This window comes from Oryza brachyantha, chromosome 1, assembly GCF_000231095.2.
Source record: "Oryza brachyantha chromosome 1, ObraRS2, whole genome shotgun sequence".
NCBI classification, from domain to species: Eukaryota; Viridiplantae; Streptophyta; class Magnoliopsida; order Poales; family Poaceae; genus Oryza; species Oryza brachyantha.
In genome coordinates, this window is record NC_023163.2 from 10,368,054 (window position 1) to 10,656,411 (window position 288,358).

Here is a 288,358-nt window from a genome sequence, read left to right on the forward strand (position 1 = left end):
TGTAACAAGTTTCAACTGTTATACTGAAGAAACCTTATGATGAACACAAATGATGAACCACAAATGGTTTGTGTCCTATTTCTTTCATAAGTGTTAAAATTACCATAGCCACAAACTGGAGTGGGAGAGGATAGGTAGCTGTTCTGTAGGAACTAGATTATTGGAGATTGACTTAGAGAACTAAAAATTAAAATTATAGTTACCGAAGCTTCAAAATGCAAGTCAAGTATAGTTACTCTTTGTTCTACGCATTGTTGTAGAAACTTTGTAATCGTGATGCTAAAGTAGTAAAGCTGCTCCTTAAGCATGAATCTAAAGCTTCAACATGGCCCTGTAATCGTCATCACCAACAATGTTGACATAGGTGTCTTCCAATTCTCTCTACTAGTTGTAAAACTTTTATAAATTGTTTCTTTTTCTAATCCAATAAATAAGATCTATTTATACTACCAAATCAATATTTTTACTGGTAGTAGAACTCTAAATCAATAATTGAGATTTTTTTTACCAATAGTAATACTGGCAGTAAAATACTACAAATACTAGTAGGAGAGAGCATTATAACAAAGTTCATGTTGTGCAAATAACCTTTTCTTCAGCTTGCCTGCAAAACTCCTCTTTGTTTCTCTTTTCACCAAGTTCTACAACTGTATTCTTTATCACACCATGTGCAAAAATGTAGGAACAATGATTGCTTATACTATTTGTTTTGTAGTGCACAATCAATGGATGGTTAATGTGTGTTTATGTGTGACTAGTGATATATATGTTTGACAACATATGGAGTTGCCTGTCATCCTTCAGTTGTCCATATATATACACAAGCTAGAGTTGCATCACCATCTATACAAAACTCATGAAGTTTGAGAAGTAACCGAGCAATATCAATGACAGACAGCTAGGAGTACATCATGTATTCATGTTAGGAGTGAAAGGTATCAGGAGTATAGGAGTATATAGTTGGAAAATGCTACCTAGCTTTGGCAAGCAAGTAAGTACTCAACTAACAATCATTATACATAATGACATTTTCAAATCTCGATCGCATGCCTCTTAACTCTAGTTTATTCTCTTCTCATGTGCATTCTCAAACCACTACATACCCTCTGCTTTTAGTGGGCCAGCATCGATCAGAGAGGGATGGCTAGAGTCTATCATCAAACCATGGATAAGAACATCAGTGCCATGACATTATTGTTGATCTGGAATGCAATGGACCAAACACGCAGAGCTCCATGTGCGACAAGTTTCAACTGTTCTACTGAAGAGACTTTGTGATGAACACAAATGATGAACCACAAATGGTTTGTATCCTATTTCTTTTCTGACAGACACAATTACCATAGCCACAAACTGGAGTGTGAGAGGATAGGTAGTTGTTCTGTAGCCCTAGATTATTGGAGATTGGTTTAGAGAACTAAAAAATAAGATTATAATTAATGAAGCTTCAAAATGCAAGTCAAGTACAGTTACTTTTTGTTGTAGGCATTGTTGTAGAAACGTTGTAATCATGATGCTAAAACAGTAAAGATGCTCCTTAAGCATGAATCTATTCAGCATGCCCCTCTAATCATCATCGATCACCCACAATGTTGATGTAGGTGTCTTCCAATTCTCTCTATTAGTTGTAAAACTTATATAAACTGTTTATTTTTCTAATCCAATAGATAAGATCTATTTATACTACCAAATCAACATTTTTACTGGCAGTAGAATTCTAAATCAATAATGAAGATTTTTTTTACCGATAGTAATACTTGCAGTAAAATACTACTAATACTAATAGGGCAGAGCATTATAACAAAGTTCATGTGAAAATATCCTTTTCTTCAGCTTGCCCGCAAAACTCCTCTTTGTCTCTCTTTTCGCCAAGTTCTACAGCTGTACTCTTTATTACACCATGTGGAAAAAATGTACGAACAATGATATTAGCTGATACTATTTTTTTGTGGTGCACATTCAATGCATGGTTAGTGTGTATGTGACTAGTGATATCTATATATGTGAAATTTTCTATGTTGATGAACGTACAGGATGATGTTGTAAAGTTGTTGCCAGCGATGCATATAGCATAAGTAAATATTAATAGAAATGAAAGACACTGGGAACACACCAGCTAGTTTGGAAGGATTACCTTGCCCAAACAACCAGTGATATGAAGCAATAGGTATCACTGCTTGTTGGTGCCATATTAGAGTAGTGGAGAACGTGGAGAGAAGACAGTGTAGCTGCACCAGAACGATCCTTGTTCTAGGCCGGTTGTGAGTTTCAAGCGGCTTTGTTTGAGGTCACCATGGTATGTAAACCTCTTTCAATCAAAATGAATGACCGGGTGGCGAATTTCTCATCGGCTTAGAGATGAATGAAAGGCATTGGTAGAACTAATGCATCAACTAGATTTGAGAACTATACATGGAAATAGCAAAATGCAAAAGAAAAAGTAGAGAAAAATTGCTACATATGATTTTGTAGAAAAAGTAAAGGAAAGAACAAATCCAAGCCAGACCACTTTTTTCTCTTCCCATCACATGAGAATGAGGTAAGTTTCATACCATAGAGCACTTACTGTCATGTCGTGGGCTTGTGACCAATTGCCAATGCTGTGGAAATTTGTTTGACTAATACTCTAAGTCATTGTTATCATTCCAGAATTCCCATTTTCTTTCCATTCCTACATTCCAACAAGCAATTAATCTAACAAAGTTCGATCCTTTCTGTTCTGCACGTGCAATCCTATTATATTCTCATCTTTTCTATTATTATGGTCTTCGAATATAATTATTTGTCACTACTACAGTAAACGATTTAGATATTTACGACTACATGTGTTTATGCCATATTCTAGGACATTCATATCATACATATATAGAATAATTGGCACATTAAGAGTGACAAATCTTTAAATATCCCAAGCTAACTCACTAGCTTGGTCCAAGGCCCAAGCAGACACCTACATGATTATTACACATTGACAATGCCAGATCTCATAGAAGTTGAGAATGAATTCCAGAACCATCTGCTTCCCAGCTGGTATTCAAATAAATTAAGCAAACGTTCTTTTGGGCACTAAAAACAATTCCATATCTAGTATTTTTTTTTGTACCTTAATTTCATGGATTTCAGTTTTCTTATATATCCATCTCTGCTCCTGCTGTCCGATGTGTTTCATTCTTACAATCATACATTAATGTCAAGTATATAGATTACAGCTCATGTTTTACTAGTCCTAGTTCTAAGTTATGGTAGCACATACTACGTCCGTCCCATGATAACTTTATTTTTTGATTTCTATGTCCAACGCTTTGACCATTTGTCTTATTTGAAAATTTTGTACAAAAACTTAAACAAATTAGTCAGGTATAAAGTACTATTTATATTTTACCATCTAGTAACAATAAAATTATTAATCGCAAAATATTTTAAATAAGACAAAGAGTCATTGTATCTAAAAACTAAAAAGCGACCTTAATATGAGATATGAGACAGAGGTAGTACACTACTACAGAATAACCTTTTGTACCGTGTCTTAATGTTCATTTGTACGGGGTATAGACCCGCACAAAATCCTCGTCACACTAACGAGAGAGGTCAGCTGTGTCGGGTTCAATAACCGGCACAAATTAGGTTAATATTTATTACCCGCCAAAGTTGATAGGAACATTTGTGTCGGATATATGTTGCACCCGCATAAATGAGATTAACATTAATATCAGGTTATACATATAGTACCTAGCACATTAGGTCACCAGCCCTTTTTTTTTTCAGATATTTTGTATAGTCAGCAATAATAAGGTTAAAATTTGTGTCGATTTGTATCGGTTTTTACTTTGAGCACGCGGGGTGCCTGTTTTTGGAGATATCAGTGACAGCTATTCACGAGCGGTGCTAATGCCCTGGCACTTTGTGTAGTTATGTGGTTGATACTTCATCATGGAACATTAATTCTCCCTATTGATGCATATAGGTGCCTTCATCATGGAACGTTTTTTTGATAGTAGTACCTCCAACTAAGACGTGCAAATAGGTGCAATAGCTAGCTATTAATTAGAACATGTACAATTGTTTTTATAATTTCGGTGACATTAATTTGTTGCCTGAATTAAAACGTTTATTCATACGATACATAAATCTAAGGAGGCAATTCTCGTGCTGAAAGCAGCGATGTTCTCTGCCAGCCTGCTACATGATAAAGAAAATAGTGATTGATTTCTCTAAGATATATCATGTATTTTCATAACCGTATAATCCAAAATGAGGACACCTAATATGGACAAGATCCTTATTTGCCCCTCATTGTTTCAGTGACATGTGTGGCTCCTGTTAGTGACTAATCGTACACAGCTAATTAAGGATCGATCCTGTGGATCTTATACGAGCAAACAAGCTAGGATACAGACAAGTACTCAACTTCACTATACAGATTACAGAATAAACAGTTCAAATGGAATTGACTCAAATTGTCATCAGTTATTTAATTTGGCCTCTAGTTTCTAGGAGTTTTTTTAACATAATCTCAAATAATTATGAGTCATTCGTTGCTTTAGATCTAAAGGTTCTGATTGTATTATACTACCAGCAGTAGGTGTAGTAGAAATTTTTATAGAAGTAAAATGGGAACTCAAAAATATAACATTACGATAAATTTATATGTTATATATCATGTTAAAATAGATGAATTGGTAAATATATTATTACCGAAGTTTTAAATACATTGTTTAATATATTTACTAAAAATATATAGTTAGATTTAAATTTATTATACTACTACCGCTACTATTATAAGGTACCGTAACATTACCCATTTTCTAAGAAAGTATAATCTATTCTTGCTATATAGTTCTTGCCCACTATCCATAAAGCTCAACATACTAACATACCATGTCATTATCCACTAGCAACTATTATATTATATTTAAAGCTCATGCAAACATGCTACACAAGCTCCACATGCAAATATAACATGTCATAACCCATTAACAGTTCAAGTAATCATACTATATCATATATAATTTTTTAGGTTGTAAAGGTTAATATGCAACAATATCAAATCATCATCGTATTTACTATTTTCATAATATTTTAACGTACATTCATTAATTATTTCAACTTACTTGACCTGCATTCATTCATGTATCCCGAATTCATGTATCCTAAATTAAGTATATTCATGTATTATATCAACATATTTAACATATATTTACCTATATATCCCACAGCAAAGCGTGGGGTATTATCTAGTAGTATGTTATAAGTCAATGTACCTATAGGCATATGTGTAGTGGAGACAGTGAAAAATTAATGAGGACATGCTCCAAAACATATGCATTAAATGCATATATAAGAGAAATAGATAGGAGAAAATTAGTAAAACACCAAACTTATAGCTAATCTACTATAAATATTGGATCTAAAATAAGCTTATAGTTAGTAATTGGTTCGTACTATTAATTTTCTTTAATTAACCAATGAATCGTCCCATAACATAATTATATGTCGTTTCAGACATAATTTGCTTTAATTAACCAATGAATGGTCCCTCCGTAGAGAAACAAATGGTTACCCCTCCAGACATAAATATATGTCGTTTCAGACACTCAAATTATGGAGGGAACAGGCCAAATCATATGTCTGAAACAGCAAATAAAATTGCCTGGAGCCTGGAGGTAGTATTAGCATAGGTTTGGGAGGTGTGTGGAATTTGGTCACTGCCAATCTGAAGTGACGGGTAACCAAGCATTTTAAAGTATCAACAACTTACCCAAATCAAATAAAACCTAGTGAATTTTGTTTTGTTAGCAACAAGTATAGCAGCTATAATTGCCTAATATGATAATATGTTACTAAAATTTACAACTGCCAAGCTCCATCCATGTAAAAGCACATAATTAAACTCAAATTCTTGTCGTTGCAGATATGATTCTAACTATAAGTTTAACAACTATAGTTACCAAAATGGAATTTTGTTAAGGTGCACCTAGATTGTTTTGGGCTGTTCATTGTTTGTAGATCTGATGACTAATATTAGTGTTACCCCTCATGGGTAAGAGTCATTTGTGATATCATTTAAAGTTAGTTAATGTTATTTATTATGTAATAAAGAATGTAGTAGTGTTCTATTATTGAAAATACAAAGATTTTGTATTGATAAAAATACGTACGTGTAATTTCCAAACTTCCAATGTTTAAAATTTATAGTTTCATGGCAGCAAGCTAATTTTTATATTTGTTAAAAATAATTATATAATAATACACACACTATTTTATCTGAATAGGATAGACATTTTCAATGTTGGTTAAGAAAATATCAAATAATGGCTTCAAACCTAATCAATTTTTCCAAATTAAAAATAAATATGGTTAATATATTTCAAATTATTTTTAATATTTAGGATGTTCCATTGTTTAGAATTTTTGAAAAGTCAAATGACATACATGCACACCTATGATTTGAATGTATGCACGCATACTAGACCTGCTTTAATTAGTAAATGGTATGCATGATTCAACTAGGTTAACCATGTGTTTCAATAGTTTACTTATTTAGTAATGGCATATCAATAGAAATAGTTGAATATTTTTAATGAATAAAATAAAACCTAATAATCAATGGTTAGAATTACATACATATATGGCTTACCTGTCAAGAGGTAAGATTACAAGTAAATATTTTTAAGATTAAAGTACATGGTCGGTGCTTAAACTTATGGCGCGGTATCACTTAGGTTTATAAACTTAGAAAATTCACGTTTAGGTCCATGAATTTGTTTTAATGTACCATCCAGGCCCATAAACTTGTTTTAATGTATCATCCAGATCCATGATTTTAGACGTTAAAACGAGTTCATAGACCTAAACGTGTATTTTCTAAGTTTATGGACTTAAGTGGTACCGCGTCACAAGGACCGGCCATATACTTTACTCTATTTTTAACAATAGTAAATCTTTGTATTTTTAAATAAGGAAACACTACTATCCTTATTATATAATAAATAACTTTAATTGATTTTAAATTGTATAATAAATGGACCTCACCTCTCATGAGAGTTAGAATTAATATTAACCATCATATCCTCACCCAATGGACAGCCGAAAACAATCTACCTACAACTTAAAAAAATTCTCAAACTAACACATGTGTGAGCGTTCCTATTGTTAATATTAACCCTAAACCCTAAGCCGAAAACAATCTACCTACAATTATGAATATACATAAACTTAGTTCCAGTTTTGTTTATTTTTTTGCTACAACTTATAGAAGTTGAATTTAAACTTACATGTTTATGGAGTGATATAACTCATATTTATCTATCTTGTCAAATTGTTTTATATTTTTTGATAACTATTTAGATGATATGCAAGTACCCATGGGCCTTGGCCCATTACCACTCTAATAATATAGTAGTGGCCTCCTTGGCCTGGCTTTGGAATAAAAAAAACTGTTTATGTTGGATGCCACATTCTGTTCGCTATAGTGGGAAGATTAACTGAAGCAAAAATATGAAGATCCCACCGATTTGTTGATCAAAAGAGAGGAAATTCGTATGTATTTATTGATTTATTGTCTTGAATGATTGCATTCTCACAGCAGGTAGAAACTAGAAATTACCGAGTGGTCAACGGATGGACGGGTTACACTTACACACACTGGCACATATAAAAGCCTCACGAATGCATGCATGGTCGGCCATCGCCGGCGGCCGGTCGCGGCGTGGCGGCGTACGTTACACCGTCGGGTAGAATGGCGAGGTGGCGAGGCCGCACGTGCCCTGCGGCGACAACACGTCCTTGGCGAGGTAGACGTAGCCCTGGTCGCCCCAGTCGCTGCCCCACGAGTTCTTGGCGATCCAGTACTTGTCGCCGCCGATGTTCTCGCAGTAGCCGACCACGGTGACGGCGTGGTTCACCCTCCCGGCGTTGCAGGGGCCCCGGAACACGCCGCCCTTGTAGAACTGGAACTCCGGCGCGCTCACGTCGATGTACACAGTCACCGGCTGCCGCGCCACCGCCAGCGCCAGCTGCCGCTCGTCGTTGGGCGGCACGGCGCGGAACCCGGACACGGACGCCGAGTGGCCGGACAGCAGCTTGCCCACGTCGCAGCTGCCGCTCACGCCGGTGTAGGGGTACGCCTCCTCCGACGCGACGCCGCCGCGGGAGGCCACCAGGCTGAGCGCCGTGTCGGAGTGGCCGCCGCTGCAGCCGAAGCTCCCGGTGTCGCAGTCCACCATCACCTGCTCCGACACCGACACCAGCTCGCCGGTCTTGATCTTGTTGAGGCCCTCGATGGCCGCCGCCGCCGCGAACGCCCAGCACGACGCTGCCATTGATTGATTCCCACCAAACCAAATTAACCAACAACTACTTAAGCACAGAATGAATGGAATTGACCGGAGATAGCTCGTCGGTCGATCGATCTTACCGCAAGTATTGCCTTGGAACTTGACGCCGGTGACGGCGCCGCTGGAGCGCCAGTCGACGCAGCACGGCTGCCACGAGTGCGGCGAGATCGGGGTCGGCCGCGGCGGGACGAACCCGGTGGCGTTGAACCCGGTGAACTGCTGCACGAACTCGCCGGTCGTCAGGTCGCCGAACCTGTTCATGCCGACGGCAGACTCCGTGACGGTCTGCGGCGCGAAGGCGCCGACGGCGGAGGAGAGCTCCGTCTGGCTGCGGAAGGCGCCGATGAAGTTGGTGTTGCCCTTCCACACCTGGTACCGCTTCTCCTGCTCCTGGGGACACGAGTAGTGCTTCGCGTACGTGGACATCCACTGCGAGAACATGAACCTCAGCTCCTTGTCGGACTTCTCGCATGGCGGCGGCGGCGGCGGGGGGTTCGCCGCGGCGAGCAGGACCTGCAGGAGGCAAGTGATGGAGAGGACAAGCCCAAGGTGGTAAGGCTTGGAAGAAGCCATTTTGAGTAGATTATATGCTTGTCTTTTGTGTGCCTTAGTGCGTGTATACTAGCTTATGTTTATTTCTTGTGTGTGGATGGTTTATATAGACCTCTCGAGTCTTGACAATACATTGATGCTTATGATTATTATATGGCCTTCTAACCTAACCAGGGAGTTGTTGTTGTGTATGCAATAGGATGAAGAAATTAAGCTAGTTGGGTCAGTACGCTCGATATAACTGAGTATTTGTTCATCTTGCTACATATGCTAAGTTGCTATAACAACTAATATATATATGTTTCTTGGAACAAAATAATGAGCCTTTAAGGCCTCCTTTGATTCAAAGAAATTTCATAGGAATTTTATAGGATTTCATTCTTATAGAAATTTTTCCTAGAAAACACTTTGAATCAAAGGAATGAACCCTATGAAATTCCTATGAATTTCATCTTCCTATACAAATTTTGGAGGAAATTTAACAAGAGGTTGAACCTCATGGAAAAAATCCTTTGAGGCCTCCTTTGATTGAAAGGAAATTTATAGGAATTTTAGAGGATTTCACTCCTATATGAATTTTTCCTATAAAGCCTTTTGAATCAAAGGAATGAACTCTATGAAATACTATGAAATTCCTATGGAATATCTCTTCCTATACACGTTTTGTAGAAAATTTAACAAGAGGTAGAACCTCATGGAAAAAATCCTTTGAGTCTTTATCTCTCCTTAAATTCTTGTGTTTTTTCTGTGGTCCAATCAAACGGTCATTCCTACGTTTTTCCTGTGTTTTGCAATCTTCTATTTTACACATACATTTCTGTCAGAATCCTATGTTTCTTCCCATTCCTCTATTTTTTTCATTCATGTGATTCAAAGGGGCCCTGAGTCTATATCTCTTCTTAAATTTCTGTATTTTTCATATGGTCCAATCAAACAGTCATTCCTATGTTTTTCCTGTGTTTTGCAATCCTCTATTTTACCACCTACATTCCTGTCAGAATCCTATATTTTTCCTATTACTCTGTTTTTTTATTCCTGTGATTCATATGGAATGTCATTTGGTGAATAAGTTTTTAGGGAATATCCCATAGGGACCAACCTTACTGAAAATTTCATTTGAAGTTTTCTCCTTTCCTGTGTGAAGCGTCCATGTAGTAATGATTGGCGGATTGAACCATTCCTTCGTTCCAAGACGATTATTAAGGATTCAACAACCACAAGATCCTAATGTCCCAACATGAGTATAATTTAGCAAACTTACGATCTTAGTCATGTAACATCAAATAAATCATTGGTTGAAGGATGGATATGATCAGTTCAGACTATTCATGGTAGGTATAGACCAGTTTGCTGAATATTTTTGTTGAAGCCAGATGTTGGTGGCTGAATACAATAATTAATACCTCTATGGTTTGTTTTGCAGAAACTATGTGCTTAAGGGCTATATTAGAAAACTATGTGAAATGCTTACCAAATCGGTCTGTCTCGATTATAAATAGCAGCTCCTTAATTTGGCCTTTCGACACTGTCTAATTCTTTGAGTTGCTCTTACCACGACTCTTCCCTCAAAAAATATATACATTAATTATTCATATCTATACCTTTTTATAAAAAGAAATTTTACATAACTATATAGCTCACTGCACTCACTTTCCTGTGTGCTCGGCATCAAACTGTTTTGATTCGTGATACCGGCCATTTGGCCAGGCAACATAGCCACATAGGTATATTTTTCATTTTCAAAAATAATGATACATTCCAGCTAGCCAAATTGATCGTTAACAAAAGTGTATATTATAAAAACTCCTCGTAATAATACTACTACTTACTTGCTTTTGTTGACATAGAAATAGTCTCCAATGCATAAGCCTCATCATGAGATTTATAAAAATTACTAAAAATATAGACATATGAAAGTGTTTTTCATGAAAAATCTATTGATGTCATTAGACATATTAAATTCTAATGTTTTTAGTCTTCTAATGATTTAAGAGATGCGCATTTTAGGAGTCCATCTGTTGTACAACAGAGGTGAAGTGATTAGCAATTAATAATTGATCGACTTTAATTTTCCATCATCAAAAAGTTGTATTGTATAATTATGTGCGTCAATATATGCAGCGCCACTGGAGTACAAGTGTTCAAGTAGAACTTGGATCAGCTCCATCTATCAATGCCACAGGAGTGTTCTTGTAATTTGTTAGGTAATTCATCATTTATTTGAACGCAAATCGAGCGAGACATCATAACAACCAGTCCATTTTCATTGTTAGGTAATAATAACAGCCAGAAACTAGTGGAATTTGAGAATTAATTTGCTGACCTGACAACTTCTCCCTCGAACGATCGACGTTGTGCAAGTCGATCATTTGCACTGACAGCTTTGCAGGCAACACTGAACCTTTCAAACCGAAGAGCAGAGCTAGCGAACACTTCAGAGAACTTTCAGCATCACGATCCAATTAATTAATTCCCAATCTACTCAATCAACGGCCTAAGTACAGTTATACCGTTATCGTATTGCTACTTGCAGTACTATCATTAACGAATTATGCCTTAGATTTCTGCTGTGCTGTACCCATCACCATCAGCTAGGCGAAAATAGCCATACATATTTGATTAATTAGTTGGTTCTGCATTGGCTGATGACTAAATCTGCGACGAAATCTGTCGACTTCGTAAACATATCCAACTGATGCTGTTTCAGAGCCTGTCAGTGGCTACTGAACTCCTGTGAGATTCGCCACAATTGTTGTCGTCAACGTCGAGGAAGTCGCTAGCTCGACATGCAGGCACATATAGTCGGTTTGCAATCAATTAACGATTTGAACACTTGCATTATGTGCTGGCTACAGTATCATTTGGTGATTTAGGAGTTGAAACCGTACAATACAAGCATATCGATTTATGCATGTATTCTGCCCTTATCTGTGTAAGCTTTTGAAATTGAACCAATTGGTAGCATGCATTTCGTGGGTGGCAACTACCTGCTCAACTGATCGTCGTCGAATCGACTAAGTAATATGCTTCATATAGTATTATGCGACAATGTTATGTAAGCAGAGTGTGTTTAATACTCGATCCCTACATTTAGCGTGAGAAATTAAGTGTTGCGCGTGGATTATTTGACACTGTACATTGTTGAATATTTTAATTTCTGTATTATGTTTTCATGCAAATTGTGGAAAAACATGCAGTGCACTCTACCGTAGCACTAACTTGGTCGTCAGAAACGATCAAACGACGAAGAGAAACTGTGGGTTGTTTCCATGGATCATGATCGACCGGAAGCATCATTCAGACTGAGGATCACTGAACATGTCAATGTCAAGGAAAAGATCAAGTTCGTTGGAATGTACATGTCAAACAATATGTTTGAACAGTTGTCAAGATAATTCGCAGGATACTAAACATAGTCAAGTCAGAATGGAACTAATCAACTTCTTCCATAATGTACTACACGTCCGTACATTATTGTTTCCTTCACCAACTACTGGTTGATCGATACACTTGTGTAAACAATTTCGATCAGACGATGAAACATCTACCAACTGCAACTACAAGCACACACACACTTGGTCGATCTCTTAACCTACTCTGCTAATGGTGTCTAGCTTGTAGCTTATATAAAGCCCGGCTCTTTCACAGCATTTCATCGCAATCTCGATATCTAGCTAGCTAGCTAAAAGATCAAACTTGACCAAAAGAAGCAATAAATAGATTGATCGAAGTGAGCTAGTCATAATTAGCATGATGGCGCCTTCGCGTCCCATGGCGGCTGTCCTGCTTGTTGTGTTCATGGCGTTGCAGGGAACGGCGAGCGCGTACAACAATGGCAGCGACGACGGCGTGACGATGCACATGTTCGAGGAGTGGATGGCCAGGTTCGGCAAGGCGTACACGTGCCACGGCGAGAAGGAGCACCGCTTCGCCGTCTTCCGCGACAACGTCCACTTCATCCGGAGCTACAAGCCGCAGGCGAGCTACGACACCGCCGTCCGCATCAACCAGTTCGCCGACCTCACCAACGAGGAGTTCGTGGCCGGCTACACCGGCGCCAAGCCGCCGCACCCCAAGGAGGCGCCCCGCCCCGTGGACCCCATCTGGACGCCCTGCTGCATCGACTGGAGGTTCAAGGGCGCCGTCACCGGCGTCAAGGACCAGGGCGCCTGCGGTAAGTAGAAGCTAGCTCGCCGGCGGCGAACGAAGGTATACGTCCGCCGTCGCTGACGTTGGTTGCATTATTCCATTGCAGGGTCCTGCTGGGCATTCGCGGCGGTGGCGGCGATCGAGGGGCTGACGAAGATCAGGACGGGGCAGCTGACGCCGCTGTCGGAGCAGGAGCTGGTGGACTGCGACGGCAACAGCAACGGGTGCGGCGGCGGGCACACGGACCGCGCCTTCGACTTCGTCGTCGCCAAGGGCGGCATCACGGCGGAGAGCGAGTACCGGTACGAGGGGTTCCGGGGCAAGTGCCGCGTGGACGACATGCTGTTCAACCACGCGGCGCGCATCGGCGGGCACCGCGCCGTGCCGCCCAACGACGAGCGGCAGCTGATGACGGCCGTGGCGAGGCAGCCCGTGACGGCGTACATCGACGCGAGCGGGCCGGCGTTCCAGTTCTACGGCTCCGGCGTGTTCCCGGGCCCGTGCGGGTGCGGCGCCGGCGGGGCGCCCAAGCCCAACCACGCCGTGACGCTGGTAGGCTACTGCCAGGACGGCGCGACGGGGAAGAAGTACTGGGTGGCCAAGAACTCGTGGGGCAAGACCTGGGGCCAGCAGGGCTACATCCTCCTCGAGAAGGACGTCGCGTCGCCGCACGGCACCTGCGGCCTCGCCGTCTCCCCCTTCTACCCCACCGTCTAGCTAGCTAGCTAACTAGCTAGCCGGCCGACCAGGCCACCTCCATTGCCGCCCTCCGTCGTCTTCGTCTTCGTCGTCCTCTTCTTCCTCTTCCTCTGATTCGAGTTAATTCCGTCACGTGTGGAATAATTAAGGAACAATAATGTTTGAGAGATATATAAATTATTGAAATGAATGAATAAGTTTTTGTTGTTTGCTGTCGACAGAATATTACTCACATCATGGATATTTATACCACTAATTTCGCTCTCTTTGACCATGTACGGAACGCCATCCGTAATAGTCTTTCCCTTCCACCCATCTTCCATATTCCTCTATCTATCTTAATATAGCCCAAAAAGTATGCTTCATTTGTTCGCTCTGGGGCTAGAAATTACTACGTTAATCGGAGAAAAATAAAAAAATAAATAACTGTTCGATTGTGATAAATCTATATCGATGCTTGTGATTTAATAAGCTGAAAAAACCGCAGATACATCTCATGCGCCGATTATATAGGAGATATTAACTAACTTAGCTCTAACTAACTCCTCGATTAGCTCTAACTAGTAATTGTGCACGTGCAAAGCACGTTTTGATCCATATAAATTAAAACGAAGCACAAAAGTATGTTCATCTTTTTTAAGCTGCATAGTGAAATACCATCTTTGTCAAAATATCATCGTTAGAATTTCTGAAAGTACACATAACCCACCATAAATGACCAAATGATATCTATTAACAGATATGTGAGTTTCATATTTATTAATTCCATTTGAAGTAATTTATGGCACCACCGTAATGAGTTTTCAAAACAAGCAACTACAACGAGCTTTCAAAACATGCAATTCCGTCAATTAATTTATTATAATTTGTCATGATTAAGAAAACTTACTTATCTAAACATTTACATCAAGATAGCAAATAGAAGTGTTGAAAAGCAAATCAGCTCATGCATATACCAGTATAACTACAATTAAAAAACACTATGATTAGCCAGGATGATCGAGTGGATACAAAATCGCAGGCATCTGCAAAAATGCTTCAAACAGTAATGACCAAGTGACAATCTCCAACTTAATCAAAGAGTAACTGTATATGCTCAATTGATACGGTCTCTAACCGAAGTATGTCAAACACAACATTGTATTTGCATCTGTGCAGAAATAAAAGAAGGGGGGGGGGGGTCAACAGATCTATCAGAGTAACTGTTACAATTTGCCATCAAGTCAAGATTACATGATTTTCATCGTAAAATTTACTGCTTACATGATAATCCTTTTTACGCCTAAGAATAAAACCATGCAATCATTTGCTGCATTTAAAATTTATATCTACTAAAAGTTAGAGGTTGCACTATCAATTAAATAGCACATAGAACCTTCTTTCTAGCTGAATTAATTTTGATATACCGGAATACGACTAAAAATAGGAGAAAAGAGTTCAAACTAAGTACACTTTCACATGTCATCTAGGATGTTCAAGTCCATATGATAAGCATAAAAATATGTAAACCATTTCCTCTAAATAAATGATGGCAGCTTCATGATGGTTTTTAAGTCATATGTAATGTATCTCAATTATATAGTTAAACCTAAAAAAAGCTTGTAGTTACTGGAAGCGAAAAAAACCATGAAGGCAGTGATATATAATACTTTTAAGACTACCAGTGTAATTGTAGCCAGCCTGCCAAGGTGTTTTTCAGGTACCATCTTTTGCTTAAGCAACAACATACAATCAACTATGGGAGAAAGAGCGGTCAATACTCACGTGCGGGGTTTCCTCAAGCAGCTGGTGCACCAAACAGGGCTCAAGAGACCAAGCCATACTGTCACATAGGGTTTCGAGAGATCAATAATAGGGACAACAACATATGAAAAATTAGCTTAATAAAACACTGATCATAATTTGTGTATCTTTAGGCATAAAGTAGTGGCAGCTTGGTATCGAAGCACCATTCACATTTGCCGCTAACATGCAGCCTTTGATGATGTTAAAAGGAGTTTCTTCTTGTTGATAGTGTGGATGGAGGTAATATAAAACATTCAATGCACAGGTCCATCAAAAACCACCGTTAACTTTAAAAAATTTCTAATTGTCAACAATATCAATTCTATATGGATGTACACTATAATGCTCTTTAATAATTTGACCACATCAACACCATTACTGTTGCTTGAACTTAATTGTACGAACAGCCACCATTTGGCTGCTCTAGTTTGAAGGTATTCCGTGTTTAAGCAAAATAATCGAGGAACCTAACGACCGAGCCATCAATGGGACAGAACTCTACTGATAGAAATGTAGACATTCAGGAAAGAAATGGTGATCACACTTTTGAAAGAGTACCAACCATGGTTAGTACAATTGATAGTAAATAGAAATCGATACTAATTGGTGAAGCAAACTAATTTAATGAGGAATTATCTTGGTAAAGTTAGAAGAAAGATGATGACTCCATTGTCAAGCAGCACTAACGTAAGACGTTCTCAACACGACAAAATGTTACTGCTCTTAGGTAGTAAAGTTCTAACTAAACAACAAAAAAACAGCTAATATAATCGCTTTAAAAAAGTAGCTACTTGCACACAACATGTCACATGTTCCTCCCAAAGACAAGTCAGATGCTAAGGGCTAAAAAGACCAATCAACACCCGTCTGTAGGACAGAGAACAGATAAATCCTCTCACAATCCAAAGTAAAGCCCAAGGTGGAATTAAAATAGTTAATTTACTAAAAAAAACTAATTACCTCACAAAGTAAAAGAAAATTTATGAAATATGCAACGATATCCGGAGCTTTTCCTCAGTTTTTTTCTCCTAGACAAAGTACCTATAAATTATAAGTGAACACTATCAGTTGAAACACAAAAGCATGATAGAAGATTTTTAGTGCAGCAAGTAATTTGTCAGACTTATCTTACCCAATGACTCAATTTCAGTATATCTTGCAGTAGTTCAATTCCATTTTTTCCATCAACTTGTTCACTGCAACAAACATAGCAAAACATAAACTTGTCAATTGAATGATCAAAATTTCACCATGAACATGTAATGGAGTTAGTTACAAACCAATTAGTTGCTCCTCTTGGGAGCATTGTATCAAACACATCATATGATGGGTTCAAAACTCCCCACTTCAACTACACATCTAGGAGAAAATCACATATCCTCAAGCTCCAGCACTCACATCTATCTACATTTAGTGATCCTACAGCATCAACAGATACAATGTACTCTGCACTCCCAATTTCAACCAAAAAAAGGAAAGCACAAAAATTCCCCATCTACATCAACAAAAATCGGATACCTTATCAAGCCAAAAAAACCAACTGGAGATGCAATCCAAAGAAAAAAATCTGAGGTAAAAGAGGAAAATGAGCAAAGCACATTTGCCATTCATTGGCAGTCTTAAAGAGGACAACCTGTAGAGAGGTGGCCTGAAGTTGCTCCTCACGACAGCGATGCCTAGGAGGAGTGTTGGTGGAAGGCAGGCGCAACAACAGAAGACTAAACAATTGCAAAAGCTTGAAAAGGATGTTCACGGTGGCTTGGAACAGCAGGTGATGATGGTGGTGGTCATGCCCTGGAGCAGGGGAGGGAGACTATTGCGGCGACGCCTTTGATCCGAGCGGGGGCGGCGGGCAGCGACGAGCGTTGGCGTGGGCGTGGGCGTGGCTGGCAGCGTCCGGCAACGACGGTTGAGGTTGGGGCGCCGAAGGTGGGCGTCGGAGTGGTGAAACTCCATCGAGCAAAGGTTCCTGTTTAAATACGTTGTCAACAAGAGCCGTGACTCTATAACTTTCATAAAATGAAAACCAAAGAGTCAAGGACATACATCAGGATGAAAAGCAGCTGCAATTCCCGCAACATGGGTAGCATGAGGAGAACAACCAGTTACTATACTAACAAGGTTTCCATCATCGTAAATGTTCGCTACAAAAGAGCAGGCATCTAATTTGCTAAAAAATCCCAAACTTCCACTCAAGTCTGCAGATAATTTTAAACAAAACAGAACATAGAAAATGGAAGATGTTTAGTTTGTATAACTAATATGGATGCATTGAATGATATAAGTTATCGGAACAACATATTGTATTGTAAATATAACTGAAATAGGTAATACAATTTTTACATAGTAAAGTATACGTATTTGATCATGGTCTTCTAGGTCTCTAGTTCTACATGCTATGCATGTAGTTTCATAAGTCCAAATCGGGCGTTAGGTCCAGACACAAGAAAGGACACATAGTAACAGTGTTATAAATCATTCAAAAACCAAGTCAGTGCACTGTTGATTAAGGGCTTAAGAGAATTAGAACTTTCATCTCAGAACAGTAAGTATCCATGTTCCTATAGCACACACACAAGTAGATAACCAACAAATAATACACCTGGGATAAGAAATGGGCGATGAACCATGAGTCTGCATGCATACAATTATTGGTTCTGATTTACAATCTTAATAAGAAAACAGCAAATCAATCATACCTGTAGTTTGTCAATGGAACAAAATCTGCAAGTTTTCCACAATTTTGGTTGCTCTCAAGGCCCTGGGTATCAACAACAACCCTCCAGACATCACCATCGTGCCATGCAACAACATCAATTACTGCCCCCCTGTCATCGTAACCCTACAGAAACAAATGTAAGACAGACGGTAGCGAAAGTTGGCTGAAACTTCATGGACTGTAGACAACAACTTTCACTCGGATTCCTTCATATAACAAATCGATCCAAAGATTTCAAGTAACAAAGAACACAAAATTAGTTTCTTTCACAGCTCAATATATGTAAAAAGAGACAGAAGGAAGGTAAAATGAATTAACAAAAAGAATAGGCTCAAGTAAGACTTCTTGAATCCAAAGTTCAACTCACAGAATCCTTCTTGAATCCGAAGTTCAACTCACAGAATCATGCAAGTATACTGTGTGCATTGCAAGAACTCAGACACAATAAACGTTCTTGTGTATTGAAAGATTTTAGAGTTATTTTCTGTAGAAAATTATATATATAGCTAGTCAGTATATCAATATGCAAATGGATTACTCCAACCTCGCCGCCGCCGCCGTTCTAGTAATCTGGCTATTATGGCGCTGCCGAACTACGCCGTTGAACTGGCTGGACACAAGGAATGAAAGAAATAGCTCTCTGAAACAACAGATGGAGGAGGAGGAAGAGATCTCGTCGTCCCACTTACATGAAGAGGGAGGCGACCGAGCCCAGTCCGGTGGCGCCTAGGAGCACGCACGGCACAAGAAGCGGTCGAACGCAGACGCTCCCGTCCCGACGGCCAGGAGCGGTACAGATCTGGAGGCGAGCAATTTTGTTGGGAGGAGGAGGACGGCGAGGCGACGACGGCAGCGATGATGGCGAGGCCGATGGCAAGGTGATGGCACGGCGAGGCCGACAACGAGGGGATGGCGCGGCCGGCGGCGGCGGGGGTGATGGCGAGGCGACGGCGGGGCTGAGCGTCTTGAGCGCCGGGCGCGACGGCCTGAGCGGGAGGGGGCGGCCTGCGCCGGAAGGGGGCGGCGTCCTTGTCTTGCCGGGAGGAGGCGGCGACCTGCGTCAGGCGGCGATGGCGCTGGGCGGGTTTGTTTCGCGACAACGTCGGCACAGCGTAATTAGCGGGTGTGTCATGTGGATAGGATTGCAAGAGAGGGATGTTTCAAAATATTCTAAGCCATCGTAAATGGCCATTTAACGATGGAAAATGAATCTAGTAAAAATCTGTGTACATTTGGTAGTGTGACTATAAAAAAATTCTAACTCCCTTTTTTATATTAGTATAGATTAACGCATACACGTAAGTAAATAAATAATAGAAGCAATGTAAATCCAATCAATTGGCTCAGAGCACGTGAAGTTAGTTAGATACCGGATGCTTTTATCTGTTTTTCAAGTCAGAGTTAGATACCGGATGGGAAAAAATATATCGGATCCGATTAATATCTGTTTACAGCTATATCATATAGATTTGGACTTTGACACAGTACTACTACAAACGAATCATAGTCTGATCTGATTACTATATGCTTGCTATTGGAAGAAGTAAAAAAACAACAATATAAAATAACAGTCTTGATTCCTTTTTTCCCTCATCAACTCTCATTATGCATAAACCAGATCATCAAATCTTCACGGCGTAAAGCAGGTTCGGCTATTGCGCCAAGCAGCCAAACACTTTGATCACCAGGTCATTAAATCTTCACGGCGTAAAGCAGGTTTTGCTATTGCGCCAAGAAGCCAAACATTTTGATCGTAGCAGCCAAGCTACAGGTGATTATCTAAGCTTTCTTCCGGTCGAAGGACACCTGGTATGTTTGTCTATGTCTCTCAGTTATGTTCCTATTTACATATTGATTAAAAATTCATTAGCAATATAATAATCATGATTATCTTTTTTATTAGATTAAAGGCAAAATAGTTATCCCATACACGAAGTTAAGTGAGCTAACAACTAGGGGACGGAGGGGTTTTTTGATCAGGCAGCAAGGACCTTCTTCCAGGGGTTGGGTTGCCATGAGTAGGTGTGCACCAGAATCCTTCTTAGGCTGGCAGTAAGCAGAGATGAACTAGGGTGACATGATGCAGATTGGAGGAGAAGGTAATATGATTGATGGCTCTGCTTGGAGAAGGCTAAGTGTGTGCTGAATTGATGTTTGCCTCATGGCCGGCTGATTGGAGAAGGCTAGAGAATAGGAGTAACATCTGTTGCTATTGGGTTTGCTGGAATTGCATTTTTGGTGGAGTAGCGGCAATCTATTGCGGGAAACAGGCTCAAGGTTTTGTCATCCTGTGGTAGAAGAGAGTACTGCAAGGCTCTCGCTGACATTCTGACAAAAACTCGTGTGGTTAAGTTGTAGCAAGGGAAGGTGAGCTCATCCAGATCGTCTATTTGTCGAACAAAAATCCAGAAGTGTATAGCAAGGGAAGGTGAGCTGCATAGTGAATTTAAAGGCCCCTTGCTCAAAGATCACCGTTGCATGTGGAGTGCGTACTGGGAAGGCTGGTAGAGAAAGCTTGGGCAGCAAAGAGATGAGTGCTAGCACATCATGAAGCTTTGGGTTGTTATTTCGAGATAAGTCTTTTTCTGCTCTTAGTGCCATGAACCCAAAAGTTCCTAGGTTTCTTGTGATAGTTCTAGAAGAGGAACATAGAGCATTGGAAGAAAATGGGTTGCTTCCTTGGTCGGTTGGTGTTGGTGATATGTTGTTGGTATGGTGCTGTGTAAGTGCATGGGATCGATGTGCATGGCTCCGGGGTGGTGGCCTATGTGGAGACAATGAGGGGGGAGCATCTGTGTTGTCCCAAACCTCATTGATGAAGATGTCAGCGAAAACGCTTGTTTCATCAGCTTTGTGGAAGGCAAGGTGGTGTGGAATGTGTTCTACAGCTTCTACTTTGATTAGAGCAAAAAAGGCCGCAAACTCATGGCTATATAAGCAAGCATGATCTATATTGACTAGATTTGCGAAGCCTGAGATGCAGGAGGCAACACCATACCTGTGCCAGAAATCCAGCGGGAATTTTTCTAAGGTGATGCAGACTATGTGGCGATAAGAGAAAGTGAAAGCATTCTCCCCTCTGTTGTGGGGGAAAATCGATACCTCTCTTCCATTTTCCTGGAGTGGGCTGAGCCGGAAAGCCCTCTCTTGGTCCGCTTGCCACAGGAAAACCACAAAGGTGTGGCCAATTCCTCCTGCTGTGAAACGGATTGCTGGACCTCCTAGGTGGCGGTGAAGCACTCTCTCGATCCCCGTGCGTGACAACAACAGAAAATGCCTGATGGTATAAAAGAATCGGACGCAGATCAATCTAAGTATATAATTCATTTGTTTTATTTAAAATGTGATACACATATAGCTGGTAAGGATAAAATATCCCTTCGTATTTGTATGGATTCCGGAATTGATTACAATAGAAGAGCCCACTGTCAATTTTTTGACAAGACTTTCTGATAATTCATCTTATTAGGAAAAAAGACTATACAGTATCATTTACTTTTGTTGTGATTTCTTTTATTATTAAAATTGCATTCAACCATGATTTTAGTGTGCACATACACTATATGTTTTAATAGAATAAATGGTCAAACGTTATAGCTTCAATAATGACTCATATATTTTAGAAAAATGAAGTGAGTATAGTAAAAGTAAATTAAACATCTAAGGTCACGTTTGCATGGGAAGGAGGGTTAGTTATCCGGCAGAAAACGTACTAATCTATTAGTATATAATTAATTAATTATTAACTATAAAAAATAAAATAGATTAATATAATTTTTTAAAATAATTTTTCCTATAGAAATTTTTTATAAAAAATACACCATTTATCCATTTGGGAAGCGTGCGCGTAAAAAACGAGAGAATCTGGGTTAGAAAGAGGAGATCCAAATGCGGCCTAAGTCGGCTAAAGTTGCATGTCCTTTCGGTTATTTGTAGTTATCTATAGCAATGGACCGATTTAACATTAGGGCGGAGACTTAACCCTACAGTAATTTGTTTTGCCATATATATAGGAAGAGGGGCTGAAGATTTGTCAAGAGGTTGAAGAAGATAATTTTTAGTTTCCACTATTTATTTTTCACCACTGTTCCAAAAATGATTTTTCAGAAAACTAGACATGGAAGTTACATACGGGTGAATTGTTGGGTGCTAAAAATTTTGATCTAAGGTACTATTAGATTATGTGTCACCTATAAAAATAATTTTTATAGGCAACCCATAAGGAGGTCCTCTGCAAAAATTATTAACTTTTGCAAGCCAACCTCTACCTTAGGGGCCAAGGCATAAAGTGGCATATCTTACACTTGTAAAGAATACATAAGATGGACGGCCATACCTCCATCCACCTTTCATCCTCTCTCACATCTCCACGCACTCTCTCTCTCTCTGACGGCGGTGAATAGTGCCGCTCAATGGCTCGGTGACCCTAGGTAAAGATTCGTTGGGATGACAATGGTAGTGCGGGGATCCGGTAGAAACGGTGACGATAGTAGCGATGACAAATGGCACGCGGTAGCTTTTGACCCATGGAGGCCGATGAAGACCCCGAAGAGGCCGGGATCTAGTGGAAGTGGCGATGACAACGATGAGCGTAGGGTCCCGCGGAGGCGGTAACGACAACCAGCAAAGGTGATGACAAAGATGATGTCGGTGAGCCACGCGGCGGGGTCCAGTGGAGGAGGTGGTGACAATAGCGACTGGATGCAAAGTGGCGACCACAGGGAGGCTGGATCTGACAGAGGTGGTGAAGACATTGATGTCATCAATGGTTGAAGCTGGAATAGGGGATTAGGCAATTGTTGTTTTTTGAATTTTTGTCACGCAAAATTATTATCACATGGAGTGCTCCTCATCTAACGTGATTTTGTGATTTTTTGCAGGTGGTGAGGTATGCCGCCTACAAAGATGTGTTTTTGCAGATGACTACCCAACCGCCTGCAAAAACCCTCCATCTTCAAAGACGATTTATTGCATTCAGCTCTTGCTCTCGCCAATAAAAATATGTTTTGACCCTACTTAAACAACTGTTTCCGGAGCATTACACTATCCGTGCATGCAGCCCAATCAATGTGGGAAGGGTCTTAAAAAATCAATATGTCAATATCCTGATCAAAACAAGTACTATCCACATTAAAATATAAAAAATATTGGTAATGTAAATAAATAGCTAAATTTATTATTTTTTTGGACGTTGATAGTATTAAACAGTGCGCTAGCCCAGTTTCTGTTCGTAGGGTCAAAATCATGCAAAAAAATGTTGATTATACCATCGATTTCCTAGTTAAGTGCAATAGTTCTAGGTCATAATATTATTTTTTGGATGATGCGGTGGATCAAGGACAGTTGTTTATAGGGATAGGTTAAATATTAAATATTATAAAATTAATAAATAGCTTGAAAGAATCTACACAATACCGATGAAAAATGTTACATGTAAATCATATGAAAACATAATAAAAATAATTGGATAGTAATCTACTCTTTCATATTATTAACTATATATTTGAAGAACTTTAATGGGGCCTTGTGCAAACGGTATTTAGGAATTTGACAAATACTGTAGAAGATAGCCAAATCTTCTCCTGTTTAATTTTCTCCAAGCTTTTGCTCCTCAACCTATTTTTTTTTACGTCTACTTATACTAATTTGAGAAAATTTAAATCTTCAACCTTAAATCTTAAAAGTTAAGTTGACTTTGAAGTTTTTTTTTCAAAGTCTATCTTCAGTGTTGACTAGATTGCCAACGTATATAAAATTTTTATTCATATAAATTATTTTTATTTAAAAATATAACATTTGATTTTTTTTTATAAAAACACAAACAATCGCATCTCCGTACACGAGTCATGCATCGTCGTGCAACCTTGCGTGTGGGTGGAAGCGTGGGTGGTAACGAGCTAATTAATTAATTAATTATTAATCAAGATTTCTTTAGGCCGTGCTCAACACGATTCGGAGAAAATTATACGGGTGAAATAAACCCATGTCTGGAGATCGAGAGAGGATAATTAAACAGATAACAATCGTACGTCTACCACGTCTGACGTGGACCACCAATGATTGCAGCTGCCGAAGTCTGATACTGATTTTTGGTGAGAACGTTACGTAAGGGGTCTCTGCCTATCCATGATGGCCGCAACTGAAACTTTTATTTTCTATAATACTCAAAAGAAAAAAATAACTTTGTTAAGGAAAATGTTGTTTTTTAATATTAAATATTTTTTATGTAAACAAATTATTTCTTTTTTTAAACCATCCTTTAAATCAATGTTTCTAAATTTATAAAAAAAATTAAAATTAAAAATTCTTTTTTGCAAAAAATTAAGAAAAAAGTTGGTATTTTGTAATGTTAAAGTAACATTCTGTAATAAAAAAATGTGAACAATCTTTGAAATTGAAAAAAAGGCTATACTAAATTGCTCTTACTAAACTCTTACTTAATACTGGTGTGCGGGTACATCAAGATTTCTGTAACGTTTATATAATTAAATCAAACGGTTAAGATAATTGTTAATAAGAGTCTATGAACAAAATCTCTCAATAAAAAAAACCCAGGTTTATTCATTTTAAAGGGTTACTAGAAATATCAAAATAAAAGGTGTATTTTCCGGAGGAAAATTGAAAATTGCAAAATTCCGAACACGTTTAGAATCTCTAATTTTGCACCCAAATCCTCTCGATCAAATCCATAAAGCAATCCGTTTGAAGTTTTTGCTCGGGCATCTTCGGATCAAAATCGTGACATGACATGCCACGCCCACGACTCCGGAGTCAGTACAACCATCAAAAATCTAATTTTTATACTGTAGTGAAGCCCTGGGACTCTACCCGCGGTAGCCGCTGCAACAAAGGAGAGAGATGGATCGCGTCGCGTTCCGTCAGCGCGGCAACCACCTCCGGCGTGGCGCTATAAATCGCCGGTCGGAGATAGATAGGCGTCGCTTGCAAGCTCCCAACTCCTCCTCTCCTCCTCGTAGCGACCACCGAGAAAGCAACAGCGGAGCCAAAGGCGAGATCTTTGGAGCCTCCGCCGGAGCGGGGAACCACCGGGGACGCGCGCGCAGGAGCCATGGCGGCGGCGAAGGGGAGGACGGAGATGGAGGTCGGGGCCGACGGCGTGGCTGTCATCACCATCTGCAACCCACCCGTCAACTCGCTCTCCATCGACGGTGCGCTTCTATCCCTATCCATCTCCTTTCTATTTTTGATTATGGGGATTAGGGGGGGATTGGAGCTGGGATTGGGTTGGGGCTTAATTGGGCTTCCATGAGCTGCCTGGTTCGAGATAGGGGATAGTGTGGGCGTGCATATTGATGCGGAGATGTTCAATTCTACCGATTGGATGGGGGATCTCGGAGTTCTGTAGAATTTAGAACAAAATCTGGCTGTTCTAAGTATTATATGGATTTTTGGTGTTTTAAATTTGCGGTAGTATATATATTGATGCCGTGACTTTGAGATTTCTTCTTCAGCGGTTTGAAACCCAAAGGGATATCTCCTTTGCTTTGCAGGATGCTTGCCCATTGTTGTGATCTAACTGTCTCTTGCTATAACTGTGTCTGTGTTGCTCACTTGCTCTCAGCTATTTGTTATTACTGTAACTTGCTGCTATTTAATTATGAAACTTATTGTCCTAAACTACCTGTCGGAAAAATACTACTTATATGTAGTATGCTTTTGTTTAATAAACACGTAAGTTACTTTAGATGCATGAAGTCGAAAGTACAATACATAATTTGTAGCAACACCGCTCTGAGGTAGTGCATAATCCTTGAGACATGGTTCTAAATAAATGTCTCAGGCATACAATGCGGCACGGATCAGATTTTGGACGTGTTGTAGTAGTGGTGGTAGACTTTAAGACCATGAAAGTTTTAATGGCATGGATCTAATTAACCCTTGTTTTTACCATGGCTTTTGTTCTTGCAGTATTGCTAAGCTTAAAGGAAAACTATGCTGAAGCTCTTCGGAGGAATGATGTAAAAGCCATTGTTGTTACAGGTACTTGTCATTTAGGCAATATGCATGCTACTGAATGCACTGAGTGAACCTTCTGCATTCTTTCTCATCCAAAAAAAACCTTGTACATTTTTACAACAATTCACTGTTCTTTTCAATGAGATTCTTTTTCTATATTATGATAGGGAAAGGAGGAAAGTTTTCTGGAGGATTCGATATTTCTTCCTTTGGTAGTGTTCAGGGTGGCAAAGGTATGTAATACTTCCCATCTCTTGTGATACTGTTCTTACTGTATAATAAATGTTATATCCATTCTACAGATCTCATTATTATCTTAAACTTTTTTGACAGTTGAACAGCCAAAGGTTGGTTACATATCAATCGATGTTATCACTGATACCCTAGAAGGTATTTGATTTCTTTGCATCCCCTCTTAACTACATTTGTTTTCTTCAGAAGAATTGTGTTGAGAATTTTTCATATTTATTCTCTTAAACAGCTGCAACAAAGCCATCGGTAGCTGCAATTGATGGTCTTGCTCTTGGTGGAGGATTAGAAGTTGCCATGGTACTTGTTTGTTTTGTCCTGGTCATTATCTTTGATGTTTCAGAGTATCACTTCTTTGAAAATCCTTATATGTTTAATTAGGCATGCCATGCACGCATTTCAACTCCCACGGCTCAACTAGGACTTCCGGAACTTCAACTTGGCGTCATTCCTGGATTTGGAGGTAATTTATTGGTATCTTGTTATGGGTGCAGGAAGTGCCCCCTGAAATACTCCATCCTCTAAGTTTATAGTACTTCTTGAAGTCAAGCTTTGTATTTTTGTTGTCATATTATACATCATGAGCATTTCCTTCCATATAAAGGGGTTGAATAACTGTTGTTGCTTTCATAAATTCCATGGGATTGACCTTATTCAATTTTGTTAGGAACACAACGACTCCCGCGTCTTGTTGGACTGACAAAATCACTTGAAATGATGCTGGTATATACTGCTTCGTGCTTCCTTTCTTCTTGAGCCTATGGTTTTCTATTGTGATATTCCCTGTTTCACACACCTGATTCATTTAATTAATTGCCCCATTTGCATCAGCTATCTAAGCCAATTAAGGGTGAAGAGGCACACCAATTGGGTCTTGTTGATTCCTTGGTCTCTGCTGATGATTTGGTTAATACTGCTCGTCGTTGGGCTTTGGATATCTGCGAATTGAAAAAGCCATGGATCAAAAGTCTTTATAAGACTGACAGGCTAGAACCACTCGGTGAGGCTAGGGAGATTCTCAAGTTTGCAAGAGCTCAAGCTCGAAGGCAGGCTGCCAATCTTGAGCATCCACTTGTTTGTATTGATGTCATTGAAGAAGGTATAGTTTCGGGACCTCGAGCTGGGCTCTGGAAGGTACTTTATGCTACCTGTGCTATTCCTTCCACTTTCACTTATCTTCTGATGTACACAGCTCGTCCACAATCTTGAATTCATTTCATTATTGGAAATGCAGGAAGCAAATGCTTTCCAAGGCCTTCTTTTCTCAGATACATGCAAAAACTTAGTTCATGTGTTCTTTTCTCAACGGGCAACATCAAAGGTGTGAGATTTTTTTGTCCATTGTTAATATAGAACCATACCATGTTTTAATCCTCTCTTGAATACAACAGTTTTAATCCTCTCTCAAATACAACAGGTTCCTGGTGCAACAGACTTGGGATTGATGCCTAGGAAAATAACTAAAGTTGCCATTCTAGGTGGTGGACTTATGGGTTCAGGAATTGCAACCGCAATGATACTAAGTAATTATCCTGTTCTACTCAAAGAAGTAAATGAGAAATTTCTAAATGCTGGAATTGACAGAATTAAAGGTAAAAACACCTGATCTTATATCCTGTTTTATAATTTGTGTGAGATTATTTGTAACCTGGTTTATAATTTGTGTGAGATTATTTATATCTTGGTTTTTAATTTGTGTCATTGTGTGAGATTTTTATATCCTGGTTTATAATTTGTGTGAGATTATCTAACACACTAATATCTGTGCAATAAAAGATAAACTGGCTCACTTCTTTGTTTCATCAGCCAATTTGCAGAGTCGTGTGAGGAAAGGGAAAATGACTGAGGAGAGATATGAGAAGGCTATCTCGCTCGTAACGGGCACCCTTGATTATGAAAGGTTCAAAGGCGTGGATTTAGTTATTGAGGTAACTCTCTATAGTCTATCCTTATTATTTCGGCAAAACTAACTGTCTTTTATTGGTTGGCCCATTCATTATTCTTCTGTTGTTTCTTGCAGGCTGTTATTGAGAACGTGAAATTGAAACAGCAAATATTTGCTGACTTGGAGAAATACTGCCCCTCCCATTGTGTTCTTGCTACTAATACATCCACAATTGATCTTAATCTAATTGGAGAGAAGACAAATTCCAAAGACCGTATTGTTGGTGCACACTTCTTTAGGTAATGCAGTGTATGTGGATTAACGAATCTTTAGTCACATGATCCTTCATTAACTAATTGCTCTTTACAGCCCTGCACATGTAATGCCACTTCTTGAAATAGTCCGCACTCAGCATACTTCGCCACAAGTAGTTGTTGATTTGCTCGATGTTGGGAAGAAAATTAAGAAGACGCCAATAGTGGTTGGGAACTGTACTGGTTTTGCAGTCAACAGGATGTTCTTTCCTTACACTCAGTCAGCACTCCTGTTTGTTGATCTTGGTATGGATGTGTACAAGATTGACCGTGCATGCACCAAATTTGGAATGCCCATGGGCCCATTCAGGTGAGATTGTTGTTTTCCTGAATGCACAAATTCATGAAGCATCATTAATGTTTCATATGAATGCATATGAGCCATGTCAGGTGGACTCAAGCTGAATGCCTCTTTTATGTTACATGAATGCAGACTGGCAGACCTTGTTGGTTTTGGTGTTGCTGTGGCCACTGGTATTCAGTACCTTGAGAACTTCCCAGAGAGGGTCTACAAGTCAATGTTGATTCCTCTTATGATGGAGGACAAAAGGGCAGGTAAAAATTAGCCAGCAATTGTTCCTGTATCAAGTCTATTTTTCCCTTTGCTGTTCATTTTCACTGGTTTGTTAATATGGCTAACCACAATCTACCAATCTTTTACATAGGTGAAGCCAGTCGGAAGGGCTTTTACAAGTATGAGGACAAGAGGAAGGCGATTCCTGATCCAGAAATTATGAAATATATTGAAAAATCTAGGAGCATGGCTGGAGTCAAACCAGACACTGAGGTTTGGTTTCACTGCATTATTTTTTCTGCTCTCTTTACTTCCTAGAGAAATCTAAATTTCATTCTCGAAACCATTTGTACCAATAAAATCACTTTGTATAATTTACATTTTAATTATAAATGCCACCTGTGGAACAAAAACAACGAATTCAAGAGAATCTGTACCATTGGTATATATATTTTTGACAAAAGGGATGAGCTGACCTCTAAATGCAAAATGTTTGTACAATTGTACCAGTTGATGAAGCTAAGTGAGAAGGACATAGTTGAGATGGTTTTCTTCCCAGTTATAAATGAGGCCTGCCGTGTTCTAGATGAGGGAATTGCTGTCAAGGCTTCTGACCTTGACATTGCCTCAATTTTCGGCATGGGATTCCCACCGTACAGGTACATCTATAAGAAAAATTGACCATTTACCAATAATAATAACCTAAACCTGCTAAACCTTGTCTACTGATTGGTGCTATCAGGGGAGGAATCATGTTCTGGGCAGATTCCATTGGTGCGAAGTACATCCATGACAAGTTGGAGAAGTGGGCGAAGCAGTATGGCAATTTCTTCAAGCCTTGTTCCTACCTTGCAGAAAGAGCGGCAAAAGGAGTTGCTCTGGTGAGCAGAATCGTTTTATTCCAGCTGAAATTTATTTTTATATGCCTTTTTGTTTGATACTACTGCTGCTCAATCACACATTTTATCCTTCAAATCTTCCATGCTACCAGGATGTGACCATACATCCAGATGTAGCATATATTTCTGTCGTTTTTACTATGATAGCATTCCTGACGTAGTATCTGATTAGTACAAATTTTTTTCATTTGCAGAGTGCACCAGCAAATCAAATGAAGTCCCGACTATAGATAAGCGCCTTGCTTTCCTTTCAACTGAGGAAACCATAGCGAATAAATAGAACACACGATAATGAGGCATTCGTGATCTGTGTAGAATAGTCCAGCGAATAATAATTAGATTAGGGTTCTTGAGTTAAGTGTAATCTGTACAATGCCTCTCCAAGTTCTTGAACCAGTACTGCCACCGTCTTTTGAACTCACACGTTCTTTGAAGTGTTTCTTATGATAAGCATGCTTAAATACAGTGGATGTTAATCAGGTTTCTTCAAAGTTTGTCAAATGCATATATATGTTTCATTGCGTCAATGCTTGTTTTGGGCATTTACATCAGAATCAGATAGACAAATGGTTTGGCTTAATGTGGTTGGGCCTGCATCCAACCAATTGTTCCATGCTTCTGTCCTTGAGGTGCAAGATATGAAGTTGTTTTGATTTTGAAAACATGGCTGGAGCACTCACTGATTACTTTTTTAGTAGCATAAAATGAAGGAATTTTATATAAGGTTTTTTTTTTATATTTCCTGTGGCTTATCATATTGGGCATTTGAAAGCAATGTGAGATTGCCATGTGATTATCTTAAACAATCTGAGATTGCCATGAGCAATTTCCCGTGAGGTTTTGCACTTACACAGGTAGAACATCTAGCACTTATCTTGGGAAGATTGCCAGCGTCAACGCTCATTTTGTGCTGCTCAGGGCACCTTTAATGGTTAGCATTAATAGTGTGCTTACCGATAGAGAAAAAACCAAGCAGCTTACTTAATAGTTTCTTCTCCTAACAGAGAGAGGCATAGTGGGTGCAAAATTTGTTGGTTTGTCATAACAACCAATTCTAGTAGCAAGCACATACAAGATTTAAGCACCTTGTGGCATCGATGCCTATGGAAGAGTTGGCTCCATATGATTAGCGTCTCCTTGATTAGGTTTGTGGAAGAAAAAAAATCGGTTCTCTCTCGCAAGCATCTATTGAAGCACCGCCCTAGAGATGTTCATAAGCAACTAAACAATAATAATTGATCATTTTCTGCTGCTCAATTGTAACTGATGGATGATTCAGTTGTGATGTACATCAACCATATGGCAATACACATGCAGAAAATATTCAGACAAATTGCTGCTAGTTCATATATATGAGATGATATTCATGTGCAGCGATGCAGAAGAATTCACCTGGCAAGATTAGCAAACACATCCAACCGGTTACTAATAAAATATTAGGATATGTAGCCGTCCCCTACTTGGACTTGGACTCGGAGATTTTGCAGGTATAAATAGACGGAGAGCCAGCCGCCGCATCGGCGACGAGCTGAGCCATGGGGCGGCCACGAGCAAGGGGGACGAGCAAGGGGAAGCAGCGGATCGAGATCCGCTACATCGAGGACAGCGGCAAGCGGCAGGTGAGCTTCTCCAAGCGCCGCGCCGGCCTGTTCAAGAAGGCGTCCGAGCTCTGCCTGCTCTGCGGCGCCTCCGTCGCCGTCCTCGCCTTCTCCGGCGCCGGCAACGTCTTCGCGTTCGGCGGCCCGAGCGCCGACGCCGTTGTCCGCCACTATTATTATTACGCCTCCTCACTCCGCGGTGTCAGCGGCGGCGCCCTGCCTTCTTCTTCCGCCACGGCCGCCACGCCCGGCCGCGGCTGCGAGGAGCAGGAGGCGCTATGGCGAGCGGTGGAGCAGACCAGGGCGGAGGTGGCGGCGGAGGAGGCACGGGCTCGCGATATCGTGGACAAGGTCACGAAGGCCGTGGCCGGGAGGCGGTTCTGGTGGGACGCAGACGTGGAGGCGCTCGGCGAGGCGGAGCTGCCACGTTTCGGCATGGCGCTCGAAAAGCTCAGGCGCAGCGCCCGCCTCTGCGCCAACAGGCTGCTGCTCTCAGCCATGCCATCACCATTGACATCGCCGCCGCCGCCGCCGCCGTCTTCTCTAGCGTCGACACCATGCTTTACTACGATGCCCCAAGCAATGCCTTGATTATGGTTGATGGCTGCAATTTGCTCCATTTTGTTTAGAGAGCAGCTAGCTACTCAATGCCTTGATTAAGAGTTTTTTCCTTATCCTTAATAAGCCACCATGTGATACTCCTCTTTTCTATATAAAATTTAGTGTCTTCTAGTACCTAAGGTATTAAAAGATACTAAATTTTATATAAAAAAATAATGACATATCTTGGTACCTACTCAAGCTTGGTACCTACTCAAGGATGATAAAATTATTCTGATTATAATGTTTTGTACAATGTAACCAAAGTGATCTAAAGCTTATACTACCCAGCTATTATATATTTATGCTTTAATTGCTTCATAGTTAATGCTTCAATCTTCCACTATAATATAAACCTCCAATCTTCTCTTATAAGAGTATCCCCAACAGCTAATCTAAATTTGGTCATCTATATTTTCATTTAGATGATCATTTAAAACAGTTTCATCGTTTATATCTCTTTATACTCTAACAGATTATTCATATATGACATAACATCCAAATATGGATGACATGTAAAAACAGAGGATGAGATAGATGTTCTGTTGAAGCTTAGATAGATGAACTGTTAGAGATACTCTAAGAGCATCCCCAACAGCTCATCTACCTCATCCTTATGAAAACTACAAATTGAGCTTCAACAGAATGGCTATTGTATCATCCATATTAGGAGAGAAAACTTTCATATTTAGATGATCTCTCTCCTCCAAAAAGATATAGAGAATGTCATATATAAATGATCTAGTAAAGTACATAAAAATATAAAGGATAAAACTAATTTAGATGATCATATAAATAACCAAATTTAAATGAGCTATTAGAAATGCTCTAAGGGTCCGTTTGCTATCATGTTAAACATAACATTTTGTTTGCCTAGTTCTTAAAATTTGGTCTTTCAATTTTAAACAAACTGTAGAGAAGATCGGAAGGACAAAACATGTATGCCAACGTCAACAAAAATGAATGGGTTATGGGTATCACATTTTTGCCCATTCTTCCCTCTCCATGAATATTTGACGATGTAGGGTACTGAACTAAAAGCTCAACCGCTGACCTTGGATCGTGGGAATGAAACAGAAAGCTTGTTACACAATTCCACCAAGCATATATCTCATGATCTAATTAAGATACATAAGCAAACACAGCTCACGGAAATCAGGCAAAGAAATAGCACTAAGAAACTAACAAAAAAAGAGGAACTACTGCATCCACGACAAAACACATTGTGCCACCAGACATTGCAGCGGCAAGGTACCAAAAAAAAAAAGAAAAGAAAGAAAGATCAGATGAATGAGCTGAGTCAGATAAGACTGCTGCTGTACAACAATGCAGTACCGCCTCCACTCACAAGGACGAGAGATTGGCTGGAGAAGGCTAATGCCATGCCCTGGTGGATCCGAGACATAAAAGAGATCACCCCCTTCGGGCTGACAACAATTATGCTTTGTAGCTTGGTATAAATTAAGCGTTTCCTGCTCTTGGAGTCTGTCAAAAGTGTGCAAAAGAAACATCAGAACCAGTGAGAATCGCATATCAGTGCAGGGGGACTGAAGCATGAACAGAAAGAAGCAAGAGCTCATTTGGGGCCAATCAACAGGTTCACTTCTATTGAGGGAGCATGGCAAGAGACAACTGGAATTGTTACTAGGTTAAAAATACTATTGGATTGAGACTTCACTAGAGCCTTCAGAAAACATCTCATGTAAATTCTGCTTTAGTATTTCCATAAGAATACAAAAGAAGAGGGGGGGGGGGGGGGGGGGGGGGGGGCTGTGTTCATGCAATTTGCATAATATAAATTTACAGGTAACACGTTTTGCGTTGTAACATAAATTTAATTCATGTGTAGCCATATGCACAACATTAATGCCAAGTCACAATCCAGTGGCAACCACAAATTCGTGCAAATTGGAACTGATTTAAAATCTGCTAGTCTTGCTGTCCAAATTTAGGGACAGAACTGAATTTATCCACTCAGATATCAAAATAATTACGTATGAGGATGACAAAAGATAATATGCTTGGGCTATGCAACAAAATGCTAATAAAACAATTAGTCACATACAGACATGTCAATATGATCTAAAATACACAACTAATGGTACTGAAGCTTTTCTGATGAAGTATGTATTTATTTCCTAAGAAAGTATGTATTTACTCCCTCCAAATATAAACATTTCTAGGATTCAAATTTTGTACCACAGTATAACAACTTCATCTTTTTGCTTGTCATATGCTTATAAGCCAAAATTTGAATTTTCAAACTTAAATTTGGAGTTGATTTTGGGTTTTTCATTCTAGTTTATTTTTCAGCCATGGCTTTTAGATTGATAAAGAACACGTATATAAAAGTTTTATTCAAAAATTATTTTTCATTTGCAAATATGCTGTTTGGCTAAACAATCACCCCTAAGCATTTTTGAACTGATTTCCATGATTTTAATCATTCTAATGATTTAAGATCCAATCAGATGCTTAGAACGGGAAGCTAATCATTTAAATATTCAAAAATTAACCACTAAAGTGACTACAAGGGAATCTTTTAATATATCCTTAGTATATGCCAAACAACTTAGAAAGGCCACTACACTAGCTTATGAAAAGATGAAAATTTTGGGACGGATGGAGTATTTCCTAATAAATAGTTCAACGAGGATAATGCAAAATCTTCAGTTGTCCACTATGCTAGCTTATGAAAAGATGAAATCATTTAAACTTGATATTTTACCTTGTTTGGAATTGGTTTCCTTGAATGTGGACCCCCTGTATCATTTGGTTTCAAGATCTGAAAAGAACACATTAAACTTTCATCTATGCTCAACAAAGCACCCGCATTATCAAATTCCCCGCAATAGTTTGGAGCTGAAAAGATTGTCACTAATCTCCTTTGCGCAAAAAACTCATAGCCATCCTCGACAACCTAAAGATATTCATGTTGAAATTGTCACATAAATCTCAAGAGACATAGTAAATATACAATAATTAGAGCTTACCTGATGAGCGCGGCATATAAGATCGAGGTCATTCTTCTCCAAAAATTCTAAAAGCTTATCTGCACCAAAAGTGCAAGAAACACCTCTGTCACTCTCCCCCCACCCTTCTGCGTCAGGACTAGGATCAGACCAAAGTAAATCACACAAAAGACCATAGTCAGGAATCTCAGTGGGCCTCTCAATATCCTTTATTTGATCCAAGCTATTCAGTTCAGGTGAGAGGCCACCATGCATGCAGAGTATCTTATCATCAATAAGTGCTGCCATAGGCAGGCAGTTGAAGCAATCAGAAAAGATCTTCCACAGTCGAACATTGAACCGCCTCTTGCATTCATCATAGAATCCATACACTCTGTTAATTTTTGCATCTTCATGGTTTCCCCTTAACAGGAAAATCTTATCAGGATACTTCACTTTGTATGCTAGAAGCAAGCATATGGTTTCCAAGCTTTGTTTGCCTCTGTCCACATAGTCTCCAAGGAAAAGATAAGTTGAAGTTGGAGGATAACCACCCAAATCAAACAACCTCAGAAGATCAACAAATTGCCCATGGATATCACCTGTATGCAAATGATACTTCTTTATCAGAAAATTCTGGACCACAACATCAATCAAAAAATATGTCACGTACAGTGATAAAACTTCAAATCTTAGTTTTATGGGAGATCAAATATGCAGAATTAGGGGTGATGTAGGTTCTAAACGACCCCCGTTTCCAGATCTTTTGTGACTGCAAATATGTAGGCATGTATATGTTGTTTGTGACATTGTATGTTTTTAACTAAAAAATATTGTATATAGAGGAGTACTGTAATCATGTATAAAAGCATAGATTTGCAGATAATTAATTATTTGTTGCACTTTACATTTTAGAGTTATTCATATCTTTAGGGACATGGTGCTAATGTCCAAAAAGACAAAGAATTCAAACATACGTAAGCATGCACAATTCTTGACCAATTAAGTGAGACCTCAAAGCAAACACATAGAATACCAGAATAGAGCAGCTCAGAACATAATAAACGTACTAAATATTCAATGAAGCTGCAGAGAAGGAAATGGAGATAATTGTATGCTATAGGTTGTCAAAGAGATGCAATGCAGAACTATATTAGAATTTGTTCTTTGCAGAGGAAAATTCAATCTGTCTCCTACCAAACTATCATCAATCTACTATAACACCTGAACCATAGAACCATCTAAAATAACTATGTAACTTACAAAGCCAGATACAATAAACATTAGATTTGTTTATGTAAGGAGGGATTTAAAACAATCCCTTTGAATTGGAAATTAACTCATTTTCCGGACCAACAATCCAAAGAGACTGGGGGCATCCACACTAGTCAAGCAAGCACAAAGTGTTCTTCTTGTGTAGTATTGCTCGTTCTGCTTCACCTTGGATAGCCAAGTAGCAGCGAGAAAAATTAAATTTATGGAAAAAGGAACCTCATGTCAGACTACTCTTGCCTTACTCTGTATATCAATGATACAACACTCCAAAGAGTGGCCTAACACAGAGCATCACTTGAAAGATTGGATAGTGCAGTACGCTACTCGAATGGAATATTGTACATAAAATACCATTCCTAGATCTTATTTGCATCTCACAATATACACTCATATACTGCATACGCACCAACCTTTACTTTCCACACCATCAATTTTTTTTTTGGGTTCAAACAGATTTGTACCCATCAATTCAGCCATATATCTCGGCTTTCTGAAGTCCATAATCCATAAAAGCCAAAGAAAAAGAGTAATTTTGTGTTCCTTAGAATGAAAGGAGACTACAATCTCCAACACCAATCAACAATCCCTCACCAAGGACATCTTGTACAGGATTGTCTCGCAATGCTAAAAAGGTACATATGCTGCGACAGCTTGCTGAACATGCTACTGCTAGCATTTCAAACCTTCAGTAACCAGTCGGCACAAATCCCCCAGTGAAAGGGCGGAAAGGTTAACAGAATATGCGGTTTCATTTCTTCCGGAAAATGCCGTACCAATTCTAGACATTGACCAACCATCCATCGGGATGAACGAACGAACGAACCGGAATGATTCAACCTTCTGCAAATGGCGAAAATTATACCGGTTCTTTGTCTCAAATATTCTTTTCAGTAATCACGTTGACCAAGTCTTCCCATGAAACAGCTAAATTGGTTGACGAAACCAGGGAGGGGGCAGGCAAGCAAAACATTTAGCCCTAATCGCCCCAACCATACGAACCCGAATCCGAACCCATACGAATCGTGCAAATACCCCCGAAATGCGCAAACCCCCAAGGCGCCAAAATCGAAGAGAGGGAGGGAAGAGGAGGGGAACCAGGGGAGGGGCTCACCGCAGATCTTGACGGGGGCGTGGATGCGCAGGAGGTTGGGCTGCGAGAGGAGCACCCGCTTGGCCTCCACGCAGAGCTGCCGGATCTCCGCCTCCGACAGCTGCACCTGCCTCCCTCCCCGCCCGCCCTCCACCAGGCGGCGCACCACCTCGTCCACCGCCGCCCCGTCCATCGCCCCCATCGACGCCCGCGTCATCATCATCCTGCCCTCCCTCCCCTCCCGTTCCCTCCCCCTCCCCCTCACCCCCACCACGACGACGACGACGAAGAGAGAGGCGACGCGAGGGGGGGACAAACAAATGGGGATGGATAATGGTGGCGAGCTGCGTAATTATGGATGGATCGGTCGATCGATCGAAACCGCGTGAAGCTGGATCGGCCGTTGGATCGAAGACGGACGGACGGATGGGGTCAGAGGCTTCTTCCACGGTCTCTTTGCTTTATGGCTGGGCGGTTGGGTTTGGCCGTTTTGTTGGGTAAGAATAAGATAATAATAACAAATATACGGTAAAAATAATACTAGTAGTGTAGTACTTTGTTTCGTTTAATTACGCTGCCCTTTTCACCGCGCTTTTCAAAGGAAAAAAGAAAAGGGGGGTACAGCTGACCCAGCAACCGCAACAGCTAGACTGCACCAATCCGATTGACGACTGTTTCTACAAACAATCGCTATAAAAATTTGAAAGACTCAGCTATCCGCGTACTGCCGCTAAAATGATAATTCCTCGGTTTTTTTATTTAACACAGTCGACTATTGGATACCATCCGTCTTATTAAAGAAATTATGTAAATATAAAAATTTATAAGTAATTATTAAAGTTTCTTTAGTAGTAAGCAAATCATAATAAAATAATTAATAATTATATACTTTTTAAATAATACGAATGATCAAACGCAGACAAAAAGTCGAAAACCGGATGGATTAAATGCCCCCTCCTCTTCAAAATATCATACATATATGTTTTTAAGGATAAGTTTTTTGATCAAATGTGAGTTCATCAAGACATACATTATACATGGTAAGACTTTCTATTCATATGCATACTAATGAATCTATATATGTATATAAATAATATATATATTAATTAATAGATAAATTTAGACATAGTCAAAAAAGTCTTACCATGTGAGACAAAGGGGGAGTAATTCTTATGACAAAAAAATGATATTAGTATATATATTTGTATTTGAAAGTATTTTTTATTACACTTTTATGTCACGTAAATGAATTAATAGAGTTTTTTTATCAAACTCTTATTCTAACGAAACAAAATACGTCCTATATTTTGAAAAGACGGAGTATATGCCTCTACGTGGAGTCTAAAATTTAAACCCAGATGTACGTATATTCTCACAACATAACTACTCACTATGTTTTGTAACCTACTAATATATACAACTTCAAATTCATAAGTACATAAGTACAAACTGAATATACTATATTTATTTTGTGTAGAGGATGCTGCTATATATTTTTTAAAACTTAGTTGAGCATAAAATATTTTGATTTAAAATAAGTCTAAAATAAACAGAGGGAGTTGTTGAGGTAAGCTAATTTCGTATCTGGAGTGCATTAGATTTCTTTCCTTAAAGTATCATAATGCCTAATCACGTTCTGACTTATGCTGAACCTAAAAAATTCCGTATTACTTATACCTACTGTTGGCCAATTTGCTGGGGACTAATTTGTCAGCTAAAGCAATCCAAGTATGATCGATAGGTCGAATGCAACAATCAAAGCTCTTAATTTCAAAAGACACACATCACTGTGGTTAATTACACAGTACACCTGGAACTACCCCTTTCATAAAAAAGTACATCCTGATAATCACTACTCGAAGATCTAGAACTGCTCCCTCTAATTATTAATATTTAACGTTTATGGTAAATTTTGATTAAAATTTTTAAATTCTAACTACAAATTTTATATTAGAATAAGTTACAAAAAAAAGCTTACAATATTATGATAGTATTTTTCTTTGGTATGGGGTTGTAGAGACTAAATTGATATCGTGGCACATTATTAAAAAATTATATTATTTGAAGGTAAATCTACACAAAACATTTTTAAATTAAGCATTTGATATATTATTGATGGTTGGAATGTCAAAAGTTCAACCATACAATGTCGTAAGTGTTAAATATTTAATACGTTGATTTGAATGAAATAACACGTACTCCCTTTAGTTTCATAGTTAGTCCTTTTTTATCAGGGATGTGACAAACTTTTAATCTTTGATTATCAATAATTGTTAAATTTAATTTGAAATAGATAAGTCATCAAGAGTAATTTAATAGAAGTAAATATTTATTTATATATTTTAATAGATAATCATAATCAAAGAGTTATTTAGAAAATCGTATCATTGTGACGAGAATTATCAAACTAGAGAGTAAATCGACGTAGTTTTAACTTCTTTAAAGCTATTTGCTCCGGTCCAATAAAAAGTATTTCGAGTTACCGGTATGTCATAGTACTAAATCGTTTCCTATTGTTAGATCTAATTAAGAAGGATGAATATTGTTAGATCCAATGATTAAAAAATAATTTGGTATCGTGAGGTATCGGTACCTCGAGGTACTTTTGTTTGGACTGGAGCAAATATCTTTTTTTAAGACTTCTTATCATGTACAGCTTTACATGGTCTTCTAAACAGTAATAAATCTGAATTGGGGAACTATTATTATTTATATAGTTTATGAATTTACCTGTAGCCTCCATCTTTTTTGAGCACTTGTTATTCAAGAGGTGCATTCACACGGAATGTGCACTAGTGTGCATTCTTTGTCGTGCATGTGCGTGTGCTATTCCATTTAATCGCTGAAAAATGCTTTGCACACCGTTTGTATTTTCACATATAAATTTTTGGTTAATTGTAATTAAAGAATTATGATAGAAAAACATATTACAGAAAAATAAGTACATATACTTTAATAAAAAAGATGTTGATTTCCTCATGGGTATATCACTAAAAAAATAAGTGCATACTGTTAATAAAAAATGTTGATTTCCTCATGGATATATAACTAAAAAATATATAAAAGTGGTAATAACTATATTAAAACTTCTCTAGGGCTGATATATTTCCATATATAATTTGCAACAAAATATAGAATACTTTCTTTTAAATAAGATTTGCACCATGCTGTGTCTAGCTAGCTCAACAGTTACCTTCCACATTATTCATAGAATCGTCCTCTGTGGCATGTTCAAAAATAGAGTCAAGAGATGATTATTCTCTAATTCATGTTAGCAACAAAAACTTATATTATAAGAGTATGAACAAATGTAGAGGGAGGTACTCTTAATCAATAAAATAAAATAGTTTTTATTATTCCCCTTTCCTTTTTTATCCACTTGATCTCTACAACAAAATTTTCATGCTAAGAATTGACTCCAAGTCCATGACAATAGTTTTTCTCTTTTATTCCCTATTTTTACTTTGTGTCATCATACTTGTTTGTGAAACAATGAAGAGACAAGAGAGTCACGTAATAAACAGTTTTGTATCTTCTCTTAATAACTAATCGAGTTAAAGTAATTGCTAGACTTAGATTATAGAAGTTGGATTAGACAAAATATGAATTCGTGCGGATGCTTCGAATCTATGATCGAAAAGGATGTTACATCCTCCAGCCTACAAACCGGACAAAAAAAAAAATGCTCGGTCGAACATGTAATAGTCTCCTACCTAATTCGAGACATGTTTAGTTGAATATAATCTTATTCTTTTTGCAAGGAAAATTTTTAGTTTCGTTTGTTCAGAAGGTTTACCTACCTCATTTTTCTTTTCTTTAAACAAATATTAAAACCTGGATGAGCACTGCCTACTAATTACTTTGAGGAGTTAAAAAAAAAAAAGACTTCCACAAAGTTTGTATAAACAGCCCAAAAACTGACTAGTAAGCTGTAAGATAATAAGAGGGTGAATGCAATGATCATGACCTGCATTTGAAGTCTAACTTTGTCTCCCAATTACTACTCTCGAATTTTAAACAACCTTTTCAAAAGGTTCTTTGATTATGTTCATGTAGGGCTCTGGCAAATTTAGTTTAGAACCAAAAATATCGGCACTACCAAATCATCTGGCATCCCTTTGTAATAACTAGTATTAAAAATTAAGCCTTAGTCAATCTTATTAAAAAAGTTTGGTAGAAATCCGAACAACTTAGCTAAAGTTTTGGCAGTGACCAAATCGTTTTAATGCTCAGCTCGATAACGCTATACAAATAGCCCCCATCGCTTGCCGTTTAGCTTACAAGTCACTGCCAACATTTAAATTTTCAAACATAATTTAGGGTTTTTTTCATTATAGTTTTTTAGTATTTTTTTGACACCAAGAATAATACAGATATAAAAAACTTTACCTATAAATTATTTTTTAGTTATATGTCGTACGGCTGATGAATGGTTGGCCGAACAACAAGGGATAATGCTTCAATCACAAGGACATGAACATTTTTTTCTGTACAAATACAATTAGTTTATTATAAAACTATAGCTTTAAGACGATGCATCATAAAACTATGAACTTACCGCTAAGTTTATCATGATAGTATATATTTAATATGGAGTATCTTAAAACTATAGGTTTAGTGCTAATTTCATCGTGAAACTACAATGTTTATAGTCTTGACATAACGGTAGTGCTAGGGATTTAAACTATAGTCTTGGGATAATTGCAATATTAAATTGGTTGTTCCGTGATATCTGTAGTTTTGTGATAAATTTAGTGCTAAATCTATAGGTTAGCGATAGTTTAACAAAAGTATATATAGTTTTGTGAAATTTTTTTCAAAGGAAATTAAAATGCAGAAATTTGTGTTCTGTACCTCCAATTTATTTTCACTATAGGAAAACATAGCTAAAGCTACGTCTACGAACATATATTTCTCTGTAGATTGGAAACACAAATGGACATAAAATTAGTGATAAGTAATATGAAAGCATATGGATATAATTAGTTGGGAAGTTACATCTGTTGGACCAAGCCCCAGAAGGAGACAGTGCATCTCAGTTTGTCTGCATCAGCTAATTTGCAGATCGATCTGTCTGAACATTTGGATTTTTTTTTGCGGAACAAACTCCAACGCTGAAAGATGGACAAGTAACCTGCCAGATAGCAGACTATAGAGAGACGGGCCAACAGAAAGTTGTTTGGAATTTCAGGTTTCAGCTATTCTTAAGTAGAACAGTCACATTCAGGAACATTGCACCAGTTTCAACCTTCAAGTATGACTATTTCTCACACTTGGTTTACTTACGTACACTTTGTTTCATTTCACAACGTAAAACCTTTTAGTCCTGTCTAGATTCATATGGATGTTAATGAATCTAGACATATATATATAAATTATACATATTCATCATTTGATGAATTTAGACAAGGCTAGAAAGTTTTAAACTATAAAACGGAGGGAGTATGATTTAAATTTAGGATTTGAATATATATACAGACCAGTTAATTTTGCAGAATACTATACACGCAATGCTTGCTTACATTGCATCTGTTGATAAACACCGAGAGAAACGTTTGATCGTACCAATCATAGGTATAGCTGGGCTCGTTGATTTTGGGCTCTTATTCTCTTAAAATAATACTAGTAGCGAAGAAGGATATTGGGCTCTTCAAATGGAAAAAAGAACATTTGGTTGAGATTCTCATCTTTGAGAATCTGATTCTCAAGGAGAGTCACTAAAATCCTATCCAAACGAGAAAATAAAACAATTTACGTTCTCAAATGAATCAGAAGAAATGATTCCAATTTTTCGCTCAGTACAAGTGAATTCTCAAGGAGTATGAACATATTTTTCAACAATCGAGGTAGTTGATAGAGAGACTCAAAACTATCCTCATGGACAAATGCAACATTTAAGAGACCTTCCATCATGTCATCCAATCTTTCCTCTCCTTCTACAACACTGCTTTTGTAAATGGTATGACTAGAAATATTTCCGGAGTTACTATACATATGAGCAAATCATAATGGTGGCACATCATACTTCTCGTCATGGTTAAATCAAGTATAACTTTGAAGAATTCCACCACATCTCAAATGGGGTTTAATTCTATCACAATCTTATATTATTCTATTTCTACCGTTCACACAAGACAAAGACCTTGTCACCATCTTGAGCATCCCAAAATGCAATATACAAGACATAATTGACACTATTTTTATAAGATGGGGTTGATCTAGGTTCACTTATCCAACTTTAATCCATCAATAGTATGGTATACTGTAGCAATACGAGAAAAAATGTCAACTTTGTAGTTAACAATAGTTTATTCTATTTGTGATAATATCGTCAAAATTAATATTGCAATGTTCTCTCTTTGTAGTACCAACAAAATATTAATCTTTTTTCTAGCTTCGCCACTGGTGCCGGGCCAGCCCACGTGCCAAGGTATCAACCTAGACATGGTCCAACTGTTGGGCCGGGCTGGCACGGGTCCGATACCCGTCATACTGTGGCGTGCTTGGGCCAGGCCAAATAGCCATGCTATGGGCCGGGCCGTCGGACCGTCAGGCCTTATGGCCATCTATATATGAAGGGCCACTTTTGGCTGTCATGGACTGTCCATTAATCACCATTGGTGATCTGTGTTGTATTTTCCATACCGTATAAAAGTTTCAAAAATAAAATTATGACCGGAGGGAGTATTATTTGACTATAATCATATTCTGCAACACATAGGTTTTGCATGTAAAATGATATCAACAGGTAAAACAAAGCAAATATTTTGGTAACATTACAATTCTTCTAGGGAGGGAGTACATATTTTTCTGACGAAGACACTCCATTTATTAGGAACACAAAAAATGAACTACGATGAAAAAAATAAAGGATAATTATAAGCGAAAAAATGGGGGCTATGTCATTTAATAAGTGCATTTACATCAATTTTCTCTTCTTATAAGTGATTATTTTTTGGGGGATAAATGTAGTAGAGGATATGATTCAAATTAGGTAGGGAGTAGGCCATCTATTATTTTTTCAGCCTAATCCAAAGTTTTGTAATGAAATATAATTCAATCGGCTTACAAAGATACAATGCGTTACCGTATATTATTAAAGAAATTGAGTCGGTAAAAATTGATAGGTTTCTATTACCAGTATACTATGCTAGAAAATAGAGACGTCTCTTATTCCGATTGATATTTTCTCTTGAGATGAGATGAGACGTGATGGGACATGTAGCTCTTTTATATTTACCTCTTATTCCAATTAATATGTTATTAACTCTTGTCATATTGATATTTTATTCTTTTCTGAACGACACGCGATCTTTTCCATGTCCGATTGATACATGAAAATTTTTTGGTGGTTTCTCCGTGCCTACTGATCGTGCCATGAAGAAGATAATCGTGATTTATTCAAAATACTGCATCTATCCTAAAATTAAGTACTTCTATGCACTTGAGATTTTTACTGTATGATTTAGGATGTGTGTGACAACACCATATTCCCACCTATATATCTTTTTTTTTACTGTGTACATGCTTCTAAACAGTATATTTATTGAAAAATATATGAAAGTTTCTTTAAAAAAATAGATCAATTCATCTATTATATCTTTATAGCTAATAATCAATTAGTTAGTTGATATGTTTTATGTGACAGTTCTTAAATAAATAACAAACGTGCAGTCTTTCAAAGGATACATGTCCAACATTGGTTAATTAAATGGTAACGAAATAAATTAGGCATATAGGATTAAATATTTTTAGTTTAAGGTATTTCACATGAATACACAGTACTTACTATATCCATGGCATTAAGTCCAATTGATTCTTTTCTGTTTGTTTTCCATCATATTAACGTGGACATCTCCGATTGAATTTTTTGTTTTTTTATTATTTGTCCTCAGTGATTTTCCAACCAATAAAAGTTAATTTCTAAAATACGTTTCAAATAAACAATCAATCTACACGGTCTTGGACTTTTTTTTTCTGTTTTTCTTTATTCCGATCCTATTAATCTGGATGCAGTTTGTTTCCATCATATTAACGTCGACATCTCCGATTAAAATTTTTGTTTTTTTTATTATTTATCCTTAGTGTTTTTCCAGCCCATAAAAGTTAATTTCTAGCATACGTTTCCCAAGGAAAGAATCAATCTACACGGTCTCGGACTGTATTTTTTTTCTTTTTCTTGATTCCGATCCTATTAATGTGGATGCAGTCTCCGATTGACTGTTTTTAATTTTTTTCTCATATTATTTTCACTTAACGTGGGATTTTCTATTTTTCTTATTTTCTCTCTATTAATGAGGGATTTTCTAGTCCATGAGAGCGAACATGGTAGCTCCTTTTTCTATTATATATATAATATTGTGGAATGTGTTTTGGGCTAAAATTTGTGTATGATTTGTGTGTTTTTGGGCTAAAATATACTTTGAGCCTCAGTGACGAACAATTACCAGATCTTGCATTTCGAGTATTGTTAGCTCTTATCATAGACATATTCTTGCGCCATGAGTTTGAAAATTTGGCTTATTTAATTCAGACAATATGGGTTCATGAAATTCATTTGCTAGAGATATAAGGAAGAGGAGTTTTGGAGTCATCAAAATCGAAAAATCTTCACAGGAACCTGAATTTTAGATTGGATTATTTGAGAGACTAAGTTCTCTACTTAGGTTTGGGCTAAGTTGTTGAATTTTTAAAAAGATGGTTGTATATATCCAATTGGATATAGAGACCGGATAAATAAAATACTCTTCTCTAAAATAAATTAAAAAAAAAACTGAACCGGAAAAGTGAAAATAATTTTGAAGTATAAAGGGCCGCTTTTGGCCGTCATGGACAGGCCATTAATCACGGTTGGTGATCTGTGTTGCATTTTCCATACCGTATAAAAGTCTCAAAAATAAAATTATGATCCGAGGGAGTATAACATATATAGTGTCAAGTAATACTATTAGTTGACTAGTCATATTTTGCAACATATATAGATTTTGCATGTATGAAAATGATATCACCACGTAAAACAAAGCAAATATTTTAGTAACATTACAATTCTTACAGGGAGGGAGGGCATATTTTTCTCACAAAGACACTCCATTTATTTAAGAACACAAATAAATTAAGTGGTTTTGCAGAACCAGAGCAGCAGATCGATGGTCCGTTCAGGCACTACGGCGAGCTCCCACTTCCGAACCCGAAATCCGTCGGCATTGCGGCCATCACCTTCTTCACCGACGGCCTCGCCCGCAGTGCCTCCCACCACGCCCTCACGCGCGGGTACGCGTCGAGCACGCCGGCGTACTCCGTCGCCGCGAAGTAGTGCATGAGCGGGAGGTGGCTGAGGTCCGCGAGGCTGACGCGGCCGCCGCCGGCGATGTACCTGCTGGGGCCGGGGGAGCCCGAGCCCGCCGCCGACGACAGCCTCGCCTCGTACACCTCGAGCACCCTCTTGAGCTTCCGGACGCACTCGTCGACGACGGCCTGGTCGCGGTCGAGGCCGACGTGCTGGTGCACGATGCAGTGCCACACGATGGGCTTCATGGCGGCCTCGTACTGGTGGGTCTCCACCTCCAGCCACATGTCCACCATTGCCGACTCCTCCACGCCGCCGCCCTCGCCGAGCCCCAGGAGCTCCGGTTTGTGCTTGCCAAGGATGTACCTCGCGATGGCGTGTGATTCTGGTAAACAAATTTAGGGGTAATCTATGGTTTGTTTTCAAAACATATTTATAAATTATAGGTCTTTTTAGCGATTTAAAAAGCAAGTCTAAAAAATAAACTTTACTAAAAAACCCTAAAATAAACTGTAAAATCTAAGTTTAAAAATTTAAATTTTGTCTTGTAAAAATATGTAGAAGCGAAAAGATGAGAATTAATTTTGTCTTGTAAGTATAGGCAGAAGCGAAAAGATAAAAATGTTATGGACCGCTGATTTAATTCGGTACTGCAAAGTTCAATCATCAAGTAACACACGGTGCATGTTAAGCTTACGGTAGAGAGTCAGGTCACCGTCCTCCAGCACTGGAATCTGACCGAACGGCTGAAGAAAGAAATCATATACAGAAAACCTCTGTCAGTTAACCACATCCAACTGCATGCTTATTACTAATTTCTTCAGAACAGTGTCAGGAGAGGCAGGCAAGTTGAGACAGATCGTAACAATTAATACATACGTTCCGGGCGAGGTGCTCCGGCCGGCGGTGATCGCCGTCGGACAGGCTCAACGGGACGACCTGGTAGTCAACGCCGGCCTCCTCCAGGCACAGTAGCACCTTCGCCATCCACGGCGACACCAGCCACCCGTAAACCTTCATGGGCGCCATAATTAAGTAAATTCGGACGAGCGAGCGATCTGCGGTGTTCTAATTAATTCTGAACAGCTTCGCTGCGATATGATCGAGCGAGCACAGATGCTTAGTTTATATAGTAGTCCCTGGCCCTGGGAGCCTGATATTTTTGTTTTGTTAATTAGTGTTTTGGTGCTGAATTAGTCCGTGGTTGAATATTAATTAGGCGAAGAAGACTGAAGGCGGCCATAGCAAAGCTTCTTTTGTGAAGTGTTGGCAGCCAGTTTGCTGGGAATCTCTGTACAAGGGCTGCTTGCCTTTTTGTCGTTCATTGCTCGCAAAGATCACCGAAGTCAACCAGTTTTTTTTAGGAAATGTTTGCTATTGCTTTTCATAATTATTTGGCGCGGGTCTTCGTTACATAGCCCTCCAAATTAGTTATAGATTAATCAAGAGACTGAAAATCACGACCATCCAATTTATACACATGTTTACGTTTGCAAACGAAAGATAATTTACGAATAAAATTTTTATTTATATATATGTTCACATAGATTAAAAGCTAAAATAAAAAATAAACTGTAATGAAGGTAAACTTTTAATAAGTCGTATTTGTTTCATACTATACCGTTGGCAAGTCTTCTCCGTTGACACGATTCCCTGCGATGCCCCGTGCACTGCACACCTAGCTGACGGCTACGACCTCGACCGGCAGCAACGACTAGCGGCTCCCCAATTTGACCACAACATGCAAGCATGAGTGCATGATCTGGCATGCCGCAGCTGCTCACGTGTGCCTGCCAATTTGCGATACTTGGCTCGTTTCTTTTAAGACGAAGGCGAAATTTTTTTCTGATTCTTATGATAGTTATTTAATAACATAAACAATGGAATTGATTAATACAAAGTTAAAATTTTTATTTATATAACATGAGATCATGAATTTATACATGAAAACTTTATTAAAGAAGTCAGTGCACCAAGAAGTACTTAGCCATACGAGATGGGCAATAAGCGATTTTTTTTTGGTAGGCGAGGCCCATGTACAGCTAGCCCGCAAACATTGCATTGGTAATAGCATAAGCCAGTGCAATTGATCAGTGATACCCTACCTCGTCTGTACTACTATGGCTTATTTCGGTATATATAAAGGTAGTATCAAAATATTTTTTACTATATTCTTTTTCTTTTTATATCTATCTCATGTAATATTTTTTAAATAAATGCTAAAAATTAACTCTAAATAGTTGTCATGTATAACCATAGTTTTTCTACTTCCTCATCTTCTTTACTCATGTCATTTTATTTGCTTACTCTATGATGGGAAGAATCAGCTAATAACTGTCTTTCTAGGTGTTGTTACTATACCATTTCACTCCATTTATGTTCTAGTTACAATTTTAGCTTAGGGATGGTAACTGGACGGGTTGAACATGAATAGGTCCGAACCAGCCACCTGACTTCTATACCCAAACCTGGACTCGAATGGAGAAGCGGATCGAACTCCATCCTCGTACATGACATGACCGGGAACCCACAACCCGACCGGGTGACCCACTTACCCACAATTCAGTGGAGAGTGGATGCCAAGACTATGCCTCACCGGTCACTGGGACACCGCCTAGCCGATCGCTGCCTTGTCAGGTCGTTGCCTAGCCGTCTAGCCGTGGCTTCCTTGCCACCTCACCGCCGACTCGACGCCCCACTCCACCTCACCGCCGGCTCGCTCGCCTCGCTCGGTGCTAGCTGGACTGGGGGAAGGGGAGGGGCCGGGATTCGGAGGAGAGAGGCCAGCCGCCTCGTCGCCCCGCTTCGCCTCGCTCGGCGCTGACTGGACTAGGAGAGAGGGAGGGCCGGTATCCGAAGGAGAGGCCGTCGCCTCTGCCCACCTGGCCGTCTAGCTGCCCTCTAGAGTGGAGGAAAGTAGGAGACCAAGAGAGAGACAGAGAGGCTAGCAACTTAGCATTTATGGTTACTACTTTATATATTTGGGCTTAGAATTGAGCTTTTCCACCTTCTATGGACTGTAATTTAAGATATCATAGTCTAATATACCCCCGAATCCCCGTGGGTAGGACTCTATCCCCGTCCCCTCACCCGCACAAATGTAGGGCCTCGAACCCGGTTACTCGTGGGTCAAAATCGGGACCCGTCCCTATACCCGTAGGGGCAGTACCTACTAGGGACCCGGCCCCACGGGTGAAATTGTCATCCCTGTTTTAGCTTATTGTATATGACTTGTTTTGATTTCAAACTTTATAGAGCCATAGATGACAACGTTTTCAATTACTTTCAAGACATTTTGCGTGTAGTTTTAATATTGATACTGAAATCAGTTTTACTTGCTCGAAACCTATGCACAAAGAAATTAAAAACTAAAAAACATGAATAAATGAGTGTAATAAAAGCTATTTTCAGCAGTTTTAACAGACAAAGTAAGCCAAAAAACAAGTTTATCAGCATATTAAGTGCTATGGAAAAATGTTAAAGTGAAGAAATTGACTTTTACATTTTTTGAAAAGAAATCCGACTTTGCTTATCAGATCAAATATGGCCCTGTTCGTTCCCCACTTCTAGTAACCCAGATTCCCTCGTTTTTTGCGCGCATGTTTTCCGAACTACTAAACGGTACATGTTTTGCAAAAATTTTCTATAGAAAAGTTGCTTTAAAAATAATATTGATCTATTTTTTAATTTTTTATACATAATAATTAATTAATTATGTATTAATCTATTACTATATTTTTCATACAGGTTATCTTACCCATAGCCGATAGCGGCCTATATCAATACATCATATTTTCTTTCTTTTTGTCACCCGTTGATTGAGTTCAGCTCAAATCAATGACACTAGAGCTGGCACCCTCCTCCTGTTGCTTGTTCAGCAGCGAAAGCAATTCATTCACAAGAACCTGTCATTGCACAGCTCAACTTCTTTACCTCCCTCACCTTTTCTGCTTCGTGCCATATATAAACATCCAGTGGCATGCAATTTATTTCTCTTTGTCCGAAAGCCTGAAATTTACAACTATAAAATTCTGCCCACCCGGCCACACGATAAAAAGTATGCCACCATTTGAATGCAAAAGGAGGATGTGCTAGGAGGAAAGATACTTTTACAAGGCCACCCGTTTCTTCACGTTGATATCCTCCAGTTACATTTCGCTGCAGTCTATTTGTTTCAATTTTTTTTTCTTCTTCTTCTGTTTCCTCGCAAGTCCCAGGCTTCCAACTGCTTCAGCCATCATCTTTTACTGGACGCAAAAAAGAAAGTAAGAAACAAACGTACATAATACACAAGTCATCTAGGAATGGGAGGTAACATGAGAAGAAAACGTACCATGATGAAGTTCAGCGCCGATTGATGACCAACACACGAAGGTGTAGATTGAATCACCGAGAGGACTCTACATTGGCCATCTGGATTATTTGCAGGATCAGAGCGCATGTGGAGAAGTGAAGATGAATTAGATTGTCTAGTGAATTCTACATGGTATGGATTTAGGCTATTGGATGTGTCACAAGGTTATAATCATGATTGTGAATAAAAGCAGTTGGTGCACTAAGAGTAAGATGGACGGCTATCCGTTATTGTCAAATTGTGAATGACCATTTAGGCGAATTCTGCATCAGCTAGATGATGAGGGTATGAATTTCACAAGTATTTTAATATTTGCTTCACAATGCAAACTTCCCTTCTTTAGCTAGATGAAATGTTCAAAACTGATTTAGTTGAAGGAATGATAAATGAGCTCTTTTAAATTGCTCCGTATCACCTTTATGGTCTTATCACCTAATAAAAAAATCATGGCCCTTGATTCCTTAATTATTCTTTCTATTGACAAATATATATTTTAGTTCCTAACTAATAATACATAACAGAAAAAAGAAACAAATTAATGCCCGCAATTACTCTTCATCAATCATATATGGAATGTACAAAATAGCTGCATACAATGAATTTTACAAAGCGCACAAGTGTACAAACTAGTTTGGTGCATATTAATATCCTCCGGTTACATTTTGCTGCAGTTTATTTGTTTCAATATCTTTCTTGTTCAGTTTCCTCCCAAAGTCCCAGGCTTCCAACTGCTTCAATCATCCTTTTTTACTGGTTGCAAAAAATAAAGTAGGAAACAAACATACATATTACACAAGTCATCTTAATATGTGGGAATGGGAGGTAACACGAGAATAAAACGTACCATGATGACGTTCAGCGCATGAATTGTGCTCGACGGTGTTAGCTGTGTAATTTGGCCACATAGTTTATTAATTGGCTAAATTATTTCATGATTAGCTAGATGATTTATTCCTTTAGTTAGTTAGTTCGGCTTTTTAATTGGCCAGGCTATTTTAATATTTTGATTAACTAATGTTTGAGTTTAATTATGTGGATGGTATCATCTATGGTGTTGTTACTTTTTGAGTAGATTGTTAAACTAGCTACCAGTACACGAACTTATGAGATGGGTGCGATTTAATACATGAACTTGTAAATCGTTTATTTCGGTTCATGTCTTTTCTATTTTGACGAAATAACTATTTAGATTTCATTAAATCACTTGAAATATCGAATACTTTTATGGTCTGTGGCCACTACTGGTGTCATCTTTAAAATAATAAGAAACAGTGGTATTCTCTACTAGTATTATTATACTGCCATTAAAATAGATATGTATTGTTAGTTTATAAGGGCATATTAGTACTTTACTAACACAGTGATTAGAGATAATATTGGTATTTAGGAATTTATTAAGAAGTTTGTATCCATTCATCATATCATAGCGTTGTATAGTACATACTTAACGACATATTCTTTCGCATGAGAAAATATATGATTTTATACCTCCATCTCATATTTTTTGGATAATATTTCCAATCCTGATGCTCGCATTTATACGGTATGTTTTTTGTCGACAATCCATGTGGTTCACAAATTTACCACGGTCTCTATCCTTTTGGCAGGTGATAGCTACTGCATACCACGTGTGTGTACTGTCATCTGTGAAATAATGTGCTTTTATGAAGTAGAAAATTTAACTTTTTGTCGCTCTTACAGTATAAGTGGCAACAAATTTACCACCCTCTTGCTACATATTGTTATAAGAGGGATTAAACTCACCCGGTAAAGAGAAGCAATTTTTTTAAAAAAAAAACATGTGGGGAGGTTTGCAGGAATTCAGAAAAATATATACGAGTTGTTTTCTATTAAAATGAATAGTTTTTTTTCACACGTGTACTTTTTTGGTTACCATATTTGAACTGTTTCAAATGGAAATCATGAACAGAACCCTTCGAGCATGTAGGCTAGCACTTCACATCCTTCCTATATTATACATTCGCATCTTGATCCACACACCACACATGCTCGCTGTAAAAGCAAACAAACAAATTTGAGCGCTACCTTCTTACTTCTATAAAATCCTATGGAATTTTATCCAAATATATTGGTCGTGAGTCGGCCAACTGTTTTAAATGGTGTATTTACCCTCACCACCACTTAGCACCTGGCCCACCGCCGTCCTTTCATAACTTGGGAAATAAACATGAGAAGTGATAGCGTTGCTCAAGGACAATGATAGCAACCAGGGGAAGAGAGGCAACAAAAAAGGTCATATAGAAAGAAGGATGTCTACAGGCACAAGGGCCATGTTTTTTCGAGGGTGGTAGGTTAATTACCTCGATACGGAAAACGTATTAATTATTAAAAAAATATAAAATAGATCAATACGATTTTTTAAAACAACTTTTTTATAAAAAAATTTTGCAAAATATATACCGTTTAACAGTTTGGGAAGCATGCGTACGAAAAACGAGGGAGAATAGTTAACTTATCATCCCATCGGAATGAACGCCGCCAAGGAAGAAGAGATGGTCAGGAAAATATTGGGGGCCCATGATATATTTTCTGATTGGACTAACACATGAAGATAAGTTGCACTAGTTTAGATTGAGAATGATAAACAGATTTATCCTCATAATCTATTATATTTAAGTACGAAGGCAGTAGATATATATTGTACCAACAACATTTAATTTTTTTAAAAAAAAGAAAAATAACTAGTTGTATGTATTCACAAAATGGGAGGGCATGCTGCCAAGACGTGAAAACACTTTTACCGGAGGAAGGCTCTTTCGTCACCCGCTGGTCTTGTTCTTCTTGATCGGGTCCAAGAAGCTCTTCCCGTCCAGCTTCTTGGCGAAGAAGAGTTTCAGAAGCTCGTCGTAGTCCCTGCTTCCATACGCAGCATCGACTTCTTGCGCCACAGTCTCGCTGAGAGGACCTACGACGGCATTTCTGCTAGGACAATGGAAGGTCGCCATTGACAGCCGCTCTTTCTCCCCATCCACCACTACCCGGTGCTCAACACTCCTGTACCTTCCATTAGTGAATACCTGTAGGTGCATGGAAGAATAGATAAGAACAAACAAACGCCGGTTTCAGTTTCTCGTTTGAGCAAATTAAGGGCTCTTTTATCATCCTTAAAAAGTAGTTGAAGGTATCAAAAATTTTACATTTGTACCTCGAGGTACCATGTATCTTAAGGTATTAAACTTTTACACTAAAAATTATGGTACCTTGAGATACTTTTTCAAAAACAGTAAAAAAGCTCGCAAATTAAACCTTAGCAGGCAAAAAGTTGTGTTCGTTACACCGTATGTTCTATATACGCGGTGCATTAGGTTTGTCGTAAGTCAAACATCTTTTAAGTTTGATTAAATTTGCAGAAAATATGCTAACATCTATAACACCAGAGTAGTGTAATTAAATTCATCGTTGAGGATATTTTTATAGTAAATTTGTTATGTTAAAAATGTTGTTTTGTTTTTCTATAAACTTGACCGAAGAGGTCAGGTCTAGCGTAGAACAAACACAAAATAACTTAGAATATGAAATAGACGGAGTACTTAACTCTTACCATTGTTTGTTTGGTAGTGCTACGCATGATCCATCTAGAAAATTAATGTTTTTTATGCTATTCTGACATTTCTCAACCTTACAAAAAAAAGGCATGAAATTGGATTATGAATTATAACTTACGGTTTGTCCGTATTGCAATAAAAAGAAATTTCATTATTTGTGCATGCGAAATACTCCCTACGTCCCTAAATGTTTGAAGCCGTTGACTTTTTTATACACGTTTGACTCTTCGTCTTATTCAATTTTTTTTGTCAAATATGTAAAGTTATATATATGTATAAAAGTATATCTAACAATAAATAAAATAATATAAAAATAATAATTATATAAATTTTTTAAATAAGATGAATAGTCAAACATGTATAAAAAAACGAACGACATTAAATATTTAGGACGGACGAAGTAGTTATTCTCAAACCTGAAGAACGTCTCCCACATTGACAACGAAAGCACCCTCAAGAGGGCTGACGGGAAGCCAAGCCCCATTATTTCTCATGATGTGCAGCCCATCCACCCCGTTCACTTGGAGGAGAATCGTCACGAGATCGGCGTCAGAGTGAGGCGAGATGCCGACCACTTTGTCCGCCTGCGCGCACGGAGGGTAGCACTGCATCCTCACCATCTGCATCCCACCGCCGGCGCCGCCGCATCTCCCCGTGATCACGTCTCGGTGCAGCCCCAGGTTGCTGGCCATGGCAGCCAGCAGGCCGTCCGCCACGTCCCTCACGGCGGCGCAGTATCTGTCCAGCGCCATTCTGATCGAACGAACATGCAATGAAATGTGTGCAGCTGAGCTGAGCAGCAGCAATGGCGAATTCAGAGCGAGCATGAAATGAGGACGGCCTAATGGGATGTACACCTGAAGCCGGCAGGTTGGTCAGGCCAGAACCTGAGCTTCCTGTCCTGCGACGGCTGCGAGTGCACGTAGAGACTGTCGGCCCAGTCGAGCTTCTGGTCTTCAGAGACGACGAACAGCTGGCCGTAGCCTTCCAGCTGCCCTGGCTCCTGAGCGAACTGCTTCTTGGTTTCCGCAGGCAGCTGGAAGAACCCCTGCAGGCTGGACTTCATCGTCTCCATCACATCTTCTGCGACGCTGTGGTTGATCAGCTGCAAGAACAGAAGCAGAACAGCAGATAACTGATATCATCAGAATTCAGAATTGATTAGCAGAATACACATGAATCAGAGAGAGAGAGAGGCTAGTTGTGATGATTAACCTGGAAGAAGCCCCAGTCCTGGCAGGCAATGTGGAGACGTGACAACGCCTCGCCGTCGCCGAGCTGCAGCCGCCGGAAGTCAATGACGGGGATCTCCGACTCGCCGGCGGCCGCGACGACGACCTCATCGTGTGTCGGCCGGAGGTATCTGGGTGGGACATGGGCAGCACCGTTGGCCGCCACCATCGCCTGCACGCTCGGCACCGGGAGAGACCCCATATTTCTCCTCTCCTTCACTGTCAGAAGCCGCGGTTTGGCTTCTCGTTCTTCAATCAGCGGATGGTGCGTGCCATATCAGTTTAGAAAAGTAATTTTAAAAAAATATAGATATATGTAGAGAAGGGGACTCACCACCACTTAGCACCTGGCCCACCACCGTCCTCCCATAGCTTGGGAAAGAAACATGAAGTGATAGTGTTGCTCATGATAGCAACCAGGGGAAGAGAGGCAACAAAAAAAAAAGCTCATAAAGAAAGAAGGATGGCGACAGGGACAGGGAAGAAGAGATGGTCAGGAGAATATTGGGGCCCATGATATATTTCTGAGTGGACTAGCAAGATAAAGTTACACTAGTCTAGACTGAGAATGATACCACGCCGCCTTCAGTAAGTATGGTTTTGTAACGTAAACATCTTCAATTAATTTACCTTTTCTTGCTTCTTGATACAGCTTGATTCTATCTGATAAGAGCTTTTTTAACCTGCTTAAAAAATTACCTTGAGATATTATATTTTTTTAATGTAAAAATTTAGTAATTTTGAACTAAAATTTTTGATATCTCAAAGCATTTACATGAGATGTCTAAACTGGATCCTAGAAACTAAAAATTGGGAAGTGAATAAAAAACACTTCTCTAATAGATATCTAAATATATTCCTAAAATTTGGTTATTCCTAATATCACCTTAATTGTATCTAATATTTGGGTGATCGTGTGCATTCCCAAACCAGTTTTGGCACCAAAAGTAAATTGATCGGGACCCATTTTTTCTGTCCAGTTCACGTGCTCGGCCTCCACTTTTCCCGCGACGGCATCCCCGCTGCCCGTGTACGCCGCGCGTCGCCTCCAGCCAAAGGTACGCTCGTCCTCCACTTCGCCCCTTCCCGCCAATATAAATCTTTGTATCCATCAGAATCATTTTTCACTAATTAATACCGTGTACCAAATTAATGAGTTAATTTATACTAATAATACTGCAATATCCGTCAAGTGCACAGACACAGCAGTGACATTTATTAGTTGGTAATTTAAATTTTTTTTCAAATCATGTAATTGTTATACTTAAAACTACAATCTGAGTGCAACTTTTTGGAATATTAAAGCATGAAAAAACATTAACTGATACTCTAGACCAAATACAGTCCGGTACATACTTATTAACACAGATTTTTTTAATTAAATGAAGGCTCCAACAATAGTATAAACCTGTACTTGCTACTTTTAAATTTCAAAATAATTGAATTAAGAAAACAAAACTTTCCGGAAAAAATATGTATGACAGACGTGCAACGCAAATGCATGGACTGGCCCTGATGCATGATATAAAAAACTTGAAAGAAGTTTCAAGGTTTCGTCCACAGTGGAATATGGTCCACTTGACAGTGACAATGATATCTAGGATTTTAGCTAAGGGTATACCTATCCATCAATTGTCGTATACAAAACGATAAATCTATTTTAGCAAATCAATAGTAATTGTAAAATTAACAATATTATTCAATATACATGCACTAAGTAACATGTATTCATATTTATATACCGAGTATGAAGTGCAGGGTATACCAGGGCATACCTGGCATGCCCTATAGCTTGTCCCTTACCTTCTTAATTATACAAAATATTATAGCTCAGAAAATCCTGACTACGAATACATAGGAAAAATAAAAAAAACCTTTAGATTTTAAAGCATATTGTGGCTCTTTCTAAAAGAATAAATAGTAAATCATACCCATCCGGTATATGACATGTTGGTTTGGAGCATTACTATGTCGAAGCAAACCAAATAATTCATCACTATACCTTCATTCTACTACACACTTTCGTTCCACAAATGTTTTGTGTACCACCTATATTTTTTTTTATTTTGACTCAGCATATGTAGAGCAGAAAACGTTATGGTGAAACCTTCTCTTTTAAATAAACAAAAAGCTTAATATGGGTTTTTTCTAATAAAAATGACATTATTTTCCTATCATTATTGGATTAACTATCTATCTTTACCTTTATACCTATACAAATTAGGCTCACCATTAATTTCGTCGGGTAATTGTTGTCGATAAATAAAGGACAATTTCAAACTTTGTTATCAGATTACGCTATACACATAATATTTTCTTGGATGATAAGATAACGGCAACCGTATGAACACATTGAAGCAATACATCAATTCAAATTTTGGTAGATACCATTGTTTGGTATCAATACAGTTAATATTATTTAGTTACTAACTATCATGTAAATCATAGATTGTATATATAATCCTATAAGATCTTCCGAAATCATCTCCTACAGATGTACAACTTTGATGTGCTATCTATCAAACTAAATATATAAATATATAGGCCACAACCAAACGGTCCATCGAAATATATAGACTCATTGTCGTTGTAGCGAATTAATTTAATTGTGTCAACCCATAACTTTGTGTATAGAAGAAACTATTTGTTAATTAATCTCCCTCTCCACTAAATAAGATAGACCATTACAAATAATATTCACCATTTTTCGAATTTAAATAATTAAAAATCCAATATTAAATAAATATGATTTGTATTATGTTATAACTATAGAAATTTTAAAATTGTTAGACAACTATAACTGCTTGGGTGCTTTATTTAAACTGCTATAATTTAGAAAACAACCATAATTAAATTTTAAATATCTACAATATCAAAGATAATAACCTGTGGTATGCACGGGTTAACGGCTAGTTTACTTAATCCAAAGTTAGGTATCCATAGGCCGTAGCAGTTTAAACCTAGCTCAAAGCACTGAAAAAACAAATAAGTGGCACCCTCTCTATTTTGCTCTAGCTCCAGCCCTAGCCCCATCGCGGTTGTATTTTATAAATAACTAGCAGGTGGCCCATGCATTTGCGCCGCTAGATTTAGTTTATATTTAATCTTTGTGTACTTTTGTTATTCAAAGTGTAAAAACATATTAATATATATTATTTACTTCACTTAATTATTGTCCATTTTAATTATATTCAATATTTATATATTTGCAAAATTAGCTCTATTAAAATGGTTGATAAGCGAAAGTTACCTCCGCCCATCTATAGTTGTCGATTTTTATTAGTTTTCTACTTTCTTCCCTTATCAAAAATCACGGAACGAAATAGCTAAACTACTCCTTTGTCCTTTCTTTCCCTCCAGACTCACACACCCTTTCTTCTCTGCAAGACCACCTAATCTTATAACAATACATTGTTGTCCGTAAGACCATACCAAAAATCACCCTCTCGAGATCACTTGACACTAATGGTGGTGGTTATGCCCTCGCTCTTGCATGTTGTGCTGCTCGAGCTATCTTGCCTTCTTTAATCTCTCTCAGGATCCCATACAACACTGTTTCTTGTGTCCTCGAGCTTGTCTATAGTCATTGTGATATTGAGCTCATTTATAGTTACACTTAACTCCATTTTGTATGATACCATCATTGGTACTGCCACTATCGATAAAATAGATATTTATCTATATATCAATATTGTTTTTATCCATTTTCTCGAGCTTATCAGCCAAGCTCAATTGATATAGCGCTTATGTTTATGTATATACAATTGTATTGTAACATCGAGTTTAAGAGTCAAACAATCATAAAATATAGAGAAGTAATTAACTTCTAAGCCTAGAGAGCTGAATTAAATAGACTAATGTATATGAAGTTGGAGTAAATACCTTTTGCAACAAAGAATGTTTGAAAGAACTGGCTCTACCTACACTTTAGTTCAATCGATTATTACTTCGATGGTCCTACCAATCTTTAATTAAAATATTAATCTTTGTAATTTAAATCTGCTAGGATCTGACAGTGTGGAATAATATCCTTTTTTGGGTTAAAGTGGTAATTTTTAGCGTCACAATTTTGTGTGGACTGGATAATTGATGTACAATTATATCTGATATAAAAATTTTAAATTATATTTCTATACATTTAATTCTACTTTTCACACAAAATATTTTAGAGCTATAATTGGATTTCATATACAATTCTTATCTTCTTTTTATTGATATAATTGTATATTGTATATGATAATATCCATCAATCAAAAATGTTATAAGCTACATCAGTTATAATCTAACGGTTTGACTTTTTTTAATGTGAAATAGCTAGCATACTTTTCTTATTCACTCGTCATGGTAGCAAAACCAAGCAAGCTTGCTCGTTCCAATATACGGCACACCAAAAGGAAAGATGAATGCCTGCCCTGTATCCACCATATATGCATATACGTATGCACACATTAATCAAGGTCATATGTTAATGCTTGGCCTCCACGATCCGTACAGTAGATCTTAAGGCGCTCCTAGGGTCAGATCCATTTATTGCAACTGCAGATTGGCAGGCATGGACTGCGAGCGAGACCGCTTCAGAGCTGCTTTTGGTACCGAGTCTTAAGTCTTATGGTAGTCAGTCACTCGATCTGGTTAATTATTTTTTGATCAATATATATTATAATATATATTATGATCTAACGGTTAATCTACACCGTTATAATCTAAACTCACCATGAGTTAACATTACATATTTTTCTATTTTTATTTTTATAGTAGATCTAGACCGTACGGTCTATATATATTATAAAAATTTTTATTTTTATAGCATATCTAGACCTTACGGTTTAGATATATTATCATCTAACGGTGTAGATATTTTTTATTAATGTGGAAATTTCTAGGCTGCAGGGAGCCTTTTCTCGGGCTCTCATAGCATAATATCGTATAGACATTTCTTACGTAAAAATAATGTCCATAATTTTTACTAATATTTGATCGGATGACTTTGGTAAAAAAAATCATCAAACGATGTGATATGTATGGATGCTACCGCTGGTACTTTTTTAATCCGTTGTCTCTCTCGGTTGAGTCCGATTGATTAGTTCTATAACTATAACATAAAATTTTCTATCTATATCTCCTTTTCGATCTTGACCATTGAAAAAAAATAGATCAACATGATCTAACGGTGTAGATTTTTTTTCTCTTTTCATAATTTCTAGGCTCTAGAACTTTATTTATGCATGGACTCTTTTTTATTTTTCTTTATTTTTAATTCTAAAATTGTGTTTCTAATATGATTCTTTTTAACCAAAATTTCTAAATCATATTTATAGATGGACTCTTTCATTGATATTAATTATTTTAAAATTTTTAATCGAGATTTAAATTTTTATTTACACATGGACTCTTTTTATTGTTCTTTATTTTTAATTTCTAAATTATATTTCTAATCTAGTTAGTTGTTTTCAAATTATATTTATATTGTGAATTCTGATGATAGCTTTTTCTGCCCTTCTTCTTTTCAATTCCCCGGGCCAAGAAAGGCAGGCACGTAGGCAGCGGGGCGTGGCGAGGAGGAGTCCATCGTCCGTCCACGGATGGCTGTTTTTTTTCTTTTTTGGGTTCTATTTATAGATTTTTTTTTCTGCGATTAATCTACACTGTTCTGATCTAATATTATAGTTTTTTTTTCTTTTTGTCTGATTAATCTACACCGTTATAATTTTGACCCATCATGATCTAACGGTGCATATTTTTTCTGTTTCTCTATTTTCTTTTTCTATGATTCTTTTGACCGGAATTTTAGATGGACTCTTTTTATTATTTTTCTTTATTATTAATTCCGAAATTATATTCTTTTTTCTCTTATTTCTTTGATTAATCTCAAAATTTCTAGCCCATGAGAAACGATATGGATGGTACTTTTCCTACATATATATTGCCGATTTAAAAAAACCTGATTTTTTACCTCTGATTCAAAAAAAATGTCTTTTTAAATCTCTTATTTTCATTCTACTGCTCAATCCTAAAAAAGAATATGATTTTTTTCCTTTCCTTGGATGGCACCAGCGCTGATTAAGAAAAACATAGTTTTCCCCCTTTTCTTGTCTGATTTCAAAAAAAGAATTATTTTTTAATCTCTTATTTTCCTTCAACTGCTTGATTAAAAAACTAATTTTTGTCTTTACTCATCCGATCAAAAAATCATTATTTTATCTAAAAACTCACGTTCTTTTTCTCTAAAAAAACTCCTTCTCTGATCCAACCTGTTCTAAAATAATTCCTTGTCCGATCAAGACGTTCTATTTTAATCCAGAAAATCACGTCAGGTTCTTTTTTTTCCTTCTCCTAAAGAAACTCCTTGTTCAATCCAACACACGTTCCTTTTTTCCTCCAAAAAAAGCTCCTTATCCGATCAAAAAAATCATCACCTTTTTCTTTTTCTTGTCTTATTTTTCTTTAGTTAATATGAGAACTTTTAACCCGTAAGAGTAACGGGTGACTTTTTTCTATTACTTTAATAGATATGAGACGTGTACTTTCCTTATTTTTTGTTTATAGATCTGATCTTTTATTTTTATCCCTTAGTACATATAGAAACACCGAAATGAGCGATTAACGTGATCGTTTTGATCTTTTCTTTATCCGTCCAATCAAATTGTCCGACTTCCGATTGATTTTTTCTTTATTGTCCAATCAAATTGTCTGACTGTTTATTTTTCCTTTTCTCCGATTAATTTTTTCTGAAATTTTTCTTCGATTAATCTATATCATTATAATTTGGACCTATTTTTCTTTTTCTCCTACTAATCTATACCGTTATAATCTGAACCCACCATGATCTAACGGTTTATATTTTTTCTTTTTCTCCGATTAACGTGGTAATTTCTAGCCCCCAAAGCGAACGTGGAGCCTCCTTTCAAGCCTGTCTCTACTATTTTTTTTCTTTACTCGTACGATCAAAAAATCATTATTTTTTATCTAAAAACTCACATTCTTTTTTCCCTAAAAAAACTCCTCCTATCCAACCCGTTCTAAAATAATTCCCTGTCCGACCAAGATGTTCTTTTTTAATCGAGAAAATCATGCCAGTTTTTTTTTCCTTCTGCTGAAGAAACTCCTTGTCCAATCCAACACATGTTCCTTTTTTTTCTCCGAAAAAAGCTCCTTATCCGATATAAAAAATTATCATCTTTTTTCTTTTTCTTCTCTTATTTTCCTTTAGTTAACATGAGAACTTTTAACCAGTAAAAGTAACGGTGACTTTTTTCTATTACTTTAATAGATATGAGATGTGTACTTTTCTTATTTTTTTATAGATCTGATCTTTTATTTTTATCCCTTACGGTACATATAGAAACACCGAGATGAGCAATTAACGTGTTCGTTTTGATCTTTTCTTTATCTGTCCAATCAAATTGTCCGACTTCCGATTGATTTTTTTCTTTATTGTCCAATCAAATTGTACGACTGTTTTTTTTCAATTAATTTTTTTTATTTATTTTTTCGGTTAATCTATATCGTTATATATATTATAATAGATAGATAGATAGATCGGGAGAAACAGGGATCCGAACGGATCAGAAAAAACAAAAAGAAGAAAGGTAAAAGAAAATTAGGTCGTCGTGCGTTGTTTTGCTCCATCTCCTCTCTCGGCGCAGCGCGATGCGGTCGCTTGGGCGTTGGCTGGGGTTTCACGGGCGCGCGGGGAGGGAGGACTCGACGTTGGGGACGATCGACGAAGAGCTAGACAACGTTGTACGTTTTTGCATCGTGGATCAAACAGAAGGAAATTAATTGGTGGTATAAATATCCATGATGTGAGTAATATTCTGTCGACAGCAAACGACAAAAACTTATTCATCCATTTCAATAATTTATATATCTCTCAAACATTATTGTTCCTTAATTATTCCACACGTGACGGAATTAACTCGATCAGAGGAAGAGGAAGAAGAGGACGACGAAGACGAAGACGACGGAGGGCGAAAATGGAGGTGGCCTGGTCGGCCGGCTAGCTAGTTAGCTAGCTAGCTAGACGGTGGGGTAGAAGGGGGAGACGGCGAGGCCGCAGGTGCCGTGCGGCGACGCGACGTCCTTCTCGAGGAGGATGTAGCCCTGCTGGCCCCAAGTCTTGCCCCACGAGTTCTTGGCCACCCAGTACTTCTTCCCCGTCGCGCCGTCCTGGCAGTAGCCCACCAGCGTCACGGCGTGGTTGGACGCCGCGCCGCACGGGCCCGGGAACACGCCGGAGCCGTAGAACTGGAACGCCGGCCCGCTCGCGTCGATGTACGCCGTCACGGGCTGCCTCGCCACGGCCGTCATCAGCTGCCGCTCGTCGTTGGGCGGCACGGCGCGGTGCCCGCCGATGCGCGCCGCGTGGTTGAACAGCATGTCGTCCACGCGGCACTTGCCCCGGAACCCCTCGTACCGGTACTCGCTCTCCGCCGTGATGCCGCCCTTGGCGACGACGAAGTCGAAGGCGCGGTCCGTGTGCCCGCCGCCGCACCCGTTGCTGTTGCCGTCGCAGTCCACCAGCTCCTGCTCCGACAGCGGCGTCAGCTGCCCCGTCCTGATCTTCGTCAGCCCCTCGATCGCCGCCACCGCCGCGAATGCCCAGCAGGACCCTGCAATGGAATAATGCAACCAACGTCAGCGACGGCGGACGTATACCTTCGTTCGCCGCCGGCGAGCTAGCTTCTACTTACCGCAGGCGCCCTGGTCCTTGACGCCGGTGACGGCGCCCTTGAACCTCCAGTCGATGCAGCAGGGCGTCCAGATGGGGTCCACGGGGCGGGGCGCCTCCTTGGGGTGCGGCGGCTTGGCGCCGGTGTAGCCGGCCACGAACTCCTCGTTGGTGAGGTCGGCGAACTGGTTGATGCGGACGGCGGTGTCGTAGCTCGCCTGCGGCTTGTAGCTCCGGATGAAGTGGACGTTGTCGCGGAAGACGGCGAAGCGGTGCTCCTTCTCGCCGTGGCACGTGTACGCCTTGCCGAACCTGGCCATCCACTCCTCGAACATGTGCATCGTCACGCCGTCGTCGCTGCCATTGTTGTACGCGCTCGCCGTTCCCTGCAACGCCATGAACACAACAAGCAGGACAGCCGCCATGGGACGCGAAGGCGCCATCATGCTAATTATGACTAGCTCACTTCGATCAATCTATTTATTGCTTCTTTTGGTCAAGTTTGATCTTTTAGCTAGCTAGCTAGATATCGAGATTGCGATGAAATGCTGTGAAAGAGCCGGGCTTTATATAAGCTACAAGCTAGACACCATTAGCAGAGTAGGTTAAGAGATCGACCAAGTGTGTGTGTGCTTGTAGTTGCAGTTGGTAGATGTTTCATCGTCTGATCAAAATTGTTTACACAAGTGTATCGATCAACCAGTAGTTGGTGAAGGAAACAATAATGTACAGGACGTGTAGTACATCGATCATGGAAGAAGTTAATTAGTTCCATTCTGACTTGATTATGTTTAGTTCCTGCGAATTATCTTGACGACTGTTCATAAACATATTGCTTGACATGTACATTCCAACGAACTTGATCTTTTCCTTGACATTGACATGTTCAGTGATCTTCAGTCTGAATGATGCTTCCGGTCGATCATGATCCATGAAAACAACCCATAGTTCTCTTCGTCGTTTGATCGTTTCTGACGACCAAGTTACTGCATGCTTTTCTGCAATTTGCATGAAAACATAATACAGAAATTAAAGAATTCAACAATGTACAGTGTCAAATAATCCACACGCAACACTTAATTTCTCACGCTAAATGTAGGGATCGAGTATTAAACACACTCTGCTTACATAACATAGTTGCATAATACTATATGAAGCATATTACTTAGTCGATTCGATGACGATCAGTTCAGCAGGTAGTTCAATTTCAAAAGCATACACAGATAAGGGCAGAATGCATGCATAGATCGATATGCTTGTATTTTGTATGGTTTCAACTTCTGAATCACCAAATGATACTGTAGCCAGCACATAATGCAAGTGTTCAAATCGTTAATTGATTGCAAACCGAATATATGCCTGCATGTCGAGCTAGCAACTTCAATTGGCTGGCAGCTACTTCGTCGACCGATATGTTTACGAAGTCGACAACAATTCTGCCGAATCTCACAGGAGTTCAGTAGCCACTGACAGGTTCTGAAACAGCATAAGTTAGATATGTTTACGAAGTCGACAGATTTCGTCACAGATTTAGTCATCAGCCAATGGACAATCAACTAATCAAAAATGTATGGCTATTTTCGCCTAGTTGATGATGGTACAGCACAGCAGAAATCTAAAGCATAATTCGTTAATGATAGTACTTCAAGTAGCAATACGATAACGGTATAACTGTACTTATTAGGCCGTTGATTGAGTAGATTGGGAATTAATTAATTGGATCGTGATGCTGAAAGTTCTCTGAAGTGTTCGCTAGCTCTGCTCTTCGGTTTGAAAGGTTCAGTGTTGCCTGCAAAGCTGTCAGTGCAAATGATCGACTTGCACAACGTCGATCGTTCGAGGGAGAAGTTGTCAGGTCAGCAAATTAGTTCTCAAATTCCACTAGTCACTGGTTGTTATTATTACCTAACAATGCAAATGGACTGGTTGTTATGATGTCTCCTGTGGCATTGATAGATGGAGCTGATCCAAGTTCTACTTGAACACTTCCACATGACAGAATTATACTCCAGTGGCGCTGCATATATTGACGCACATAATTATACAATACAAACTTTTTAATGATGGAAAATTAAAGTCGATCAATTATTAATTGCTAATCACTGTCACCTCTGTTCTACAACAGATGGGGTCCTAAAATGCGCATCTCTTAAATCATTAGAAGACTAAAAACATTAGGATTTAATATGTCTAATGACATCAATAGATTTTTCATGAAAAACACTTTCATATGTCTATATTTTTAGTAATTTTTATAAATCTCATGATGAGGCTTATGCATTGGAGACTTTCTATGTAAACAAAAGGAAGTAAGTAGTAATATTACGAGGAGTTTTTACAATATACACTTTTGTTAACGATCAATTTGGCTAGCTGGAATATATCATTATTTTTGAAAATGAAAATGTACCTATGTGGCTATGTTGCCTGGCCAAATGGCTGGTATCAAAACAGTTTGTTACCGAGCGCACACAGGAAAGTGAGTGCAGTGAGCGATATAGTTATGTAAAATTTCTTTTTATAAAAGGGTATAGTTTGCAAAATTTTAAATATATATATATATGTGTGTGTATGTATGTATTTATAATTAATGTCTATATTTTTTTGAGGGAAGAGTGGTAGTAAGAGCAACTCAAGAGATTTGCTTTGGTCTAATAAAAGTACCTTGAGGTACTAGTACCTCGCAGTACCAAATCATTTCTGAACGTTGGATCTAACAGTACACATCCTACTTAGCTAGATCCAACGGTGAAAAATAATTTGGTACCTCGAGATACCGGTACCTCAAGGTACTTTTTGTTGGACCAGAAAAAATCTCGCAACTCAAAGAATTAGATACTGTGAAAAGGCCAAATTAAGGAGCTGTTATATATAATCGAGACAGACCGATTTGGTAAGTACTTCACATAGTTTTCTAATATAGCCCTTAAGCACATAGTTTCTGCAAAACAAATCGTAGAGGTATTATTTATTCAGCAAACTGGTCTACACCTACCATGAATAGTCTGAACTGATCATATCCATCCTTCAACCAATGATTAATTTGTTGTTACATGACTAAGATCATAAGTTTGCTAAATTATACTCATGTTGGGACACATTAGGATCTTGTGGTTGTTGAATCATCAATAATCGTGTTGGAACGAAGGAATGGTTCAATCCGCCAATCATACTACATGGATGCTTCACACAGGAAAGGAGAAAACTTCAAATGAAATTTTCCGTAAGGTTGGTCCCTATGGGATATTCCCTAAAAACTTATTCACCAAATGGCATTCCATATGAACTTAAAACGCTCATTATTTTGTTCCAAGGAACATATATATTAGTTGTTATAGCAACTTAGCATATATAGCAACATGAACAAATACTCAGTTATATCGAGCCTACTGACCCAACTAGCTTAATTTCTTCATCTTATTGAATACACAACAACTCCCTGGTTAGGTTAGAAGGCCATATAATAAACATAAGCATCAATGCATGGTCTATATAAACCATCCACACACAAGAAATAAACATAAGCTAGTATACACGCACTAAGGCACACAAAAGACAAGCATATAATCTACTCAAAATGGCTTCTTCCAAGCCTTACCACCTTGGGCTTGTCCTCTCCATCACTTGCCTCCTGCAGGTCCTGCTCGCCGCGGCGAACCCCCCGCCGCCGCCGCCATGCGAGAAGTCCGACAAGGAGCTGAGGTTCATGTTCTCGCAGTGGATGTCCACGTACGCGAAGCACTACTCGTGCCCGCAGGAGCAGGAGAAGCGGTACCAGGTGTGGAAGGGCAACACCAACTTCATCGGCGCCTTCCGCAGCCAGACGGTGCTCTCCTCCGGCGTCGGCGCCTTCGCGCCGCAGACCGTCACGGAGTCTGTCGTCGGCATGAACAGGTTCGGCGACCTGACGACCGGCGAGTTCGTGCAGCAGTTCACCGGGTTCAACGCCACCGGGTTCGTCCCGCCGCGGCCGACCCCGATCTCGCCGCACTCGTGGCAGCCGTGCTGCGTCGACTGGCGCTCCAGCGGCGCCGTCACCGGCGTCAAGTTCCAAGGCAATACTTGCGGTAAGATCGATCGACCGACGAGCTATCTCCGGTCAATTCCATTCATTCTGTGCTTAAGTAGTTGTTGGTTAATTTGGTTTGGTGGGAATCAATCAATGGCAGCGTCGTGCTGGGCGTTCGCGGCGGCGGCGGCCATCGAGGGCCTCAACAAGATCAAGACCGGCGAGCTGGTGTCGGTGTCGGAGCAGGTGATGGTGGACTGCGACACCGGGAGCTTCGGCTGCAGCGGCGGCCACTCCGACACGGCGCTCAGCCTGGTGGCCTCCCGCGGCGGCGTCGCGTCGGAGGAGGCGTACCCCTACACCGGCGTGAGCGGCAGCTGCGACGTGGGCAAGCTGCTGTCCGGCCACTCGGCGTCCGTGTCCGGGTTCCGCGCCGTGCCGCCCAACGACGAGCGGCAGCTGGCGCTGGCGGTGGCGCGGCAGCCGGTGACTGTGTACATCGACGTGAGCGCGCCGGAGTTCCAGTTCTACAAGGGCGGCGTGTTCCGGGGCCCCTGCAACGCCGGGAGGGTGAACCACGCCGTCACCGTGGTCGGCTACTGCGAGAACATCGGCGGCGACAAGTACTGGATCGCCAAGAACTCGTGGGGCAGCGACTGGGGCGACCAGGGCTACGTCTACCTCGCCAAGGACGTGTTGTCGCCGCAGGGCACGTGCGGCCTCGCCACCTCGCCATTCTACCCGACGGTGTAACGTACGCCGCCACGCCGCGACCGGCCGCCGGCGATGGCCGACCATGCATGCATTCGTGAGGCTTTTATATGTGCCAGTGTGTGTAAGTGTAACCCGTCCATCCGTTGACCACTCGGTAATTTCTAGTTTCTACCTGCTGTGAGAATGCAATCATTCAAGACAATAAATCAATAAATACATACGAATTTCCTCTCTTTTGATCAACAAATCGGTGGGATCTTCATATTTTTGCTTCAGTTAATCTTCCCACTCCGGTAAACAGACTAGCAGGGTGGCCCGCGCATTTGCGTGGCTAGATTTAATTTAATTTTAAGTTTCAATAATATGTGTTTTATTCTTTAAACTCTTAAAAAATTTGTATTTTTCTTCTTTTAATTATTAGCTATTTCACTTTTAACACTACTAAATGTTGCTCACTTGTAATTGTTGTCTTCTTCGATCTTACCTAACGCCACCGCTACAACTGTAAGCTTAAAACGACATGCTGCTTAACGTGGCCTATCATCACAGATGTATGCCTCTATTTATTATTGATCTAGTTCTATATTTCGACTGTGCTTATTTAGTATTAAAGATTAAATAATTAATATACACTGACAATAATTTCGATATATTAGAACATATGGAGTAGCTTATTTGGGTCCTCACCCAAGCTACCCTTCTAGGTTTTTTTCTCTTTACTATTATTTACATGTTTCTCCTTACCAACATTCACGCTATCTTTTCGCTTTCGTTTATAATTATAAGCTAAATTTTGAATTTTTAACTCAAAAATTTTAGTTGATTTTGGGGTTTTTATATTATTTATAGTAGGATTTTTAACTCTAGTATGGTGGCCCGCGCATATTGCGCGGCTAGCATCATTATAAATTGTAACTATATATAGGGTTTCTTGTCTTGATAATAATTACTTTTTAATTGTTAATTTGAACTTATTTTTTTCAAATTATATTTTTACATGGAACACCATTACCTGTATTCTAAAGTATACATGTACACAAACTCTTTTATATAATACTCAATTTTAGATACTTCTAAATTATATTTATACATTGATTTTTTCTCTTTATTTTTGCCATTTTTAACCAAAATTTTAGATTTTTCCAAATTGTATTTATATATGGACTCTTCTCTCAATTTAAATTATTTTAAAATTTTAATCCGAGATTTATTTACGCATGGACCCTTTTTATTATTTTCTTTATTTATAATTCTGAAATTAAATTTCTAATCTAATTATATTTTACTGGAATTTAGATGTTTCCAAATTATATTTTTAGATAGACTCTTCACTCAATATCAATTATTTTAAATTTTTAATCTGAGATTTAGATTTTTTTTCTAAACTTTATTATGTGTGGACTCTTGCAAGACGTGCACTTTCCTTGTCCAAATGATATTTCTAGATCCGATCTTTTATTTTTATCTCTTATAGAAACACTTAGATGATATGACACGTATAAATAAAAACTTATGCCCGATTGATTTGATCTGTCCGATCAAATTTCTGACCGATTGATTTTTTCTGTTCATTTCTGTCCGATTGATTTTTCTCTGTTTACGGCTGATCAAGTTGAGATCAATCTTTTCTCTTTCTTAGTCTGACTGATTTTTTTTCTTTTTTACGATAGTTCTTTCTTTTTTTTCTAATTTTTCTTTAATTAATGTCAGAAGACTCTTTTTTCTATTACTTTATATATATTAGTAGATCTTTAAACTAAAATTTGATTTTTTTAATTTTTTTTACACATAGGCTCTTTTTATTATTTTTATTTATTTTTAATTCCAAAATTGTATTTTTGATCATATTCTTTTTATTTATAGATGGACTCTTCCCTCAATATCAATTATTTTAAAAATTTTAATCTGAGATCTAGATTTTTCTAAGTTGTATCGATACATGGACTTCTTTTTAGTTTTTAAATCCGATACGTATTTCTAATAGGATTTTTTATCACACATGGATTTCTGTTGTAATACACGGTTGATCTTTTCCTTTTTTTTTCTATTGTCCAATGCTTCCTTTTTGTTTATCTCTTGAATAAACGGTTGATCCCTTGATCTTTTTCTTTTTTGCTGTCGTCCGACTCAAAAAGGTTTTTTTCTCTTGTAATACACGGTCTTTTCATTGTCCAACTAAAAAAACCAATCCTTTCTTTTTTATTATTTTTCTTATTTTCTCTTGATTAATGTGGGATTTTCTAGCTCGCGAGGAGCAACGTGGAGGCTCTTTTTCCTGTTACTTTATATATATATAATATATAATAGATGTGGCATTCAACATAAACAATTTTTTTAATTCCAAAGGCAGGCCAAGGAGGCCACTGCTATATTATTGGAGTTGTAATGGGTTAAGCCCAGGAGTTCTTTTACCACCATATTTAATTTTTAAAAATCTTTAACTCAAAACTCTATAAAATTTTAGCTCCAATGCATTTAAAACCTAATCTTTATTTTATAGGCAAAAAAGTTAGGCACATTACCACCCTATTTATACTAGTTGGAGAAAGAGAAAAAATAAGCGAGATCCAAACTGACAGTACATAACCTGACAATCAAATATGCGAAGGGAAACAGTTTTTAGCACACGGGTATATGTACACCCGTGTACTTGCATGTCATCTAAATAGTCATCAAAAAATATGAAACAATTTGACAAGATAGATAAATATGAGTTATATCACTCTACAAACATGTAAGTTTAAATTCAACTTCTATAAGTTGCAGCAAAAAAACAAACAAAACTGGAACTAAGTTTATGTATATTCATAATTGTTTTTGTTATTTTTGCTACAACTTGTAGAAGTTGAATTTAAATTTGCATGTTGGTGGAGTGATATAACTCATATTAAACTATCTTCTAAAAATTTTTATATTTTTTGATAACTATTTAGATGGCATGGAAGTAAAAGGTGTACCTATACCCGTGTGCTAAAAAACTGCTTCCAACGTGCCAATAAGAACGCTGCCCAACAAAAAAAAACTTTGGTTAAATTGTCGCTAGATGCTTTGCACCTCCCATGCACAAACATCTTAATTCTTTCGTGATGCGGTTGATTATTTACTCCTCAATTGTTGATTCTCCTTTGTGGAAAACTCGGCGGTTCTTTCCTTGCATAGCTCTCATGCCAGCACTCACTAGGATGAAAACAGGGGCAGAGCCAAAAGATTTGCTAACCCTGGGGATCAACAATATTACCTCCGTTTCATAATGTAAGATGTTTGACTTTTTGATTGCAACGTTTGATCATTTGTCTTATTCAAAAATTTAGTACAAATATAAAAAATAACAAGTTATGTTTAAAGTTCTTTTGATAATAAAGTACTACATCTGTTTCATATTGTAAGACTTTTTAGTCTTGTCTAAATTCATCAATTGATGAATGTATATAATTTATATATATATCTAGATTCATTAGTATCTATATGAATTTAGCCAAAGCTAGAAAGTCCTACATTGTGAAACGGAGGGAGTAAGTCACAAGCAAAATAAAAGATATTTTCATAATTTTTAAATAAGAGAAATGGTTAAACATTATAAGAAAAAAGTCAACCATCTTAATTACGTTGTAAGACGGAGGAAGGACTTTATTATTATATAAATTTTTTGAATAAGATGAATAGTCAAATATGTATAAAAAAACGAACGACGTTAAACAATTAGGACGGACCAAGTAGTTATTCTCAAACCTGAAGAACGTCTCCCACGTTGACAACGAAAGCACCCTCGAGAGGGCTGACGGGAAGCCAAGCCCCATTATTTCTCATGATGTGCAGCCCATCCACCCCGTTCACTTGGAGGAGAATCGTCACGAGATCGGCGTCAGAGTGAGGCGAGATGCCGACCACTTTGTCCGCCTGCGCACACGGAGGGTAGCACTGCATCCTCACCATCTGCATCCCACCGCCGGCGCCGCCGCATCTCCCCGTGATCACGTCTCGGCGCAGCCCCAGGTTGCTGGCCATGGCAGCCAGCAGGCCGTCCGCCACGTCCCTCACGGCGGCGCAGTATCTGTCCAGCGCCATTCTGATCGAACGAAAATATGGCGTACGTCCAATAGTTTTTTACAAAAGTATTTTTTGAAAATATTATAGATATATCATATATGTAGATAAGGGGAGTGTCAATTTTCATCCATTAGATTCCCCCAAAAATAAGGATCCATTATATGGCAGTCCAATGGTTCTTCTTACTCCACTTAATTTTTAAACAAAGTCATTTTTTCGTAGATAAGAGATTGGATAATGAATTGTTCTACCCTGAAGATTAAATAAAATTATAATTCGTGAAAAAGTTACAACATTACGTATAAAAAGATTCAAACCTGAACAACAACATTACGTATATATACCGAACCACTATCTCTTCGCAACATATGTGAAAAACATTCTAGGGTTTGCCTTTTCCTCTGTACTGCACCGCCACCGTCGTCTACTCCATCCCCTCCGTCGGCGTGCACCGGCGATCGAGAGAGCAGGTCTTCAGAACCGTCGCCCTCATGAAGTCCTGCACCGAGAGAAGTCCTGCTCCCCTCCGTCGGCGTGCACCGGCGATCGAGAGAGCAGGTCTTCGGAACCGTCGCCCTCATGAAGTCCTGCACCGAGAGAAGTCCTGCACCGAGAGAGAGGACGAATAAAGTTTTTAAGAAGTGCTTCGCGCGACTGCTTGTTGTTCGTCCACGACGGCTCATCTTCCTCGTCGATCGGTTGTGGCTTGCCGTCGTTAACATCCTACGCCGCGAGTCATCCGTGTTGTGCTCAGTCCTCCTCAAAACAACATTCGGTACATATTATTTATATTTAATTTAGTACTGCATCTGTTTAATCTATTCGTGTGTGGCTCTTTCGCATACATGTTTAGACCAAGTCTTATTAATCTGTTCATATTGGTTAATCCATATATTGTCATGCTTTCGTTATATAATATCATGATTTATTTAAGTGATAGATTAAATCATTATATGCTTATACTTTCAACAAGTTTTAGAGAAGAGAGAATAGGAAGGCAATGCCTACAAGTAACATAGACAAACGACGAGCCAAATTTTACATCATAAACTTGCCAAGATTTCAGATGAAATCAGCACAAGAAACAAATCTGTCAAGCATCGAATTGGCATCTAAAAGTGCCTTTTTTCCTTGGTGACCAAACAGGAGTGATTCAAAACAGAAAAGAATCACTCCATAACTGGAGCCACACTATTAACAGGGATCTGATATTCTGATCCAACAAAAAGTTTCTTCAAAACAGCAGCAAATGAAAACAACTAACAAGACAGGTACCAATCACTCTTCTCTGTCACCCTCCCAAATCATATGATGTGAATGGCCACCAGACTGGCTGGTGATATTTAAAAGGAAACAAACGACCAAGTTGTGCTCAGTCCTCCCATCCCAGGATATCACCACATCCATCCCATCTGTTGTGTGTATCATTTTTTTTTTTTTTTGAGATACTGTTGTGTGTATCGTTACAGGTGAAACATAAGATAGAACAGGAATCGTCCATGTTGCTCCAGCGCTTCGGAATAAATGCCACAAGTGCAGAGAAATCTCAGGAATGAAAGAATGAATTGCCCGATATGAATAGACACATGGCTTCAAATTACCAACCTTGGAAACCCAGTTTGATCCTTTGCCCCAAGTCCAATACCTCTTCGATTACAATCAAGCACAATAGGCGGCCTGTCGATCACTCAATTTGATCCTCTGTCGCTTATCTCTCTCTCTCTCACTCTCTCAGCTTTGGTCTAGAGCCTCTTCATCCTGTCCAAGAAGCTCTTCCCATCCAGCTTGGCAGAGAAGAAGAGCTTCATGAACTCATCATGGTCTATGTTCTTATAAACAGCATCATCTTCATGTGCCACCATCTCCCTCAGAGGACCAATGATGGCATGGATGCTTGGAGAATGGAAGGCCACCACCGACAGCCGCTCTTTCTTTGTGTTCACAACAGCCCGGTGCTCGACACTCTTGTACCTCCCGTTTGTGAAAATCTATGCGTGAATGAAATGGTGAACCCAACCAGCAACAATAGACAATGGTGTTTCAGTTTCAATCAAACAGCTCACAGGCAGCACTGGATAAAAGAGATGTATATAATGCTCATACCTGAAGAATGTCTCCCACATTAACAATGAAAGCACCATCCAAAGGCCTGACAGGAAACCATGTCCCGTTTCTCTTGATCTGCAGGCCATCCACCTCGTTCACTTGGAGGACAAGGGTCAACAGATCAGAGTCAGAGTGAGGAGAGAAGCCGATGACTTTGTCTGCCTGAACGCATGGAGGGTAGTAGTTCATCCTCACCGCCTGGATCCCATCAGTGCCACATTTGTCTGCAATCACCTCTGGATCCACTCCCAAGTTGTTCGACATAGCAACCAAGAGGAAATCCACTATGCTCTTCACAGCAGCAGAATATTTGTCCAGTGTTGATCTGAATTAATCACACAGTGGTTACAGTCCATGCAGGTAAATAAACATCACAATCAGATCAGATTATAGAGTATGAGATGAAACTTACATACCTGAAGTCAGGAGGTTGGTCAGGCCAGAATCTGATATTCCTTTCCTGCACTGGCTGTGTATTGAGGAAGAGAATGTCAGCCCAGTCAAGCTGCTGATCATCCGAGACAACAAACAGTTGGCCATAACCATCCAGCTGCCCTCGCTCCTGAGCAAACTGTTTCTTGGTTTCTGCAGGCAGCTCAAAGAATCCCTTCACGTTGGACTTCATCCCCTCCAGCAAATCTTCTGGGACACTGTGATTTATTAACTGCAAGCAAAGAAGGTGTTCTACTGTTCTGAAGCCGATTATTCATCAGTTGGTAGGTACTCCCGCCGTTCCATATTATAAGATTTTCTAGATTTGCCTAGATTCATCCATGTATCAATATATATCTTTTGTATATGTGTCTAAATTCATTAGCACACATATAAATCTAGGTGAGGCCAGAAAGTGTTATAATGTGGGGAATACATATTTGCAAAATGAAAATTCAGAGGAGGTAGGACTCGTAATTAACCTGGAAGAAGCCCCAGTCCTGGCAGGCCCTGTGGAGAAGTGTCATCTCCTCACCATGGCCGAGCTTCAGCCTCTGGAAGTCAATGACAGGGATCTCAGCCTCTCCATCAGTAGCAACTGCCTCGTCTCCCAGGCGGAGGTATCTGGGTGGCACATCAGTACCACCCGTGGCCGCCACCATTGCCTGCACGCTCGGCACTGGGAGAGACTGCATCTCCTTTCCTTCACTCTGAAATGCTTGCTTGGCTCCTTGGTCCCTTAAGATATGTGGATGGCAACATTGTGTCCGTCAAATAATTTTGTAATGTATTTTAGCAATGAAAAGAATATATAAAGTTGGGATTTATTAGTAATTTAATTCCACACCTATGCTAATTTATGTGCAGTAAATGAATAATATTACCATCCTTAAAAAAGTAGCGGAAGATATCATATTTTCTAGTGTATATTTTCAGTTACCTTGTATCTTAAGATTCCAAAATTTATCAAGATACTCTCTCTGTTCCATATTATAAGACTTTCTGGATTTACCTAGATTTATCCATATATCAATGTATATGTTTTATATATGTATCTAGATTAATTAGCACACAAATAAATCTAGACAAGATCAGAAAGTCTTATGACGTGGAACGGAGGGAATGTTTTCTCAAGTATGGTAAAATTGTCCGCGGTACATTGATTAGTAATTTTAACTCCACGCCTATGTTTTCTTTAGTACCAAGAGCTAGCTGCTTTGCATCAACTTGTAGACACAAGGTACACATTTTAACTACCCGGCAGGTTTACAATACAAACAAGTCCGTGCCCAAAGGTGCAAGTAAGGTTACTGGTAACCGAAGACAAAATCACATAGAAAAGAGAGGGCAACCAATGCTGTCCTTCCCATAAGAACAAATTAACAATAGTACCAAACTATAAGCAAAGTACCAGACTGAGACCCGACACAAAGTATACTAATAGAAACACCACGAAACCCAGGTTTCTCCGTGCATTGACATGTGTGTAGAGGACCAAGGACAAAAGGTTCAGGTACGGAGATGCTGATATCACATTATTATCAGCAGTAGAATATGTGGAACACCATCTTCTTATGCAACAATTTTTGACATCTACAGAACTGGCACCTTTGATTGTTAATTAGTGAATCACTGAATCTCAACCCAAAATCTGGAGTTGCGATGACTACCGTGCTTCCAATTTTAGTTCCGCTTTGCAAGTGATACCGACATATATCAACTGGCATTGGACTGGGTCTTCACAGCAAGTTTATGAATCAGTCCCAGATGGAAATTGGAAGCAGTTTAGCTGAAACTAGGCAATTTCGACAGATAACTCAAGAGAGATTTTTTTCAGGTAGGAAACTAATTCAGGGGTTTTACCTTGAATCCCCCAAAGGCGGCGCCTCACACGCAGGCTCACCGACTACTCGCGGATTTCGGCTCCACGGCCCAGGTCCCCGTCGGCCGTCGCTGGTCGCCGCTAGGGTTAGCTAGCACCGAGCTACTCCTCCATCCATCTCGCTGCTTCGCTTCGCTCGTTGACTCGCTTTGAAACATCTAGACAGCAGGAGCACAGGGGCTGCGAGCCTGCGACCGAAGCAAGTAGGTGAGCATTTCATTTGGGCTGACTCGTAAATTAAGGCCCACAATTGCACAAAGGCCCATACCCTTTCGTTAGCTCATCTTGTGTGTGTATTAGTCTATTAATACCATATGTTAGATAATGCATAGTGCCTGATTTGTTAGAGCATCTCCTAGAGTTTTGTAATTTCGGTTTCCCAAATCCTATGTCGTAAATAATATGGCAAAGAAAGATAAGATTCATCTCTAAGAGTTTGGGATAATCCACTTACCAAAAACAGAAAAAGGTGGTAGTTGACGCAGAGGCAGATTGCATCGCACGGACTTCGCATCGTGCCCTTGCCGCCTTCATGCCACGCCTCGCCGGGCCGCACCGTGCCTGGACGTGCCGCGCCGCCCCTCGCCGGCCCGCACCTGGACGCGCCGCCCCTCGCCTAACACGGGGCGTGGGCCACGGGGGCCGTGCACGGCGGAGCGCGGTGCAAGGCGCCGGTCGCATGTCTGCGGGAGGCGGCGCAAGCCGCGGGGTCGGCGCGCGGCATCCAACTTGGGGCCGCGCCGACGGCAGCGCGAGCAGGAGAACACCGGTGGAGTGGAGGTGCCGCACAGACGAAGGTGAAAAATCAGCTTCGGGACAGAAGAGAAGCTACGTCATACTTTTCTCTGGATGGTAAAGACTTTTAAATATACGCGTAAACGAGAAGATATGAAAAATTGCTAAATTTGGTAAAGTCATATGGCAACCTATTTGAGACTGTTTTTTTAGATTTGCCAAACAAACAGGGACGAGGAGTTGATATAGAAAACTCTTGGAGATGCTCTTACTGTCTTGATTCATATAATTACTGATTTAGTTCTATAAACGTGTTTATATGCTACACATCTTACTGGATAAATCAGGTCAACATGGTTGTGTAAGTAGACACAGCAGAAATTTTCATCTTTCCAAAACTAATATGAGTAATACTTGTGGAGATAATTGCTATTGAGTTCTTTACTTTTCACTTAACTCCATTCATGCCCACCAGTTTTGCTGGCCCTCGTCATTTCGCTTCTGCTTATGCTTGCAAGTCTAAATTTGAATTTTCAACCTTAAATTTAGAGTTGATTTTAGGATTTTTTTTTCCTTTTCATCATATCTTATTTTTTAGCCTACTTTTAAATCGCTAAGAACACATACATACAAGTTTTATTCATAAATTGTTTTTTTATAGTAATCGTGCACGTGCAAGGCACGTTACCTACTATGTCATGATAAATATAAATAAATTTGTTATTTTTTCCATGACATGTCACACAAAATACATAAAAACAAAGTTAATATGCCACATAACTCTCCCTTCATATTGTGATCTGCATATATATACATACCATACAGCGCTCCCAGCGCTAAGTAGTATACACGACAACCATGTAATTCGTAAATTAATAGTACCCTCTAACAGTAATAGCACAAACCGATCCAAAGATCATACTTCTTATTCTCAAGCTGTTACCACAAGGGAAAGATTGTAGGGAACAAAAAAGCGTAGCGTAAGCAAGCACATCATTACCTGGAGCTGCTTGAATGTCTCAAAATGAAGTTCGGCATGCTGCCATTTTTCATTTCCATAGTCAAGGCAATCAAGCTGGTAATCCAATGAAAGGATGTTTACCACTTGCTTCTGTATGAAACCAAGAATATTGAATCCTCTAAGTGAAGATCTCAGCTTATTTGCAAACGTTGGGTCCTTCCGATTTTTTAAGTTCTCACGGTTTGTCACCATTTCATACAGCACACAATCATAATCTAGAAGTGCTTGCTGGAGTCTATCGAAGTATCTGACAAACAAAACTGTATATTTCAGCTAATGTACTTAGCCTAGTAGTCAACTATACAGATACTGCAACACTGTGAAAATGGAAAATGAACACGGTGGATCTTCCAATAAGCAAATGATGGTTGCCATAGACAAAAGTTTTTCAATGCCAACAACTATGACTGTCAGTAGATGAAAGAGCCTAGAGCGCATACTCTTTGTCTGCAATCTGGACAGTAGAAACCAAATCAACCTGCAGCAAACAGAAAGTTCAAAATCAATCAGAGACAAGATGCTAATTGAAAAGTAACACAAGTTCACCACTAAATACTTATTAGTTGGAAAATTTCTTATTAACCAAACAGTAAGTTCACAAATGGAATTTGTTTCATTTAATCTATGCCGAATTGCCGATAGCTCATGAATTCTATCAAAAACCCAAAACCTGAGTAGGTCCATAGCAAGAAGAGAAGTAAAATCAGAACGTGGGGGTATTTTTTTCAGCAAGCTGAAACCGCAGGAAGTGAATTGCAATTTGCTGGGTGAGATTGCGCATAATTTCTCTTCGTCCCGTTGAGAAAAATCTCCATGTAAGTCAATCAACAGGCTTACATGGAGGAAGGGATGGAGGATTGACCACGGGAACCACTTCTCATAGCGCACCACCGCCGTCTACAGCTCCCCACCGCACACCCCGGTTCCCCCACCTCCCCCAAACCCCGGGCGGCGGTCGGGATTGTTCTGTGAAGCGGGCGGAGGTGGCTTGAGCGCCGGGCGGCGTCTTGCCGGACGGAGGCGGCTTGAGCGCTGGGCGGCGGAGGCGGCGTTCTGCCGGGCAGAGGCGGCGGCCTCCTGTGTCAAGAGGGGGTGGCGGCGTCCTGGGCCGGGCAAAGGCAGCTCCCTGTGCCGGGCAGAGGCGGCTTCCTGCGTTGGGCGGCGGCAGAGGCGGCGTCATGCGTCAAGTGGGGGTGTCTTGCGCCGGGCAGCGGCGGGAGAGCGTGATTAGGGGGTGTGTCCTGTGTAAGATTGCAAGAGAGAGTTATTTTAAAATATTTTGGGCCATTGGATATGTGCATCTAATAGTTAAAAATGGATCTAGTAAATCATGTGTACAGTTGGTGGGGTGGCCATAAAAAAATTCCAACTTCTCCTTTTACTATTAGTATAGATTTGTAAGTATGTTATTTGTCTTTTTCCAGAAAAAACCAAACGATATCCTAGCTGTCTATACCAGGGTAAACAAAACCATTCTCCGTGGTGGCGTGGTAGCGGTATCTCACGGTATGGCCAAATGAAATTTGGCCGAATTAAAAATTTAAGAAAATTTGGAAAAAATATGTATGTGGTAGATAATGGTTTATAGATATGTTTGGTGAAATAAATAGATAAAATAAATATTTTTATACACAAGAACAATGAGAAAATTGAATTTTGCTTTAAAAACCATTGGTTTTTTTGTTGATCTAGAGCTGAGATTTTCTGAAATATTTTGAATATGTATTGCGAGGTTAATTTGCAGCGTCGGAAAATCATAGATGTACTTAAATTTGCAGTGACTTTCGTGTGTAACAAATTTTCAGTGACTTCCATGTGTAACTATAGTTGTTAGTCATAAATAAATTATTTGTAGGCATATGTTTGTACTTTGTAGGGAAAATGTTGTAAAGAATGAAAATTATAGTTTTTAATTACTACGTAATTGTCATGCATATTAATTGTGTTATATATTAATTTCAATTATCAATTGTCATGTACATAATTGTTTCAATGTCCCTAATTCAATAGATGTCATGCCAAAGTTTTCTTTTTTTTAATAATATATCCTAGCTATGTTACAATTATATCATGATTCTTGTTTCCTATTATTTCTATAATTATACACTATATTTCTGATTTTTTTCTATTTTTAACCTCGGATTGCAATACGAATGGTTTTATCAACAAACAAACAGTGCGGTTTTTGTGCAAAACCGTACGGTTTTCACCTTCAAGCCGCAATTTTCATCGATTTTGAATTTAAATTTATCACGGTTTCCGCAGTATCTGCGATAACCACGCCGCGTGGTTATCGCGTCTCCGCCACCGCTCGGTTTGTAAGTGAACCCTGGTCTACACGTACATTTTAGTTTCTTTTTTTTTCCGCGTGTCCATTTTGTTAATTGTAGTATTAGTACGAAATTAGGATACGGTTGTCCCACAAATAACTTATCACCAAGTGATTAGCCGTAATACATTTGACTATTCAGAATTATGTGCAATTTGGCGTTCACACCAAAAAATGTACATCCGTGCTTTGTTGTTCGGTTTTGGAGATATTTGAACATTTGGATGTGTTATTTAGCTAGATTATTTCTCAGTTTTTCGGGTATGTTTCCCGACTACTAACGGTGTATTTTTAATAAAAAAAATCTACATATAAATCCATCATCTCATCTTTGTAAAGTATATTTTTAATTTTACATTAATTAATTTCATCATTTATACTATTAAATAACTATCAAAAAATCAGATAATCTTTTATCTTCAGTAGAAAAAACACAACCATTATACTCTTGTATTTATATATAAACGTTCACACCGTAGTACTCCCCTGGTTGGCCGAACTTTGTATTACAAAACAAAAGCGACTTAAGAGCTTCAAAATTGAAGTTGAGTTCAAAGAATATTTTTAGGTAGGTTTCTTTATTGCATCATTAGCAACCATGAAGTGAGAGCCATGAAGAAAACCTCCAAAGTTAATCCAAAAATCAAAACCTCCTCCGGATCCTTACCAAGTTTAAAAAATGCTGTCGCGTAGTAAAGGTGAAGGAAAAACATGCAACAACACAATAGTGATAACGAGGACAGGAAATTGCACTAGAAGTGGTGGAAACTGGGAACAAACCTTAATTAGTAAACGCATACGTGGCAAATTGCTAAGATAAAGCAATTGTTTGTGTCAGTATAATTACAAGTGAAAAACTGGTACACAATAATATCACCCTTCCGACATGAATATTTTTTCTATGCTACTTGATAAGCAATAATGCCGTTATGTCGACGTGTAATACAAATTTCCAGGACAGATATTCAACAAACTGATACAGTCATACACTGGCAAGGCAAACACACCTAATGTCATGAAATGAAAAACCAGGTAATCAGGTATAGCTGGTTAGTTTGCTTGCCTTATGCTTCCACTGAATGAATGAAACTGTTCCTTGCAATGGGTAAAGTACTCATCAAATATCGTTTGCTTCACCCTTCGGAAAGACAAACAGCACTTTCATATTAGCTGAAGGGCAATTTACATGATAGGAAACAACATGAAGGAACAACAGAAGGACAAGAGCATAGGTTGTACATATCTGTCCTTTCATACGATATTCTACTTGCGCTCTACATTCCGCCAACAACCAAGGGTTAGTAAACAGCTGTCCCCAAAATAATTGAATTGGTTTACTTCAATTTAAATTAAATTGGTTTACCTTTGAAGTTCTCTTTTCTAACTTGCAAACATCTTTATGATATTACACCCAAGTCACCTGGCAAGCTTCAGAACATCTAAGATCTGCCCTATGACTATATTCAGTTATCTATGGACAAATCACCCTCTGCTAGACCACAGAATATAGGTGGTTAAGCAATATATATTAGCCAAGAATATATGTTAGGCTTCCAGGAAGAAGCAGGGTGGATCAGTGGCAACCACCTAAGCTCCCTCAAGTGGCCACCACAGGACCTCTGCAGCACCGTTCCTCCATCACCAATCACCATGCCCTCCCAGCTCTGTTCTGCTCCAGATCTGGAGAGAAAAGCACCAGTTATCACCATATCTACAGTCCTCTGCCTCTGCTCTGCTGTTCTTCCTCTGCATGTTCTTCTTCCACTAGGCTCCTGCCCCTCTGCTCTGCTTTGCTCTTCCAGTGTGGGCAACCAACTATGGGAAAACCAGAGAAGGGAATTAGGGGAGGATTGGATAGGCTTCGAAGTCATCCTACATGGCTTTTCAAGCTGTGCAGAAATTCTGGGATTGTTGATCGAATAGTAGCCCATCTCTCATGATGATATTAGTGTGTTATAACTAATGTGTTGATTTCGCCAAATTATGCCATAGTCTAAGAATTTCCCAGGCAGAAGCCATGGCTCCCAGGAAACCCTTGGTGCCTGTGGCAGCACAGCTGCACAGGTAGCCATGCATCACATATCTACTTGTCTGCACTTATAGTACTTCTCCAACAATGACTTAAGGGGGGGAAATATGACATTGCAGAGCATTACTGTCTTAAATAAACTAAACATACCCTAAATCCATTCAAGTTTCCTATAAACCATCATTTTGATTAAGCTTGCAAGCTATGTCTCAGTCTCACATGGCTGATTGGTACACTAATACAATTTCTGATTTTCTACATGTGATTGCTGGAAGTACGGCTGAAATCCATAAACAAAGACAAACCAAAGTGTCTCAAGCTTGACTGGAAGTTACATGCACATATTTATATTTGTACAGAATTTCAAAATATCAACAGGGAGTTGTTGATTCACTTTTAGTTACTAACATATCAGGTTACAGTATTAAAAAAACTTCTTAACATGCCCATACGTCAATATAACTCAAATACTAGCACGGCTGATTCATTGTTATTCATAAAATCCATTATTTGTTGACCATTACGACAAAAAAGTTGTTTGGGGCCCAAAACCCCTAATTAAACCAACTAAAAGAAACTTAATGCTATATGTGAAATAATTTTCTTAAGCGTTGACTGATAAAGTCCAGTTTGTTTATTGATTGATCATAACAGTAAGAAGTTGTTCGGATGCCAAAACCCATATCTATATCTATACTCTAAAAAGGAGTACTGGAGGTGGTGGGTGCTGAATCTACCACTACTCCACCACCAACCCCCTATATTTTTGGAATGGAAAAAGGACATTGTGGGACCAGAGGGTCCACGTGTCAACTACCCCCATCAACTCTCTACTTTTTGTGGGAAGAAAAAAGCAGGGAAAAAGCAGGACCCTCATGTGAATAACAAATATATGTAGAAATTAAGAGATGATATATATACAGAAAATGATGGTCATAACGGGTTAATGATAATTTTCTTGAATTGAAATCCTGTTGCGGACAATATGCTAGTAGAAGATAATGAAAAGAAATTTATTGCTCGAGTGAAGGGAAAAGAAATTTATTGCTCGAGTGAAGGGCATCTTAGATGCATAATTGATTCACCCTTTTCTGTAATATGTCATAATCAAAGTTTAACTTCAGCTCTCTTAGTCTAAGTTTATAAATAACTTCAGCTCTATTAGTCTAACTTTATAAATAACAAGCACAGGAAATGTTAACAATACTGAAAAACTGGAGGGCAGGAAAGAAACGATTCCTACTTCTGATGTGAAATATACACATTCCATCTCATTGATGCAACATGTTTACTATGAACAAAGGAAGGAAAAAGAATAGTGTACTATATCTTGATCATACAGTGAATGAGTAAAAGAATTAACATTGCAATATCCACACATGAAGCAGGCACTAACATTAGCAAAATTACAGTATATTGAAAAATGGTGATTTTAATATGCATAATGCACACCAAATGCTGGCTAAATTACATGAAAACATGAGAAGATGAAAGGCAAGGTGCATATATTATCTTACTGCAGAGGAGAGACTAGCAACTCTAGCTGGCTTCTCTGAGCCTTTTTATGAGAGTATCAAGAGATTTCTTCTTTGGGTTTTGCCTAGCACCCCTAGTTCCAAATGTTGAGAAATAGCTCTCAGAGGAATCCCGGAATTTCTCTGATATGGCAGCCACCTTTTTGTAATCAAGCTTATTATAGCTCTTCTCACGGATCACTGGGTTAAGGAAATTCTCTGGGCTGTTGCTCATAAGAAGATTTACTAGCTGTCTCGCCTCCACGAGTGCAGCCTTCATTTCATTTGCTGCAGAATCTTGACCAGAGTCCACAAATAAGCTGGACATGCTCTCCCCAAACGCCTCGAACATTTTGAGATCAGTATCAATTCCAGTGACTGCGTTAGCATTGAACCGCTTGACTGAGTCATTCAAGAAGAGCCCAACAATCCTCTCAGATATGTGGGCAAGCACTGCGACAAGGACTCGCCGGAGCACCGGAAGGGGGAGGATCTGCTGTGCAGTTGAAGTGAGTGTCTCCAGATAGATAATGACCTCATTTGCATACTCATTTCCACCAGGTGGTGGATCATCAGTCATCCAATTGACACCATCAGATTGTCCCATGAACTCATCAACCTTAGAACATAGAAGTCGTAGTAAAAGTGCCTCCGCAGCATCACGGGACTTGCGAAGTGGGAAGTCACGCCGCCCACGCTCCACTGCACGAAGTGGTACACCACACAGTTGTGCTGCATGACCTGTGAAAAACTCACATGCACGCTCCATAACAGACATGTTTGCAGCAACCTGCATTGCCTGGGAAACACTCAGACCACCACCAGAATCCACAAGCTTTTGTATCGACGCATCAACCACCTCTGAAAGAATCCGACCAAGGTACTTTTTAACTGCTGCATAAGTGTCCCCACCACCCCCATGTGCCATGAAGCTTACAGAATCCTCGATGAATGACCGAACAATGCGGCAAATATCTGGCACGGTGCATGAAAACGGAGCAACATATGGGAATGCTGGGGTGATATCTGAGCTCTGAATCCCAAATGCAAGCACATTCATTGAGTACTCATACTCTTTTCTCATCAGCATCTGATCAAACTTATCTGCAGCCAGTGCCTCTACCACCTGCCTACGGCAATCAGCAAGTAGCAAGTCATGATACTTGTCCCGATGCCTAGCCAGGACATCGAGCAGCATCCCTACTGGATAACCATACCGCCTCATCGTGGCAGAAACTAAAGCAGCATAATCAGTTATCAGAAGCAGGTGATTTGCTGTCTGCATCCGAGAGAAGTTGTCCTCCATCACAGACACCATCTTTGCGACGGCGGAATCCCATAGTGCATCTACATCAGCCCGGGACGTGAGCCCACCCCCTGTACTAAACACACGGTCCTCGACAATAAAGAACCCAGCAATCTGCGAGAAGAACACCTGGTGGGACTCAAGGAATGGCGTTGCCGCAATCACATCAAAGTCCGATGTTAGCTGCAGCTTCCTGTTCTCCAAATAATACTTCTTGAAGCGCTCCCCAAGCGCCAGGGTATGGTGTACATGCATCGCGCGGTAGAGTGGCGTGAGGTCGAACGACGCTGCAGCGGCACCATCTGCAACGTCCGCGGTTGCCGCGGCTGCTGCGAAGTCATCAATGTCGCCGACACCGTCGTCGTCCAGGGTTATGCACTCCTCGAGCGGGCGGTGCTTGGATCGGAGCTCCTCCTGGCGCTGCCTGGCGGCAGCGGAGCGGCCAATGGCCACCTGGCCAAGGTGCCGCGACGCGGCGCGGATGCTGACCATCCAGTCGGAGAACTCCCTGGAGATCTCGCGCTCGGCGTGGGCACGGACCGCTGGGACGAGGCTAAGCAGCATGCGGCGGAGGGTGGGAAGGGGCAGCGGCTCGGGGCCGGAGGCGAGGTCGCGGTCAATGGCATCGACGGCGCGCAGCGCGAGGTAGAGGTTGTGGTTGCCGGCCTGCAGGTGCGCGTTGGCGCGGTTGGCGAGGGCGAGCAGGCGGACGCAGCGGCGGGAGGAGGCGAGCGCGGAGGAGAGGTTTCCCGCGAGCGCCCGCGCGGCGAGGAAGGACTCGAGCGAGGCGAGCAGCGGCGCGGCGGAGGAGAGGAGCGCGGCGTGGGAGGACGAGAGCGACCCCTTGAGCGCGTCGGCGTCGGCGAGGAGGGAGCGCAGGTCGTCGACGGCGCGGATGAAGTCGTGGAAGTGGGCGCGGCAGAGCTCCTCGATCTCGGCCTCCCGGTCCCTCGCCGCGGCGCGGAGCGACGCGAGCAGCGGCTCGGGCCGCCCGCACGCGAACGCCCGCCGCACGAAGGGCCCCAGGTCCTCCCCCGCCGCGATGGCGGTGGACAGCTGCGCGAGGTCGGCCTCCGACGCCGCCGCCGACGCCCCCCCGTCGCCGTGGCGCCGCATCGAGATCTGAAGAGGGGGAGGAGGAGGAGTTGGGAACACAGCGAAGCGAAGCGAAGAGAAAAAAAAAAAGTTTGTAGACTAGTAGTAGTAGAGAAGAAGCAGCGAGGTGGTCGCGGGGAGGTGGGGTTGGGTGGCTGCAAGTGGGGCCCACGCGCAGGGACGGGATGCACGCATGGAGGGCCCACATGTCTGTGAGCGTTAGTTGGGCAAGGGTGGTTTGCGTGGGGGAATTGAGCGCGGAGGAAGCGGAGGCGACGGGGGATGGATTACGAGTGTGTGTTGAGTGGCTGCAGGTGGGGCCCCGAGGAGGGATGTTCGCTTGGTTGGGTGGGTGAGAGCTGCTCGCTGACCGTTGGGGTCCACGGTTCCAGATGGATGGTGGGTCCAGGCTGACAGTGAGTAGATAGTGCAATCAGCACGGACGGATATTTTGTCCATGGGTCTGGATGTACGCAGGCACCACGTCAAATCAGCACGTGCATGAGTTTAACTCTTCTTATGGGGTGTTTCAATCCCAACGATCTTTTTAGACATTAATTAGAAGTATTAAATATAGTCTATTAATAAAACACATCTCATATTCTGAATTTTACCAGACGAATCTATTGAACCTAATTAGTCCATGATTAGCGAATGTGATGCTACAGTAAAATTTGCTAATCGTGGATTAATTAGGCTTAAAAATTTATCTAATGAAATAGCATTTATTTATGTGATTAGTTTTGTTATCAGTTTATATTTAATACTCCTAATTAACGTTCAAATATCCGATGTGACAAGGGACTAAAAAAAGTCCCTGGATCCAAACAGCCACTTAGTTGGTGAAATAAAAATTTTTGCATGTCACATTAGACGTTTGACCGGATGTCAGAAGGAGTTTTTGGACACGGATGAAAAAACGAATTTTACGGCTGGTCTGTAAACCGTGAGACGAATCTTTTGAGCCTAATTAATCCATCATTAGCGCATACGGGTTACTGTATGGCTAATCACCTACTAATTAGGCTCAAAAGATATGTCTCACGGTTTACCGCGTAACTGTGCAAATAGTTTTTCATTTTATGTATGTTTAATACTCTATTTAAGTGTTTAAAGATTCGACGTGATGCTTTTGGGCGAAAATTTTTGGGAACTAAACAGCCCCTTTGTTCGTGCCTTCGTGGTAGGGGTGAAAGCAGGTCGGATAGCATCTAAACTGTGTCCTAATCTATATTTTCTTTTCAAGAATAGGTCGAATACAGATATCGTCAAATATGAATAAAAAAATAATGTCATGAACAAATACAAAACACATACATGCTAAGACGGATACTAATGATCACAGTTATAAATACTTATTCGGATATCAAATCAAAGCTAAAGTCCTAGGGAGATAGCCTAGAGGGGGTGAATAGGTGTTCTGAAAAAAATCTTCGGAATGGCAGCGGTCAGTAGAGGCCGGACCGTCCGGACCTAGGGCCGGACCGTCCGGTCGGCGCTCTCGGGTTGGACCGAGAGCTCTGGCCGGACTGTCCGGGTTAGAACACCAGACCGTCCGGTCAGTAGAAAAGGCAGACTTGAAGTTATCCTTTTTCAGTGAAGTTCCTAAGAACGTGGAGTGATCGTGTGTAGAATATAAATACAGAAAGATCACAGGAACAAACAGAACACAGAAATCAAAGGAACAAAGACACAAGAGATTTATCCCGAAGTTCGAATCTTTCGATCCTACTCTCTATTGAGGCGCTCCTGCAACCGGGATCTCTCTCGATCCTTTCTTCTCTTGGCTTCCTCCCACAAGGCCAACACAGGTCTCCGGATTCACACCTAAGAACTAGCGACCCCTTCGATCGACCACCAAGGTCAAGATCAAGGCGGCTTGCCTAGCGCTAGGATGCAATCCGCTCTACCCTGCAGCCATCTATGAAGAAGCACAAGAAACCACTATTAATCTTACCTATTTCCTTACGGGGGTTAGGTATCAACCTTCACAATTTGCTCCCGGGCGATCCACAAGAATCGGAGGCTCGCGGACGACATCTATCCGTCTAGGAGATCAATCTCCAAGAGTAATAGGTCACCTTGACTCTGCATGCATCCATCAACGTCCAAGAACGAACACTCAATCACTCACTAACCTAAACACACTACTTAAGATGTGATCCAGCGATTAATCTCACTGGGAGGTGTTTTGGGTTAGTGGAGAGGCTTGAGAGGTGCTAAACTTGCCCAACAACCAGTGAATTTGAACAGAAAGCCTCAACAATGGCTAGATCTAAAGAGGGCCTTATATAGACTGACATACGTCACTTAGCCGTTGGAAAAGAAACCTAAGTAAACTGTCGGGTTAGGGGGCCGGACCAAGGTCCGGACCGTCCGGTCCCTGCTGCTTAGGAAAGACAGCGACAAGCCTCCGCTCAGCTCAAGCTTAACTATAACTATTCTTGGATGCATGCTAAGCTTCTAGTGACCCCTCTTAATAGTACGGAGTTCCTACGACTCAAAACAAAAAATAAAAATCCATCTTCGAACGAAAAATAAAAATCCGTCTTCAAACGCCTTCAACTCCATAGAATCTTCGCTTCAGGTCACACATGCTTCAAATTAGATTGCGTATTCCTTCAATTGAATTGATCCTTTAATTTCTCTGCGATCACAACTCATTAGCGTACATATGCTTGGCTAGCAATGTCATTAATCATCCAAAACTTTGTTTATGGGCTAGATGCACTTTCAAAAGCAACAACTATATATACAACATATATGATAGCTATTCAACTATTCTACAAATCCCCAAATACAACTCTATGATGGAAGTAGTAAAACTAGTAGGGGAACATAATTCGTTACATGGTATCATTAGTAAATTAGTATATATTAACAAGAACTACAAATAAAGTTAACGTACATGTATATGGAACACTTAGAATAAGGTTTTTCTGTGAATGCAACATGGGCTTTTAGTGGGCTATGACTATCTGGGTCACATCCGGATATTTCACTGGGTGGTATCTGGTTTTTTGGCTAGGTTACCCGTATCCATTGGATACCATATTACCGAACCTGTATTTGTATCTAAAAAAAATACCTAAACCCGGCTTCAAAATGCGTATTATCTTTCGGATACCCGATTTGGTGACCCGAATTTGTTCCAAATTAATTCTATCGGGCAAATGGGTAATATTCGTCCTGTTTTCACCCCTATTTCGTGGGCATGTCCTCCTTTCAAGACACGAGAATCAACTGACATAATCTCAGCTTTATATTTTACCTATAGTTAATACATGCTCAATCTAACATATAGTTGATTTTAGTGCATCTCTAGTAAGCCTTCGCGTCTATCGTTGCCTCATTTGAAGTCTTGAACTTTATGAAATTAAATTACTTGGTGATAATTTGAGTTATTTTGGACTACCAATGATAATTTCATAACATTTTAATCATGTTGTTCTTCATTAAATTACTTACTTATTTAGATATTATTCATGAAGACTCATTGGGTACCAACTAGATAGGGGTACGAAGTTTTTATCCGTCAATCCTATCAGGCAAGCAATGCTGGATGTCAAGTCGGACATATATTTGCTTCACGTGTACTCGACCCGACACACACTGTCATCCCTAGCACACTCAGAGACAACCTAGCACCTTCTTTGGAAACTTGTTTTCTTCCTTTTTGAGGTATAATTAACTTTTTCCCACTATTCAAATAGTAATAATAGATTTGTCACTGGACCAACATGTCATATACATATGAGGGTCTACATGTCATAAACATCAAGTGGCAAATATGTTATCATCCAATCTTAAGAGTGACAAATAGTTAAATGTCCTCCTTTTTAGGGTGTATTTTCCCTATTTATTGGCGGAAATTGTAGAGCACGCTAAGGTTGCATTTGGTAAAGCGAGTTCGAATCTTTTCCCTGGCATGTAAAATGGAGCGAATGGTTAGTGCATGATTAAGTATTAATAAAAAAGCTTAAAATGGATTGATATGAGTTTTAAAGCAACTTTCCTATTTCTTAAAAAGTACATTGGTTAATAATTTGAGGAGCATGCACGTGAAAAACGAGTGAGTAAAATTGTAAAAGTAGTGGAACGGTAGAAATAAACACACCTTAAGGCTCAATTCGGGTCCAAGAATGTGTGTAGAAATATCTTACAAATAGGAAAAATATAGACATAATCTCTTTAAAGGAGTTCCCCAAATCTTTTATAATTTTTGAAGGGAAATAATGGAAACTTTCTTTGGAAAGTTCTTCCATTCTTCCTATTTCAGCGGTCAACCCGCTGCTTAGAAGGGAAAGAAACAAAACTCCACTTGTTTTAGTGTGCATTCTTCTAAAACCGGTAAATGTTGTGTATTTTAGAAATAAAATATCCAAAGTTTTTTTTAAAACTAACGTCAAGTTTACAATAGATAATACTTAATTATCATTCACTATTCATAAGATATCTCATTTTGTATAATCTTATTATTGTTTTCTTCCTTAAGAATATTGATGGTGGAGCACCACCCGCTAGACCATAAATATTTGTAGTAGTTGGTATGTTCAGTGTAAACGGTCTTCACGAGTAGGTTAGTCTTCGATGAAGAACTCGCTTCAGTAGAAAATCCTGAACAACTGCATGGTCATTTAATATACTTCTCCACTCTTGTGATGGCCATCAACAAGAACCAACTCCAAACAGGTCTTTGCACTCATTGCTCTTCTCTGTTCAGCACTATTTACCTTGCTCTCATATGACTAGACCCCGAGTGCAACTAGCCTTTATAGAGCATCACCAGTTAAGTTGTTTGCGGCTTTTCTTGAAGGGCGTCGATGACTCTCCTGAAGGAGTTGTTGGCCTATTTCCCTTTATCTTTACATGGTACTTAACAGAAAGTGTTGTAGGCGCAACCATGCTCAATGGCAGTTGACTGAGGTGGAAAATATCCAAAGGCTCTCTAGGTGCCATATGTTGGGAACCAATGAAAATAACACCAAGCGGAGACGGTTCTAGGGGTGGTCTAGGTGGTTCTGTACCACCCTTCATTTTGACCAAGGACTTACTCGAAAGGTTGTGATCGCCACGTAACACCACACATATTGTCCCCTACATGACGCATTTCATCGGAAATATCGTCATCACCAGCACATCTAATGGGCCCATGGACAAGCCATATTTCAGCCCAGAAGTGATTTGTGTTCAAATCTGCTTCGGGGCATGGGTTTCTTTTGTTCAACTGAACCGGTAGGTTCGAACGGGCGTAAGGGTGAGTTAAAAACAGCAAATTAGTGTAGCAAATTCACGGCATGTACAATGGGTTAAGATCTTAACACGTGATTAATTTAGTACTAATTATTTTAAACTTGGAAAATGAGTTTAGCTGAATTTTTGAAAACAACTTTCCTATATAAAACTTTTAAAAAGACATACTGTTTAGCAATTTGAAAAACATGCTAACAAAACATAAGAAAGTTGCTCATCCAAGCTGCTAGATCAAACTCACCCTAAACCAAACCAAAACCATTGCAATACTGATATGCTCAGCTTCAAGTCCCTGCACTTATTTACAGAGACCTACGTTCTGGTAGTATGGATATACCAACACACAGTAGCAGATTGACGGTATGTCTGCATATTTACATGACTCAGTGAATTAATTAGGCCTAGTTTAGTTGCCAAAAATTTTTAACAAAAAGATCACATCAAACATTTAACAAGATACTAGAAGGGATTTTCAGACACAAATAAAAAGAATAAATTTTAGATCCCACCTAGAAACCACGAGACGAATCTTTTGAGTCTAATTAATCCATCATTAGTACACGTTGGTTACTGTAGCATTTTTGGCTAATCATATCCTAATTAGGTTCAAAAGATTCGTCTCACAATCTCCATCATAACTGTGTAATTAGTTTTAATATTCATATATATTTAATGCTTCATTTAGATGTCCACATATTCGATGCGATGTTTTTGAAAAAAATTTTGGAAACTTGTTAACAAGGCCTTAACTTTTCCCTACAGACTTCACAGCAGCAGCAGCATGGCGACACGCAATCAAACTCGCGCAGATGAGTATATCTTCTTACAAAACTTGAGTGCACAAAGCATGCCAAGAACAATAAGTTATGGTCCGTATATACACACGGCATCCAGCCACGGCTGACGGCCTGACGCATTTTGTTCACAAAAAGGGGACCCGCGACGACAAAACCTTTACTATATGCGCTGTGCGGCTTCATCTCCGTACTTGTCCGCAGTAATAGTCTACCGTTTCTTGAAGTTGAAGGAGACACGGAGGACGTACCGCATCCTTATCTGATCCACGTTGTAGACTATGTACTCGTTGTACAGCAAGCTACCCTGCGGTCAGAGAGGAGAGGTACCGAGTTTAGTAATAAATCTAGTAGCTCGAATGTGTTGCTGGTACAGGAATGGTTTTGACGACAAGAAAGCGCTGCAGGGAGGTGCGCATACCCTTTTTAAAGGCTCTGCCTTAGGTTTTCCAAGTGGAACAACCACGCCATCATCGGTGATCTTGGACGCTGCTATGTTCGGTGCTGTTTGGCCAACTCCTTTCGTGCTGTGCCAAGACAGTTGTAACCAGAAATCCATGTCATATTAAGTAGCAACACAACACTTTCATTAGTCTATAAATCATTTCATATTTCAACAGAAAATAGATGAATGTCTCAACCATAAAGGGGTTTCCAACTGTCATTAGGTTTACGCACTTGAAATGGTACAAAAAAGTACCCTTGCATGGTCAGTTTCGTGATGTCACAATGATTTGTATTTGATAAAAATAAATTTGCTAATCTTACACACTATGTTCATGTTCTTCAACTGTATATGGTTATATTCTGTGCTCCAGGATGAAGAATTGCATGATGTGTTCATTCTCGCGAGCCACAACTTGGAGATAGTAGTTAAAGAGTTCTCAACCTATATGGATTTATGGATAATGATTTGATCACAGATTCATAAGCTTTGTAACACTTAACTATCTAGCTTGTAACTTTATTTTTAGAGAAAATCATTTAAACTATTTTCCCAAAGACATGTATATACCTGCTAAATGAAAATGAAGTTATCTGAAAAAAATCATGGAACTGAAGTATATGTTATTGTCTAAAAATGAAGCTATTGTCCCTGAAGACATGAAAATGAAGTTATCTAAAAAACTATTTTTAATCATTTAAGCTAATTTCCCCCAATCGTGGAACTGAGTTGTTGCTTCGATTATCTACAAAACAAGTTAAATCCATGAATCCAGTATATGTTGGTCCGATGAAGAAAAATAGTGTACTTTCCAACTCAGCAAGCGAACATCAAGAGCTTATTAAAATAATTGCGTTAGAAACTGACCTTAGCTTTCCCTTTGGCAGGTTATTGGCATCATAATCTGCATTTAGTAGCTCATTCATCTCACCGAGTGCAACCTGTGGAATGCAAATTAAATCAAACATTAGCAACACAAGAAAAAGCTCAGTAGACAGCTCACACTCAAGATAGATGCAAGAACTGATAAGTCCAAACTCTTGAAATTGAGAATAAATAATAGACGTAATAAGGTAAATGATGAAATCAATGAACTAAAAAAGGGGAGATGGGGAGACTTAGAGCAGGTACAATAGCAAGCTATAAGTCAGCTGTAAGAATATTTTAAAGAGATAAGAGGGGAGAGAGAAGAGAGGTGGATTACTAATTTATAGCCAGCTGCACGCGGACTACAAGACAAAATATGTGTACGACATGTGGAACCATATATTGATGTTTTGTAACTAACTATTATATGAATTGGCTATTAGATTGACTATAGATGAATTGGAGCTACTAGTTGGCTATACTGTTGAACTTGCTTTTAGGAGTACACAACACGCAGGAGTATGCTTTCAACTTATAATACCCTTAAGGCAAGTACAGCACACATACCTCACATAGAAGCAGCACACCAGACCTGCAGGCTTCTGAAGCATAACAATAGTTTGCACTCTTCGAAAACATATCAGCAAAGTATACCCCTTTCCCGAACATGTAGCCAGTAACAGGTGCTTCAGGAGGAGCAATTCGCAAACCTGGGAAGGGTGTAATATTAATTATAATATAATTCATCCATTTAGAAGTTGTTCCAATATTTAAAGAGTGCCAAATAGTACAGGATAATCTGGCATCTCTAAGGGAACAAGCAGATTTCTTATCAGTTTTACATACTAACTAAATGTTTCAGCAACAGAAAAAAGCTCTTATTAGATGCAAATTGATGAAAATGAAGCATCAATAACAGCGGCGATGAAGATAACATTGATATTGCATTTCCTTAAAAATAAAACTTAAATGTTCATTTCTGATAGCTACATGAAGAGTCTCTCAGAAGAACAAAAAAAAAAGAGGAAATAAGTAGATCACATTCATAACTCATAAAGAAAACAGAGTGAAATTTATCTTCTATGCATATAAATATAATTTGTAGATAAGATTAATTACCTTGGGAAAGAATGCCAGTCCAGTTAGTCAACCGAGAACCATGCCATAAAAGCATCCTATTACCTGCACTAGAAAACTGAAAGAACATTTCGAAAATTACTCGTTTCACAACTAGAATACAGCTATTTTGGGTGGCTTAGTAGATTAAGAAGATCCACTCACCTTCTGAAACCGTTCCATTTCACCATGCCTTGACACTTTAAATATTTGCACTATGTCAACAGTATAACCTGTGTGTGTTTTTCCATGGGTATTTGACAAATATGTTTTTATCTGGACAACACAATTTTCGAACAAGGTTAAATGTAAGAACTTTAGACAAAGCATGACAAACAGGAACAATAACACAAATAACGAGATGGACAGAATTAAAAAAAAAAAACTCATTCGACCATGTTAAGTCAGTTAGTGTTCCTAAAAAACACATAGAATTACCTTTCTTTCCCTAGCCAAGAAAGAAATGTGAAGAATGTTCCCATATTCAAGTTAAAATGACAAGTAGTTCTAGTTTTATGCACCTTGCCACTGGCATGTAATATCCATAAATCATTGTGCATATAAATTCTTGGTAGAAGTTTTACCATAGAGTATTCTTCAGAATCAACTTCCAAAGGTGTAAAGTCACAGCAAAGCTGCTTGTATCGAGCATATAATGGATCGTCCTACATAGGGAAACATGCTGCAGTTATGTTCCAACAGTTCAAGGTTGTACAGTTACAAGGAATATTTTACTTCAACAACAATAAAACCATTTCTAGGTAACAAATACAAATTAATATAACAATTATGGTTATCAATGGCATACTGGAATGACAATATAATCACGCCAACCAAAATCATTAAGTTTCTAAACAAAGATTTAGCAAATGAAGAGAACCCACAAGTCCATAGTTCCATATCTCTATGCTGCAGTGTTTGCATAATGACATACCATACCTGGTCAGTTGAATCGTCCTCTAGAAGTTTGGTTGCAATCTCAATCTCGCCAAGGGCTTCAACCTTGCAAAGAGCAAGAAAGTTGATAGCATGAGCATCTTTCACACACACATGGGTCGTAAATTGTATTGGAGATAAAGGTGTGAAGTACAGGGAACATGATTACACACGACCTACACATTAACAATATGAATGTGAATGATCTAAAAAAGGATGCGGAACTACAACACATTTCGACAAATTTCATCATTACATAGTATTGTACAAAATAGACACAGTAACATAGGGCCAAATAGGAATAAAATTAATGCTATAAAAAATGGAGTGAAGAGGCCCTTATTAATGGTACAATTATGTGCAAGAAAGTAGCTTATTACCATTTCCAGCTTAGCTTTTAGCTTCTGAGGTGTGTCAATAATAAATTCACCTGCCAGATAACTTAAGTAGGTCAGATACTCCTACATAAAGGTTCAAAACAAAGCTGCATGTGTTAAATACTTAAGTCATTATTAGAAGGTCAAAAGTTTGAAAGTTTGAAGCTCACGCATTTTCTTAAAACCAAAGTCATGAGGGATCACAGTGTAGAATTCCCTGCAACAAGGGGCAGCATAAGAGAATCTCATTATTTAAAAAAACATTCAAAGGATAAAAGGATAAATAAAGTGTAGATAACCAAAGGTATCATGCATTCCACAACTAGGATCATCAGACAAATTCACTAAATAATTTATATCTAGTTAAGTATCCAAAGATCAGGCCATCTTTAAAAAAAAAAAACTGAAGTGAGTTGACTTTTAAAATTCCAGCGTTTCAAAGAACAGCAGGTCATCAAAACATTAAAGATGTGAAACAGGCTGTCAACACAGGCATCATTTTTTTATATGTACGCTTGTCACCAATAAAAAAATGCATGAACCCACCCAGTCAATTGTTCAAGCTGTCTCCTGTCTGCCCTTGAAATAACATTAGAAATCCTCTTTAGAACATCATAACCCTGTTGATTACAGAAACATTCATCATCATCAGAAAAAAAAAGAAGATTGGTATGGGACAAAACCACGACCACAGAAATCTGAATTGTTAATACATATACAACAACTGAAATATGCATAAACCATAACTTTTGGAGCACATTATTATTTTTTGGCTAGCATGTTAGGGATCAAGTGCAAGGGGTTTACATGCATTGTCATTCAACTTGTAGGATTATTTCCACATGATAATTCCCAACAAAAAAGAATGTGAAACAACTAACCTTAAGTATTGTAGATTTACTTAGCTTTCCCAGAGGAAGTTTATCAGCATTGTAACCTGATTGATTACACAGGATAAATCAGAAAAGCAGACACTTGACAAATGAGCAATAGGAACTACATATCTATACTCCTTTAAGAAGTAGTGGTGGTGGTGGATGGTGAATCTGCCACCCCACCCCACCATGAACTCACTACTTTTTGAAAGATGTGGGCCCCACATGTCAACCACCCCCACTAAATCTCTATTTTTTGTCAAAAGAAAAAAAGTATTGTGAGACCAATTGATCCACATGTCAGTAATAAATATATACAACAATTAAGAGATGGTATATGCAGAAAATAATGGTAATAACAGGTTATTGATAATTTTCTTTAATTAAAATTTTGTTGCAACACATGGGCAATATGCTAGACAAAATAGACATGGATACCATAGAACATGCATATCATAAATTGGTATTGATTTTTTTTCTCACCGAATTATTTCAACTCTTTGAGATAATGATTACAAGTATTCTGCCATTAACTAGTATTAGTCCTATATTTTGGTCTCAGATTTCTTTTCAAATTTAACTCTTATAATTACAACTTCCTCATTACCAGATCTACCATGCAAATTATTTTTTCCTTGAGGAGTCAACCTATGAAGGTGGCAATAAATCATTTTTTTTTGTTTAATGACAACTATATTTCACTAGCACATGACTACAGCTAAGTATGAACAGGATAACCTTGTTAAACAAGGCAATCTTATGATGCTCAACTAAGCATGAAGAGTAACAAAAATTAAACAACTTACCTATTTCCACCATTTGCTGCTTCATCATACTTATGTTGCAGATGAGGGATATGAAACTTGCAATTCGCGTTTCAAGTTTGGTTTCTTTTATCTGATCAGTAGTGGGACTGACTTTCTTGTTCTGGGACAAATTTGAAGGGGTCAGGGTTAAAGTTTTAAAACCAATACAGGTATTAAATTACAACACAGTTACTAATTAGAAAACACAAAGTAATCTTACAGTTTCCCTGTTAGCTTCACCATAGTCCATTTCAAGCCAGGTGTATTTCTTTGCATAACATTTAAAGCTCTTGCGATCTGACCAGTGGTTATTGGTTTTGTCATGGAACTTTCCCTCAAATTCATATATTGCTTGTTCTCGCGATGGAAAGGGACCATGTAGCTTATCTTGACCCCGTGCACCTACCCTCCCCCATCTATTGTAAACCATGAAGCTTCCACCAGCATCAGATTCTAAAATCAACATCAGTTAATGATCTATCAAACACTATACATTATCCATAGATTGGAAAATTGAATGTATGCACCCAGAGTACATTTATGAATGGTGCATTTGTTCTTCTAAAAGAAGTGTAATCAAGCCAGTGAAATAAGAAGGCAACTATCAAAGTAACTCAACTGTTAGAAGAGAGGGAATTTCTTCTGATCTCAACTGGTCAAAGAGATAAAGGAGAGAGTTGTTGGACAAACCTAAGGCTTGGATGATATAGAACTTATTATTGTTATCTCCGACATTAGTCTGGTTCATGGTGGCATCATAGATATCATCACCCTGCAATAGAAATCAATAGTTAGTAAAAGGCACAGGTAAAGGCATAAAGAACACGGTTTCAAGGTATAAATGATGAAATTATAGTGTGAAGAGAAGACCATGAGATAAGCATTCTAGCTACAGTCAATACTGAATACAGAAATTAGGCACTCGATCATGTGTTTTCCATAGACTAATCTTCAAAAACCTGAAAGAATTAGACATGCTACATTTCGAGCACAATAAAATACAGATTCATCAATGAGTAATGTAAATATGCTGCTAAACTGAAAATAATGCAATGTATTAGGCAGTAAATTGCTGATGAAAATATCTATGGTGTGAATAACGGAAATTGTTTTAGATTTTCATGTTCATACTGAAGGGGCTGTCTTCTGCTTGAAATTAACCTCCATTGCATACTTAGTATTGAACCATATAATTAATGTGCACATGCAAGCCAGCAGCTTACGGTGTACAGAGGAAATAAAGAGGCAAAATGAGTTACACACCACTTGCAAGACATGGTATGTCATTTTTATATGGTCAGGGATATGCTGGTCCAAGACGGCGACACCTTTCCTTGTGGCTGTAATAATCTTCTCCTTTTTACACTCCTCAACTTTGTCATCACCACCTGCACCATTTGAATATACAAGACACGGCAAACAATGGTCACTTAGGTAAAATTCAAATCTTTGCCTATGATAAGCTATATTTGTAAATTATTGACCAGTAAACCTTGAGCAATTTTCTTCTTGTCCTGAATGCCACCATCTGTGACGGCCCCAGCATTAGAAGGGGTGGAGAGCAACCTCTCCATGACCTCCTTCTTGCTCCCATTGGCTGCGAGCCCCCTTGACTTGGCCAGTGCCTGGAGCTCACGATAGCCCATGCCCTCCAGCTTCGCCGCATCCGATTCATCGGCATCCTCATCCTCTCCATCACCACTTCTTTTCCTCTTCCTTCTGTCCTCCCCATTCCCTTCGCCATCCACCACGACACCACCTGCATCCGCTTCCTTCGCCGCGGCCTTCTCCTCCTTGCGGATGGCGGCGTCCAGCCTCCGCACCTAACGGAAACGGCATCGCGGCACCGGGAGTCAGAAAAACAACGACGCACGCCCGGCGCACGAAGAATGCAGAAGAGCACGGGGCGCAGCGCGGCAGCCAGGCAAATAAATACACACAAGCACAGGGCGGGGAGGGGAGGGAAATGGGAATGGGAGTGGCGCACACCAGCACCGGCTTGTTGCCGGAGGCGTCGAGGCCGCGGCGCTGCAGCTCGGCGCGGAGCTCCTCCACCCGCAGCCTCGCCGACATGGCTCCGTGCGTGCCCCCGGCCCCTTCCTCCTCCTCCTCGTCGGAGGTGGTTCGAGAAGGTTGGAGGGGCGGGCGGAGAGAGAACGAATGCGAGGGTTTGGGGGGTCTTGGGTGGGGGGGGGGGGGGGGGGAATTTTGGGGGTTTTGAATGCGCGGTTTCTTCCGGGAGAAGGCCGTAGGCGCAAGGGGAAGATCGAGGGGAGGCTTCCCGGGGAAGGAGGCGGAGGCAGAAAGTGGAGGAGAAGATCGGAAAGCGAACCAGCGGCGGGAAAGAGAATGAACTTTCTTTTTTCTTCGACACTCTTTGTTTGGATTTAGAATTATTATTGGCTTAAGCTGATTTTTTTTAGCTTATATATAGTTTATACTCCCTCTGTCAAAAAAACGAATTCTGTGGTTTCTGTGTCCAACGTTTGACCATCCGTCTTATTTAAAAAAATTTTAGAAAATTAGAAAAAAATTAGTCACACGTAAAGTACTATTCATGATTTATCATCTAATAAAAATAAAAATATCAATCACAACAAAATTTAAATAAGACGAAGAGTCAAAAATTAAAGATAAAAAATAAAAAATTGGTTTATTTGGGACAGAGGGAGTAAGTTGATGGCTTTAAAATAACGACGTGGGTGCTATCTCTATTCCAATTAAATCAAAAACATTACTCCAATCGGACTTTTGGATTAATAGCATAAGAGTGGCTTATGATTTAAACAACATTGAAAAAGTTGTCGGCTTGTTTAGGCTTAAGTTTTTTTTGGCTTAAAAGTCAATTTATAAGTTCAAACCAAAAGTTTACGGCTTATTAGCAATCAAAAATAGTTTCCAAAAATAGTTTACGAGGAAACTTTTATATACATGTCTTATTTTGATTTAAAAGATAAAGTTAGAAAAAATCTACGAAGATACAACCAAAAAAACTTTTAAAAATTTAAATTTTAGCTTATAAGCGTTAGCAGAAATGAAACATTGAGGGCTCGACATAAAAAAAGTATGAACCACCATAAATAAAACCTTCCCAACTATGTTTTTTTACCTACATTATTCTCAATTTTTACGTACACACTTCTCGAAGTGATAAACAGTGTATTTCTTGTAAAAGAAGTTTCTACCTAGAAGTTTATCATCTCTCCTTTTTATAGTAGAATTTTAACTTTACAATAGTTTAGTTAATTTCATGATTTATATTGTTAAATAGCTATTAAAAAATCACATAATATTTTATTTTATCACCAAAAGAACACAACCTCAAGTGCAACATTTGATTTGTATATCTCATGAAACACCAAGCTACATTGATAGAAAGACCAACTTCACAAAACATAGCGTGTTAGATTTAACTTCCTCCTCCATTCCAGCTAGCAACAAGTAATAGTAACCATGCGAGCGGTAGGGACTAAGGGGCATAAACAATATAGATCACTACTATGAGTGGTCTCAAAAGCCATATGACTGATTGTGGTGCCTTTAGGACATTCATAGTGGGGGTACTTCCCATGTGCCAGCTTAGCCTAGACCACACACAAGCCACTCGCCCTATAGTGCAGGCAGCCTAAGGAAATCTCAAGCAATGGACTTGAGGGTGCAAGGTCCACAATGATGTGGCTTCAACCCAATGTCACAAGGTGGTATTTTATGGGCTTATCCCCAGCTCCGGGGCAAAGAAGGAATAGACTCCTCATCTTCTCATGCTGGATGGTTTGGCCGCTTCCTCCGCGGAAGAAGAGGAAGCGATGGGCGATGACGACGGAGACACCATCCTATCCAACGAGGACATGTGCATAATGAGGCTCCGTAGCGGGAAGCGGACGGTGAACCTGGAGGTGAAGGTTGAAGTGAAGATGGAGGTCAACGTCGAGCCATGGTTTGTCGATAGCAGTCGTGCTCGTGCAGCTTTGGTACGCATAGGAAGGTAGTGGTCGTCTCCATTGTCATCAGATGGTCGGCCATCGCCGTATCCATAGGGGGATTAACCCCCCCCCCATTTCTCCGTCGTGACCATCTAATTGGGATCTGGTGTGGATTCGTCGTCCACAAGGGGAGCTTCAATTCGTCAAGCATCGTAGAGTGGACCGAATCGAAGAAGCACACTTTGGTGGTGCTAGAGAGTTCGATCGCCCTTTCGACCTATTCGCCTCATGGAGAGCGTCGGAGCAACTCCCAGCGGACAATGCGGTTCCAAACTCGGCCAACTGTATAGCACTTGAGGTATTGTGCTGAACTTGGTAGATTATATTGCATTGATGGTTTTGTTGTATATGCGCTGTGCGAAAGACATATGAGGTGGAATTTCACACATTTTTTGGATGACTATGCTTCTATGCCCTCATATTGCTATTGTGCGTAAATTTTCTTACAATATTTTATTTTTGCAGGTTATGAACTTGAAAGTAACATTGTGCTTTGGCCTCTAGGGCACACTAATGCTATATACAGGCATATAAGTAAACGGTTGAATAGTAGGGGCTATAGTGGCAAAGAAGAAAATAAATCAGCAAGATTAGTGTTTGTGGTTATATTTCCATTATAATTTTTCTACATAGATCGCCACCCATTAAATGTTTTGATGTAATATTTGGATCATTTGAATAGAAGGGGCTATAGTTGCAAAGAAGAAAATAAATCAGCAAGATTAGCGTTTGTGGTTATATTTCCATTAGAAATTTTCTACATAGATCATTGCTCGTTAAATTTTTTGATGTATAATTTGGATATTAGAAAACATTTTCATGTTAATTTCCCCAATAATTGAGATTTTTTTCCTGAACTCTCGAATTGCTTAATGTTTCTATTAGTAAATCATAACTTATGTTTATTTTGCCATGTACATGTTCAGTAAAATTATGCTCGATCAAGTTGTTACCTCGGGTCGAATTCATACCAAAACTATGCTGCCTGAAAAGAGCCGCTACAAAGAAAGATTTGGAAATGAAGCTTGCACATGGTTGAAGCACAAATATTGCTTCACTTTCACTCTCGACAATTAATATGACATTTTTAAAAAAAAGCATTGTCAATTTTGATTTACCTATATACATGATGCAAGATTGAAGAGAGGATATGAAATCTCTCTTCCCTTGGTCAAGAAGAATGTCAAGAAGAATATGAACCTTATCAAGCAGCTGTCTATTATATATTTGGGGGCTATGTTTGATATTTGTTTGCTTGAAACAGAGGTTCATGATGAGTGCGGTTCTTTCCATTTAAAACATTTCAATTTGTTATATTCTGTTTTTTTCATTAATTGCTTGAGGTGCAACACATGATTCTTTTTCTATTTTTTTCCTTTTTTATGTATGTAGCCATACTGTCAGTTCCAAAAGACCAAGGTTCTTATTGCTTGGCGCATTGATATTTGTATATGGTATTTATAAAAAACACAATTTGCTTGTTTGAGAGACTGGATACCATTAATGCTTTTGACATATTTGCAAACGAAAAATAGTTTACCGATAAAAATTATATATATATATATATGTGTGTGTGTATAACGATCTAAAAGTAAAAATCTAAAAAAATAAACTACAATGAAAAAACATCAAACAACTCTAAATTTAAGGTTAAAAATTTAAATTTTGGCTTATGGCAAAAGACAAAAGGTATATTTGTTATAGGAGGCTGACTATTTTAATCAGTAGCAGTGAAACTATTTAAGAATTGTGTTTTAATCGGATACGCCTTGATATGAATTTTTTAGTGCAACTATACTTGAGTTGGTTTGGAGTCTGAAGTCATACATCTACGAGCATTTCGATATTTTCTTAAGCCCTAGGGAGTGGTTTACGGGTAATATTTATGCGTCTCAAAATAATCTCATCATATGCTTTGGTTGAAAATTAATTATTGTATTTTTGTTACATATCAAATATGGTCGTAGGGTTAGCACGGACAAATTACTAGTAACAATGATTAGAATTATCAAAGTAAATTTAGTTTTGCGATTGAAGTTGTGTCGACCGGTTGTTAATCAAAATTGTAGTTGATCTTTGTGTTGTTGGCTTGACCGAATTATAGACTAACTAATTATGGACACGACACACCTTTTTCTAAAGGATAAAAGGAAACACACAAGTTCTATCCAGACTAAATCTTATCCCTATTAGATGTGATACATGTTTCCTATAGATAAAAGAAAACTAGTCCTAATCAGACTGAACATGTATCTCCTAAACACAAAAGAAAATAAAATCGTAATCAGACACGGGACACAAATTACTAAATCTTGCCTAATAAATAGAAATAATTAACTGCTTCATGATTCCTTCTTCAACTCGAACTCTTCCAGATAAACTTTCCATCGATTAATTTTGGCATTAACAATATGTATATCAATGTTTATTTAAAAACAAAGGTGGCACGCCACGCACATACTGCTGTGAAAAACCAAAAAACAAGACTCAAATGAAAAAATGCAACAGATTAACCGTGGCTTGGAGCGGGGACTACTGGAACGCCCCCCGCCTCAAATTGGGTCCTCGGCCGTGGCCTCGAAACAGAAATAGGAGAAAACGGTTCCCGTCCTAGCCCCGAAATCCAAGACGAACCGGCAGAGACGGCATCGGTCGCGGCGAGGGGAGGGGGGATTGATGGGGCCGAAGGGCCGGTGGAGGGAGGCGTCATTGCGGATTGGCAGTGGGCGGACTACGAGTCTACGACGGTACGGGAGTGGTGTACTTGGGTGCAAAGGTTTTGTAGCCTGCTTTTGATGTTCGCTATGGGCTAGGCCCAATAGTGGGTTACTGTTTTTTTAAAATATTTTGAGGTCCCACGAGGACCCCTACGGGTTAAAACCGCTCCCAGCCCTCAGCCCTGGAAAAAACTAGAGGCCCGGCCCCGATTCCCCACTAGGCGAAATTTGCCCCCACCCCCGGCGGGGATTTTGCCATCCCTAGCCGTGGCGAAAGGAGGCACAGCCCAGCTTTCAAAGTTGCTTTGCTTGCTCGAGCACAAGTTGGTTCCGGGATTGCAGTGGATCTGCACCAAGGCCCAACACATCCTGCAACCAATATACCCCTCGATTTTTTTAATTGATACTATTAATTTTTTATTTACGTTTGATATTTCGTCTTATTCAAAGTATTTATCCAAAAATATAAAATTATAAATCATATTTAAAGTAACATTTAGAGTTACTTTAGTAATAAATCAAATAATAATAAACAATCAATAATTATATAAATTTTTTAAATAAGACGAAGAATCAAACCGGCATCAATTAAGAAAACCCAGAGGGAGTACCATTTACCACATCGTGGCATATACTACCAAAATGCACGATGCAGCAAGCAAGCAAACGATAAGAAACAGAAGAAAAAAAAAGGAAACATGCGACAACATTAAAATGCAAAAGAAAAGGCAGAAAAAAAAAAGGAAACATGCGACAACTTCAAAATGCCCCCAACATGGCATGGAATATGTACTACTATGCTCCACCGAACTGAATTCCACATAAATACCCAAAGCTGAAACGTTTTTCCTCCTTGGGTGGGGGTGTTCTGAGTTCTGCTTCCTTTTTACCTGCCTGCAAATATTGTCTCAGGGAGTCTAATCACCACGCAAAACACAGGACGACGACATTACAACGGTGTCTCAACCCTACTTTCTTACAGCCAACAGGGGGTCTCTCCAGGTTTTTTATATCAACTTTTACTGGCTACATCCTGGGGATGTGCATTTGCCGGTAAGACGAGTTGTCTGGTGATCTGTTCTCCGCCGGTTGTGGTGGCGGCGGTGGCGGTGGCGGCGGCGGCGATCTCCCGGCACCAATCCATTGCCCGAAGAGCCTCCTCTGGGGGGCAGCAGCTGAAGGATCCGTTGCACCATGGGATTGTGGGGGCGTGCCCCACCAGTTTGCTTCAGAATCCACAGGCATTAGTGGGTAAGGGGCGAAACGGTCCCTCTCCCAGGCGTAGAACTGGTTGCCCCCGCCTTCCTCCGTCTCCATTAGGTTAGGGGACGGAGCCGGCGGGAACAGGGTGAAGTTCATGCTGTCTTGAAGGGTCTGCACCGCGGTCGTCCTCGCACCGGCTGGACGCTGTGGCGCGGCGTACAGGCTGGAAGGACTCTGCTGATATTGTTCGTTGATGCTACCGTGCGGCCTCATGAATTGTGGTGCCATAGGAGGAACACTTGGAATTCTTGATCTTGATCCAGATCTGCAAAGCCAAAAACACATAAGTCCTAGCCGTTAAGATATCTCGAACAACAATAAACGAGAAAGCAGGTGCGCCAAAGCTTTGGCAATGACTACCATGGAATAATGATGCAGAAAGATTAAAAACACCTAGGAGAATGCACACGACATCTTTCTTATAGGCTAAAAAATAATCAGTATTTTAGTCCAAGGGAACTTAATTCTGTTTGCATACAATATTCACCAAAGAGTAAAGTTCATGTACACCTGTTTATAACACCTAAAATATCTAATTTAGCTAAAATTTCACAGGTTAGTGAAGGCTATTATTAGCACAGTAGGCATTTTCTCTGGATAGACGCAGCATGCTGTTTTTACTCAAGGAGGCAGTCAACTTATAACTCAAAAAGAAATGAAACTTACCCATTTCCATAAACTGACGGGATAGATCCTCGCTGTTGGCTATCACCATCAAGCCCCCCAACCCTCATGGGTACCACAGGGATTGCCATCTGCTCAGCTACACCATTATTGCTGTTGGGTTGAGAATAGGAGTTGGGAAGGTGCGTCCAGTGGTTATGATGGAAATCAATGGGATGTACTGTAGCCAGTGGTCGACCATCTGATGGCCCGGCTAGGGGGTTCCAGTGATCATGATATGTGGTGCCATCCATACTTCTATCAGTGACATGGGAACTTGATGATGATGCCGATGATTGAAGAGGCTGAAAGTAAGCGATATATGGGCCTGGAGGAGTTGCCCCAGGTGCTGATACAGGCAAATGCTCCGAGGAAAAGTTTTGTCCCATGAAATCATGAACTGCATTTGTAAAGTACAAGCATGTTTAGTTGACAAATCTTGTAAGGCATATGGAAGTATAGCAGTAGTTATAATTCAAACAAGAACTTACAGGTAACTGGTGGTGCTGACTCTCCTTCACTGGAAAAGAGTAGAAGCAACATGAGAAAACAGTACAATAGTACAATAATTGATATATCAACTCTATCATACAAAGACCTAAAATATATAAGGAGGTGAATCTAAAGGAGGATTCATCACTGTAATGAGGCAGCAAGGAGCACACATTATTGTCATCTCTAAACCATAGGATGTAGGCATATTTGTAATATAATCGAAACGGACAATCGAACTTTGCACAAATGGCACAATCCACTTTCATTACGAGGAAGTGGGGGGAAGAGCAAAACAGATGGTATCACATGGAAGTTCTAGGACTGCAGTAAGTGTCCTAAAGCAGGAATAAACATAACATAGTGGTAACAATTTTAGTTATAACTTCTTCATTTACTGGATTAACCAGAAATAACAATAATTCAAAAGTTTGAAGGGCAGAACATACTCAAATACAGATGGAAGTTGTGCTAAGCGGCCAATGGGACACCACTGGAAGCGGAATGGCTGCATAGATAGTCAAAGACATCATCATTAATTGGGATGCACTGTGTCAAAATTGTTTGATACAAAATGACGATTGAAAACATTACACTAGGAATATCATTTAACTAAACCCATGATATCTGCTATAATTTAGATTAAGGCATAATGCACACAGTGCAATGATTTTGATTAAATAATTGGCTTTTCATATCTAAGAGCCTTCAAAACTCAACAAAACAAAGCTTATAAAAGAGATGCAGAGAACATGCCAGCTGTCTCAAAAACAAAAAGAAGAGAACTACTGAAAGGCGGAATAATTAACTTTTTGCCACTCTTAGAAATGACACTAACATATTTGCTACTGGGCTCACATGTCATAGACACATGAGGACCCACGTGTCATAGACAACGAGTGGCAAATATGTTATGTGTCATTTCTAAAAGTGGCAAAAAGTTAAATGCCCCACTGAAGACAGGTCAAGCATCTATTATTTGCAATCCAACACGTAAGATAAACCATGTTGAAAAGGTAGAAGAAACAAAGAAAAAAAAAAAGGTAGAACATGAGGTGAATATTGGAAGGGAAGCAAAATGAGAAAGTATATCCCCTTACCAAAAAGACACTCCTTGATGTCTCCGGTTGACTAGCATCATAGAAGTCTTCATCATGACCCCAATCATCATTGCTTGCATCCTGTGAAGGACGGGAACCATTTGCATAGAGCCAATTACCCCTCTCAATTTGGCGACAGTTAGGGCATTGCATAACTCCTTTGGCATTAAATGCGGAACCAATGCAATCTGATGGAGTGTATAGTCAGAATTAGAAATGATAAAGAGCAATACAAATGCATAATTTTATTCTACAGAAGAAGAAAGCTCAACTATGACAGCATAACAGATATAGAAAGATGCATACGACAGTGTTTTCAGCCTCACATGAAAGGATACTTTTTACAGTTACTATCAACATATACCTTGATCAGACCACAAAGCTCCTTGCTGTAAAGCAATAAACTGATTCTATTACTATATTTTGGAGGCACATTAATTACGATAACAAAATGGAAGGGAAAATATCATAGGCTACTGAACTAGTGTGCACTCACAGTTGCTTCCAAATCAACATGAATATTCTGAATCAATTTTTTATGTAGTATTAGCAGTATATATTGATTAGTAATTACTCATGCCCTCTCTGGGAGTCTGTAATTACTGTCAGGAAATTTAGGATATGTAGCTAGGTTGCTGTGAAATATTAACAACTATGAAGTGAAGGGAAATTGAAAAAAACTGAAACAAGTAGAAAAATAATACTACCTCCATTTTAAAATATATATTATGCCGTTGATTTTCAGATATGACATCTAACGTTTTTCTTATTAAAATTGTTTTGCAAAATATGCAAAAATATAAGTCATGCTTAAAGTACATTTAATGATAAAACAAATCACAACAAAATAAATGATATTTACATAGTTTATTTAAATAAGATGAATGATCATATGTCATGTCCAAAAGTAAACACATCATATATTTCAAAACAGATGTGGTATTAATAAATTAATTCCCCTAGTCCAAAATAGTTTGTTTTTAGCTCCACATATATACACATACAAATACAAAAATGATCTACAGACTTAAGGGTCTGTTTGGTTGCCAGCCACACTTTGCCACCATGATCCAACAAAAAATTACCACACTTGTGTAAGTTGATATTGTATTCTTAGCCACACCATGGCAAGCCTAAGGGAATATTGCCACACTTTTCTGAGTCATTAGCATGTAGGACCTGGTTTGCTGGAAGGGAATCTTGCCACAACTGTGGCTAAAACCAAATAGCTGCCAAGTTAGTCAGAGTTGTCTAAAGTTAGGCGTGGCAAACTGTGGCAAAGTTAAATTTACAAAGTTGGCTCCTATTAACTCTATAGCCATACTCAAATGTCACAAGCATTCATTAGGGAAGTATTTACTATACAAAACCAGCTCACATTGCACATTTGAGCCAAATTTACAGCCAGCAGCTCAGAGTTATAAGCAATTGATACTAATATGTCATATTAGGACAGGTTAATGGTGCATTGTGATAAGGGGAGGCACAAAAGTGCCCCCATTTGATCCGTCTAGGTGACCAGTAGCATTTTGTTAATTGTGAATAAGCTAATAAACTACCTAACAACAAAATTCTTAATATACTGCACAACAATTGCTAAGTTAAAATCAGAAAGGAAACCATTTCTGGAAGTGGCACAAATTACTTCAGGAAAGGACCACATAAAGGACGAACACAAGAATTCTAAATGGCAAAAGATGCCAATGTGAAATATCAGTTGAGGCACAAGATGGTAAATAATCAAATGCCAATTCTGGGAATGGAAAATACTCAATTTCCATCCTGCTTGTGCTATCTACTCATGAAATTTTTATAAAACACATAGTTTGATGTGGATTATGAAAAACTTTTAAAACAGACAGGATGGTACAACATTGTAAGCCAAATATTTAAACAGTACATCCAAATAGAATCAGGCTCATCATAATATCAAGCACCAGAGTTCTGCACATCCAGAAAAAATGCATAGACCGGTCAATGACTAAATCACCATCAAATAGATGTAATTTTTCTTAACACCAAAATCACATCTAGGTGATAGATTATGATGCATTTTTACTTGATTGTATATCCTATATTCCTACAGCCTTGCAAAATTAAACAAGTTTGGTCCAGCTCTCAAGACAAAGCCTCAAACTTTCAGCTATTAGATTGTGCAAATTCATTTTCAAAAAAATAGTAGAAGAAAGTTATTTCGAACCTACCAAATATTTTAGTCTGATTTGTAAAAAAATTGAACCACAAGAAACTACCAACAAATTGACACATGCATAGCTCTCTAATTTCTATATAGCTTAAGAAAATGTTACCCTTGGCACTAAAGCATGCACATAGTAAATGAATATTAAGAACTCTAACGATCATACAAATATATGCGAAAACATAAATATATTCCTATAAGTTCACTGAACTTCATTATCTCCAGCTTCTATCATAAAGATACCAACTTTGCCCACACAAATCTGATCTGATGCAAAACACAAGAAAAACGGCGGTCCCAAATTCCAGCACAAAATCAAAGTCCAATGAAAAGTTTCAAATCAACATATAACTACACCAAGCTCATTGCCAGACAGAAATGCTGAAGATACGAGATAAGTGGCAACATATGCTTTTCTTGCAAAATAGAAACCCTTTGGAACAGCTTCTCAATTAAAATAACTGAAGTGCTGCAAAATAGCAGGATTCTAAACTGCTTATGAGTAAGTAAAAGCTGATATTGCACGGAGAAACTGTGCCAAAGGGGCCATAGCATTCGATTTATAACAACGCAACACAAGGTGAAGTGTAATGTTTCTCATTGGGGCACATACAATTCTTGTATTAAAGCATATAGCATAGACTAGCACAAAGATGGTATAATCTAGTACAAATTGCAGTAAATGTCGTCCTAAAATCTTACCTTTTCCAAATTACAAACCATGATTTGAAACATATACTGCCCATATAACTTCCATAATAAATCACAAGTATACCACGAAATCAAAACTCAGACCCACCAATTCTTGCCTTCTCTAAAGAGTGACTCTAATGAACTTACCATATTAGAAATATGTGGTTAAATTTAAAACAAGCGTACAAGCTGATCATCCCCAAACCTAATCCATTCCCAAAATTCCAACTTTCCAAATCTAACTCCAGTAACAGAGTCCGAATTGCCCGTTTCCATGAATTGATTTGACTACCATTGTTTCATCCACTGAATTTCCGTCCCCAACAAACAAAGAAACGTCGCATCAGGAACACACCGGGGGGAGATCTCGAGGCAGAAAGCCACTCACCGAGGTGGAACTCGTGGCCGCACTGCAGCCTCGCCGTAGACCTGTCCCCGCCGCCGGTGACCACCGCGTCGAGGCAGATCGAGCACGGGACCACCGCCCCAGCACCCTCCCCGCTGTCGGCGCCATCGCCCTCCGCCCCCGCCCCCGCCCCCGCGGCCCTCCCGCCGTCTCCTCCTCCTCCCCCTCCCCCCTCCCTCCCGACGGCCGCGGCCGGCTCCTCCTCCTCCTCGGCGCCCATCCCGGCGCTCGCCGCGTTCCCCACCACTCCTCGGCCGGCGGATCCCTCCGGGTAGCGCACGAACGCGGCCCCGCCGGCGACGTACACGCGGCCGCGTCGCCGGTGCCGATCGCTCGCCGGAGCTCCTCCGATCTCGCGCGCGGGCGCGGGCGCGGGCGTCGTCTCACTCCCACCAACGGCGACGGCCTCCTGCTGTGCCTGGCTATCTGTTCCGTCCACCAGAAATAATAATAAGCAAAGCAAAGCAAATACGAAAGGGGAACTAAAAAAAATGGAAGAAAATTGCGGTTTTTTTGCATACTGGTACCTGGAGGAATTGTTATTTGCAACACCATCCCGCGGCCGTTTTCCCTTACCGTCCCTTGCAGTGTAGAGTTTGTATTGGGCAATCCAAACCTACGTAAAAAGGGGAATGCTAATTTATATAGTTGACAATTGTTTTGCTATCTGTGCATCTAATTCATTTGAATACAGATGTAGAGTGAATTAGAAACAGCTGTTACAGAGATCTCGATGAGTAAAAAAACAGATCTAGAATAGACTTACACATAGCCACCAATCAGAGTTGATGAACTAACTATAAACAACTCTTATAGAGATCTCAATAAATAAAAAAACAGATCTGGAATAGACTTACACATAGCCACGGATCAAAGCTGATGAGCTGACTATAAAAAACTATTATAGAGATCTCGATGAGTAAAAAAAAACAGATCTGAAATATACTTACACATAGCCACGGATCGGAGCTGATGAGCTAACTATAAACACTAAAGATCTGCCGGTGGCACGACGTTGAGGAGGCACCGACGCCGCCATCGTGGGGCTTTCCTCCATTTGTCGAATGTTGCCGATGCCGGTAGCCGAAGATGACCTGACAATTGAGTAAGGTATAAGTAAGGCGCTACATGGGATTGACAATAGTGGCAAGGAGCAACGAGCTTTGTTCACCTGCGTGAGGAGGTAGGCGGCGACGAAGAACAGAGGCAGCCCGGAAAGTGATGGAGACAGCGAGCCATCGCTGGAGATCGAAGAAACACCAAGCGGAGAATGAGAGTGGGGTCCGAGAAAAAAATATGAATACTAGTCGCTCAGGCGTGATACTCTGTATAAGTTATATTTATAGTGCGCTAGTTATAAAAAATACGTTACTGGCGTTAAAAGTAGAGTGAACTGAAAGGTGCAAATATTCCGAAAGTCATGACCATCGAAATACATGTATTTGGCAATATTATTAATTTAGAGTATAACATAAAACCTATTATTAATATACAAATATTTAATGCGTTGGTAATCAATTGCCATACGTTATAACCGTCCACTGTAGTTATCTTTTTAGGACTAAAAATATGTCCCAAAACAACCATAAATCACGGCTTGTTACACCGACACCTCTCATTGGAATTCAAAAAATATGTTTATGATGTCATTTCCAAACCATCACGGAAATTAAGATAAAGTGCAGTGGCGACATTGCAAGACGGATTTCGTATTGGTATCATTTGTTTGGCGTCACAGGTTGAAGGAGCCCAACCACCAGGGTAAATCCGAACCCGGCCGCCCAAGCCCAGGTTCCAAACCCGACGACACAGAGACGCCATCCATCCCAGTCACGCGCACTAGGGGGGCCACCTGTTCCCAGGTCAGCGCCCACGTGTCCCGTGCCACGCTGCATGGATGACATACGGGGCCCACCCCCACCGCCAGCTCAATGCGCAGCCACGCCAGGAGCGTGACATGCACGCCCCCCCGGTGCGGTGCGAACGGTTAATTTGCCGTTTGAACCGCCGTAGAACGCACGTAGACCAAACCAGCCGGGAAAATCTTTTGGGGTTATTTTTCAGTTTTTCTAAAGAAAATGCCAAACGGTTTGTGTAAAAACATAATTTACTATTAAAGATTTTATATATGTCTTTTTAGCGATCTAAAAATAAATACCGAAAACGGTGTATGATGAAATCTAAAACCAACTTTTTAAAAATTTTAGTTTTAATTTATAAACGTAAGAAGAAACTTATGAAAAAACTAGCCTTTACTTTCCCCGTGGATGACGCGACGCGATGGAACGAACGAGGATTGCGTTTTGGCTGGACCGGCCCTGGCATATGCTTGGGATTCGCCGGTGTCAGTTTTGGACTGAGGAGTAGCATGTAGTCTTTCCGTCCCTAAATATTTGTTGCTGCTAACTTTTTATATAGTTTGATAATTTTTTTTATTTAATTTTTTTAAAATATATAAAATTATATATATATGCATAAAAGTATATTTAATAATAACTAAATTGATATACAAATAGTTAGTAATTATCTAAACTTTTTAAATAAAATAAATGGTTAAATATGTATTAAAAAGTCAACGACATCAAATATTAAGGACGGAGTTATGACTTATTACTGTTTTCCTTGACTTTCTGGAAAAGAGGAAACTGAGCCCGGTTTTTTTTTGACCGGGCAGCAAAAGTAGTAGTAGTAGTATATTATTATTATTATTATTATTATTATTATTATTATTATTATTATTATTATTATTATTATTATTATTATTATTACTACTCTGTATTATTTTTGGCTGTTGACCGGAGCCGAGGAGGGGATGGCGTTGTGCTACAGCCGCAGACGTGACGTGAGGCGTCGAAACAACGAGCAGTACTCGTTACGTCGGGGTGGGCACGGGCACGGGCACCGGGGAACACCTGGCGGCTACTAGCTGCCAGGGGCTGCGCGGCACCGCATGCACCTGCTGCTGCTGCTGGCGTATGACGTGCGGGTCCCCACTAGAGCGTGATGGGGGTGGCGGCTGCCGCTTTGCCTAGGGAGGCGCGGCTACGTCTCACACACTAAGAGCATAAGAGCAAGTACATTAGCAGGCTATAAACTTACTATATGCTTATTTGGAGAAGAGAAAGAATAAGACAGTATAAACAGGCTGTAAGCTTGTAGCCAGCTTCGGCACGAGAACCAAGAAACTCTGTGAGAGTGATATGTGGGTCCCGCATTAATGATGAAGAGCTAACTAGTATATGGGTGAGCTAAGAGAAGGCTATAAAAAGTCTTATAGTCAGCTTGTTTGTTATATTATTAGCCTTGCTCTAAGAACAAGTATAATAGCAGGCTATATGCTTATGTAGAGAAGAGAGGGAATGTGAGAGAGTGTAAGCAGGCTGTTAGCTTGTAGCCAGCTTGTGCACAGGAAAAAAAAATTCTGTGAGAGTGACATGTGGGTCCTGCATTAATGATGAAGAGCTAACTAGTATATGGGTGGACTAAGAGAAGACTATAAGAAATCTTATAGCCAGCTTGTTGGCTATATTATTAGCCTTGCTCTAAGGGGTTGTTTAGATGGGGCTAAACTTTTTAGCCCCATGTCACATCGGATGTTTAGACACTAATTTGAAGTATTAAACATAGACTAATAAAAATAATAATTTCGTAAATGAGTGCTAATCCGCTTGACGAATTTTTTAGCCTAATTAATTCATAATTAGAGCATGTTTACTATAGAATTACATAGGCTAATCATGGATTAATTAGGCTCATTAGATTCCTCTCGCAAATTAGTCCAAGATTATGCATGGGTTTTATTTATAGACTACGTTTACTATTTATAATAAGCGTCTAAACATTCGATGGGACAAGGGACTAAAAATAAGTCCCCTGTCCCAAACACCATCTAATAGTCAAGAGTCAACTACTTGTTCCAATTCATTAATAGTCAATTTATACAATAGTTATCTATAAAACATCAATACATGGTCCCACATGTCATACACACATTTCGTTTTTGAGTTCGTGTGCAGCTGGCTACAAATTAGTAGTTCGCCTCTCTTCTCTCTCCCCTCTTATCTCTTTAAAATATACTTAGAACTGACTTATAGCCTGCTATTTTACCTGCTCTTACAGCAAGTTGCTAATTACATGCTCTAATTTATTTACCTACAAAGTATTAATATATGGTCTCACGTATCATATACATATCATGTCTTATAGCTCGTGCTGTAGCTAGCTATAAATTAGTAGCTAACTACTTTTCTCTCTTCTTTTATCTCTTTAAAATATATTTATAACTGACTTAATAACTTAATAACATGCTCTTAGTGCTAACCAGAAAGAAGTTGGTTGCTATTAGTACACCTAAACATGTATGCATTCTTCTTCGTATGAAAATTTCTCTTAAACTTTATAATATATCTAAATTACTTTTAGATTTCATTAAGTTACATTTAGACATATAAAAATAAATTTAATAAATCCTAAAAGCAATTTACATATATATTATAGAAGTAACTTAAACTAAAAGTAACTTAATATGGCATTAAAAAATCTATTGTGGGGTTAAAAACATAAGTCTAAAAATAACTTTCGTTAGATTTAATCAACATATTATAGTTACCCCCAACGAATTTACTTCTAATGTCATGACAAGTTACTTTCGTTTTATTTTAAGTTACTTCTATAATATATTTAAATTACTTTTATGTTGTATTAAATTTATTTATATATCTAAAATGTAACTTAATGAAATCTAAAGGTAATTTGGATATATTATAAAACTAATTTGTAATTTTTCATCAAAATATAATCATCTGAGATCTTGTTATAAATATTTAATTATTATGAACATAACGGTGTAATGGTATCATAGATCGGATGAGTAGTTTAAGAGAGATTGTATTTAAAGCAGATGGTTTTAATTTGCTTGATGAACTAGCAGTATATTTTTAGCAAAGTAAGACATTTGTGGATTGGATATCTCCATGTGGGATTGGATGGTTGATCAATGCGTCTCCAGTTAAATCTATCGAGTGCAGGATTTACTCCTAATGTCATGACAAGTTACTTTTCTTTTGCTTTAAGTTACTTCTATAATGTATTTAAATTGCATTTATTTGTATTAAATTTATTTTTATATGTCTAAAATGTAACTTAATTAAATCTAAAAGTAATTTGGATATATTATAAAAGTAATTTGTATTTTTTATCAAAATATAATTATGTGTGATCTTGTTATAAAGATTTAATTGTTACGAATATAACGGTGTAATCAGATCGTAGATCGGATGAGTAGTTTAAGAGAAAATTGTATTTAAAACATATGTCATTTCAATTTGCTTAGTGGACTGGTAGTGTACTTGTAGGATATTTGATATTTCAGTTGTCGCTCGATAAGACTATAGAGTGCACGTGCACTAATTAAATTTTACCTCTAGGTTTACTCGACTCCTGGAGCGGGCGGGGCGTGGAGGAGAGAAAGAGAGTGGGGGTCGCCGGGGTTGAGGGTTAGGAGTTGGGGGAGTCGGTGGTGCTCCTCCGGGCCAGCGTAGCGCACGTGGTCCAATTCTAATTTTGTGGTGGGACGGATAATAAATAGGCTAGAAAGTAACGGTAGCTCCCCTACCTTGCCGTTGGTCTGGAAATTAGAAATATGTATCCCTAAACTTTCATAAACCGTTCAAAAAAGGTTCTTTATCAGTATCGACTCAATTTTTATCTGGTTTTATTGACATGGCATACGGCGGGTCCCACATGTCAAGTTATTTTTTCTTCCTTTTTTCCTCCTTTCTTTTCTACCGGGCTCTCCTCTCTCTTCTTCCTCTCTTCTCTCACAGGTTGGGGCACGGGTAGTGAGAGGGCGGAGCACGACCGACGCAGGATGGAGAGTGGAGTTGCGCGACGGCGGGTTGCAGCGGCCTAGGCATGCTGGGGGTGGAGCGCGGCTAGCGGGGGCATGCAGCAGCCGAGGCAAGTTGGAGGGTGGATCACGGGCGACGGCTGGGGCACGGGCTTGCGGCGGAACCACTAGGGGGTGGTGGCGACCGTGCTGGTGGCGTTGGCTAGCAGTTGGCGAGGTTGGTCTTTTTCCTTGAAGCATGCCTTCTAACTTGAAGTCTTTTTCCTTGGTGGTCCTTGAGATGTTGTTGTTGTAATAGCATGATCACACTTAGGAGAAGGCTACAAAAATAGATGGTCAAACCAGTTATATGATTACCACTACCATATTCTATAGAATACGATTTGATTTTCTCGCTGATGGGTTCTTTCCAATCTCTAGAGGGCAGACGACATGGGCGTATGCGTTAGCAAGCAAGCAAGCATAGGAGGCTATTTTAGTAGTAACTAGATGGATACCTGTTAACATCAGAATTTGGATAATTGCCGGTAGAAATTAAACTGTGATTCAAGACCGAATCGAACAGGAAACAGGGCAATCAGATAGAAGACCAGGCGGAATACAACTCGGATTCAACCGATGGAGTCTGAATCGGATAATAAATAAAGTCTGATTGGGCCTAGAATGTTACAGATAGATTCGGGAATAATCAGAGTCAGTGTAATTTAATTTTATCTATTAGCTACAGTTAGTTTAGATTTTTTTTCTTTATCTCTAAGAGAGTTAGAGTTCGATCGGGACTTGTAAGTGAGAGATAGAATATATCTAGGAGTTGGTTATTTGTTTTTCTCTCTTAGGAGTCGTATGTGGTGCTCAACACGGATTAGCATCCATCAGAGAGTATAAATATGTATGCCTGGGGTCATTGTAAATCATCTACACATCAATTAGATCAACTACTTTCGGCGCATCGCCACCCTCTTCCGAGGTTTTAACTCCGGCGGAACTTGCCACTTGACGCGGGGCTGCATCGCTTCGATCTCTAGCAGAGGGGTAAGTCCATCGTTCCGTCGGGCCACGGTAATCGCATCGGCTAGATTAGGACTGTCTCGGTTAAGTTCCGATTTTCTAATCTAGTCGGGCGATTGCCAGTTATCGTATCAGTTTCAGCTTATATCACTTTCGTGCTTTGAGTTGATCTGGTCGACCACTTTGGGCGATCAATGTTGGCTTGATATTCGTTGTTTGACATATTCAATCTAGTACTGTCTCGGTTCGATCCGATCTAGTAGATTGCATTTGTCAGATGGTTTATATCAGATCGATGTATTTTGTTTATTGTTTTATCGGAGTACCTGCCGATAAGTTACCAGTCATCGGCTCATTGGCTTGATAGCAATCTAGATCTGTTTAGTATCTATCCTGACATTGCTAGGCGTAATCTTGAACTGTCTCAGTTGGGTCCGATCTTCTATGATTATTCTTAGCAATCTGGGCTAGATATTTTATAGATCTTGGTTGTTTGTCTGCCGTTTATAGCCGATGATCTTTGCCAATCTACATGCTTACCATATTTACATCAATAGAGTAGCCGATTGCTTTACTGCATTACCTTTATACCAATTGACTTGATTTAGTTAGATCGGCAGTTATTTATGTTGCATCAGCTTGTGAGAACCATACGCAAATTGGGTTTAGCCGATCGTAACATAGGATTCATTGTTTATTCCAAATAATTCATCAGTTTATTTATTAGCCTTATCGATCTTCATGTTTCCTATAATCATATCGTGCTCAACTGCATATTGTCTTGGTTAATTTCAATCTCTTTATGTCTAGTTCGATCTGGTTATAAGGGCTCGTCCGATCGACTAAGATTAATAAGTAACTTGGCGGATTACGTTGGTCTAATATTTAATTCTATCGAGTTTCTAGCCGATCCAAGCTTTTTACAGCCGATCGTTCATCCTATCGGCTAACCACTACTACGTCAACATCGAATCAGCTGGATATTTATTCACCTACCGACTCGATAGCCGATCGGCTTGTTTTACTGTTTATATCTGTTAACACCAGATTTTAGCAAATCGTCGTTACGAATTGAAACACAGCTAAAAACCGAATCGGATAAGAAGGGGTGAATCGGCTGGAAGCAGGAGGCTGGACGCGGTGTGGATGCAACCGATAGAGTCCGAATCGGACAGGAATTGCAGTTCGATTAGGCCCAAAGTGTAGAGATAAATTTGGCGTTAGTTGTGACTCCGTGTAGATTAATTAGTCTTTATCTTAGAGTTTGGTTAGGAGTCTTGTATTTAATTAGAGTCCGAACCCTACAAGTTAGTTAGTAACGGATTATTATCCGGTTGGGTAGTTAATACCCGGGGCTATAAATATATGTGCCAGGGGTCCTTGTAAATTATCTCTCGATCAATTCAACTTGGCGCATTGCCTCAAAACCTTCGACTTGCTTGAGCTCTCGCCGCGGGGTTTGTCAGCTTTGCCATGTGAGTTCCTGCTTGTCAAAACCAGTCGATCAACTAGAAAAGGATTGTCTCGGTTAAGTTCGATCTCCTGCCTAGTTGATCGGCGGGTTGAATTCTATTATTGCTTTAATCTGTTTTAGCTTGAAGTGGTATTACTTCTTGATCAAGTCCTCATGGGTTCTTCTGTTCGGTCTGTTAATGTAATTCTGGTTAACCTGATTTTGTTTCGGTTCGGTCCGATCAATCTGGTTTGCCAGGTTCATGTCATCAGATTGAATCGGGGGCTCATGAGGGCTTATTGCTGGAGTTCTAGCCAGCATTGTCCTAAGTAATCTGTCGATTGGTTTATTAAGCTCGTCGATCTTCATATTTCTATGATTATATCGTGCTGGATTGCATACTGTCTCGGTTAAGTCTGATCTATGTGTATTTAGTATGATCTGCTTATAGAGATATGTCCGATCGGTTGGGTTTAACGAGTTGATTGACAAATTACTCTGGTTTGCTATCTTATTAATCGCATGCTACAATGATCAGTCGATTTCATGCATAGTTATATCTAGATATGTACTGTCTCGATTAGGTTCGATCTTCTAGGTCTGATATGACAATGTATGCCGTCATGTATTATTGTTTTATGCTGGTGAATTAGTGTAGTATTCCAGTTTATTTTAAATTTCACACTTAGTCCCGTATCGGCTGACAATTTCACGTGCGATAATTGCTAAAGTGAACCGATCGGCTGATTAATCTTAAGACTATCCTTGTTTGGTCCGATCTTTTAAGATTAATTGGTTGGTTGGTCTATTTAGTGTTTATCCTGCCTCTGGCTCAGCTGAATTGGGCATGTTTATGGTCACCATCATGAAATTCCTGTAAAGCCGATCGTCTAGTCTATCGGCTAGGGTCCTAGGACGGTATCGGCTATCCGACTGATAGCGATTTTAGCGTTAACTGTTTTCCATGTTATATCTTGTCAGTTATAGGATCAAACTGACTGACACGGCCAATATTTCTAAGAATTAGGTCCTGCACTGGAATGGTCTAAGATTGATTCCAAGGCCTACGTGTGTGATCATTGATCGTTATTTTTAGCATTAACAATATCTTGTCATTTGTAGGATCAAACTGACTAGCACGCCCGCGCACCTTCTAAGAATTAGGTCCTGCACTGGAGCTGTCTAAGATTGACTCCCAGACTTTTGTGTGTGATATTTTCGACGTCAACAATACCCCGCGTGTTGCTGCATTAGCATTGCATTACCAGCCCACACATCAGCATTGCTCGTTGGCCACCGTCATTGCGCGGCCAAGGCAAGTGGGCACGGAGGGGGTAGAGGGTAGAGATGGCAACGGGGCCCGCTACCCGAAACATGTCGGGTTTTTACTCTATTAGGAGGCGGGTATGTTCCAAAAAATGTACCCGTGGGTCTATTTACGAGCAAAAACTTCACCCAATAGGTATGGCGGGTACGAGCACGGTTAGATGATACCCAAACCCGTTAACCCGCAGGTCCAAAATACCCATGGGCCAGCCCAATAATGTGACATGTGGCCTAAAGCCCGCTTACTTGGAAACCCTAGTAAAGTTTACTGATTAGTGCACACTGCAGAGTAGTGGGCAGCGGCTGCTCCCAATCCAGTCGGCTTGCTGGCTTCTCCCTCTTCCTCTCAGGCCGACAGGCGGCGGGACCATCAGCGGCGGGCGGCTGCGGTGCCTCCCTCTTTGATCTCCTTCTTGGGCCGGGGGCGAGCGAAGGGCCAGCAGCAGCGCCTCCCTCTCCGGCTCTGCCTGCGCAGCAGTGCCTCCGCGCCTCCCTCTCCGGCTCTCCCTAGTGGCGGACTACGGGAGGAGGAGGACGCCGTGCGTCACGCCACGAGGGAGGAGGAGGACGTCCTACGCCGCACCGCGCCGAAGGACTGCGAGCGGCAAGCCGCCTCTACCGTTTTGCTGGACGGCTGCCGGCTAGACCGCCGGCTGCGGCAACGTCGCTGCCACCGTGTTGGCCCAGGAGGAGGAGGTAAGTCGCTGGCTCGCTGCTAGATCTGGTATTCCGGTTGGGGCACCACACTTGATTTCTTCGCCGTGTTGTCACCTGTTCTATTCCTCTCCCCCCCAATTCCATTCGGTTGTTCCTATTTCCATCCCAACATCGGAATGGCAGCAGGCTCCAGCTCCGACTCCGGCAACGGTGACAGCCGGTGATCCTCTTCCCCTTTGTTCTTATTTGTTCCATGGATGAAACGGGTATGGGTACCCAACGGGTACCCGTCACCCATGCGGGTACGGGTATGGGGGAATTATGTACCCGCGAGCGGGTATGGGTATTTTAGCGGGTAATTAAATTTAGTTCCAACGGGTATGGGTACGGGTGTGCGAACCCATTAGGTATGTACCCGTTGCTATCTCTAGTAGAGGGGCAGTAGAGTGGCGGGGAGAAGAAAAGGCGGACACATGGCCATGGTAGCCAACCGGACGATTTGATGACTTCTTTGGCCATGTTCGCTAGCCACATGGTTGTCTCTACCTCGCCCCTTGCCATGGCCTCTACTCCTACCCCTTGCCCTTCAATGTCAGAGGTCATGGTTCCCATTGGTGCTTGCTCTATGTTAGGCACCATTGGATCTGATGAAAGGGGAGTGAGGAGGAGAGAAAGATTTGGTGGTGGAGAAGATGATGCCGTTTGGTCTGTTTAATTTGGAGTGATTGTGGGAGGGACCGTGGATAGTTCGTACTTTTGTGTTTTGGACATAGGTACACCGAAAAAAACTAATTTGTATAACGTGTATGGAAAAAAGAAGAGAAAGAAAGAAATTCAAATGTTAGTGACGATGAAAGACTAACCATGAATCGTCGGCAGAAAACTGATTTTTCTAATGCGTACAGCCAAATAAGAAAGAAAGAAAATCAAATGTTGATGACGACGAAGGACTAACTAGGAAGAGTCGTGCACAGATCTTGCCAAGAGTTCACCAATTTGGATACTTTTGTTAGTAACAGTTGAGAGTAATCCTAGAAGATATATTTTTTATGTGTCCTAATATAACATTGATTTTTATGTAACATCGACAAACATCTGAAAGTTCTTTTTCAAGCTATCAGTGAGAGGGCCTTTTATATTTTTTAATTTCCCGGTAGATGAGGAGATGGCTGTTTGTTTTCGGAGGGATTGGTAGAGACACATGAGCGTGGTTTAACCGGTCGATTAAGGAGGCACCATTTCAGTGAATTTTTCTGGGGCCTGTGATTGCGTTTTTTTTTAAAAAAATTACCAAAGACACATGCATGGTGCTCGGTAGACGTGGAGACGCCTGCATCTGCATGGTGCGTTTGCATCGCTGCGTAGTGTGTAGATGAAGAGACGCATGGTGCGCGGTAAAGGAGGAGACGCCTGCATGGTGCCCATTCATTTCTCGATCGATTGGTAGGGACACGTGGACGTGTTGGCGGAGAAGATGCCTGCCTAGCTATCGTGGACGGCCGGCGCTAGCTATATGTTTGCTAACTCCATTCCGTCCCGAAATAAGATTATTTTTTATTTTTTTCGTGTCTATGATAATTCGTTTTATTTAAAAAAATTATATAAAAATTTAAAAAAATTAGTTACGTATAAAGTACTATTTATGTTTTATCATCTAGTAAGAACAAAAATATTAATCGTAAAAATTTTTCAAATAAGACGAATGGTCAAATGTTGAACACGGAAGAATAAAAAATAATCTTATTTCAAGACGGAAGCAGTAATTACTGTAAACCCTCTTTCTCGATCACCCAGACACCCACTCCTTTAGGCAATCAATGGCGAATCCATCGGACGCCGGTAGCTGCACGAGCCTCACCGTGGCAGCCACCGGAGTCCGCCGCTTCACCGTCGACGTCTACTCTGTCACGAAGTGGCTCGCCTGGCGGAGCGGCGACAAGGTGGTCTACTACCAGTCCGACGGGTTCAGCGTCGGCGGCCACGTACGTCTGGGCCGTCCGGTACCACCCGGCCACTAAGTACCCACTGGTCTCCACGTTCGAACTCGTCATGGTGACGGTGGCCGGCGCCTACCGGCGCCGCGAGCGTCGCGGCGGCGTTCGCGTACGCGCCGCTCGACTGCTCCGGCGAGGTGGTGGAGGCGAAGTCGCGGGGTCGACGTACGGCGTCTTGGAGCGCGGCAAATCGCTAGATGCGTCGCTGCCTATCCGCTTCAGCAGTGAAGGCGCTGATAACCTCATCGTCAACGACTGCCTGAACCGTCAAGTTCACCGTGTCAGTGCTCAAGAATCCACGGTCTGTTTAATGGATACTGTATCTTAAATTTTAATTATCTGTTGTTCCGGACACAAGTTTTACCAGCTCGATCTAGTTATATTGCTAGGGAGTAGTTGGTAGTAATTATCTACGTAAAGCTATGTTAAAGTTCACAAATATCGACGGTCCCATGCATGTAGCATGAAATGTGTTCATGGGTATAATATCTACAGCTGGTTCGAGTTCGACGGCATGCAAACCGGTAGGCAATATTGTGATGTCCCACAAAGATGAGACAAGTGGAAGGGGCACACGTTCCTCTGCAGTTAACCATTTTTATCGATTTTGCAAATGAAACCGCAACAAGGTTCAGCACCATGAAATACTCCATTTTGGGCTTGTTTCGTTTAGAGGAATTTTAATATAAAGGAATAGGAAAAATGGAGGAATGGTGATGTATAGCAACACCAACCTATAGAAATTTTTCCAAGAGGTGTTAGTGGATAAAAATTTTCATATGTTATCTCTCTATGTCTTCTAGAAGAGACATAGAAAGAGAAAATTTTCTTTGATTTTCCTATGATTTATTTCTACAAACGAATGACGTTCAAAGAAATTCAATCATTAGGAACTGTATCTTTTGTTTTTCCTTCAAAATGAATAGGCCCTTTATAGAGCTCTGTAATAACTCACATAACAGAATTACAAGTGTGACACAGTTGTGTGTGCTACCAAAAGTTTGTCAAAGGGATCATGGGATCATTCATACTTAACAGTTCAACACACCTCAAACAATGTACAAAGCTACCGGCCAGTTTCTTAAATGTAATAGATAGTGAAAAAAATGGCATTACTAAGGACAGATTGACATGAAACACATTTTCTCGGATCCATTGAAAGGCAGAGGAGGCATCAATCAGAACTAAGATTCCATAATTACCAGCGAAGTTCTCACTTTCCACAAAATAGAATCCAACAGCTGGCAAAGAAAAATCTGAATGCAAGAATTATCGAAGGCGCATTCGGAAATAACCTATGGAGTACCATATACTGATGTTGATGACGATGAAGCAATAAGATGTGTTCGGCTCCCCCATTTCTAATTCTAGGTTATCCCGTTTATCACGTGCACGCTTCTTAAATGGTTAAATGGTGTATTTTTTGTAAATATTTTCTACATGAAAGTTTTAAAATCATATTAATCTATTATATATATTTTAATAATTAATAATTAATTAATTAGATACTAATCTATTACTATATTTCTGTACCGAATAACTAACTCACCTACCCCTCTTACTGAACGTGGCCTAACCAGGAAGAACTGAACGTGGCCTAACTAGGAAGAGTCGTGCGCTGATCTTGCTAAGAGTTCACCAATTTAAATACTTTGGTTAGTAACAATTGAGAAACGTCAACAGACATTGAGAGTTCTTTTTCTCAAACGATCAGAGTGAGAGGGTCTTTTAATTTAGCGTAAATTGGATCATGCCATTGAAACTAAACAAATTTAAAAAAAATACCATTATAATTCGTAAAATCGCGCACATGCCAACCGTATTTCTGCAAAATTTGATTCTTGCCATTCTTGGCCCACAAATCAGGATCCTGCCTCTTTTCCCTCTAACGTATTTTCGTATGGTCGCTATTGCCCCTCTCTCCAGTGATACAAGGCTGGATCTGGCTGGGCTCAAACAGAGGGAGGCCACCGCACTGCCGACTCGTAGCTAGCTGCCGGCGACGGAATCAGCGACGCTGGGTGGTGAAGCGGCGGAGGGGGTGCGAGTTCACCGGCGCCGGCAACCTGAGATGTAGGTGCTCCCATCAAGAATCCCCCTTGAAGCTTTGTGCGCTGTGGGACGGGAGGGATGGAGGGGATGGATCCGGCTGGATCGATTCCAGCGATTGCTACAATACCGTGAGTGCTTGCTATTCCTTTTCTTTGTCACAAGCATGCAGTACTTAGCAATACCATGAGTTGATGTTCTCTCCTTTATTGGTAGGCACTGGTTTCAGTAGAGGTTAGGCTTGAAGCATTTGTCACGGTAGACACAGATGGTAGAAAGTGTTACACGAAAGGCAGTACTTGGCATTGGGTTGTGGATTCAGAAAGTTTCTCAATGGATTTTCTGATGAATAGCTTAAGTGCCGAGGTCGCATGCGGAACAAATCAGTCCCCTTCTGCTACCAACTGGCGCAAGCTTGTGCATGACTCATGCAAATAATCGAATTGGCCGGCTTCACAGTAAGCAACACACTCCTCAACATACTCATTCAGGTTGTCTTCCCATATCCACAACGAGCAAGTGTAACCACGCTGCAAAAGCAGAACAACAAATGAAGAATTGGGATGGAGTTGCAAAGTAATGCATATATCTCACCGTGCCTTCGCATTGGAGCCACCGTCGCCCTGGGTTCCTTGTCGTCGTCGACCTATAAACTGCTGCAGCATTCCCGCAATGACATTTCAGCTCTGGGATTCCAGGCGGAGAGCTGCTCGACTGCAGCCATGCTGACTGAATCGGTCTTGGCGCCATACCAACCTCGCCGTCGTCATCGCCGCCGTCGACGTCGCCACCGTCGCCGTCACCGCGGTCCCCCGCTGTCCCCTACCACCGTCGTCCCCCATCGTCACCCGCCGCAGTCCTATCGGCTAAGGTTCTGCCGCTCTGTTTGAGCTGCCCCGACTGGCCAGATCCAGCCTTGTATCACTAGAGAGAGGGGCAATAGCGACCATACGAAAATATGGGAGAGGGAAAAGAGGCAGGATCCTGATTTGTGGGCCCAGAATGGCAAGAATCAAATTTTACAGAAATACGGATGGCATGTGCGAGCGGTTTCACGAATTGTAATGGTATTTTTTCAAATTCGTTTAGTTCCAATGGCATGTATCCAATTTATCTTCAATTTACCAGTAGATGAGGAGACGACCGTTCGTTTCTGAAGGGATCGGTAGGGACACATGGGCGTGGTTTAACCGGTAGATTAAGAGTTGCCAGCTATAAACATATTTTAAAGAGATAAAAGATAAGAGAGAAGACAATGAACTACTAATTTGTGTAGATAGCTATAGTATGGGCTCCAAGACACAATGTGTGTATGATATGTGGACCATGTATTAATATTTTGTAGGTAACTATTGTATGAATTGACTATAGCTAAATTAGAGCTAATAGTTGAGAAGACACCATTTCAGTGATTTTTTAAGGCTTGTGATTGTGGTTTTTTTTGAAAAATTTGCCAAAGACACATGCATGGTGCGCGGTAGACGAGGAGACGCCAGCATGGTGCGTTTGCATGGCTGCGTAGATGAATAGAAGCATGCATGCATGGTGCGGTAGATGAGGAGACGCCTGCATGGCGCCCTTTCATTTCCGGAGCGAATGGTAGGGACACGTGGAGGCGTTGTTGGCCGTTCGATTTGGCTGGATTTCGTGTATTGGAGATCAATTGGAGATGCCTGCCTAGCCATCGTGGACGGCCGCCGCTATATAGGGGTTGTTTGGTTGTCTATATGAGACTTGTCTCGTATCTGTCATGCAATCAGATGAATGTTTGGTTGGTCGCATGAGGGTGGAAGCCTGGCCTAACAGATGCAAAAAAGCCTCCACAGCTAGGCTGAACAGAAACGCTCAAATCCAGCTTCTCCCGTCAGCCTGGCCCAGCGCGTACGCACTCCTTGCACCCACCTGTGCAATAGCGACGGCATCCCCGTCCCCGTCGCACATCCCCCTCTTATTTTCTATCGGTGTCTGTCCCAAGTCTAAAACCGTACTGCAGTTTGTTCCATTCAAATTCGAAGATTAATTCCAATAGTATTTGTAAAACACTTATTTGTACGTATTGTTATTTTCGATGTTAATCCAATATTTTTTACCGACATAAAAAATAAGACCACTTATCTCACATTTTATTGGTACAAACTGTATTTGTAACCTTAACATCCATAAGAGAAGGTATCTATACTCGAGATGTGTCTAATCCAACCAAACAACATCTACTCCATGTAACTATTTAATACAAACAACCAAACAACATCTACCAAATCCAGGTTCATTCAATACGAACAACCAAATATTTGCATCTAATACGAGCAACCAAACATTTGCATCTGTACCTTCAGAGACTGATCAAATTCAACCTGGATACAAGAGATGAGCCAGGCTAAAGTAATACGAGCAGCCAAATAGACCCGTAATGACGGTCGTGGAAACCTGCTGCCTTCCCCTGTACTGTAGCACTTACTACAAATCCTCTTTCTCGATCACCCACTCCTTGAGGCCATCAATGGCGAATCGATCGGACGCCGGTAGCTGCACGAGCCTCACCGTGGCAGCCACCGGACTCCGCCGCTTCACCGTCGACAGCTACTCTCTCACGAAGCGGATTGCCTTGCCGGATGACGGCACGGTCTACTACCAGTCCGGCGAGTTCAGCGTCGGCGGCCACGTCTGGGCCGTCCGGTACTACCCGGCCGTTAGAAACCTATCGTGCTGCATGTTCGAACCCGTCATGGTGACGACGGCGCCAGGCTGCGCGAGCGCCGCGGCGACGTTCGTGTGCGCGCCGCTCGACTGCTCCGGCGAGGAGGTGAAGGGGACGTCGCAGTCGATGTCCGCCGTCTTCGTGCGCGGCAAATCGCCAGATGCGTCGCTGCCAATCTGTTTCAGCAGTGAAGACCTGGAGAGAGGTGATAAGCTCATCGTCGACGACTGCCTGACCGTCAAGTGCACCGTGTCCGTGCTCAAGGATCCACAGTCCGTTTAATGGACACTGTATCTTTATTTCTTGTTCCGGACGGAAGTTTTACCAGCTCATTTTCTTAGTTAATTGGTTGTCTGCGACGCCATCTAATGTCTATCTATCTATCTATCTAGAGCTCTTTAAGAGTTATCTGATCTATATATATCTTACCGAATGCCTCATGGGATATGGTTAGGAGTCATTTCACAACTCTAGTTGTTTTAAACCCCGCTATTAAATTTTCTGGGCAAAAAACTTGAGTTCATTTCCACCTCTAGATGTGATTTAGTTCACAAATATCAACTGTCCTGTTCATATGGTGTTCATGGTCATAATAAGTGTATAGTTGGTTCGGCTGCATGGGCACAGATTCCTCTGCAGTTAACCATTTTTATTATTGATATTACAAATGAAACCGACAGAAGGACCAGCACCATGAAATATTTACTAGAACTCTGGAAGAACTCACATAAAAGAAATGCAAGCACGACCCAGTTGCATATGCTACCAAAAGTTTGCTAAAGGTGTCCTTCATACTAAAGAGTACAGCACACCTCACATAGTGTACAAAGCTACAAGTTTCTCAAATGTAAAAGATAGTGAAAAAATGGAAGAATTACATAAAATTTTAATTCTTTAGCATGTTATCTCGGATCCATTGAAAAGCAGAGGCAGCACCAAACAGAACTAAGAGCATCCCCAGTTTATCTAAATTTGATCATCCATATCTTTATTTGAATGATCATCTAAAACAGTTTTATTCTCTATATCTCTTTGTACTTTAGCAAATTATCCATATATAACATCTTCCATATTTTTTTGAGGACGGATTTAGAATATACAAATATAGAGTTTCTCTCTAATGTTCTGTTGGAACTTAATTTTTACATTTCATCATCTATTTTTAGGATAAAGAATGGGATAGATAAACCGTCATCTATTTTACTTTTCATCATCTAATTATCAGCAAAGTTCTCACTTCTCCACAAAATAGAATCCAACTGTTGGCAATGAAAAGTCTAAATGCAAGAATTACAGAAGGCCGCATTCAGAAAATAACCTACCATCATAATTATCAGCAAAGTTCCCACTTCCCCACGAAGTAGAATCCAGCTGTTGGCAATGAAAAGTCTAAATGCAAGAATTACAGAAGGCCGCATTCAGAAAATAACCTACTATTCTGTTTCACCGCTAGCATTGTTGAAATATAAACGTTTATTTCTCTGGTTATTTTTGTAAACGACATGTTAATTTTAAAAAATTACCCACCTTGTCCTTAAGGCTACTGCTGGAATTAATGGTTGGACTAAGGCCCATGTGTAGAATAATTACTAAGAAAATCACGAAAGCCCACCTCATGAATAGCATACATACTAAACCTTTATTACCACCCTGCTAGTTCTATAAGAGTAAGACCTCCTTAAATAGAAGAGTGCTCTCTAGGCCGGCCCCTTAGCAAGAAAGAAGCAGAGGAACACGCGCATGCTTGCCTCGGCTGGCTCCGCTCGGGCTGGGTGGTGCGCGCGCACGACATGCACGTGAATGGTCCGCTAAAATTGGCCCCTCGTGCTTGCGTAGATGCGGTTTCCTTTTGCAGTTTTGTTTTGCTGCATGAAATGGAAATTCCGGTGTTAGTTATGTGCAAGAGATAGCGTAGAGCCCGGATAGGTTATGTGCGGCCTATCCGGTTGGGTTAGGATATGGTAGGCGTACTGATCACATGTCTTATAAATACCGAACCACTACCTCGTTGCAACATAGTTGAAAAATAATCTAGAGTTTTCATTTTCCTCTGTGCTGCGTCGTCACCATCGTCTACTCTTTTCCCTCTGCTGGCGTGCACCGGTGATCGGGAGAGCAGGTCTCCAGAACCGTCGCCTTCATGAAGTCTTGCATCGGAAGAGGACGAATAAGGTTTTTGAAAAACGCTCCGCGCGACAGCTCGCTGTTCGTCCACGATGGCTCGTCGATCGGTTGCGGCTCGCTGGCATCAACATCCTATGTCCCGAGTCATCCGCGCTGCTCCCAATCCTTCTTAGAACAATTTTCGGTACATATTAACTATGTTTAATCTAGTTTTGTATCTGTTTAATCTATTTGTGCGTAGCTCTTTCGTATACATGTTTAGATAAATTTGTTTATGTTGGTTGATCTATGTGTTGCCATGCTTTCGTTTTACAATATCATGATTTATTTATACGATAGTTTAAATCATTATATGTTTATTTTTCGCCATCATATTTGTTATTTTTATTATAATTGAACCCGTATGTTTCTTTTGTGTCGTATATTTAAGTAGTCTCTCCTATTTTCTTAACTTAACGCTGTTGATTTTTGGATTTGATTTTGACCCTTTGTCTTATTTAATATTTTTATCCAAATCAGTAAAATTATAAATCATAAAATAAAGTTACTTTAATAATAATCAAATCATAACAGAACAATCAATAATTATATAAATTTCTTAAATATAAAATGAATGGTTAAATGTATCTTTAAAAGTCAATGGCTTTAATTTAAGAAAACAAAGTATTAGTTATCTTTATATTTTTTTAGTTTTCGATAATATTTTGACGACATAATACGTTCCTAACAGTTTAGTATAGTTTTCGGTGTGGAATTTTGACATGGTCTTTTTGAAAACTTATTTTACAAATAGAAAAAACTTATTGTACAAATGGACATTTTTGACCGCGCCAACATCATTGACGCGTCAATGTCATTGGCGCCGTCCTCCTGACACACAAACCTAACATTTTTATTTGGAGGACGGTGCCAATGTCACAGTGACGCATTCAAAAATGTCTATTTATGCAATAAGTTTTTTCATGGTTCTATTTATAAAATAAGTTTTTTAAAATGACCAAAATATGAAAATTGCAGCGGCGTGCTACCGCGAAGCGCTTCTGCCAGAAGCGTCAGGTGATGTAACGACGCCAGGTGTCGGGAAAGTATTCTAAACCCTCGTGGAAATATTCTCTTGTCTATTGCATATTATTCAAATAGTGATAACAAATTTGAAAAAAATTATAAAGATAGATTAATATAAGATATATCACTATACAAACATAAAAGTTCCAATATGACTTCTATAATCCACAACAGAAATAACAAATTGAACTCTAAATAATATACGTATACTCACAATAATGTTTGTTATTTTTGTTATTAATTGTACAAGTTATATTTGAACTTGCATATTTGTATAGTGATATATCTTATATTAATCCATCTTTATAATTTTTTTAAATATTTTAATAAATAACATGAAATAAACCATGAAATGTCCATTCGAGGGTTTAAAATCCACTCGCGCCAGGTGTCCGCTGCTCAAGCCTAAACAAAGCCATCGCCGCTGCCCCGTCGCCATCAACTCGACGACACCTTCTTTCTTCATTCCAAGCTGCTCCTCTGCCCCCCACCACTAGCAGGCCAACGGAGGAGGAGTAGCAATGGAGACGGCGACGGCCGCGACGGGCAGCGCCTCTCCAGGCTGGCCGACCTGTTGCCGTCTTGCCGAGGGGGGAAGGAGAGGAACGAGAGGGCGACGGCAAGGACGGCGCCGTCGAGCGCCTCAGGGCGGAGCTGACGGCCGACCACCTCGCCGACGTGCCGCCCGGGCAGCTCGACGACGACGAGCGGACCAAGGCCAGGGCCTGGGCCAGCGACGCGAGGGAGCTGGGGTACGATGTCGCGGACGCCGTCGACACGTTCGCGGCGACGGGCGGCGGCCTCCTCACGCGGCTTCAGGAGAGGGCCGCCAACCTGTCCAGGTCTCGGCCGGCGGCGGTCGTTGGGCCTCGCCGGCCGGCTGCTGTCGTCGGCCGTGGCCCACCGCCGCCGTACAGGAACGCCACGGAGATCGTCGGTTTGGACGCCGCCAGAGACGACCTGATCAAGAAGCTGCTATGCGACGACGACGACGAGGCATCGAAGCACCGGCTGAAAGCGGTGTCCATCGTCGGAACCGCAGGTCTGGGGAAGACGACGCTGACCAGGATGGTGTACGACACGCTCAAGCCGCGGTTCGGACACGGAGCCTTCGTGTCGGTCTCCGTCAATCCCGCCATGGACATGACTTTTAGGAGGATGCTCCGCCAGCTTGACGACGACAAGAACACGAGCGTCCACGGCGACGGCGAGGACCCGAGCGACGAGACGCAGCTCATCGACCAACTGAGGGAGTTTCTACGAGACAAGAGGTATGGAGCTCGAGAAATTTTGCTTCCAGCTATCGCGATGTATTAGAATTCTATGCTAAATTTTTTGATACCTTCAAGTAAATTTATCGAGTTTTATAGTAGCAGAAATGGTAACTAATAGGTAAGAATATCAGTATATTCTTAGGGAGGGTAAAAATTCTGCGCTAATTTTTTTATACCTTCAAGTATATTTTAGGGCTTGTTTTGTTTGCAAAAAGTTTTTAAAAAACATCGAATCAAGTTTTTGGTACCCATTTAAAGTATTAAACGTACTCTAATTACAAAATAAATTTTAGATTCCGCCTGGAAACCGTGAAACGAATCTTTTGAGTCTAATTAATCTATCGTTAGTACATATTGGTTACTGTAGCACTTATGGCTAATGACGTTCTAATTAGGCTTAAAAGATTCGTCTCATGATTTTCCGTATAACTGTGTAATTAGTTTTAATGTTCATGTATATTTAATCCTTTATTTAGCTGTCTAAATATTCGATCGATGTTTTTGCGAAAAGTTTTTGCGAACTAGGGCCTTACCGTAAAATTGCCCATGTAGCAACTTCGTACATGCGTCCCATCACGTAGAAATTAGCATTAACCAAGGATTAATTGGCTGGCTTCCCCTGTATTTCTGTCAATGCGAGATCAGAGCTAAGCTAGAGAATTAGAACTTACCATGTGCTCGATCAAATTAGAGTTTCGTATTACGTTTCTGTGGCAACTGCGAATAATTTCCCGAAAATACCAGGTAGCTTGGTATGTAGAGATGTGTGCTCCACGAGGACCACGATTGAGAACAAAGGGATAGGAATACAGGCGAACACAGAGCAAGGGGAGAAGAGGGGGAAAAGCAGAGAAATTAAAGTAGTGGAACCCAAGGAAGAAGGGATGCAATTGCCGCAGCTCTTACGTACTCAGGTTGCATATGCCACTAAAAGCATTCTGATCCCATCCTCCATCCTAAAAATAGAGGATGAATGCTACAAATTAAACTCTAACAAAACAACTATCTTATCGTCTATTTTTAAATATCATCTATATCAGTAGAGAGAATTTTCATATTTGGATGATCTCTCTCTATCCTCCAAAGAGATACTTTGGAGATACAGAGGATGTCATATATTGATGATCTGGTGGAGTATACAGAGATATGAAGGATGTAACTATTTTAGATAAACATCTAAATGAAGATATGAATGACCAAATTTAGATGAGCTGTTGAGGATGCTCTAAGGCTGTTAATGATATATTTTTAGTTGAGTTCATACCGCAATTAATGTAGTTTGCAGATGAAAAATGAAAGATTAACTAATTTGTTTTATAGCTGTTTAATAGTATAAATGATAAAATTAACTACTATAAAGTTAAAAGTTTACTATAAAAATACAGGATAATGATCTTCTGTATATAATTTTTGTTTGGCAAGCAACGCATAATTTAACAGTTCAAAAGCAAAAGCCAAAAAAAGGCTGAGAATAATCTGGGAAGAAGAATGGTGAAACACAAACTCATACACGAATACAGATCATAATATCTTTATTTTGGCTCGAGCAATGCTACATCCTTGAACAGTTGAAAATGTAGCCATCATTAGTACACCTAAAGGATACATCACTAAAAGCTCATAAAGGACATGCCAGCCGTGATGCCATTTCGCTTGAAGATGAGCTTTAACTTGTCAAGCACATGCAGGTTCCTTTTTTGGTTGTTTCATTTGCGTGCGATTTTATGAAGTCCGCGTACTTATTCCTGATATGGAAAACGTAGTAATAAATTAGTATATGATTAATTAAGAGTGAAGTGCACCAGCGGTACTTAAACTTGTACGTATGTGTCATCTTGGTCCCTAAACTCTCAAAATGCATTTTTGGGTCCCCGAACTTGTTTAGGGTGTCATATAGGTCCAAACGGGCTCCGACCCGCTCCATCCGTTGATGTGGCATGCCATGGTGACGCTTACGTGTTTGTGGGGCCATGTATGTCCCATATGTCAGTATCTCTCTCCTTATTCTTTTCTCGATTTCTCCACTCTTTTGTTGTACTATCTTGTTCCCTTCTCACATATGTGTGCGCCCGAGTGGGAGATAGCTGGCCCGTGACAGTGCGAGTGGTGGCCGGGCGATGTCAGCGCCACGTAGGCGCCACCGTGGCATGCCACGTCAGCGGATGGAGCGGGTCGGAACTCGTTTGGACCTATATGATACCCCAGACAAGTTCGAGGACCCAAAAATGCATTTTGAGAATTCAGGGACCTAGATGACACATGCACACAAGTTTAGGTACCGCTGGTACACTTTACTCATTAATTAATTATTAAAAAAATATAAAATAGATTAATATAATTTTTTAAAACAACTTTCCTATAGAAAATTTTTGTAAAAAATATACCGTTTAGCATTTCGAGAAGCGTACGCGCGAAAAACGATAGGAATGAGTTATAAGTTAACTTAGAGGGGAACGAACGCGGCAGAAGTATTATAAGATGTTTTTCCTCTGAATCTTGAGGTTAGTGTTTTTTTCGTGTGAAGGGGTGCTTACAATGCATTTTACTTAGTTTAACTAATACGCATCTCACATCATGTTACTGTACATATATCGGTATCTCATTGTTATCGATGATATATGGGACCCACCATCTTGGGAGATGATAAAACATGTTCTGGTTGAGAATTACTGTGGAAGTAGAATAATCACAACTACTCGAAACTTCAGTGTTGCTGATCAAGTGAGAATGCCATATGAACTAAAGCCACTTTCTGCAGACAACTCTAAGAAACTGTTCCTTCAGAGAATATTTTGGAATGACTGTTAAGCATGTGATGTGATGGAATTATATTCGGATTAGTTTGCTAGTAGATTTTTGCCAGTTGTTTCCTACTAAGAGTCGGATTAGTTTTCTAATAGGATTTTTTTAGCCTAATTCTATTAGGACTCTTAGATTTTCTCTTATATATACTCTTGTAGTCTGCACGGGAAGGAGGAGTTCTCATTGTTATTTCCATGCATTGTAATTATATCCTCATAGTGTTATTGCCAGTTGACACCCTTTTTCCCAAAATGGTTTTCCACGTTAAATTCGTATGTCGATTGTGCCTTTGTTTCTAACAATGACAACAAATCATATCTCGATGATGAATTTGCTCAAGTAGCCGATAAAATCGTAAATAAATGTGACGGTGTTCCTGTTGCTATTCCTGCTCCAGCCAGTTCGTTGGCCGGTAAAACAGGAGATAAGAAGCAATGGCACAAGGTGTGCGGCTCCATTGGTCCAACACTTGAAAACAATGCTGATGTGAAGAGTACGAGGATGGCAATTTCCATGGGCTATTACCAGGGTTCCCCCTTACCGTTCTTCCTGCGAAAACCGCAGTATCGTGCTCCCACAGATCCCACAAGATAACCGCAAAAACTACTAAAACCGCAACGAATTTGAAAACAAAAATTTGAATTCAAAACCGCACGGTAAACGCAGTTACCACGCGGTAACCGCGGTAAGTACTTGCTAAAATATCGCATGAGAATGGCGGAAACCATGGTTTTTCACGCGATTTTTGCAGCCGAAACCGCTGTTACCGTGAGAAAACTGCGGGGGTGATGTCAAATGCAAAAAAAATTAAAAAATATTAAAAAAATACATGAAAAATGGTAAAATATTTTGTGACTATATCTGTGAGTTGTGACATAGGAAATATAGGAAAATAGAACATGTTTTAGGGAAAACGAGAAGATTTTCACATGACCTTTTCTAAATTCTTGAAATTGTAACATATAAACACACACCGTCATATCATCCTTCACCAAATAATTCATACCAATAACAAGAATTAACAACTTCATTTTGATTGTTGCATCACAACTATACCTACTATCAATTATTACTAACGTGCACGTATAATTTTTCTCCATACATATTTTCCATATATCCATCATTGCATATTTGTATTTCAACGTTACGTACCATAGTGTCTAGTGTAAATTAATAATGACTTAATAACAAAATATTATTAACCATCTTACTATGAAATATTATTTGCAATAGGCTATTTTTTAATTTTGTTTTTCGAAATTCTCATTTATAATTTTTAATTATGCCGGAAATATATTTTTTCATAAATTTATTTGACAAAACTACACCATATATCAACATATACAATATATTTTTTTAATTAAATTTTCTCAAATTTTTTAAATTCTCCTCAAATTTAAACTCGGTTATCACGGCTTACCGAAGCCATGCCTCCGTGGAGGGCGCGATTACCGCGGCGGAAACCACGGTAACGCAAACCCTGGCTATTACAGTCTAGCCTATTGTACTTAAGCATATTCCCAGAAGATTATGAGATTAGGCGAGACCGACTGATCTGGAGGTGGATAGCTTGTTTGAGCTTGGAGAAAGTTATTTCAACGAGCTCGTGAGCAAAAGCATGGTCAAATTACTAGGCATAGATTACAGCGAGGACGGTATCAGGGAAGAATACTGCTGCCGTGTACATTTCTCGGTGATGGACCTTATCAGCTCCTTGCCGAGCGAAGAAAACTTTGCGACTATATTGAACGACAAGCAGAAGCCATGTTCATCGGACAAGCATCAGTAGACACCGAAGATAAGGCTACAACAAGCCTGTCTAAAGTGCGGTCGATCTCAGTCTCCAGCCCTGATGTTGGTAGCATCCATCTTGCAGGAGTTCAAAGTTTTTCGCGTGTTGGATCTCGAAGGCTGCGATCTCTCGCAAAACCATCGCCTCCTCAGTAACCAGCTTGGAGGTCTGCTCCATTTGAGGTACACTGGGCTGAGAGATACAAGAATCACTGAGGTGCCAGAGGATGTAGGAGACCTGCAGTTCCTGCAGACACTGGACCTTGCCGAAACGAGGGTGGAAGCGCTGCCGGCGGTCGTGTTTCGCCTCGGAAACCTGGCGTGCCTCCGCGTTGAGCACCGCATGAGGGTGCCGAGAGGGATCGGGAGCCTGGTGTCACTGCAGGAGCTCTCGGATGTCTCGACGCGCGATTCGCCGGATGTTGTGAGGGAGCTGGGCGACCTGATGCGGCTGAGGGTGCTCAGGATCACGCTATGGCGGCCGACGCGGAGTGCGGAGGAGGCCATGGTGGAGTCGCTGTGGCGCCTGCGCAGGCTGCGGGAGCTGCATGTCTACGTCGCCAGCGGTGGCGCTGGTGGCGACGAGACGACGCTCGATCTTCTCAAAGACGGCGGCCGCTGGACGCCGCCGCGGAGCCTCCGCTCGTTCAGCGCCGAGGGGACGTACGTCTCCTCCGCCCCGCTGCGGTGGCCGCCATCGTGGATCGACGCCGCCCCGGCCGTGGCATCAGCTGGCAGGGGCCAAGCCGCCAAGGCCCAACCGGTCAACAGCGGCCGGTGGCGAGGACGCAGGCCGCACCCGCACGTCCACGCCCACTGGCACATGCATCGTGGCTCCGGAACGGCGCACGGCATGTCGAGCTCTCGGCGGCGGCCGTCCGGCAAGGGGCAAGGTAGCACGAGGCGTCGAGGAAGCGAGCGGCGACGGCATCGGGCGTTCGCCGTGTGGGCTGCGGCGGCATCCGGTCGACAAGCAGTGCGCGCCGCCAGCTGCCACTCGTGACTCGCCAGCACCTCTCCATGAACGATGAACCTGACTGGGAGGCGGGGGCCCTCGTGGGCCGATTTTAGAGTAGACTACGCCCCTGCACGGATGATCGAGGCCGTTGATTGCAAGACCGATCAAGATGGACCGTTGGATTTAAAAGATGAGGACGTAGAAGTGAGGATCTCAGTTGATACACTATAAGGAACACTACTCCCTGTAAAGATCGAGGCTGTTGATTGCAACACAGATCAAGATGGACCGTTGGATTTAAGAGATGAGGAGTAGGAGTGAGGACCTCAGTATAGGGTAGATGCGCACGATGCTTCTATCCAAAACTGCACATGAAAAATCAAATAGTGTTTCTGCCCAAATTTCGTCCATCACCGTTGTTTGTGATTTTGTTTCAGGCCTATGCGCGCGCGCGACACAAACACATGTGGCTTTCCTATTATTGTTTCCACTCGATGGGCCACACAACATCTTTATATGGTCGGTTTTGATGTGGATCCAACCAGTCCATTACAAGGCTAAAGTCTTATATTATGAAATGGAGCGAGTAGTATGCAGTGCTCGTGGTAAAATTTCTCGTTTTTGAGTGGTAAGGTGATTACTGATTTTTGTTTGATAAGTATACGTATAAGCTAAAATTTGAATTTTTAACTTTAATTTTTGGGGTTTTTCTTCACCGAAGTTTATTTTCTAATATTGACTTTAGATCGTGAAGAATACGTATAAAAGTTTTTTATCCATAAATTATTTTTTATTTTTAAATATGTCGGTTGGTTTTTTTTCGACCACCCGGCCGTAGTCAACACCCACGTAGTCAACACAAGTGTCAAAATAGAAGTAGGGGTTGCTTAGGCTCTTATCTTGCATCAAGTATCGTATTTGTTGTCGTTACTTTCTATGCGTTTCTAGTCCGTGTTGTATTTTCAATTTTGGTACCTACATGTGATTAGTTATATCGAAATAGTGATCGTAGTATCCTGATAACATAAAATAGCATTGGGAATATGTCAGAGCTGGTACACTTTAGATATATACTGATTTACATGTGAACAATTTTTTCGCTCTTGAAGGTGAATAACAACAATTAAGCACTAACCGTGAAATTGTTGTTATAGATTTCACCGACGAGTATATCACTAAATTTAGTTTTCCTGTTGCAACGCTTTAAAGTAGATAAAAAAACGAAAATTCTATATACCGTGCGTGCTACTGGGACGGGACAATCTTCCAGTACCATCCATTGATCAATCTATTACCTGGGTTGGACTAATTATTTATTATTTTCTTAATTTATCTTTTTATTAGAACTGATATATTTATGATATTTTAGAGTATCATTCTGATACGGACGAGTATAATCAGTATCATATTGATAGTATTTGTTATCATCTTTCTGGCATAAGATTAGCGGCATATTATATTTACGGTAGCATTCGTTATCAATAAGGTACAGCTTTTCGACATGAGATTAGCGGCATACTATATTTAGTGGTTCAGAAAATAAAACCACCACATTTGCGGCATTTGTTATCGATAAAGTATCAACTTTTCGATACGAGATTAGCGGCATACTATATTTGCTGGCATTGTTACAAAAATAAAATCACCATATTTGTGATCGGACGCGCTATCGCTGATACATAGTACCTGTCGGTGGAAAATTTAACCTTTTGCCGCTTTTACGAGTGGTCAAAACAGATTTGTTACTCGCTGTCTATGACATGTGAGCTCTTATGAGTCTATGATATATGAGTTCAGCGATAAATCTGTATGGACATTTGGTAAATCTGTTATGGATATTCGGCAAGAGGGGCAGAAAGATAAACAGAAAAACTACAGTATGCTGACGGGATAATTAAAAATTAGAAGGCGCTTGTGTAGAATATTCATGCCTAATGCAGCGACGTGAGCCACATGCATCTGAGCCTAATTCCGTTTTATTTAAAGTATCCCGTCTAATCGGGATGCCGTGCTCTAGGCTCTCTCAAAGGTAAATGTCCCCGTCGTCGTTAAGCCAACGAAACTAGTATCTTCCTCCCGAAATCCCGACGTCCTCTCGCCACCGTCGACGCACAAGGAAGCCAGCACGGGCCGGCGGCGCTTTCTTCCTCTTTTCCCTCGCGGTTCTCGGTAACGGCGGCCTCGTCCCACCCGGGGATGAGCGCCGCTGGCGTTGTTATCTCTAGTCGCGCCGCATGGCCACCCTCGCCGGCGCGCCCCTCGCCGTCTTCCTCGTCGCGTCCCTCAAGTCGGCCGCCGCGCGCGCGCGCCCCCGCCACGGCGAGCAGCTCCACGCGCTCGCTGCCAAGTCGGGCCTGCTCGCCTCCAACCTCTTCGTCCGCAACTCCCTCCTCGCCTTCTACTCCCGTGCTGCCCCAAGCCTCGCCCACCACCTGTTCGATGAAGTGCCCCGGGGCCTCCGCGACACCACCGCCGACAACATCCTCCTCTCGGCGCTCGCTCGTGCGGGCCGCCTCGACCGCGCGCGGTGCTTACTCGAGGAGATGCCTCGGAGGGACGCGGTCTCGTTCACCACCGTCATCGCCGGCTTCTCACGCGCCGGCCATCCTGAGCGCGCTCTGGGCGTCTTCCGCGACATGCTCGCCGAGGCCGTGCTGCCCAACGAGGTTACACTTGCGGAGGTGCTCACGGCGTTGGCCTGTGACGGAGCACCCGCGCCAGTGGGTGCTGCCCACGGCATCGCCGTGAGGCATGGCCTTGATGAATTCGTCATCGTGGCCACCAACCTGGTCCATGCATATGGAGCAGTGGCGCAGGTTCGTTCTGCACGTTACATATTTGATTTAATGCCAGATAGAAACACTGTCACTTGGAATGCAATGCTTAATTGCTATGTCAAGGCTGGAATGATTAATATGGCTGCTGAGGTGTTCGGGGAGATCCCAGAGAGGGATGATGTGTCTTGGTTGACAATGATAGATGGATATATCCGTGCGGATTATCTACTGCAGGCTCTCAAGACGTATGCTGTGATGCTGGGTATGGTGGATATAAAGGGCAACGAGGTGATACTTGTTGGTTTGGTCAAGGCATGTTGTCGATATTCTGCTGTCTTAGAAGGGCAGCAACTCCACACAGTCATTCTGAAGAATGGTTTTGATGCCCATGCATTTGTACAAGCGACCCTGATCCATTTCTATGGGTCTTGTGATTTTCTGGACCATGCTCAGATGCAATTCAAATTGTCAGACAAGTCACACGTAGCTTCCTGGAATGCCCTTATGGCTAGTTTACTAAGAAGGAACCTAGTGCATGAAGCAAGGCAGCTGTTTGATGACATGCCTGAGAGGGACACCGTTTCTTGGAGTACATTGATATCTGGGTACGTCCAGAGTGGGAATTCAAACATGGCTTTGCAGATGTTCTGTTGGATGTTAGATACTGGCATTGAACCTAACGAGATAACTTTAGCAAGTGCTCTGTCTGCAGTTGCCAATTCTGGCACCTTGGAGCAAGGGAAATGGATCCATGACTACATAAACAGTAGATCAATCCAGCTTACTGATAACCTGAGTGCTGGACTGATTAATGTGTATGCAAAGTGTGGTAGTGTTGCAGATGCAGTTCAGCTATTTAATCATGTTAAGCATAAGTCATTTTCAGTGTCTCCTTGGAATGCTATTATCTGTAATTTAGCTATCCATGGGTACGCAAACATGTCACTTGAATTGTTTTCGCAGTTGCGAAACACCAATATTAAACCCAACTCAATCACATACCTTGGTGTCTTAAATGCATGTTGTCATGCTGGGATGGTTGCCGAAGGGAAGCACCAACTTGAGTCCATGAGGAAAGAGTATGGAATCCAACCAGAAATTAAGCACTATGGTTGCATGATTGATCTTCTTTGTCGAGCTGGATATTTGGAAGAAGCAGAACAGCTTATTGAGGTGATGCCTATGAAAGCTGATGTGGTAGTTTGGGGTTGTATCCTTGCAGCTGCTAGGGCACAAGGAAATGTAGCCTTAGGAGAAAAGGCTGCAGATGAATTGGCAAGGCTTGACCCAAGCCATGGAGCATCCAAAATAGCCTTGTCAAACCTATATGCTGATGCTGGTCGCTGGAGCAATGTGTCAGTGGTGAGGAAGAAACTCCAGAATGGTAATATGGAAAGACTTACAGGAAGCAGTGGAATTCTACAATTATAGGTTCCATTCTTTTGGTGAAAACTGCAAAACTGCTCTTATGTTGGTGAAGTAAATATGACAAGCGGTTTATTTTCGTAAATATTTGTTGATTTTTTTATGTTAGCCAACACATCATTATTTGCTCCTTTCATTAAACAAGATCTGAACTAAAGAATCTCTAACATGAGAAGGCAACTATTCACATTGCAAAGTTCATTAGCTGTTAGATTGCCAAGAAGATGAGCTGGAAAAGTAGATTATCAACACCTAGGGAGGTCCCCGTGGCCCTTGCCATGTTGTCACTTAGATAATTGCATCTCTGAACTTTGACAGTTAGCGTTATACATGCTTAATTGACATGCCTGATAATTTATAATCCTACGTCATTGCAACATTCAGCCTTGAGTACATATTTACCAACCAGTTGACTCTTTTACTGTTTATGGCAAATGCATGACATCCATGTCCAATCGTACAATCATTGTAATTTGTAATACTGTAGGTTGCTCTCATTTAATCTTTCTAGCATTTATTGCAATTATTTGGTACCTTTTGGACATGGTAGCAAATATTCAGCAGAAATGCTACACATACGTCCGGCCGTACGACCCGTGTACGACCGGGACGGACGCAGCTGCTTTCTGTCCGCTGTAGTTTGCTTCCGTCCGCGACGGCGCCATCACTTCTGCTGCATGTTTGCTTCCGTCGCTGTGTCCGTCCCGGTCGTACACGGGTCGTACGGCCGGGACATACATATAGCACTTCTGAATATTTAGTACCACACATATTTTGTGCTAGCAATTTTTTGTTTTATGTACGAGATGCATTGTGAATTCGTGATAAATTAGCTCTAAAAATCTCACTTGAAAGGTTTGGAGATGCAATCAGATGTTCTGGGCACACAAAGAAATGCTAGTTTTAGTGTTAGAGCAGTCCATACACTTATGTTGTTTAAATATTTTGATGATCATCTTATCTTTTGTAGGTTTTAGAAACATTGCTCCCTCAAGCAAAACAACAATAATTCTTGTACTCTCAGTAGGGCATATTTTGGACTTCAGCTTGATAGGAACATTTACCTAATTACCTTACAAGAAGCTTAATATCTTATGAAGTAATATTCACTAAATGATGATTGATTTTGGAATCTTATCTTGACTATGCTTCCTTGCATTCTAGTAACCTTATTCAAAAAGTTCATGTTGCGCCTTACCGATCAATACACTTTTTACATGGGTTATTGATCTTGATGGTGTATATTAACCTTATTCTAGTAAGCAAATTGAAGAAACAAGCAAGAATGAGATGAAAACAATCTGAATTGCAAATAAGAATTAAATGTACATGATAAATTAGGTTTCCTAACAAGAAAAATAACGATCTAACCAATCATGGTTTTAGTAGAAAAAGTAAACAGAAACTAGAGAAACCCAAAAGGGTACCTAACTATTTAAGTAGTAAAAGTAAATAAATACTAGAGAAAGAGGTACCTGTACCTAGTTAAGAAGGTCAGAGAATAAGTAAGGGAGGCTCTAGGTTTGTGCTCCATCGAGTTGGAGTGAACACACAATAGATGACGCAACACCTTGTTTTCTCTGATTGCCATCGACTAGGATGCGATTTGGAGATATTGCTAGATCAATTGAAGGAGGACTCCAAAAGCTTTCCATCAAATATGCATAGACCCAAATGAGAGATCATATGTAACTTTGGCGGCCATTTAAATTCAGTGCTATCTTGGGAGGCTAAACTAGATTACAGAACGTGGAGGACATAATCTTTATCTCTCCATGTATCATGAGCGACATCTCCAACAGTCTTGTATGTGCCCAAATATGTGGATCTCTTTGAAGATACTTGATGTGACTTTTGATTGCATCTGTATAGTCGCATCAAGTGGGCTGACGAGAACGTTGTTTCCCTCCAAGTGGGGTTAGCTGAAGATAAATTGGTACCCCTTCACTGGTTGCTATTTCTATCTTTGTAATATTTCCTATCCTATCTATATGTTAATTTAGTAAGATCCTGAGTTCCTGATCTTATTGCTCGAATTTCTTGCATCTTTCCAAAATTTATTTCTGACCGATCCTTCTGTGGAATCTCCAACATCTCATATTGGATGGACCTGGGGCTTTATTACATTACAGCGAGGACTAACAGACTGGGTTTAGAGTTTGGAGGTATTCAGATCTTCACATGGGCAGAACATAGGTGCTGGTTGTCTTGAGGGTTTGAATTTCGACAGCCTATTTTGAATACCATAAGTTAATTTTAGAATTATGAGGTTTGTTTTGTTGTTTCCTATCTTTCAGCTTTCCTCATGAAGAGAAGTATAAAATCTTACCCCAAACTATTTTTGGGGCAATTTTCATTATTTCGGTTACATGTTCTCAGTTCCGAAGCCCAGCAAAAAAAAGAGTTATCTGTAGTTGCCTGTTCAATTAAGCTTTTTGTTTGGATAGGGAAGATATCATCTGCTGCAAAAGCTGTGTTATCTGAACTTGAGGTATGCAAAAGCTGTTGTTATGCAGAGACAATAGAACAAGACTATTCATGTAATTTAAAGTTCAGGTATGGAAAGCTGTTATTATGCAGAGACAATAGAACAAGACTATCCATGTAAGTGGCGTTTTGCGCTATGGGAAAATGGTTCAAAAACTTAATTCTTGAACCTTTTTTAACTTCTAAGATAATTACGTACGGCTTGGCTTGACCTTTGAGAAAATATTCTCATGGATTCATGCCAGTTTGTTCTCATATACATATACGCACACGACCATAGTGTCGTTTATATCAGAGGTTCTGAAGAATAATCACTCTGATACAGGCCATAAGTTCTCAAGTAATTTTGGATAAAAGTACATGTACTTTTGCAAAATATTCTCGGATACAAAATTTGAATTTTCTTAGTCTTGGATATGACAGTTATTGTGTCTGACACACCCAATTACTGCGGTGAAATGTTTAATTCGGCACAACAATTACAACAATATGTGATACAAAACCCAATGACAATCATGCGACGGTAAGATTGTCAGATTATTTGATACAGCGAGGTGCCAGGGCCTGACTAATCTAGATGAAACAATATGAAGAACAAAGTCTTAGACCGTTGACTAATCTATATTTATACAACGTTTCCATTAAAACACGAGCAGTCTCCTTGGCAAACTTGAAGACCCTGTCCTCCAACCTCGACTTTAAAGCAGCGAAAACCATGTGACTCGAGCTCTGCAATGACTTTCTCCAGAACTAAGTTAGATAGCACTAATACTCATGTAAGGAAACATAGTATATCACTAAGAGGCATAAATCACATTACAGAGGATATTCACATAGCTTAATGTCACCCAACTGTTCAAAATCTAGAAGTACAATTATGATCTAATATGGATTCATATTCTAGAATAAGAGCATTGAACATAGTAAATGTGTACATCAGCAGCACTATTCATCAATGTAATAGTAAATAACTAAATATATCAGAATCCAAAATATGAAATAAAAATGAGAATCCTTAAATTGTAAAGCAGTATGTATAACAGTAAACATTTTTGTTCCTCTTCTCTACACCTCATACTAATGTATATTGATTAGATCTATATAAATTTCAGAATCTTTTCAAAACAGAAATAACGAATGAGGATATCTTTTGCAGCTATCATTGTAGTTTTAAAATTTCTAGCTTGCCAAATTCAATACCACTAAGTATCCAATAGAAATTTTGCAATAAAAGTTCACGAAATAAAACCTGTAAATGTTAGGTATAAAAAGGATACAAGTCGGTATCAGAGTCAAAACACAACCACCACCTCCTGCTCCAGTTAACTTAGAGACCAAATTGAATTTCAATGTTGTTCGCAGTACAGTTTCTATCGAAGAATGGCTAACACCCATGCACTGAAGCAAACCTTGGTTCATCTCCATGAGTTCTGCCAACTTTTTCTCCTTTGAGGTGATAGCTATCTCATCATTAGCTGCTAGCTCGACAATGCTCGAAAGCTCTTCACTAATAGAGTTCACAGCATGGAATACAGAAGCCATTGCATCTGGATGCCTTGATGTTCTTTCAGAGACACCAGCAACAAGGGCCTTTGTGTTCCTACCGACTCTTGTATCTGTGATAAGCATTTTAATAGGATTGCTAGATTTAAGGCTTGTCAGTTCTCCTTTCTTGAATTTGATCATGCTTCCTAACAATCAGGAACGGATTTAGTACAGACAAAACCAATGAAAAGGAATGACAGATTATTAACGACTCTGTATTTGCATCATCGCATTCATTATTTTGTAAGACACTCAAACAACCTCCCGACCGAGACTATAACAAAAGCAGCATCTAGCAAACATGCAGCAACAATTTAAAAAGAACTGAATACACAGCAGCTTCAGTGTTGATTGATCCATTGCAGGAACTCCTAGGTAATAGGATTAGCACCATGAAAGAGGGAGAGAGAGTATACCAAAAGTGCTGACAGAGTTGTCAATGCCAGAAGGCTTGCCATGGATAATCTTCTCCCCCTGAAAAGCCCACCGGTTAACTAGCTCCAGATCATCCTTCCCGACCAACTCCCACTCCGTGCCCTTGCCATCGCCGACGGCTCCAGCGACGGCGCCGGCGGCCACCAGCAACGCCCCCGACATCGACACACAGAAGGCGGCCGACGAACCGAGCCCCGACCCCATGGGCAGGTCCGAACTCATTGTCACTTTCCCGGGTCTGCACCTGCAATGAGGCTCAAAATCCTCCATACCCGTCAGGAGGGTGTGCCAAGATTTGGTTTCAGGGACAAAGGCAGAGTGAGCGAACTAACCCCAGGATGGAGGTGTAGAGGAAGAGGAAGGCGGAAAGGCCGGCGGAGAGCCAGATCTTTGCCTCGGGGATCTCCTGCTCCTCTAGGAGCCTCGTGATGGCGGCCAGCCGGTCTGGGGAGCAGGACCTCGGGTCCTGTGCCCCCGCTGCCGCCTCCGTCAGAAGCGCCTCGTGGAGGCGCGCGCATGGCCACGAGAAGGCAAGGCCGGGGTCCCTGAGATCCAGCTCCACCGCAGCGGCGCCCGCCTCGGCGTCAGCGTCGGCGGCGAGGGGCAGGAGACGAAGGGAGCAACGCGTGTAGAGGTCGATGGCGGCGGCGACGGCGGCTGAGCCGTGGACGACGGCGTGCTCACCGGCGAGGATGATTTTGCCTGGGGCACGGGCGGCGCAAGCCTCCATTGGTGATCTCCTTCCTGCTCCTGTCAAATTGAATCTAATCGTGACCAGATCAAAATTTAGGACTGAGAAAGGAGAAAATTAATAATATGCCACTAAATAGAGGAGAAATTTAACAAAATCCCAGATATTCATCATCATGTAATAAATCATATAATAAATATCAACTCATAACCAACAAAATATATCTTCATCTCAACTAACAAATAAATCACATAATATATCTCCCAACAACAATAGCCATCAAAAATCAAAATCAACATTAACCCTGCTGGGGAGGAGAGCTAGTACCGCCGGGGAAGGAGAGCTGGCGACGCTGAGGCGGCGACGTCGAGCTAGGCGCGGCGCCCAGCTCGCTGCCGTGGACGCCGGGGGAGGCCAGGGGCAAGCACCTTGGGCACGAGGCGGGGCGGCGGCTGCTGCTGGGGGGGGGGGGTTGGGGAGGGGGCGGCGGCTGCAGGGGCACGGGCCGGCGGAACAGGGGGACGGCGCACACGCCGGAGGAGGGGGCGGCGTCTGGAGGGTGGCGCGGCGACGGTGTCGGCAGGGCGCGGAGGTCGGGTGGGCGTGGAGGCCGGGGATGCGGCGTCACCGGCGGGAGAAGGCGCCGGCGGCGGTGGTCGGAGAAGCCGGCGGCGGTGGTCGGAGAAGCCGGCGGCCCCCGGGCAGATCGGCGTCGGGGGCTCGCGTAGGTGTGGGGAGGAGTTCGATCTGTCCAGAGAGAAGCCACCACGATCTGAATAGGAGAGGGGTAGTTTGGACTTTCCCGTATTTTTTATGAAAGAAAAATCAGAATACACTTCAAATATCTTGAGAGTGGCATTTCATTAAGAATCTAAAATAAAGAGCGATATTTTTATAAAAGCTCGGTAAATGATGACATTTGCTTAAAGCCACTCGTATGGAGTGATATTTTGTTAAATTTCTTCTAAATAGATATGACTCCCACAAAATGCCACCCTTTACGATGCTGTTATATTATAAAAATAAAACTTCTCATCTACATTTCTCAATAAAATGTCATTATAAGTATCTAAAAGCTATACTTTATTATTTTTCATCCAAACGGATATATAAAAGGACTGAAATGCCCTTACTCATTTAAACAGAACAACAGCCTCTCTAGCGAGCATCTCCAGCCTGAAAGGGCACTCAGCCGGTTGGATCACCCAACGGCTCAACACCAGCCGGAAGGAGCACCCAGCCAGGACTGCATGCACTCAAAATGAGCATGCAAACACATACATAATTCAGAAAAAAAGCCAATCTCCAACCAATAAAGATCAATCCCAAGCATTTATCATCACATAATAAATATCAGTTTATAACCAATAAAAAATTTATCTCCATCTCAACTAATAAATAAATCACCTAATCAATCTTCAGCACTAATAACCAGCAATTTTGATACATATCCTATCATGTATGAAGCCACAAACTAGGTTTGATTTCTCTGTCCACTAACTAAAGTTATAGTAGTTCACTAATAAATCCCTATAATCAGAGCAAGGCACCAACTAAGACAGAACATACTCTTTGCAGCTGCTGTAGGAGTACTGCTTACCCAGGTCTTCGTCCTGCTCCTCCTGCTCGCCGTCGCCGGATTGTTCGCAGTCAGGGTCTTGCCCAATAGCCCCCACGGGGGGGGGGGGGGGCAGCGGAGGCGAGCCGGGGGAGAAGAGAAGGCGGCAGCGGCCGAGCAGTGGAGGGAGGCCATGGCGGCGGAGTGAGGCAAGCCGGCTGGGGGATGCGGTGGCGCTGCGTCCGGTGAGGCTGTAGAGAGAAGAGAATAGAGATGGGGGACAGCTGGATCTGTGTCGGCAGGGAGAGAGAAAAGCTAGATTATGAATCGCAATCGTGCAGATTTTGATCTGTTAAATCCCGCTGCTTTCTTTTTACGCACCCTTTTTTAAGGGTTAATTAAATTCATGCCATTACAAATATAACTGTTTAGAAAAATACCATTACAATTCCACTAATTATAAATATGCCATTATATATTTTTTCTCTTTCATGCACATGTCATTTTCTACGTCTTGCGCACTATTGGACCCACATGCACATCAATATATTTTCGTATAGCCCATAATACCCTTTTTCATCTCATCTCTTCTCTTCTCTTGAAGAGACGCCATTGCCGCCTCCTTGCTGCGCCCTCCGAGCTGACTTTGTCGAGCCGGCGTCCCACCACATTGTCTCCCTCGGCGTTCATGGCTAGAGGCAGTTCTCCGCGACGACGGCGGCGGCAAGAACACCTCGGCTGCGGGCTACGGCGGCGGCGTGCGAGCAAGCGCCTGGCGGTGAGGGTGGATCCTCGGCAGTGGTTGGTGGGGATCGGATCCAATTCGGGCAGCTCTCCGGGCTCCGTGCTACTCGACGCCATACGCGGTCGTGACGTGGCGGCGGTCGTTGAAGAGGAAGCTGGGGGAGGAAAAGGAGGAAGGGGAGGAGGTAGATGGAGCGGCGGTGATGGCACGGGTGGAGGCGGAGCAGGAGGCGTCGGCGCCGCGGGAGACGGTGGCGGCTGCGCAGGAGACGGATGCAACGCCGTGGGCCGAGGTGGAGGAGGATCGGCTCGCTGCGGCCAGCCCTGCCAGCGAGTCCATGTCCATGATGTTGCGCCTGCAACGGGAGAAGGCCGAAGTGCAGGTGGAGCTCCGCCAGTTCCGCCCCTTCGCTGACGAGAAGATGGCGCTAGACGCCGCCAAGATCGACCACCTCCGTGCCCTCCTCGCCTGCCATCATGACTTCGTCCGTCACAACACCGGGGCTAGGGGAGGGGGCCGGGGTTGTGGGGAAGGGCCCACATGCCAATGAGGTGGAGAGATGGACATTTTGGACAATACGAAACTATAGAGGTCTGTATGTGGGTCCAATAGTCTTCTATGCGTAGAAAATGGTATGTGCGTGAAAGAGGAAGAATTGTAATGGCATATTTACAATTAGTGGAATTTTAATAGTATTTTTCTAAACTGGGATATTTGTAATGACATAGATCTAATTAACCCTTTTATCTACCAACACCCATAGCTCCAAAGCGAGATTGATCCGGTGGCGAACGGCCGGAGGCACGTTCAAGATTTGGGGTCAGCTGACCCTACAACTTTTTAAATTTACTACAAAAATACCCGTTCGTTGCAACAGGTTTAAATAAAAATTAGAAAATTACATAAATGTTCGATTGACCCATGCTTATTTAAAGATTATAGCTGGCATATAATGTCTCTTTTTTTATTTTGTATTGAGCTTAAATTTTTTAACACGAAAAGTGAAAAGTTCAAAATATAAGGATGAAAATGGACAGAAACATTTATTATTTATTTTATGAAGAATTAAACGAATTAGTGTCAAATTCTAAAGTAGATAAATACATCAACTATGTTTCAGCAGGGTTTTAACTTTCGGTTTCTAATTTTCTACTGGGGGACCGAAATTTGTGGAATTCAAAAATTTCGGAGTTTTTTCGAAAATTTCGAACGTATATTTTCAAATTCACCAAATTTCTGCAAAAAATTCCTTGAAAATGCTACCTCTGGAAGAGCTGCCACTGCCAAGGTGTTTCCCTGCCCCCACCGCTGTCGTTGTCACCTCCCCCTCCCCTTGCCGCCACCGCCTACCCCTCCCCCAACCTCCAGCACCGCCGCCTTCCTCTGCCCCTACAACCATCGGCTTTGTGCCTTAGTTGTCCACCTCTTCCCCTGCCATCGCCGCCACAGCCACAGCCTTCCTACCCTCCCCCTACTGCCCCCTGATGCTGTTGCCGCCTTGTCTTCCCCTTGCCGAGCCGCCGATACCAAGGCCTCCTTGCCGCGTGCGCTGACGTCGGCCGAGGCCTCCTTGCTCTCCCCTAGCCACGAGCACCGAGGCCGAGCCATCGCCGCCTGGGGCCTCCTAGGTCTCCCCTAGCCGCTTGCGCCGAGGCCGAGTCACTGCCGCCGCCATCGTCCATCTATGAGGCTGCTAGATTTGGAGGCTGGAATGGATGCCTTTGACTGTGAGGCGTGAGAGGGAGAGCTAGGTTTTTTGTGAAATTTTTGAAAAAAAATTTGACAGAAAAATTTCCTGACAATCACTGCTACCAGACCCCATCGGCAAAACCGAAATTTCTAAAATTTTTTTTAATAACTGTTCGAAATTGCTATCCCTGGTTGTGAGGACTTCTGTGTACACAATATTCTTTGTATACGTCTCAATAACATTTGGATTAAAAGTCTTCTTTTTTCTTTGAATAGGCACCACTCCTTGTATTATTCTCACTCATATTTTGTTGGAAATATTTTTCCTTTTCTTTAAATTGTCATCATGTATATCTACAGGGATCTTTATGAATAAAACTATTGAAATTTTCTATAATATATAGTAATCAAGCAATCAAATAAAACACCTTTCTAAAGTAAAAAACAAATAGTGGTAATTAAATCGACATTTCTAGTTAAATAAAATATCACTAAATCGATATCATTAATATTTTCAACATCCGCTGCATACAGTTGGATAGGGATCCGATATCACTAAATTATAAAATTGAGTTATTATAATTTTTTCAATCTTGTATTGAAGTTGACACTAAATAGTTGAACAAACCTCAAAATTAAATTGAATATTTAAATTTTGACATATATATATATATATATATATATAAGCATAAAAAAAACAAAAGAGAAGACGACGACCTACATGTCATGAACTAAAACACTATTAACAATTTGCACTGGTTTTTTTGCAAGAAAATGTCACATACTCACAACAGATTCTCCTTAAGCGACATACGTATGTTTATGTTGCGGCTCACATACGTGGTGCTGTATATTTGGAGGGAGATTACTTCAAAATGCAATCGGATCTCTTGGAGGAAGAATCGGATCAGGAGCCGCCGTCGTTGACCAACGCGAGGAAGACCTCCACACACACGTAGCGCGAGCCCCATCGCATGACATGAGGACGACGACACTCGGGCCACGCGCGGCGCGAGCACACTCAGGCGGCCCAATGCAGACCCGCGAGCTGGATGGCCCGACGGCCCACGTGGCCGTGGCGGCGAGAGCAGAGCGTCCCAGACAGCAAGGCCACCTTGGCACGGGTCTTTACGCAGACCGCGGGGAGGGACGAGACGGCCCATGCGGAGGCGGCACAAGCACAGCAGGCCGGGCGGACAAAATTTGCTTGGCAGAATCAGTAGTCCTTTTTTTTTACATTAGCAGAGATAAAGGTGATTACTACTTTTTATAACGGTGATTACTACTTTTTATAATAGCAGAGATAACGGTGATTACTACTTTTTAATAGCAAAGGCTCTAACGGGCCTAGGCTCAGTGCCCATCAGAGATAGGTTGATTTAGGATTTAGATGCCAGCCCACCCTCCTCGCATGCTCACTCTCTCTGATCCAGCCCCATCACGCCGCCGCCACCGAGCCCTCCCCACGGCGCCGCTGTCCCCGAGGCCTCCCCACGCCGTCGCCGTCCACGACGCCAGCCACCTGCTTCCCGAGGCCGCCGATGCCTTCCCCGATTCCGGCGCCGCCGTCCCCAACTCCTCCCCAAGCCGCCGCCGTCCCCGACGCTGGTGACCGTCTTCCCGAGGCTGCCGACGCCCTCCCTGACTCCGGCACCGCTGTTCCCGACCCCTCCCCACACCGACGCCGTCCCCGACGCCGGCGACCGCCTTCCCGAGGCCGTCGACGCCCTCCTCGACTCCGGCGCCGCCGTCCCCGACCCCTCCCCACGCCGATGCCCTCCCCAACTCCGGCGCCGCCGTCCCCAACCCCTCCCCACGCCGCCGTCCCCAACGCCGGCGACCGCCTTCCCGAGGCCGCCGACGCCCTCCCCGACTCCGGTGCCGCCGTCCCCGAGCCCTCCCCACGCCGCCGCCGTCCCCGACGCCAGAGCCATCGTAGGTGAGCCGCCTCCCTCCTCATGAAATATATGATGAAAAAATAAAGAATATATATGATGCTGTCTTTAAATAAAGAATATATATATGAAAAAAATTGATGTAAGTATGCATATGGATGCTTGTTCTCAGATTGAAATATATGAAAAATACAAATAGTGGTTGTGTCCAATTGATGATGTCATGAGCAAACGAGAATTTTTGGTCAGCCTTAAGCTCATCTCGTCTAGTCTCCTACGATGTGTAACACATTTGGTCGCCACCTTCGTGCGGTTTGACGGGCACGTCTTAGGCTGAAGTTGACTGGAATTCTAAGGCCAAAGAAAAATCTGCCGTTTGCTTGCTTTGTTGTTAATATGTTGAGATGTCAGGTATAGAGCATTGTAACGACATTTACTATAAGCAAGTTAATGTACACTCCGTGGTGGAAAATATGACCTTTCGCTGGTAGTACGTAAATATCACGTCCACTTCATCGCGGTGGGGGTGCACACGTCTTGAGGGACATACAAATAAAACAAATCAAACAAGTGTCAAGAAATGTGCACGCCCGTCGCGTGAGGTGGACGTGATATTTACGTCCTAGTAGCGCAGTGTCTGAATTTCCATCACGGAGACATCATTAGTTACCCTGTAATAACTACCGTACACAATGTATATGAATCATTTTGGATTTTAGGTGTGTGTATGTCGCGAAATAGTACTTACGACATTTTAACATTGCCTAGTAAGGTAGATCTAGGTCTTATCGCACAACGGTCCAATAGTTTTTAACATTCCTATCGTACAACAGTTAAACAGAAAATGACGCAGCAAGAATCGTCCAGTACAACATCGAGCCAGACTCGTAGGAGCCAGAATAGGATTCCTAAGGAAGTCTACACCATAACGGATGTGGATGATCTTGGATTTCCCACAGCTCCTCCAAAAGCGGTCAAGAGGTTCTCAACTATATGCGGAGTCTTAGGTAGGCGAAACTTCACAATTACGAAGGACCACATTGACCAGGTCCCACAGTCGGAAAAAGAGGAGGCCTGGAGGCAATTCAAGGAAAGCTTTGAGTACCTCGGTGAGGCTGAGGCTAGACTAAAGAAGCAGGCTATCCGCAAGATGGGCAACTTGTGAAAAAACTTCGAGACCACGTTGGTGACCGAGTACGTCATGAACCCCGCCAAGGTCGAACCGTACGTGAAGTACCCGTTCATCACCAAGGAAGCGTGGGAACAGTTCCATGCCGCGAAGTCAACGCCTGAGTCTCTGGCAAAAAGTGCGGCCTATAGGAATCTACAAGCAAGAAACATTCACCTGCATCGGCTCGGGATTGCAGGGTACGCCGGGAAAACGACAGAATGGATCAAGGAGGATGAAGCTGCTGCAGAAGCTAACACCCCTCCTGTTTTTGGTGATATCCCGAGTACTCGAGCCAGGAACTGGGCAAGGGCTAGGGTGAAGAAGAACAGCGATGGAACACGTACGTTCCCAAATGTCAAAGATCAGGCGGTCTACCAAAAGATCGTAAGTTTCAGACATAACTACAATTAAATTTCATTGTATTGTCCTCTTGATTTAATTAGAACCAACATTACTACAGGTGGACTTGTCTGCTGAACGGCAATCCTCTCAATCGACGTCCTCACAACGACGCGAGGATGACATCCTCAGTAAAGTGTTGGGAACGGAAGAACACCGTGGAAGGACACGGGGCATTGGCGCCACCATTCCATGGAAGTTCGGGTTTCCTGAATACATGTGGCAATATAGGAAGCTCAAGACCTCCAAGGCAGAGAAAGCAGCACGTCTGAAGGAACAGCTTCGGGAGGGGATTAGAAACGAGCTTAGAGAAGAGTTCAACTCAAAGCTCCTATAAGTGGAGGCTCGGGTCGAGGCACGCTTAAGGGAAAGCGAGCCCGCTCCCGGCCCCTTACTAGGGACGAGCCCCATGCAGAGGCGTAGCAGCTGCGCTTCAACTGAGGCGGCAGCAGAACCACCACCGCCCACCACGGCGGTGGACAACATAACGGTACAACCAACATACATTTCTTTTGGTGTCTTAGCAGTATAATGCACTATGTCATATTCTAATAGTGCGTATTTGTATTGTAGGAACCCACCCCGTGCACCCTAGTCGTTAAGGTGGCACAAGGAGTGGTAATTCCTGCCGCGGAGGGTCGTTCGTTCAAACCTACGCCAGAGACCCGAGTGTTGGGGCCTAGCTGCTAGCTGGGCATGCCAAAGTTCAGGTGGACTTAGTGAAGCCCGATTGTGTTATCTTCACTCTCCCGCACCCACCGAATGACGAGATTCTAACACTTGGATCTGCACGTGGGATGTTCATTCAATGGCCAATGGACAACATTCAGATCAATGTAACTCCTAGGCCAGCTCCAAGTACTCGTCCGTCGCCGCCACCTCCCCGCCCAACTCTTTTATCTGCCCCTACTGCCATTGAAGATCCACAGTTGCAGTACGATACTGATTTTGGTGGAGAGGGTCCGGAGGTAGACAGTCTTGCGCAACTTCCCCCGCCTGCCAAGAAGCTCAGGAGGGCAAAATCTTCCCCACTGCTGGTTGATACCCGCAAAAAAGGGACATCAAGGGGAAGGGAAGAGACAAGGTGGAAGGGACGCTCCTAGCTCCTAAGAAGCTAGATCTCGGCAAGGCGCCGGCTCGTCAGAACCCTCCAACCGAATTCACGTTAGGCCTGCCATTGGTCGGAGACGACGTGTTATCGAAGATGGGCGACGCATGCAAGGAGTTGCACGGGTACTACATGGAGAAAACTAATGCAAGGAGGAAGAATAGAGAGACCTCGATGACGGGGCAACACGATATACAGCCATTCCTCGGGCCTCCGGGCTTCATCGTTGTAGACTTCAGAGATCTATGGGACCTCTACAGGTTGCGGTCGATCGACACCAACCTCCTTAAGTGCTACTCCTTGTAAGTATTGTTGCGTATGAAATATGGTAATAACAAACTATATATTACGCTTACTCGGATCCTTTTCTTGCATATAGGTTGACTTGGAAGCATGTCCATCGTCATGCATCCCATGTTGCCTTGCTCGATCCGTCTGTCGTCAACGAGAACACTATGAAGACCGATCGAGCTAGCATGGTAGAGTATTTGTATGATTGCTTATGGTCCCATCAAGACAAGGACTTTCTTATGTGCACCTACAATCAACAGTAAGCGTGCACCCTACTTACCATGAAAGGCGATGACATGCATATCTCTAAGTACTTAACTATCAATTTATTTACGTCGTAGGGGTCATTGGATTCTTCTGATCATAGTGCCGAAGTGGAGTTTGGTTTACTATCTTAACTCCAACATAAAAAAACATATATGATTGGACGGCGATCGAAGCTGCCTTGAATGACGCCTGGGTCAAGTACATGGCAAAAGGCGGATGGCATAAGAACGGGCATCCCACACTCAGTCACAAGAAAGACTTCCTAATAAGTCAACAAGTCAGTGACCAGTGTAGGTTCCACGTCTGCCATAACATGAGAAGCTTCGCAGACAAGGTGGCCTTGCTCGACCTTGAGGTGTGTGCTTCGGTTGTTTATTATGTACGTAGGACGATAACTCACAACGTATGTAGACTAACTTTACGCCTCACATGCAGGATAAACTTTCAAAGATGCCAGAAAACAACTTCGATATCATTCGAGAAGAGATAGCACGATTCATACTTGATGATATCTTGTCAAGCAAGGGAATGTTTAGATTCAAGTGCTAGCTAGCTTGTCCATGAATACTTCCATATTTCCAATGCTTGCGACAAACATCTATTTGTGTATTATTTGTTTTTCTAGATTGTATAATGTCTTGGTTACTAATTGATTACATCTTAACTTGTTTTAGTTCATAACTCTGCTTTGGTGGGCCATAAAGGATGTGAATGTATTTGTATAATATTTTGTGAATTGCTTTTGCCGTGATGGATTATGTGAGTGGACTGAATGTGTATATATATATGTGATGGGAATGGACTGAAATCTGGGTTGCTGGGATCGATAAATCTGTATATAATCTGTATTTTCGCAGCGGGCATGGCTAGCAAAAGCTTGAGGCTAGGCAAAAATACAAAATTTATTTTTTTTGACTAACCTACTGATCACTGACGGGCGTACAACCTAAGCCCGTTAGAGATAAAGTCATCTGTGACGGGCTTTAGAATAGTCCAGTAGAGATATCGTCATCTGTGACGGGCTTAAGGCTTGAGCCCGATAGAGATAAGGTCATACGAGCCAGGTCAATTTTGATTCCTCACGTGGGTCAAATCTATCTGTGACGTGCTCCTTTCTCGGCCCGATAGAGATAGGTATTTATCAGTGACGGGCTTGTGTGTTAGCCCGATTGAGATAGGATATCTGTGACGGGCTAGGTCTGACTCGCATGGTTTGGTCAAGCTTATCTCTGACGGGCATATTACTCGGCCCGATTGAGATAGTATCCATCCGTGACGGGCTTGTGTCCGATTGAGATGTTAGCACACATCAATGACCTTTACTGACTGACGGGGGTGCTACCCGATACAGATGATGCTTTTAGCCCACCGTTAGAGATAAGGGATCCCGTGCTAGTGTGCTTTCCATCTGTTCTTTAGTGTACATGGGTTCCATAGTTCAATACGCATGTTTTCACTCCGGAACCAAAGTTGTGTTCACCGTCCGTGGGTTGTGGTTGTGCGATAAGGATTGGAGCTGGTCTAGTGCTTGCTTAGAAAACAACACAATATACAAATTTGGTTATTCGTTGTTACACGGGACAGCTAGCTATACTTCCATCCTATCTTTTTGTTTATAGTTATACTTATAAACTAAAATTTAAATTTTTAACTTTTAATTTAAAGTTGATTTTGAGATTTTCGATTAAGTTTAAGTTTACATATATACTTCTATACATATCCATGGATCCGTACCAACACAAGTATACATAGAATCCCACTGTTTGTGGTGCTACGGGCGAACGTAGAAACCGATGGCAGAAACAAATCCGTCGGCGCGTGCGTAGAAGCCGACGATGCTGCCTTTCTCGACGGGGATATCGAAAGCAGTGTCCTTGGCGCCCCGAGTTCCGAATGGCCCGTACCTTTTCCCTTTGTTGCTGATGAAGGTCAGCGAGTTCACCGTGCATGGCTGTTTCTGGATGTCGAACGGCCCAAACGTCCCTGAAACTTGCTTCAAATACTCGTCCCGGTCCAAGTAAAACTGTATATATATATATATATATATATATATATATATATATATATATATAAGTATATATATATAATAAGTATATACGACAGAATTAATTAATTAAACTGTTATGTAGAACGACATGATAAAAGTATGAACCATGTGTATATATGTGTTGCTACTACCGTGTGATCGAATCCGAGGTTGCCGCCCCACTCGCCACCCATGAGCTGGTTCCCTTTCTCATCGTTATAGTAGAAAGTGAGGCGATCGATGGTGTTTATGCTCCGAATTGTCACGGCCTTGAGATGCATCGGCGCCACGACAATGTCACGCCTGGTTCCGTTGTTTGCACCAAACATTCCGATCTTAACAAGTCCATCCTTCACCACACACAGCCAACAAACATACCGTCTTGATTACTACTTTCGTAATTAATGTACAAATTATGTTTTATGAAACTATTTTCTTTTTTTTTTGCTGCTTTCGCCCTCTGTCGAAAATGATTGTGAGAATATCGTATAATAGGTAGCTTTGATGGGCATGCCTTATCTTTGATGGGCATGTCTTTACTGATATATGCTATGTCTCGGCTAGAAAGTCTTGAGGCTAGCCAACAAATAAATTACTTTTTCTAAATATACACAATACTAACAGGTATAAATAAAAAGTTATCACCGGTGATGGTTGCCAATGATAACTTTAACAAGAAACCCATGAAAGATGATCAACTGTTATGGGTATCACCTAAAGATGTGATAGGTGACCATAATACAAAGCACACAGTTAAACACACCTAGGACAAAGTGTACACTAAGACCACCCATCAAAGATAACATACCTATGAAAAATGGTAATAATAGATAACATGCTGGTAAGTCATTACCTATGACAAGCGTTTGCTAAAGCCTATTATAGGTATGTCTATCTTTGATGAACCGTTACCCGTCAGAGACATATGTAGTTAACATTTACTATTTACATGTGGCGCGAGTGAGACACTTTGAAGGAGAGCCTCTGGGCCCATTATTGTTAGCCTATCCCACCATAGTGATATGTGCTTTTTTTTTCATTAGTTATGACTTATGAGTCCCTTGTAAAACACTCTCCTTGTTTCGGAAAAAATCTACTCTCCCATAGTTTTAATGTACCTATGGCTGACATGGTAAATTTAACTAAACTATCCCTTAATCCTTGTGCACGCTCAAACCAAGACCTTTGTTTTAAAATGGAGAGGGTAACAATTAGTATTTCGTGCGTGCTTAAAATAGCTAGTTCTCTGAACGAAACAGGAACCAGGGTAATAGGAAACCACCGCATTTCTTCAAATAGTTGATTCAATCATTTAAATTGAGGGAAACACTCTATTTTTGAAACAGCATGCAGTTAGGCTTAATACCTAAACCAATGGCACGCAGGTTCTAGGTTTAGGTTGTTTTGGGCAGCAAACAAGAAACATTTGGAACAAATAGTAGCACCAAACTGAAACATGAACATGTGTATGGTCCTCTTAATGTAATTCCTATAGGTAGTTTTAAGGTGCAACACTAAACTTCCGAGAGACGAAACCTTAAATTAATCCTAGCCATCTATTGTCATAGGGCAGTTTGGCAACACAATTATATTCATGTTTGGCATGTTTTGCATAGCTGCTCTGTGAGCTTCAAAAAAGCAACGAATGGTTCCATTAGTATTGCAAGAGAATTGACAAATTGCATGCAACCGTGATAAAGCACATCTAGGACTCATTTTCATATTATGAAATTAAAGTTTAAAAGATGTGTGTGATGTAATTAAAAAAAATCCAAATACAAATGTTCAGTTACTAAAACTAAATTTTGTTACCATGATGATAGCTTAAACTTAGGATTTTAAATACATGCTAGGTATGATGAAAAATCCAGGTTTGCATTTGTTAATTTAATGTTCACTGTCTTAAAATAAATTGATTGATGTTTATGTTTTTAATATATTGTAATTATCTTAGATGTTTTGAGTTATATCACATTCTTTTTGCTGAAATATTACTTGGTTCTCAACTTTCATGGCTTCAGACTTTGATAAATTTCATTCTAGTTTTTTTATGTTTAATGTGCATTTATCAGTGTATATATTTTTAAACATGTCAAGCAAAAGTTTCCATACTAATTAAGTTATAAAATCATATTTAATAGAATAATTAAGTTATAAAATCATATTAAACAGAATACTATCCGAGCATTTATTTCCTTCTACAATATGCTATCAAAATTCTTTTGTACCCTTGAGCAATAAGTGATCCCATCTTTACCTCTTACGAGGTAAGAATGATATTAACCATTGTATATTCTAAAATAGGTCTTCTAGAATAACTTGGGAGTACATTAAAAAAGTTTAATTCCTATATAAGAGTAGACGCATGAACAAGGTATAAATTACATATTTTTTTTGGGCTAAAGGTCTACTAGCTTGGTCCCAAAATATAGCAATTTGTTCAAATTTGTAGCAAGAAATCCTTATATTTTCGGACAGAATGAATATTTGTATTATAGAAAAAAGAATTCAACATAATAGTGATATCGTATGTCCATTGCCATTGTCTCTGGTCGACTGATCAAATTCAGAAAACAACTGAATAAAATGAACAAATAATAATTGGACCAAGAAGAGGTAACTCACAACTGAAGCACCACTGATGCACAAGGAGCAGAGACTTAAGATATAGCAAAGCAGTGCCAATCCCCATATGGCCTTGAGTCCCTGAACCTTCAAATCCAGCATAACAATATGATCAAATCATGGCACTAAATTAAATCTTGAACAGAGATGCAACAGTAGGAAGGGATATCTTCATGTTCAAACAAGCCACATTTTCTAGTTGTAAATTTGACGTGTTATTCGAAAACTTTGAGTTGCATACAATACAGCAAAGAACATTGGTGAGTAGGGAAACGATTCAATTAGAGTATGGCATGTGTGGCATACGCTCAAATTGGCAATTAATTAATACTCACTAATACTTGTCTTATTTACTGCAAGGACTAAAGGCTATTGCTCCATCAATGGTTTAATTTGCTTCTACATCATAAGCATTGTGGATAGAGCAACTTATTTTTCCTGATCATTAATGCTTCTACCTCATGAAAACTCCAACAAAGAACAGAACTAACCGCGCGTACTCACTAAACTATTTGCAAGCGATAAATAATTTGTAAATAAAGTTTTTATATACGTGGTACCGAAAAATTCAAAGAACATCTTTATTAGGCCTCTTGCTTGAACCACACCAAAAGAGAGCCCGGATGGAAAGAGAGGAATTAATAGTAGTGGTCATTTATTATGATGGGTAGCATCTCCAGTCAATTATAAACATTATTTAATGTATAAGTGCTGTCCTTTACGTGGACGTACTCACACTGATTATCCCAATATACACTAGGGATGCTCTAATTAAGCAGCCATTTCTCATGGACTCAGCTAGCTAGTGCATATGATTGTATTCTTCAGTAAAAAGAAGTTATCGGGAGCATATGATTGTATGCCAAGGATGCACGATCACACGCGCGCACATATTTTTGCCTCGTTAAAAGGAAGTGGACGACACCGGTCCTTTGACCGAAAGCCACCAGAAAGCATCAGATTTAAGAGATAACAAGTATTTTTATTTTGTATGGTAGAAATAACTAGTATAATACATGCATATTGCAATTACTAACATACAACTTCCGTCGTTTCATACCATACCGTAAGACTTTTTAGCTATGTATATATCTATCTGCTGATTTATGTATATTATTTGTATATATATAGGCTCAGTAGTATCCATATAAATTTAAACAATGTTATAAAATCTTACGTCACGAAATAGAGTATAATAATTTGGTAGGTGGATCAAGGATTAATGAAAATTGGATTGAACGAATACAATAGCTACAAGTTTTTAACCATTGTGGTGAAAACGGATTTAAAAAATAATATAAGACACATGAGATATTGTTCTCTAAAGATTGGAAATACAATCTTTTAGCTCTTTTACACGTATTAATTGTACTGTAGCAACAGTATGCAGTTGGACCGCGTGGTAGTGCACTTCTATGATGATATTACTGTACTTCTATCATGACATTACTACAATTGTGTGCAGTAACAATACACATATTTTATAGCAACATAGCGTTATTACTACATAGAAGGTGTAGCGTTCCTGCAGCTATTGCCATAACATTAGTGTATACTAATACAAATTCTATAGATATTTCATAAGATTTTAAACTTTAAACAACTTTATCTCTCACCTCATATATTATTTTTTTAAAAACGTTTGTGCCACATTGTTAGAAAAAATGCTTTAAAAAGTAGATCCCTTATGGGTGTGTTTCGACGTTTTTACTACAAATTAGTCATCGTGTTACAATACTTTTGCTTTCATGTTACTGCACAATTTATGTGAGGTGAGAGGTGGGCTTAGATAGATATGGGAAAGCCCACAAGGGGTTAACTCACGAGGGAATATATATATATATATATAACTAATGTACAACGTCCTGCGCACTACGTAATACCCAACGCGTGACACACCACAATCAAACCAGAGCCATACCACCCCGCTTATACATGATGCAGTTAAATTTTAACTTTTTGAATTACTTGTGCGGTGCACTGAATAAATTGAGTTAACTTTCGACTATCTTTAGTCAAATTTTAACTTTGATACCAGCTTGGTCGTGGGGTGGATAGCACGAGTGGGGATATTAGTATCTCGAGGTACTGGTACCTCGCAGTACAAAAAGAAGGATGAGAGTAAAACTCTTAGTATAAAAAGTGTGGTACCTTGAGGTATATTGTATTTTTGAGGTAGAATATATTTGTACTAAAATTTTTGGTACCTTGAGGTACTTTTCAAATGTAAAATATCAAAGGTGGAGGTGCAAAGGTGGCCTGCTTATACCTCATACTCGATCCATCCTTCAAATTTTATATCATAATATAAGTATTTTTGTATTCATTGATATTATTTCAACCATTCCAATAATTTCAAAACCAATCAGATGCACTTAGAAATATAAACTAATCGTTATGAAAATACAGAATTGACCACTGAAATCTTATAACTTCTGTTTGCTAGACACTAAAAATGCATATGTTTTGGTATGGATGCATCTTCATCTGATTATTTTGGTAAACCTAAGGCAAATTAATACCGTATAAAATACTCTTTTTGAAATTTTTATTTGATATCTTTGACTTTTATATCTATGTTTAACAGTTGATGTAAATTTTTAATGCAATATACAAAATTATAAATCATTCTTAAAGTTATTTTAGTAACAAATGAAATCATAACAAAACAATTAATAATTATACGAGTACTATTTTAGGATGGAAAGATGTGTTAACATTGTTCCCAACCGACGTAATAATTGTGCATCTCTCTTTTTACTCTATGTTTTCCCTTTCTAGGTGCCTAAATTAATAACTTAATTTTAAACAAAATTTATAGACAAAAATGATCATTTATTTTACGACAAACATGATCTCCAGGAGCAGCGAGGAATGCTGGCTAGTGGAGCAAAATTGAATGGTAGGCTGCTGGTAGATCTCGTTTCTTGGTTCAGCGACGACGCCGGCACGCAATCTGAACGGCTGCTCGAAACCCATCAGCGCTCGAGAACAACGACGGAGGCAGTGCCGCATCCACGATCGGAACCCCTAACCAAGAAAGGATGTTCATGGTCCTCGTGCCACGATCCAGGTTACTCATCTTGCTAACTCTGGTTGCTTTCTAGTGCCTCCTATTCCTATGTTATGGACTTGTGGACTACATAAGGAGTATACACAGATGGGGAACTTTCTCCCGAAGGTATGTGGGGAACTAGAGAGAACACGATGAAAGAGCCTGAGTACAAGTCTGGGGAAAACACGCTGAAATTAACGCGCACACAGAAGCTAAAAAAGCTGTGTACAAGAACACCGTCTTGTTACAGTAGGATGGATAAATTGGTAGAAGCTCCAGACACGAGAGAAAAAGTATATATGTTTGGAAACGTGCTATTTGCTATTTCTTCCATGTTGATTCTTACTAGTGACTCCAGATACCCCTTATATAGTTCACATTTGAAGGTCTTCAGCTCCATGTCCAATTAACCGCCGTCATGACCACACTAACCTATACTACTACGGTCGTGTTCTTTTACACTGATTATTTTCAACTTTTTTCTTACTTTGTGTGTGCATGCTTACCGACTGCTAAACGGTATGTCTTTTAAAGTTTCTACTTTCTTCATTTTTTTAACTGATGCCGTTAACTTTTGGATCCACGTTTGAACCTTCGTTTTATTTAAATATATATAATTATTAATTGTTTTCTTATGATTTGATTTACTACTAAAGTAATTTTAAGTATGATTTATAATTTTGTATGTTTGGATAAAAAAATTTAAATAAGACACACCATCAAATGTAAATCCAAAGGTCAACGACGTCAATTAAAAAGAAAATCGGAGGGAGTATATAGAAGTTCATCATCTCATCTTTCCAAAACATATTCTTTAACTTTATACAGTAGTTAATTCCATTGTTTATAACATGAAATAGCTATCCTAAAAATTAAGTAATGTTTCATCTTCACCCTTTATCAATAAAAGAACACAGCACATGGATTATTCATGTGACTGGCCATTTGACAATGTCATGTGTTTGTACATTCACAGGACAAATTCATTAATGTACTTAATGAGTGCACATGTCAAAAGATTGGGCGGTGGAGCGCCGATGAACTTGCAGTATGAACGTAGTATAAAAGATGGGCGTGATGCCGATTACCGAGACAAAGAACCAATAAGAAGAATATCGATTGGATATGCACTTTAAGTGGCATATATAGATGGTAATTTCTTAAATTAATTATCGAGATCAATAACGAAAATGCCCATATAAAACGTAGTTCACTTAGGACATTCCCAACCCATAACACTAGATATGGTTTCTATAAACTTTCCATTATCAAAAAACTAGTACTAGACACTACTCTTCCAATGCAAACACCACTATTGCACACTTAAATTTAATGCTATTTATCTCACATGATATCTTGGATGTTGTGTATAAACCATGTCTCATGCAAGGCGTGGTTTCATTCTCTTTCCTTATTTATTCACTTGCCACATCATTTTCGTCGTATGTGGCAACTTATTTGATGGTATAGATACCATCCTAGTCATTGGGTTGGGAATGCCCTTAACTCCACACATCACATATGAAGAAAGATGCTAACGCACAATAGAACTTGCAGTCACTAATTAAATAGGTTGACTGGGTAGCTGGCAGTGGCGCCGTCTATTGACGATCATAGCTAGCTCGCAAAATACACGTGGAAGATTATTTTGATTTCGTGAATAAGTTGCATATTCCAATACTTAAGGCCCAATTGGCATGATTGGGGATTTTGGATTTCCAGGGACATCCTTTTCAAGGTTCTAAACGATGTGTTTCGTGGCATGATTGATATAAAAGTTCATTATCTAATGTTTCTAGGGCAATACCTTTATTTTATAGTTATTATTTTAGTTGTTTATATCCTTAAATAACTATTAAGAAAATAATACTATCCTCGAGTGTTCATCTCAGCTATCATATAGAGCGCTTAATGTCAAATATACATGGAAAGAGTTGTAGTTCGTAAACCGAACCTTAGATCAACACCTAGAGATCCTCGAACCTAACAACTTTCCCTTATAATTGATGCAATGTTCTGAATCCATAAAGTTTAACGGATTCAATATTTCTTCTTTAATTAATCGTTCAATTCTCCCCTCCAAAATGTGGCGTAAATAGCAATGCCATAATTCCACAGATGTTTCGTCATTGCATCGTTTGTGCTTATTGCTTGTATTGGCAGACGGGGAAGACGCATATTGCATGCAACATTCTCTTCATTGTACACAACATTTACATTTTCATGTAAAGGCAACATATAGAGCTTGTCTTGTTGTATGGCAAGACCAATACCTGCTTTATTGAATATAATTGAACATTGTACTAGACCAAAATAACAATTATATCCATCATCTGCCAAACATGACAATGAAATTAACTTTCTCCTTAAGGAGGGTACATAGAGCACATCGTGCAAATGAAGGATGAAGCGAGTTTTCAATTCTAATGGGTATTCTCCAATAGCTTTAACTTTAGCTTCAACTCCATTGACGACTCTAATGCATCTTTCTACTCTTTGAAGTGTCCTCATACGGAATCCCTACAATGAATTTGCAATATAAATAGTCACACCTAACTCAACCCACCAAGTGGATTTTTCACAACTTACATACTAGTATTCGTGTGATAGTATTATCCCTTTCTTAATCAGATGCTTTAGGAAATTAGGGCAGTCCTTCTGATAGTGCCCCTTCTTCTTGCAGCACTTGCAAGTGTCCTTGTCCACCACTTCGCTAGTGCTTGGTCATGGTTGAGAGTCACTTTGTGGTGTCTTTGCATGTGCCTTAGGGGAGGCGACGTTCTGCCCGTGGTTATTCCTCTTCTTGTTCGACTTCACGTAGTTAGTGGAATCACCACGTCGTTTAGGTATTTTCTTTTTCTCTTCTTGCACACATAAGGCTATCACCTTTTCTATGTCCCGGTTTTCTAGTTGTGACATGTAGTTCACGACAAACGTTTCAAACTCCTAGGGCAAGGAGGCAAAAACAAGGTGGATAAAGAACTCATTGAGTAGATCCAAGTTCATCTTCTTGAGCTTTGAAGTGATACCACTCATCTTCAAAATGTGCTCCCTCGCCCCTCCTCCAGTGCATCTCATTGTTAGTAAGGTTTTGACCAAGGTAGTCGCATAGGCATTTGAAGAACCAGTGAACCGTTTATCCTCCCTCTCAAGGGTACTCTACGGCAGTGGTACATGCTAGGATTGCTTTCCTTATTGCCTCCACTATGGAGCTCTTAACAACCATCAAGCACTTGAGGTTAGAGGACTCCCACTTCACATAAGCAACATCGTACTTCATCCTTATTGCTTCATTATTTTTCACCCTTTTGTTGAAGTCCTCGTCTCTCTCACATTCTTCACTCACTGGATCCTCTGGTTCAGTGGGTCGGAGTTCGGTGAGAGTTTCATCTATGTCTGATAGGTCAAGTGCTATCTCAATCTTCTCTCACCATAAGCCATAATTATTTCTGTTAAGGGGCTCAAGGACCGAGATAAATACTAGTGGATTAGAAGTTCATGAAAGCAAATAAGGAAATTGAGAACATTTAAAACTATTGTATGTCTTAATTTAACATTGGTCAAAATTAAAACATACAGTGTACTTGCACATTAATTCTAGATCCCCTTTGGGCAGAAATAGAACCAATGCAGGGAAAAACTAATAAACATAATTTTAATATTACTATTACATGTTGGTTTTAATAACAACATTATGGTCATAATACATTATTGCAGCCGAACTAAATTTTTCATACATTTCAAAAGCATAATTTTAATATTACTATTACGGCATTGCTTTCACGTTGGTTAAAATTGCTCAAAATCTGTACTGTCAACTGTCTATACAATTTTCATGTTGGTTAAAATTGTTTAGAAACATTTTGAGGGCTTAAAACAGAATTCTTTTCCTTTTTCTTCTGACCGGAGAGACCTGAACTAGAATTTCTGCCCTCCCTGGCCTCCACCAGGTCGGCCCACGGCTGCTTCTCCGCACACTCGGTGCTCCCGTGTCCCTAGGACAGTAGATCGGGCGGCTGACCGAGCAGTAGACCTGGGCCCGATGTGAGGAAACTTGGCCCTAGGGTGAAGGACCCAACCTTGGGCACAACGGCCTCGAGCAGAGGTTCTGGCCGCCCAGTGCGACAGCACCGGACCACATGGCGAGGGGCCATGGCAATGGACCTGGCATGATGGACCCGGGCGAAGGCCTCGGGGCGGTGCTCGGACGGACGCACGCCTTTCTCCTTTCTCACTCAATCGGTGCCATCGACAACCAGCGACGACTATTGGTGGTGGTACACTTCCTTCATCCATCCACAACGGCTAGCGGCGGTGGTAGACAGGTTAGGGTTTTCTTTTCTTGTGGTCCAAGTCCCCTTTCTTTCTTTCTTTCTTTCTTTCTTCTTCTGACCGACCCAGATCTACAACTAGGTTGGCTCTGATACCACTGTTAGGTTCTAGGATCTCTAGGTGTTGATCTAAAGGTTCGGTTCATGAACTACAATGACATTGCATATGTGAGTGTACGGGGAGAGACACATACCTTCGCTCTTAGAGGATGACGCGGTCATGGTCACGACGAGATCAGCCCACGGTGGTGATGACATGGACGACGACAGTGGTAGCACCCGGCGGCTGGCTTCCCCTTACTTCAACGTGATTCCTAGATTGGTAGGTTTGCTCTGGTTTGTGTGGAACCCATGCGCACGGTGAAAACCTTGATTTCACGTGCCCAGCGGCTCTCATTCATTTATATGTACACTGCGTGAGAGGGGCCCACAACCATGAACTGGATGGAGCCCCCGATGAGGGTGCATAGGCAAAGTGAGGACCGGGAAAACCGATTCCATTGGATATGGTAGCCTAACACAAATATGGTAACCTAACATAAATATGGTTTTATGCATTACTACTTTCACACCTAGGATAAAAGTTATATTTTTTTCCTTATAAAATGGTACGTAGATATATACGTAAACAAACAATATGTAAATATACAGGATCGATGGATACGAGAGCGCGTATGAAATGGCACTAGAGATTTATTATTTGCTCATCAAAGACAAACAGACACTGCTGAGGGCATCCATGGATCCCTTATTATTCCATGTCACACACATATATGTCTATACGGATCAGTACCAACACGTACATACATGTATATAGAATCCATTGTCTGTAGTGCTACGGGCGAATGTAGAAACCAATGGCAGAAACAAATCCGTCGGCGCGTGCGTAGAAGCCGACGATGCTGCCTTTCTCGACGGGGATATCGAACGAAGTGTCCTTGGCGCCCCGAGTCCCGAATGGCCCGTACCTTTTCCCTTTGTTGCTGATGAAGGTCAGCGAGTTCACCGTGCATGGCAGTTTCTGGAGTTCAAACGGCCCAAATGTCCCTGAAACTTGCTTCAAATACTCGTCCCGGTCCAAGTAAAACTGCACACACAGGTATATATATTATATATATGCACAACAATGCAAGAACAATTAATTAAGTTGTTATGTAGTACGACATAATAAACGTATGAGCCAAATTAATATTTATTGGTTTGTAGGGGATAATTAATTAAATATTAACTATAAGCTCGAGCATGTATGTATCTATATGTTTTGCTACTACCGTGTGATCGTTTCCGAGGTTGCCGCCCCACTCGCCACCCATGATCTGGTTCCCTTTCTCGTCGTCAAAATGGAAGGTGAGGCGATCGATGGTGTCTATGCTCCGAATTGTCACGGCCTTGAGATGCTTCGGCGCCACATCAATGTCACGCATGGTTCCACTCGTTGCACCAAACATTCCGATCTTAACAAGTCCATCCTTCACCATACACAGCCACAACAAACATACTGTCATCATTACCAGTTGCGTAATGTACAGATTATTTTTATCAAACCACATTTTCGTTTTTTTTTTCCTTTGTTCCCTTTACCTGTCCAAAATGTTCGTGAGAATTTCATATAATACTGATATCATATCTCCGTAACCATTGTCTTTGTTCGACTAATAGAATTCAAAAAATAACTGAATAAAATGAACTAATAATAATTGGACCAAGAAGAGGTAACTCACAACTGAAGCACCGCTGATGCACCTGGAGCAGAGACTTAAGACATTGCAAAGCAGTGCCAATCTCCATATCGCCTTGAGTCCTTGAACCTTCAAATCCAACATAACAATATGATCAAATCATGGCACCAAATTAATTCTTCAACAGAGATGCAATATTAGGAAGGGATATCCTCATGTTCAAACAAGCCACATTTTCCATTTGTAAATTTGACGTGTTATTCGAAAACTTTGATCAGTTGCATGCCAATACAACAAAGAACATTGAGAGTAGGGACAGGGTTCAATTGAAGTATGGCATGTGTACGGTATATGCCAAATTGACAATTAATATTACTACCCCATCCCATATTATAAATCAGAACTACTTATAGAATATTTCTATGTCCCATAATATAACACGTGCATGCAAGCATGCATTAATTGGTACATATCTTTTCTCCAAATTTGATTTATTTTAAATTCTTCATCATCAAAACGCCCCACCACATTACATGCATGCATATATGCACCTTAGTGAAAGTTGCGCCTTATATTAGTCCATTCTCAGTGGTTACTTTCATTCTACAGTTTTTCAAGTATGACATGTTAGCATTCTAGTTTTGTTCCGTGAAATGAAAGGGCATCTCTCGGTGGCCTCTTTTATTTCACAGTTTCATAGATTTGATAGACCATTAAATTTCTGCATGAGAGTATGATTAATTTTGCCATATAAATTGCTGCACGAGAGAAAAATAGGAGATGGATCCCGCATAAGATCCAGATGAAATAAAGGTTTGGCTTAAATGTATTTTCATTTAGCTTTTATTTACTTGGAAACAACTTTATCTCTTCTCTTTCCTAATTAAATTCTTGTTATGTTATAAGAAAATATGAAGCGACACCTAATTAATGCCAAATGAAAATGCCATTGAAAATGACCTTACGGGATGGAAGGACTAATTACTCGTCTTATTTACTGTAAGGACAAAAGACTATTGATCCATTAATGGTTTAATTTGCTTCTACATCATAAGTATTGTGGAGACAGCAACTTTTTTTTTTTCCAGACCGTTTCACTTGATTAATGCTTCTACCTAAAGAAACTGGTTATAAAAAATCCTACAAAGAGCAGAGCAAACCGTAGACACTAAACTTCCGAAGAACTAAACTAAGGCTGTGATTGGCATCCATGCATAATGGTACATTTGGTAGGTCATAATAGGAGAGAGAACAAGCTAAAATCGGTCCTGCACACTTTTTCTCGATAGGTCTCAATACTGGTTGGGAGTCATCTTTTCGTGTTTTTTTAAAAGAATGCGCCAAACGACATATTAAAAATAAAAAATAATTTGTAAATAAAATTTTTATATATGTGTTATTAGTAATCTAAAAGTCACGTCTAAAAAATAAACTAAAAATACCGTAAAATCAACTCTAAATATATGGTTGAAATTTAAAGTTTAACTTATAAACATAAATAAAAGCGAAAACATGGGTGTATAAAAAGGACAGGATTCCATAGAAGAGAAAACATCTTTATTAGGCCCCTTGTTAGAACCGTACTAAAAGAGAGCCCGGATGGAAAGAGAGTCGTAGAGGTTATTTATTATGGTGGATAGCACATGTGTCAATTATAAACATTCTTCAACGTAGTATTCTTTAGGTGGACCTCTCACTTATAATCTGCAAAGAATACACACTAGGGATGCTCTAAACAGTCATTTCTCGTTGCATATGACAATATGCTTCAGTAAAAATGTTATCGGGTGCATCTGAGCAGTTCAAAACTATGCTAAGGATGCACGATCACACGCCCATATTTGCTTTCTTAAAAGGAAGTGGACGACATGCATCGGTCTAGCACTGTCCAAAAGCCAGCAGAAAGCATCGAATTTTGGAGATAACAAGTATTTTTATTTAGGTCGTGTTCGGTACCCCGGTCTATTATGCAGATTTACTCGTTTTTCACGCGTATGCTTTCCGAACTAGTAAACTATGTATTTTTTGAAAATTTTCTATAGAAAAGTTGCTTTAAAAATAATATTAACCAATTTTATAATTAATAATTAATTAATCATGTACTAATCTATTACTACGTTTTCCGCGCTGGATAACTAATCCTCCTTTTTATCCCGCCGAACACAGTCTTAGTTTGGTAGAAATAACTAGTATAAGCCATGGATATTGCAATTTCTAATATACTAGTCGCTCCAGTTTATACCGAAATACCTTTAGATATGCCTAAATTTGTCTATTGATTCATATATATTATTTATATACGTGTCTAAACTTATTATCCATATATATTTACATAATGTTGGTATATATAATCATTTAGTAGGTAGACCAAGGACGTATTATAATAGGATCGAACGAATACAAGAGCTAGCAGTTTTAGGATCAATATTTCAACTAAAAACATTAACTGAAGTAAAAGTGTTGTGTTAGAACTTACCATTTCGAAGGTCGACACAAGGAAGCTGCTGTTGGTTATGTATTTGGTTTTGTGTATGTTGGTAAAGATCAACAGCGAGGTTGCAGTTCATGAGCATTGCAGCACGCCTATTTATAGGCAACGCTAAGGCATGTCATTTTGATTAAATTGGACAGTTTGTCAATTTGAATCCTTGTGAACAAGGTCGTCCTACCAAGTGGGCTAGTGGAATGTAGAAAGAAATATTTAATTTTTACCATGTGGGGATCTTCCTTTAATTTTAGATTGACGTATAAACTAATATCTCTGTGCTCACGATGACGGAGCAAAAAAGATACCAACAATCCTTTTATTTGATGCTAGCTTCACCTTCTAAATAATTTGTTGCCGTTTGTATAATATATCGAAAAGTTAATTTGATACATAAAGCAAGCTATTCTCTGTGCTCTCTAATGTTTGACCCGTTAACTTTTTAACATGTATTTTATCATCTGCCTTATTCAAAATTTTCATGTAAATGTAAAAATATAAGTCATGATTAAATTACTTGTAGCGATAAAAAATGCAAAATAAAATGATAATTATATTCTTTTAATAAAACAAATGACCAAACTTGTGTCGAAAAGTTAATGACATTAAACATTAAACATTAAGGATGTCTTTGAGATAGCCGCTGGATGGAAGATGGAAGAGTTTTTTAATTATTATGATAACTATTTAATAATATAAATAATAGAATTAATTACTTCAAGGTTGAAAAAACTACTTTTTAAAATGATAAAATTTTGTATAGAATTTTTTTAAAATACACCATTTAACATATTAGGAAATATGCATGCACAAGTCAAGGAAAAAACTAACCAAACTATGGAGTAAGTCCGTATCCTAGAAGCCATAGAAGTATGTCGTCTCATTAAAAACAAAAATATATCAATATTTAAAAAACTAGACACGTTAGGTATGAACTATAAACGTTCTTATATTTGTCTGAAATTATCATATTAATTTCTTACAAATGATAATTACCACTGCCACATTGGAATTTGACGGTCAAGCAGTCAGCTAAAAGAATCAACACTGTATATATCATAGCAAGTATTAAACCGTACGCTGAATTGGACCTGACCAGTTGACATGTGAAACCTCGTACTTATACTCCAGTATATATTATATATAGATCCCCTTAAACCACGAGCGCTCATCGGCAGGTGCAGTTGATTACTCCCCTTAAACGCGTGATCTTGGAATCTTGAACCGTTCTTCAAGTCAAGCTAGCGTGTCACCGGTTCGTGTGGACGCATGCATTTTGCTCTGTGATATGCACACGTACGCCAGGGCAGAAATGTTCTACCGCTTGCGTTGGCTGAGGCCCTGTCTAGTTCCCGCATTTTTTTTAAAAAAATTATCCTTTCGAATCTTTAGGCAACTAAATAAAACATTAAATATAAATAAAATAAAAACTAATTGCATAGTTATAAAAGGAAATCGTGAGACAAATCTTTTGAACTTAATTTGTCTATGATTAGTCATAAAGTGTTACAATAACCCACATGTGCTAATGATAAATTAATTAAGCTAAAAAGATTCGTCTCATGGTTTTCATGCGGGCCATGAAATTCATTTTTTCACTCTTGTCAGAAAACCCGTTCCAAGATCCGATCAAACGACTGACGTGCCACCAAAAAATTATCTTTTTCCAACTAAACACCCCCTCACTCTCACGACGCCACCTTGTCCTCTCGCGTTTATCCTGCTCGGCAACACATCCTTTAACTTATTACTTTTTAATTTTCAATTTTAAGTATAATCCATGTATTTTATGGGTCCATATATCAATAGCCTACTTCTAACAATAGTAATTTATTAATGACTAATATCTCATATCAACTGACTGCAGTTCCAACATAAAAATAAAAACTAGCGGGCAGTTAATTAGTTTCTTTCTATTTCTTTACATGTATTGGCAACTAATTAGTAATTTACGCTCAAACAATATTGAACTGTGCATTATTTATTATACAATCTCTGAACGTACGTTCAGCATAACATGTATGTACCCTATAGTACATCAAGTCATGTCGTCACTTCTATATCTCACCTCTCGGATCCAAACATCTAAAATTCTCTCCCAAAATCATGTGCATGTCATATCCTCTCATACCCCCGATCAATGGACGTGACATCCCCCCGTCGCGTTAATTAAGCCATTAATGACGCTCTGCCACTGACTCTCTCTCTCTACTTCTCTTCCTCTGTGCCATGAAGAAAAATGGGTGAATACCCAATTTCATTCCTTAAGTTTTATCAAAGGCTCGATTTGGCCCTTGAGTTTTTATTTTGTCCATATGTGTCCTCTATGTATTTTGTTTTGGTTTAAAATCATCCTTGGATTCACATGACATGTCACATGGCTAATCAGACTCAATATTTGTATTAGAAATTTTCTCTTTCTCCCTTAGCTTGAAATGACGTACTAAATAAATAGCATTGTATATGTACTCTCCACTATTTCGGCAACCGCACATAAGAGTTTAGCTTTACTGCATACATTGAAAGTTCATTTTTACATAAGTTACTGTGTATTACCCACCTATAGAAAAATTCATTGTACACAAATCTTAGAGAAAAATATCACTATATATTTATTGGATGTATGTCTATAGAAGTTTGGATATATGGAATTTTCTAAAGACATACTTTTACTGCATAAATAGTGAGGTATATTTTTTCTTTTTCTGACATGTGTGAATGAGGGGTATAAGAGTCATTTATTAAGAAATATGTTGCTTAGGATTAATCATATGCTTTATAAGTGGGTCCAAGAACAAGATCGAACAAAAGTTAAAACTTGAAGGTATAAAATGGATGCATTGAAATGTCAAGGACCAAGATAAGCCTTAGGTGAAATTTGAAGGATCAATTTAATTATTCACCCAGGAAAAATCATCAACTTTCTGTCTATCTTCTACGCCGCGCGACGTACCACCGGTTGCTTTGGGTGGCTTCAATGAGAGTGCACACAAACTTGAAAAAGATGAATAATTAAACCAAGATTCAAAATTCAATTGTGTCATAAAAAATAATAAAGGGAGTATTACAAATACCACCATATCAAAAATAATTTTTTATTATTTTCTATTTGTCAACCCGAATATATATACAAATTTTAGATTATATGTATATAATACATAATTCAATTTATATCAGCTCTATTTTTTATTTAATGCTGTTGATTTTCCGGTGTAAGGTTGATCATTTGTGTATATATATATATATATATAGCAAAACTAATATGTGTACCCCCATATAAAAGCTATTCTATGTCCCCCTCTCTTCATAAGGCTCAAACTCACCTCCCACCTTCTTCTAAGGGCTCAAAACCTCTCTCATGGTCTGGTCAAACCTCTCCTACGTCGGTCAAATACATTTGTCCAGTCCCGTCTGTCTGAAAAGTGCAGTAACACGAAGGCAAAAATACAGTAATATGCTTTATAAAATACAGTAACAACATCATGACGGATCTAGTTTTTTTAAATCATATTTTTTAACCACGGTAGTGAAAACGGTTTTAAAAATAATATAAGACACATGAAATATTGCTCTCTAAAGATTAGAAATACAACCTTTTAGCTCTCTCACATGTATTAATTGTATTGTAGCAATAGTATGCAGTCACATCTCGTTTTACTGCCCTTCGATCATGATGTTATTATACCTATATCACAACGTTATTGTAATTGTACAGTAACAACGCACACGTTACTGTACTTATATCGCTAATTACAGTAACAATATTCATATTTTATAGTAACATGGTGTTATTGCTACATAAAATGTATAGCATTAATGTAGCTATTGCTATAACATTAGTATATACTAATACAAATCCTATAGATATTTCTTAAGATTCTAAACTTTAAATAATTTTATCTCTCACCTCATATTATTTTTAAAAACGTTTCTACTGAATTGTTAGAAAAAAAATATTTTAAAAAGAAGATCCCTCATGGATATGTTTCGTCGTTGTTACTGTAAATTAGTTGTCGTGTTACTGTATTTTTTCCTTCGTGTTACTGCAGAATTCCTAAGAGACGAGGGGTGAACTTAGATAGACAATAGAGGAAGCCCATAAGAGGTTAACCCACGTGAGAAACTCTTTGACCAGCCTTTAATTAAGATGAGGATGATTTTTTGGTCTAGAAAATAGAGGTGGGATGTAGGATGGACATTGGAATGCCTAGTAAGTGAGGAGGGTGTAGAATAGCCTATATTAAAGGGGTACGCGTATTAGTCTTGCTATATATATATAACTTATTATTTTTTATGTACTTGGTTTATTACTGTTTCAAAATAAAGCCATGTATACGTTATCATGAAAGGTACCTCACGACTGGAGACCGGCTGACATGTAACTGTAAGGCCCCGGCCTCCTCTCCCTCGGGCCCTGAATCTGGCCTCCGCTCCCCACCGCCACTGACCTCGGCCTCTGTATCACTTGAACTAAGACTTTTTGTTTTTCGGTCACCTTTTGTTGCCCCATCTTGATAATATTATGGTATGCACTACATTAAAACTGAAGTACCATTGTTTATTGTTCCAATTACACATATCTAAATCATGTTGGAAACATAGAAATCAGCTATTGGTTCCGTGTCAAGCAACTCAGTTCATTCCTCACAATGTTCTCTGGTTTCTTTGCCTAAAAATAATAAATCTACTTTGTTACTCCATCCATTTTACAACGTAAGATTTTCTAACTCTATCTAGATTCATATAGATGCTAATAAATCTATACATATATATAAATTATATACATTCATCAATTGATAAATTTAAGAAAGGCTAGAAAGTCTTGCAATATGAAACGGAGACAATATAGTTCTAAGCTCCACGAGAAGCCAACAGTCTGCCACGGTTCACACCTTTTTTGGGTAGTGATAGCAAAAGTATATTTTTTCCTTACCTACTTTAGCCGCGTTCGGTGGGGTGAGGATAAGTTAACTTATCCCTAGCACGAAAAACGTACTAAGGGATTAGTACATGATTAATTCATTATTAATTATTAAAAAAATATAAAATAGATTAATATGATTTTTTAAAACAACTTTCCTATAGAAATTTTTTTAAAAAAATACACCGTTTAGCAGTTTAGAAAGCGTCCGTGTGGATAACGAGTGAGCATAAGTTATCTAATCAAGACAGCGAACGCGACCTTTGTCTTACTACTAGCACATGTCTGTATGACCGCAATTTAAAATTTGGAATCATGTTTGTGTCTCAAATAAGAAATTCTTTAATACTATGGTTCATTCAGCATGTAATATCTTGATGGGGGAGCTAAGAGCATATCCAAGATACTACTCATCTCAATTATTATACTAAATTTCAGCAATTTTGTACAAAATTTATCATCTAAGAAAGTATCTATTTGACTTGTAATGCCATTTAAATGGTTAAACATGGCTTCTAAATGGCAAAATATGACAAGTCATTCTTCTACTAGCAAGATTGATATTCGTGGGTCCCACTCACGTGGGTCCATCAGTCATCCTCTCCCTTGTCAAATTTGAAGAGTGGAGATGGATAGTCTTTTTGAGTACACATCAGATTTGATGTTGCTAAACTTTAAATTTGGAGAGTCAAGATTTAGCCATTATGTTAGAGAATCTCCAACTTAAAATGTATGCATCTCATATTTTTTTTAGAGTATATATAAATTAGAATTATTTGTTTTGAAAGATATATAAATTCGAGCATTGATTTCCAAGTGCATGTAAATCAAGAGTGCTGCTTTCAAATTATATATATTTGGTGTTGCTTTCGAGATATATAGATATTGGATCACTGCTTCCGCTTCCCAGGTATATAGAAATCGATTTCGCTGCTTTACAAATTGTATAGACATTAGGTGTTGTTTTCAAAGTATATATTACTACCTTTATTAACATATGAAATCATACAATATTAGGAGATATTCAGTTTCCGTACTAATAATTTTAACTATATATGGTCATGCAAGTAACTATTGAATCTCAATGAACTATCTGGTTATTTTGTTTATCTTTTCATACATGCATGCAACAACGAACAACATTGCCAAAAATAGATTTTATTGAAAAGATTCAAGGCCATAAATAATTCTACCTTTGTTTTTTTTGGTGAATTTTAAATCTATCTTATTCTCCACTTGGTTGCCAAAGCATATTTTTTTTCGTTGCTTAATTGTCAGCGGTAAATGTTGTTGCACCAACTACGAGTCCTCACTTCTAGAATCCTCGCTCTTAAAATCTAATGGTCTAAATCTTTTTCATTGAAATGGACGTCCGAGATTGCTTCCACATCTCTCTCCCCAAATCCCTTCCCTTCCAAATCTCCTTCGCATCTCCTACGCACGCCACTCTCCCACGTGAAAACACAGGAAAAAATTTTGTGGGCACGGTGCGCACCATCGCACCCGTGTGCCCCCGATGTAGATAGATGACGCATGTCCCAGCAGTCGATCCAACGGAGAGCTCCCGGTGGCTCGTTTGTTCGCTGGTTGCGCAGCGCGGCAATGATCTGCTTAGCCTCGGCTCGGCTCGCCACCCGGCTCGCTTGCTTGCTCGATCACAGCCCATGCACGCGACGTCACACATTGCTGCAGCCCGCATGCGAACACACCGCGCGCCGCCGGACAGAGGCGTGCATCTGCATCGTCGTTCGTTTGGTGCAGTTGGGTTCGCTCGCGCGTGTGCCTCTTGCCTACCACGACGTCGGCATCAACGTGCAGATCCCTAGATCGTGTCGATGCAAAGAAAAAGGACTCGTCGTCGTTCGACCTAGATCACGACGAAAATCGCCACTAGCCGCAACAACCATGAGGGGAGAAATCTCGGATGAAGCAGCCATCATTGGAAGAGGAGAACAGGGGGACTTAACCGCCGGGATATCATCTCATCTGATGTCGTTTTCATCTGCTGTATCACCTGGCATGGAAGGACAGAGGTTGCATCCACATGCTGATGACAACGATCCAGACCATGGGGAGAAGATAACATTGCAGGTATGGTAGTTTATTTCTTTGATTGTCACTTTTTGATTAATGTTGTTTGATCGTGCGTGATGTTCACATATATGTAGAAGATGGGCATGGAAGTAGATGATGTATGCGGTAATGGTTCCCATGTTCATGGCAATGACGATGCACAACAGTGTGTAGTATATGAAGAAATGGAATCTACAGCATCAGAGGTAAGAAAAATTACAAATGAGATTAGAAATGGATTATCCAATACTATGTTAATATAATTGTAAGAATCAACTATTTCTACAACAGGTGGATGGTAAAGTTGTGCACAATTTGATTGTTCCTAAAGTAGGAATGGCTTTGGAGTCAGAGAAAGATGCATATGAGATGTACAATACCTATACCAGAAATATTGGGTTTAGTATTAGAAGGAGTCGGACAAAGCAACGTGTTGATGGGACTATATATCAAAAATATATTGTTTGCAGTAACCAAGGACAACGAGAAACTAAGTCATCATTGGACACTACTAGGATAGGTTGCAATGCTCAAGTTCAGTTTAGTGTCTGTCGAGAGGGAATTTGGACGGTGCAAATAAGTCACATAAGTATTTGAACAAAACCATTATCTCGCTAGTCCAAATAAGTCACATAAGTTGAGATCCCAACGACATGTTATAGAAGCAGATAGGATTCTAATTGGCCAAATAAGAGAAGCCGGAATGAAGCCAGCCTAGGTGTTCCAGTTTATGAAGGAGTGGTATGGAGGAGCTGACAAAGTGCCATTCTCAAAGATGGATTGTAATAATGAGATTGGTCGTGAGCGCAAAAAGTACTTAGAATCCAATCCCACGCAAACACTACTGGAATACTTGAAGAATAAGCAGTTACAGGACCCTGCATTTTCTTATGCCATTCAAATAGATAAGGAATATGGTCGGATAGCTAACTTCTTTTGGGCAGATGGTCAATCTATCATGGATTATACATGCTTCGGTGACGTTGTGTCATTTGACACCACATTTAACACCAATAAGTTTGAGATGTATTTTGCTCCAATTCTTGGAACCAACCATCACAAGCAGACAATTATTTTTGGGGCTGCACTGTTATTTAATCAAACTATTGATTCATTTGTTTGACTCTTTAAAACCTTTCTAACAGCAATGTCAGGCAAGTATTCAAGCACAATTTTCACTGACCAAGACACGGCTATGGCAGCGGCAATTACTTTTGTATTCCCAAATACAAGCCATTGTCTTTGTTTGTGGCACATTTATCTAAATGGTGGTAAAAATCTCGGTCATGTAATTCATAATCATCCTAAGTTTCTAACTAATTTTAAGAGATGTGTCTATGAAGATAGATCGGAGTATTACTTCAATAAGATGTGGCATGACTTGCTGAGTGAATACAAACTTGAGGAGAATGCATGGATGTCAAACTTATTTCACTTGACGAAAAAGTGGGCTATCGTCTTCCGTGACTCTTTTACGGCTGATATGACCTCAACTCAAAGAAGCGAAGGTATGAACAATGTCTTAAAAAAAGATTTCGTAGGAAACTTGGTCTTTCTGAACTCCTTGTAGAATGTGATAAAGTTGCCGATAGTCTGCGTGAAAATGAGTTGGATACAGATTTCAAGTCACGAAACTCGAACCCTATTACTTGCATATCAAATTTACCTATGTTGAGGATAGCAGTTGAATCATATACTAGGAGGATGTATTCAGAGTTTGAGAATGAGTTTAAAGAACAATTTTCATTATCATCTAAATTGGTACAAACTGATCGGTCAATCTTGACATTCATGGTTATACCTATGAAATCAGATTATGAAGCGACAGTTGTCTTCAACCCTGCAGATATAACCATTACATGTTTTTGTAGAAAGTATGAATGCATTGGTATGTATACAAATTTTAATCTCTCAAAAAAATATATGCAGATTTTAATTTAAAGTTTAATTTATAATACATATATATGATAAGTTGTACTATTGTTATAGGTATATTGTGTAAGCATGTCCTTAGAGTCTTCAATATGAATGAAGTTTTCACTTTGCCATCTCAATATATACTCAATAGATGGACAAAATATGCGAAAAGAGGATTTTATATTGAGAAAAAAGTAAGTGAGAAGGATACTTTGAAAGCACAAGCTGCACGTATCACTCGACATGCATCATCCATTGCGCTAAAGTGTACAGTTTCTAAATAACTTCTTGATGATTTGGAGAAAACTATTAAAAAGTTGGACTTGGAAGCAGATAGTTTTCTAAGTAAGATGCAAGGAAAGCCATTTGACGTTCCTCTAAACTCAAATGATTGTGTCATAGACACATTAAATGGTGCAATATCGTTTACAGTTCCTCAGGTGGTAAAAGGTCCAAAAACTAGGCGATCAAAAGATCCAATTGAAATTAAAGGGAAGAGGAAGAGTGCTAAGAAGAAAGGTATTGATTTAATCCATTGTATACTTATATAGCTAATCTTGTTTTTTTCATGCTCTTATATTTTATATGTCTGAACTACAAGAGAAGATCCAAATAATACATCTGAAAATAGAAATGAAGATGATGGTGGTGTCTATGGGCAAAACTTGACCATGGCTGCAAATGATGTGCATGGCCAATCTTCAACCATGGTTGCAAATCATATGTACCGGCAATCTTCAACCATGCCAACTCCTTTGATCCAAGGCGAATATACTAGTCTTTTATATGGAGTACAAAATGATTTCATATTTTCCTGCCCTGCTAAAAAGCTACATTTTGATGAATAGCACTTGATGCAACCTGTGAGTAGGCTTTATTTAGATGGACTTTGGTGTATCCATGAAACTATACTCTTTTACTGTGTTGCACTTTATTTTATTTTCCTTGGCAATGTTACACTCAATTTCCATTGCTGCTGATAGTTGTGGCCATGGATTTGGTACCTATAATGACCTAGATTATATTTGTTGTTTAGATCAACCCATCCTGGGCTACAGATTTTATTGCAGATAACACTGTAGTTCAGATTTAACATTTGGAAGGAATAAGAAACAATCACATTTTGGATAACGCTTCCATCTCATTGTGTATTTCAGAAAACCAACATCACATTGTATTCAGATAAAAAGAACTGCACATGTTACAGAAGGATCTGAATGTCCTACAATCTGACAAAAGAAGGGGTTCAGGTTGTAACTTTATCGTCTGAAGTACCATCCTTATACACTCTTAACATCACAAATGCTGTAATTAATCATTAAACTATAACCCTGTCAAAAACAATGTCATGTTCGTGGAGAGAAACTTCAAGTTGTCTTGTAGTTTGCCGTGCCTAGCAACCACAGGATGACAGGAAGAAGACATCCCCAAGATGAAGCTACATTACTGAACAAATTCCGTCGGCAGCACAAGATGAACACGAAAGTCACAACGATAAAAGCTGTAAAAATAATCGAGACCAAAAGAGGGGCAGGAGAATTTCCCCCACCTCGCCGTCCTGATATCACCACCGGAAGTGCGGCTCGAGGTGGTTCCTAACAACGTCCGTGCGCCGACGCCCACTACTGCGTGCGGACGCCGACGGCGATGCCCACCGCTGCACCTCGCATCCCCAAGAAACAGCATCCGCACACCGTTGTGCGCTTCCCCGCCCTCGTCCCCCGCCGCCGCCGCTTCCCCATCGCCTCCCCCTGAATCGAGCGAGCGAGCCAGGTGGTGAGCCGAGCCGAGGCTAAGCAGATCATTGCCGTGCTGCGCAGCCAGCGAACAAACGAGCCACCGGGAGCTCTCCGTTGGATCGACTGCAGGGACACGCGTCATCTATCTGCATCGGGGGCGCACGGTGCGATGGTGCGCACAGTGCCCACGAAATTTTTTTCCAAAACACGGGCCACCACTTCTGCCCCAAACCGGCCCTAGCTGCGCCACTACTCACGACGCGGCGGCATCGCTCGCTCGAAGAAGAGCACGACATTCGCCGCGCCGCACTGGCCGGCCGCACGACGCCTCGTCTCGGCGTTGAGCCACGCTTGCCTCCACCACCAGGGCAACCCGGCCGGTGACCGCTCCAAGTTCAACATCCTAGAGCCCGGTAGGATGGACCACGACGTGGAAGACAGGGCGTGCGGCGAAGCGGGCGAAGATAACGACGTGAGCGCCGACCAGACCCTGGACCCGGCCATCACCATTCCTAGCTATCAGCCACGGGGACAGAGATTAGCGCGCGCGACATCCTCAGCCGGAGACGGACGGGGAGACGACGAGGAGGTGGGGTTTCTAGAAGCTTCTGTGCAGCGGAAGGAACGAGACAAGAACATGACTCACTCACTAATCGATCGATCAGGTTGCTGGTCAAAGCAAGCAAAGCAGCTGCCATCGAGGTTACTAATCTTCAATTCATGTAAGTGTCCAATTTTTTCGTCAGCGTACGTGTGGCGGATGATCTTTCTTCTTCTTTTCTTTCTTTTTTTTTTTCTTTTTTCTTTCAGTTGTGTCTGCATCTACATGATTGCATATGCGATCGGAGATAACCCAGTTAGCCTAAGGGCTAAGCAACCGATAAACTTTACAGCGTGCACGCCTGCACATTGCGTTCTGCTTGCTCCTTGCTACCTGCTTAATTTTCTGGAAAGAAGTTGTTCATTTGGCTGCCTGACGGCCGGCCGGCCTCAGGTAGTTCGAATCGTTGAATTGTTGTTCTTCTCCCGTCTTTCCCTGCAGCTAGCTCGCCAGCTGCTTGAATTGTTTGCCGTGCTTGCATACAGGAATCAAGGCCTTATAATGAACTGAAAACTATGTAATGTACAGTTTGATCAAAAGGCCGGTGTATGCACGTAGATGCAGCCTTAAGTGGTCAGAGATCCGATCCTGTTCAGGTATTTGCACGACCTAATAAACTTTCTAAAGAGAACTTCAATCTATTATATATACTTCTCTGCGAATCTTGAGACCAGATTTCCAAGGTTCTGGTGCCATGAATATGTTATCATATTTTCATGTCAGTATATATGCATTGCAACTACAACCACAAAGGTTTATTACCGACATTTAATCATACTGCTTTACAACAATACTTATTATACAAAGGTTGATTACACATAATTTAATAATATATTATCAAATATATTCTGGCGCCGTACCGTTAGCACAGTTACATACAAGTGGAGACAAAAGATGAGGAGGTACATAGTATTTTTTTATTAGCAATCCAATTGACCATACAATTATATATCATCTTTCCTCTTTATATATCTAATTCACATATATGGAATGTGGGAATGAGGACCCAAGTAGTATATTAGGTTGTGCCTTGATGGGTCCAATCCCAAGTTTTACAACATTATTGGCAGCCTCAACGCTGAACTTATTTTACAAATTAACCAAGTAAAAAATATATTCATGATCTCTTTCATCACTGGGATATTTTATTTATTATATCTCTTATTATGCAGGAGGCAAAAAGATTTATATTACCAACCAAACTGATTACATGAAAACCATTAATTACTGATGATAAGGATGTACTCCAATGGAATCTAGACAACAAGAAAATATTTTCTTCTAGATCTATGTATAATTTTTTGTCTTTTAGAGGTGTGGCTGATTAGAGGATGAATATTATGCGGAAAGCACCTATTCCTTTGAAAGTGAAGCTTTTTTTGTGGTTGGTATGAAGGGACAGGATACAAGTTGCCGCTGTTCTGAAAAACAAAAACTGGGAAGGGGTGGGTCTGAATTTTGCAAATTGTGTGGGGAGGTAGAAACAACTAATACTTGATATTTAACCGTCCTATGGCTAAATTTGTGTTGTGTGTTTGTAGGGATGCTTTAGATTGGACTGTTGCTTCTTCAGAGTTGATTTTACATTTAGGTTTGGATGGTTTTTCGAATAAACACTACAAGGCCACGTCGATGATTATAGGAGCTTTCGGTTGGACTATTTGGCTAACTAGAAATGAGATGATTTTCAGAGATAAAATTGTTAACGCAATGGAGCTCGCTAGTGAAGGAAGAAGACGAGCAGAAGTTGGCAGTGCTAAAACAGAAGATTCTGCCGTGTCCGACACTTCAATCGGAGAGTTGGAGCGGAATAATTCTGGGTTTCGGTTTTAGCCTCTGGTTATGTTTTTTGATGGAGTAGGTTATCTGACTGTTCTTGCTGTGTTGCAGGCTGATCTAATAGTTTGGTGAAGGTTTGTTTGCGTTTTGGATTTCTTGCGCTAAGTTGTAAGCTGGTGTCCCCAGCATAAACCATCTTTTGCTTTATAAAAAACATGGCTTTAAGCCTTTTCTCTAAAAAACAAATTTCCACCTTTTTTTCTTATTGCAGAGATTTTTGCATAGACAGCAGCAGTTGTATCTAGAGAAGTCGGGCAGGGGCAGACATACTTTAGTTGAGAACTGCAAATGATAATTTACACCATTTTGCTTATCTGCTCTTATATTCTGCTACTCCGTAGTCAGAACTGCAAATTATTGCTTGTTACACTTACCTGCTTTTTGTGATTTTGACACTGTAGTTATTTTAGACCCAACAATCCTTTCTAGCAGGTATATTATTGATAATGCAAGCAAGCATTTTCTATGGTAGACTAGGGCTTAGGTTGATTCTGCTTGCTACTTGGTTGAATCTATTTCCTCTTTTGTTTCCTGTCTTTCTCTTTTAGGGTAACCTGATGCAGGAGCAAGCAGAGAAGGTAAGGAATTGCACTGCACCATGCGTGACATCATCTGCTGTGTTGTGCATAGATTTCAAGGTTGAGTATAATCTAAATCACCATATTACTAAAATAGCCTTTTCAATGTTATGGGAAATTACAAATGTGTCCTTGTTTGTAGTAGCAATATATATATACTGTCAGTATATTGTATCGTAAAAGTTCTCTCATACAAAGCTGATGTTGTCCGAAAATCAAGAAGACACGTTGAAGATGATCAAGATGCTCAGCTAAATCTGTAAAATGGGCAAATATAGAATTCACGAGACATCAGTAAATAGATGGAGCATTTGTCAAAACCCATTGGCATTATCCTGGGCTGAAATCGGGCGTGGTATGATTTAAAAGCAATCTTAGGTTCATCACCCACCATCCTGATCTGTTAGTACCTAGACTTGAGATCTAATTTAGTAAACCAATTTATTCATTCCAATTCATCCACAACGCGAAGCAAACTTACCTCTTTGTTGGTAAAACCACAATCAATTCTCCCAAATAAAATGACCTGAGAGGTCCTTTTAATTTCAGCATGAAATTAGGGAACCAGAAGTTACATTTTGTTTATCATTAAAAGTGCAAAAATACACTTTTCAAAAGCAGGACCTAATATGCATACGCCTTTAAAAGAATTGAAGAAAAACTCAGGGACAGATACAGATCATTAAGGTGAATTTCTAATGCTAACCTGATTTCTGAACCTAGAAATTAAACTTTTATTCCAAGGGGCGATAGCTAAATGTATATATAGAAACCAATTTTGGCATTCACAGGGACATCTATAGAATACTTCAGGTAGAACATGGGCATGATCGATGCATGCTACGCAAGTTATAGCCGATAATGGTTGCTGCAGGGCCAGAAATAATATCATCATACTCGGGCATCAACTAAGCCGTAGTTATCTCGTGACGTATGTGAAAGATTGTGCCAGTTCTGCGTGCAGACTGAGAGGTCGACCATATATTTACAAATATAAAATATTTTATGAATAAAATTTTTATATTCCTGTTCGTAATGATCTAAAGGCAATGACGAAAAATAAAATACGTTAAAAAACTCTAAAATCAACTTTAAATTTAAGATTGAAAATTCAAATTTTGGTTTATAAGTATACGCATAAGTGGAAAGACACGACTGTGAATTTTCACCCATTATAAAGTTCTGTAGTCTTACGTAGGATCGAAACAAAGTATAACATACCTACCAAAGGGGGTGAGTGGTAGGTAGAAGCAAAATCCAAAAATCTTTTAGCGGAAATAAAAGATTACCTCTGGTTACGCCGCTCTTGAGTTTACCTCTAGTTACACCACTCCTCTGCGCCAATCTGGTTACGCCGCTCCTAAAATTAACTTGATCGCGCCGTTCCTGTGCCGGCGATCAGATCGTCGGGATCCAGAAAACCACCAGTAGATAAAAACAGAAGATGTAGATTGGATGCTCTAAACTTTATTGCATCAACGGATATTTACAAAGCGCACCAACAGCGCCTCTCTTAGAATTATCGATTTAGAATCGACAACTATTCTCTAATTTTCTAATTCTAAATCTCAAAAAAAACACACGGAACATACCTCGATATCTATTTGTAACAAAATAAATCTATCAGTTAGACTCGACAAACTAAGCCACCTGGAGCGGCCGAAATCAAATCACGCGGACAGACCGATCCACCCTGATCAGTCTCGTACACGAACAGAACACCAGCGATGCTGCACACGTACGACATGGACAACATGCAGTACGTACATATATCTGTACTTGCGCTACAGTAACCGAAACGAAGACCGTAGCATCAACCAACTAATCCTATATCCAAAAAGCAACGACCATCGTGCGACGTACTACCATCAATCCGAACGTACGCGCATCTGCCTCTTTGATACAGTGCCGCCCACTACAGTAGTCTACTGTATCGTACTATAGCAACTCTAGATTTTCTTTTTCCAATCCGGTTTTGAACCGATTTACTTCACGATTTTTCCTGTGTTTATGCAAACAACACGTAAGCCCATTACGATTCCATTCCCACACGGTGTTTCTCCACCGTGTGCCACCTCGTATTCAACATCGTCACCCGGCATCCTTGATTATTCGGACCTCAGCTCCTCTATGAGCTTAGTCACGATCACACCACCGTTGACCGATATTGACCTCTGAGAATCACGACTCTAGTCCAACCCTGTCACATGGTATCCCGACCATCCAGACCTTAGTTTCTCCCTGAACCTAGTCATGGTACTCGCCATCCAGACCTCGGTTCCTCCCTGAACCTAGTCATGACCCTCACCATTGACCATAGTTGACCTCAAGTCACTTGCACAAATTGATTTTGCAAAAGCAATTTCTCTCTCTTTTTCTGTTTACGAGCTAATCTGAAACAAAAACCAACAAGATGTCCATCTTTACCATAGAAAGAGCAATTATTCTTTTCTTTAGATGTTTTAAAATATTTGTTTTTGTTTCTTTTAGTGTTGAAGAAGGAGAGGACATAAAACCAGCAGACTTAAAAACTGTTTTTTCATTACTTGGTTTTGTGAAAGTTTTGAAGCCAACACCCCTATTGCGGCTAGTCACTTTAGATTGATCCAATCATGTTAAGTTGTTTCTTACCATCAGAAAATCTTTTCAAAGAACTTTTCAAATAAGAAACCTCATTTTCAAGATTAGCACAGTTTTTGCAATCAATCTTGACATTTTTGCTATTGCGACAGTTGGGGCAAGACAACACTTCGTTAGTTTTCACAATTTCTTCCATGTACTCAACATGAGCTAAAGCAAATTTTAGCTTCATCTTGTTTGATGTGCATGTGAGCAATCCAAAACATCATGCTGTTGTTTTAACTTTTTAGCACAAAGCACATTAAACATCAAACTAGCATAAAAAGCAATCTGATATTTTTTTAACATCTGTCTAGTTAAAAACAACTCATCACAAGTGTGTGTAAGCAAGGAAAAACCAAGAGCAAGAGAAGATCTAGTTTTCAAATCATGTGAAACATTGACATTTCTAATTTTTGGAATTTTATGCATCAAAACCTCATAATTTTTGCAATCATCATCATTAGGAATAAGAGATTTTAATCTAGCAATTTCAGCATTAAGAGATTTAATTACAAACTCTTGTTTCTTATACATCTTCTCACATTTTTTTATTTTTGGCGCTTAAAATAGGAATAGATTGTTCAAGAGAACTTACCTCATTGTCCTCACCCTCTGAATCTGATTCATCACGCGACATGAGGCAAACACCGGAGATGTGCCTTCCTTTATTTTCATCTTCTTCATTCTCTCCATCTACATCGCTTAGTGGTTCAAAGGCGGTACATACTTGATCCAACATCTTCTTGAGATCCTCCTTGGTTTTCCTTCCCTTAAACGTGCTCTTGAACTTAGGCTTATCATCCTTGAACTTGTCTCCATTGTCGTCCTTCTTCGCTCTTCCTAGCTTGCGACAATGAGATCGGATGTGATCTAGCCCTCCGCATACAAAGCAATGAACCTGACATTATTCATAGCTCGAGACAACTTGTTAATAAGCGCAGCCAAGTCCTCCTCCTTGAGTTGCTCGAGTTGATCATCGGACATGGCGTTAAAAGCAGAAAAAACATTAAGTGCCGATGAAGAAGAGCCATTATCGATAGAAGATACATGAGATCCCAAAGCTTTAGACTTAGACTCAACCTTACGAGATAGAATATTCATCTCATGGGTTTTGAGTTTAGTGTAAAGCGAATCTAAAGTCAAAGCAGACATGTCCACAGACTCCTGAGTAGATGCAACTTTCATCTTCCAAATAGACATATCAAGACCATTCAAAAAGTGTCGAGAAACTTCAGATTGAGAATAGTTCGTTTCAAAAGAAGCATCAACAGATCGAACATTGCTTAAAACTTTATTGAAACGAGCAAGGTAGTCATCCAATTACTCTCCAGATTTCATCTCAAATTTCATGTAATCTTTTTTGAAAACATCTTTGCGAAGTTCCTTGATATTGGAAGCCCCTTGATGAAAATTGTTTCGCGCTGTCCAAATCTCATTCGCAGTTTCAAGATGAGAAACACGATCGAAATCAGAACGAAATATTTCATTAAGTAAAATATTGCGAGGTTTGCAATTATTTTCAAATTGCGTTTTTCGGGCAACAGTATTAATCTGATCAGGAATTTCATAGGGGTTTTCAACTTTTAACCAAATATCATAATCCTCAGCCATAATATAAGATTTCATCCTTTTGCACCAATAGGGAAATCAATACCATCGAACACATGTGGCTTATTTTAAAATTTATTAGCCACAACAACTGAAGATCGAATAAAAATCCAAAAAGAAGCAAACGACACTTTGATACCACTTGTAGGATTGAAACAAGGTATAGCACACCTATCAAAGGGGGTGAATGGTAGGTAGAACCAAAATCCAAAAATCCTATATCCAAAAAGCAACAGCCATCGTGCGACGTACGACCATCAATCCAAACGTACGCGCATCTGCCTCTTTGATACAGTGCCGCCCGCTACAGTAGTCCGATTACTGTTTAGCAACTCTAGATTTCCTTTTTCCAATCCAGTTTTGAACCAATTTACTTCACGATTTTTCTCGTGTTTATGCAACCAAGACGTAAGCCCATGACGATTCTATTCCCACACGGTGTTCCTCCACCGTGTGCCACCTCGTATTCAACATCGTCACCCGGCATCCTTGATCGTCTGGATCTCAGCTCCTCCCTGAGCTTAGTCACAATCACACCGCTGTTGACCGATACTGACCTCTAAGAATTACGACTCTAGTCCAACCATGGCACATGGTATCCTGACCATCTAGACCTCAGTTCCTCCCTGAACCTAGTCATGGTCCTCGCCATCCAGACCTCGGTTCCTCCTTGAACCTAGTCATGGCCCTCGCCATTGACCATAGTTGACCTCAAGTCACTTGCACAAAAGACAAACCAACCGTATCCGGATACAGATATCGCAACCTGACCCATATTAGTTACACGCACTCACACCAACACCATAACCGTTTACAAACAAAATTCTATCAATTTACAAGCCAATTGTTCATCACAAAATATAGATCATAACTATGATCTTACAATTCGGTCCACCATATGTGTGTATGGAAGCTATGGTTGAGCGACATTTCTCTTTCCAACCAAAACATGCACCTGAAGATGGAGTGATTTTTATCCTAGTTCTTTTGCATATGCTTATTTTTGTAAGCCCTAATTTGAATTTTTCAACCTTAATTTAGAAGCTTTTTTTACCATCCTTAAAATGTATCTCGAAGTATCATTTTTTTAGTGTAAAAATTTAGTACCTCGAGGTACAATGTACCTTAAGATACTATAATTTTGGAGATTTGCTCCTGTCCAACAAAAAGTACCTCACCAATAGATCTAGCTGAGTAGGATATACACCGTTAGATCCAACGACCAGAAACGATTTGGTACCGCGAGATACTTTTTGTTAGACTGAAGCAAATCTCATAATTTTGCACTAAAATTTTTAGTATCTCAGGGTGCTTACTTCTAAAGGATCGTAAAAAACCCTCTAAATTTAGAGTTAATTTTATGATTTTATAATCATGGTTTATTTTATAGCCTTTTCTTATTTGTGACTGGAGAGAGTATCTTGATAAATCAATTTGCAAGCCAATTTATCATAAAATATTAATTATGACTGGGATCTTACAATAAATTTATTTATTTGCGACTGGTGATAGTATAAATGATGCAAGATTCTCCATCTTCAAACTTGTCCTTGACACAACCTCGTTGCTTCATTCGTGTGAGGTTCGCTGCATTGGGGTAAACTACGCTGTCAACTCAACAACCGAGTTTTTTAGACTCACCTAAACATACATGACTCATAAAAGCTGCCAAAATTTTGGCAATGCGAATTTGGTGTCTCTGAATCGCTTTGGCAGTCAGTGTCCCACAGACAATTACCCCTGTTTCTCAAGATTGTTCGCCGTTAGGACCTTTCTGAAAATCTTTTGCCTTCCAGAGATGTGCAGGCTGGCCCAAGTAGAAACCATATTTTTCACATCTCCACTCTGTTTGATCAGACCATAATACATCTGATTCAAATATTTTTCTAAGTCATCTGATTCATCTTTGTCTGATGCACCTGATCGAGAATTTAGTTTGTAATCTGTCTATTGTCGTCAACGGCTAAGCCTTCACTTTGCATAGATGAAATAACTTACACAGTCAGCATACCAGCATAAGCATGTAGCTTACTAATTGTCTATCTCAAAGATGTGGACATGGTCCATCAGCCGTTGGAAGAGTCTCGGTCTACATTTTCCAACTTGATCTGCACTGCAAAGGGATGACACCAGCTTAAATTTCCAAAATCTAAGTTGAAATGAAAATGGAAAGTCTCAGTTTCTAAAAAATGGAAAGGAAATGGGAAGTTTTTTTTAAACAGTACAACACTAGCTACGGTTTCAAGCGAGGCTTTTGCATTTTAAAGAAATTGGATTGTTTACTTGATTACGTATTAGGAAGAAATATATCCAGCTTTTATTTTTGGCAATAAAATGGGAAAATACGCATTGTCTTTTTTGTTGGCTAAGCTTAATACTCCCTCCCATTTTATTTGTTTAACATCATATATTTACATATAGAGGGAGTATATAACATAAAACTTAAATATGAAAGTATTATTTTCAGTACTTGCTTAGGTAGAAGATCTCACCAATTCTCGTAGTGGAAGATCTTAACAGGAAACTTGTATCCTGACACCCCTCATTCTTATTAGCTGTGTAGTCTGCATGAGACATCTTAGCAAATTTTATGTGTCCTAACTCCTAAGTATGAGGAAGCAACCCATGGAGTCCAATATAACCATGTTGCAATATATTTATATACATACATGTGTGTACAATAAGTTGTTGACTTCGAGCCCGATCAGTTGACCGAATACAGAAAATACGCCAAAAGGTGTATTAGCTGGAAAAAGGCTAAATTATGATTAAAACTTTTATATATATGTTTTTAGCAGTTTAAATGCCACTGTTGAATAAAACTACGAAGACAAAACTTCAAAATTAAAATTTGGTAATGACATATATATTTTAGGCCAATAGATGGAGCTATCTAAGCATCTATTTCCTTGGATGAGGCTAAAGTAGCTAAAGTACAGAAGTTTTCCATACATCAGCACAATTTGTTAAGAGTATATGTGTCAAGTATACCTGGCCGGGATAGTGTCCTAACTGTATGAGAGTAATTTTCCCTCTCTTGTACATAATATTTTTTATGTGCTTTGGGCCGAACTAAATAAGTACTTAGTTCATTCCCCATTTTATCTCTTTCAAACATGACACAAGAAAAGTTAATTGAAAAGATAACCACACCACTAAAGTCGAAGTAAATAGGCACATAGCTCATTCCCGTTTTATCTCATTCAAATCTAGCACAATAAAAGTTAATTAGTTGGAAAGATAGCACGGCTTGTTCAGTACAGATGCACTATACTCTGAAGGAACTATGAGGTTCTGTAGTGTCTTGAAGCAACAAGATGACAATTATAGACTATAACAAAGATAGAATCAATGCCTTGTTTTATGCGTCATTTTCCTATTAGTCCAGAACAGATCAGCTCTTCTCTCCCAAATTCAAGTATCCTTTGAAATCATGTGGGACTAGTGGCGGATGCAGAAAAAAATATTAGAAGGGGATGGACGAAAAAGAACTAAAGACCCATGAACCCTTTCCAATCCTTTCTTCTCTTTGGTAATACCATAAATTTTGTTGGGAAAAAAGGGAGCTAAGTAGGGGCTTCAATGACACAGATCCGGTAGGAGGGGCTAAAGCCCCTACCCCTGGTGGTAAATCCGCCGTGTGTGGTATTATACAAATTTGCAGTATCTCATCCAATTATGGATGGAGCTTTAGTCGTAGGGTTTGCCTTATAAATTATTTGTCTTCTATCCATATTAGGTTTTAGTTTGTTGTTTCCTTGTCATATTTTAAACTGTTACTAGAAATGTTGCGTGGCTTTGCCGTGCCATAATTTCATATGGAACAATTGTTTCAGTGATTATAACTGTAAATGTATATTTAATTTTGTTATAAATTATCTTAATTGAAAAAAAAAGATGTGGCCTTGCTGGGCACCTACGGCCAAATGTTGTGCCAATCTAATTTTTCTAAAGTATTTTTTATCATACCTAGATCCATATGAAATATCCTTATTTTTTTCTTTTTTAGGCATCTTATTTTTTACATGTTGGATCAAGAGTGCTAATGAAGCTGGACCAGAGCTAGAGTATTTTGTCAGGGTTAGACGACCCTGATGACCTCCTACGAAATACATGTTTAAATGGTTTAAGCAATAAAAATTATATTACAAATTAATCAAGATTAGTGTATTTCGACACTGATGATACATGTGAGACATTTTCTAGCTCCGCCCCAAAATGAAGTTCTCTCCTTTTTTTGTACCATGTGTATATTACTTAGATAGTTTGATGAGTTTTTATTTTATACTGTAGAAGGAGATGACATAGTTCAACTATTACTTTTCTGATGGTGGTACACTAAAACCTTTTATGTTATTTTTAATCAAGTTCTATGGGTCCATACTCTTTAAGTTTTTATCCGATGCAAATATTCAATTTTAAATATTGGCATATATTGCATAAGAACCTTTTAATTATAATTTTTTTACTTTTCTCGTCATTTTTCTTTTTAGTTTCACTTTTTTTTGCTTTTATTTTTTATACTTTCTTTTCCCGTGCAAGCCCTTCTTCTCTCCATACAAGCCTTATATGTCGTGCAATTATAGAAAAATAGATTAAATCTGATTTAGGCAAGAATTTACTATTCTATTAAGGTGATTTTAAGAAAATATTTCTACTCATAAACTTTATACAAAAATAAAATATTTATAGATAGAAATATATTCGCTCGTTAACTTTGTATAACGATTTGCTGATATCGAACCCAAAACATCATGGTTGAAAATGAACTATTCTATCCATTGGGCCATGTACCAGCTTTTAACGATTGGAAGCAATATATATATATATACACACACTAGGGCTTCCATGGTGGTGCCACGTGGCCCAATCATTGTGCGATTATCCATCCAAGTTTCATATGTATAGATTTCCAGTGCAAGCCCTTCTTCTCTCCATACAAGCCTTATAGCATTCTATTAAGGTGATTTTAAGAAAATATTTCTACTCATAAACTAAATATTTATACATAGGAATATATTTGCTCGTTAACTTTCTAGAACGATTCACTGAGATCGAACCCAAAACGTCACGGTTGAAAATGAACTATTCTATCCATTGGGCCACATATCAGCTTTTAACAATTGAGCACAATATATATATACAAGGGCTTCAACGGTGGTGCCACGTGGTCCAATCATTGCGTGATAATCCGTCCAAGTTTTATATATATATATATACTCGCAGTCTTTGTCATTGGGAACGTAAACCATGTAATAATTTGTAGCTTCAGTTGAAGCCAAGGCTGGGAGTCCCATTATTTAAAAAAAAAATTGGTGCCGTTGATGATTGTACCACCGTATTAATAATCAGTGGTCAAAAGTAATGGCATAACCGGTGCCTTAATTGGAGTAATTACTACCCAACAGGAATTGGACATATGCCCAAGGTATTTCACAAAAATGACAACAAAAACTAAGCTAGGCTTAGCAATGATTGACCCAGCCTACCATAGAATACAATAATATACATATATTTTTACTGGTGGCTAAATTAAAATAAATTATCCTAACGGCTAGACATCCGGCCAGCAATTAAAGGTCAGAGAAAATAAATGATCTTCGCGGTGGCATCGTGCTGCTAGTGAAAATCAGCATCCTAATTCATAATGTAGACAAATCTTTTGTACTGAATTCATAAGTATATGATCTGCAGGATACGAACCAAAGACTTCTCTCTCCACACATACATCACATTACCATCTAACAATAAAGCACTTGTTGTCTAAATTCAAATTGTTATTATTCTGATTTTTGTTGTTCGAAACATAAAGTACTTACTTGCCTCTCTAAATGATTAATCTCAAATAAAAAGTCTTGAACAATAAAGTTGCAAAGCTCTGCAACTTTGATATAGATCATGTGCCCATATGAGCTTATTTGAATGACAAATCTGAAATGTTGTAAAAATGCATATTGAATAGAAAAGTTTTCAATTAAGAAGCTCTAGATGATCTCATTAACATGTACAAGTTTGGTATAAATTTTATCTCCATTTATGTAAAAGTTAGGTATAAATACATATTTTGCTAAAAATAATTTTGACTTGCGGATGCATTTAGAGCCCGCTAGTGAAAATCATTTTTCATTGGCGGAATCTTACGTTGTGTATCAGTAAAGATAATATGATTTTCACTAGCGGATTTCTTAATAGTCCACCAATGAAAATCAATTTTCACTGGTGAATAGTAAAAATAAATGTGATTTTTATCAGCTGCCCTATTATTAGTTCGCCTGAAGAAATAATAGGGACAGGTCGTGAAATATATTTATTTTAGTGGTGCTAGGTCCTTTCTGGTATAAAAGAGGTATCATTTTGTTCTCTGTACCAACTAAACTTGCACACAACTATATTTATATACATCGAGATTTTCAAATGCTATTTGTTTTCACCCATGACTATAACACCCCATTGCACTTCCATATTGAACGTGTTTCAATTGTTTGTACTTTGGTTTCACTTATCGCAATTATCTTTGTGATAATTACGATTATCGGTCAAACTGTTGGGTGCAATAATGGTTTGCCGCCGTTCCATTTGGAAAATATAGCGTGAATTCAATTTTTTTTGAAAAAAATTGATAAATCTGAAAAAAATATGTGGTGATATATCACGTGTTTTTACACTAAAACCATGATTATCAATATTGCCAAAACCATCGTGACTATCGCCACTGCCAAAGAAACCTTGATAATTGCATTATACCACGCATTTTGACCATCCAAACCATGACGTTACATTCAATTTCTTTTCAATTCAAATTTGTGCAGTTTCTCTACTATTATCGGTGATACTCGTCCAATTGCTAACCCACAGTTTTGGCAGCTAAAACGATAAGTGAAACCTTGGTTTGTGCATTTTCTAAACTTGGTACAACTTTAGTTTTCCTAAAATTTTGTGATAGGCCCCTCCTATTTTTATCTTCTGTTGCTATCCTAGCTGAGAAAGGCTGACAACTTAGCTTAAAACCCCAGTCCATTTGAGGATGCTACTCCCATGGATTGTTCACGCGACCACAATAGGGGTCTATCCCCTGGCTAATACTGTTGTTACAACATTGTTAAGCAGCAAAATTCTTTTGGCAGGGAGCACACTCCGAAAATTTAATACATTACATAAAACTATCTTGCAATGCCGTTGTCCTAGTTAGTTATGGGAAATAAATTGGATTAATTATATTTGTGTGTCATATTATAAGTAATGGTTGAGACATCAGCAACAACCATGATCGTTCCTTGATGTTTTAAAACATGATGTTTCCTCTTAGGAATTGCCATTACCGTTTTTGCATCTGTTGTCAAGAAATTTCATTCCAAGTGCCTCTCATCCCCATACATGTCTTGGTCTAGACTTCTGGGAGTACTGGAAAATGGCATTGTTTTTTTCCAAGTGGACAATACAAAGAGAGGTGTGTGATAAACTCAGAGACCAAACACTGGAGGATTTTTCTCGAACAGAGATATAAGTGTTTGTGTTGCACTTTTAGGCTTAGCTGTATATATAATGGTCCTCAGTTATATATATACTAGTGGAGACTGTGTGTAGTTTCATTCAGCTGTGCATTATTTGTTTGGTAGTCATAACCTACCATGCTATAACAATCTTCCTCTACTACAACTACAGGACTACAGAGTGGCATTATTGTAGACAACAGGAAGCGATTGTGCACCATTAATGTTTAGTGCCCACCACAGTCTCTGGTCAGCTATTTACCGTAGTTGTAGTTTCTGACTCTACCGTGTGGTGATCTGGTACTCCCTTTATTCTAAAATATAAGCATTTCTAAATTATTTACCGAATACTAAGATTAAGACAAGATTCATGCCAATCTCCTTTATGCCCTGCCAGTGTGCGTTATTACTGGTTCACATTTTAGTTTTACTTTTCTTATATACCTGCCCAAGCACCTGATCAGCAAAAAATGTATGCATTTGCCCAAGAAATTCTTATATTCTGGTATAAATTTTATATCATAGAAATGATATAAAATACCAGAATTAAGGGAGTTCATGTTATACTTTAAGAATTTATTGCAGCATATGATCTAGAAAATATGTCATCCAGATTTCTACATACAATATACTTGGATTAGTTTCCTAAGTAGGCTTCAAAACTTTACCTATGTGAAAACCTTGCGTTTTCCTCTATATATTTCTTTTATAAGCCACATAGGAAGGTTCCAGCAGCACATTGTTACTCTTATTGTAATCATCTTCTCACACCGATCATCATTGCTGGTCGGTGCCAGTAGTTTTTTCGCAAAGGTTTCCATGTAAAATTTTGTCTCTGTTGTGCATATATTTTTCATAACATGATATGAGGTGTTTGCTACATATCAGATGGTGTATGTAGTATGTAGTGAAAACATAAAAGTAGCTTATTTCACCTTCCATTTGAAAAATATTATAGTTGGCCTGACTTGGCCCCTACTAAAATCAAATTAGCTTGTTTCCTCGTACTTCTGAACTATGAAGAGAACATTTTCATTAACCTAACACATGTAAACATTGATACATCTGTCCCAAAAAGATCACAGGGAATGCAAGCATGCAAAAAAGTCTCAGACTATTGGTTCTACATCATATTTGCACATGGAACAATTTTTGTTGTTTTGCAAGTCTTGTATAACACCCGACATTTTCTCTTCATATATCTTTTATTGGGAGCATCAACCCTTATGGCTTCCTATAAGTCACAAAATTTAACACTATTCGGCATGCATATAATTAAGGCTGGAAACGAGCCAAGCTGAGCCAAGCTCGGCTCAGCTCGTTAAAGCTCGGCTCGGTTGCATAAACGAGCAAAAAAGCCAGCTTGGCTCGGCTCATTTAAAAGCTCGAGCTAGCTTGTTCTGCTAGCAACGGCGGGGGCAGCGGGTGCGCCGGCGGCGTGGGGGGAGGCAGTGGCCCGGCGGCGCATGGGAGGGAGGCGTCCCTGCAGGCTGCGCCGTGGCGGGCGGTCGCGCCAAGCCGCCGAGTCGCCGACACCGACTAGGTTCTTCTCGCACCGCCTCCTTCTTGCCCTCGACTCCTCGCCCTCAGCCTCGCCCCTCGAATCCAAATCCAGACCGATGCGATGATGCATACTCACATGAGTGCCTGCGGCAGAGAGAGACAGCCAGAAGTACCTAGGGTTTGCAATTTTAGTCGGTCAGTTACTGGGCCAGGTGGCCCAAACCATATTTTAAATGGCTTGACAAGCCAAACGAGCGGCTTGTGAGCCGGCTCGGGCTCGGCTCGATTTGGAACCGAGACATGCAGGCGGCTCGATCTCGGCTCGTTTAGCTACCGAGCCGAGTCGAGCCGAGCCCAAGCCGAGCTTGCGAGCCCAAGCTTTTTTTCCAGCCTTAAAGATACTCATGGCTAGTAGCATGTGCTAATGAAGAAGAATAAGAAGGAATGATATTTTGTGCATATCCTAATTACAAGAACAATATAGCTGAAGCATTGCACTTGCAATACAACAATATTATTGTCATGTTGTGGTTTTGAGCAAGAGTCGAACATCTGAGTGACCCTTCTGGTCCCTAACCCTAGCGGGCGGTGGTGGTAGTGAAGCTTCCATAGAACGGTGTTGCTAGCATTGGTGGGAGCAGGCTGGACTGGTGGTGGATTGGTATGAGCTGGTTCGGGACAGAGATAGCAGCGGGTGACGTTAGGTGCTTGAGGCAGTGGTGCTTCCAGCTCACCGAGGAGGATCTCATCTCATACTAACTCCAACATCGTGTTTAGGGCCGCTGACCCTGGACCGGCTCCATTACTGATCAGGCTGACCTCCCCTCTCTCTCCTACATCTTGAGTCATGACCTGCAGTGTTACTCAGTAGTCGACGTTGCCAACGATGGTGGAAGCAGGAATCGGTGGTAGCTTGCCTAGCCTTGCGGTGTTAGAGGGCGATAGTGACTGCACGGCTTTTGGTGGATCGTGTAGGTGTTGTTAGGCGTTCCCTTGTGGCAATGGCAATAGAGTTCGTTAGATCCTAGCTTAACAAAGTGGCATGGTGGATGGGCGTGGTGAGAAGGTTCATCATCGATGGTGGCACTAAGCAGCTGCAGGATTGGGCTTTCCTGACACAAATGCCTGGACAGAAGTGAGCATGAAGACTTCTAGGTGGCAGTGGCACTAGTAGCTGTCAAATCGAGGGCTTTCCAATGAGACAATATGGGTGGAGGTAGCCGGGGGACATCTCAATGGAGGTTTCACTAGCAACAAACATATTGAGGTGGCACTAGCGAGGCAATGTGGATAAGATTGTGAGGAGTATAAGGTCATAGTCATGATTAATATTTTGTGGTGAACAATTTTCTTGTGAATATTGGTTTGGAAATATTTAAGGTGTTGGTGTCGGTGTGTAACTAATGTAGGTAAAGTTACCATATATGTGCACGGAAATGGTTCATTTATCTCTATATGTGCAAGTGACTTGAGGGCAACCTTGTTCAATGCTGAGGACTGAGACTAGGTTCAGAAAGGAACAAATGTCTAGATGGTTAGGATGCGTTATGACATGGTTGGACTAGAGTTTTGATCCTTGAAAGTTAACATCGGTCAACGATGGGATCAGGACTAGACTCATTGAGAAGCTGAGATCTAGATGGTCAATATGTTGGGTAACAATGTTGAATATGAGATGGTACATGGTGGAGAGACACCGTGTGAGGATGTATTCGTAACGAACTTTAAATGTTGTCTATGCAAGCGGCAGAAAATTTGTGAAGAAAGTTGGATGGAAACGAAAAGAAAAAAATGATGAATAAACAAGGAGAACATATAATGCTATAGTACTCATGGTACTATAGCATGTAATATTGCAATACGTGTGTGCATGGATATAAGGATATTAGATTCTTGATGAAAATAAGGAAAGAGGAGTCGAGTTTACTTTGGAAAGGAGTCCAAATTCGGGAAGATCGACAGAGATAAAGAAATAAATAATTGAGAATTTCTAATTCGTCAAGTAAAGATTTTCCACAAGATTGATATTCCTAATTCGTGTCATGTTGAGGACTGAGGGTATAAATAGAGACTTAGTGGTACGCTCCCGTTGTGCCTTTTGTGAGACAGATGAAATAAAATTAGGGTTTTATACTAGATTTTGATTTTAGATCAAAAGTTTTGAGAGTAGTGTTGTTGGTGCACTTTGTAAATACTAGTTGATGCAATAAAGTCGAGATAGTCCAATCTACATTTTCTATTTTCCTTAGTAGTGCTTCTATGAATCCTAAGTCTATGACCAGTGGTATAGGAGTGGTATAACTCTCTGATCCATTAAGTTGTTCAGCAGAAAAAATCTTTTTGTTCCGCAAAGATTTTTGGGTTTTATTTTTTCATACCATTCACGTCCCATTGGTAGGTTTGTTTGATGTTGCTCACTCCTTCCATGACAACAGGTCATGGTGGCACTAACCGGCTGCTAGATCGGCACCGGGGAAAGTCATGACTGAAGCTGTGTCTGATACATGGTTAACTGCTTCAGATTTTTATGGTTACAATGACTTGCAGGAATGATCAGAGAGCAATGTGCACAAACATGAGCAGTTCAGCATATGGCTTTAGGTTGGTGAGCCGTGTCAAAGTTTGCGCTTTGAGCTGTTTTGCAAGATTTCATATTATGAATTTGCTATGCATTATTATGCATCCTTTTAGCATGAAAAAAGGGGTTACTCTATACAATGTGGAATAATGCATTAATGCAAGTTTGAAGGTTTAATTAGAAATTATTATGCATGTATAACTAGTTTAATATACGTACTGCAGAAGTTTTGATTGTTAACGCCATGTTTTCACTTTCCAAAATTTGAATATATTCTAGCCAAACAAAGTCAAAAGGTTAGGCACATCTGATTCATGGATCTCAAACATATATTTTGCACAGCCAAAAGGAAGAGAAAGGGGCATCTACCAACAATAGGAATGGGAGGCATTAGTAAAGTACAAAAGCATTGTCTTCACCCCAATTCTAGTTGAGAATAAGACAATGTAGGCTTTCCTCAATGTTCCCATTCTCACTGCTATTAGAGACTCAATTTCTTGCTCTTCTCAACCTGTTATAATGTTTGCTCAGGCGGATCAAGCAAGCCCAAAGGAGGAGGAAGGAGTACCTAAGAACCATAGGAATGGGAGGCATCAGTAAAACATGAATCTAAGTTTCCACTTCCAATATATATTAAAGGGGACACTAGTGCTTAAGCTTTCCTCCATGTTCTCATTCCTACAATTCTGAGATTCTCTCTTTCTTCCTCTTCCTGGCTCGCTTTGTTCAGGGAGACAGGGAGGCTACTACATGGAGGGAGTCTGGAGTATATATAGAGCCTTTACAGTATTGAATGCCAATGTCTAGATGGTGAATCGGTGATACATTAGCAGGCCATACCATGCAGTTACAGTGGGACTATTGGCAATGCATTTATCGGGGCTCCTTACGAATGAGAGTGCAAAGTACAGCACAAATTCCATTTCTTACTTCTGCAATTGATGTGAACACTCGTAAAATCAAGGAATTGCACAGCGCCACAGCCCTAAAAGCTTATTAGTGACCAAAGATCAATTTATAGGTGAAACTTTTATATATGTGTTCTTAGCAATTAAAAAGCAAATAGTAAAAAACTATGATTGAAATACCCCCCGCAAATAACTATGTTGGAGATATGGACCCGACGGTATCCCCCGTGTGTCGCGCGGTAACCGTCGCCCACGAGTCAAAATCCTCGGAAAGGGAGGTTGGGCCCTAGAAAGCCACGTGCCGCCAGGGGTCAGGCCCGAACGGTTGTCGAGTGATCGAACGCCGGATGGGTCGGGTCACCCCCAACCCCGTCGGTGTGGGGGCTGCAAATTGCGGGGCCCACCATGTGTCAGACGCAGCCTCAACACCCAACCACCACATTTATGGTGATGGGAGGGCGCTTGATCTGTTGCGTCACCCTCAAGATGGGTGCAGGCGTGCGTCTGGCCGTATTAAATGTGGTTGTAGGCGCACGCCCTCGTCTGAGCCCCTCCCAGAAAAAACAGGGAGAGATAGGCTACCCCTAACTGCACAGTGTCACGCCCTGAGTTTATCCCAAGCCTAAATATGTAAAGGAAATTCGTAAATAACAATTGGCTTAATTAACTCAGGAAAAATCCCGCTAAAAGGAATTAATTTAATTAAATCGAGGTTCGCAAATCAATTAACTGGATTTAAATTCAAATTGCAGAAGTATAAAATTTGGCCAAACAAATTAATTTAAAACTCGGCAAAAGTGGGGTTTTCCTTTTTCCCTCCTTTTTCTTTTTCTTCCCTTCCTTCTCAAATTGGGCCGAAGTCCAATTTCCCCCCTTCCTTTTCTTTTCCTTTTTCTTTTTCCTCCCCTCCTTCCCGGGCCGCCCCAGCCGAGCCGGCCCAGCCGACTGGCCCCTTCCTCCCGCGCGCGCGCCTTCCCCTGCTTGGGCCGCTGCCTGGCCCAGCTCGAGCGCCGCGCTCGCCCGAGAGTTCGCGCCGCCTCCCTCCTCCCTCGCGCCAGTGACAGGTGGGGTCCACCTGTCAGCGACCGAGCCCTCGCTCGCCCGCGCGCCCGCGCCGCGCCGCGCCAATCCGAGTCCGAGTCCGCGCTGCCGCCGCAACGGCCGCCACCGAGACCTCGCCGCGCCCGACTCGGTCTCCAACCTCCGCCCCGCCCTAGCCGGCGCCGCCACCCTATAAATCCCGAGCCGCCGCGTGCCGTTGCCCGTTTTTCCTCTCAGCCCAAGTCGCCGTCGCGCCGTCGCCGTTCGCTGCCGCCGTTCGATCTCGCAGCCGGCCGCCTTCGCCGCCGTCCAGCTGCGTCACCACCTCCACGCCACCGTCGCCGACTGGTTGCCGCCCCCGTCGTTGCTGGTGAACATCCCCAGCGCCGTGCATTCCTTCGCCGCCCGGTCGCCGCCGCGTCCGACCTCCTCACCGTCGCCAATCGATCTCCGCCGCCACCGCCGATCTTCTGCTCCAACCCGCGTCGCCACCTCCGTCTCGATCTCGCCGACTCGTCCGCACGGTAGACGCCGCCGGTGAGAGTCTCCGTCCACCTCCCCTCTCTCTCTCCCTTCCTGGCCGACCGCCGCCGAGCCGCACGCCGTCGCCGGACGGGTGCGGAGCTCGTCGTCGCCGCCGCCCGCTGCTACGTCGTCGCCTTCGCGACGCCGTCGACAAGCCGCCGCCACCCGCGCCCGTGCGTGCTCGCCGCTCGCTCGTCGTCGCCGCGCCAGCCGTCACCGCCGCTTTGCCGGGTTGCGCCGCGTGCGCCGCCGCCTCGGTCGCGCGCCACGCGCCGTCATGCCATCGTCGCCGTCGCCGTGCGCCGCTGCCGTCACTGCCGCCGTCCTCCCGAGCCGCTGCTCCCCTCTCTGTTTCCCCTCTCACCGACTGACGGGGCCCACCCATCAGCCGTCACCCCGCGCCTCTCCTCCCTCTCTCCTCCCGTGGGACCCACTCGTCAGCCTCTCCTCTCCCCTCTCTCCCACCGACAAGTGGACCCCACCCGTCAGCGCCTCCTCTCTCCTCGCTGACGTCAGCAGCCCCATTAATTGCGCAATAATTGATTTAGGACTTTTCTGTTTAGTTAAAACTAAACAACCCAGAAAACTTCTAAAATTTATAAGTAATTCATCTAGTCTCCGTTTAGGTCCATTCAAGTTTCATTAAATCCAGAAAAATGCCAAGAATCCACTAAAAATAGTTTCTTTCTCTGTTTCAGTAGTTTTATAGTAATTCATCGAAGTCGTCGCCGAAGTTCCTCGTGGGTCTAAACAAGGCAAGTGGCACCCTTCTTTGATCATATTGAACCTATGATTATAAAATCCTCCGCTTTTACATTCAAACATGCATTGTACTTTATTTATCTATTGGGCATTTACCTTTATACCCGTTGATCCCCATTTATTATTATTGTCATCCCAGGGTTAATTTGACTAGACCTAGGGTTAGGCAATGCTTAGCCATGCTTAGTTCAACTAGCTCACCAATTATTATTTAATTACTGTTACACTTTAATAGACCTTTAATGGTTGTAATCATTATTAATATCCCGTTGAGGATTAATACAACTAAAATATTGCTTATGGTGGGCTGTGGGTGCATGGTTTTGAGAGTCGTGCCCATGGCAATTAGGGACCGGTTCTCAGGAAACCCTGAAAGTCTTACACGTACTAACCACAAGCCAGAATGGGCAACAGTGAGACTCGTAATCTAGCTTATCGCTATTCGACGTACCAAGGCAAGGGTGAGCGTGATGGAGTATGGACGGGCAATCGTGGTGTAACGAAAGCCTCTGCTGCTTCCGGATTCACCAAGGCACAAGAGGGGACTGCCCGACTTGGTGTAAAGGAGGGGGTGAAACCTGAAGTGCGGTGCGATTGTCTAGGGAGGGTTAGGTGAAAGGTCTTATCATGGTTTTCGTACTGAGGTATCGTGATGATACGTTAGGGCATGGTAACATGCTTGGCAGCCATGTCTTGTGGGTAAAGTTGTACACCTCTGCAGAGTAAAACTATTCGAATAGCCGTGCCCGCGGTTATTGAGCGAACTGACAGATTCACAGGGATTAGTTGAACCCCTTTAATAACCTGATTAATCCTGGAACTGGTTTAACCCTGCGCAACGTGGTGTAACGTTGGCAGTGGTTTGGGTCTGTCGCAACGGGGTGTAACGTTGGACAGAGGGTTGACAATGTCGCTACGTGGTGTAACGTTCGACAGCGGTCTGGGTCTGTTGCAACGTGGTGTAATGTTGGACAGTGGATGATTATTTTAAATGTTTACTTTACTTTTATTTCAGTCTATTTTATTTACTGTTTTGCTAAATTACTGCAGCTTTGTGCAATTTAACCTTAGCCTATCTTTGACACCCTATTGCATTCATTATTCTCCCTCTCTTGGGTGGTACTTGTTGAGTACGATGGTTTGTACTCAGCCTTGCTTAAATTTTTCCCCCACCAGAGCAAGTGCCAGAGCCTGAGTCAGAAAGTTGTTCCAAAGGTTGAAGAGAGGTTCAGTCCGCCGTCGAGAATGCCTGTGGTGTGGAGCCATCATCGCCAGCTGAAGCTGAAGATTAGATGGTCTAGTCTTGTTTTCCTTTTTCCGCTGCATTTCGATAGATAATTGTTTTTATTTGTTTTTAAGTCGTGGAACTGTGTATTGATTTCTCATAGTGTGTACTCGGGCTGATGCCTGGACCGAGATTTAATACATGCTATTGTTCAGAAATTTAGTGTAAATTTCTGGACGCGACACACGGTGACATCTCTGTCACCACAGGGACAACCCATCCCCCTCGCGTCGCCATCGAATTAAATGCAGCGGATGACCGTGTGAGAGGAATGGCGGTTTCCCGTTCGGACAGCTAGGTCTAGGGGATGCCGCCGACTCCTCCAACTACTGACCAATGGGACCCATCAGTGGCGGTATGGCGACTTGTTGACTTATGGCAACATCCACAACAGTCCCAAGAAGGATGGTCTCCTGCACACGAAAAGTGGCAAAAACCATGGCCCTTGTGGTGTTCCCTTACGATATAAAAGGAGATCCTAGCCAATTGAACGAGGGACAACAGAAGACAAGTAGAACATTCCCGTATAAGCTTGTAACACATTCCCATAGTGCGAAGCAACAGGGGTAGGGTATTACGCCTCACGCCGGCCTGAACTGTTATAACTGCTTTGTGTCCACCAAGGGGTCCAACACCCCTCAAATCTCTCTCGCTCTGTTTTCTTCTTTTTGATGAGGCTTTCGGGCCTTGACTCGCATCCCTAGGCCGAACTCACAAAGAGGGTCCTACGGTCCCCCGCTCGATGAGCACACGCTCTGACAAACTCCAAAAGTAAGTTTTAATATTCAAATTTTGTCTACAGCTTATAAGCTAAAGGGTGAAGAGTGGGTTGTTAATTTATTGGTAATTTTGTTGATAAATCTGTATTTCATTTGTATTTATACAAGAAAGTTCTGCTAATCTTTTCTCTGCTTTCTTCTTTATATTTTTGGAACCAAGCTCTAAATCAAAGAATTGCACAGCCACTGCATTTAGCTCACCAACCAACTCCATATATGCATGGTATCCTCAAACGAGGAAGGTAAATTTGGTATCATATTGCAAGCCTCCCTCAAATCCCAAACTATGACTAGTCCAAATTAACATTTAAAAATGTGTGTCACAGCATCAATAAATAACCCTTAATATCGATCGATTTGATTAATACATGGTGAAACTATAATGATTTTTTTCAAAAAAAAGAGCAAGAAGGTGAAAACACATTGTCATTTACTTCCTTCATGAGCATCCCAATAAGCTTTCTTTCTTTTTCTTGTTGCTGTACGCGTTTTTTCACTCTGCACATGTTGGTTTTCAGGCCTTCAGCCATGGAATCAACTAATTTGAATGCATGAAGAAAAGGGAAATGAAGGAATCCTGATAAGAGCATCATGTCGCCTCTGCAAAGTTTAAGAGGTATTAATTGACTCAAGTACTTTCATTTCAATTTTGGTGCGAAGCATATCATTATATATATAGGCACTGCCGTTCTGTTTCTGACTGAAAGTTAAAATGCAATGCTAATATGTGCTTGTTCATCTGGTGGTTTTATGGTCCAGGTGAAATCTCAGAATATTGTGGCTGAGCATTCCACTCGAATCATTTTGAATATTGTGGCTGTTAAAGTGCTGATATATACCACCTCCGTTCTAAAATATAAGTATTTCTAAAGTTGTTTATAATAGATTAAGAAGATGCTGAAAGATTATATTTTAGGCATTTTAGTGGTCAAATTTTTAAATTTGAAGAATTCTGACTCTCGGCCGACGGTACAGAAGCGGTATGACCAGAGGTAACAAGGTTGCATCAAGTTGTTTAGTAGTGGTAATCTTTTATTCCGCAAAAGATTTTTGGGTTTTATTTTTTCCTACCATTCATCCCTCATCGGTAGGTTTGTTTGGTGTTAGTTCGATCCTTCCAGACATGTTGGTGATGGTGGAACTAAGTGGCTGCTAGATCGGCACCTTCTCGGTGCGTTTGTATGTAAGGAAGTGGCATGAAGACTTGTTAGTAGTGGTAGTGCTAGCAGCTTTCGGTTCGGGGGTTTCCCGATGGCGATGGAGACAAGGTGGCATGGACTAGATCTTGCCACTTTATTCTTCTCTTGGCACTACAGCAAAGTTTGGGATCTTAGTGACTTAGTGTCGCTTCGGTACTTTTTTTTTTACGGTGTCGAGCCTAAGTACTCAGTTTTGTGTCAAGGGTTGTTGTGGCCTTTTGTAATGGTGTGAGTCTAAGTACTATTGTGTATTTATCTTGAATATCCACCTATTTTTGGATGTAGATGCTGGCTATCTAAAAAATTTAAATTGGGCCCATTGCCGTGTATCCTCTTCGCAACAATGTTGCTTGCAGGTGCCTCTCATTCCTAAGTTTTGGTCTACATAAATATAGCGAACAAATAACTTTGTTACGCAGAGGTTGGGATATGGAAGTTTGTAACAAATATGTCATGCAGGTTGTGGTAGACACAACTAGTAAAGGTAAACACCAGAAAAGAGAGGCTGATGGCAATGGCTTGAAGTCGGATGTATGCTTAGACAAGAGAGCTAGCAAACATGACATGAGGAGATGAATTGGTTGGAGCTTATCGTAGACGCTGCACAAGATAGATTTTGTGAATTGTTTGTGCCCTTATGCATTGGACAGTGGGTTTGCTACCATCCAGCGGCACCTGCTCCTGGGTATATCCATGTGGATTGATGTACGTCTGACTGTATCATGTGCATATGTAATTGCTAATCACACAAACTATAGAGAACAAAACAGAAATTAATGATTCAAAATGTAGGCATCGTACATATGGATAGTTCTATATCTTGTGTGCATTATGAGAGTGGCCTAGTTATATTTATTATGAAATTCGCACGCAATTTATTTATTTTTAACATGTTATGGATCGAATTCAACTATATATGCACTCTCTAAAGTAAAGTCTCAACTCCTTTTTACAAAAGTAGGAAGAAAAACTAGTCCCATTTTACTACTACATTTCTGTCAGTGACTAACAATTTAAACAACAGTTGTGTTTAATTTGTTACATGCTTTCCTTCCCATATTTGCTTTGCTTTGGAGGTTCTAAACAAAGAACATTCACTACATTAATGTTTGATAGCTTGCCACAACGTAACCTGCAAAAAGGTTTTGTGCATATCGGAAAAAAAAGGGAGCCATTACGTTCTGACTCAGCACCGCGTCGTTCCCACGTGGGTGACTTGGGAGGCGGCTGAAACCCTCACCTCTTCCTCCCCTCCACCTCGCTGCCACCATAATGAGCTGTCCACGCATTGAGCAACGATAATGGCGGCGGGGTGTACCTGCCCGATCGAAAAGGTCCGGATTTGAAGCGGCAGGTCTAGGCGGCCCTTGCGCAAGGTGGTGTTGGCACGGTGAGAGGGATAGCGCTCGATCAGATGATGGTGGCGGATCGTCGGGGTGGTGCTCAAGAGATGGCTGTGGACAGAAGATAACGTAGTGGGTGGGGTGGCATGGCAGATGGTGAGGTGGCGCTGGCTCTTTGCAGCCGGTGCATGCTGTGTGGATCTGGCAGGTTGGTTGTCTGTTGTCACCAGCAATTTTAACATTTTGGTCCTTTTAAAAAACTTATTTTATAAATAGACTCCTGAAAAAACTTATTACCCAAATAAATCTTTTTAACCGCGTCAACGTCATTCGCGTCGTCGTTGTATAAGACGGTACCAATGTCGTTGGCACCATCCTCTGGCTACATGAACGTAACATTATCACTTGACAACGACTTCAATGACGCTGGCGTGGTCAAAAAGATTCATTTGTGCAATAAGACTTTTTAGAAGTCTATTTATAAAATAATTTTTCAAAAGGAACAAAACATCAAAATTGCAGCTGTCCTCCCCATGGAGGTGCCACGTTTGCTGTGCTACTGCACGGAAGAGGGAGGTAATGGCGACGACAACCCTTTCAGATCTCATTCAGAGGTGTAGTGGTGGTTGTGTTTCGGTGCTACCATGACGGCTATTAGCTCCACACTGTCTCCTTTCTTCAGGCTGTACTGGCAGTGAATTTGGCGGTGTTAGCATCTTTTAGCCGACAATAACGTGCAATATGAGTGCGTGTTGAACTAGACAAGGAACTGTTAGTGAAAACCTTGGGCCATTTGGCCCGCTAGCTCAACGACGGCAATGCCCTTAGGTGTAGTTCCCCTCCTTGGAGGCATTATAATGAATAAAAGGTGGAACTAAGCATAGTAAAGCGTAATCAGCAGGTCATAACCACAAGCACGGCTAAGTAGAGACTATGATAGAATTCTCTACATAACCCTCTCCTAACCATCCACACCTCGTTGAGGTTGCATTGCCCACATAAGTTACCCTCAAGTGGGCAACCTACCCTTGCACCATGGTAGAGGCAAAAGTCGATCAACCCATCCCCGGGCTGACCCAACACCATTACGTGTATTATTGCCTATGTTCACATCAAAGGATTATGCTATACTTCAAGCCTAGCTGTTGCCCATGCTAGCTTGTTATAAGTACGATATGTCTCATAAGGGTTTCGCACAAACCGATCCTTAATTGCTATGGATGCTCCATCAAAACCATTCACCTACAACCCACCACCAAGTCATATTTTTCTAAAGTGGTTACCCAAGTTCCAATCTCGGTAGAATAATGCTTTATGGGTCATATCATGTAATAATAATTTTTAAATGTCAAAGCTAGTGACCCTATTAAATGAGCAGAACTAAGTGTTATCTTGGTTCTAGCCAAAGGTTAAACTCTATTTAGTCAAATAATTTTCCACATGAGAAGATATTGTCATCAAATTGATCAGGCTAAATAAATATGAGAGTAGGTCAACCATAACTGATGTGACCAAGCCTACCACTGATACAACCATTGCTCACATCGAGATCAAGATGCTCACGTGTTGGAATCCGATTCGGCCACCTACTACATTGCTGACTTCAAACGGCCACCAAATTTGCATACGAGCTCCGTTTTGGCTCCATGAGTACTTGATTGAAAGATCTTGGAGTCATCTTTCCAATGAATTCAACCTCATTTTCAAATTCCATCCCAGTCATTTGCAGATAAAGAAACAAGGTGATGCGTCACATGTCATGGGCCTTTGCGCTTGTAACTTTGTTTGGGACCCCGGCTCAAGAGGGGCCTAAGTAGGGTGCGCCCCAATCTAGTGGAGCACGACCCTAGGGCACCCTTGGTCATCCTCCCACCTCTATAAATAGTGAGTTACCCCAGTAGGGTTAGTCGGGTTTTGTTTAGATCAAAGTTTAGCGTCGCTACTTTGCCAAGTTAACCCCTTGATCGGTTGGATCGCCAGGTTGCTTGTTATTAAACCCCAACATATCATTTGTATTTAATTCCTATTTGCAATATCGTATTGCTTTTATCTTGTTCTTGCTTGTTTTTTCGATTTGCTTGCAGGAATAGGGTTGATTTGCATCGGCAAGAACAACAACCCAAGGAGAGGTGTATCGATCGCTAAGACACAACACAACAACATCTAGTACGGTTGTAGTCGGTTCGTCAATGTTTCTCCCAAATTATAGTTATTAGAACTCACCGAAAGATCGGGCCACCCTAGTGCACATCAAGTGGTATTAGAGCTTTCGCTGCTGGGTGAGTTTTTATATACCCATAACCAGAAAATAGACAAAAAAATTACATCCTTTACCTACCCATATTTGTGCCATCGCATTGTCTTTTCAGTTTTTGCTTTGTTGAATTTTTGTTAACACCAAAATTTGGTAAATTTCCTTATTGGATTCGGATAAGGAAAGGTGCAATCACCGATTGAAATTTTATGCAGAAGAGTTCGAATTCGAGAAGGAATCGTGAAGATCAGGGTTTGGCGGCGTAAATTTATCTATTAATTAAAGTTAGTTTAGATTTTTCCTTTATCTCTAATAGAGTTAGCTAGAGTCCGATCGGGACTTGTGTGTTCTAGATAGAATCTAGATAGAGTTTTTTATTTCTTTTTATCTATTAGGAGTTGTATGCCGTGTCCAACACGGCCTAGCATCCACCCGAGGGTATAAATATGTGTGCCCGGGGTCATTGTAAATCATCTATATCATAATTTAGATCAACTACTTTCAGCGTATCTCCACCCTCTTCCGAGGTTTCAACTCTGGCGGAACTTGGCACCTGACGCGGAGCTGCATCGCTTCGATCACCGGCAGAAGGGGTAAGTCCTACGTTCCAACGGACCACGGTAATCGCATCGGCTAGATTAGAACTTTCTCGGTTCGGTCCAATCTTCTAATTTGGTTGTGTGATTGCTAGTTATCGTATCAGTTTCAGCTTAGATCACTTTCGTGTTTTGAGTTGATCTGGTCGACCACTTTGGGCGATCTACATTGAGTTGATAATTGTTGTTTGACATACTCAATCTAATATTGTCTCGGTTCGGTTCGATCTAGTAGATTGCGTGTATCAGATGGTTTATATCAGATTGATGTATTTTGCTCATAATTTTATCGAAGTACCAGCCGATAAATTATCAGTCATTGGCTCAATGGCTTGGTAGCGATCTAGATCTGTTTAGTATCTACCTTGACATCGTAATCTTGAACTGTCTCAGTTGGGTCCGATCTTCTATGATTATTCCTAGTAAGCTAAGTTGGATATTTTATAGATCTCGATTGATTGTTCGCCGTTTATAGCCAATGATCTTTACCGATCTACATGTTTATCATATTTACAACAATAACGTAGCCGATTGTCTTACTGCATTATTTTTATACCAATCGGCTTGATTTAGTTAGATCGGCAGTTATTTATGTTGCATCGGCTTGTGATGACTATATGCTAATTGGTTTTGGTCGATCATAACACATGATTCATTGTTTATTCCAAGTAATTCGTCGATTTATTTATTAGCCTTATCGACCTTCATGTTTCCTATAATTATATCGTGCTCGACTGCATACTGTCTTGGTTAAGTCCGATCTATGTATGTTTGGTTCGATCTGCTTATAGGGGCTCATCCGATCGACTGAGATTAATAAGTAACTTGGTGAATTACGTTGGTCTAATATTTAATTCAAGTCTTTGTCTACCTAGTTTCTAGCTGATACAATCTTTTTATAGCCGATCGTTCATCCTATCGGCTAACCACTTCAGCATCAACATCCGATCGGCTGGATTATTAGTTACCTATCGGCTAACCATTCCAGTCGGCTTGGTTTACCGTTGATCTTGTCACTTGCAGGATCAAACTGATTGGCACGTCTGCGCATCGTAAGATTTATGTCCTACACTGGAGTTGTCTAAGATTGACTCCCAGGCCTTCGTGTGTGACACGTCAATGTTCACATTTTGACGTCAACAGTTTTGAGTTACATCGTTGAGTCGTGTTGTTGGTCTTAGCATCTAGTTCGTTTAGAGTTTCGAGTTCTGGCCATGTTTTGTTCCACAGTCATCGCTGCCACTATGTCTCTGTTGTCATCGGAACCTATGAAAACGGAACCGGCTCGCTGCCACGGTTCTATTTTTGTAGTTTTCAGAAGTTTCTATTGGTTAGTCTTGGAGTTGTGTAGTTGCATCTAGCGTTTTGGTCGTGTGGTTGCGCAATGTCTCGTGCTCTTGTTTCCGTTGCGCGTGAGGAAGAAGATCTATTGCGTGAGGAAGGAGATAACAGATTAGTTTGTTTCCTTTTTTTAGTGGAGTTTAATAAATTGATTTGTTTCCGTACTTTGTACACAAAGAAAGGTTTAGATTATTTTCCTTCTTTGGTTTGGCCCACGAAGTCCGCAAGTTTCCTTAAATATGTAGCAAATGGATAGCAAATACTCAAATCAGAGAATGCAAAGTTGAATAATCGTTCAAAGTGAAGTACCGTGCTGGTCCTAGGCTAGAACGTACTAGAGACGCAAGCCTAGACACAAACGATACCACAAGATAGCAGTACAAATAACTCAATCACACTGATATGCAAAAAAAAGCGTAAATATGTGTCAAAAAGAATGATAAAATTGCATGTCATATATAGTTTGAAGTTGCTATTACTTTACCGAAGTCATATCATTAACGCACAGATGCAAGGTACAGTACACATAGAGTTTAGTTACAAAGATATGTCTTCTGAATGGTCCGAACGAGCATGCGCCACATCGTCTTTGGGATCATCTTCAAGATTAATTTGAGGTCTGACATGAAGGTCCTTGTTATATTCTTCCTCATCCACGATGTTGTCAACCCCAATAATTCTTTGCTTGCTATCCATAACAACGTGAAGCTTCTTGTTTGCAGGGTCTTGTATGTAGAAAATCTGTTGGACTTGCTTGGCTAGCACGAATGGTTCGTTGGCATATCCAACTTTGGCCAGATCATCCAACGTGATCCTTCCTTGTCGACTTTCACACCTGTGCGGATATTGACCCAGGTACAACGAAACAAAGCCACTTTGAAGTTTACGTAGTTCAGTTCCCAAATTTGCTAAATGCGGCCATAGTATGTGTTTGATCCAGCTTGATCCTGATATGCATTTATACGGACGCTGCTATTTTGCACATTACTTTTCTCATCTTGTGTAGTGGTGTAGAATGTGTAACCATTAATTTGGTAGCCTTGCCAAGTATCAACATCCCAACATGGGCCCCTTGCCAACCTTTGCAGTAGCTCACTTGGGCCATCGGTCAACCATGTGATACGATTCTTGAACCCTTCGTTGAAGTGAGTACTATGCTCTCTATTGATCCACATGTCTGACCGACCCATTTTCTCTCGTCGGACCTTCTCTAGATGCTCCTCAAAGTATGGGATCACTTCAGCCATGTGTTGAAGCATGGCAAAATGAGCCTGCGCATAGAAATCTTGATCAGGAACAATCCTTTTCCTGCCTATTGTGCCAACACCTAACAACCGTCCCTCATGACAAGATGCTGGAACTCCGATAGGATCAGCCTCAGACACGACACAAAACTCGATATCCTCCTCCATCGTGTAACCTTCAATGATGCTTCCCTCTAGTTTTGCTCTATTTTTGACATATGACTTCAGAACTCCCATGTACCTCTCGAACGACCACATTTCTCTTAGAAATATAGGGCCACATAGTTTTGTTTGCTTCACCAGATGAACAGGCAGATGGATCATGATATCAAAGAAAGAGAGTGGAATGTACATCTCCATGTGATAGAGGGTATTGACAATTTCAGACTGTAACCCATCTAGGTTTTCGAGATATACAATCTTCTGACCAATTGCATTAAAGAAGGTGCACAGTCGTTGGATCATGTGGCGTAGTTTTGGTGACAGAATTCCTCTGATAGCAACTGGCAAGAGCTGTGAGATTAGCACATGACAATCATCAGACTTCATCCCTACCAGTTTTAGATCATGCAATTTTACGTACTTGCTGATCCGCGTTGACTACCCGAATGGAACTTTAATATTTGCCAAACATGATAGCATGGTGATCTTCTCATCCTTCGATAGAGTGTGGCAAGCAGGTGGAAGGTACACTCTACCCATCGCTTCATTCGTAATTAACAGGCTGAAGTTCATTACGAATGTTCATCTCATGAAGGTCCAATCGTGCGTTCAGCCTGTCCCTCATCTTCCTAGGCATATTGAGCAGCAATCCAACCAAACTCTCACATACATTCTTTTCTACATACATAAGATCAATGAAATGACGAACCTCAAGGTCTTTCCAATGTGGTACCCGCAAAAATATTGATTTTTTTCTTCCCTATACCCTGGTCCTTTGTCTTACCATGCTTTCTTTTCTTTCCAAACTCATTAGTTGTGTCCTTCACCATGTTGTGGACCTCTTCTCCTGACAAATCCCTGGGAGCAGATTGAAGTTCCCTCTTCCCATTGAAAATTTTCTTCTTTCTTCTAAATACGTGACATAGAGGGAGCCACATCCGATGACCCATGTAGACCATCTTTCATGATTTCTTCAGCCACCGGCTCTGTGTATGTTCCATGCAATCTGAGCAAGCCTTCTTTCCTTTCACAGTTTGTCCAGAAAGATTACCGAGCGCAGGGTAGTCATTAATGGTGTCGAACAAAAGAACTCTTAGATTGAAGTTCTCCTGACTATATGCATCCCATGTTTCCACGCCTTCTTTCCAAAGAATCTCAAGATCATCGACAACAGGCTCCAAGAACACGTTAATATCATTGTCGGGTTGCTTCGGATCTTAGATTAACAAGCACAACATAATATATTTTCTTTTAAAGCATAACCATGGAGGGAGGTTATAGTTTGCAATAAGAACTGGCCAAGTGCTGTGCGAACTGCTCATGTCTCCAAGAGGATTCATGCCATCCGTACACAAAACTATCCTCACGTTTCTAGGGTCGGCAGCAAAGTCTTTGTGCTTTCGATCGACATTCCTCCATTGCATGGAATTAGCTGGGTGTCTAAGTAATCCGTCATTCCTTCTCTCTGTGGCATGCCAACGTATTATCTCTGCTTCCTTGGGGTTGGAAAACATTCGCTTGAAACGATCAGCGATGGGTAGATACCACACAACCTTCGCTGGCCCACCCCGCTTTGACTTCTTTCCCTCCGACGCACTTTTCTTTCTCTTGTACCGAGATGCCTGGCAGACAGGACAGGCATCTAAGTCCGTGTATTGCTTGTAGTACAATACGCAGTCATTTGACAAGTGTGAATTCTACGAACCTCTAACCCCAAGGGACATAGAACCTGCTTTGCTTCATATGTCGTCTCGGGCAATGTGTTCTCTTAAGCATCGCTCAATATTCCCAGTAGTTCAATAAAACTCTTGTCGGTCTATCCACTACTAGTTTTCAGCTTCATTAGCTCTAAGGCAGCTGACAATTTGGCATGTTTTGGTTTGCATCGGGCGTACAGAGGTGTCGCCGAGTCACTAACCAATTGTTGAACTTCATAGAATCTCTCTCGTGGTATGCTGGGTACTCAACGTCACGTAACATGTCTTGCAACAGATCTGGTTCAACATCAACCATTTCACCACCCAATGAAGACGGTATAAACATATCACGCTCGTCTTTATCTGCATCTTCATGATTGTCTACACCACTATTGTGGGGAACGGCACCACTTCCTGATTATTGCTCTCCGTGCTTCACCCAACGTGTGTATCCCTTCATGAATCCCTGACGTATCAAGTGAGAGTATATGCCCACTCTGCTTTCAAACTTAGACTCATTCTTGCGATCGCTACATGGACACCACATGTATTTGTTGTTTCTTCTTTTCCTATCCTCCTCCACAGCGTTCAAAAAACTTAATACACCATCTCTGTACTCCTTGCAATGCCGCTTCAAATTAGTCGCATACATCAAACTTCGAACCATTGCTAAAAAAGCAAAATATTAGTTAATATTTATTTGCATGCTTGAATTTATAAAGTGCTTATAATTAAACAAGGTATTAGTTACCCTTTATACTTACTTTATGAATTTCAGACTCTCTTTAGAAAACAATTACAAAAATTCGCCCCCTTACACCTCCCACCAAAATTGTGAACAGTGGGATAACCTCAGACAGTAGCCGGGTCGAGTATTTATAGAGTGCAAATAATTATCTCAACCAGGCCAAATTCCGAGATCTCTTACGGGCCACCGATTATCTCAATCGGGCGCAGCAAAGCAAAGGAGACCATCATTGATAGAAACCATCAGTGATGGGTGCAAAGTCATCTCAATCGAGCATTCTCTTGGGCCCGTCAGAGATGATGGTCATCTGTGACGGGCCTGGTAACTTGGCCCGATTGACATGACTTGCACAATCTCAATCGGCGCGTACATTTGTGCCCGTTAGAGATAAGTATCATCTCTGACGGGCTCTAACCATACGCACCTAGCTTACGGCTGTGCGATTACTTCTACAACGGGCTTATTTTAGGCCCGATTGAGATGCTTATGTTCTGACGGCCCAAGTAATCCAGGCATGTTTTGGGCCATCACAGATGAGAGGATCTGTAATCATGCTAGTCATGCTAGACAAGAGTTCAATGGTGGTTCCCATCCTCATCCTCATAGTGGAACGTGAGGCGGTCAATGGTGTTTATGCTCCGAATTGTCACAGACTTGAGTTTCTTCGGTGTCACCTAGATGTCATGCATGTTTCTACTGCTGACACCCCACATTCCGATCTTAACAACTCCTTTCTTCTCCACACACACAGTGAAAAATAAAATGGTGCCATTAGTTAACAACAAAAGATTATATATACAGAGCTTATATAAGTTATGTCAGGACATCCACAAAGCCATATATATCAAGATATTTTATTGAAATATATTTTCTTGATTTTACCTCCTGTCTATGATATTATAACTCACTTTAGCTTTATCCTAAATTAAATCTGTTCAAGTTTATAAAAAATGTAATACATTTTAAAACAAAATAAATATATTATAAAAATAAATTTAACGATGAAATTGATAGAACTAATTTGGTGTTTTAGATGTTAGTATAATTTTATATAAACTTGCCCAAACATGAATAGATTTGATTTACAACAATTTCAAAGTAACATCTATACTACTCCCTCCGTACCTAAATATTTAAAGTTATTGACTTTTTTATATATATTTGACTATTCGTCTTATTCAAAAACTTGACATAATTATCAATTATTTTTATGTCATTTTATTTATTGTTAAATATACTTTTATGCATATATATAGCTTTATATATTTTACAAAACAGTTTGAATAAAAGGAATGGTGAAATATGTGTGAAAAAGAAGTCAACAGTGTAAAATATTTAGGGACAGAGGAAGTATGAAATAGATAGATGTGAAACTTGTCGATGCATGCCTAACTAGTCAAACACTTGTGCAGTCCATGTAGTGTATATCTATACGCAGTTGCTTGAGTAGAAAAAAGTTACAGGTTACCTCCGTTTCTATAAGGAAGCACGGTCACACACATGCTGGGAGGACTGTGCAATTAGAATGCTTCCTTGGAGTAAAATAGATAAAAACTTGTCCAAGCCGGTCAAGTTCAAACTAATTAAACCAATAGAAACCATAACAATTTTAAGAATTCACATATATATATATATATATACTCGCATGGTATTAATCACTACCAAAATCCAGAATTTTCATGTGGGTGATGAATTTTTATGAGGGGCGAAACTGACCTGCCATGGAAATTGTATTTTTGTGGGAGGGAATCATAACCGCCAAGAAAATAGTAAATTATCTTGTCGAGTCCTTTGCACCGCCACGATAATTTTTTTTTAATTTCATTGCACCACCAGGAAAACCAATGCATGAACCCAAATTTTAGCTGGTGCTCACATGCGCGCGATTTGCTCCCGCTCTAGCAAAAAAGAAGCGCGAATTGAAAAAAAAACGCGCGAGAAGACAAAAATATAGGCATGGCCGTGTGTCTCCGTGCACCAAAAGCAAACCAAAAGAAAGCATCACCTCTCTCTCTCGTCCTCTCTTTCTCCTCTCTACTCACTGTCTTAAATCCACCCCCAAATCTTCTTCGCACCTGCTTGCTTCCACCAGAGCTGGCTCTCTCCTACTAATGAAGATGAGTTTCTCGCCGGGGTCGCAGCGAAGGGAGGGGCGGTGAAGGGTGTGGTCTACATCTGAGACCAACACATACACCAGATCTGTTTCTCCTTAAGACAACTTTTGCTTACATCAATGGCAGATTTTTCTTTTGTACCTCGTGAGGAGATGAATCTATTCCATGGGGTCTTGATTTTGGTCTTGTTAATGGCTAGTGCTTTAGTATTTGAGTTCAGATTTTGGGTATAGCTGAGCAACGAGTAGAGAAAGCAAAGGGGCAAGAGGAATACTACGATCTGATTTTTTTTTTGCTTCCAATTTTTTCAAGGATGAATAGTGGATTTGAGCTCTGAGACTTGGTGACAAACTGCCTGCCTCTCCGTCCAACAAGCTACACATATCTCATCCAAGACAGTGGTAAGTATTTGTGTTTCCCATTTTATTATTAAAATACAATAGGTTCTCATGAGTTGATAATCCATTCTCCCTTCACAAGTTTTTATTCCTCCGTAGTTATTTTGTGCTAGAATCTGTAGCCCGCAATGAATTATCTATATTTGTGCTAGCTGCAAATTGATATGCAAATGTGTGCCTTCATAGATAGGTTGAGGCGCTGAGCTTAGAACATAGTTTTTTCAGGTGAACCCATATTTTTGCGTGGACTTATTGTTGCTTGTTTTGGAAAAATAGAAATAAGTGCCAGCTAGAAAGCAACCAGTCTTTGGAACCATCGTGTGGTATTGACCATCCCAGAGACAAACACTAACCTTTGGCAGGGTAAATAAAATATTACATGTACTAACATTCGGGATGGTTATAATAATAATAAATATGAGAATTACACGGTCATATAGCGTTGCATACTTCATGGTATCTTTCCATACCATCAAATACCTGTTAAGATAAAATTTGTTATTATGCTCGCATTTTTAATACAAATAATTCACATGTTATGTTATGAATTAGAATGTATATGTTCTATAAGCTGCACAAAAGTAATTGGTTTGGTTTGTAAGTATCGCAAGTATTTAATATGTAGTATTGTATTTCCCTACATTTTTTCCTAGCTATATTTGGTCGATACTGGTAGCAAATCATTGTTAAACTGAAATTTTTATGCTGCTTATTTTTCTAAAACAGAATAATTAAATGGCAAACCGTGACTGGATGTACAATGGTTGGTCACGTGGGAAAGCTCCCTCTAATGATTGGATTGAAAACACAAACCATTTCTTAGATCGTGCATTTTCTATGCCTAATCTGGTTGAAGATGGTACTATTAAGTGTCCATGTGCCCTGTGTCGAAACTATGTTACGCAAAAAAGGTTTGATGTGGAGATGCATTTATGTAAATATGGGTTTAGGGTTGACTACAGAGTATGGACATCACATGGGGAGGAAGCTATCAATAGTCAGGCTGAAGATAGTAGTCAAGAGAGTGTTGATGAAATTGATCACATGGCTGATATGCTGCTTGATCTAGGTGGTGACTGTCCACCATCAATTGATGAGGAGCCAACGGCATCTGCTCAGGCTTTCTATAGGATGGTTGATAATGCTGATCAACTAGTGCATGAGAACACAACACACTCATCTCTTTCCGCTGTGGCACGTTTGCTAGCTCTGAAATCACAATACAATATGTCAGTTGCACATTTTGAAGCAAACTTAGAGTTAATCCATGAACTTTTGCCTGTAGACTGTAAGTTGCCCAAGGATTTCTACCAATCAAAGAAACTATTAGAAGGGCTTGGTATGCCATATCTAAAAATTGATGCATGTTATAACAATTGCATGCTTTATTATAAAGAGAATGAAAATAAAGATAGGTGTGACGTTTGTGGTATCTCTCGCTACGAGGAAGGCCAAAGCAAAGTCCCACGTAAAGTCTTGCGGTACCTTCCCATCACAGATAGATTACAAAGGTTATATGCACATGCAAAGACCGCGAAGCAAATGCAGTCTCATAGATGCTCGACATTTGGTAAGATGAGGCATCCTTGTAATGGGGAAGCATGGCAACAGTTTGATAAAGACTTTCCTAACTTTGCTAGTGATCGTAGAAATGTGCGGCTTGCTTTTGCAACTGATGGTTTTACACCTTTTAATCTGAGTGCAGCCCCCTATTCATGTTGGCCAGTTTTTGTTACTCCATTAAATCTTCCACCAAGCTTAATCATGAAGTCAGAATATATGTTTCTTGCCCTCGTAGTTCCTGGTCCTGAACATCCTGGAAAGAAATTGAATGTTTTGATGCAACCTATAGTTGATGAATTAATGAAGCTATGGGATGGGGTTGAAACTTGGGATGCTTCACAGAACAAAAATTTTACAATGCGTGCAGCCTATCTATGGTCTGTCCATGATTTCCCTGCTTATGGTAACTTTGCTGGATGGAGCACTCATGGTAGATTTGCATGTCCAATATGCTTATCTAAAAGTAAAGCCTTTCTACTTCATCATGGTCACAAGCCTTGCTGGTTTGATTGCCATAGGCGGTTCTTACCTAGAGACCATGAATTTAGATTTCAAGCAAATGCATCTCGCAAGAACACAATTGTGTTGGATGAGCCTCCAAGGCATTTAACCGGGGAGAAAATTCTGGTAGAAATGAACAGTCATACAACCAATTCAAAAACCTTTGGTAAATTGCATAATTGGACTCATATTAGTTGTTTTTGGCAACTACCATACTTTCATAAATTGTTGTTGCCGCATAATATTGATGTAATGCATAATGAGAAAAATGTAGCTGAAGCTATATGGAATACATGCTTTGACATACCTGATAAGACTAAAGACAATGCTAAAGCAAGGCAAGATCTAGCTGAGATTTGTAACCGTCCATCCTTACATTTGGTGCTAAAGGAAAATGGTAAGTGGCACAAACCACGAGCCCCATTTTGTATTGAGAAGAATGACAAGACAATAATTCTTAAATGGTTTCAAGAGCTCAAGTTTCCCGATGGGTACGCAGCCAACATTAGAAGAGGAGTTAACTTATCGCAGCGAAAAATCTTTGGATTAAAGAGTCATGACTATCACATCTTTATGGAACGCTTGCTTCCCGTTGCATTCCGTGGCTTCCTTCGAGAAGAGACATGGGTGTGTTTGGCTGAGCTTAGTTTTTTCTATAGGCAACTATGTGCCAAAGAATTAAGAAAGGATACCATATGCAATTTAGAAGAGCAAATTGTTGTTCTTTTATGCAAAATGGAGAAGATATTTCCTCCGGGATTCTTCAATCCTATGCAACATCTAATTATTCATCTTCCTCGTGAGGCTCGACTAGGAGGCCCCGTTCAAGCCCGTTGGAACTATCCATATGAGAGGTAAACTTATAGATTGCTGGTTATGCATCAGTCTATAATAATATCTTCTAAATTATTTTGTTGGTTTATATAGGAAAATCCAAAGGCTTAGAAAGAAAGTACGAAACAAGGCTCGTGTTGGAGGTTGTATTCTTGAGGCTGAATTAGTTGAGGAGGCCACGAATTATCTATCACTTTATTTTAAACCCACAGCTCGGTCAGTTAGAAACAAGATTCCTCGGTACGATGATGGTGCATGTACCTTTGAAAGTTCATGTAATATTGAAATCTTTAAGTACCCCGGCCGGTGCAGTAGCCCACGAGGTATACGTTCACTCTCAACAGAAGAGTATGAGGCTGCATTCTTATGCATATTGACGAACATGCCAGAGATGGATGGACTCTTCAAGTACTAGCCCTCAATCTATTTTTTATTTTTTTCATATAATTTTTTGGTGCCATGCTAATATATTGGTTTTCCTAGAAAATTTGATGAGAAACATTGGAAGAGCAGAATTAAACCAAAGCCTGAACAACTACGAGACTTAAGGTTAAATGGGTGGAAGACTAGTCGTGGAAAGCATGGGCCAAATTTTTTTGATTGGTTCAAAGAAGAAGTAATATTTTCTATCACTTTCACATTAAAGTAATGTAGCTTTATGTATACACCTACAACTAACACATCAAACTATATTTTGGTTGCAGTGCATGGTAACATCTAGCATTGATATTGCCTTACATCAAATATCTTATGGATTTCGCCAAAGGGTTTCGAGTTATGGGTGCTATGATGTGAATGGATATAGATTTCGGTCAGAGGAGTATGAGAGAACAAGATCTGGATTGACTACTGTTAACACTGGTGTTTGTGTGTGTTGTATTGATGAAAATGATAATGAACTAGAGTACTATGGTGTGATAAAGGACATTATAAAAATAAAATGGGAGGGAAGTTTGCAGCTAGAGATAGTTCTGTTTGATTGTCAGTGGTTTGATCCAACAGTGAGGGGCACTAGGTGTACTGAAAATCTAGGGCTGGTGGAGATTAAGTGTACCTCTAGGATTTCAGTTTTTGAACCATTTGTCATGGCAAGTCAAGTTAAACAGGTTTATTATGTGCCTTATGCTTGTAAGAACAGATCAGATCTAGCAGACTGGTGGGTTGCATATCAAGTTACTCCGCGTGGTTGTGTACCTCCCCAAGATAATAATGATGATTCAAACTCTCCCGATGGAACTAATGAGGAAGTGTTAGTTTATCAAGAAGACGGACTAGCAGGAACTTTTGTAATTGATTTAGGGGTTGATCTAGATAATATAACTTCAACAATATCAGATGAGATAACTAATCCTAAGGACTTGGAATTTCTATCTAAACTGAATATCGAAGCTGAATGTGAAGCTAATATGGATGACGATGAAATATATGAAGAAGATGAAGAGGATATTGATGAGGATCAGCATGAACATCCACCTCATAATATTCAAGATCCAACTTTTGATCCAAATGATTTTTGATTTCCATTTATTTATATTGTAGTCCTACTTGGAATTTATTGGACATCACTTGTTACTAGTTACAACTCAAGCAAAAGTCTTGTTGAATGAGTCCATCTTTATATTTGTTAATGGTTTCATTTACATGTGTGTACTACGTGCTATTCTATATTAGTTTATGCATATCTTTATTTGCATTTGTTCCTGTACTTGGTTATGTGTTCCTGAAGTTAAAATATTTTCATTTTTTACTTGAAATTTGCAATGAACTTAACATTATTTTGAATTGCAGGAGATGCACAGTCTCCGCCATAAAACTCTCATGGGTAAGCAGTGTGTAGCAAATGTGGTGTCAACAGAAAAAGCAGCGGTGATGGTGTTTGTTCTGAAAAGAGCACTGCTATTTGGTGATAGTTCTGAAAGAGTTAGCATTGATGGAGTAAATTCTAAAAGGACTTGTGCTGCTAGTGCTAACTCTAGAAGAGCTGGTGCTGATGATGTTAGCCCCATAATGAATAGTGGTGGTAATAGCTCCAGCCAATGCAATGCAAACTCAAGTGGTGTTCATAGTAAGGGGGCTTGTGGAAATCCTAAAAAAAGAGGGAGAGGGAAAATGTCCAGGACACAACTAAAATTGCCTCCACGTGGTCAGAGGGTTGAGCTGATTCCAAAGGGTGACAGGTAAGAAAATGTTTCTCACTGCAGTACTTCTATCATTTATACCAATAAATTAATGTAGGTCACATTCTCTTCAAGCAAGGTATGCAGTTTAGTGGGAATGTCAATCGTCTATTTGATTAGTACAGCAATCTGACATGTTTGGTTCTATGTCACACAGCCAATTCAGATATGCAAATTATGACCCAAACGGTTTGATGTATGCCTCACAGGTGGGAGCTATTCTTAAACGACAATACCCGAGCATTATCAAAGTGTACAATGATGAAGGTGATATTGTGGATAAACATCCTACTATGTCATGGAATGATTTCTTTTGGAAAAAGAATGACAGTGGAGTGTCATATGCTAGACAAGTAAAGCAAGAGTTCTGGGTATTAAAACTTAACTAGCATGTTACATATAAATTCTGCTATTTTGTTGCATACATAACCTTTTCCTTCTGGTACATATGTAGAGATTATTTTTTGTTAAGCCACAACTTATGAGAGAGGCTGACCAAAATTTGGAGAATTATTTGGTGAAAAGGGTTACAAATATGATGCACCAAGCCCGTTTGGATGCTGTCAAGTTATATTATGACAAGTTTAAAGGTGAAGACTCTGATGATACTCGTGCACGTACTATAGAACTCACAGGAGCACAATACTTGAAGGCTAAGCTTGACTGGTGTGATAAGGGTGCATGAGCTCTCCTCTCCCACTATTGGACCACGAAAAAGTACAAAGAAAAGAGAAAGAAAGCCCAGGAGTCACGAATGAAATCTGATGATATTGCTCAAAATAGAGGGGGTTCACGAAATTTTGCAGAGACACAACAATACATGGTATGGCATCATTGTACTACTTTCACTTCATTCATTTACCTTTACTATTTACAGTTTCATATGGATAATTGAACTTTGTTGGTCTTATAGGATTTTACTTTTGGTGTTGAAAGGGCCAGCACTTTAAATACTTATGCTGTAATGAAATCTGGAATGAAAAATGTGGATAAAACTGGTTGCAGTGGTCCTATCCCTAGTCAGAAAGCACAAAGAGTCTTGGTATGTCATACATGACTATGGTATCTTTATTTTAAAGAAAGATTGCTATATTTCTTATCTTTCCATACTTTTATTTTAGGATGACTACAAAGCGAAAACCCAAAATGAGAACTCACAAGAATTGGATGGAAAGATTTTGTACTCCATTGGAGGAGGCCTGTCCCATGGCCGTGTACCGATAGGCAATGGTGCTGTCAAGAAGGCGGATGTTTTGGCAGCTACTAAATCAAGTATTGTTAGGCCAACCAAGTCTGCTTCCTATCAGTGTGTCATTGAAGAAAACACTAAACTAAAGATCAATGAGATTAACATTGAAGAAAATAGTGTTAACCGTGAGCTTATCATGGTAATAATTGTTTCTTAGCCTCCAACAATGTTCCTGTTCATGCATGTTCATTCAAGTGCCTTTTTATTGCAGAGTATTTTTACTAATCTTGGACAAGAACCACCTGCTACTCTACTAAGTCGTCTAGCGAATATTGATGCACGTCGTCACGAGGTTTGGACGATGACTAATTTTTTTAGGCTAATGCATTATTTCAGCATTCAGAGGGCATTGCCTTAACCTTGTTTATGTTCATAAGCATGGACTTATTGCTCTGCATAGCCTTATACTGTGTTAATTCACTATATCAGTAGTTCTAAAGCTAGTCACTATTAATAGAGCATATTAAAAACATGCATTTGATTCTCTTCCAGGCAATGGGGTCATCACATTCTGGCTCTGACTTAGATGATGACATGGGTAGTAACGAGGACTTGGGTGATGGTGTTTACAGCGATGAAGACTCGGATGGTGATATGCACACGAATGGTGATATGGGTAACAGTGAGGATGAGCGTGATACTATGCACTGGGATGAGAACTTGGATGTTGAGGTGCACATGACTGATGACGTTGATATTCACAACAATAGCTACAATGGCCTAGGTGGTAAGAACTTCATTGACATAGATCGTGAAAACAACTTCCATGACCTTGATGATTATGACTAAGAAGGCGGCAAGTGAATTCTTGTAATTGGAAGCAACACAATAGCAACTGATGTCAATAGCTCTTAGTGGGATCTATTGTTTTCAGACATCCTTTTGTTGGAGACATAATGTTGTATTATTACCTTATATATGTGGTGCTTAGGAAATGTAGCTTCTAAGTGCAGACCTGTAATGGATTCATGGATCTTTAGTTAATTAACCATGGTTTAACTATTTTAATGTTACATGTTTAGTAATTTTTATTTGCATGTGTAATTGGGTTAGTTCGATCGGTTAATCCGTGAAATAGTGGTGTACATTAATGTTCTAATCTCTTTTTTCATGGCGGTTCTAACATATTTTCCTTGACGTTTACACCATCACATAAATGGATAAACTTGGCGGTTGCACACTATCACAATAATCAATAAAACTGACGGTTCAACACCGTGATGAAAATGAATAAACTTGAGGGGACATCACTGCCACGAAAATTCGATTACCATGGCGGTTTCATTCAAATTCGTGGCGTTATGCGAAGATATGGATATCATGATTTCCTTGGCAATAGTTGCCGCCATGTAAATTAAACCCGGCGGTTAACCGTCAAGAAATTTCATTTTTCTTGTCGCTCTACTCGTGAGTGCTTTTGCGTGGCGGCTAACCGACAAGAAGCATTTCCTTGGCGGTTTTGGTACTTTTCGTGGCGGTTTTTCCCCCTCATAAAAATTCTGGATTCTGGCAGTGAATTATGGATATATTATTCAATTATATTAAGAGTAATTGCAGTAAAAAGAATTCGAATTCATCTGAAGATAATTAATGAAGAGATGATGAGTATAGTTAAGCATACCATTCTGTAGGTAAACACGGAGCCAGTAAAGCTGAAGTGTGAGCCGCGGTGTGTTCATGACCATTCCAAGCACGACTTTTCAAGTACACGCTGAAGCATATACTCACAAAATAAAATTGAGTTCAGCAATTTGTCAGTTCTAATCCTTTGAACAAATCCTAGTGGGCTCGTAGCAAGGGTTTACGTACCGTGCATCGCAATGTACCGCTGGCGGACGGCGGCAGTAAAACCACGGTAACCGCCTGAATTTCGAATAAAATTTAAAACAATTTGATTGTTTAGTAAAGTTTAATGTGGTTTTACGATGTTCAACACCAGTTACTGCGCACTAAACACTAGTACCGCTAGGGGCCAGTAAGGCAGTAACGTTACCCCACGGTTTCGTAAACCGGCCTGTTGTACCACGTGATTTTTTTCCCGTAAATTGATGCATTATTGTCTTGTAATCATATCAAAGAGAGAAAAAAAATTCAACGTTACTTAATTAAGTTTCGTCGACTCTCGATCTTGTTATAATTTTTCTCATCCATATAATAAAAAAGTTAGGTCGATACTTATACATAAAAGAATTAACTCATACACGGGTTCATACTACTGGTGAACACGGCATCCGTGATGCGCCTAAATGCCTTTTGGTTACGGACGGGACCCCAGTCAGCGTTGCATGGTCACTTCTGAGGCAGAATCATCATTAATTGACAAAATACCATCACCGATAGTACTCATCAGAATCTCTGATGGGCCCAAAATTAGGCAAGTAACAGATGATGCTTATACCTTTCACGGACTCACGGTGGAGTCATACGTGACAGATACAAAATACAGCCTATAAAAGATAACTGGTGAAATATATAGCAGCCCCTCATTAACGTTGTAGCGTGCATTAATTATAGCATGTCACCGATAGGAATCAAGGACCAAATTTTGTGTTGGGTCTAAATTTTCGCCCATCATAGATTACATCTCATCGGCGACAAGCCAGACCATATATTGCAAAAGTATGCAACCTTATACTGTACACTGAATTGGACCTTAACGTACGGTGCTATCTACACCTCTTTCAGTTTTTTTTATATAGGAGTGTGGTTGTTTGATTTTGTTTATAAAGGATGAAAGGTTATCTAATTCTGTGATAGCTATAACGATAGGATTACTTGTGCAAACATAAAATATATATTTTATAAATATGACAGATGCATTTCTATATATAAACATTTAAAAAATACACTGCCGTTACAAGTGGTCGTGAAAAACCGAGGAACGAATTAGCAATATTCTGTGTAAAACTGCAGCCAAAGTAGATAGCATTAAACCATGAGCGCTGATATGTATAGTGTGTGGAACGGATCGGAATTGTTTTCTTTCATGAATAATCACAGGTCTGTATGAATACATATATCTAGTATGAATGAATGGTACAGACACCGAACTACAGAAATGTTCTATTTTTGCGTTTAATTCTTCCATGGGCACCCTTTCAACTAGTATTCCTGTGTGCTCACATGGTACTTGGGTTTGCGCAATAACTGTCCTAGTTCACCTTAACAATTAGTATAAATTACACACGCTCTACTTGGTACTTGCTGTAATTGTCGCTCTCCGCCATACAGGCTTATTGCTCCTGTAGGCCACTGGATTTATTTTTTTAGTTGTCAAAAATGACACCCTGCCGACAATTTTGACTAACACCATCAAATCCTGTCAACGATTATTCCAATGACCAAAATGCCCTATAAAAAATCACAAAAACAAATGATAACAGAACTAGAAAACTAGCTGGCTCACGGCAGATTCATCTCTATAGATCCGTTGGTTGGCCATCACCCACGGCAATTGTCCCGTATTTAATAGGTTGAAACTAACGATTAACTAGTCGTATCTGACTAATACCTTTATTTTAATTTTTTTTCCATGCTAAAGTCAATTAATCTATTACGGTAAGATGCCTTGTGACTCAGGAGGAGTGATCTAAGATCCGAATATCATCAACTCTAGATCAAACCAGCAGATATATCTTAGACCGTATTTTCTACCCATTGTGGATTATATGAGTTTACAATAATGTTTTTTGGGTTAACCAATGCACCCACATATTTTATGAACCTGATGAATAAGATATTCATGAAATATCTAGATAAGTTTTTCATCTAGTACGAGGAGAGGAGGGAGGGAAAAGTGGAGAGGAATGATTTTATATTAACTCATGGATTTTATATAAAAGTTTGTACCTCTCTATCTATTGATAAAGTATGATAGGTAAGATATAAAATGCCAATGACCGATAAAAACTTTTGAAACCACGTGCTGAAGAACCATGGATTCTGGACAAGTGGCTTTATCCGAGGTGACATTTGAGACCACTCATCTAGACTGGTTTTCACTATGAATGGGCAAAACGTACGTACTCCAGGACGTCATGCCAACAGCGGGAGCTGATCAGTGCTGTTCCACCGAGCAGCTAGCATTGCCGTGCTGCGCCGGCCGTACCGCCAGATCGATCAGCCAGACCGCTACTATGTGAACTACAGCCACACACGCAAGGCCGCGACGATCACGAAGACGGCACGGCGCACCAGTGAGATTCTCAAGAGATCGATCAAGTGTTCCTTTACAATATTCTGCATCTGTCTTCGGCATAGCTCAAACTGATATGCATCCCCTTTATTACATGAGCTTCATGCTGATAACGTCGTAATATGCAACCCCACTGTTACACGACAGGTTTAACAGTATGTCAAGAGTATGTCAAGACTTATTTGCCACATGTGAAATCATTTTAGGACGAATGTATTACTCATTACTCACAAGTAGGGCTGTCAACGAGCTGAGCTCGAGCGCGCTGGCCTATCCAGGCTCGAGCTGAGCTTGAATCGAACCTAGCAAACCTTCGAGCTCTTAGACAGGCTTAGCTCGAGCTCGGTTTGAGTATATTTGATGATATTTGTAAATAAAAATAATAATTTTAAGTCAACTATATTAAATAAATTATAAATAAGATTTAAAATTAATATATAATACTAAAACAAATTAATTTATCATTTAAATATATAATAATTTATTATTAATCTATTACTTTATCAAATAAAAAATAAAAATAACATGTATATGTAAGCTCGTGAGAAACTCGAGCTTGGCTCAAGAAAGCTCGTGAGCTTTCGATCCGGCTCGGGCTCAGCTCGTTTGGAGCTCGAGCCGAGCTTGAACCAAGCCTGAAACGAGCCGAGCTAGAGCAGCTCTTGAGCTTCGAGCTTTTTTGACAACCCTACTCACAAGAAATACCATAATATGTTTATTTGTTTGTTTAACAACATAGGTAATAAACACAGCCGATAAATGTAAATATAGTCCACACACACACAGGAATGGCATACAGATTCATTTGTTCCTCCTGGAGAGGACACACGCAGTTGAGGGTATCGAGTAACCCGATCTTATTCGAAGCAACAGATATGATAGTATAATAAGTTTATTTAGTAGGGGCAGGGTAGCAATGCACGTTGCACACCGGAGCGACAGGATCCAATAATCCCACAAGTTATTATCAGCTTTGCTACGGGCCAACGTAGAAGCCAATAGCAGAAACAAATCCCCCTCGTGTATAGAAGCCAACTGTCACGCCCAGAAATTCCTCACATAAATTTCTGAACTTAATTGTGTATTAAATCCCTGTCCAGGACCAGTTAGGATAAAAGAAGACAATGTTGATTACATAACCATCGTTCTTAGAAACAACTGAAAATTACACTTATTCTAGCGGAAATGCAGCGGAAAGAAAAACAAAGGGGTAGACTAGCTCCAGCGGGTACGGCTCCAGTCCACAGGCAACACTTCGACGGCGGAACAGCTCACTCCTGAGAGGCACCTCCATCGGACTCAGCTTCTAGCTCTGGGGTGGGAAAGTTAAGCAAGGCTGAGTACAAACCATCGTACTCAACAACTAACACGGACAAGGGGGAAATAAATGATGCAAAGGGATTAACAAGGACAGGCTAGGGTTAGTTGCAATAAAGCAGCAGTTAAACAAATAACAGAGATTAAAAGAACAAAGGTAATTAAGTACAGTAAAGCATAAGTAAATAACAGTTGTAAAATACCACAACGCTGTCCAACGTTACACCACGTTGCAACAGGCCCAACCACTACTCAACGTTACACCACGTTGCAGTAGTCCCGAGTGATAACCAATTACTCAAGTTATTAAGGGTTCACTAATCACAGTGAAGCTGGGAGCTCGCCCGTAACCGTGGGCACGGCTATTCGAATAGTTTATACTCTGATCAGAGGTGTACTACTGTACCCACAAGACATGACTCCACTACACTTGAACGTGCGCCGACATACCACCATGGTATACCGGAAAGGAGACCGTGATAGGACCCGTTACACAACCCTCCCTATTTAATCGTACCACACTTCAGGTTTCACCCCCTCCTTTACACCAAGTCGGGCAGTCCCCTCTTGTGCCTTGGTAGATCCGGAAGCAGCAGAGGCTTTCGTTACACCACGATTGCCCGTCCATACTCCATCACGCCTACCCTTGCCTGGGTACGTCAAATAGTTCGAAGTCATGCTTCAAATCCCACCTTACCCATTTCGGCATGTGGTTAGCACTTAATTACTTTCAGGGTTTCCCGTGAACCGGTCCTTAATCGCCATGGGTGCGACTCTCAAAACCATGCACCCACAGCCCACCATTATCAATATTTCAGTTGACATTAACCCGAACCGGGTAGTGAATCAGTATCTCAGCTATTCAGAACTAAGCATGATTAACTGTGATCCCATGAGCTATTTGTTCTAAGCATGGCTAAGCATTAACCTAGGCCTAACTCTAATCAAGTTCCCCCTGGTCCAGCAGTGAATAAAGTTGGATAAACAACGGCATAATAATAAGGTTTACCCGAAAATGACATAAAGTAACTACTTTAATTAAAACAATGCACGTTTGAAATAATAAAGCGGGGAATTTGCAATAATGGGTTCAATATGTTCAAGGATGAGTGTCACTTGCCTTGCTCTGGCCCTTGGGGAACTTCGGCGACGATCTCGAAGTAAACCGGCTCTTCGGCGGGGTCCGAATCTAAGCGACAAAGCACAAAAATAAATAAAACAGGCACAAACTCTACTGAAATAGCAAAAGAAACTATTTTTAATGGATTCTTGACAATTTTCTGGATTTAATGAAATTTGAATGGACCTAAACGGAGACTAGATGAATTACTTATGAATTTTAGAAGTTTTCTGGGCTTTTTAGCTAAACAGAAAAGTCCTAAATCGATTATTGCGCGATTAATAGGGCTGCTGACGTCAGTGAGGAGAGAGGAAGCTGACGGCTGACAGGTGGGGACCACCTGTCGGTGAGAGAGAGGGGGAGGGAGAGACTGACACGCGGGCCCGGGGAGGAGAGAGAGGAGGAGGGGCGCGGGCGACGGCTGACGGGTGGGGCCCACTCGTCAGCGAGAGGGGAACAGAGAGGAAGGGGCAGAGCGCGTGGCTCGGGCGGACGGCGGCGGCCGGCGGGAGCTGCGGGCGACGCGGCGCAATCCGGCAGAGCAGCGGCGACGGCTGGCACGGCAGCGACTGGCGAGCAGCGAGCGCGACTCGGACGAGCGCAGGCGACGGCGGCTAGACGACGGCGACGCGAAGGCGACGACGACCGCAGCGGCCGGCGGCAAGGACGACCTTCGCACTCGTCCGGCGACGGCGCGCGACTCGGCGGCGGTCGGCCGGGAAGGGGGAGAGAGAGGGGAGGAGGGTGGGGAGGCTCACCGGCGGCGGCGAGAGCGCGGGCGGGTCGGCGAGATCGAGGCGGAGGTGGCGACGCGGGTGGGAGCGGGAGATCGGCAACGGCGGCGGAGATCGACGGGTGACGGCGAGGAGGCCGGACGCGGCGGCGAGGTCGGAGGAGCTGCGACGCGTCCACCGGCGACGACGAGAGCCCGGGAAAGGTTGGCGACACCGAGGCGGAGGCGATGACGCAGCTAGGAGGCGACGACCGGCGACTGGCGGCGAGATTGCGCGGCGGCGGCGAACGGCGACAACGCGGCGGCGACTCGAGCGACGACGGAAAGTGAGCGGCGGCGCGCGGCGGCTCGGGATTTATAGGGTGGCGGCGCCGGCTAGGGCGGGCGGAGGTTGGAGACCGAGTCGGGGACGACGCGGTCTCGGCGGCGGCCGTTGCGGCGGCGGTGGTTGCGGCGGCGGCGCGGAGTCGGACTCGGCGCGGAGACGGCGCGGCGCGGGCTAGCGCGGAGGCGGCGAAACGGTCACTGACAGGTGGGCCCCACCTGTCAGTGGCGCGAGGGGGGAGGGAGGCGGCGCAGACTCGCGGCGCGGGCGCGGACGCGGCGAGCTGGGCCGAGCGGCGGCCCAGGCGGGGGCGCCGGCGGGGCGGGGGAGCGGCCGGTCGGCTGGGCCGGCCGAGAGGAAGTGGACCGGCTCGGCTGGGCTGGCCCGGGAAGGAGAAAAAGAAAAAGAAAAAGGAAAAAGAAAAGGGAGAGAGGAAAATTGGACTTCGGCCCAATTTGAGAAGGAAGGGAAAAAGAAAGCAAAAAGGAGGGAAAAAAGAGAAAACCCCACTTTTGCCGAGTTTTAAATTAATTCGTTTGGCCAAATTTTATACTTCTGCAATTTAAATTTAAATCCAGTTAGTCGATTTGCGAGCCTCGATTTAATTGAATTAATTTCTTTTAGAGGGATTTTTCCTGAGTTAATTAAGCCAATTGTTAATTACGGATTTTTTTTTACGATTTTAGGCTTAGGACGAAACTCCGGGTGTGACAAACCTACCCCCTTAAACGGAATCTCGACCCCGAGATTCGAAGGCACTGGCGAAGAGGTGCGGATGGGCGGCCTTGAGCTCATCTTCTCTTTCCCATGTCGCTTCTTCTTCTGAGTGGTGACTCCACCGAACTCTGCAGAATCTGATCACACGGTTCCGAGTTTTCCCTTCACTGCTTTCTAGAATCCGTGCTGGTTTCTCCACATACGTTAGATCTTCCTGTAGATCGATGGGCTCGGAGTTGGTCTGTTCTTCAGGCACACGGAGACACTTTTTGAGTTGCGACACATGGAACACGTCATGGATTTCGGCCATGTTAGCGGGGAGTTCCAACTGATACGCAACTTCTCCCCTGCGTTCCACTATCCGGTATGGTCCCACGAAACGTGGTGCCAATTTTCCTTTGGTCTGAAACCGGTGTACTCCTCGCAAAGGTGTGACGCGGAGGTACACATAGTCTCCTGCTTCGAAGGCTAAGTCCCTTCGACGATTATCTGCATAACTCTTCTGTCGGGTTTGAGCCGTTTTCAACCTTTCGCGGATTATTCTGACTTTCTCTTCCGCCTGGCTTAGAACTTCAGTCCCAAAAACTTGACGTTCTCCTGTTTGGTCCCAGAAGAGGGGTGTACGACACTTTCGCCCATACAATGCTTCAAAAGGTGCCATCTGCAAATTGGCTTGATAACTGTTGTTGTATGAGAACTCTGCATACGGCAAATTCTTATCCCAAGTTCCACCAAAGTCGAGAGCGCAAGCTCTGAGCATGTCCTCAAGAATCTGATTTACCCTTTCCGTCTGACCATCTGTCTGTGGATGATAAGCCGTACTGAAATTCAGTCGGGTTCCCAATTCTTCCTATAGCTTCTGCCAAAACTTTGAAGTGAACTGACTTCCTCGGTCAGAAACAATCTTCTTCGATACTCCATGTAGACACATGATCCTAGCCAAGTAAATCTCAGCTAATCTTTTCCCCGAGTAGGTAGTGTGAACTGGTATGAAATGAGTGACCTTCGTCAACCGATCAACAATTACCCAAATCGAGTCATGACCGGCAGCAGTCCTTGGTAAACCAGTGATGAAATCCATCCCAATTTCTTCCCATTTCCATTCTGGAATCTGGAGAGGTTGCAATAGTCCTGCTAGCCTTTGGTGTTCCGCTTTGACTCGTTGACAAACATCGCACAAGGCGACATATTCTGCTATTTCCCTCTTCATACTGACCCACCAAAACTTTTCTTTGAGGTCTTGATACATCTTGGTACTCCCGGGGTGAATAGAGTACTAGGTTTGATGAGCTTCTTGGAGTATCAACTCCTTCAACTCCTTGTTATCCGGTACACACAACCTGTTTCCCATCCAGATTGTTCCATGTTCATCTTCTTAAAAATCTCGAGCCTTTCCGACTCGCATATTTTTCTTTAGCTCGGCTATCTCCGGATCATTTGCTTGGGATTGGCGAACCTGATCCACTAAAGTGGGCTGCGCTTCTAGGGTTGCCACAAAACCTTCTTCGACTAAACCCAAATTTAGTCGTTCAAACTCCCGTTGTAACTGCTCACAAACTTCCGTCGATTCCGTAGCATTGCAGTAATTCTTCCGGCTCAAAGCATCTGCAACTACATTTGCTTTGCCTGGGTGGTAATGGATACTTAAGTCATAATCCTTGATCAATTCCAACCATCTTCGCTGGCGGAGGTTCAAATCCGGTTGTGTAAAGATATACTTTAAACTCTTATGATCCGTATACACTTCACACTTGTTACCAATTAAGTAGTGTCGCGAAATTTTTAGGGCATGCACTACAGCTGCTAGTTCCAAATCATGAGTCGGGTAGTTACCTTCATGTGGTCTCAACTAACGAGAGGCATAAGCAACCACCTTTCCTTCCTGCATTAGCACACATCCAAGTCCTGATCTAGATGCATCACAGTAAACCTGGAAGTCTTTCGTCTGATCTGGCAAAACCAACACGGGTGCCGAAACCAATTTTTGCTTGAGCTCTTCAAAACTCTTATCGCACTCACTTGACCACTTGAACTTCTCTTCCTTTTTCAACAACTGTGTCATAGGCTTGGCTATCTTTGAGAAATTCTCAATGAACCGGCGGTAATAGCCCGCAAGTCCTAAGAAACTCCTGATTTGGGACACCGTCTTAGGCGGGGTCCACTTGATTATTGACTCCACGTTACTGGGGTCCACTGCTACACCTTGCGCATTGATCACATGGCCAAGGAACTTCACTTCATGTAGCTAGAAATCACACTTGCTGAACTTAGCATACAACTGGTGTTCTCTTAGCTTCGCTAGCACAATCCGCAAATGTTGCTCGTGCTCTTCTTCTGACTTGGAGTAGATAAGAATGTCATCAATGAAGACAACCACAAACTTATCCAGGTATTTCATGAACACCTTATTCATGAGATTCATGAAGAATGCCGGGGCATTGGTAAGTCCAAACGACATTACCGTACATTCATACAAACCATAGCGAGTAGTGAATGCCGTCTTGGGAATATCTTCTTCCCGAATTCTCAACTGGTGATACCCTGATATCAAATCGATCTTGGAGAAAACTTTGGCTCCCTTCAACTGATCAAATAGATCATCAATCCTTGGCAGAGGGTACTTATTCTTGATGGTGACATCGTTCAAAGCACGATAGTCCACACACATTCTCTTAGTCTTGTCCTTCTTCTCAACAAAAATAACCGGGGCACCCCAAGGCGAGGTACTCGGTCGGATATAACCCTTCTGAAGCTGTTCATCCACTTGCTTCTTCACTTCTGCCATCTCATTGGCGGCCATCCTGTAGGGTCTCTTATAGATCGGTGCGGTTCCTGGTACCAAGTCGATACGGAACTCGATCTCTCTTTCTGACGGCATCGTTGTGAGATCATCTGGAAACACCTCCGGATACTCACGAACCACTGGTATGTCTTCCAACTTCTTCGGGTCTTTGGCTATTTCCGAGGGTTGCTCTTCAGCTTCCATCTGATTCAAACAAGTCCTGATTGTCACTGATTCCGGCGGCTGATAAGTCACAACTTCACCTTCTTCGCTGGTCAAGGTGACTGTACGCTTGGCACAATCAATCACTCCTTGATGCTTGGTAAGCCAGTCCATTCCCAAAATGACATCCAGGTCTTTAGATTCGAGAAGGATGAGATTGGCTAGAAAGGATGTCCCTTGGACTTCTATGGGCACATCAGGGCTATAAAGGTCCGAAAACATACTATGCCCTGGAGTACTAACCCGCATCGGGTTTCTTAACTTTTCCCTTCTTAACCCAAGTAATCCCACAAACTTTCTTGAAATAAAAGAGTGTGTAGCACCAGAATCAAAAAGTACTGTAGCAGGTACGGAGTTGACAGGAAACGTACCCAGTATTACTTCCGGCGCAGCCTGTGCTTCTTCGACGGTGACATGATTCACACGAGCTTGCACAAATCTTTGTCCGCTGCGCTTCGGCTTCGGGCACTTGTCAGCAAAGTGACCTGGGTCGCCACAGTTGTAGCACACCCCAGGCTTTGCACCTGCATCCTTCTTGGCTGGAGGAGGTTGAGCTGTTGGTGGAAGAGCATTCTGTTGCCGGGAAGCTGGTGCTGGAAGAGCACGCTGAGGGGGAGCACGCTGGGACGAGCCACCACTGTAGAAGTTGCTGGGGTTGTGGGGACGATGTTGGCGGACAATGAAGGTTGATTGCCCGTGCTGCTGATTCTGAGGATGGGGGTTGGTGTGGAATCGGGGCTTCTGAGGAGGCGGCTGGTTAGACCTGAACTGTGAAGCCTTCCTTTTCTTATCCATCTGGAGGTGCTGGTCCTCTTGACGGATGACTTTGTCCACTAGCTTCTCAAAGTCAGCATAGTCGCCCGAAAGCAACTGCTTCTTCAGCTCATCATCCAAACCTCCGAGGAATTTTTCTTGTCTTTCGGCGTCAGTGCGAACATCCTCGGGGGCATATCGCGCTAGGCGATTAAACTCATGAAGGTACTCTGTCACCGTCTTGGTACCTTGCTGCAAAGCGCGGAACTCACGCTTCTTCTGTGTGACTATCCCATCAGGAATATGGGCCTTGCGGAAGTTAAGATAGAATTCCGCCCAAGTCACTTCCATGGTAGCGGTGCGGGTAACCAGGAAATTATCCCACCAAGCAGAGGCAGGACCCATCAGTTGGTGTGCGGCGAAGGAAACTTTCTCTTGGTCGGTGCACTGCAGTAGATTGAGCTTCTTCTCGATAGCATGGAGCCAGTCACTTGCCTCCATGGGGTTGGTAGTGCTTGAGAAGGTCGGGGGACGAACACGGAGAAACTCTGGTAACTTGGACTGCACAGGGGGTGGTCCATGCTGTTGCTGGTTATTCTGATTCTGATTCAAGAGCTGCTGTAGCACTTGTTGGTGTTGCTGCTGCTCTTGTTGCATCTGCTGCATCATCTAAGAAAGCATCTGAGTCTGGCTAGCAAGGATCTGGGTGAGCGACGGGTTCTCTAGTGGAGGCGGTGGGGGCGGTCCCCCGGTGCTGGACTGGTCGGTGTCGCGGTTGCCGTGGCGGGTGTTCACCATCTGCAGGAGCAGGAGGAACAGAAAGAGAAAGAAGAAAAAGAGACGGCTAAGCAAATAGGGGCTTTATTTAATTAGTGAACTGTAATTGTCTTGCTTAAGAAACACACTTAAAAACCACACAACTCCTGGCGGTACAACCATAACCCCACTACTACTATGGTTCACCACTAGCCCCAAGCGAAGCAAACCTAACACACCAAAACTAGCACCCAACGACTAAAACGAAGCTAAGGGCGACGTCTAGGGCACGGAAGGAGAGCGACGGTCGACGACAGGGGACGGATCTTCTTCCTCGTCTTCGGAACGGCTCCTGGAGTTGCTGGGCAGACCATATTCATCTTCACCAGAAGCGGACTAGCTGCTGCTAGAGACTGAGACGATCCTGTTGCGGTTCCTTGCTGTGTTGAACGGGGAGACACCTTCCTCGGGCACTGGGGTCGGAGAGGTTGGCACCATCTGCATCAGTGGTCTTGGTTCATCCGGGGCACCGAGGTAAGACTGAACTCTTGGCGGCCCACGGGTTCGCTTCCTTGCCGTAGTGCGAAGCCTTGCACCACCGGGCTTTGGGAGTCCTTTGAGCCTGGCGTTCTCCTTCTTCAGCCGGTCGACCTCATCTTGCAGACGGACGATCTGGGTGAGCTTGGCGTCGTTCAAAGCCTTGGACGCTTCGTGGAGATCGTGGTGCATCTGGTCAAGACCCTGCAGCACCGTGCACATCCTACCGAAGGTAGGGTCTTGCTCACTTCGGGCAGATCGAAACCTACTGACCATGGAATTGGGTCTACGACCAGGGTGATACCGGTAAGCCGAATGACGAAACGTCAGGTCATGCCTGGCCCTGAGTGTTGTCATCAGACTGTAAGCAGCTTCCTGACAGGCATGCTCATGCGTGCCTCCGGCTCCTTCTGCTTCCAAGTTAGGGAGGAAACCGGGGATTCCATGTAGCTCCAATCTGACTCGGTGGGGAAACTCGCCTTCAAGAGGGTGAATCGTGGTGTACTCTGGCTCATAGGGGTATCCTGCCATGAACGAGACTCTTGCCAACTCTGCCACGAACCCAGCCATTCCGTTTCCACGATGGTACAAGGGGTGGTCGGCCATCTAAAGAACACAAGGATTTGGAATCAATAGATGCAAAATTTTATTTCAAGATAAATAAATCATAAAAGAAAGAAAGTAAATAAAGTTTTACCCGTAAATCGATTTACTCACGCTTTTCAACCAAAGGGGTTTTATCTTTTAAATGACTCACGCTTTTGAAAAGCACTAACCCATTTTCAAAACACTCCAACTTTCGCAAACTATGCACAAACATGAAAAGCAGAGGGCTCTTAGGGTTTCCATTGGGCTGATCCTACGGTCAAACGAATTTCTGAACTTAATTGTGTATTAAATCCCTGTCCAGGACCAGTCAGGGTACAAAAAAGACAATGTTGATTACATAACCATCGTTCTTAGAAACAACTGAAAATTACACTTAATCTAGCGGAAATGCAGCGGAAAGAAAAACAAAGGGGTAGACTAGCTCCAGCGGGTACGGCTCTAGTCCACAGGCAACACTTCGACGGCGGAACAGCTCACTCCTGAGAGGCACCTCCATCGGACTCAGCTTCTAGCTCTGGGGTGGGAAAGTTAAGCAAGGCTGAGTACAAACCACCGTACTCAACAAGTAACACGGACAAGGGGGAAATAAATGATGCAAAGGGATTAACAAGGACAGGCTAGGGTTAGTTGCAATAAAGCAGCAGTTAAACAAATAACAGAGATTAAAAGAACAAAGGTAATTAAGTATAGTAAAGCATAAGTAAATAACAGTTGTAAAATACCACAACGCTGTCCAACGTTACACCACGTTGCAACAGGCCCAACCACTACTCAACGTTACACCACGTTGCAGTAGTCCCGAGTGATAACCAATTACTCAAGTTATTAAGGGTTCACTAATCACAGTGAAGCTGGGAGCTCGCCCGTAACCGTGGGCACGGCTATTCGAATAGTTTATACTCTGATCAGAGGTGTACTACTGTACCCACAAGACACGACTCCACTACACTTTAACGTGCGCCGACATACCACCATGGTATACCGGAAAGGAGACCGTGATAGGACCCGTTACACAACCCTCCCTATTTAATCGTAGCACACTTCAGGTTTCACCCCCTCCTTTACACCAAGTCGGGCAGTCCCCTCTTGTGCCTTGGTAGATCCGGAAGCAGCAGAGGCTTTCGTTACACCACGATTGCCCGTCCATACTCCATTACGCCTACCCTTGCCTGGGTACGTCAAATAGTTCGAAGTCATGCTTCAAATCCCACCTTACCCATTTCGGCATGTGGTTAGCACTTAATTACTTCCAGGGTTTCCCGTGAACCGGTCCTTAATCGCCATGGGTGCGACTCTCAAAACCATGCACCCACAGCCCACCATTATCAATATTTCAGTTGACATTAACCCGAACCGAGTAGTGAATCAGTATCTCAGCTATTCAGAACTAAGCATGATTAACTGTGATCCCATGAGCTATTTGTTCTAAGCATGGCTAAGCATTAACCTAGGCCTAACTCTAATCAAGTTTCCCCTGGTCCAGCAGTGAATAAAGTTGGATAAACAACGGCATAATAATAAGGTTTACCCGAAAATGACATAAAGTAACTACTTTAATTAAAACAATGCACGTTTGAAATAATAAAGCGGGGAATTTGCAATAATAGGTTCAATATGTTCAAGGATGAGTGTCACTTGCCTTGCTCTGGCCCTTGGGGAACTTCGGCGACGATCTCGAAGTAAACCGGCTCTTCGGCGGGGTCCGAATCTAAGCGACAAAGAACAAAAATAAATAAAACAGGCACAAACTCTATTGAAATAGCAAAAGAAACTATTTTTAATGGATTCTTGACAATTTTCTGGATTTAATGAAATTTGAATGGACCTAAACGGAGACTAGATGAATTACTTATGAATTTTAGAAGTTTTCTGGGTTTTTTAGCTAAACAGAAAAGTCCTAAATCGATTATTGCGCAATTAATGGGGCTGCTGACGTCAGCGAGGAGAGAGGAAGCTGACGGCTGATAGGTGGGGACCACCTGTCGGTGAGAGAGAGGGGGAGGGAGAGACTGACACGCGGGCCCGGGGAGGAGAGAGAGGAGGAGGGGCGCGGGGGACGGCTGACGGGTGGGGCCACTCGTCAGCGAGAGGGGAACAGAGAGGAAGGGGCAGAGCGCGCGGCTCGGGCAGACGGCGGCGGCCGGCGGGAGCGGTGGGCGACGCGGCAGCGGCGGCGCGACAGCGACGACGGCCGAGGCGGCGACGCACGCGGCGCAATCCGGCAGAGCAGCGGCGACGGCTGGCACGGCGGCGACTGGCGAGCGGCGAGCGCGACTCGGACGAGCGCAGGCGACGGTGGCTAGACGACTGCGACGCGAAGGCGACGACGACCGCAGCGGCCGGCGGCGAGGACGAGCTTCGCACTCGTCCGGCGACGGCGCGCGACTCGGCGGCGGTCGGCCGGGAAGGGGGAGAGAGGGAAGGAGGGTGGGGAGGCTCACCGGCGGCGGCGAGAGCGCGGGCGGGTCGGCGAGATCGAGGCGGAGGTGGCGACGCGGGTGGGAGCGGGAGATCGGCAACGGCGGCGGAGATCGACGGGTGACGGCGAGGAGGCCGGACGCGGCGGCGAGGTCGGAGGAGCTGCGACGCGTCCACCGGCGACGACGAGAGCCCGGGAAAGGTTGGCGACACCGAGGCGGAGGCGATGACGCAGCTAGGAGGCGACGACCGGCGACTGGCGGCGAGATTGCGCGGCGGCGGCGAACGGCGACGGCGCGGCGGCGACTCGAGCGACGACGGAAAGTGAGCGGCGGCGCGCAGCGGCTTGGGATTTATAGGGTGGCGGCGCCGGCTAGGGCAGGCGGAGGTTGGAGACCGTGTCGGGGACGACGCGGTCTCGGCGGCGAGCGTTGCGGCGGCGGTGGTTGCGGCGGCGGCGCGGAGTCGGACTCGGCGCGGGCTGGCGCGGAGGCGGCGAAACGGTCACTGACAGGTGGGCCCCACCTGTCAGTGGCGCGAGGGGGAGGGAGACGGCGCAGACTCACGGCGCGGGCGCGGACGCTGCGAGCTGGGCCGAGCGGCGGCCCAGGCAGGGGCGCGCGGGGGGCGGGGGAGCGGCCGGTCGGCTGGGCCGGCCGAGAGGAAGTGGGCCGGCTCGGCTGGGCCGGCCCGGGAAGGAGAAAAAGAAAAAGAAAAAGGAAAAAGAAAAGGAAGGGAGGAAAATTGGACTTCGGCCCAATTTGAGAAGGAAGGGAAAAAGAAAGGAAAAAGGAGGGAAAAAAGAGAAAACCCCATTTTTGCCGAGTTTTAAATTAATTCGTTTGGCCAAATTTTATACTTCTGCAATTTAAATTTAAATCCAGTTAGTCGATTTGCGAGCCTCGATTTAATTGAATTAATTTCTTTGAGAGGGATTTTTCCTGAGTTAATTAAGCCAATTGTTAATTACGGATTTTTTTTTTACGATTTTAGGCTTAGGACGAAACTCCGGGTATGACACCAACGATGCTGCCATTTTGCACTGGGATGTTGAAATCAGTGTGTTGGTTGATTTATTGGTTAGCCGATATTTAGGAAAGGATATAACCACCGTAATCCTATCCGTAATCTATCTCTAACTCTAAATCAGTAACCCTCATGGGCCGTAATTGCGATCGGTGGTCACGGGTCAGAATAGGATTAGGAAAAGCCCCCGAGGCCCACCAATGTGATATAAAAGAAGAGGATCCCACGAGAACGCTCGTGTGGCTTATTCTCGTAACCAGAAATTCGAAATTAACCTCTCCCGATCAGAGACACGCTGGAAGGGTTTCGTGCGGCGATTCCAGGGCAGTGCCGTTGGAGACCCGAAGGTCGGAGATTCAGAACAGATCACCGGCGATCTAATCTTGCTGGAAACAAAGGAAAGAAGACGGAATTGAAGGAAAGAAAAGAAGGGAGTCAGATGGCTTCATCTGCAGGTTTATTTAATTTCCGCATTTGAATTAATTGGTGATCATGTATTGATTAGGGTTTAAATTCGTAATCTATTATTTATGAATGTATTCGATAATCTAATATAGTGTCCTTGGGGCCATGATTTCCAAATGGCCCGTAAGTACCTTTGTTCGTGATAAAGGTGAGTGAGTTCACCGTGTAGGCCAGGTTTGCCGATGCAAATGGACCAAATGACCCTTTCACTTCCTTAAGATCCTCATTCGGATCAAAGTAAATATGCATACATAGACACATATTCCAAGGTATAATTAAGCTTTTTTCTGTTATGTATCCCGTTCAATTGGTATTTGTTGGGGCTAACTTAATTAATTATAAATCTGTGGATCATGAGTACGTGTTGGTACTGTGTAGTCATCTCCATAGTTGCCTCCCCAAGGGCCGCTCGTATGCTGGTTCCCATCCTCGTCCTCAAAGTGGAACGTAAGGCGGTCTATGTGTATATGTACCTAACCATCACGGACTTGAGTTTCTTTGGTCACCTGTGTAGGCCGCGAAAAATCCATCTTCTCATGCGGCCCATGTAAGCAGCTGTATGCGAAAATGCGGTCGTCTTAACTGACCGCATGCGAAGATCAATCTTTGCATGCGGCTGGGCTGGCCGCATGCACAAATGGTAATTTTGCAAACCGTTTCGCGTATGCGGGCGGGCCAACCACATGCGAATATGGTTTCGGCCCATATACGAAAATGCTTTGTGTAGTGGTGATATACTAATATATAAAATTTAGGGATGGTGTTTTCAAATTTTGATCGAATCTTGAACCAAACATTAATCTTGGATTAATCTATCTTTGGTAATGTTCAAAACCCGTCCCCACGAGAACACACAGAGTGAGTGGTACCTTGGGCATGTTCTGAACGCACGGGGAGGATTAATTGTGGGCCATGCGGTGAAACCAAGGATGTGGTTATTGGCTTGTTCAACTCTAGGACGACGGCTTTTAGATGTTACCAGATCCAAGTATGTCAAAAACCAATTACCTCGTCCAGTCAGTGACGATGGCTAGCTGTAGAAAATTATGAAGTTTAATACACAGTTGAGGACATTAAGAGCATTCACAATAGCTTATCTAAATTTGATCATCTATATTACTATTTGGATGATCAGTAAAAATAGATTATCTATTTATGTCAGTCATCACTTTAACAGAACATACATATTACACTATCCATATATATTTTATTAATATTTTGTAACCACCTATTCTCATGTTGTTGTGGGTTGCTCTCCTCTTAGGATTGGATGTTGAGATATAGAGTTTTTTCTTTCAAACATGGATGATGCTCTATTTTTGGAGGATGTGATGGAGTATCTGCTCAAGCACCTTTTTCCCCTCGCTATTCTATTTTCAGGATATAAGATGAGATAAGTATCTGAAGAATGCTCTAATACATAAGAGGATGAGTACTTAATAAAATTATTTCTGCTACCCTAGATTTATCTCGGAATGAACATATTTTTCTCCTAATGCCTTATCTCAACTAATCATAACCATTCCTCATTTAATGTTTTCACATATATTCTCTTATTAACCAATCACAACTTTCTTCGTGTCATTGCTATCTATTTACTTAGTAGCTATACTCAACTCTAAAACTATGGGTGGAGTACACTAATGCAACAAGTCATGGTGGATATTCTGCCGAAGAAGTAGTATAAATAGAGAGGGCTCATATGCCCACTGCCCAACAAAAAGAGGCAATCAGACAACTACAGGGAGATTTAAGAAGGTACGAATGCATGATAATGCATACCAAGTATTCTCTCCATGCTTTATGTCGTTCTAGTTAGCTAGTTCTTCCTAAGTTCTAAGTAAAGTTGTAGCTACACGTGATATCTAGGTGCTTTAAGTATATATAGATATTAGATGTTACCGTGTTACATTTCAAATATCCTACGGATATATTACTGTTGTATACTGCTGGGTTTCTGGGAATATATATGTGTGTATACTGCTTTTGTTCTTTTGTGCAGAGGGCATGGCTACCATACTGCTGAGGCTAGCCTTTTAAACTAATTTTTTCCCCTATTTTGCTATCCGTGATGGGCCGTAACTCCAAGCAAGTTATGACGGTATATCTTTGACGGGCCATAAATGGTAGCTCGTCACAGATGCCGCATCCGTGACATGCACTAAGTTATAGCCCGTCACGGATGGTATATCTCTGATAGGCCGTAGACATCATCGGCTACGGACTAATGTATTGGCCCGTCAAAGATGGTACCATCGGTGAAATTTTTTTCTTATCACTGACCACTCATTGCTAACCAGTTATCCGCTGGTCACAAATGTGTTTTTATACCCGTCACAGATAGCGTATACTGTGCTAGCGAGAGCATGTGAAAAATATGCTTAAAAAGTCCTTGTTAGATATACAATTAGTTGCATATATACCACACCCTCCTTTCTTTTACAAGGTATATAGTTTTCTTCATCTTGCTTCAAAATTTAAGGCGTAGACAAGAAAATCGTCAGAAGAGGTCACTTCTAATGCTTCAAAGCGTACCCCATCAATGTTGATCTACTTATTTCTAAAGGGTTTACAGTAAGGCCTGTTAGAGCTAACACGCTTGTGACGGGGTAATCACACATAAAAAACGTTGGTTAGAGCTTCCGTGTGATGGGTGTTTCCTATGGCCGTCACAGGTATATTTATCTATGATGGGACGTTATTTCCCAGAAGTACGTGTAGTCATTAGTGACCACTTATCTGTAACAAGAGCCCAATAACCTATCAAAGATGAGCCTTTAGTCCTGTCGCTGCTCGCATGTCCTAGTATTGTGTAAGATTATTGTTTTGTTTCCTTGATTTCTATATTTATTGCGTAGTTTCTCACTTAAAACACACATTATTAACTACTGTCTCCTATTTCAAAATGAGCTTAATATGGGTTTGCTATCTTTTCTTTTCTTTTCTTTTCTTTTATACACTCTTTAATCTCTGCATCCACTCAAAATGTGCCTAATATTTTGTTTACATACTATATGCTTATGAATGCATAACTTAACAAATTTTATTGCTCTGATAAAAAAACAGTGCGTGGATGTCAATTAAAAAGTGTACAAGAATCACCATTTAGGAAAGAAAAAACACCTTATTTAGCATTCAAAATGATTTACACTTAAAAAAAGATGGGCGGTAACCTTAAGATGAACAAAGTTGTTACTTAGAATGATGCCTCAAAGTTGTACAATATTTTATATTTAGGATAACATTGTTCTTTCTCGTAGATTTTTCTCAGTTTTTTCTTGAGTTTTGTGCCCACGCTTTCGAGCCGCTAAATGGCGTGTCTTTTCGATGAATTCTATACACAAGTTTATCATCTACCTTTTCTAAAGTATATTTTAACTTTTAATAGTTAATTTTATTATTTATATAATATATATATATATATTTATATAAATATCTTCATCATCAAATATGTGTAAAGTAAGTTTTTCGTTCTTGTAGTAATTAGTTTCATCGTTTATATCATTAGATAGCTATCAACAATAATATAATATTTTGTTTTTCATCGTAAGAAAACACAACCCTAGTCTCCTAGAGAACGCAGGCTTAAACAACTTAATTAACCTCTGTTTCGATGGAGTATATAAGCATACAGGTTATGCAATCATGTTTCGTTTTACTAAGCTCTTCTTGTAGGTTGTTTAGAGTATGTCGGTGAAGATTGGGTTGTGGGGAGGACAAGGAGGGGATGCGAGTGACATCAGTGTCCGACCCAAGAGGCTACTAGGTCTGACAATCTTCAGCTCTGATTCAGTCAGATCCATTGCCTTCAACTACATCGGCGAGGACGACGAGCAATATTTCATTGGTCCATGGGGTGGCGCCGACGGCTTTTGTACCGATGTAACACTTCTTGTGCTAATCTTGTAGTTCATATTAAGCACGAGCGAAACGACCTATTAATTATTCTTAGCTACTTAAAAGTAATCGATGAAAAATAAACTATGATAAAAAAAGTCTTTAAATTAACTCTCAATTTAAATTTTAAAATACAGATCTTAGCTTATAGTTATAAGAATAAGCTAAAAGATAATACAGTTGTCTCCCAAGCAGCCAGCTTCACACCCTACTAGGTGATCCTGTCAACGGAGACATAATCGAAAACTAACAAATTGTTTTATTGCAGATTAACTTAGACTCGTCGGAGTACGTGACGGAGATTTATGGAACGCATGGTCCGGTCTATGAGCTGACTGACGTTGTCACGTACCTTAGGATTGTTACAAATGTTAACAACACCTACGAGGTTGGAAGACGGAATGGAACTGAATTCAGCATCCCACTACAAGACTCTGCCCATGTCGTTGGATTCTTTGCACGGTCTGGAACGCTTGTCGATGCAATTGGCATCTACGTCGATCCTTGATTCCCAATATGCAACGGACAAACACTTCTTCTGTGATACGACCTAATGCGTCACCAGTCTATGTGTTATACACTATGATACATCTACGTTGGCGATGTATGTTCTCCTATTTCCTTTCTTTAGTACTTGTTGCTACAATAAGTTAGGGATTCATCTGATCGCACTATCCCCTCCCATGTGTGTTTGTCATATTAATAACTGTATCTATGGGTGAATTAATAATAATCTCTGTTTCCAGGTGACAAAAAAACTTGGCAAATTTTAGTCACTTTTTTTTACTATTGGATCTCCCATTATTAATGGTCCTTATTAAAAATGGAAGTTGATAAGATGAATATGTGTGATGGGCTTTTGTTTTTTACATGTCATTAGGCTTTTTGTAAACTTTGTGGGAGCGTTATGTGGTTTCGCCGGGGCTTAGAGCATTCTATGTGGCTCAGCTAAATTTGATCATCAGCATTGCTATTTAGATAATCATCTAAAATGGATTATGTCTTCATATTAGTTATCACTCGAACAGGAAATCCATATTGTATTATTTATATATATATTATTAATATTTTATAACCACCTCCTCTTATGATGTTATCGCTCTCTTCTCTTGAGACTTAATGTTGAGATATGGAGTGTGAAAACAAAGCATCCAAATATGGACGATCTTTTTTTAATATGTATGATACTATATTTTTTAAAAAGGAATAAAGTATCTGCTGAAGCAAGACGATGGAATAGAGTATTTACTAGGAAGGCTCTCAGCGTGGATTTCGTGAATACTATGAGGGTTTTTCTTGTTGATTTCTTGGGCTTTTTGTGTGCTTTGATGACAAATCCAGCATGATGGATCCACGGTTCCTATTTCCTAATTGCCGCGCATTGGCACGGCCCAGCCATCCGCGAACGAAATAGGCCCAGCAACCTGCGTTCGCAGATAGCTCAGCCCACGAACGATATCGAATTTTTCTCCCGTACGTTCTCCTTCCCAGTTAGTCCCCCAAATAGAAAATCGAATCCAAGGCAAATTCTGTCAAAAATGAATCCATGGCAAATAGCTCCCTCCTGCATCCGCCTGGCAAGCTACTCCCACAAAGCGCAAATGCCAGAGGATAGCCTCCGTCCCACGACGGTGTCACTCAACATTCACGATCACGGCTACGAAATAGCATTAGGACATGTGTGTTAAAAATGGCCACTATAATTTTATATAGACTATTTTATCATTGTGAAAGGAAGAATTAGGAAATAAAATAACATGAGCTATCTTTAGCTATATAGAATACTCATATGAATTAAAATATATTATCTCTCTTCTCTCGTGTAAGAGAGATATAAGATTATTGGATGTGATTTGTGAGTACTGCCTTATGTCCATTACTATCTCCATACATTACGTAAATTAAAATATAAAAAACGAACCTATATGAGTTACATTTGTGTACATTGGGGTTGGGATGCAGCCATTAATGATTTTCCCAGATGGTTGGCACAATCACCAACGAAAGGCTAGGCGGTTCCACTTCCACACAGGGTGCTCCTACGGACATGCCTGAACAATGCTAACACCTGTAAAAAAAATATTTTTATTCACAATTTCTAGAAGGACCATCCACTACTTCACAAAGCGTTTTTCCGTACGACGGGGTTATTTGGTTCTATGCGGGCGGATTGTGCCGGCACCTAGAAAAACCGCACCCACGGTAGCGGATCGACAAGCTGTATGCGAAGATAGGTTATCGCATGGGGCTGCTTAAGAGACCCGCATGCGATAATGGCCCTACTTTCGCAGACGGGTGTCTTAAGAGGCCGCATGCATTATCCCATGCGGTTGTTTAAGACAGCCGCCTACGATAATAGGGCACATTATCGCATGCGGCCCTCTTAAGCAGCCGCATGTGTTAACCTAGCTATTTTTGCACGTGGCTCGCTTAAGCATGCGATGATCGGCCATATATGCTCTCACCACACCTCACCCCAAGCCGGAGCTATTGCATTTGAGAATGAATTGTTCTCTCTCCTTAAGCAAGCAATAAATCGGCCATATTTTTGCTTGAGCTCTATACAAAAGGTGATGAACTCTATCTCCTTCTTAATTTGGCTTCATTTTTGTTCAATTTCGTTGGTGAAAAGTGAAGTTTTTTAAATATTTTGACAAGGTTTGTTCTAGCCTGTTTTTGCAAAATTTAGCTTCAATATATATGTTTTGATGGGCAAATTTTGCATGTAAACACGCGTACGTACTAGTTACATATATTGTTGTGGTTTATTTTGAGGAATAATTGCATTTAAATGATTGTATGAAATACCTGCTGTCTATTATTTTTATCGATCTGTAGCCTTTTGTCTTACTATAAACAGATGGGTCGATTGATCGTCTGTACGGAAGGTGTGAAGAACTCTATCTCCTCTTTCATTTGGCTCCATTTTTGTTAAATCTCGTTGGTAGAAAGTGGAGTTTTTTAAATATTTTGATGAGGTTTGTTCTAGCTTGTTTTTTAAAAATATAGATTCGAAATATACGTTTTGATGGACAAATTTTGCATGTAAACACGCATACAAAGTAGTTACATGTACTGTTGTGGTTTATTTCGAGGAATAATTGCATTTAAATGATTGTATAAAATACGTCATGTCTATTATTCTAATATAAATAGATGGATCGATCGTCATGGATGTACGACATGCGGAGAACTCAACCGATATTTATGAAGGAAGCATCTAAATTTGTTGATCAGGCTAAGGCGCATGCATTGAGGGAGAATATGACCAAAATCTTTTGTCTGTGTCTTAATTGCAATAATCAGAAATTATTGGTTGATGCTGGTGAAATAATCGGCCACATAATGGAGTACGGATTCATCGCCAATTACAAGGTTTGGACCTATCACGGGGAAGTCACTGATCCCAAAGATGATGATGAAGAGTTAAATTTCGATATGAATAAGGCAGAGAATTTTGTAATCGAAGACATGTCCCATGAAAGAATGGATGCAAAGTTTCTAGTGATAATGAAGATTTCGAGGGAGGTTTTGATTTAGAGGACATGCTACGCCATGTTGAACCTGAGGTGGTAGCGGGTAGGTCACGAGGGTTGGAGAATTGGCAGGCATTGGAGAAGGCAGCGAAGGATCTTCTTTACGATGAAACGAAGGGATGTGATAAGGATTTTACAGTCTTGCGTTCAGTGCTTGAGCTTCTGAGATTGAAGGCTAAACATGGGTGGCCCGACACAAGTTTTAATGATCTCTTGAGTTTGTTGTGTGCATTGCTTCCTAAGCCTAACTTTATACCATCGAATACGTATCACGCAAAAAAAACGCATATGTCCTTTATCTCTTGGTGTTGAAAAGATTCATGCTTGTAAGAATCATTGCATTCTATATCGTAAAGAATATGCAGACTTGGAAAGTTGCCCAACGTGTGGCACAAGTCGTTATAAAATGGGAAATGGGGATGTTGATATAGAGTGTACCGATACAGATTCTAATAAGGGTAAGCACAGAAAGATTCCCTCAATGGTGATGTGGTACTTACCAATTAAGGACCGCATGAAACGTTTGTTCTCCAACCTGACTGATGCTGAGTTGATGAGATGGCATCAAGAGAGCCGGAAGACAGATGGTCTAATTCAACATCCCGCCGATGCTCGCTAGTGGAAGACATTTGATGCAAAACACCCAGAATTTGCCAATGATCCCAGGAATGTAAGGTTCGCATTGAGCACTGACGGAATGAACTCGTTTGGCAACTTAAGCAGCTCACATAGCACATGGCCAGTCCTTCTCACAACGTATAATCTTCCAACATGGATATGTCAGAAACGAAAATACATTCTTCTCACTATCTTCATACAAGGTCTGAGCCATACAAGGCCTGAGCCAACCCGGAATCGACATAGATGTTTTTCTTGAGCCTTTGATGGAGGACATGGAGGATCTTTCAAAAAGGGGTTGCGACTGTGGGATGAGTTTAAGCGAGAGCACTTTACTCGACGTGCGATCATATTCGTTACCATCAATGATCTACCTGCAAACTTTTCATTAAAGGAAAGACTAGATGTCTCATATGTTTGGATAAAACTTTGTACAATTACCTTACGTCGTCTATGAAGACAGTATACATGCGACATCGACGGTTCCTACCACAAAACACAAGTACCATAAGATGGAAAGATTGTTCGATAATACACTGGAGAACGACAATGCTCCCGAAACACGAAGTGGTACATATGTGTATGAGATAACAAAAAAGATTAAGGTTGTATATGGCAAGGGAAAGAAGAAAACGGTCAAGAGGAAGAAAGCTGATGGTGACAATGATACTACGTTCCCATTCAAGAAGCACTCAATTTTTTTTAAATACATAGATTACTAGAAGGACCTAGAGATCCATCATGCAATTGATGTTATGCACCTCGAGAAGAATGTGTTTGACAACACCATTGGCACCTTGTTGGACATCCTAAATAAGACGAAGGATGGATTGATGTCACGTAGCGACCTTGCAGATTTGGACATAAGGCTTGACCTTCACCCAGTAGTGCTGCCAAATGGAAAGATCGAGATCCTCCTGCTTGTTACTCCTTGACACTGGAAGAGAAAAAACATTCTATAAATGTTTACAAGGGGTTAGAGTGCCTACTGGTTTCTAATCGAATATTAGGAAGCTTGTCTCTGGGAAGGATTTGACCATTTTTGGACACAATATGCATGACTGCCATAAGGATTTGACCATTTTTTGATACAATGTTGTATGGATTACGTAAAGGATGCTAATGTCATTGGGATTCCTGCGAATCGACACAAAGGGAGATTGTCTAGAAGCGGTACTGTTGGTAGGAAGTAGTTCTTCGATAATGATTACAAAAAGGTATCCGCAGCACACAACATCGTTCTCCAACACAGCTCGCTATCATTGAGCCATTCATTAAGCGACACATTGAAGAAATCAAAGCATGCTTTCCAGGGCGAACCGCCGATTGGGTATCAAAAGAGCACAAGTGTTACTTTGCTTTGTGGTTCAAAGATCTCAACCAGTAAGTTTGTGATTGTATGGAGCAAATTACTTTACAGAGGTTGGCATGTGGCCCTTCCAGTATTGTCAACTCATGGCAAGGTTACGATATCAATGGATTTACCTTGTATATGACTACGAAGGACATGAAAAGCACAACACAAAACAGTGATGTTCGTGTTGAAGCGATTGACACGAATGGTGAAAATATGTCGTATTACGGGACCATACAGGAAATGTGGGAACTCGACTATGGCCTGAACATCCAGATCCCAGTGCTCCGTTGTCAATGATTTAAAGACATAACAGGGGTTTCCGTTGATGACTACGGGCAAACTATTGTCGTATCTGGAAAACAACAGATTGTCGGCATCGACAACATTGAAGACCCCAATGATTACAACCAGTTTGATGATGTACCATTATTTACCGATCTTTCTATCCGAATTAAGAAGGTTGAGAGAACAACCGATGAAAAGAATATGTCCTACGCTCAATCAGATGGTGTTGCCAAGATAATTAAGTCATAGTTATTTTGTAACCTTTATTTCGTTACTACCACTTTGTCTGATGAATAAATGCGGAAATTGAAAGTTATACGTATTGATGAGTTATACTACTATGTTGTTGATGACCGGCCTTTTCATCTTTGTATGAGATACACAACTCATTTTATTCGATGTTTTCAAATTTAAATTTTTTATTGATAAAGCAAAGTGACAAGACACAATCGACAAAATAATAACCGTGACAAGACATTGAACGTAATAATAAGAGATAAAGTACTGTATATTTATGTAAATAAAACATAATTTCATTGACAATTTAAAAGTATTGTTAAGAAATATTTATAAGAATATACATCAAAAATAAAATATGCAATGAGAAAGGATTGATTGTGAAAAACAAAATTATTTCATCACAAACTATAAAAACATTTTTCAAAATCTATGTGTCATGTAGTCATATTTTTAATAATTTTATCTTTGAAAAATATGCTTTATTATTACATTGATTGTCCCTTTTTATTTTCGCATAAAGCTGCCTAAGTGGCCTGTATGGAGAAATGATCTTGCCATGCGGCTGTCCTAGAAGGCCGCATAGAAAGATCATTTTTCCATGCGGCTGTCCTAGGCGGCCGCATGTAAAGATAGTTTTTCCATGTGGCTTAAATAGAGGACCGCATGGAAAGACGCTTTTTCCATGCGGCTATCCTAGCCGTCCGCATGGAAAAATAGTGTGGTGGTTTAAATTTAAATTGATTTTTATAGCAATAATATGCTCATGCTAAAAAGTTTCCATAGACAATGTTGTAGAACTCACTGATTTCTAGCTATTTACTTTTGGTCATTTCTCCATCTAAGGTTGATGGAACTATAGAAAATTTGAAATTTAAAATGAAACATATTATAATAATATTTTCAAGTAGTAACCTATTTCAAATTGAAAAGTGAACAATAACAAAGTTCTATAACCCATAAAGATCTATAACTTTTGTTTTGGTCATTTCTTTGTCTGACTTTTTTGAATAGTTTGAATTTAAATTTCAAACGATGACAACTTGAAACAACATTTTCAAGTAATAAATGATTTAGTTTCAAATTGTCATCAATAAGAAAGTGGTACAAATTATCAAGATGTATAAATTTTATTTTGGTCATTTCTTCATTTGACAAAGTGATTTATAACATTGTTCACAAAATGTACAAACCTGTTACATAGTTCATGACCTGTAAGAGAGATATGTAAATTTTGTGAAATTGTTAGTATTAGTTTGTCGGATGAAGAAATGACCAAAATAAAAGTTATAGATCTCTATGAGTTACAAGACTTTGTTGTTCATGACTATTTCATATGAAATCATTTACTACTTCAAAATATTGTTTGAAGTTTTCAAATTTAGATTTTCAATTTATTAAACAAAGTCACAAGAAAAAAGCCCCAAATAATAGCAGTAAAAACACAGTAACATGATAGACCATGATTTTAGAAACAATTAGGAAAACAGAATCACCTAATTTGGAGTTCATACGAGTGAGATAAGTTGTTTCCAAATTTTCGAAATATATTTTCGCAGACGGCTGCTTAAGTGGGCCGTATGGATGACAATCTTTCCATGCGGCCGCTTATATTGCCCAATGCGATGATGTCCGCCTATTTATAGGGAGCGCAGGGTGCCCAATTTTTCTAAGTCCAGACGCCCGCGAACCCTAGCCCGCTAGGCCGAAAATTTTCTAAGTGCCCACGAACGCCGCCGCTGCAACGTCCCTCCACCCGCCGGCCGCCTCCCGACTCCTCCCCCGCCACCGAGCCAGCGCGGACGCTGCCTCCCGGCCACTGACGCCGCCACCCGGCCACCACCGCCGCGACGCGTCCTGGCTCCTCGACCCCCCGGCGCCATCGACGCTGACGCGAGCGGACGCCGCCTCTCAGCCACCGACGTTGACGGCGCCTCCTGGCCCACCACTGCCGTGACGCTGGCCGCCTCGCGCCTCCTCGACCCCCCGCCACCGACGATGACGCCGACGCCGCCTCCCAGCCACAACCAAAAAAAATCACGAAATGAAAAATCAAATTTGTGAAATATTTAATAAAAAAATCAGAAATCCAAAAAATCCAGGAAGGAGAGGCAAAACAGGAGAAAAACGACAGGACATGAAAGTGGACTCAGCGACGGTTTTTGCAGCCTCCCGAAGGAACAACGTGGGCAAAATTCGCCTGAAAATCTGGGTCATGGGGGAAGCGATTGAGGATGGGGTCGTAGTGGTTGGCATTAGGCGTGTGGGCCACGGAGTGGGCATAGGAGTGGGGGAGGTAGGGAGGACGTTGTCTCGAGCAAAATCGGGTAGCGGGTATTAGTGCGAGCACCATGTGGATGACGAGCGGTCACTCCAGCCAGGTTGACTGGATGAATGGGATATGTCTACTGGGTGGACGCCACCTATCAGCCTCCCCGAGGCGGCAATGGGCAGCATAAACCAAACTGGAGTGCCTGACACAGCTGGGCTATGAGCAGGCTAGGGTATGAGCAGCAATGTTTGTCTAAATGGCCGTCTAGACCATTTAAATGACGTGTAAACGGTAGATGGTATGAATCTGTCTGATTTATGGACAAAACTGTGAGTTAAAAGGACTAAAACGATTTAAATGGTGTGAATTAATCTGTCTCATTTACACGGTGACGGGTGTTGATTAAATGCCGACTAGATCGCATGTACGGTAGGGGTGAAAAATAAGAAGGGGATTAGGGTTCTGCCACCATGGGCCTTTCTTTTTTCTTTATGACTCCTCCGCTGCCATTGCCCATTCTGTTTTCTTTATGGCTCTTCTAAACGGCTTCACGGCAGTGCAGGCTACTCCTCGTCACGACCCCTGCCCCCCTCTGCTGCTCCTCATCGCCGCAACTCCTCCTTTGCTGCTGATGTGCCTGCGGCGGTGCTTCCCCCTTTGCTACTGCTTCTCCATGTGGTGACTGGCGATTCTCCCTCTATTGTTGCTTGGCGCTGGCGATTTGCCCTGCATTGCTTGTGGATGCCTTCTAGAATAAGCTATGCCTCATATCTTACATATGTTCCCTTTAGAATAATAATATGCAAAACAAGTGATACCTTGGATATTATTTTAGATTGTGTGTTTTTGCGTAAAATGAAAAAACAATCATTTAAACAATTTAATCTATTTAAACATGAGATAGTGAGTAAACACTCAAGTACCGTTTACCATTTAGGCGAACACTGACGAGGAGTAGGAGAGGTTGCAAAGAGGAGGGGAGTGTGCCGGCACGATAGACCAGAGAAGACACAGAGGTGAGGAGCGACGGGGTCACCTAGGTGAGCAAGCCGAGCACCGAGGAGAGGAGAATATAGTGCCTTTGGTCGGGACATAGAGAGGGAGTGGGCTGAAAGTGGTCCAGGAGAAAGGTAAAGGAGCAAACCATTTTCTTTAATTTAAGATTGATAATCAAATTGTAAGTGTTTAAAATTACTTCCTTTGCTGTGAAAATTCTGATAAAAATCATGTTAGTGAATTGAGGAGCGAGAAATACAAGAAAGATATTCCTACATTTATAAATTTATTATATAAAGCTTCTCTAACAGCTTAGGATCATAGTTTGTTGCATCTCAAATATAAAAGACTTACTAGGAATAAGCTAAAATATTCCTAGATAATTAGCTTATGTATGTATCTAGCTAGTGCAACTAGGCCTAATATATTCTTTGTTATGAGCAAATTGACACGGTTTACTTGAGTCCTACTACCCCGTCCTAGATTATAAGAGATTTTGATTTTCTGTTTGCAATGTTTGACTACTCGTCTTATTTAAAAAAATTAAAAGTATTATTTATTTTGTTTATTATTTTCTTTATTATTAGAAGTAGTTTAAGTATTACTTATAAATTTTTATATTTACACTAAATTTTTAAATAAGACTAATGGTCAAAAATTACAAGTGAATAGTCAGAATCCCATATATTATGGGACAGAGGGAGTAGATATCATCGGGTGTACATGGGTGAATTATGCGCTGACTTCACTATGCATGCTTGACACCCATCTGTATTAGAGTGATATATATAACGATTCTAACTGGATCTCTGGTGCCGGCGAGATTAAAGTCATTAGTGAATATGATTTCATGCTACGTGGTTTTGCTGTTTCATCTTGCTATTCCACTCTATGTTTTCACGCTATGTGGTTAACCAATAACTATCTTGTTGTTTTCACATTATTCTTATGAATTGTGAGCTTGCGATTTATATGATTGAGATAATGGATGCTTCCCAGCTGTTTTGTAGTTTGGCGCATCAGTAGATCCATAGGCTACACGCTGTCACGACCGTCCTACTCAGAGGCAGGGTGTGAAATAAAGTTAGCCGTGAGTAGATGCATAGGCTGAGCGTTGTCATAACTTATGATGGGAATGGTTAGGACTAGGAGTGCTAATGAGCCAAGGTCCTTGGGTTCTTTCACTACCTTATTTAATTCTTAAAAAAATTTAGCTCAAAACTTTGTAGAATTTTATTTTCAATCCGTTTTAAACCCGGCCCTTAAATTTTGTAGGCAAAATGGTTGGGTCCATTACCACCCCTGGTTAGGACATGGATCAACTTAAAGTTTTTTTTATTAAGTTCATAAATCTACAGTTCAATAGAGTCAATATACATACCAAGCTTACACTGCATGGATAGATTACCAATGGATAACTAAATAGTTAATCCAATGGGTGGCACACCTGAAATGTATCAAAATTTATATAAAATCGATCTTCCACGTAATAATCCATCCCACCAAATTCAATATTTTTCCATAATAGGAAAGCAGTAATGCTAAATCTTTATTTCACTAATGCTAAATCTACAGTTCAATAGAGTCAACACATCATAATCTTTTAAACAGTAATGATTTTCCCATTTTTCTAATAATACGTTTTATTTTTGTATATGTGGGTTAATTCCACATGCATTCTTTCCAACTAGTATAGATTTAATAAGTACTCTCTCCTTCTTAAGAAAACCTTATCTTTTGCAATGATCCTACACTAGCACGGGATCCCTTATCTCTGACGGGCTAAAAGCCTCATCTGTATATCAGGTAGCGCCCCTGTCAGTCAGCAAAGGTCACTGATTGTCACACCCGGAGTTTTATCCCAAGCCTAAATTCGTAAAAGAAATTCGTAAATAATAATTGGCTTAATTAACTCAGGAAAAATCCCTCTAAAGAAATTAATTTAATTAAATCGATGTTCCCAAATCGATTAACGAGATTTAAACTTCAATTGCAGACTATAAAATTTGGTCAAACAAATTAATTTAAAATTCGGCAAAAGTGGGGTTTTCCTTTTTCCCACCTTTTTCTTTCTTTTTCCCTTCCTTCTCAAATTGGGCTGAAGTCCAATTTTCCTCCCTCTTTTCTTTTTCTTTCTCTTTTTCTCCTTCTCCTCCCTCCCGGGCCACCGCCAGCCGATCGGCCTGCTCCAGCCACGCCGGCCCAGCCTCCTCTTCCTCCAGGCCGCAGGCCGAGCCGGCCCATCCCCGCCTCCTTCCCACCCCCCCCCCCCCCCGCGCGCCCCCGTCTCGGCCCAGCTCGCCCGCGCCCACGCGAAGTCCGCGCCGCCTCCCTCCGCGCTGCCGCGCCGACCGAGTCCACGCCGCAGCCGACTCCGCCTCCGACTCCGTTGCCGCAACCGCCGCCGCCGAGACCGCGTCGTGGCCGCCACGGACTCCGCAACGACGCCCGCCCTAGCCGGCCGCGCCGCCCCCTATAAATCCCCCTCGCCTTCGCGCCGCCGCCGCCCCTTTCCGCATCTCTGAGTCGTCGCCGCGCCCATCGCCTCGCCGCCGTCGGCCGATCGCACGCCTCGCCGCCACACGCCGTCCTGGAGCCGCGTCACTGAACCTTTCGGCGCCTTCGCCACCGCCGGTAAGCGCCCCCATCGTCCTCTCCAGCTCTCCCTCACCTTCGCCGTAGCCGCCGGGCTACCCGCCACCGTCGCCGGGCACCGTGGGCCACCGGTCATCGCCGTCAGATCGTCGCCCGACGTCGCCGCCGCCACGCCGACGTGGTGATGCGCCCGCCTTCCCACGCGATCGCCTCGCCCTCCCGCTCGCCCGGTCGTCGTCCTCGACGTCGTGCGCCGCCCCGGTCGCCGTCCTCGTGTCTCGTTGCTCGGTCGTCGTCCGCGCCACCTCCCTGTCCTCCGCGCGTCGCAACTGCCGCCCGTCGCGCGTCGCGTTGCCGCAGTGCGCTGTCGTCGCCTTCTCACCGAGCCGGCGCCACCCTCCGTCGCCCTCCTCTCGGCGAGGTTGCCGTCTCCGTCCCTCGCCCGTTCGCCGTCGCCCGTTGGGTTCGCGCCGTCTGTCCGCGGTTCGCCGCCGTCCGCCGGTCTGCGCCGCTCGCCGCCGGACACCGCCCTTCGCGTCGGACACCACCGCCCTCCCGCTCGGCCGGTGTCATCCCCCTCCCCCTCTCTGTTTCCCTCTCACTGGCCGACGGGCCCCACCCGTCGGCCTCTCTCCCCTTCCTCTCTCTCCTCCCTTCCGGGCCCCACGTGTCAGCCCCTTCCTTCCTCCCTCAGCCGCCGACCGGTGGACCCCACCCGTCAGCCATCTCTCTCCTCCGCTGACGTCAGCAGCCCCATTAATTGCGCAATAATTGATTTAGGACTTTTCTGTTTAGTTAAAACCCAAAAAACTTCTAAAATACAAAAGTAATTCATCTAGTCTCCGTTTAGGTCCATTCAAATTTCATTAAATTCATAAAACTGTCAAGAATCCATTAAAAATACTTTGTTTTACTGTTTCAGTAGAGTTTGTGCATGTTTTATTTATTTTTGTGTTTTGTCGCTTAGACTCGGATCCCGCCGAAGAGCCGGTTTACTTCGAGATCGTCGCCGAAGTTCCCCAGGGACCAGAGCAAGACAAGTGACACTAATCTTTGATCATATTGAACCTATTATTGCAAATTCCTCGCTTTATTTATTCAAAGAAGCATTGTTTTATTGAAAGTATTTACTTTATGTATTTTTTGGGTAATCCTTAATATTATGCCGTTGTTTATCCAACTTTATTCTTGCTAGACCAAGGGTAACCTGATTAGAGTTAGGCCTAGGTTAATGCTTAGCCGTGCTTAGAACAAGTAGCTCATGGGATCACATTTAATCATGCTTAGTTCTGAATAGCTGTAATAATGATTCACTACCCGGTTCGGGTTAATGTCAACTAAAATATTGATAATGGTGGGCTGTGGGTGCATGGTTTTGAGAGTCGCACCCATGGCAAATAAGGATCGGTTCACGGGAAACCCTGGAAGTAATTAAGTGCTAACCACATGCCGAAATGGGTAAGGTGGGATTTGAAGCATGGCTTCAAACTATTTGACGTACCAAGGCAAGGGTAGGCGTGATGGAGTATGGATGGGCAATCGTGGTGTAACAAAAGCCTCTGCTGCTTCCGGATCTACCAAGGCACAAGAGGGGACTGCCCGACTTGGTGTAAAGGAGGGGGTGAAACCTGAAGTGCGTTGCGATTAAATAGGGAGGGTTATGTGACGGGTCCTATCACGGTCTTCTTTCCGGTATACCATGGTGGTATGTCGGCGCACGTTCAAGTGTAGTGGAGTCGTGTCTTGTGGGTGTAGTAGTACACCTCTGATCAGAGTATAACCTATTCGAAGAGTCGTGCCCACGGTTACGGGCGAACTCCCAGCTTCACGGTGATTAGTGAACCTTTAATGACCTGAGTAAACTGGTTTTCGCCTGGGACTACTGCGACGTGGTGTAACGTTGAGTAGTGGTTGGGCCTGTTGCAACGTGGTGTAACGTTGGACAGTGTTGTGGTATTTTACAACTGTTATTTACTTATCCTTTAAATGAATTTAATTACCTTTATTATGTTTATTCTCTGTTATTTATTTAAGTGCTGCTTTATTGCAACTAACCCTAAGCCTGTCCTTGATGAGCCTTTTGCATCATTTATTCCTCTCTTTTCCGTGTTACTTGTTGAGTACGGTGGTTTGTACTCAGTCTTGCCCAATTTCTCCCTCTAGAGCTAGAAGTTGAGTCCGATGGAGGTGACTCTCAGGAGTGAGCTGGTCTGCCGTTGAAGCTTTGCCTGTGGACTGGAGCCGTACCCGCTGGAGCTAGTCTACCTTTCTTTCCGCTGCATTTTTGTTAGAATAAGTGTTATTTTCAGTTGTTTCTAAGAACGATGGTTATGTAATCAACATTGTCTTTTTGTGTACCCTGGCTGGTCCTGGATAGGGATTTTAATACACAATTAAGTTCAGAAATTCGTGTGAGGAATTTCTGGGTGTGACATGTGTGCTAATATCTCAATCTGGCACAAGCCCATCACGGATGGATCTTATCTCAATCGGGCTGAGTGACATGCCCGTCAGAGATAAGCTTGACCAAACGGTGCGAGTCAGACCTATCCCGTCACGGATATCCTATCTCAATCGGGCTAAAATACAAGTCCGTCACTGATAATAACTTATCTCTATCGGGCCAAAACAGGAGCCCGTCATAGATAGATTTGACCCACGTGAGGAGTCAAAATTGACCTGGCTTGTATGACCTTATCTCTATCGGCTTGAGCCTTAAGCTCGTTATAGATGACTATATCTCTACCGGTCTATTCTAGAGCCCATCCCAGATGACCTTATCTCTAACGGGCTTAGGTAGTACGCTTGTCAGTGATGAGTAGGTTAGTAAAAAAATAAAATTTGTTTTTTTGGCTAGCCTCACGCCTTTTGCTAGCCATGCCCCCCGCGAAAATACAGATTTATCCCAACAACCTAGATTTCAGTCCATTCCCATCAATATATAACATTTTAGTCCACTCACATATTCCATCACAGCAAAAGTAATTCACAAAATATTATACATATACATTCACATCCTTTATGGCCCTCCAAAGCAGATTTATAAACTGAAACAAGTTAAGATGTAATCAATTAGTAACTGAGACATTATACAATCTAGAAAAACAAATAATACATATTAGATCAACTTAAGTGCAGTAACTGTCAAAGCATTGTAAATTTATGTCACAAGTATAGACTTAATTACAGCTCTTGTTCAACACAATTCAATGATTATATAATTACACAAATATATGTTTGTCGCAAGCATTGGAAATGTGGAAGCATTCATACACGAGCTAGCTAGCACTTGACTCTAAACATTCCCTTGCTTGACAAGATATCATCAAGTATGAATCGTGCTATCTCCTCTCAAATGATATCAAAGTTGTTTTTCACCATCTTTGAAAGTTTATCCTGCATGCGAGGCGCGAAGTTAGTCTACATACGTTGCGAGTTGTCGTCCTACGTACATAATAAACAACCGAAGCACACACCTCAAGGTCGAGCAAGGCCACGTTGTTTGTGAAGCTTCTCATGTTATGGCAGACGTGGAACCCACACTGGTCACCGACTTGTTGACATATTGGGAAGTCTTTCTTGTGATTGAGTGTGGGATGTCCGTCCTATGCCTTCCGCCTTTTGCCATGTACTTGATCCAGGTGTCATTCAAGGCAACTTCGATCGTCGTCCAATCGTAAATGTTTTTTTTTGATGTTGGAGTAAATGTAGTAAACCAAATTCCACTTCGGCACTATGACCAGAAGAATCCAATGACCCATATGACGTAAATAAATTGATAGTTGAGTACTTAGAGATATGCACGTCGTCGCCTTTCATGGTAAGTAGGGTTCACGCTTACTGTTGATTGTAGGCGCACATAAGGAAGTTCTTGTCTTGATGGGACCATAAGCAATCGTACAAATAATCTACCATGCTAGCTCGATCGGTCTTCATAGTGGTCTCGTTGATGACAGATAGATCGAGCAAGGCAACATGGAGTGCATGACGATTGACATGCTTCCAAGTCAACCTATATGCAAGAAAAGGATTCGAGTAAGCGTAATATATAGTTTGTTATTACCATATTTCATACACAACAATACTTACAAAGAGTAGCACTTAAGGAGGTTGGTGTTGATCGACCGCAACTTGTAGAGGTCCCATAGATCTCTAAAGTCTACGGCGATGAAGACTGGAGGCCCAAGGAATGGTTGAATATCGTGTTGCCCCGTGATCAAGGTGTCTCTATTCTTCCTCCTTGCATTAGATCTCTCCATGTAGTACCCATGCAACTCATTGCATGTGTCGCCTATTTTTGATAACACGTCGTCCTCGACCAATGGCATGCCTAACGTGAATTCGGTTGGAGGGTTATGATGAGCTGGCGCCTTGCCAAGATCTAGCTTCTTAGGAGCTAGGAGCGTCCCTTCCACCTTGTCTCTTCCCTTCCCCCTTGATGTCCCTTTATTGCGGGTATCAACCAGTGGTGGGGAAGATTTCGCCCTCCCGAGTTTCTTGGCAGGCGGGGGGAGTTGTGCAAGACTATCTACTCCGGACCCTCTCCACCAAAAATCAGTATCGTACTGCAACTGCGGATCTTCAATGGAAGTAGGGGTAGATAAAAGAGTTAGGCGGGGAGGCGGCGGCGGTGGACGAGTACTTGGAACTGGCATAGGAGTTACATTGATCTAAATGTTGTCATTTGGCCATTGAGTGAACGTCCCACGTGTAGATCCAAGTGTTAGAATCTCGTCATTCGGTGGGTGCGGAGAGTGAAGATAACCCAATCGGGCTTCACTAAGTCCACCTGAACTTTGGCATGCCCAACTAGCAGCTGGGCCCCATGCACTCAGGTCTCTGGCGTAGGTTTGAACGCACGACCCTCCACGATAGGAATTGCCACTGCTTGTGCCACCTTAACGACTAGGGTTGTATCGTTATGTTGTCCACCACCGTGGGGGTGGTGGTGGTTCTGCCGCAGCCTCAGTTGAAGTGCAGCTGCTACGCCTCTGCGTGGAACTCATCTCTAGTAAGGGGGCGGGAGCAGGCTCGCTTTCCCTTAAACATGCCTCGACCTGAGCCTCCACTTGTAGGAGCTTCGAGTTGAACTCTTCTCTAAGCTCATTTCTAATCTCCTCCTGAAGCTATTCCTTCAAACGTGCTGCTTTCTCCGTCTTTGAGGTCTCGAGCTTCCTGTATTGCCACCTGTATTCGGGAAACCCAAACTTCCATGGAATGGTGGCGCCAATGTCTCGTGTCCTTCCACGGTGTTCTGCCGTTCCAAACGCTTTACTGAGGATGTCATCCTCGCGTCGTTGTGAGCATGTCGATTGGGAGGATTGCCGTTCAGCAAACAAATCCACCTGTAGTAATATTGGTTCTAATTAAATCAATAGGACAATACAATGAAATTTAACTATAGTTATGTCTTAAACTAACGATCTTTTGGTAGACCGCCTGATCTTCAACATTTGGGAACGTACGTGTTCCATCCCTATTCTTCTTCACCCTAGCCCTTGCCCAGTTCCTGGCTCGGGTACTCGGGATATCACCAAAAACAGGAGGGGTGTTAGCTTTTGCAACAGCTTCATCCTCCTTGATCCATTTCGCCGTTTTCCCGGCGTGCCCTGTAGTCCCGAGCCGATGCGAGTGAATGTTTCTTGCTTGTAGATTCCTATGGGCCGCACTTTTCGCCGGAGACTCAGGCGTTGACTTCTCAGCATGGAACTGTTCCCACACTTCCTTGGTGATGAACTGGTACTTCGCGTACGGTTCGACCTTGGCGAGGTTTAGGATGTACTCGGTCACCAGCGTGGTCTTGAAGTTTTTCCACAAGTTGCCCATCTTGCGGATAGCCTACTTCTTGAGTCTAGCCTCGGCCTCACCGGGGTACTGAAAGCTTTCCTTGAATTGCCTCCATGCCTCCTCTTTTTCTGACAGTGGGACCTGGTCAATGTGGTCCTTCATAATTGTGAAGTTTGCCTACCTAGGACTCCGCATATAGTTGAGAACCTCTTGACCGCTTTTGAAGGAGCTATAGGAAATCCGAGATGGTCCATATCCGTTATGGTATAGACTTCCTTAGGGATCCTATTCTGGCTCCTACGAGCCTGGCTCGATGTTGTACCGGACGATTCTTGCTGCATCATTTTCTGTTTAACTGTTGTACGATAGGAATGTTAAAAACTATTGGACCGTTGTGCGATAAGACCTAGATCTACCTTACTTGGCAATGTAAAAATGTCATAAGTACTATATCACGACATACACACACCTAAAATCTAAAATGATTCATATACATTGTGTACGGTAGTTATTACAGGGTAACTAATGATGTCTCCACGATGGAAAATCAGACCGTGCGCTACTAGGACGTAAATATCACATCCACCTCACGTAACGGGCGTGCACGTCTTGAGACTTAGTTTGATTTGTTTTATTTGTTGTCCCTCAAGACGTGTGCACCCCCACCGAGATGAGGTGGACGTGATATTTACTTACTACCAGCGAAAGGTCATATTTTCCAACACAGAGTGTACATTAACTAGACTATAGTAACTGCCGTTACAATGCTCTCTACCTGTAATCTCGACATATTAACAACGAAGTAAGTAAACAACAGATTTTTCTTTGGCCTTAGCAAGCCAGTCAACTTCAGCCTCCATCAAACTACATGAAGGCGGCGACCAAATGTTTTACACAGCTTAGGAGACTACACAAGATTAGCTTAAGGCTGACCAAAAATTATCGTTTGCTCACGACAACATCATTTGGACACAACCACTATTTGTATTTTCATATATTTCAATCCGAGAACAATCATTCATATGCATACTTGCATCAATTTTTTTATATATATTCTTTATTTAAAGCCAGCATCATAAGTGGTAAATAGATGTGCGGCAACTATCAAGTGCATAAAATGAGCTCCACGTCCACGACCATATCGATCTTATTGGCATAATTAAATTGTTAACAAGTTCAAATCTAACTTTTCCATTTCTGTTTCTTTTATGAGAATTCTAACTTCCATGACCAAGGGGATGACTGGATTCTACTTCATAACAGTCAACCACCTGACAGCTAAAGATACATACAGTAGCACTAAAACTAAAACACATCTCCAGCATGTTATTCATCAAAGTAATTTAACAGTATGGAGGTAACAAAGATCTCAAGGAACACATAGTAGCATCTCCATTCCATTCTAAAACAAACAGGGTGACTAACATACTAACAAAACAAACAAATAAATCTACTTGCGAGCTTAGCACCGTGGCTAAAGGATCATCCTTCATCGACACGGGAGGCGGTCAGATCCCAGGCAGCAAGCGCAGCAAAGATCCTAGTAAAACCCTTCCCTTTCCAGCACCAAGAAATGAGAGAGAAAACCCTGCGGCGCAGACAGCAGCAAAGAAAGGGAGGGGAAGGGGAGGGGAAGGGAAGGGAAGGGAGGGGGGACGAGCGAGTAGGAGGAGGAGGAAGGCGGCTCACCTGCAGTGACGCCGGTGTCAGGGAGGGCGTCAGCGGCCTCGGGAAGGTGGGCACCCGCGTCGAGGATGGCGGCATGGGGAGGCCTCGGGGACAGTTGTGCCGGCGTTGGGGGAGGGCGTCGGCGGCCTCGGGAAGGCGGTCGCCAGCGTCGGGGACGGCGGCGGCGTGGGGAGGGCTCGGGGAAGGAGGCGCCGGCGTGGGGAGGGCTCGAGGACGGCGGTGGTGGGGAGGGCTCGGCGGCTGCGATGGGAGAGGGCTGGATCTGGATTAGTGAGAGTGAGCATGCGAGGAGGGTGGGCTGGCACCTAAACCCTAAATCAGCCTATCTCTAACATACGTCTAGCCTAAGCCCGTTAGAGGCTAGCCTATCTCTGATGGGTGTTGAGCCTAAGCCTGCTAGAGCCTAAGTCATTTCTGACCGGCTTAGTTATACGGCCCGTCAGAGATAGGCTAGCCTCTAACGGGCTTCATGTCAACTCCCGTCAGAGATAGGGTAACTATTACAATTCATTTCATACGAATTGTTAAAATTGCTATTACATGAAAAATAGTTTGTATTAAATTTTAAAAATCGGAAAACAAAACCATTTCTAATAAATGTGCTATTAAATTTGTATTAAATTTTACTAACAAAAACAATTTGTATTATTTTTTAAAAAAATCATACCTACACTAAATTTGCTATTAAATTTTTAAAAATCACAGAACAATAAAATTGCATGTCATATATAGTTTGAAGTTGCTATTACTTTACCAAAGTCATATCATTAACGCACAGATGCAAGGTACAGTACACATAGAGTTCATTTACAAAGATATGCCTTCTGAATGGTCCAAACGAGCGTACGCCACATCGTCTTCGGGATCATATTCGAGGTTAATTTGAGGTCTGACATGAAGGTTCTTGTTGTATTCTTCCTCATCCACGACATTGTCAACCCCAACAATTCTTCACTTGCTATCCCTAACAATGTCAAGCTTCTTGTTTGCAGGGTCTTGTATGTAGAAAATCTATTGGACTTGCTTGGCTAGCACGAATGGTTCGTCGGCGTATCCAACTTTGGCCAGATCATCTAACGTAACTCCTTCCCTGTCGACTTTCACACCTGTGCGGATATTCACCCAGGTAGAATGAAACAAAGACACTTTGAAGTTTGCGTGGTTCAGTTCCTAAATTTGTTGAATGCGGCCATAGTATGTGTTTGATCCAGCTTGATTCTGATATGCATCTATACGGACGCTGTTGTTTTGCACAGTACTTTTCTCATCTTATGTAGTGGTGTAGAATGTGTAACCATTAATATCGTAGCCTTGCCAAGTATCAACATCCCAACATGGGCCCCTTGCCAACCTTTGCAGTAGCTCACTTGGGCCATCGGTCGACCGTGCGATACAATTGAACCATTCGTTGAAGCGAGTACTATGCTCTCTATTGATCCACATGTCTGACCGACCCATTTCTCTCGTTGGACCTTCTCTAGATGCTCCTCAAAGTATGGGGTCACTTCAGCCATGTGTTGAAGCACGGCGAAAGAGCCTGCGCATAGAAATCTTGATCAGGAACAATCCTTTTCCTATCTATTGTGCCAACACCTAACAACTGTCCCTCATGACGAGATGCTGGAACTCCGATAGGATCAGCCTCAGACACGAAACAAAACTCGATATCCTCCTCCGTCGTGTAACCTTCAATGATGCTTCCCTCCGGTTTTGCTCTATTTCTGACATATGACTTCAGAACTCCCATGTACCTCTCGAACGACCACATTTCTCTTAGAAATATAGGGCCACATAGTTTTGTTTGCTTCACCAGATGAACAGGCAGATGGATCATGATATCAAAGAAAGAGAGTGAAATGTACATCTCCATGTGACAAAGGGTATTGACAATTTCAGACTGTAACCCATCTAGGTTTTCGGGATATACAATCTTCTGACCAATTGCATTAAAGAAGGTGCATAGCCGTTGGATCGTGTGGCGTAGTTTTGGTGGCAGAATTCCTCTGATAGCAACTGGCAAGAGCTGTGAGATTAGCACATGACAATCATCAGACTTCATCCCTACCAGTTTTAGATCGTCCAATTTTACGTACTTGCTAAACCGCGCTGACTACCCGGATGGAACTTTAATATTTGCCAAACATGATAGCATAGTAATCTTCTCATCCTTCGAGAGAGTGTGGCAAGCAGGTGGGAGATACACTCTACCCATTGCTTCATTCGTAACAACTGAAGTTCACTGTGAATGTTCATCTCATGAAGGTCTTGTCGTCCGTTCAGCCCGTCCTTCGTCTTCCCAGGCATATTGAGCAGCAGTCCAACCAAACTTTCGCACACATTCTTTTCTACATGCATAAGATCAATGAAATGACAGACCTCAAGGTCTTTCCATTGCGGTACCCGCCAAAATATTGATTTTTTTCTTCCACATACCCTTGTCCTTTGTCTGACCATGCTTTCTTTTCTTTCCAAACTCATTAGTTATGTCCTTCACCATGTTGTGGACCTCTTCTCCTGACAAATCCCTGGGAGCAGATTGAAGTTCCCTCTTCCCGTTGAAAATTTTCTTCTTTCTTCTAAATACGTGACATAGAGGGAGCCACATCCGATGACCCATGTAGACCATCTTTTATGATTTCTTCAGCCACCGGCTCTATGTATGTTCCATGCAATCCGAGCAAGCCTTCTTTCCTTTCACAGTTTGTCCAGAAAGATTACCGAGTGCGGGGTAGTCATTAATGGTGTCGAACAAAATAACTCTTGGATTGAAGTTCTCCTGACTATATGCATCCCATATTTCCACGCCTTCTTTCCAAAGAAACTCAAGATCATCGACAACAGGCTCCAAGAGCACGTTAATATCATTGTCGGGTTGCTTCAGACCTTAGATTAACAAGCACAACATAATATATTTTCTTTTAAAGCATAACCATGGAGGGAGGTTATAGTTCGCAATAAGAACTAGCCAAGTGCTGTGCGAACTGCTCATGTCTCCAGGACGATTCATGCCATCCGTACACAAAACTGTCCTCACGTTTCTAGGGTCGGCAGCAAAGTCTTTGTGCTTTCGATCGACATTCCTCCATTGCATGAAATTAGCTGGGTGTCTAAGTAATCCGTCATTCCTTCTCTCTGTGGCATGCAAACGTATTATCTCTGCTTCCTTGGGGTTGGAAAACATTCGCTTGAAACGATCAGCGATGGGTAGATACCACACAACCTTTGCTGGCCCACCCCGCTTTGACTTCTTTCCCTCCGACGCACTTTTCTTTCTCTTTTACCGAGATGTCTGGTAGACAGGACAAGCATCTAAGTCCGTGTATTGCTTGTAGTACAATAGGCAGTCGTTTGGACAAGCGTGAATTCTACGAACCTCTAACCCCAACGGACATAGAACCTGCTTTGCTTCATATGTCGTCTCGGGCAATGTGTTCTCTTAAGCATCACCTTCAATATTCCCAGTAGTTCTATAAAACTCTTGTCGGTCTATCCACCACTAGTTTTCAGCTTCATTAGCTCCTTGCCGACAATTTGGTATGTTTTGGTTTGCATCTGGCGTACAGAGGTGTCGCCGAGTCACTAACCAATTGTTGAACTTCATAGAATCTCTCTCGTTGTATGCTGGGTACTCAACGTCACGTAACATGTCTTGCAACAGATCTGGTTCAACATCAACCATTTTACCACCCAATGGAGACGGCATAAACATATCATGCTCATCTTCATCTGCATCTTCATGATTGTCTACACCACTACTGTGAGGAACTGCACCACTTCCTGATTATTACTCTCCGTGCTTCACCCAACGTGTGTATCCCTTCATGAATCCCCGACGTATCAAGTGAGAGTGTATCCCACTCTGCTTTCAAACTTAGACTCATTCTTGCGATCGCTACATGGACACCACATGTATTTGTTGTTTCTTCTTTTCCTATCCTCCTCCGCAGCGTTCAAAAAACTTAATACACCATCTCTGTACTCCTTGCAATGCCGCTTCAAATTAGTCGCATACATCAAACTTCGAACCATCGCTAAAAAAAGTAAAATATTAGTTAATATTTATTTGCATGCTTGAATTTATAAAGTGCTTATAATTAAACAAGGCATTAGTTACCCTTTATACTTACTTTATGATTTTCAGACTCTCTTTAGAAAACAATTACAAAAATTCGCCGCCTTACACCTCCCACCAAAATTGTGAACAGTGGGATAGCTTCAGACAGTAGCCGGGTCGAGTATTTATAGAGTGCAAATAATTATCTCAACCGGGCCAAATTCCGAGATCTATTACGGGCCACCGATTATCTCAATCGGGCGCAGCAAAGGAGACCGTCATTGATAGAAACCATCAGTGATGGGTGCAAAGTCATCTCAATCGGGCATTCTCTCGGGCCCATCAGAGATGATGGTCATCTGTGACGGGCCTGGTAACTCGGCCCGATTGACCTGACTTGCACAATCTCAACCGGACGTACATTTGTGCCCGTTAGAGATAAGTATCATCTCTGATGGGCTCTAACCATACGCACCTAGCTTACGACTGTGTGGTTACTTCTACAACAGGCTTATTTTAGGCCCGATTGAGATGCCTATGCTCTGACGGCCCAAGTAATCCAGGCATGTTTTGGGCCATCACAGATGAGAGGATATGTACTAGTGCTAGCCAAGAGTTTATCAAGGTTTATTTGCCAATAGTGAAATCATTTTAGAACAAAGATAATACTCATTACTCATAAGAAGGATATATTTGTTTGTTTGTTTAACAACATAGGTAGTAAAGATAAATGATACGTGTAAATATAGTCCACACACAAGAATATAATGGCATACAGCTTCATTTGTTCCTACAAGAGAGGGCACACACCGTTGAGGGTATCGGGTGATCCAATCTTATTCGAAGCAACATATATGGTAGTACAATAAGTTTATTTAGGATGGGTAGGGGTAGCAATGTACGTAGCACACCAAAGCGACAGGATCCAATAATCCCATAGTTTTATTATTAGCTTTTCTATGGACGAACGTAGAAGCCAATAGCAAAAACAAACCCATCCGCTTGCGCGTAGAAGCCAACGATGCGGCCATTCTGCACCCAGACGTTGAAATCAGTGTCATTGTAACCATGGGTTCAAAACGGCCTGTATTGACTTTTGTTGGTGAAGAAGGTGAGTGAGTAGTTCACCGTGCAGGCCAGGTTTTGCGTTGGAAATGGACCAAATGACCCTTTAACCTCGGTCAGATCCTTATCCGTATCAAAGTAAAACTGTATATATAGACACATGTTGCAATGTAAATTAGGTTTTTTATGTTATCCAGTTAAATTGATATTTGATGGGGCTAATTAATTAATTATAAGTTTGTGGATCATGAGTGTTGTACCGTGTGGTCATCTCCATAGTTGCCTCACCAGGGGCCTCCCGTATGCTGGTTCCCATCCTCATCCTCATAGTGGAACGTGAGGCGGTCAATGGTGTTTATGCTCCAAATTGTCACAGACTTGAGTTTCTTCGGTGTCACCTAGATGTCATGCATGTTTGTGCTGCTGACACCCCACATCCCGATCTTAACAACTCCTTTCTTCTCCACACACACAGTGAAAAATAAAATGGTGCCATTAGTTAACAACAAAAGATTATATATACAGAGCTTATATAAGTTATGTCAGGACATCCACAAAGCCATATATATCAAGATATTTTATTGAAATATATTTTCTTGATTTTACCTCCTGTCTATGATATTATAACTCACTTTAGCTTTATCCTAAATTAAATCTGTTCAAGTTTATAAAAAATGTAATACATTTAAAAAAAAATAAATATATTATAAAAATAAATTTAACGATGAAATTGATAGAACTAATTTAGTATAATTTTATATGAACTTGCCCAAACTTGAATAGATTTGATTTTCAACAATTTCAATGTAACTTCTATAATACTCCCTCCATACCTAAATGTTTGACATCATTGAATTTTTTATATATATTTGACTATCCGTCTTATTCAAAAACTTGACATAATTATCAAATAAGCATTGTTTGAATATAACATATATACACATTCGCATGTTTGTGAACATATATAATATAGAGTTTCATACTCTCTCAGAGTTTCGAATCGACCTTGTGTGGTCAACATGGTGTCTTCATCGAAAAATAAGCCAAGATGACAACATATCTCATGCATGATGAAATGTCATATGTCAGTGCGCCTGTTATTCAATGAGTTGTTGTCCGTGCATTGCGTTCTTTTGGGATCTTTGGAAATTCTAACACAATATATTAGTAACAACGTTATTAGCTACTCCCTTCATCCCCAAATGTTTGACGCCGTTAACTTTTTTATACACGTTTGACCGTTCATCTTATTCAAAATATTTACAAAATTATTAATTATTTTTATATCATTTCGTGTATTGTTAAATATATTTTTATGTATATATATAGTTTTACATATTTAACAATTTTTTTTGAATAAGACGAATAGTCAAACGCATATAAAAAAATCAACGGCGCCAAACATTTAGGGATGGAGGTAGTATTTATTAGTGCAAAAAGCTTGCACACGGCTATATCAGAACATACACTCCTAGGCTCTGTTACAAATGTTCATTTGATACATTGGAGATAACATAAATAATATACAGTGATCGATATAAAATAAGATATGTATGGTGAAGTGTTAAATTCGAATGATGAACCATTAAAGGAATTATTAGAATTTCAGAGCGGACTTTTTCCCTCAAGGTGCAAACTCTGGATGTGTGTTGCCTTCTTCTCAGTTGTTGTTAACGGTAGATTTTTGATAGCCGTCAGTATTTTGACCGTTCAAGGGGTGTAGTAAAAAACGAAACAAATGCACTTACAAGAAAGATTTTGTAGTCAGACCGATAGTTTCCTAACGTGTTTTGCAAGGATTTGGATAGCTGATTCGTGTATGGTAGGGGGACTTCAAGGAAGATTTGATGATTTTCAAATCAGATAGTAATTGCCTTTATAGATATGATTTTGATCAGTTTCATGTAGCCAAGTTGGACTTTAAATCATCGTAAGGGTATAAATATGTTTACTAAGGGTCTATAAAGGCAGATCAATCTGAATACCCATATCACCATCTACCTGCAGTTTTATCCGAGCGAGCTCTTGGCTGGGTTGTATTGGTTAAGTTCAATCTCCAGCACTCATGTAAGTTCTCGACATATAATAGTTGTATCAAGTAGATCGAGAGACTTTCTTGGTTCAGTCCAATATTTTGATCCATCGTGTACAACTGCTGGTTATCAAAGTGGATTCAATTCAAGTTATCTTTATATCTTTGATCTCTTCAGTTGATTGATACATAATTTTATAGGTTAGATTAAGACTTTCGTGGTTCAATCCAATATTTTAGTCGAAGTCCGTATTATTATTGTTATCAATCTCACTAGTTTGATATAAGTTATATCTATTCCATGGATTGTATTGATCAATCAATTTGAGTATTTTAATTCAGTTTAATAATGACTATTTTCTATTCTCAATCTTATCCTATCTCCGCTAGGTCCGATCTCAAACAGTGGTTATCATATTTTTTTCATTGTACTCTCTATTTCATTAGGATTTTAGCTGATGAGTTATCTCATTACTATATAGACACTTGTTATCGGCTCACGACAGATTGACATGTAAATATATAACTACTAATGTTATCAAGCCGTTCTGGTTAAGTATAATCTTATAATGTATTGGTTCAGCCCATTCCATCAAGATTATATTCAATCGAATAAATTAATTTTTACAGTAAGTATATAGTTATAATAGGTCACAACTAATGACTGCAAATGAAATTTCATCTATTAATCAAAATTTATTGAATTTGTAACTTATCTTTATTAGTCATAATCTTATACTGTCTTGATTCAATGCAATATATCAAGACTATTCCTAATAATGTTGTTTGGATATTTAATAGGTTGAAACTAATGATTAACTAGTCGTATCTGACTAATGCCTTTATTTTAATTATTTTTGTTTCCGTGCTAAAGCCAATTAATCTATTACTATAAGATGCCTTGTGACTCGGGAAGAGTGATCTAAGATCCGAATATCATCAACTCTGGATCAAACCAGCAGATATACCTCAGACCGTATTTTCTAACCATTATGGATTACATGAGTTTACAATAATATGTCTTTTGGGTTAACCAATGCACCCCACATATTTCATGAATATGATGAATAAGATATTCATGAAATATCTAGATAAGTTTTTCATGTAGTATGAGGAGAGTAGGGAGAGGAAAGTGAAGAGAAATGATTTTATATTAACTCGTGGATTTTTTTTGTGTACGTTAAGGTGGATATGAGCCGTCTAAGACAACACATCTAACGGTTTATATGAGTGGATAGTTTCGTTATTAGATTACGTAGTAGTGTAGTAGAAGGGTATTATTGGAAACAATTTCTATGGCATTGTTGTAGATAATTAGTTAATGAAGGGTATTCTTAGTTAACTCGTCCTGCCATCAAGAATAGAGAGGAATCGTGCGAAGGGAAATAGGGGATGGCTGGTGGCCTAGGGTGGCTTGGGCTAGCCAGGCGTCGCCGCCAGTTTGTTGATGCTGCCGAGCTCATCAACAAGCTTGTTGATGCTGGAAGAGACAAGCTCAAATTTGTTGGAATAATGTGTCAACTGTGATGAGATCAAACTACTGTTGTTGTCTGATGTCCATTATCCTTTTCTAGATTTTACGGTGGAGATGTGCTTTAATAGCACATGATTATCATTGGTTATTTTGCGATGCTGTGAAATTTTAAGCTATTGAAGTTGTTGAATCGACAAAAAATTCAGTTACGTTCGTAAAGCTATTTTCACGGATGTTTCTTTCTAGTGCTCTTTAGGGCCAAGATTTTAGAACTTTGATGTGATGTTTCTTTGTTTTCTGCTTTGCGGGGATGGTTTGGACGCTGAGATATGAGAACTGCCTAACAGTTTTGAGCCTGAGTAAGTTTAACAGTTTTGCTCATGACAAAAAGAATTTATTGACAGTGCTTTGGATGGTTTGTATGTCTCAGATGCTTGCTAACGTGACCTTCAGAGCCGGCTATGACTTATGCGTGAACAATTAAGGTCGGAGACTGTCTACATGAATTCAGTTTCAGATCCAATCCAAGAGGTTAAATATATTGCTGTTAATTGTTACTATTTTTTTTGAGGTAAAATTGTTACTATTCCAACCGTCCCAAATAAATTTCATAGAATCATAACACCATAAATCAATAAAATGTGCATGCTCTTACAATTTCTAGAAGCTATCATGGAACAAAATAAAAATCAAGACAACATGTCCAAGTACTGAATTCATAGCAACTGCTCTGCGTGGATTACGACAAATGGTGACGATGTCTCCGATCTTCAGATTCTGCAGGTTGACAAAATGTCATCATATATGAATTATATATATATCACATACTGCACACACAAGTGAAACCAAAAACTCAAAACAATAAGTTTTGGACTGATTCTGCAGTATACCACAACGAACATGAACCACCAAGGTAAAAAAAAAAGTACGCAATGGGGTAGTTATGCTAGACGGCTAGATTTCCAGCCAACACAGAAACAGTGTGTGTTAGATAAAAGATATATTGTATGTATGCGTGATAGAGTCCGGATGATATAATCTTGGTTGATTTTGATGTTAGTTAAGATTGATCGGCCTGGACTCCATCTCCGTCAACTTGTAAGCCACAGTATCGGCCTCTTGATACCCTATATAAATACATGTGCGGCACTGGAGGAAGGTGACAGCTTCCGGCACCTCTGAAACTTCACATGGTATCAGAGCCAAAAATTCTTATAGATCCAGAAAAATTCGATCTACCTTCACCCATGGCGAGTTCATCTTCCTCCAAGCTAGCTGCAAGTTCGCTCGCCGGCATTACGGTCCCAGAAAAGCTCGGCAAAGGAAACTACACCATATGGAAGGTGCAGGTACTAGCGGTGATCCGAGGCGCTCGCCTTGAAGGATACATCACCGGAGAAACTCAGAAGCCAGCGCCAACAACAGTCGTCAAACAGAACAACAAAGAAGTTGAAATCCCAAACACAGCGTTTGAAGATTGGATTGCAACTGATCAGCAGATCCTTGGATATCTGCTTTCCACCATGAGCCGAGACGTCCTCGTGCAGGTGGCCAACTGCAGTACAGCTGCAGCTATCTGGAAAGCAATTGAGCAAATGTTTGGATCAGTCACAAAGGCACGGTCCATCAATACCAGAATTGCCCTAGCTACTCTACCAAGAAAGGAGATAGCAGCGTTACAGAATATTTCACCAAGATGTGGTCCCTAGGCGATGAGATGACCTCATCTAGAAAGTTTGAAGAAGAAGATCTAATCTCTTACATCCTGTCAGGACTTAATGATGACTTCGAGCCGATTGTTTCTGCTCTCGTCTCACGAGTAGAACCAGTAAGTTTGAATGAAGTTTACTCACAGTTATTGAATTTTGAAAGCAGGATGAAACTTCGACAAGGTGACTCACAAGCCAATCTGGCAAATCATGGGCGCGGTCGAGGAAATCAACAAGAAGATCGCGGACGCGGCAACCGGCAGCAAAGAGGGTGCGATGGCCGTGGACGTGGACGCAACAGCAATAATTCTAGCAGCAATGCCAACAACAATCAAAGACAGGGAAACAACAATTATGCTGACAACAGGCCAAAGTGCCAACTTTGCTATAAGAGAGGACACACTATGATTGATTGTTGGTACAGGTATGATGAGGACTTTGTTCCTGATGAAAGATATGCAGGCTCGGCTACAACCCATGGAGGGGACACCAGCTGGTATGTAGACACAGGGGCAACTGATCATGTTACAGGAGATCTAGAGAAGATAATCATCCGTGACAAATATAAAGGACATGATCAAATTCAAACGTTGAGTGGAGCAGGTATGCCAATTAGTAATATTGGTTATTCAGTTGTTGATACCCCATCTTGTCCTTTGCATCTGAAAAATGTGCTTTATGTTCCCAAAGCTAACAAAAACTTAGTTTCTGCCCATCGTTTTGTCACCGATAACTCAGCCTTTCTTGAATTACATCCTAAACATTACTCTGTCAAAGATCAGGCAACGAAGCAGATTCTACTTGAAGGGCGCAGCCGTGGAGGACTTTATCCTCTCCCTACCTCATCAATTCGCCAAGTCCACCAAGCCAAAGAAGTCATGGCTGCTACCAAACCATCCCTTGATCAATGGCACTGTCGCCTAGGTCATCCATCATATCCCATAGTTGAAAGAGTCATTAGAGATCATAATTTACCTCATTCAATTGAGTCCAATAAAGTTTTAGTGTGTGATGCCTGTCAAAAGGTTAAGAGTCATCAATTACCGTTTGCTAAGTCATCTAGTGTTTACAGTCGTCCCCTTGAGCTTGTTTATTTAGATGTGTGGGTCCAGCCCCTGTTGCTGGTAATGGAAAGAAATATTATGTTAGTTTTATTGATGCCTATAGTCGACACACTTGGATCTATTTTCTCAAATTCAAATCTGAAGTATTTCAGAAGTTTCATGAATTCCAGAATTTCGTTGAACTATTGTTTAACTCCAAAATTATAGCCATGCAGACAGATTGGGAAGGTGAATATCAGAAACTCAATACCTTTTTCAATCCAATAGGTATTGCCCATCATGTCTCATGCCCTCACACACACCAACAGAACGGCTCCGCTGAACGGAAACCCCGACATATAGTAGAAGTCGGCTTATCTCTCTTGGCTCATGCTAGCCTCCCTTTCAAATATTGGGACGAAGCCTTTTCTTCTGCGGTATATTTAATTAACCGCACACCGACTAAGGTCCTAGGGTACAAATCCCCTATCCAGCACCTATTTCAGAAATCTCCTGACTATAGCAGCCTAAGAATCTTTGGATGTGCTTGCTGGGCGAATCTCAGACCCTATAATTCTCACAAAAAATGGAGTTTCGGTCTAAAAGATGTACTTTTCTTGGGTACAGTCCAGTGCACAAAGGTTTTCGCTGCCTTGATCCAGCAACCGGTCGCATCTACATCTCACGCGATGTTGTGTTCGATGAGACGGTCTTTCCTTTCTCGGAATTAAATCCGAATGCTGGTGCACGGTTCCGAACCGAAATAAGCTTACTCTCTCCTCATTTACTGAATCCAGGGGTATTGCAACTCAATAATCATATGACCAATCATTCAGGGACTACTAATAATTTTTCCTGTGAAAATTCAGAGTCAACTGCCGCAGAAAATCATGATATTTCATGTGAAGAAGGAAATACTTCAGCCGCAGGAATCCTAGCGTCGATCCCGATGTGGATCCGACCACTCCCGTAGAGCAGACTGCCAGCGCCGGTGCTCCTCCAAGCCCAACGGTCGCAGACAACCTAGACCAATCTCCGCTAGCCACGTCTGCCTCATCAATGCAATCCTCACTTCCTGCCCACCAGTCTGTCTCAGCTGCCTCGCCCGATCCGTCCTCTGCTCATCATGATGCCTTCGGATCCTCTGCGGCAGGGGGAGAACAACAGCAGCCTCCACAGCCTCAGTGACCGGTGACGCGTCTACAGCAAGGAATACGGAAGGAAAAGCTTTACACTGACGGAACGGTAAAGTATGGCTTATTATCTGTCACCGGTGAACCAAATTGTTTAACTGAAGCTCTTAACGATGAGAACTGGAAAGAAGCAATGGATGCAGAGTTTAATGCCTTGATGCATAACAAGACCTGGCATCTAGTTCCTCCCCAAAGACAGAAGAACATTATTGACTGTAAATGGGTCTATAAAATTAAACGAAAACAAGATGGCAGTCTGGACAGATACAAAGCTTGTTTAGTGGCAAAGGGGTTCAAACAACGATATGGAATAGACTACGAAGACACCTTCAGTCCAGTAGTTAAAGCCTCTACTATTCTAGTTGTGCTATCTATTGCTATCTCTAGAGGGTGGACCTTAAGACAACTGGATGTACAGAATGCTTTTCTTCATGGTATCCTAGAAGAAGAAGTTTATATGAAGCAGCCTCCTGGATATGAAGACAAACAGCACCCAGATTATATTTGCAAGCTTGATAAAGCATTGTATGGGCTAAAACAAGGGCCAAGAGCGTGGTACTCTAAGTTGAGCTCAGAGCTACAACAACTTGGTTTAAAGGTTCAAAGGCAGACACTTCTCTGTTCTTCTATAATTCAAGAGAACTGACTGTGTTTGTTCTCATTTATGTTGACGATATCATAATTGCAAGTTCAAAGCGGGAAGCCATACCAGTACTACTGCAAGATCTTAAGAAAGAATTTGCACTAAAAGACCTGGGGGATCTACACTATTTCTTGGGTATACAAGTGAAGAAGACATCGAATGGTATTATTCTTACTCAAGAAAAATACAGCAATGATCTGCTAAAAAGGGTTGGCATGCATGACTGTAAACCAGTTAGTACACCTTTATCGACCAGTGAAAAACTTAGTGTTCTTGAAGGTACACCTCTTGGACCTAATGATGCATCGAACTATAGAAGTGTTGTAGGAGCTCTTCAGTACTTAACTCTGACTAGACCAGATATTGCCTTTCTAGTAAATAAGGTATGTCAGTTCCTACATGCTCCTACCACTGCTCACTGGGTGGCAGTTAAGAGAATACTCAGATACTTGAAGCAGTGTACTCAACTGGGGTTGAAAATTAACAGATCCAAGTCACTGGTTGTCAGTGGGTATTCAGATGCTGACTGGGCTGGATGTTCATATGATAGAAGGTCTACAGTAGGGTTTGCAGTCTTCCTAGGAGACAATCTAGTCTCTTGGAATGCGAAGAAGCAGGCTACGGTCTCGAGATCGAGCACGGAATCAGAATATAAGGCACTAGCCAACGCAATAGCAGAAATCATGTGGATCCAAACTCTTCTAAAGGAATTGCAGATCAATTGTCCTCCAACAGCAAAGCTATGGTGTGATAACCTAGGTGCAAAATACCTGTCATCCAATCCGGTCTTCCATGCCAGAACAAAACATATAGAAGTCGATTATCACTTTGTCCAAGAACGAGTTCAGCATAAGTTGCTAGAGATTAACTTTGTTCCTACAGGTGATCAAGTTGCAGATGGCTTCACAAAAGCATTACCGGTAAGACAGTTAGAAAATTTTAAGTACAATCTCAACATAGGAAAGTTGTGATTGAGGGGGAGTGTTAGATAAAAGATATATTGTATGTATGCGTGATAGAGTCCGGATGATATAATCTTGGTTGGTTTTGATGTTAGTTAAGATTGATCGGCCTGGACTCTATCTCCGTCAACTTGTAAGCCACGGTATCAGCCTCTTGATACCCTATATAAATACATGTGCGACGCTGGAGGAAGGTGACCGCTTCCAGCACCTCTGAAACTTTAGTGTGTTTGTTTCCCAAGTAGTAAAATCAGCATATGTAAATAAGTACTACCATTTCTTTTGCAAATTTATGAACAAGTCTGACAATCTGGATGCATGCTTCAGTATAGATAAAAGACATGTGACCAGTTGAAACTTTACGAGTATCAGTTTTTGACTAAGCCCAAACCTTAATCTTCTCTGAAAGATGAACATAATGTTTAATAAGGGAACAATAAGATGTATGGATAAATATAAGTAATTCAGGAAACACCAATAGTATTGGCTACATAATGAAAAATTACTTAGCAGGGTATGAAAATGAGATAAATCATTTGATTTTGGTGATTAAAGGGAAATTAAAAAAGAGACTATTCAGATCATATAAATCTACACAGTGGCGAACCCAGGTGATGCTTCCCCGGGTCCTCGGACCCCGGATAAATTATTCAGTCCTTACTAAATTATATCATATTAATTAGTGTACAAGTATAAAAATTAAATAATTAGTATATATTGGACCCCCGGTAATTTCTGTCCTTGGTTCGCCACTGAATCTACATGCCAGGCAGTAGAATAAAACTCAGTTAGTATATCACCGAGCGAACGACAATATCACTGAGCGATGAATATTCAGAATAACCAATTAAAACAGGGAGTAAATGAGTAGAAAAAAATGACAATATCACTAAGCGTTGACGCCTGTCGCAGCGGCGGCGGCAACCTGCTCCACGCCGCCGGCGACGGCGAGCCACAGGAACAAGAAGAAGCCTCCCAGATGCATGGTTGTAGACAAGAGAAACAAAGAATCAATCGATGGAGCTCAGATTAAAGGAGATCGAGAAGAGGAGGCAACAATGGCGGGTGACGTATGTCCAGACATTGAGGAGCGAGGGGTGTCTGCCATCGGATCCAGCAAGGAGGGGCGGCGCCACCGTGCCTTAGCCAGCGCGAGGACGCGAAGATTGACACAGCCGGTAGCGCAAATGAGGGCAGACCTAGGTTACGGCTGGAAGGAACAAAGGTCCTGTTTCTTTCAGCTTAAGATTATTATAATCTAGCTTGTTATTAGTAAGATGAAAGAAACAAGTAGATTATTTTTATGAGCAATTTTACCATTCTTGAGCAGGTACCAAGAGGTACCACTGTTTTCTATATAAAATTTTGTACTAGAAGGTACCAAATTTTACGTAGAAAAGAGTGGTACCTCATAGTACCTCCTCAAGAATGGAAAAAAAACTCTATTTTATAGCTTAGGCACTGTTTCTTTCAGCTTACGATTATTATAATCTAGTAAGCTGAAAGAAACAAGTAGATTATTTTTATATCTTATTATAATCTAGAGGATGGATTATTATAATCCAATAAGCTCACATATATTATTGCATGGTGTTCGGTATAGATTGATCAATGAATTATATTAAAATTAGGGCGAAATGGAATTCAATAAAAGTGAATTCAAAATCATCTCAAAACAATAAGTAAAGAGGTGATGAATAGTTAGGCATACCATTTTGTAGGTAAACACAGAGCCAGTAAAAATGAAGTGTGAGACGAGATGTCGTTCATGAGCATTCCAAGCTGGCCTATATATAGGCAACATGCACGACTTTCAACAACATGCTGAAGCATATCATCACAAAATAAAATTCAGTTCAACAATTTGTATATTGCAATCCTTTGAACAAATTCTAGTGGGCTCGTAGCATGTGATATTTGTTTTTTGTAGTTTGATTTATTGTTGAACTAAAGATTTGTCCTCATATCCAACAGAAAAAAAATCTAACCAGAGTTAATTAGGTTTCGTAGACTCTCGACCTTCTGAATATTTTTGGTCATGCATAGAAGATTCTCAAAAGTTAAGCCATAATTATAGATAAAAAACATAACTCATACACGAAACTAGATGTAGCTCAGGTCATTAGGCATCTTGTGGTGGAACTTGCCTGTCTGGATTCAAGTCCTAGACTTACCATGTGTGTTAACGTTTACAGTCAATTATTCTTGTAGTAATAAAAAATATATCTGTTGATAACATATGTGTATCCCTCGAAAACTCATACATAGAGCTTAATGTCTTCGATGGCGAATGCCTTGAAATATGGGTCATCCCACATGAGGGTAGATTTTACATTTCAACCTTTTTCTACTTTGTCGTGCACCTCTCTTTCCCATCTCTCATCCACCTATCGCCTCATAAGCCAGCCTCCAAGAAGTAGGTGGCATGGCTAAGGCAGCAATGGTAAAGGAGCAGTAGTGGAGACCATTCCATCTCTTTGTCTCAATGACTAGGCGGTGGGAGGTGGAGGTGGGGAAGTGAAATCCCTGGCACTAACAGCAGCGGGATGGCAGCGTCCCACTTGACCTACTTCTTGATATTTTTAAGATTGGCCTTGAGGATCTTGAATTCATCACCTATAGTTAGCGCATCCAACGACAAAAACAACAGCGAGGAAGTAGAGAAGAGGGGATCCCCAATCCATTGCACTAGCTAACTCCTATTGCGCTAGCTAGCTCCACATGGGCCATGGTTGTTGAGTCCCACCCCTCTATGACCCAATCCTACCCTAGGCTCCTACTATTCACTTCGGACCTTGTCTTTGGCAACAACACCTCCACCCTCTCACTTGCTTAAGCTCATGCTTTCCTATGAGTCACCGCCCTCTCTGCGGGTGCCAAGGGAGAGAAAATAAAAGAAACAAGAAAAAAGAGACAGACAAGAAATTGAAGAGGACAAAAAATACAAAAATGTAAAGTGCAGAAATCTCAGTTTGCATGTGGCGTGTCACCTAGCCGAAAGGGTCGCTGTGAGATCTAAATTTACATTTTGATGTTATTAGGGGACCCAGTGACTCTAGTGAGCAACCTTGGGGATTCCCCCATGCACTTTAGCATACTAATACAAATTGCGTTAGCTATATTATTACGGCCAAAAAAATCTTATCACTAGTTACCATATTAATTTATTGTGAAATAATAGTCGATTACCATATTAAATTTAGTGATGCAAGCAATTGTCAAAAAAAAAAGAAACCATATCTCAAAGGCATAATCACTCCGGTTTTAATATTGGACACCCTTAACATTTTGAGATACTTTGATCTATTATTTTGTTCTAACTTTGTGGCCAAATATGCAAAAATATATGTTACGCTCAAAGTATATATATAATGATAAAGCGTAACATAACAAAATAAATGACAACTGTATAATATTTTTGAATAACACTAATGATCAAACGTGTCTATAAAAAGTTAAACATTAAAAACCGAGTATTAAATTGTACACTGAATAGGTCCCAAACGGTGCTGCTGTCTGCACCTCTTTTAGTTTAGATATAGATGTAGATTCCCTTAAACCATGGGCGCTGATATGTGTAGAGTGTGGAATGGAGCGGAATGGTTGACATCTTCCTTGAAGCATCGCAGGTCTGTATATATGAACACATGCATCTAGAATGAATGTACTGTACACACACCCAACTACAGAATTGTTCTATTCTTGCGTTCGATTCCATGGGCATCCTTGCAAGTTTCAACTAGTACTCAAGTCAATTTCAACTTCAAGAAACTGTGTGCCTCTCTGCTCACTTAACTGTCCTAGTTCACCTTAACAAATATACATTGCACATGCTCTACTTGGGTTTGAGGTAATTGTCATTCTCTGCCATATAGTTGGCTTATTGCATCTATATGCCACTGATTCCTTTTTTAGTTGTCAAATGATAATTATGATACCCTACCATCATTTTTTACTAACACTATCAAACGTGACAACGGTTATTCCATGGACCAAAGAAATGCCTTTGAAAAATCAAAAAGAAAAACAACAGAACTAAGAAAACTAGCTGGCACATGACAGATCCATCTCGATAAATCTGTCAGTCGGCCATCAACAATAGGGATAACACTT

General features: G+C 40.9%; 20 protein-coding genes, 1 long non-coding RNA gene, 1 other non-coding gene and 1 pseudogene across 30 annotated transcripts; 12 read left to right on the forward strand and 11 right to left on the reverse strand.

The window, feature by feature from the left end:
* Positions 1 to 7,721: 7,721 nt before the first annotated feature.
* LOC102718701 (ervatamin-B-like) lies at positions 7,722 to 8,909 on the reverse strand. Its single transcript, XM_040520055.1, has 2 exons — positions 8,417 to 8,909; positions 7,722 to 8,314 (listed from the first exon to the last, which is right to left on the reverse strand). The coding sequence occupies exons 1-2, from the start codon at positions 8,907 to 8,909 to the stop codon at positions 7,722 to 7,724; spliced, it is 1,086 nt and encodes a 361-aa protein (XP_040375989.1).
* A 3,729-nt stretch (positions 8,910 to 12,638) lies between these two features.
* LOC121053288 (ervatamin-B-like) lies at positions 12,639 to 13,893 on the forward strand. The gene is made up of 2 exons (XM_040520022.1): positions 12,639 to 13,062; positions 13,144 to 13,893. Exons 1-2 carry the CDS (start codon positions 12,639 to 12,641, stop codon positions 13,752 to 13,754), a joined length of 1,035 nt encoding a protein of 344 aa, XP_040375956.1. The 3' UTR covers positions 13,755 to 13,893.
* Positions 13,894 to 25,094: 11,201 nt separating this feature from the next.
* On the forward strand, positions 25,095 to 30,561 carry LOC102715892 (glyoxysomal fatty acid beta-oxidation multifunctional protein MFP-a). Its single transcript, XM_006644093.2, has 18 exons — positions 25,095 to 25,409; positions 26,170 to 26,241; positions 26,385 to 26,450; positions 26,551 to 26,607; positions 26,699 to 26,766; positions 26,848 to 26,929; positions 27,134 to 27,189; positions 27,298 to 27,600; positions 27,701 to 27,787; positions 27,884 to 28,058; positions 28,273 to 28,394; positions 28,487 to 28,650; positions 28,721 to 28,975; positions 29,099 to 29,220; positions 29,331 to 29,452; positions 29,690 to 29,838; positions 29,922 to 30,060; positions 30,273 to 30,561. Exons 1-18 carry the CDS (start codon positions 25,310 to 25,312, stop codon positions 30,306 to 30,308), a joined length of 2,175 nt encoding a protein of 724 aa, XP_006644156.1. The 5' UTR covers positions 25,095 to 25,309; the 3' UTR covers positions 30,309 to 30,561.
* A 756-nt stretch (positions 30,562 to 31,317) lies between these two features.
* Positions 31,318 to 32,426, forward strand: LOC102718977 (agamous-like MADS-box protein AGL61). Its single transcript, XM_040519881.1, has one exon. The coding sequence runs from the start codon at positions 31,614 to 31,616 to the stop codon at positions 32,265 to 32,267; it is 654 nt and encodes a 217-aa protein (XP_040375815.1). The 5' UTR covers positions 31,318 to 31,613; the 3' UTR covers positions 32,268 to 32,426.
* A 916-nt stretch (positions 32,427 to 33,342) lies between these two features.
* LOC102715618 (serine/threonine-protein phosphatase PP1-like) lies at positions 33,343 to 37,929 on the reverse strand. Its single transcript, XM_006644092.3, has 4 exons — positions 37,614 to 37,929; positions 35,270 to 35,829; positions 35,005 to 35,196; positions 33,343 to 33,761 (listed from the first exon to the last, which is right to left on the reverse strand). The coding sequence occupies exons 1-4, from the start codon at positions 37,813 to 37,815 to the stop codon at positions 33,738 to 33,740; spliced, it is 978 nt and encodes a 325-aa protein (XP_006644155.1). The 5' UTR covers positions 37,816 to 37,929; the 3' UTR covers positions 33,343 to 33,737.
* An 8,735-nt stretch (positions 37,930 to 46,664) lies between these two features.
* On the reverse strand, positions 46,665 to 47,907 carry LOC102719258 (glutathione S-transferase 4-like). Its single transcript, XM_006645810.2, has 3 exons — positions 47,758 to 47,907; positions 47,576 to 47,624; positions 46,665 to 47,263 (listed from the first exon to the last, which is right to left on the reverse strand). The coding sequence occupies exons 1-3, from the start codon at positions 47,905 to 47,907 to the stop codon at positions 46,755 to 46,757; spliced, it is 708 nt and encodes a 235-aa protein (XP_006645873.2). The 3' UTR covers positions 46,665 to 46,754.
* Positions 47,908 to 53,817: 5,910 nt separating this feature from the next.
* LOC102715343 (2-oxoglutarate-dependent dioxygenase 11-like) lies at positions 53,818 to 56,265 on the reverse strand. The gene is made up of 4 exons (XM_006644091.3): positions 56,014 to 56,265; positions 55,656 to 55,903; positions 55,215 to 55,551; positions 53,818 to 54,270 (listed from the first exon to the last, which is right to left on the reverse strand). Exons 1-4 carry the CDS (start codon positions 56,230 to 56,232, stop codon positions 54,013 to 54,015), a joined length of 1,062 nt encoding a protein of 353 aa, XP_006644154.2. The 5' UTR covers positions 56,233 to 56,265; the 3' UTR covers positions 53,818 to 54,012.
* Positions 56,266 to 64,034: 7,769 nt separating this feature from the next.
* On the reverse strand, positions 64,035 to 65,217 carry LOC102719543 (ervatamin-B-like). The gene is made up of 2 exons (XM_040525492.1): positions 64,724 to 65,217; positions 64,035 to 64,642 (listed from the first exon to the last, which is right to left on the reverse strand). Exons 1-2 carry the CDS (start codon positions 65,145 to 65,147, stop codon positions 64,050 to 64,052), a joined length of 1,017 nt encoding a protein of 338 aa, XP_040381426.1. The 5' UTR covers positions 65,148 to 65,217; the 3' UTR covers positions 64,035 to 64,049.
* Positions 65,218 to 68,278: 3,061 nt separating this feature from the next.
* Positions 68,279 to 69,463, forward strand: LOC102715060 (ervatamin-B-like). The gene is made up of 2 exons (XM_040525476.1): positions 68,279 to 68,768; positions 68,871 to 69,463. The coding sequence occupies exons 1-2, from the start codon at positions 68,279 to 68,281 to the stop codon at positions 69,461 to 69,463; spliced, it is 1,083 nt and encodes a 360-aa protein (XP_040381410.1).
* A 5,434-nt stretch (positions 69,464 to 74,897) lies between these two features.
* LOC102714778 (protein SRG1-like) lies at positions 74,898 to 78,041 on the reverse strand. Its single transcript, XM_006644090.3, has 5 exons — positions 77,873 to 78,041; positions 76,492 to 76,747; positions 75,994 to 76,241; positions 75,575 to 75,902; positions 74,898 to 75,459 (listed from the first exon to the last, which is right to left on the reverse strand). Exons 2-5 carry the CDS (start codon positions 76,702 to 76,704, stop codon positions 75,214 to 75,216), a joined length of 1,035 nt encoding a protein of 344 aa, XP_006644153.1. The 5' UTR covers positions 76,705 to 76,747; positions 77,873 to 78,041; the 3' UTR covers positions 74,898 to 75,213.
* Positions 78,042 to 85,315: 7,274 nt separating this feature from the next.
* On the reverse strand, positions 85,316 to 87,994 carry LOC102714503 (exocyst complex component SEC15B). Its single transcript, XM_006644089.3, has one exon. The coding sequence runs from the start codon at positions 87,939 to 87,941 to the stop codon at positions 85,545 to 85,547; it is 2,397 nt and encodes a 798-aa protein (XP_006644152.3). The 5' UTR covers positions 87,942 to 87,994; the 3' UTR covers positions 85,316 to 85,544.
* A 5,859-nt stretch (positions 87,995 to 93,853) lies between these two features.
* Positions 93,854 to 101,533, reverse strand: LOC102714229 (poly [ADP-ribose] polymerase 2-A). 2 transcript variants are annotated; one of them, XM_015838234.1, is made up of 18 exons: positions 101,379 to 101,533; positions 100,882 to 101,212; positions 100,653 to 100,777; positions 100,080 to 100,161; positions 99,610 to 99,842; positions 99,390 to 99,510; positions 98,590 to 98,645; positions 98,255 to 98,328; positions 97,879 to 97,925; positions 97,712 to 97,761; positions 97,335 to 97,397; positions 96,980 to 97,060; positions 96,561 to 96,671; positions 96,399 to 96,474; positions 95,847 to 95,989; positions 95,280 to 95,353; positions 94,389 to 94,494; positions 93,854 to 94,274 (listed from the first exon to the last, which is right to left on the reverse strand). In XM_015838234.1, the coding sequence occupies exons 1-18, from the start codon at positions 101,460 to 101,462 to the stop codon at positions 94,179 to 94,181; spliced, it is 1,953 nt and encodes a 650-aa protein (XP_015693720.1). In that variant the 5' UTR covers positions 101,463 to 101,533; the 3' UTR covers positions 93,854 to 94,178. The 2 variants fall into 2 exon arrangements, with proteins under 2 accessions (XP_015693720.1, XP_015693725.1); XM_015838239.1 differs by lacking the exons at positions 93,854 to 94,274; positions 94,389 to 94,494 and adding an exon at positions 95,024 to 95,157.
* Positions 101,534 to 106,672: 5,139 nt separating this feature from the next.
* LOC102719824 (E3 ubiquitin-protein ligase RFI2-like) lies at positions 106,673 to 113,215 on the reverse strand. Its single transcript, XM_006645812.3, has 6 exons — positions 112,889 to 113,215; positions 109,608 to 109,795; positions 108,957 to 109,015; positions 108,507 to 108,535; positions 108,019 to 108,415; positions 106,673 to 107,617 (listed from the first exon to the last, which is right to left on the reverse strand). Exons 1-6 carry the CDS (start codon positions 113,124 to 113,126, stop codon positions 107,116 to 107,118), a joined length of 1,413 nt encoding a protein of 470 aa, XP_006645875.3. The 5' UTR covers positions 113,127 to 113,215; the 3' UTR covers positions 106,673 to 107,115.
* A 9,464-nt stretch (positions 113,216 to 122,679) lies between these two features.
* LOC107303522 lies at positions 122,680 to 128,669 on the forward strand. Its single transcript, XM_040522015.1, has 4 exons — positions 122,680 to 122,697; positions 122,835 to 123,237; positions 127,119 to 127,372; positions 127,458 to 128,669. Exons 1-4 carry the CDS (start codon positions 122,680 to 122,682, stop codon positions 127,677 to 127,679), a joined length of 897 nt encoding a protein of 298 aa, XP_040377949.1. The 3' UTR covers positions 127,680 to 128,669.
* A 1,072-nt stretch (positions 128,670 to 129,741) lies between these two features.
* On the forward strand, positions 129,742 to 138,814 carry LOC121053857 (putative disease resistance RPP13-like protein 3). Its single transcript, XM_040522050.1, has 5 exons — positions 129,742 to 130,211; positions 133,719 to 134,397; positions 136,995 to 137,194; positions 137,501 to 137,764; positions 138,703 to 138,814. Exons 1-5 carry the CDS (start codon positions 129,742 to 129,744, stop codon positions 138,812 to 138,814), a joined length of 1,725 nt encoding a protein of 574 aa, XP_040377984.1.
* Positions 138,815 to 138,822: 8 nt separating this feature from the next.
* Positions 138,823 to 139,998, forward strand: LOC107303524 (annotated as a pseudogene).
* A 1,989-nt stretch (positions 139,999 to 141,987) lies between these two features.
* LOC102713950 (pentatricopeptide repeat-containing protein At5g19020, mitochondrial) lies at positions 141,988 to 144,675 on the forward strand. The gene has a single exon (XM_006644087.3). The coding sequence runs from the start codon at positions 142,188 to 142,190 to the stop codon at positions 144,159 to 144,161; it is 1,974 nt and encodes a 657-aa protein (XP_006644150.1). The 5' UTR covers positions 141,988 to 142,187; the 3' UTR covers positions 144,162 to 144,675.
* Positions 144,676 to 147,028: 2,353 nt separating this feature from the next.
* LOC102713678 (mevalonate kinase) lies at positions 147,029 to 149,766 on the reverse strand. 2 transcript variants are annotated; one of them, XM_040520140.1, is made up of 5 exons: positions 149,641 to 149,766; positions 148,955 to 149,372; positions 148,604 to 148,866; positions 147,920 to 148,333; positions 147,029 to 147,407 (listed from the first exon to the last, which is right to left on the reverse strand). In XM_040520140.1, the coding sequence occupies exons 2-5, from the start codon at positions 149,350 to 149,352 to the stop codon at positions 147,268 to 147,270; spliced, it is 1,215 nt and encodes a 404-aa protein (XP_040376074.1). In that variant the 5' UTR covers positions 149,353 to 149,372; positions 149,641 to 149,766; the 3' UTR covers positions 147,029 to 147,267. The 2 variants fall into 2 exon arrangements, with proteins under 2 accessions (XP_040376074.1, XP_040376073.1); XM_040520139.1 differs by having other exon boundaries at positions 148,955 to 149,386.
* Positions 149,767 to 171,308: 21,542 nt separating this feature from the next.
* Positions 171,309 to 172,261, reverse strand: LOC102720387 (protein GOS9-like). Its single transcript, XM_006645814.1, has 3 exons — positions 172,217 to 172,261; positions 171,745 to 171,942; positions 171,309 to 171,560 (listed from the first exon to the last, which is right to left on the reverse strand). The coding sequence occupies exons 1-3, from the start codon at positions 172,259 to 172,261 to the stop codon at positions 171,309 to 171,311; spliced, it is 495 nt and encodes a 164-aa protein (XP_006645877.1).
* A 9,031-nt stretch (positions 172,262 to 181,292) lies between these two features.
* LOC107304577 lies at positions 181,293 to 184,659 on the forward strand. 4 transcript variants are annotated; one of them, XR_001550640.2, is made up of 5 exons: positions 181,293 to 181,649; positions 181,727 to 181,837; positions 181,923 to 183,139; positions 183,621 to 184,067; positions 184,155 to 184,659. It is a non-coding gene; the product is annotated as an uncharacterized LOC107304577 (long non-coding RNA). The 4 variants fall into 4 exon arrangements; XR_001550641.1 differs by having other exon boundaries at positions 181,294 to 181,649; positions 183,700 to 184,067; XR_001550643.1 differs by having other exon boundaries at positions 181,294 to 181,649; positions 183,981 to 184,067.
* A 37,320-nt stretch (positions 184,660 to 221,979) lies between these two features.
* On the forward strand, positions 221,980 to 229,849 carry LOC102717211. 4 transcript variants are annotated; one of them, XM_006664906.3, is made up of 8 exons: positions 221,980 to 222,505; positions 227,189 to 227,577; positions 227,787 to 227,948; positions 228,032 to 228,400; positions 228,491 to 228,619; positions 228,699 to 228,965; positions 229,038 to 229,118; positions 229,319 to 229,849. In XM_006664906.3, exons 4-8 carry the CDS (start codon positions 228,332 to 228,334, stop codon positions 229,613 to 229,615), a joined length of 843 nt encoding a protein of 280 aa, XP_006664969.1. In that variant the 5' UTR covers positions 221,980 to 222,505; positions 227,189 to 227,577; positions 227,787 to 227,948; positions 228,032 to 228,331; the 3' UTR covers positions 229,616 to 229,849. The 4 variants fall into 4 exon arrangements, 2 of the variants coding, with proteins under 2 accessions (XP_006664969.1, XP_015698976.1); XM_015843490.2 differs by having other exon boundaries at positions 228,514 to 228,619; XR_424031.2 differs by lacking the exons at positions 227,787 to 227,948; positions 228,032 to 228,400; positions 228,491 to 228,619; ... (1 more) ...; positions 229,038 to 229,118; positions 229,319 to 229,849 and adding exons at positions 223,229 to 225,420; positions 225,494 to 225,808; positions 225,884 to 226,016; positions 226,105 to 227,043 and having other exon boundaries at positions 227,189 to 227,207.
* A 20,639-nt stretch (positions 229,850 to 250,488) lies between these two features.
* On the forward strand, positions 250,489 to 251,206 carry LOC121053869 (salt stress-induced protein-like). The gene is made up of 2 exons (XM_040522167.1): positions 250,489 to 250,683; positions 250,967 to 251,206. Exons 1-2 carry the CDS (start codon positions 250,489 to 250,491, stop codon positions 251,204 to 251,206), a joined length of 435 nt encoding a protein of 144 aa, XP_040378101.1.
* Positions 251,207 to 280,427: 29,221 nt separating this feature from the next.
* Positions 280,428 to 280,566, forward strand: LOC121053337. The gene has a single exon (XR_005811020.1). It is a non-coding gene; the product is annotated as a small nucleolar RNA Z247 (small nucleolar RNA).
* The last annotated feature ends 7,792 nt before the right edge of the window (positions 280,567 to 288,358 follow it).

Coding starts and splice junctions, on each gene's coding strand:
- LOC102720387 (XM_006645814.1), bottom strand. CDS start 172,261: ATGGAGATTGGCACTGCTTTGCAATGTCTTAAGTCTCTGCTCCAG. Junction 171,943..172,216: donor GTCTTAAGTCTCTGCTCCAG/GTGCATCAGCGG, acceptor TGTATGGTGAAG/GATGGACTTGTTAAGATCGG. Junction 171,561..171,744: donor ACCTCGGAAACGATCACACG/GTAGTAGCAAAA, acceptor CTGTGTGTGCAG/TTTTACTTGGACCGGGACGA.
- LOC102713678 (XM_040520140.1), bottom strand. CDS start 149,352: ATGGAGGCTTGCGCCGCCCGTGCCCCAGGCAAAATCATCCTCGCCGGT. Junction 148,867..148,954: donor CTCTACACCTCCATCCTGGG/GTTAGTTCGCTC, acceptor GCCTCATTGCAG/GTGCAGACCCGGGAAAGTGA. Junction 147,408..147,919: donor TTTGACTCTGATACCGACTT/GTATCCTTTTTA, acceptor CATGAGTATTAG/TGCTATCTAACTTAGTTCTG.
- LOC102719824 (XM_006645812.3), bottom strand. CDS start 113,126: ATGGGCGCCGAGGAGGAGGAGGAGCCGGCCGCGGCCGTCGGGAGGGAG. Junction 109,796..112,888: donor CGGCCACGAGTTCCACCTCG/GTGAGTGGCTTT, acceptor ACACTCCATCAG/ATTGCATTGGTTCCGCATTT. Junction 107,618..108,018: donor CCGTCAGTTTATGGAAATGG/GTAAGTTTCATT, acceptor TTGGCTTTGCAG/ATCTGGATCAAGATCAAGAA.
- LOC121053869 (XM_040522167.1), top strand. CDS start 250,489: ATGTCGGTGAAGATTGGGTTGTGGGGAGGACAAGGAGGGGATGCGAGT. Junction 250,684..250,966: donor CCGACGGCTTTTGTACCGAT/GTAACACTTCTT, acceptor GTTTTATTGCAG/ATTAACTTAGACTCGTCGGA.
- LOC121053857 (XM_040522050.1), top strand. CDS start 129,742: ATGGCGAATCGATCGGACGCCGGTAGCTGCACGAGCCTCACCGTGGCA. Junction 130,212..133,718: donor TCCGTGCTCAAGGATCCACA/GTCCGTTTAATG, acceptor CGTCTTGCCGAG/GGGGGAAGGAGAGGAACGAG. Junction 137,765..138,702: donor CCGTTCTTCCTGCGAAAACC/GCAGTATCGTGC, acceptor ATTACAGTCTAG/CCTATTGTACTTAAGCATAT.
- LOC102714503 (XM_006644089.3), bottom strand. CDS start 87,941: ATGCGGCGCCACGGCGACGGGGGGGCGTCGGCGGCGGCGTCGGAGGCC.
- LOC102715618 (XM_006644092.3), bottom strand. CDS start 37,815: ATGATGATGACGCGGGCGTCGATGGGGGCGATGGACGGGGCGGCGGTG. Junction 35,830..37,613: donor CGCCCCCGTCAAGATCTGCG/GTGAGCCCCTCC, acceptor ATTTGCATACAG/GTGATATCCATGGGCAATTT. Junction 35,197..35,269: donor TTATATGCCGCGCTCATCAG/GTAAGCTCTAAT, acceptor GAATATCTTTAG/GTTGTCGAGGATGGCTATGA.
- LOC102715892 (XM_006644093.2), top strand. CDS start 25,310: ATGGCGGCGGCGAAGGGGAGGACGGAGATGGAGGTCGGGGCCGACGGC. Junction 26,451..26,550: donor TAGTGTTCAGGGTGGCAAAG/GTATGTAATACT, acceptor CTTTTTTGACAG/TTGAACAGCCAAAGGTTGGT. Junction 29,221..29,330: donor GATGGAGGACAAAAGGGCAG/GTAAAAATTAGC, acceptor TCTTTTACATAG/GTGAAGCCAGTCGGAAGGGC.
- LOC102713950 (XM_006644087.3), top strand. CDS start 142,188: ATGGCCACCCTCGCCGGCGCGCCCCTCGCCGTCTTCCTCGTCGCGTCC.
- LOC102715343 (XM_006644091.3), bottom strand. CDS start 56,232: ATGGGGTCTCTCCCGGTGCCGAGCGTGCAGGCGATGGTGGCGGCCAAC. Junction 55,904..56,013: donor AGGACTGGGGCTTCTTCCAG/GTTAATCATCAC, acceptor CTGTTCTTGCAG/CTGATCAACCACAGCGTCGC. Junction 54,271..55,214: donor ATGTGGGAGACGTTCTTCAG/GTTTGAGAATAA, acceptor ATGCACCTACAG/GTATTCACTAATGGAAGGTA.
- LOC102719258 (XM_006645810.2), bottom strand. CDS start 47,907: ATGGCGCCCATGAAGGTTTACGGGTGGCTGGTGTCGCCGTGGATGGCG. Junction 47,625..47,757: donor CGGAGCACCTCGCCCGGAAC/GTATGTATTAAT, acceptor TTCTTTCTTCAG/CCGTTCGGTCAGATTCCAGT. Junction 47,264..47,575: donor CGGTGACCTGACTCTCTACC/GTAAGCTTAACA, acceptor TTTGTTTACCAG/AATCACACGCCATCGCGAGG.
- LOC102718701 (XM_040520055.1), bottom strand. CDS start 8,909: ATGGCTTCTTCCAAGCCTTACCACCTTGGGCTTGTCCTCTCCATCACT. Junction 8,315..8,416: donor GTTCCAAGGCAATACTTGCG/GTAAGATCGATC, acceptor AATCAATGGCAG/CGTCGTGCTGGGCGTTCGCG.
- LOC102715060 (XM_040525476.1), top strand. CDS start 68,279: ATGGCTTCTTCCAAGCCTTACCACCTTGGGCTTGTCCTCTCCATCACT. Junction 68,769..68,870: donor GTTCCAAGGCAATACTTGCG/GTAAGATCGATC, acceptor AATCAATGGCAG/CGTCGTGCTGGGCGTTCGCG.
- LOC102718977 (XM_040519881.1), top strand. CDS start 31,614: ATGGGGCGGCCACGAGCAAGGGGGACGAGCAAGGGGAAGCAGCGGATC.
- LOC102717211 (XM_006664906.3), top strand. CDS start 228,332: ATGAAATCTGATGATATTGCTCAAAATAGAGGGGGTTCACGAAATTTT. Junction 228,401..228,490: donor CAGAGACACAACAATACATG/GTATGGCATCAT, acceptor TTGGTCTTATAG/GATTTTACTTTTGGTGTTGA. Junction 228,966..229,037: donor TTAACCGTGAGCTTATCATG/GTAATAATTGTT, acceptor TTTTTATTGCAG/AGTATTTTTACTAATCTTGG.
- LOC121053288 (XM_040520022.1), top strand. CDS start 12,639: ATGATGGCGCCTTCGCGTCCCATGGCGGCTGTCCTGCTTGTTGTGTTC. Junction 13,063..13,143: donor CAAGGACCAGGGCGCCTGCG/GTAAGTAGAAGC, acceptor ATTCCATTGCAG/GGTCCTGCTGGGCATTCGCG.
- LOC102714778 (XM_006644090.3), bottom strand. CDS start 76,704: ATGCAGTCTCTCCCAGTGCCGAGCGTGCAGGCAATGGTGGCGGCCACG. Junction 75,903..75,993: donor GACCAACCTCCTGACTTCAG/GTATGTAAGTTT, acceptor TGATTAATTCAG/ATCAACACTGGACAAATATT. Junction 75,460..75,574: donor ATGTGGGAGACATTCTTCAG/GTATGAGCATTA, acceptor ATTCACGCATAG/ATTTTCACAAACGGGAGGTA.
- LOC102719543 (XM_040525492.1), bottom strand. CDS start 65,147: ATGATGGCGCCTTCGCGTCCCATGGCGGCTGTCCTGCTTGTTGTGTTC. Junction 64,643..64,723: donor CAAGGACCAGGGCGCCTGCG/GTAAGTAGAAGC, acceptor ATTCCATTGCAG/GGTCCTGCTGGGCATTCGCG.
- LOC102714229 (XM_015838234.1), bottom strand. CDS start 101,462: ATGTCGGCGAGGCTGCGGGTGGAGGAGCTCCGCGCCGAGCTGCAGCGC. Junction 98,646..99,389: donor GCAGCAAATGGTGGAAATAG/GTAAGTTGTTTA, acceptor GTAATCAATCAG/GTTACAATGCTGATAAACTT. Junction 95,990..96,398: donor GACTGGCATTCTTTCCCAAG/GTAATTAATCTT, acceptor CACCCTTCCCAG/GTTTGCGAATTGCTCCTCCT.
- LOC107303522 (XM_040522015.1), top strand. Junction 123,238..127,118: donor TGTTGGCCCAGGAGGAGGAG/GTAAGTCGCTGG, acceptor CCCTCTCTCCAG/TGATACAAGGCTGGATCTGG. Junction 127,373..127,457: donor CCAGCGATTGCTACAATACC/GTGAGTGCTTGC, acceptor CTTTATTGGTAG/GCACTGGTTTCAGTAGAGGT.